Source organism: Buteo buteo, chromosome 26 (assembly GCF_964188355.1).
Source record: "Buteo buteo chromosome 26, bButBut1.hap1.1, whole genome shotgun sequence".
In the NCBI taxonomy this organism is placed as follows: domain Eukaryota; kingdom Metazoa; phylum Chordata; class Aves; order Accipitriformes; family Accipitridae; genus Buteo; species Buteo buteo.
The window spans coordinates 4844511-5132868 of NC_134196.1; the positions used below are offsets into that span (position 1 = coordinate 4844511).

Below are 288358 nucleotides of genomic sequence, written 5' to 3' on the forward strand. Positions count from 1 at the left end.
GATCAGAGACGAGGGACTGAGCCACAGGGATAAGAGGTCCCAAGAGAGGATGAGGAGTGAGTGTGGAGTATAAAAACCTCAGGAGAGTGAACAAGGGGAGAGCTCAGGGATTCTCTGCTTTTCTGATTTGCAGACACTCTGCCTTTTTCTCTCCTGGAGGTGTGGACCCCTGGTTGGTGTTGCTGACACTATTAACAATAGCTTGTCTTTACAGCTACCTACCTCAGACCCTCCAGCAATGGTCCATAAACCTCCTGGGATCTGTAGGCCTCTTACTGAAAACTGGTTTGCATAAAGAGGGTAAGTGTTTAATGTTAACAACAGCACCTTGCTTTGGGTGGAAGAGCCTAAGCCAAGTATCAAAACAACATTCTGTCCTGAAGGAAAGAAACTGGCCTTCGCTTTTACCTCACCTGACTGCAGGTACCCCATTTCGGGCCACTGTTTGGATACAACTTTGGGATGCATGAAGCATATCGGTTAAAACATATTCCCAAGGCATAGCTTTTTAGTATAACAATGAGAAAACTTAGAGCCAGAGCTTCAATAAAGCAATACCAAATACAGAATTACCTCTGTTATCTTCCACTGAAGTCCCTGCACGGGGAGGGATTTGATCATTTGCCTAGAAGGTGCTTCCTCTGTAATTGTTTTCCAACTATTGAACTTTTGGGTGGGAATTTACCCTATCAACATGTTTTTATGCCAGATGCTACATTACTTTTGTAAAAGACAAACACCTGTATCTTTAACGGGGCTGGTTGCTGCTTCATTGCTCTTCCTGTCACTGATGTGTGATCCTTGCTGTTCCTGTGTCTTTCCATGGTTTAAGAAAGACCATGAACAAAGACCACTCTTTAGAAAAGCAGGCGAACAAATAAAGAAGTACATAGTGTAGGACAACAGTATTTATATTTTGGCTATTATTTTAGTATTTTCTTCTTCATTGGCAATTTTACTCCATTGTCATTTTATAAGCAGCTTGTAGGAATGAACAGAGGCTTAAGATGTCCCACAGGCATTCTGCCTGACTACGTGAAGAATGTTCACTATCAGTCAAGTGGTTGAAAATAAAAGGAAGCCTTGTACTGAACCTCATTAATGTGTAATAAAGTGGACTAGCTTGTTATCTTGGAGATACAGACCACTCTACCCTGTAACAGAGAACATCTGCAAAACAGAGAAAGAGAAAAATGATGTGCTTGTAAAAGCAGCAGTGTATTTGCCATAACCAGAATTGCTCCAAGGCAGCAGTGCCTCTGGTTTCAGCCTGGGCAGTCACATAGCTTCTGATAGCTATGTGATAAGGAAAAATGTGGCCCTTCCCCTGTCAGATAAGTGGCTGCATATATGTCATGTTCTTAAAATCTACCTGCCCTGTCACCTAGCTGCCACATGTCCAGGTATGTGTGAAATGAGTCATCTCACTGGAGGCTGCGTGCGTGTCCTGTTACATGGCTAATGTAGATTTACTCTGTCCTGCGATCGCCACGCAGTGTGTCATATGGCTGGAGGTTGCACATCTATCCTGGCAGACATGCGTACACAGTCCCGCCTTGCGTCTGTCTTACAGTGGTGGGACCTGCCTTTAGGCTATAGATGAGATGAAGGCAAGCAGTGGAAGGACTGTGAGGCCCTTAGAAGAAATGCCTGGTGCGGGCTGCCCGAGTAATCACCTGGTTTGTGGCTTGCTGCCTGTCCACATTTCAGGGACGCTCTGGGAAATGGCGTTAAGACTGGGCTGTGGCCTGGATGAACTGCTTGGCGTGCTGTATTCAGCTCATGAGCTCACCACCCCTGCACTGAAAACACTCTGACTCATTAGCTAGAATTTCATCCATTAGTGTAATTAAAAAGTAAAAAGAAATGAAGCTAAGCTAATGAGCCTTCTTTAATAATCGCAGTGGATATCTCTAAACCAGAAACATAGGAATCATTTCATTTTAGAATAATTAGACTTTGATTCATTGAAGTTTCAAAAGTGGCTAGGTTTTGGAAATGTAACAAACTGGGTTTAACCAAATTCCAAAGCAGAGGTCACGACTTGTTATCAAACACATGAAGTCTCAACATTTTTTCTCATGTTAGGAGTGCAAACAGATGTTTTCAAGGAGTAATACATTCAAGTTGTTTTGTAAGCAGGAGACTGGAAAGGGAAAGGCTGTTTGGTTTTGCCTTGTGTCTTGTGAGGAAGGCAGGCAGGCCAGCAAAGGGAACAATGTTCAGATTTTCCTGAAACCAGAACTGACCATGAGTATGAAAACCAAAGTATATATGTTACTTTCCTAGTTCCCTTTTCTTCTATGCTTTTCCCCAGGCTTCTGCTTGGATACATAAATAGCCTGCTTTTTACTGATCTAAATCTCAAATTTCACTTTGTTATGCAAAAAAGCTACAAGTACATCAAAACCTGAAAAGCATACAGGGTTTGTGCTAATGTGTAGGTGCTGGACTCTCCTGATTTTAACTGAATCATGTTGGAAAATAATGCATCAGAAACTGGGAAAGACATACTTATTTAGTACACTTTAGCATGAAGCCTCACCAGCATACACATTCAGCTGGGAAACTGAGTAACACCCAGAATCAGGCATTGGCTAGGAACTAGCACAGCGCCTGACCTGTAGTCCTTGAAAAGCTTCAGGCTGTTATCCCTTCTCCCAAACTGTGGGTCCATTCAGTAGCTGAGGATGGCTCAGCTGTAGGACCGTGTCTACTGTGACAGTAACTATAATAAGGATAAAGTGCTTGAAATCGTGGAGCTGCCTGCTTAAATGCAATTAGGTCTAGGAATGGCTGGATAGGTTTGCATGAAATAAAAATAGCAAGAAACTTTGTAAACGAGTCAGTTCCCGTCTTTATTTTATTACAAAGTGTACATCTCTGGACTTCCAGTTCTGCTTGGGAGTAAAAGCCGACAGGCCGGGTGTTTTTTAGGCTGTCCAGTGTTACTGGAATGGGATGCCGTGGGGTGGGGATCTGCTGGCATACTGCTTCCAAAAGGGTATGGCACCAAAGGGTGCTGATTTTCTCTTTCCTGCTCCTGGCTGCATGGCGCTGCTTCTTCCCTTATGTGGACTCTAGTGCTTAGCTGCCTGTATGCTGATTCAACTCACTGAACAGCAGAAAAACCCCTGCTTTTCTATTTTATTTTTTAGTTTAGTTTTCTGCCTCTTTAGTAAGATGAATTGGTTCATTGAAAGGCAGCACAAGGTGAAAAGGAAGACCAGATGACTGAGAATGGTATGAGAAAGAGCTGGGACCCCCCTCCTCTGGTTGCTGTAAGATGTTAGATATACTTGTCTTGAGAATTGCCCTGTACGTATGATCTGTGTGAGTACAAATACCTTGTATGTTGATGTGGAGAAGGTGGTTCTTACTGATTCTTCTGAAAACTGCCATGTACCTAACTGCACATGCAGCTTTTCCCTCAGTCCCTTGGTTCTGTGAGGACTACCCAGGTTAGCACGAATCCTTATAATACCATGTGCGTGTGTGGAGAAGGGGATGTGAGTTGAACAGGATTATTTTGACAGACCTGAGTGCAGAGCATGTACAGCTAAGCTAAGCAGGCAGGAAGGAATGGGAACCTCAGCTGGGGGATAGAGAGGTAAGGGCAGGAACCTTTCAACCAGAGCATTAGCTTTGATCAGAGCCCAAACTTTTGTAGACAGACAAAGGTGATGTAATATTCCCAGGAGCTGGAAATTACTTCACCTTAAACACTCCTCTGAGTTTGACTCAGAGAAAATGACTTTAGGTGAAATATATTTTGAAAACATTAGGGAGAGGATTTGGATTTTATCACTTCTTTTATTTAAAAGCTATAAATACAAAGCTTATTCCTGGCACTCCAGAAAATCAGTTGGCTTCCATAATGTCACAGAAGTAATGTAAGAGATTGTTCTGGATATCTGTTCAGTAGAAGTAAGCACTAGCATTAGAGATTGAAAATCGTGGTCTCCTTTCCTAAAAGGCCCATTTTAAGAGCTTGATAGATATTGCTATGTGATGGCTTCAAGGGACCACCGTTGTAAAAGGCAAGGAATCCTTGTATCAGCTGAACCTGGGAACAGAGGGCTGGCCCAACAGGCTAGGTGCTCAGTGCTCTCCCCTTGCTGAGAAACAGGTACAAGAAGTGCTGTAGAAGCAGAGCAGTCTGTGGCAGTGTGCCCTGGCAGGCAGGCTGTGTCTTGTAAGGATGCTGCTCTCTAACTCTACAGGATGATGGCCATCAGTGGCTAATGCTGGACATTAAGTGGCAGAGAAACCTGGTAATTCATCTGAACTTTCACACAAGGCGGGGGGATAATAAGTTAAGTGATTTATTTGTATTTCTGCCCATTTAAAGTAGCGTGTAAGTATGGCAAAGAGCTAAGAAGTTGAACTTTATCAATAATACCCCCCAGCTTAGCATGGATACTTCTTCAGCTTTTTCTGTAGAAGCGGGAAGGAGTGCTGATGAGTGCAATCAGGGCTGAGGCAATAACCCTGAGCTGTGGAGTGTTTTAGAGGAAAGCAATGGAGCTGTCTGTAGCACTGACAGATTAATTTCCACCCTCTGGAAAGAATCACTGACTTCCAGTCTGTGACTTTGGGCCAGGAAGAAGTACCCAGAACAATGAGATTAAAAACAGATGGAACCACTGTTATGTTAGGAGTTGGAAATCCTGTTTTTTCAGAGCTTTAGGAAGAGGAATCGAACATTTTTCAAGTTAACTGCACATGCAAGGTTGCAGTGCTATGTACAGCTGATGCATACAAGCCTTTCCCAAATACTATAGCCATTAACAACAGCTCTCCAGTAACTGAAAGAGGATACAACTTTAGCAAGAATGTCAAACATTTGTAGGAGCAAATACTTTGAAAACACAACAGCTTTGCCTCGCCAGGTGGCTAAGTTTGCTTGATTGCTTTGACAGGAGAGTAAAGCAGTATGATGCACTGCATAGTTTGTTCCAGTTACCAGATGGGACTGGTTGGTACTGGCTGAACAGACTAGGCTGTTATTGCACCTTTCCTCTCACCAACATTTATCTTCGTTCATCATATTTTTCCTTTCTTTATAAATAGCAAGAAACAGCTCCCTTAAACAGCTCCTTTCTAACTGTGTTCTGAAATACTACGATCTTGCAATGACTACGAAGCTACTGTACTGTAATGCAAGCACTACCATCTGTCAGTGAAATCAGAAGAGTGGAGCAAGAACCTAACAGCAGGACGGGACATGCATGTGAGGCTTAGAAAAGCTGTCCAGCAGGAAATGGAACAAGGGCTGTAAGTCTGAGAGCTCAAAGGGAAGGAGAAGCAGAGCTATCTGACATAGGAGGCACTGCTAATTGCAGTGGAATTCCTAACAGTGCAAACAGCCTCTGCACTTTGGTAGAGTCAGGAAGAAAAAGGTGTCAGGGAATAGGCAAGCAGGCAAGGAAGATGTGGCCACTTTCCTGTCTGCATCTCACTTAACTTTTTTGGCCTGACTGTTGTGTACGCATAAGTCTGCAGAGCTTCCTTCCTTTACTGGAGGTGTCTAGGAGAGCAATGGAGGGGCTGTGTCATTATCCAAAATTTTCTGTGTCATGTTCAGAATAGGCAGTTCAACTGCTTTTGGGAGGCAAAACCTTTTTTGCCATCATGCATATCAGCCGGGCCCTTGTTCATCCTCTGTCTTTGCATAGTTCTTGAATGCAAGTAACAGAGCACGTAGGACACTGCTGCTGAGTCTGTGGGCACAGAGAGAGATCAGGTGGGGAGATAAACTGAAACAGCAATGACGAGTACACTAAAATAATCTCAGAAGAGCGGAGCAGCAAGTGTCAGTTAAGCTGATGGTGGAAGTTTCCACCCACCACAGATGAACTGGAGGAGAAAGAGGGGAAGAGCAGAAAAAATGTGAGGGCTGCTCGTCCAAGGCAGTGGCTGTCAAAGTGAGTCCTGATGTCTAAATTTTTTTCTGGGCCATATCTTCCACAGTGTGATACTGGCTGAGTGTCAGTGGGGAATAAGGTATTAATATTATGGCTTCTATTCAGCTTCTGGTAATCTCACTATCTTCTCTGTATTGATAGGTTTTGCGTGCATGATCTAGCAGAGTGCTTAACAGCCAAGATTTTCCTTCATCTGCACTAGATTTTTACTAATAAAAGGTGATGATCCTTTTATGGTGTGCCAGCCCTCCTCAGCATATTGCTGGCCAATGCCACTGTACTGGGTCTTCTGCAGTGATGATTGGATTGGGCTTCATTCCTGTTTCTAGCCTTTTTTTTTTTATTTCATTGGTTTTCACATTAGTTGCAGAAAGTACCCGCAAATTTGCCCTTGCACAGTCAGGGCACTCTGCATACAGCGAGCTGAGGCTCACTGATAGCAGTGAGAGAGGAATCAAACTCCTTCATTTCTCTTGGGAGAAGGACAAAGCAGAGGAATATATGTGGAGGGGAGAGGGATAATGAGGGGGAAGGGGACAAAACAAGGGTTTAAGCATGTTGTGCTGACTTGAAGTTGTTGGAAACATCCTGTTCAGGTGGCATATGCATTTGTTGAAGTCTGTACTTGCAAGTGCTGTAACCTGTGCATATCAACTCAGTGTAATCTTTTGTGGGGTTAATAGCAGTAAATGATCAACTTAGATTTTCCAGATTGTCTGGAGGTTAAATTTCTTTAAATCCCTTTGGGTGGAGGTAAAGCAATTGCATAGCTTGGGCTGCATGCTGTGACCTGTAACAGGATCTTGCTGGAATACACTAGCATGGGTGGCCTTCAGGAAGGCAGGCAGATGTTTATTGATATGAGGGGAGTGCAAGGGGGAGTAGAGGGAAGTTTAAAAATTAACAGGAAAAACTTCAGCTGTATCATTCCAAATAAGACCTTTCAGCTGTGACTATCAGTAAGAAAATGAAGAGCAGACCTGCTACAAACCATGTGAAAAGCGCATGAAGAGTAGTGACACTGGAGCATCCTGAAGTCTGAGCAAAACAAGTTTGCATGCCATAAACTGCAATATACTTATACTACTAATATGCATAAGGTGGGTGTAGCACAACAGTTGTGCAACCCACCAACACCGGTGGGTGCTTGGAGGCACCTCTCAGGTGGGCATGGTGGTGGCAGTGGGAACAGTGACAGTCACAGGTGAGGTGGCAGTCAGATACAGGTCATCAGATGTTCCTTATTAAGTGCTGACAGAAGCTGAAGGAGTGGAGACAGGAGGTTGCCAAGGGCAGATCAGCGTTAGGGAAGGTTTGCTAAGTGGAGAGTAACAATATGTAAGAAACTGGAAGAGTACAGGCCCTGGAGCAAGGCAGGTAAGCAGGGCCGGATGGGCTGTGTAGAGCCCAGCAAGCTCCCCTGCTGACAGGGACTCCCTCAGTCCCCTCCCTCCTCAAACCTCTTTGCTGTTGCAGCTGATGTCTCCATTTCACCCAGCGCTGCCAGGTTTCTCCTGCTCCGTCGCTCTGCACAGGTTGCCAGTTTGAACATAATCTGCTTGCGGGCTGTATTTGCCATGTGGGAGTTGCAGAGGGAAAACCCCACGGGTTACGTGTCTCCAAGCCAGGGACTGTGTGTGCTCCTTGTTTTCCGTGCACCCCCGTCCCGTGTGCCGGTCTCCCATGCCACTGTCCTCCCTTTTCCCCCCTGCTGCTGTCAGTGCCCTGCATTCCTTCTGCCCCAGCCAGTGGCTCTGGGAGCTCCTCCAGTCCCCTTGACTCCTCCAGCAGTGATGCTGTGCATCTCTCCTGCTGTCTTCTCCCTAAGCATTCTCTCCTTCCTTTTCTCCCAACCTGCAGTACAAGTTGTCTCTTCAAGGATGGGCAAGACTTGCAAAGCTGAGCTAGCAAGACACGGTGAGATGGAGGTGGCATTAAGGACAGAGGATGTTGATGGCTCCCTTGAGGAATCCTGGAAGATCATGATAACATGGAAGTGGTTGAAAAAAACAAGCTCGGGTCAGCGGATGTAGCCTCTGTTTTCTTGCTTTCTTTTCAAATTTTCAGCCAGTAAAAATGAAATGTTCCTCTAAGATGTGAGGATTGATCAAAAATGATGTCCAAAAGTGGCAGCTTTCTATACAGACAGGCAGAGAATTGCTGTTGAGCAGAGTACTAGGTCATGCTTTCCTTGCCTGAGATGTTTTGGATTTTCTTGTGTAGCTGGCAGATGCTGTTTACTTGCTCTCAGCTCTTAAAGCAAAGCTAGCTTCTTTCCGTCTTGCTCAGAACTATTATTAACAGAAGCTTGGAATCAGAGCAAATCTGATACACCATGAAAAGTTGTGCAAACCCCTGTTTTTCTGTGTAGGGAAGTTGAGGCAGAGAATGGCTCAGTACTAAAGGTTACACATTGAATCATGTAGCAGAAGTAAAATTAAACATGAATTTCTGATTTCAGGTTTTCTGCTTGCCTTTTAGCTCATACTGCTGTTTTGCAATGTTGGTAACAGCAGTGTGATGTTTTTGGCTGTTTAGTGGTATATGCATTTTCTGTGGTTACTTCAACCTGGTATATTTACCAAAGTTGAGTTGCTTGGACTGCTTACACCTCCTGCGCAGGCTGATTTAAAATTAGTATGGTTACTAATCTTATAGGGAGTTTGTGTCCTTATACACAGAATTTTATGGGATGTGCTTTAGTCATTTGCAGGCTACAGCCTTTTTTCAATATGTGGTAAACCTCTTGAATAAAAAGGTCTTCTGCAGCTAAGCACATCAGAAAGAATCAGTGTTCTTAACAGAAAAGAGATGTTATCCAAAACAATTATGTCAGAAGCTAGGAAGAATAAGACTGAGAGAATCGTATTTAAAAAAAATTTGTCATATAAATCAAACCTACTTGATATGCAGAGGTAGGTTGGATCCCTAGACAGAAAATGTGTTTCAGTCAGCCAAAAAGTTGACAAAAATGATCATCATGATGAAGTTTCTTGTGCAGTATGTGTCTTTAATTTCAAATAGTTGTAATTGAAATTTTTATTTCTGGAATGGAACTTTCATATAGTGCTTGTGCTAGTGTCTGCAATCCATTCCTGCAATTGTGATAACAATCTTGATAATATCTGTCAATCTCAGGTTATGTTATCTGAGAGTTATTAAGTTTGTAGGTAAGTGTCCTGTACTTGATCTCAGTGAGGCTTCAGGACAGTACTTAGGCACATGCATAAACCCTTTAGAATACTATTTGGACGTAACAGTCAATATGGTGTGTTATATATATGTCTTTGGAATTTATGTTGGTTTCTTTATCAGGCATTCTGTATGATGCATGCACCCTATGTGTCTAGTAAGAGACAGCATCTAAGAAAACAAATTTGTCTTCCTTAATACAATGAGAATAGCATCTGGTAGGTATTAAAGAAGCTGTCTTCTAGTTCACAGCAATTAGAGATAAGAAAGAACAGTTAGTTATTTCTGACAAAAGAGGTTTGTCCTATAATGCATTTTCTAGTGCTTCAGGATAGAATTCAAGTGGTTGGTAATACTATGTATTTAGCTGAAGCTTCTTGTGGATTAATTTCTTCTCAAAATTCACAGTTTTCTCATTATTCTAAGTAACTATGTAGCTGTCATGTACAATAAATACATAGGGACCTCAGAGCTGTCTCACTGGGACTAAATCGGTTTTCAATTCTCCAATTTTACAATGGTAGTGTGATGTCTGCGCTATGGGACCACTGCAGTGTCCTTCAGAAAGCATGTTTTAAGTGTAGTTAAGCCAGCTTGGGTGTCAATTCATATTGTAATTTAGATTATACGAGAGGGTGATTTTACAGAGTGGGGAAGCCAGATGTCGAAATCTCATTGACTTTCAGAAAGAAGTTGTGAACATAACTTCCCTTTGTGCTTTTTCACAAACCTAAGGGTGGAGTTCATGTAGTTTTGCTTTCTTTCCCCCTTGCTCATATGATCTCTTTCTGGTGTTAATCAGAACTATTGTTCTCACATGGGCTGGTCCTGCAGGGTGGTGAGTTGTTAATCTAACAGTGCATGTCATCTGCTTTAAACCATGTACAGTATTCCAGGGGTAACCAGGGATAAGTGCTCTGAAGTTGGTTTCCTGTTATCGTCTCTATTTTATGAAACGGGCAGCCTCCAAAGCCTGTCCAAATAAACAGAACTGAAAAGAAAAATACTTATTTTGATGTCTGGGTGTTGGAGATGTATGTACCAGTGCTTGTTTTTCTTTCCCTGGGCATGTTGAAACGGTACATTGTAGCCACCTTATTTTGCTTGGCCACACTCTTTAGTTTCTCTTATGTGGATGCAAAATAATAAAAAAGAACTTGAGCCAGATCATGTTTGGGAACTTTTCATTTAAAACATGGCCCATTGAGCAGAATTGCATCACACAGTCAAAAATATGAATTACAACTAGTTTAGCTTTTTTGATATAAGGTTCTGCAGGAAATATTTCACACTGAGTTTACCTTGCGTACCTTTTTGGCTGCTTTTTCTTTCAAGCATTGTTTTTACTCCAGTTGCTTTTGTTGAACCAGTTTTCAGTTCAACATGGAAACAGTTTGATCAGCACACTTGAGGGACAGGGACTTCCTAAGTCGGCTTCACTGCTGGGTCTGAAGTGTTGTAAGACTGGGATCAAGGTCACAGTACCTGTATTTGTGTGGCCATGTCAGGCTTTCTTATCCTTGTGGTATTTTAAGTGTCACTCTGTGTATTTCTTAAGTGCCACTGTCAACTTAACTGCTCCTGGCTTCCCATTCATGTCCATGCAGTGCTTTTTCCATCGTGCTGTCGGATCTGTTTGGGCACTTGCACACTTAACTGGACTGGGAATGGATCCATCTGAAAATAACCATTTATTTTTCTGGGCTGTTTTACAGATGGATCAGCTCTCTGGTCAAGTTCATTGCTTGGCTGCTCAGACAGCTTGGCTGGCAGAGCAGAGAGGGAGCTAAGATGGAGAAGTTCAAACGGGCTGAAATAGTGGCGTTGCCAGACATGAAACCCATTTCTTATTGCTCCGCTGTGAACTGCTTGTTTGACACCCTGTGCATCTGATGGAGCAAAGACAAATCTTGCTGTCCTTTTGCCTAGATCATTTGCTCTTGGATAATGTTGACTGAGGAAAAAAATCGTCATTTATGTTTTTAAGAACCCCATTGTTTCATCTGCTCCCCTGAAGAACCTTGAGGACTTTTTCAGTCCCCTTAAATGAAAGGTGAAGTGATGTCCAAGAGATTCAAGCCAGCTTCCCACACTCCCTGTTAGCAGTGGAATCCAGCCACAAGTGATGAAGCAGCATTATTGGCAGAGGAGCTACTGGATGATATTGATGAATCTGCTTGGATGCAGTTTCTGAATTTTGTGGCAAGTGATAACCTGCTGAATGGCCATATTCTCTGTTATTCCTTGTTTTCTCTTATCCTGCTATTTTTTTATTTTTTTTTTTCACTGTAGGCAGAACTGAAGGCACTTCAGTAATAGCCTTTTGACACCGGAGGATATTTAAATCTGTAGGCTTGCTTTCCCTCTGACCCATAATCATTATTGGAACTGGTAAGAAGGTGGTAGATAAAGGGTATCTTCCAACATCAGAAATATATTTAATCATTCAGGTCTATGGTAAGGAGTTTAAGATGTGATTACAGTTAGAAACTATAGAAATTGAGTTATGCTAAGGGGAAAGAATAGAAGATGCCTTTTAGTAGCTTACAGTAAGTGGAATAGGAAGATGGAAGATTGTCTCAAATTTGATTCCCTTCGTTGCTCATCAAATAAGGTACAAGTATTTGAATTAATTTAAATAACATTTTCTCATTTTTGTCTTAAGTGAGCACTTCTGAAGCTAGTATATCCAGCTGCACATATTGCATGTCAAGATCTTCTTTTCTCTTGTCATCCTGATCTCTGTGGAAATTTAGACTTCAGATATGACAAGTAAAACAATCATCCTTGAAGTACAGTTGCTTCCAGGGGTAAGAGACTATGCCAATACCAAGAAAGCATTCTTTTTCATATATTGTGCTTGACATACAAAAAATCTTGGATTTTTTTTACTTGAATAGTTTTAGACACCTTTATGTTTGATAGACTAAGAAAAAATATCTATGCAGGTAACACTGCCCTCTGCCTAGTGGTAGTCAATTAAATGAGGCATTTGTATGCAATTTTTAAACAGCTGGTCTTAAGTGACTTCACTAGGATGTGTACTTAAGACTAGATACCTTTGCAGTTGCATTCTACATCTGTTTATACCGTTATTGCACAAATGTGAGTCTCGTAATTTTGGAAGAGTTTGGCATTTGCACTATGAGGGTCCTGTGGTCTTAAGTTCTCAGTACAATGCGTTGGCTTCTCAGAAATAAGCTGAGAGCTGAAAAGTGAGAAAAGTGGTTCAGGCACAAGTTGGCAGATGTAATTTTGGTCCTAAAACCCCTGAAATGACACCTTATGTTTATAATTGATTTTTTTAAAGAAATAATTGGACTCCCATTTCTTGTTCCCTTTTAAATTACTTGAACTACTGCAGGTCTATCTAGAAGCCTGTGTCAGCATGCAGTTTTGGGGAAAATGGTGGCTACCTAAGATTATCCACACTGTTCTGGTGTTCTTGATATCATGGCAATGGAGTACTTCATGTTCAGTTTGTGGTTTCCTACACTCCCAGGTTTTGTTCTTCAGAATTTCTGACCGCTCTGTATTTGTGCAATTAATTCTCCCTGGGTGTAGTACTTTGAACTTGCCATTTCTGATTTGCATCCTACCTGTCCTGTGTTTCTTCAAGGCCATTTTGAAGTCTGTTTTTTTCCACTGTGGTGCTCGCAACACTTGGCAGCTTGTTAGCGTTTGAAAGGTGTCTTTGCTACATTATCATCCAAGACAGTAGTGAAAATGCAGAATAAGACCAATGCACTTGTCTAACATGAATCTCTATGTAAGGTACTCTTAGACTATAAAATTCCTTTTAGTAACCTAGTGAAAATTACTCTTTGAATACAGTTTTCCAACTTGTTTTGCGGTTAGCATACAAAATCTGTAACTTGACAATATTCCCATGTTTGTTTATGGGAATGTTGTGTGAGACAGTATCAAAAGCCTTATTAAAGCAATAGCTGTATCATCTCCGTGGTATCTCCTACAGCCACAGGGTATTTTTCCTTCTAACCACCTGAAGAAAGGGCTATTTGCTATGTGCTTGTTGTTCAGTTCAGCAGGCTATTGATTGAAAATAGAAGTATTAACAAAAGCAGGTTTTACTAGAATGAACAAAATATAAAGGTTCCTCCAAAGGCACTTCTTGTTTTATTAAAAAAATAAGGAACCAGTCAAATAGTTGGGTAAATAAAATTATTCTGCACAATCTAGCCTGCACTCAAAGCTGGTAGTGCTTTAAAATACAGATCTCTCCTGCAATTACATACTTTGAGGTTTCTGAGAAGAGAATACTGGTTGTTTCCTACCGAACTGAAAGGAAGTTACAGCTTTAATGAATGTGTCTGGATTACAGGATGTAACAAGGAAAGTCTAAGTAATTATAAATTCCCTGCTTCAGAGGCATCTTGGAAGATCTCTGAATAAAGACGTAGTTTGCAGCTGCTGTCAGAATTGTATTTCTCCTGTTGTTTTGTGGGTTTTTTTGAATTTCAGTTTATAGAAGTAGTTGATAGTCAGTGTGTCTAACTGTCAGGTAGCTATGTGAGGAGTTCTGCATATATGCAACTTCAAAACCAAATGTATAGCCCTATTAATTGAACTCAGTATATTCTGCGGTACAGATTAAGCCATGAAGTATCAGTGGCAACACATTTTGCTCAGTAATATGATATGTATCTGCTGTTTGTCTCCTAGACTGAGTAGGTTGATCTTTCTTTTAGCTTAGTGGCACCAATAAACTGTGAAACACTGTCCATTGTAAACAAAGTCCCTTCATGGTGACAGGCTGTTTCAGTTCCTACCTCAGCAAAAATACTCTGACTTTGCCACCTTATTTCCTATTATGTATTTTCTTTTTTAACACCTCTCCAGTCTTATGGTGATAGATTCATAACTAGCTCTTCCTATCTTCACATTTTCATGGGTTAAAAGACATTTTGAACATTTTCATTTGCAGTACATTTAAAGCATTAGATCCTTGTATCTCTTTCTCTTCCACTGAAAGTCCTTTGCCAGAAGCCCTTGACTTGGTGCTACAGCAGTGCAGGATCATGGAGTTGCTTTTACAAAACCCTGGAAGGTCTGTTTCACAGGACAGTTTTGATTTCTGTAAAGCTTGTTTGGCAGTAAAATTAGAAGTCGCTTGAGGCTGTTGCTGTATTGGTGCAGCACAGTGATGTATCAGTTGCAACATTTCCTTAGACTAAGATTAATTTTTAGAACTAGGGTTAACTTGAATGCAATAAAAATGATCAAAAGTCTCAAAAGCACAATCGGTGATGAAAGACTGAGAGGAGCAGGTTTATTTAGCTTGGAGAAGAGAAGACTGAGGGGAAGTACGATAACAGTCTTCAAATACATGACAGGTCACTGCAAAGAGGAAGAGGATGAGCCTTTGCTTGTATCATACTTCTTGGCTTTTGAATCCAGTCCAGCAAGGTCACCCAATCTAAGATTTATATTATTTCTAGTGCTGCTGTGAAGTCATTGGTACTGTTGTCAGTCCCTGAGCCAGTGGAACAATCAGGGTTTTTTTGCCAGCTAAAGCTGAAATCTCATCTGCAAGCTGTTGCCTTGTAAGTGAGTGAATGCAGGGACCTTAGCCTGCTGCTTGGCTCAGCCACTGAAGGCAGGTTCTGCTATCACACTCAATTAATCTTTTCCTTTCACCTCTCTCTTCTCTCACTGTGTTTTGGGAACCAGCTAGTGTTAGCTGCAGGTTTGGTTTTTGGTTTTTTTTTTGTTTGGTTTTTTTCAAGGTCAGTTGCCCACTAGAATTTGGGCTGTTCTGTCACAAAGGGTAGTTAACTTTTAGTGAAAAATGAGAGGAGAAAATAGTGTAGGAAAGTACTGCGGCTGTGCCCATAAGGTATAGGTTCAGGTGTAGTTGACAGTTACCAGCTTGTGCTAGAACTCATTTGATGGCTTTCTGCCTGGGGAGATTGCAAAACTGCCTAAGTTTTGCACAGCTGATCAGTAGTAATCTTCTTTATTGCTAAAATAAAGAATGAGACAACAGAGGGAGACTGATAACCTCTGCTCTTGTGCACAAGTGAGGAAAATCTTCCTGTTGGGGGGCACCCGCTAATATTTATTTTTCCTCGGGTTCTAGGAGGTAGAGGCATATGCCTCTGCTTAAGCCTCCTGGCCCTCATTCAGTGACCTGGCAATTTTTATTCTGGTGAAAAATTTGGAGACAGTAGGTAAATTGTAGAGTTCTGTAGGACTTGTACCCTGGCTCCCTGTTCACTGTTATCTCTCCTTGCTAACCCAGAGGGGTCCCAGAGTTCAGCAGCCAAATAGCTGCAATCATGTGTTCAGAGTCAGCAGTGCTGATTTTTTTTTTTTCCAATCCGATATTTTGAAAAAGACATTTTGAATTGTTCTGAAAGAGCTTGAGCAATTTTTGTTTTTCCTTTCAGTATCCTTTTCCAAAGTATCCCCACTCTGATAACTGCAGTCAACATCAGGTTGCCCACGTATTTAACCCAGTGGGGCTTCTGACCGATTAGTCATTTGGTAAATGCCAGAGTTTCAGATCAACAGGGTCTAGGACAGGGGAAGCCTGCCATTATTAGATATATTTACAGAAAGAAGCAATCAGCCTTTCTTAAAATCCCAAATAATTTCCTTGCAGTGGAGGAGTAAGTTGCAATTCTAGTGAAAATCTTGTAGGCTGTTTTTGGTGTTCAGACCTCTGCCATAGATTCAGGTATGGTTTCACAGCAAGCTTAAGACCACGCTGCTGTTGAAAACAGTGGTCCTGCCCTGCAAATATATTGCTGAGTTTTCATGTGGCTCATCCAGTTGTTCTGAGTTAGCCCCTGGCTGGCTGAGCGCTACAGCCGACGTCAGGGCAGGTGCAGGCAGGGAGGGAAGGGCCGATGGCACCCGTGGAGGACACGGTGCACGGCTCGTCACAGCAGCAGAGTGGGAAACTTCAGGCTCAGGACCAGGCTTAGGTCAGGCAGCAGGATCTGTGCCAGCACTATTTGTCCAGTGCCTGCCTTGCACTGGCAGTGCTGTTTGTCCCGTTTGCCCAACACGTTGTGAACTGTTTCTTTCATAAGATCATGGGAACTTGTCCCCCTCCTATTTTCAAATTCCCATTACCTAGGCCAGATGAGTGAATGACTTTACTGTCTCTCTTCTCTTTGCTTTTGGATTGACTCCTCTGTCAGCCTTGAAGAATTATGTTGTTTTCCAGCAATGCATTCTCTTTGCCCTTGCTAATTCTCAGGACTGTGACATGCCAGGTTGATTAAAGAGGTCTCCTGAATGGTCTTCTCTATCAGCGTACTAGGTATTTTTTCCTTGCTTTTGCTCTTTCCGGATTTTAGAGAGAGAGATCGATGGATTAAAAAAAGGCAGGAGTGGTGGGTCATCTTCTCTGGCTTCATGCAAATTGTGTCTCCTCATGGACATTTCTAGAGCTGACTTGACTGGGTTATCTGATTGTCTCTGCTGACAGGAATGACGTTAATTACAAGTGACTCTGAGCGATAAGGTTCCACAGCTATCTATTGTCGGACTGGGCCATCACATTAGGAAATCATCAAATTAACTGGAAGTGACTGGAATGAACATGAGAGGCCATTTTTTTATTTGTGGGTCTCTACTTCAGTCCGTTATATTCTTGCTGTTTATACAGTTCCAACAAATAAGTTGCTCCATGTCTACAGCTAAGGAGGACAGCTTTAGGGCTCACAGGGCTGTAATTCCATGGACACATATACTAGCTGAGCCAGTCTCAGACGGAGAGTCCTGTGGTTCCCTGTCCCCAGGCACTGGCTCGTGCCCTCAAGTTTGTACACATGGGGTGAAATAGGTAGAAGATGCATCCCTTGAGAACTGATTTGAGCAAAACAAAGACAAAATCTATTTTTCAGCTGAGTAAGTTCCCCAATCCTGTTTATTGTAAAGCTGCAAAAAACATCTGTGTCTGCCAAAAGGAGATGGAGACATGGGATGGGAGAGAGTGGGTAAACCCATGAGGTAAGAGACTACTTATCTCAGAGGCAGAGCCAGCTGATGCTAAAACAAAGTGTTTGTTGAACAATGAATTAAGGCAAGTGGTGGCAAGTCTGCTTAAGCTGTCCTAAGCAACTTCTGGGCACCAGCCCCATCTTTCAGGCAGTTTATTCTAATTCCTGTGTCTCCCAGTCTGCTGTTTGTGCAGTTGGGGAACTGACCCAGCTGAAAAAAAGCAGGGTTTATGTGGGAATTTGGGGTACAGTCAGTTTGAAACCTGTTCACTCCCAAACATCTGCCCTCGTGAAGAAGAGAACAGGATCGAACTGCTGATGGTGGGAAGAAGGTGGGAGTTGTTTAAGCTGGCATTGCCGCTAAAGAAAGGGATCAGCAAACTGAAGGAGACATGCATTTGTTCATATGAGAAGGGCAGTTATTGTTGTTATAAACACTCTGGGTTTTTTTTTTTAACAATTGGCTTAAAATTCTGTATCTTGAAATGAAAAGATTTCTCTTTTTCCAGTGTGAAAGCCAAAGCATTCATTCATACATGCTGAGAGTCTCTTTCATAACTCACATTTTCAGTCACTGGGCTTGTCTTTACTATTTTTAATGTTCTTCTATAGCTGCTGTGTTTCTTCTGACTCTCTCTACTTAGTCATATGTGAGTCTATTTTTTTCTACTTTGTTTCATTCACTGGAGTACATGATCTGTTCTGTTTCATCCTTCCACTAGAATGATTGGATTCTGTTAATCTTACAGGGTAAAAAAAAGAAAAGGAATAAGAAAAAGGCTATGATTTGGAAAGTGAGGTTTATGCTCTAATATTTGGCTCTTTACATGTGTGAAATTCTCTTTGCAAGTAGTGGACCCATCATCATATAATGGAAGAAGTAGACTGAAATTGAGATCAGATAAAAGAATAGTTCCCTAATTACTGTTCTCAGTACTTCTCTTGAGTAGATAATCCAACTGTTTTCTTTTTCAGGAGGATGAACTATCTTTGTTTTTCATGAGGCATGTTGGTAATGGTAATGGGGTGGTAATGACTTGCCATATGACCTCTTGCCTTGCAGTGGTAGAAGAAGAAACAGAGCTGAGAATTCCTGGTCCCCAGCCCTTGATTTAAATTTCTCCATCTTTAAGCATACTTCTGGCCTCTGTCTTGGAGTTGTCTTGCTTACCTATCGATGCAGTTGGTTAAAATGACAGAATGTGAATGCTGGAAGCATGGGGAATGTTTACAGTCCAATGGGATACAAGTTAGTACCCTAATCAGTGCTCTTACACTTGCTACCCGCAAAGTCATTTTTCTTTCGATATCCTGTGTGAGGGATTGATTTACACATACTACATAATTCTGGTCAGCTAAGCAGTTTCCTGTAACCATGAAGAAGCCAAAATTGACACCATTCAATGTGGATCCATCATGTAACACACTCTTACCTATCATGAGACCTATCTGTGCAAAACAGATATCTGGTGTAACCTTATACCGGTGTGAGCTGTGCAGAGCTGGTTTCATACTCTGAAGTCATCCATTATTTTCAGAAGGCTTTGCTTGTCCCCTCTGCCTAGCCTTTCAAAAATAGGTTTATATTAATAACTTTATGGTAGGCATTTTATGTTGAAATACGTTCCTACTATATTGGGATTTTTGTCCATCCAATAAATGTCCACCATGATAAGCAATAGAACATAGTGCTCACTAAATTTAGAGGAGAGAGTCTTAGTCTTAAATTATTCACCAAAATCTTATTTATTTTTGTCAGTATCAGCTAGCTTTTAAGTAGTAAATGAATTGCTGAGTATATCTAAAGAAGAGCCTGTCAAGTGATAAGTATTTGAATTCAATAGCTTCATCAAGAATGAGATTCCAGCAGAAATGAAGGAAGTCTTTCTTCATTTGTCAATCTTTATAACTGAAACTGAAGCAGAGTTATAAATTACATCTTTCCTCTGGTGGGAGCTATTCATGGTGGATAAGTGTTTGTTACGCTATGGCGTTATCCTTGCTATTGATGTTTTTTCATGCTCACTTACTCAGACTTCCTGTGCTGCTGATTTTAATTCCATATGGAGGTACAATGGCATAAGAAGTCGTCTGTGCTGGCGCAATGAGAAATCTCTTATGAATAGATTCTGACAAAGTTGTACGTTTATAGCAACCAGAGAAGCTATGAAATTAACAATTGATTGCCTCACTTTTCAATTAGTCTTTGCACTGTGACAGGAACATTACTGCTCTGCTTCTCTGCCCTACTAATGAGGAAAGACTCAGCTACTGGAAGATATTCTAGCATCAGGTCCTACCTTCATTACATGCTAATTCTGTATTTAACCTGGGTTTTCCCCTTCGACACGGGATGCATTGTTGAATCTAAAGCAACCGTCAGAGCCACACATGAAAGGACTGTCATAAGCTATCTTGGTGGCTTTTTATCAGCTGTAGTGCCAGGTGGATTCACTGAATGCATGTACTCATCCAAAGAAGTCATCAGTCTTTTGACACCGACCCACAAGCTTTCTGGGCACTCATTCCCATATACTACTTACCTGTGCTGGCTCTCTCTTTGTATCATTGGCCAGAAATGGGAGACATATAACCTTTTCTTAGCATCTATTATCCCAACCTGCCCACAATCTCTTCATTTTCAGTCATCTCTACGTTTTAAGCAGCAGAGCATTGGGCCCTCAGAAACCCAAAGCTCTTTAAACCAATTGCTTGACTGCAGGAACATGTCAGATGCCTGGTGTCAGTCTGAGCTGAAGAGAGCAAAACCTACTACTTTAATAATGAAGGAGGAACACTGAACATCAACCTGCTGCTGTTTGCCCTGAGGGTTGGGGGATCTGAAGACAAGTGTAGAGAAGAGATGAAGGGGCTGAGGGGTAGTGGCTGGAAATCCAGTGGTAAAAATTCCAGTGATGAAATGGGCTGTACACTAGCACCGGTGGGAGCATGGGGCAAGGGCAAAGGTATCTGTGTCAAACATGGCATCTGCAAAGACCGGTCAGCCAGCAAAGGGGCAAGGGGAAAGAAAGAAGGACGTAAGTGGCCTTACCCTGCCCTGGACAAAAGGTCAGCTTTGATTTACAAGATGTATATCACACAAAGAGTATAAGCAGCACAGATTAGGACTCAGTATCTCAGGACAGGAAGATGGAGGCAGTTGTCTTTATTCCTGTTTCAAAGGACAGTTTGAAACATAAGGAGTGTGCTTCATCTTGAAAGCTCACCTTCAGCTTTCTCTTTGGAGATAGCACCATTGCTCATTTGCCAATGGATTTCCCACTTTCCATCTTCCTTCATCCTGATCACACTCTTCAGACTGTTTGGTTCAGGTATGAGGAGGCAGAAATGGCAAGTAGAACTTTATTTTTATGTGGGTTTTCCATGTGACCACAGTTGCAGCTCTAAGTTGGTAGAATGGCTCTGCTAGGGTTGTAAATGCTACTTCCCTCTACTAATTTCTGGGATCCCTTTTTCATTCATGCACTTCAAAATAGCTGGCAAATGGAGAAAAAAGAGGAAATCTAGCACTTCACAGCAGGTGATTTAGTTGGCTTTTTCCAAATGAGTAGCATTTATACACAGACTTAAAAATTGTGTCCACCTCTTGATCAAATCTAAATTGTCAGGTGTTTGCATGCTTCCCTACCTGTTCAAACCACTTGCCTATTTAGGCAGCCTGCAGGGTATCACATACCAGACTATTGTCTAGCTGATTTAATTTCTTTCTGGAGAGGAATAAGACAGAATTTGTCACTTGCTAAGAATTCCAGTCAGTCATTATTTTATAAGAAAAACATTTCTTGTCTGCCTCTGCAGTTTGCAGTCCCTGTACTGTCACTTGATTACTTGAGCTCCTTCAGAGCAAGGTAGAGAAAGATTTCTGTGGTACAAATGGAAGGTGTCACCTCATACATTGTGAATAAACTGGTTCTTTTTTTTTCTTCCATTGAAGTATTTAAGGGTGAGGTCTCATAGCATAGCACAGCACATCTGAAGGTCACAGTCATGTGAAAAAGCTAGTTTCTCTCATTTCTCCCTCTCTTCCTCTCTTCCTACTCTTCCTCCTGTCACCCGCTACACAATTGTCCCCTCCTTCCTTCCCGGCACTCCTCTTGCCCTTGGTGGGCCAGTTCAGCTCACTGAACCCCTAAAATACTACCTCAACATGAGCAAGTGAATATTCTTCTGAGGATTTAGTGAGGCAGATCAGCTCAGTTGAGCTGCCAAGCCACGCAAAGGATGGAGCAGGAATGCATGGAAAGGAATGGCGGAGGAGGCAGCCCACCCCTTGTACCAGCAAGATCTGGCTCTTAGATCTGGCCAGCTGCAATGTGAAACCTTACCTGAATGGAAGCTTGCAGAAGTCTGAAAAGGGCACAGCATAACCACCGCTGCTATTGTGTCTTCTACTAACTGGCCTACCCACCTCCTTCAACAACTGTTTTGAATAATTAGAAGTTAAATTTAACTCCAAATTTCTTCCCTGGGGATAAGTCCCTCTAAGAATAATTCTCAACAGACAGAAGATTAATGACAGAATGAGCAAACAACAGGAGCCAGTGGACCTCAAAAACAACAAAGATGGGACTAATGTGTCTTCTAATCCCTAGGAGTGGGTCCTTCTCTCTATTATATTTGCACATACTTTGACCAAATTAGGGCAGCTACTTTTTTAGCGTCAAGGATTTTCAATGCACGTGGAAAAAAAAAGAATGTTTATTTTTGTAACAAGCACATAAGGATTCTATCTAGATACAAAGCAACAACCCCAGTGCCCAAACATATGACTTTGTCCTACTTTCCAGGCACTCTTGAGTATGTTTGAGAACTTGTATTCCTCACTATCTTTGCTCTGGCAGCTGTATTGCTTGCTGTGGCTACGTACAGCCTCAGGGCAGGCGTGAAACATGACAGAAGTATGCTAACGTTGCGAGTGTGACCATACTGTAGAAGGGTAGGCTAGCACATGTGGATGAGCTCTGATTAATCACCTCTGGGACTGGCAAAAGTTAAGACAAGGGGGTTTTGCTTTGTGCCTCATGGATTGCACAGCAGGTACATTATTTCTCTTTCTGACGAGTGATGCTGGGAGGATAAATCATTTGTGTAGCCCTTTGTTGCTCCAGTTGCTGTATCTTGAACTGACTAGCTCATCAGGGTGAGCTACCAAAGGGGTGTATGTGGGCATAGTCACCTTTCCGTAGAGGCAGCTCTTCCAAGCTGGAAGAGGGTGAGGTGGTGCGTGGTTTGAAGGTGTTTGTATTGTAATGTGCCCCTGCCACACTGCTGATGGGCTAGCTGTTTCTGTCAATAGGCAGACTTCAGCATATTCCTGTATCAAAACAAAAAGTGCTCATTTAACAGTTAAAATCAACTCCATTTTATTATCTTGTGTAGCACTACTTTGCTTCCAGGCTGACACCCTTGGAGGATACTGCTTTAGGCGCATTTTAACTACAGGCATTTCTCCTCCACTAGATTCTCAGCAGACAGGGATTAGGATGCGGTACTTGGCTGAAGCTGTCCTGCTGACAGATCGCAGTGACCTTGCTGTGACTTCTGTTCTGATCTCACTGGCACTGCTTGAATTTGACACACTAGAACATGAGATACTGGCTCCATTATGCCACTAATTGGTATCCAGAGCACTGTGTTCCTGCCTCCTTCACCATCTGATGTGGGTGGCAGATAGTTCCCATTTATCTTTGCTATGTGATTTAGGAGGCTTAAGTCTCTATCATCAGCCAGTTGATGCCCTTATCCTTTCATGTGGCTGTCTTTATCATATGCAGGTGTAGAGCTTAACACAGGCTTGTATGGTAAGTGTGGTTGGTCTCCTTATCTTATCGCTGGGTGCTCTTCTGGAATGGAAGGAAATTATTTGCTCACTGATCATGGATAAAACACACTAAATATTTTTCTCGTGCATCTTTAGAGGTAGATCTTAAAGTATTTTCTTTATTTGTCAAATATACAGTAACAAGGTATTTTATTTCTGCAAGGTTATTTAATTTTTGGACTGCATAGATTGATTTTTACTTTTGTCTAGCAGTAGCATGGAAGGCAACACAGTAGGAAAATCCATATCCTTAACCAAAATACTTCAGAGTTTTCTCTGAATGGCAGTTTTTGCTTTTATAATGATTTTTTTGTCCAGTAATCACAAAGCTGGACAAAAAGGTCAGCAAACTGAAAGAGAAAACAACTCCACATGGGATGATGTCTGTAACACTTTTTTTTTCCCCATGGACAAAAAAAAAAGATGGTAGTTTTCCAAAGTCCAGTTTTGACAGTCCTACAAGTTGGAACTTCATGCTGTTAATTTAATCATTAGGGAAGTTTATGACCCTGAAGATTATGAGTTGCAAATGCCTTGGTATCAAGAGGGAACAAGTAACAAGTCTGGCCCGGAAGGAGCACAGGGAGTAGTTGTAAGCAGCAAACTACCTGACACAATTAACAGAAGAATAAGTTGTGGATTTCTTGCTGTAGTTTTGCCAGCTGAAAGTAATAGTTACTTCTTTCTGGCACTGGTTAGATGCCAATGGCTAAATCCACAGGGGGACTTGAGCATTGTCAAAGTGACACTTAACTTGCAGGGTCACAGCTCCCCGGGTGGAATTCGCAGCCTGCTGTTAGACCCTGTGGCTCTGAGGCAATCCGTGGAAAGGCAGGTGTCTTGAGAGTAAGATGCAAAGCGGTCTGTAGCTACCTAAAATATCAAATGTGAAGTGTTGAACTGCACAGCAGGTTTGAACCCCACATCTTTCTCCTGGCTCACACAAGGCTGTAGGAGTGTGCCTAGGCTAAATGAAAATCCATATCCTCTTTTTAGGCACCTAAGTGCACCCTTTAAAAATGGGGTAGATGACCAATGGTGCATAGAAGTTAGAATGTAGATAGGCTGTGGATGGCTGGGGACAACTCCCTGCTGGGGAGGCTCTTTCTCATCCTTGATTCAAGGACCGTTCATGCATTTTACACTAGCCTGCCCACAAGACTCAGTCTTCCATCTGAAGAGTCCTATGTGGGCACAAGAATTTCCAAATCTCAGATATAGGGTAAGGGCAACTGATAGGACAGCTTGCAGGGCAAACCACAGAGCAATTGTCAGCATACGTATGAATGCAACTCACATCCCTGAATTGGTTTATTATAACTGTGCCATGTTTCTCCTTTCTCTGAACAGGGAATAGTTGGCAAGCTATAGAAGAGAACTTCTGATAATATTGACAAGGTGAATTAATGACTCATAAACTGTACTAATGAGGCTATTCCAGAATGGAGTTCAAGCAGGAACATTCAAAAAGAGTTTAATGCACAGGACATGTTAAGGACCAAGCTCTTTCTTTTACACTTTCATCTCACTGATTATTTTTCAATGGCCTACAAAACCTGACAGATCTGAACAAGCAGATACTCTTTATTGGGAAACACTGAAGATTGATTTCCTGATTTTATTGGCTCCCTTTTTGAGTACAGGTGCACACAACTAAAGGCAGATTTATGTCTTCAATAAAGATGTGACAGAGAGAGGCTGGTAAAAATCTTCTCTTTTCCTCGACCTTAATCACATGACCTAATTTGGAGTTAGAAAATCCCACAGCAGAGGTTATCATCTGCTGAGTACAGCAGTTACAGTTCACAGTGCTTTTTTATAATGATCATACAGCTGAATTAAAGCTTTAGGCAATGATGTTTAATGGTGATAAACTACTGCCCAGTAGTTTGGTGACTTAAGAAAGGACTATACATGCAGTTTACCGATTTGTTTTTCTTAGATCATATTATGGTTGAAAAGCATGTTGGTCACTATGCTGGTTTCCTAGAAGAACAACTAGTTGCTTTATGAATTTTTGTTATTGTTACTTATTGAAACAAACTTACTTAGGTATTTTCATGGTCCCTTTTTCCATTGTTTCCAAGCTTCTCCTAAGTATCTGTTGATTTCTCCTCATAATTTCCTTGGCATTTCTTATGTCATCATAAGTATTTGTAATATAGAGGGGAGAGAGTTTTTTTTTCTTTGTTTGTTTTTTGTTTTTTTTTACAAAGGAGGAGTCTTAATCAAGACACAGTTGCCAAAATCATTACAAATTGAAGGATTCTTTACCAGGCAACATGTACACAGCAGTGTTTAGTAGTTCAGCAAGGTGCCACATTCAAACCTATGATCACGGCATCACAAGATGGCTTGATTTTTTTCTTAGAGGTTGGCTAGACTTTTTTTTCAAGAGGTTAGACCTCTTAGAGGTTAGGACCTCAGGCTGCGGTTCCACAATATGAGGCACCTGGTGGCAGTGCCAGATAAATGGGTTCCTGCTTCCTTCTCCTAGTACCTCCACGTACTCTTTCCTTCCCTTGCACTGCAAGGAACTAGCCCCTTGGTCAGCCAACACAGAAGGCATGAACCAGATCAAGGAACTAATCCATGTTAAAAAATAACCTTTGTTCTGTTTTTAACTTGGACTGGCTCCTTGGTGGAGTTCACGGCAGGGTCTCAGAAGTGGTGGTGCAGGGGTGGTGTTTCACCGTGCAGCTGTGAAGGACCTGCTTGGTCAATGGGAGGTGGAGCTCCAGGACGGGATGGTTCTGCCAAAAATTTGTTACTGCGGAGCTATGGTCTTGGATTTCCCATCTTCTCTAGGAAGAGCAAAGCCTTTTTCTTGCCTCCTTACTGACTCCTTGGCCTTACTTGAAAGGGACCTGAGACCTGCACAACTACTATTTAACTTTTTTTTTTTCAGTAAGGCCACTGTGAGAGCATTCTAGGTTCACTCTGAGCAGATTAAAGTATTTTATTCCACTATTGACCACTTAGGTCTTGAAAGCACAGTGATTATTCCCTACTTCCTATCTTCAGTTGTTGCTGAAGCAGTCATTTTTATTGAATTGCTTAAGCGTAGCATGGCCAAAGGTTGGGGAAGCTATAAAACCACAGGTAGCTAAAAATTCTCCAACCCTAAAGACATGTTTGAGGAGTGATAACCTATCATCAATAGCTTTGCAAGTGGAATGACAGACTCTGTTAATCATTGTGAATAGGCTGCTCTGAAGAGTTCAGATACTGTCACCAAGGAGTGGTCCAGTCCACCCCTCATTAGGGTGATGAAACTGCCCTACTTCAGAGGCCTGAAGCCAAACCTTCAAGGTACAACCAGTTAGCCTGCATTGCTGGGGTGTGGGCCCTCTCCCACACCCTTGGGAGGAGAGCAAACCAAAGGTGGTGCTGGCTAGAAAAGCAGAAGTTGCCCCACCAAATGGCAGTTTCCACAGATCCAGTCATAATCTCATAATCCAGGAGAGAATCCCCCACTTCTCTATGGGCTGTGAATTCCCCCAGGCCTTGGTGCCATGACTGTTCCTGCCCGACAAACCCCCTCCTGGCTCACACAGCAGTACAAACTTGAGCCAGATGACAGACACACACACGACTACATTTCTGTTGAACGCATTCTGGTGTGGATATTGGCTTTGTGTGTTTATTCAGGCTTTACAGTGCCCATGCAAAGATGGGCAATGATTGATCTGGCATAGAACCTGCCAGTGCAAAATTAATCCATCAAAAATGCTTTATTACGTTTGAACCAGCAGAGCGAATTTATACTGGGTGAGTGCCTAATGTCCCATGGCCATGGCACTTCTGGGTCCATCTCCTGTTGCCTTAGGGGAGAATTTACGATGCTGTTGAAGATTTGTAGACCAGAAAGAGTGGGACCAGGTGAACTTGGGGCGAGGAGTACTGAGGACGATTCTTGGATAGGTGGAAAGGAACTAGTTTTGGAGCTGATAATCAAGAAGCTTCATGAAAACTATGCTTTGAGGAATGATGTAGAACAAGGGATTTCTGGATTCAAAGAGGCAGCTGTGGGAAGGCCTTTTATTAATGAACGAAAGCAGAAGGTGGGTCTGTCTTGAGTGTGCTCCCTGCTGTTGAACAGACATGTCCCACAGTAACTCCCCTAAGGGATAATGCTGAAAACACCCTACATAATTAGTTTTATCAGTTCAGGGGTGATGTAGCCCATTACTGTTGAGTAAAGAGGTGTGTACATCTGTGTGTACAAACGCAGGCAAGACCATGTCATTTTTTGAAAAACTTAATATCTATGTCTAGACAGGCATGACCTGTACTTTGAAGGTTCAGACTGGAAGCACTACTAACAGGAAGGGTTTAATTGCTGTCCTTGGAACCTGGTTCTCACCCAGCACTGCCTGATACCAACAGCTATCTGCTGTCTACCATTCCCTGCTCTCGAAGAATAGACGAAGATAGAGGCCATATAAACTGAAGGCATAAAAAGGCGGGATTATTTTTTTTCAGGGGAAAAAGGTAAACACATACCTTAAAATGCAGATGTAGGAGTGGGGAGTTTGGCATGTTACCTTTAGAGAAAAACTTTAAACATTTACTCAGGGCCTAGAGATTCCCGGACACGTTTATCTAGAAAAGGAAGATAAATTAAAAAATAAAGTCAGGAATAACTGTTTGTAAGTAGGCTGGGTATCTCACAAAATGACTCAGCCTGCCTGGAAAATGTTGTAATCTCCACTTCAGGCTGGCCTGCCCCTCCCTCCTCGCAGGTGAATGCTCTTGGGAGCCGTGATTTGACCAGCTCCTTTGCTGGGTAAGCAAGGAGCAGCTTGGCTGAGAAAATGTTATTTGTAGTACTCTGTTTGTAACCTTGAGAAGATTTCCACGGCAACAGAAGTTGCTGAATAGAGTTGGTCATGACATTTTGACAGAAGTTTTTCCACTAGAAAATGCTGGGTTAATGCAAAAGTGTTGGGGAGAATGATTTGATGTTGATGATATTTTGGTCTGAAAAAAATCAGGGAAAATCTGAAAAATGTCTTGGAAGGAAGAGGTTTTTTCTTTTTTAAGCCTGTCACTTTCCCTCCTGGGAGCTTTCGTACCAGGAAACAAGACTACCATCTCTTCCTTTTCTATTTTGGGACTAGTGGTTGAATTCCCAGTTCATCTCCTTTTTTTTGTGTCTCTTTATTGTTGATACTTTTATGAAAAGGCTCTAAACAAAACAGGAGATGAGAGAAGCTGTAAATCCTCAAATATCTAAAGTATTGGGTTTTTTTGAAGTTCTGTTTTAGGAAAGAGAAATTCTGAAATAAAAGCAAAATAGTACAGTGGAAGAATGTACTATAATTACTTGTCCATTCTGTTTTGTATAGTTGATTTTATACCATATGGCCTAAAATCTCAGATTAAAACTCAAGTGTTTTGTCTTCTTTGCTCTTCATGAGTTATCTTCATCCCTTCTCTCTACTCCTAGACCTCAACTGCTGGATGTAGTGACAGCCAGAGACATGTCATTGTATATCATATCCTCTCGCTAACATTATTAGTTTCACCGAGGAAAGGTCTTGGGACCTGCAGGTGCCGACCTAGTGTTTTGTCTCTTTTGCCAGTGATGGCTCTGTATGAAACCAGTGGAGAAAATGGTATGGGTAATCAGTGTTTCTGTAGAGGCAGTTTTCACAGTTGCTCTGCTTCATGACTCCTTCCTTGCCTATTCAGTATTAAGAATATGAATAAAAATGAAACCATTAATTCTTTGCAGTCAGAAAAGACAGGGAAATAAACACCTGTCTTCCTCACTGTCTTCAGCAAGAATGTTATTTTTAAGAGCTTTCCCAATGGGATTTTTGAAAGTGGATTTGGCATTTGAGATCATCAGTCGAATTTGCTGATTAGTTCAGTGACTTGACTGCCTGCTGTCACTAGCTGCCATTTCAGTACCGCCTCTCCTCACACTGCTCTGCTGCCGAAATTACAGTAGCCTTCCCCTGTGCCTTCCCCTCCCTCCCCAACACTTGTCAGATCTTTTTGAGGACTGTCTTTTTCAGGGTTCCACAGTTGAACATGGGACTATCGCTGCACCATGCAGGGCCAGGTGATGCCTGCGCTCCTGGGCTAGCGCCGGATGAGTTTGCTCTGGGCTCACAAGTCCGATGAGGTGGTACAGGGACAGACTGCTTTGGAAACACGGCAGGTCTTCCTCCGCAGCAGTGGACTGTTTTACAAACATGTACCGGTCCAGTCAGCCGTAGCGCGTGTCCCCAGGCTGAAAGCTGCTAGCAGTACTGCAGCTACATCAAAGTGGTACATGCAACAAAATCCAGCCTGCTGTCTTTATCCTGGAAAAGGTGGGAAGCAGATATTTTGGCAGCTGTCAGACACCCGGATGCATCCTCCTGCACCTGCCCATTGGCCAGCACAGAGTCAGGAACCGCTGCTGCTGCTGCTGCCAAGGAAGAACACAACTCCCTTTCCAGGAGCCAGCCACCACCAGCAAGCTATGCACATTTGCATGATGTGGACTTGTCTTAGATAAATTTGCCATGCAGGAATGGAGGCGATCATACCATGTAAAAAATGCAGGGAATGGTAGCAGGATTTGTCAAATAAGGTATCTGGAGAAAGCGTTACGTTTCTAACTGGAATAGCTAAGATGAACAACAGGATGGAGGTGAGCAGAGAGAGAAATAGCTCAAGGTCATACAGTATGTTAGTAGCAGAGCTGGGGTGAGCATCCAGCATCCTAATTATCAGGCCATTTTCCTACCACCTAATCTGTAGGCTCATGCTTTAGGTTCAGTGGGCTTACGTCTGCTTTGGATATGTTTTTCCTGGAAAACATCGTCTCTACTTACCTCAAACTACATCACACCACAGGGTTTGCACTTGCTGTGGCTGCTCAGCATCTTGACGTTGGTGTTAAAACTGGCAAAGGGGCAGATGATATCCCCTTTGTCAAGGCTGACTGATGGAAAAAGGCGCAAAGCCAACATCGAATGCCAACTCTGATAGGAAGCTGACGTAAAAGAGGCTGAGGAACCATATAGGACTGCTGCCCTGCTTATATAACCTGGAATATTTTTTGTAAATGCTCAAACTGACGTGCATTGTGTTTTGGCATGTGTTTGTCAGTGCCCTTGTTTTATAGCCTCACTGAAGACTCTTTGACAGATGGCACTCAAGAGAGTGCTTTTTATAGATGCCAGTGTCCAACTCAGATACAGTTTCTGAAAGCAAAAGGTGTTTGGGGGTGGAGGGTTACGTGCTGCCAAAACATTTTGTGAAAGGTGCTTTAATGGTACTTTATACTCTTCAAAAAGGGGAGGTATGTGGGAGATGAATGAGGAACATCATATCTCATGAATGTTAAGTCACCAGATGATTCTGGTAGAAGGTGAACAGCATTTATGAAGTGGAAGAACAAGAAAACAGGAATTTAAAGGGCATGTATGCTTTGTCCAGGGGATGCAGGATTTGGGCAGTGCCTATCTAACCTGGTATTCTGGAGAATGATTTCTTGTCACAGCTTGACCCAATTTTCACTTGGACACTAAGTGTGTTATAAGTGAACCCAAATGTAGGCTATCTAGTGCTTCATAGCACCTTTCTCCTTTGTGGGACAGGGACCTTGGGGCTGACAGTCACCCCAGTGCAGGCTGTTCCCTGACCCATGGGGTGCTTTCCCATGGGGGCCAAACGTGGGCAGAGCCAGGTGCTAGTAACAGGCTCCATCGACAGCCCCAGACTGGGGGAATGATGACCCAGACCCAGGATCCATCCAGGGTGTCCATCTAGGAACAAAAGGAGATGGGGCCAGAGACAGGGTTGGAGACAAGGCTGCGGTGTGGATCTGAGGTCCGTGCAGGAGGCAGGGCTAGAGGCTGGCACTCCTATGGCATTGCTAGCGCAGGGACCGATGGCTCCGGACTGAGCTGAAATGGGGTCCTGGGCCATGGGCAGAGTGGTGGGAGAGGCCCCAGGTGATGTTCATCAACACCAGTAAGGCCTCTTGGTGCACTTAGGACCTTGACATTTTCAGAAGAAGATATGTTTTTGCTACAGGATGACTCATGTGCTGTGGCTGTCCAGTTTTACCAGAAGAAGGAAATAGAGGTGGTTTCAGCTGCAGGAAATGCAAAGAGTACTTTGTCTCTACTTACCACAACTTTGCAGTTAGGTAGATAAAAGTAAACAATGCATTCCTTATTCCGCTGTCATTAAACCCTTTATTCAGTAGAATTATCTGGATCTCAGTGTAGCTACTGTTTCTAGCTCTGGGGCTGAAGGATTTGCAGGCTCTGACTCCTTCCCACATTTTTGGGAGCCAGGACACAGCAGTCCAGCCATCTCCCATTCCCAGTCTTCTGATTGACGCATGTTCTGGGTGGTGGGGATTCAGGCTTCCAGTTGAGGTGTTCGGGGATAAGATGGCAGGCAGGCTGAAAACCAAGCACAGTCAAGGGATTTATTAACCACAGGCACTTTGCTCTTTACAGCTACTAGGGAGCTATATGTATCCCTGAAACAATGCAGGTCCATAAAGTACCTTTTGTGGAAGTCTGTGGCAGAGACAAATATAGAATCTGTTTATTCTTGGAAGTGTTCAGCTGTGGAATGATCCTTTCTCTTCTGGAAGATATAAATCTACTTTACCACACACTTTACAACTTATGCAGCAAAAGAAGCAAGGCTGAAAAGCCAGTAGTCTTCTCTGGAAGGCATCTCTGAGTAGGATCTTGTGTGCACTGAATACAGGGTCTTTGCAAACCAATGCTTTGTGTTCCTGCAGTGAAAGATTATATTGTAGAGCAAATATATTGTAGTGTAGGGGAGATGAAGACAAGGTAATGAAAGCAACTGTGCCATTTTCTAATTCTTTTCTGCAGCATCAGATTTATTTTTTTTTTGTGACAGGTTTGTTGTGTGCCACTTCACAGGGCTTAAAATGCTTCACAGTATGAGACCTACTTTATTGATTTTTAAACACTAAGAAGCGACTTCACCATCATGGCAATGATATCGATGCCCTGTGTAAGCTATTGGAAGCCTTTAGATTAATTAGATGTATTCCCATCCTTCCTGTGTGCCCTCACCAGAATGGTGGAGGTTAGTTTGCCCATGTCATGTTTGCTACAGCAGAAGGGTGAGATGCCTTCTCTGAAGCGGACCACGTCCTAGTGGGCTTCAATCCTTCTGCCTTGTGTAGACAGCTTTTTCCTGTTCATCCTAACCTTTTTTTCTCAGTTCCGAAATTCAGTCCTTAAGATTCCTGTCCCAAGCTACCCTCCTCCTCATCTCCTCTCCTCCCGTGTACATGAGAAAAAAGTCTTCTCTTACACCAGGCTATTGCCTGCTAAGCTTCAAACTTCTGTCCCCAAGTATAGGGATATAAAGGTTTCCAAAGAGAAAATTTTTAACATGAGTAAAATGTAAGCAAAGCTGGCTTTTCTTCAGATTCAGTCTTACACATTGTTGCATGACTTTGACTGATACTTTCTTAAAGCAGATGTCCAGCTGGAATATTTAAGCTATGGGGATGGAGATCTGGCAAAGTATTCAGAACTAAAAAAACACCATGGAATGGGAATTGTCAGACAATGCTAATTATAGGTGTGGCAAGCAGCTGTAACAACCAACATGGCAATTTCTGCTGCCTCTCTCTCTGTTTTGCTATTTAATGCTCTTACACTCTGTTGCCTAATTTTAGAGCAAATGCACACTTGCAATTCACAACCAGGTAATGCTTGTAACCATCTGGAACAGAGATTATCTTAAAATGGGAAGTAGAGGAAACACTTTTCCATGTGGTCGTGACGCTGTCTGTTCCTGACCTCTCTAATGACTGGAATTTAGGGAAAGCAATCATTAGAGGGAGGACAGGAAGGAAACCCAGGGGGAGAAGGTGGAGCAGGACAGAATGCCAGAGCATTAGAGCCAGCAGAGTCAGTAGGTGCACAGACAAAAGTAGGACCAATGATTTACAGTCAGTGAGAAGCAGAGTCAGTGTGTGGGTAAAACCAGTTATCAGAGAGCGTAAGGAGCACTAGGAAGGGAGAAGAGTGCAAAAGATTACTTTGAAGAAGCAAAAATTACAAGAATGGGTAAGAGAGAATAAATAAGAACTATGATTTGAGGCTAATAAAAACCACTAACAAACATGCATTGTGGTCCAGTCCTTTTCAGAGAAGCTATCTATCCCTGAAATTGTGACAAGGAAGATCAGCTGCTACTTTTGAATTATAATAAATATTTTCTCTGAATAAAGGGCAGGTAGAGGAAGTCTATCCACAAAGTATTGGACTGAAATCTATGTTCTTCCTATAAAAAGAAGAAAAATAATTTGCATTTTTGTAGCTTTTTTTTTTTGTTCCTTTAGTACATGAATCCTGCCCAGTGCTTTTACTCAGTTCATCTTACCTGCCTCTACTTTCTGCATATGAAATCCGTGAGGAGGTTCTGCAGGATTTTTGGTGAGAATAGTCTTCAGAGCTCAAAGATACTTTGTGTAGCAGCTCATAAATACCTAACTATGCAAGTTTTAGGATGTGGCAACAGGTACTAATTTAGTATAAATTCATTGTTTTTAGCATTAGTCCCATAATCAGAGCAGTATTACCAGACTGACCGGCATGAACTATAAAGACAAGCATAGTTTTGTGTCAACTGTCATTAACAGTTGTTCATTCACTTTAATGTCAGCCCACTTCCAGATACCATAAAAATAGGTTGCATTACATCTGGATGGAGTAAATAGCACGACAAAAATTTGTGTTGTGTGACAGTCACTCTCAAAACACTGTCATAGTTCATCACAGTATTAAGGTAAAGCAACAGCATGATTTAGAGTGGTTTGAGGAGAGGAGAGCAGAAGAGAGAGGAAGGGGAAAGGGAGGGGAGGGGAAGGGAAAAGAAAAAGAAAGGGATGTGTTTTAATGACAGTTACATTCCTTTCAGAAGCTACGTTGAATTTTGTAGATAATATTTTGTGTGACAGAAAATCAGAAAAGTCTCTCTTGAATATAAAACCCATAAAAGTTCCTTTAAAAGTGTTCATATTCAGAGCAGAACCAGAAAGGAGGTTAAGCAGGACTGTGTGGGAACCCACCTGGGGTAACAGGCACTGGTGGCCTTTGACAGCCTTTAGCTGCCTCAAAAATGATGTGGTTATGCTTATAACTAGGGAAAACACACAGTTTAGAACAGAAGTTTGTACCTCTCACTTCATTAGAAAAGGATAAATTTAATTGTAGTGGAGAACTATGCATTATAACACTGTTTTTGAAATATGTCAAAAAGGAATGTCTTGCAAATCTGAAAAAGTTCTGAACAATAGAAATCTTGGAGAGGAACAACACACGATCGGCTTGGCTGCAGTGTTACAAGAGCCTTACGCTGGTTGGGGTGTAATTGTCCTGCTGTGAGGTTAAACCCTGTTTAATACCCTGTTTGCTCACAGCATTGTTTTTCAGTCCCAGGAAAATCATTTAAATCAACTTTTATGATTTTGGAAAAAAAAATCTGGTATTTAGATTGGCTAAGCAAATGGAGATATTTTTAAACTGGCTTCAATAACTCTCTGTAAGATAACAGTTGGCTTTCAGCAGATAAAGCTGAGTAATTAGTCAGTCATGACTGACATCAGAACTATCTAGCTGAAACCTGTTGTTTAATTAACATTCTCCCACATTTGGAACTATCATAAGACAGTAAATAGTTCTGAGTCTTCCTGAAAAAAAAAAAAGGCTGAATACCTGTAAAATCTATTATGTAATAATAGAAGTGCTGCTAGCATTACATTAGCAAATTTGGAGAGCTGGCTTTGCCAGTCCTTTCTGGATTTTCTTGGGAACTTTTCGTCTCAGGCATCTCAGGCATCGCCAGCTGTAAACTTTACTGGTGATTTTGCTCCCACAGTATGTTGTAGCTTTCATCTCAGAGGATTTACTGAAATGAATAGGTGCCATTTTGAAGAGATGGGCCTTCTGTTCCTAAAATATTTTATTTTTTTACAGAGTTTTGGACAGATTGTCTACTATGTTTAGGGAGTTCTGACCTTTTTTCCCACTTCAGACTCTTATATAAGGAGCTTGCATTGCTTCCTTCACAGCTTAAGATGCATCACGTAAGGCATTTCTCTGAAAGCAAAGCCAGTGTCTTTTCTGTGGAGTGTGCTCCTGATTTAACAAAGAACAAAGGTGCTTGGTGGCACACTTACCACTTCACCTGTCATGTCTTGAAGTACGGACAGTGTCTTTGGTTGTGATCTAACCAATTTTATGAATTAGCTAGACTGGTATTTCCTAAATGCTTATAAAAACTTCATTTAGGATCATGCAGTTCTGAGTAATATGTTGCTATGATGAGTCTAGGTGATTTCCAAAATGAAGGGGTCTGTGTTCCTCATGGTTCCTCCTGGTGCAGTCTTGTTGCTACTCCAGACACTAAAGCTGTTTTCTCAGAGCCACCATCATACCATTGTTTCTGATAGTTGCTCAGCCATACATTGCAGGTGTAGAGGTTGTGATTTCTGTTATCTCATTTCAGGACTCAAAACTGGATTTGTGAGTTTGTTTTGTTCTCTTTTTTTTTAGTAATTTTGAAACTTTCAAATTATTTTATTGCTTGCAAATCAAATAAAAAACTCACTCTGTTTTAGATACTTAAAAATTAAACATCCAAATCTAAACTGGCCTTCCTGGGCTTTCTTTGCAGTCAAAAGAGAGAGAGTTTGACCTCCAGGGAGCAACGAACCTGACGGTAGTCACAAGCTAGGGCAAGATGACTTGTCTTGAAGAGGTACTCAGTATATTCCTGGCTATACATAGAGTCAGGAATGGCCACCCTACACTTGGCATCTGAGTTTTAAACTCCTGGATTAGAAAAGATGAATTCTATCCTTCCCGTCACAATTTTTTTTTTTTTTTTGGTGGTGATGCAAATATCTTGATGCTTCCTGTATTTGTTATTTTTCAGTGAGAAAAATGCAGATTGCTTGGAAGTTCCAAGTCTTGGTTAAATTCAATACGTATATGGCAACTGTGTATCTGTATAACTGGAGTACTCCATCATTCTCTTCAGAATAGTCAAAACATGAAAAATCATTCAACTAGGATGAAAAGAAAGTGAGATCGTATTTCACAAAGTTATGTGCTAAGAAAATATTAAGTTATGGTGGATAAAGTATCTCAGAAATGTGAATAAAACGAGGTATTTGGTTTCTGGAGCAGGCAGTGGAACACAGAGTACAATATGACAAACAACAGAAGTTGATCTATTTGCTGCTGGGAATGTAGGATTTTTCTTCTTTAGTCAGCTGTTTGTTAATTGGTTTTAACACTTTAAAAATGCAGCTTTGGATTGTGTTTTGAGCTGTGCTTAACTTCAAATGGCATAGGATGAGAGAGCTGAAGCACTTGTAGGTCTCTGAGGCAAACATCTAGCTCACACGCTGGTCGTTGCAGCCTTGGTGGAGCAGCCTGGAGTTGGCAGAGTGAAGAGAGAACAGCCCATACCAGACTCCTTATCATACTGGAAACAATCTGCTTTTCTGTTTAGTAACCGAAGACCATCAGTTCTTCTTTCCTCCAAGTCCGTGACAAGTGAAATAAAAATCAAGGGCTAGCTGGAGGCCCACTGGCCTTGAGAAAGCCAAAGTGCAAAAGGGCTGTTGATTCTCTGGTCAGTTTGTGCTTTTGTGGAGATTGCTCACTGGGCTGGGATAATGAAAAAAAGAGAAATGCTAGCAGGGAATCTGCCCAAGAGGAGAGGCAGGATCTGGATCTGCCCCAGATGGCAGGGTTCAGAGATGGTCATCCTAGGGCAGGAATGGGAATGAGAAGCCTCTGTGAGAGGAGGAGGAACAAAGGACTCCTGATGGATAAAAAACAGTAGGAGAAAAACAAGAGGACTTCACGTAGGAGCACAGGGTACCTCTTCGTAAAATAAGGAGCCCCTTCACAGCCAGGGAAGAAAGGAGCTAGACCTTCCTGCAGAGAATTCCTCAGCTTAGAGGTAGCTAACATTACTTGATCGTTCTTCGTGGGGGCAGAGAAGGACCTGAAACTGTTGGGAGCACTACAGAAGTGCATGCTGAAAAAGTGGGTACGTATAGACTGTGGCCAGAGGTGTGATGATGAGTCAGGTAGCCGTACCTGGGGGAGCTGCGCTCCAGCTGCCTTGTGTATAGTCACAGCAATGCAGTGATGGCAGGGGCTTCATGGCAGGCTGGGAGGGCCAGCCTGCCCCACGAACACGAGCTGGGCTGTAGCCATACCTTAGGGAACCTCTGCCATAAGACTCTCACCATTGCAGGAGGGACAACCCTGACCACATCCTACCTCTGCAGTAGAGATGTAAGTAAATTCCTAGGGGACCAGCCCAGCTATAATAACCAGCCCAGCTATAATAGGTAAACAGTAGACTCTAGCTATTAGCTTACTATTTTTTAACCACATCACCCTTTCCTCTGAGGTAGTAAGGAAAACTATCTACACCCCTTGTCTTTACAGACCTTGATAAAAAGGTAAAAGGCACTGTGATAAGATGAAGTGCTTGTAGAAAAGACTGAAGGATCCCAACAAAAAACGTAGTAATGTGGAGAAAGTGAGAAAAAGGAGCTGGATCTAGGGAGTTGTCACAGTGGAAGATTGTGGTTTGGTTTTTTTTTTCTCTTCATTTTTTGTTACATGCAGGAGAAAAATTAATATGTGCAAGCTATGTCTGTTGACTGAGTTACTGTGGGTCATGTAAATTTTTTCTTCCAAATAATACATTATTCAAGATTGGGATTTGGAAAGTCCTGGGGATGGTATTTGCCTCTTTCTCCAGTGGCAGAGGCCAGTGACAGGCACTTTAAAATACCTCAGAATTTTTTTGCACTGGACATTTTTTTCAGAGCACTGTACTTCTAACCAGCACAAATCCAGGTGGGATGCAGTTATACTTAAATGAGAATGCTTATACTGGTATACCTTATTCTGGTCTGAGAAGAAAAATAAACTTTCCCTGTGTCTAGCTCTATGATGCTATACTTGGGCTCCATCGTCCCAAATTTAGGCACATATAAATTAGTCAAATGTCCTGGGTTTCCTTTTAGTCAATGGAAGAAATGACACCTTCACTATACATATGTAAAATATCTAAGACAAATCAGAGAAATCACCCTGGAGGTGTCAGTCCTTCTCCATTGACTGTACAGGGTGCTTAACAGAAATGAGATTTAGACATATAACTTTCAAATGTCTACATTGGAATGAGATCAATCTGACCTTGTTTATCTGAATCATTGCAGCCACACCAGTGCAAAATGATGAATTCAGCCAGCAGAGTTGTACAGGTGTGACTTTTTCCCCCCTAATGTAAACCAAAGCTTCCACTTAAGGCACATGACAGAGCTTTTGTATGCTATAGGTAGGGACTTTGCTACCCTGTAGGAACAGCAGGCTGAATACTTATGTAGGTAGGTTTGCTAACTGTGTGGTAGAAATATTACTGTGATAAGTATCTGGTCGCTTTTTAGTGCACATCCAAAATACAACAGCTGATAACATGGTTTGAGCTGGTGGTATAGAATTAGAAGCTATGGAGATAATGCTGCTGATAGTTAAGCTTGCCAAACATGTTCCTCTATAAAAGCAGCAGTGCGTTTCGTCCCACTGTAAGTACAGTTGTTTCTTGACTTGGGTGAAAATAGTTTTGATTTTTATGGAATGCAGAATAGCGAATTTAGACAAAACCCACGAGCTTTCCAAGAGAACCTCTCTTCACCTCTACCACCCCAAGTAGTGAAGAGGTCGTTCACAAGAACAGTGTTCATCATGGATTAACTTTCTGTGGCTTTGGGAAGAGCCTAGGCCTGATTTTGGGGAGGTGTGTCCACTCCTTGTTTTTGGAAGGGGCTTTCTTATAGAAAGCTGTTTAGAGTGCACTCAGGCTTTAGAGGTGGCCTTCACTTGGTGGAAAAAAAGCAGTGTGGATCTCATGGAGTTTGTCCACAGTGCAGGCAGTGCAGAGGGCATTGGAGAGCTGTGTGTTGAGGCGGGTATACGCAGCAGCCTTCACCTATAGCACAAGGTGCTTGCTGGGAGGAAGAGTTTTTCACACTGCATGGAGAATGTACTGTACCGTTCTGAGCTGGTGCTCTGGGCAGAGACCCCAGGGTGCCTGCACTTTGAAAAAGACGATCTAGGTGAATGGGCCCCTCACCTTTGATGGTAATAATTAGGAATATTGCTTGAGATACATATCTAAATATGTTCTCAGAATTATTTCTTTATCGGTAATCTCAAATTTTAAAATGAGCTCTACAGCTTGGTGAAAACCGCAGTGTAGTTTTAACCCTGAAGTGAATGACATTATCCCCAAATTAGCAGTATTAACATCCTTGTACCTGTATGTCAACACTTTACATGCTCCTACTCTTAGTCCAGTTTATAAATGGTTACTTGCCTGGCTCGATATGAATGTTATTTGTATCTGCAATCAGTTACTAAGGTTTCAGCACACAGTTGGGTTACAGGGGCTTGAAAAGATCCCCCTGAGCCAGTAAAGCTCAGAAGAGCTTTTCTAATTGTTGGTACTTGTCCAGGTGTGCAAACAGCCTGCTGCAGTTGTAAGGTGATGTGACTTAGCTTAAGCCTCCATGAAAGATATTTAAGTGAGACCTATTACGTCATACTTGGGGTAATCCGAGAGCATGCCCATGGATAGCTGGCATAGTTAATCTGACAGGCTATAACTGTGTAAGGTGCCATAATTTGATCATATGACTGAGACCAAAACATTTGGCCTGACATAGGCCTAGGTTGACACCCAGTAGCCTTTGAGATAGGGTCAGCGTACTCTTGCTTGAAACGGCAGAGGAGATCCCTTCCCATGTGCATGTGCCGTTTTTCTGGTCCCCTTCATTTCTGGGTGTGTGTACGTGGTCATCGCAGCACACGCTGCCCCGTGCACGTCCGTGGGACTGCATCCTAAGGGAGCTCTGCTCTCAGCCTCGACAACACGGAGAGTTTCCCAGGGAGCACTGCTACAAAATAGGTAGGCAGGAGGGAGTCCTGGCTGTGGCTGAGGTGGCAGAAAGTTGACATGTGGACAAAAAATTAATTATGTTGTTGCCTGTAACTTTGTAGAGTGATTATTCCTTTAAAGATGTGCACAGTCGTGGCTAAGCACCATTATGAAGGATGAATCTCATTATTTAATTTTTTTTAAGGTTTCTTGAAGGGTCTAAATGGGAGCACCTGCTGGACCCCATGGTGATGTCCTCCTACTCTGCCTGCCTATGTTTTCTTCTTACAGAAAATAGAGTTTATGAAGGAAAAAAGGATGAGAAAGCAATCTGTACGCTTTTCTTTCCTTGCAAGCTGGATGCCAACAAGTGGCCCTGAGTCTTGATACACCCCAGGTCAAGACAAGACATGCCAGGTATGCATACACCTGAGTTTTGCAAAACACTGCTGGTTCCCACAGTATAGACATAGCTAGAGAGAATTCTCGGAGCAGATTGCTGAGGTAGCCCAAGGGCCAGAAGTAGCATATGTATCTGGACTGAATAGGAGCAATCAAGGGCTTGGGAAATAAAAATTATTTTACAGTGAGTGTATTGTAATAGCAGAAACTCTTTCAGTTCTTTCCTTTTATCCACTTGGATCAAGCTGTCTGGAAGCGTTTCATGTCTTTTGTTGCATCACATGAGGAAAAAGATGAAAAGAAGAGAAGAATGCTCTGCTCAACTCTTGCTCACTGGGTTTATGTTGAACTCACTGGGATCTGATGCAGAACTTTTTTTTTTTAAAGTATACAGATCCTGAAATATAGTGGAAGCTGTGCTTCTAAATTCTCAGCAAAAGACTGGGCTTATTTATGCCTTTTTCCAAGGTGGTGTGCAAATATTCAAGTTTACTGACAATTATCATGGTTAGGTTTTTAATGAAAGTTTAGTTCTTACTTGTCAAGAACAAAAACACTTAAATATGTTTAAAGATCAGGCTGCTGGTGACCTCCACTTTCTGTTTTGTAATGTTTAACATGCAGTTTCAATGTTTTGAATTTTTGCTTAGCAGGCTGAGAGCCACACCATAACTCTTTCTAAAACAGTATTCATAGCTTAAATGTTAATTTGAGTTTCTGTTTGGGAGATTGAGATTTAAATGCTGCTGATACAGCTTTACATGGAGCAAAGTAAGAATTAGGACAATGTGAAATATGTCCTGGTGTTGCATCAAAATGAAAATATGGAGTGCTATCAAACCTCGACTTGTGTGGGGCACCACAGAAGTGTGTTGTGTAGTATCCATGGAGTAAGATTGTTACCTTGCAAGGCAGAAGACCATTGAATAAAACCCACATCAACCCACATTAGCTATTTCCTGTTAGGAAACACTGGATATTGTTTTTCATAGCCCCACTTTATGAAGCGCATGTTAGATAATTGTCAAGTGCTGTGATACTTCTTATTTGGTAAATCTTGTACATGTGGATGAGGTATTATTTTTCCATGGATCTGTTTATATGAATAGCAGCCAGTGCCTCTACCTAGAAAACTATGTCAATGTAATGCAATGTTATGTAAGTTTTGTTTTGGTTCTTATATGCTGGACGTCACAGGGTTTGATGTCTTCCAGAAGTGCATTAAGTGACAGGATTGTCATCTGCTACATATGATTTTCTCTCTCCCCTTCTTTCCAAAGGTGTCTTTTGTCCTCATTTTATTTTCGGTGTCTTTTAAAATAGTTATTACGTTATCTGTATATGGTTCTGTATGTATATATGTGACTCACATTCAGAGTAGAAGATAGTGAGCTTTGTGCGGGGGATAATTCCAGTGGGAACTCATCCAAAAGTCTGATACTGGCCTGAGAAGGCTCTGTTTTCTGTAGAGCTTTTCTCTGGAGATGGATAATGACACTGCACCTGCATGATGAAGCTGCTGTGTATTTTTCCTCATCCCATCTCTCTCTGTAGGTGACCTTTCACATAAGCATCCAGGGTCCCAAACTTCTGAATCCCTTAGGAAAAAGGATACAACACTGAAAGTTAACTGCAGGTTAAATACAGGTCTTAGACCTGCACCCATTCAGGAGTGGTTCTCACAGCAGATTTATCTTGTCCTTGCACATTTGCAGTGCTGATTCTCTGTAACATACAGTGGTGAGGGGGACAGCAGAACCCAGGTTAGAGTGCTCTCAGGAGGACCCCACATTGGAAGCAGTGTTGCTGTGGGACATTCCTCCCCTCCTTTCTTTCATTCTTACCAGCTTTTTCAGGCTCAAGTCTAACACCGAGTCTTCAAATTTGGTGTTAAAGCTGAAGCAGTGGCTGATGTGTATCACACAAGTGATTATTAGAGTAGTGCAAGTCCTTTTGACCAAGTATTATGGCTGCATAGTTTTTTGTCTTTGGGATTTTTCCCCAGCTGGATATTGCTTTTGAACTGAAATGATCTGCATGTCTCTTAGGAGCTGAGCTGTCTGGAAAACATTTTGATCAAATTCCAACACAGTTTTTCCAAGTGTGTTTCTTTTGCCTTTCGCTAGCTACTTCCTGATGCTGTTTATCCAAAACACCACCTGCTGTCAAGGGCAATGCTGGCCATTTGAAACGTCTCCATGTCCATGAAGCAGCTGTACCTATTAGGCTTAATTTCTGCAATGAATTACTAAGTGTATGTAATTTAAAACCCACTCTTCTTCTCTGTCCTCCTACCACCACCAGTCATCTCATTTCATCTGCAAGCAGTGATGGAATTAGGTTGCCAAGAACCTGGAAGGTTTGCTTTCTCTATACCAAATTTAACATAATATATGCATGGCTTATGCAAGAAGAAGGACAGTTTTTCTGTTTTCCTGCCATATCATATAACCCTGGAATCTGTTCTATTCATGAATAGCAACATTAACTATTAATTTCAGTTTATTTGGAGAAGGAGAAAAAGAAGGAAAAAAAAAGGGAAATGAAGACTAAGCTTGGGCAGTGTGCAAAGGAAGATACAATTCTCTAATAAATATTTTAAAATTCCAAGAGAGTCTGTACTTGGGACTGACAACACAAGAAAACACACAAGATTTACATATGATGTCCAAGAAGTCTGAATCAAAGTGAAACTGAGAATATAGTTTTGCATTATAGTGGTCTGTGCTATATTTGGGTCAAGCAAAGAGGGAAGGAAAGAGAAACCGAATTATTTGAAAGTACAAGAAAGTACAAGTGGACTCCAACATCATAATAATTCCTGAAATAATTCTTTTTCTTTCTTTCTTTATCTGTTTGTTTGTTTGTTTGTTTGTTTAGGAGATCCTCAAGTGCCATGGAATAATGGAAGAGTGTCAATAGTGGATTTGAACATGCGCTGCCAGCAAGCTGGATGAATGGTGTGATTGTCACATCCACTGAATGTTCTGGAGCTTTCTTGACAAGGTTTTAATTTTCTGCCAGCACAGACTGATTTTATTTTGAATTTTTTTGAGACATTAGAAAATGTTTAGCTTCTAAGCCATGTCAGCAACCAAAAGGATCTGTGAGGACTAATGTAACCATTTGTTCCAAACAACCTACATAGCTCTTTTTTTCTCCTTTTGGCAAGTATCCATGAACACATATAAGTTTTAGAAAGCCTTGAAGTGATCATTACAGCTGTATTTGATCAATGGATTGCATGGAGTACTCAGCATCTGTATGTGATGAGATCTTTTCAGTACAGACAGCCCAATCACTGTAAGGTTAACAGTTTGACCCTCCAGAGAATCCTGATACTGACTTAAAAATCACAAGACTAGGAAATTTAGGGGACAGCATTTTTAAGTTTTATTTTATAAGTCATATTGTTACTGTCTTCCGATCAAATAATCTTTATAAACCAGTTTTTCCCCTTCTGTCCTTCTCTCCATGTTCCTATATCTCTTGTCAACCAAGTTTGTGAAACTGCTTTTTGCAGAATTCTGTTAGAACAGAGTGTTGGGTCTTGGAATATTTCTGAACAACTCATAATGGAGAGGTTAAGTATTGAATTCAGTGAGGCTATTTCAAGAAGGTTTTTACATCATTTGAACAGCTCCAAGACTTGCTTACCTGGCTCCCCTGCAGCCAAACACTTGATTTTTAATATTTTCTGGGGTTACCACTAGATATTACATCTGGTGTCAAAGTCTGTGACACTTGCTTAGGTCTGTGAAAATCTCTGAACCTCACTTAAGTAAAAACTTAGCAAAAATATACATTGCATACTTGGCAGTGGAGAGATGCCACAGTTAGATGACAGAGCCACCCTGTGAAAAGGGACTCACCATGCATTCCCAAGGGACACATCTTATTAAAATAAAATACAAGGAAAACAAGAACATATCAAGAATAGTGGTCTGTGTATTTCAAAGGGAACAAGGTATGCCAAGAAAAACATTGTAGTCATGCTTCCAGCTTAAAACAACATTTCAGAAGCATTTTAAAAAGCTTTCTACTTCAGTTTCAGTTTGGTGTCAGTGTGGGTTTTCAGGCTTACAGGACCATTTTTTTCTAATCTAGACACAATATAGAAAATACAGAATTAAGAAAAAGCATTCCTAATGTTGGAACCCATTTGTTATCCAGTCCGAAAAGACATAAAAAAATAGGATGTCCTGGAAGAGAGAGAAAGAAGAATGTCCTAGAAAATAGCTTAAAACCCCAGAATATCTACAATGGATGCATTCATATACAATAACAGATAATGTATTTATCAAATCCAAAAAAGAAATTAGTCTTTCTTGCAATAACAATAGCTAAATGGTAAGCTGGTGATGAAAACCCTTGTTTTAGTTACCTGACATCATGCATAACAGTCTTAGCTGCAGTGGAACATCCACTGTCTCTTTAACAACATTACACAGCAGCTTCTGCTGGCTGCATGCTATGTAAAATATGTTCTGCTGAATATCCTTCCTTGGAGCAATTATTAGCAGAACAGAAGTGGCACAGAGTTGGAAAAAAAAAATCGAAATAAATGTTTTTTCAGACCACATTGCTATGGATAATCAGTGAAAACTGCGTGAACAGTAAGGGAATGGACATGAAGAGTAAAAGGGACAGGAGTAATGCTATCCAGTTTTAGGTGACATCTGGCAAAAGGTGACATCCAGAGAACGTAGCTGGTTTGGACAGGAATGAACTACAAAGCAGCCAAACTAAGTAGTGCTCAGAAGGGAATATAAAGGCTTGTGTTTCTGATCAGTCCTGTGTTGCCATCTGTCCCTGCTCTAAAGAGCACAGCAACCCTGAGTGCCTCTACATGGTTGCCTGCTTAGGCCATTACCTGAGCATCTGTTTTGTTTTGCTGGATTTCGGTATTCCCACCAATGAGGGGGAGTACAGAACTCTAGAAAGTGAATCTGTATAAATTGAAAGAGTAACCTAAGCCAGCTGTAAAGCAGGAGGGGAAGGAGGGATGCTGTGCTGTTATTGCTCCTGTGCAACGTGCTGTCCACCCTGGCCCTCTTGACTTCTCCAGTTTTCTTCTCTTTCCCCTTTGGCTGCATTTATCTCGTGGCAGCACATTTTGGTTCTTTAGCTGTCTGTGTGTGATAGTTCAAGCTACAAAACTGAACATCATTCTATGCAATTGGTTCCGTATACTTCCAAAGATTAGAGGAACGTGCTTCTGAGTTTTAGATAGTGACATTTGCGATGAGCTGGGAGACACGGGTTAGAGCTGTGTGTTCAGCCCCAGTGGAGCAGGAAGCCTAGGACACTCCAGACCAGCCAGCTTCAACAGAATAAAACTAGCTTGTCCTATCTTCACCAGGGTTTTTCAATGGGCTAGATAAAACCATCAGACCAAAGCTTTAGAAGAGGGCAGAAAAGGGCATTTCTATGAGAAGTTCTATAACCAAACTAAAATTTTCTGAAAAATAATGAGTTAAGCACACTTCTTGAAATTATTTAGCTCTTAAAAAAAAAAAAAAAAGACACCACATTTTATCTTCCTTTCTTTGGAAAGAGTCTGAAGTTTCTTAAGCTGTCTGATGGGAGGTAGTGAAAGCCTAAGGTCCTGTAGGCTGCTGTGTGAGGGAAAAATGTAACTAACCTTTAAAGATGTATTTTGTCCTGCCTTTCTTATTAGTAGGCTGTTTTCTGCACTGGGTATTTGTAAGTTACATTGATCTTTAGAAAACAAAACCCCCAAACAACCCCAAAGTAAAACAACTGAGTTAATTTCAAAACCTTTTATTTGAGAAATAATGTGTGAATAATATAAAGCTTGTCAGATTAATGCCGTATCAGATAGGGGAGGGAAGGTACATTTCCCCAGCATTAGATACTTAAGATAGGCATTTGTGATGTCTTAGCCAAGCCCAGCTGATGAATCCTGTGACCTCAGTTACCACATCAGCCAGGCAGGCTGCCTAGGCTTCCTCTGCAGCAGAGAGCAAGACCCCTGGACAAGGCAACCAAAACCACCTGAGTTAAGAGTCCTGATCAGCCAGCAAAGGAACCTCTCCCTCTATGCTGGATATAGTGAGAATTGCTTGCTTGGGAGGTGCCTAAAATTGGGTGATGCCAATTATCCTTTCTATATACATTTTTAAACAACTAATAAATTGCCTCAAGTCTTCTATGAAATATCACAGAGGTACTTACTTTCTGCTGGTTTCATTTCCCAGGAGTATATTTTTATTTCTTTCATTCTCCTAAATTGTCCTTACCTAGTTTTCATGTCCCACTCCTTGCACCATTATCTTATGAGCATCAGAACAACACTTCATAATTTGGCCTTATCATAGGCGAATCAAAACTGATGTACAGTGGGAAACAGTGCTTACTAAATTTAAACATCAAGGCAAACTGTTATTTACATGCAAGACAGCTTTATTGTTATGATCATTTATTTATTGCACTTCTAGTGTACTGGGAGCTTTGCAGCACATGTTGCTAGGTGTGCTCTCTGCCCTTTGAATACTGATATTTTGGAATTTTCCTGAGAATGAAAGGCTGGTTGATCTACTCTTGAAGCTTGACAGATGATATTCTTATTTATCTTCGTAAAATGAGAAAACAAAATGTAATCACCATTCTTTCTGAGCATCTGGAAAAATGTGTCTAGCAGCTGTAAGCAGTTGCAATTCCCTTCCTCTGTTAATCACACTGGGTAGGAATATTTTCAGGTTTTATGATCTGATTGCCTTCTTCCTGCAATGTAATTCACCACCACAGTCAGGGATAAATACTGCAGGGAAGGTACCATGAAAGGTAAAGTATACATTCTTCTTCAAGGTGGTTCATTCATTTGTTTAATAAACCTGGTTCACAGCTTCCAACAGCTATAGCCAGCCATTAATAATGTAATTTATGTCAGCCCACAGGGGCCTGGTAGCAGAGCAATTAGGACACCTGGCCGCAGAGCCAGAGTCATGAGCACGGGCTGCGCTCCATATGTGTGCTGACAGTGCTTCCCAAGGGATCCTGCTTTAAATGAAGGCTTAGTCACTCAGGCTGGTAAGTGGAAGGTGGGCAGGGGTGATGCTAACAGGCTCATGCCCATCCTTGCTGTTTTCTGCAGAAGTGGGCATGCTTTTAACTGTATTTACCCAGGTCTCATCCCGAGACTCAGGGGGATGGTGGATGTGTTGTACATGCATCTCACTGCCCTCTTATGGATGGAGTCAGCGGTGATCGGGAATATATTCTGTCCCCCACAGCAAGGTGCGTGGTACGTATGCTTCAGATTTAGAAGGCCTCTGTGCATCAAATAGTGGCAGCCTTAGCTTTTCAAGGCAGTAAGATGTAAGAGCAATACGTGGTGTTGCCCTGCCATTCTGGAAGGGGCACAAGCACACCAAATCACACAATCACTACACATTTATTATAACACATTGGTTATAATTTGGTGGAACACTAGGCCAAATCTAACAACAATTCTTAATTTGCCCCAGGTTATTCTGTGGGGTCCCACTGGATGCAAGGGCATCCAGTCCAGAAATAATGTCTTTACTACGTACTGCTGCACAGACCCAAAGCTTTGTCTTGCTGGAGATGGCCACCTGGTACGCCCTTATTCAAATGCACAGGCTGTCTTTGAAGCATGTTATGAAAGCAAAATAGATTAGGAAAATGGTATTATTTGCAAGCAAACTGAACGACAGTATCAAATCTGGTGGGGTAACGCTGCGCAGTCAATTGAAACCAAGACTTAATAACTTCTGTGTTAAGGAAGGGAGAGAGAGTCTGTGTTTTCTTCTTAGCTGGCAGTAAACTTCCCTGCCTATATTTTTGGGCTGCTACAGTTTCAGTCTTTTTTCAAAAAGTAATATCCAGCTCCATTATACTGTTTGTGATCTCTTCATCAATCTCTTGGAGCTCTGGTGTCTGTGCTGGATCAAGCCTTAATCACCACTCCTTGCAGTAAACAGCTGCTGCTTTTCTCTGTACTGGTGTGCTGCTACCTAAGGTGCCCGTCAGTCAAGGGCAGTTACATGCTATAGCTCCCAGTGTAGTGAATTACTGAGGCTAAAGAGAGGAGATCCTGCTGCTCTCCCCTGCTCTGTTCCTCCCTCTTCAGGCTGCAGAGTTCTGGCTGTCCTCTCCACTGTCTCTAGGACTCATCTAACTGTACAGTGACCTGACTTAACTTGGCAGCACTAAAATAACCTCAGAACAAACCAAAGAATAGTTTTTTGCTACTTAGTGAGTTGAATTTGCTTTATTGTACAGCCAGAGCATCAGAAGTTACACAAGAGAGGAGCTGAGGCTGTGTGGTTGGGAATGGGGATACAGGTGAGGAAAAGGGAGAGGGAAAGTGGAGGAGCAGGACCATTGCATCCTAAGGCAATCAGCTGTTAAATCTCCTCTGCTACACATCTGGCTATACTCATAGCATCTCAGCACCTCTCTCTCTCTTTCTCTCTCCCCAGGCTTCCTTATGCCATGCCCATGGAGTAACAGTGATCTGCTGTTGCCATTTTACAGGAGAAGGCACAGAGACAACCAGTGGGTCTCCCAGTGCTACGCAGATTAGCTGAGGCATGGCAAGGAATTAGAGTCAGGTGTCACAAACCAGAGGTGAGTGTCTGAACAGCTGGCCATTCCTTATTACCAGAAAGTGCAACTGATCTTTCTTCCTCCCTCTTTATTCCTGCTTTTATATGGTAACTGTACTTCTGCTTATGAGCATACAGGGGTATTTTAATACTGCACTGCAAAGGCAGAGGTTTGGTATCCTTCTTCTGTCCTTTTATCCGTGAACTATTGCAAATAATCTGCTAGCTAGGGATTAAGTTAGCTGGCCAGTTAGCCAGAATCTTCTAATTTCTAAGCTGAATGTGCTAGCACTTGGATTTCAAAGTGCAAAACCATGTTCAGCATATTCATATCCAGGAGTGCTTCTAATTAGAGTTTTTATTAAATTTTTCTTTGTAATCAGGATTGGTAACATGAAAATACATTACACCTTTTGAAAGCCTCAAGCTAACATGCACCAAAGATTAGCTTGTTTCTACATAATAATCATGTGACAGTCACTGTGCAGCCTGTACATGACACTCAGGGATATGTTTAAAAGCAGTGTAATCAGTTTTCAGTCTGGTCTTTCACTTTGCATGCTTTTAGAGTAAGTCAGACAGAAATATTCTACTCACAGGTCTTGCTGAGATCTCTTTATGCACTTGTAAAATCTTTTAGTAGCATGGTACAAAGGCAGAAAACAGCTTATACAGCATCTTGAACATAAAGTAACACACTGGAGCTGAAAGCTTCTGAATGATGACATATTGATTACATTTCATATTAGTCCCAAATATTTTTTTTTATTGGCTGCATTTCGCTCGGTGAACGTAACCTCTTCTGCTTGTGGAGTTTGTGGAGACAGACTGCGCTTTCCTTGTTCATATTCCATGAGTATGTTTGCAGTATGGAATACTTGGTATCCACAATACAAGGTGCGCTATTTAGCTGTGATTAGTTGCTTAAGTCATTTGTTATTATTTCCATTACCTAATTGGGTGAGAAGAATTTCTAATTAGCAGGGTGAGTTTGGCTTTCTGAATAAGGCAGTAATTTGCGGGATGTGATTTTGCAGGGAAGTAGAATTAGGATATTTTCCCTTTTCTTAATTATACAGGTCTTGTCCATAGAATCAATCCTAGAAAATTAAGTTACTCTTAATACTTTAGGAAGGGAACATATTAATTTCAAATACTGTATTCTATTTAAAAAGGAATGCGGTTGTGCTTTTGATATTAACTGTGACAAATAGTGTCAGTACAGAGTTTGGTTTATGTCAGTCTGTATACAACAGGTGTATTGTGTCTATTATGTACTTAGATATCTTTGATCTGAGGGCTGTGGCTCTCCTAGTCACCCTTCAGTTTGAACCTATAATCAGCGATATAGCTGTAGGCAGAGGCTAAAGGTTTGGTACAGGGTTCTAGTTAAAGCCACTCCTTGCTGTTAAGGCAGCTTTTCTGTACTACTTACGTGGTGCACATGCTGAAATGAATTAGGAATTTTGACAGATAGGAGCCAGGAGCTTATTCCTACTTCCACGTTTGGTAGGACTGGAAGCCTTTATAGGGATACATTTAATATTAAAGTCAGGGTAATGATGAGAGTCAGGACTGGTTGGAGACCTCAGCTTCTGCTGAATCTATGTGGGAATATTATAGTCTGGTTAGGACCATCATCCTTAAATCTGGGCAAATCAGTGTCAATCAGGTAGTTTTAAAAATAAGCTCAAGCTTCAGTATTGGGTTGATTTTAGTAAGCATAGTCTCTGGCAACTCAAGTTTTAGTTCAGTCTGTATTTGGCTTTCAAATTGCATTTTGAACTCTGGCCAGCAGAAACGAGAGTCTGAGATTGGACTCAAAAGTGACAGGGCAGTGCGTCTAGCCTCGCACTGGTCACTGATGAGTATGAGAGTTTGAGTAGTGCTTGCAGGGCAGTCTTGACCTCTGATGGGCTTGTACAGAAATGGTAAGTTAGATGTTGCGGTGAATTACCTTCAGGGGCTGCTTGTTACTCTTCATGGACTACATAGAGAGACTAGTGTGATCTAGCTTCCAACTCAGATGTCTGCATTAAATACCTGCTGCTAGATGGGATGAATCAGGTCTTTTTTGCATGTTGGCAGTAGCACTAATGAGGATCAATTGCTTGAATTTTCAGCACATCAGTAGCAATCTGGTACTACTCTGGAATTTACTCAGATTATTTTGATCAGTGGTTGCTCTCCTTGTCAGTTATTTTGAATAACATTTTGAAACCTTTTGACAAATATGGAAATACTGTGAAAATGGGGAAGCTGGAGCCAAGGTAGGTGAGTTCATTCCAGCTTTGTTCAGGCTTGATCTAAGTCTGAAGAAAGTGTCTTTCCACAAGATCTTGGGTGGAGGCACCCCAGGTTCTCTAGCTCAGCCAGTCTGGCTATTTCCTTTGGAAAATTTTATTTCTTTTATACTTCTGTTCAGGCCAACTTTATGCTTGCTTCTTTCTAACAGATGTACAGATTCACCTGGTTTCTATACATTTGGTAGAGTTTTCCAATAAGTTCAGTGGGTGTGAAATAGTCAATAAGCAATACCTATCATGCCTTTCATCTTTCATCTGCAAACTCTCTGAAGTCAGCCACCTCTCCCTTGTACAGAAGAGGAAATTGTAATTGTGAAGAGGCTTGAACAGGAATTGATCTTGCTTCTCTGAGGGTTGGGCTTGGCACAGAATTCATTAATCTGCAGCTCTGGCTCAGGCAGGCATTTTCCTCGCTCTTTCCTCCTCCTTTCCCTTCCTCCTCTTGGCTGCTTGTCCTTGTCTGGCTCTCCCTCCACCATGCTAGCACAGTTGTGAGTAGGACTGCGGAATAAGTTGGACTGGGGAGCCATTCCAGCTAAAAAAATGATTATTATATTGGAGGTACAGATTATATTTCAGCTGAATCACTTCCTTAGGAGACTACATAAATGTTTGTGCTGGGAGGGCACTGCAAGAGCCAGGACTGGAGGTTAAGTAGGAATGGCTTCAGCTGGTAAAAGTATCATGGTTGCCAAAGCCTCAGTCCCAGGAAAGTGCTCTGAGACCAAGGGCAAACCCGATCAAGTGACCTGATACAGTGCTGGCAGTGGACCTGCTTTGATCTGGGGATTGGACCAGGTGAGCTCCAGAAGTTCCTTCCAACCTCAGTTATTCTGTGGTTCTATGATTCAAACTTGAATCCTATTTCAGGCATCCTTTGACTCTGTCATGCTGTTGCACACATTTCTTCAAGAGCATGAATACAAAGCTAAGATCTCTCTGTCCAACAGAGATAGAGGCCCTCTGATGATCTGGTATGCTCAACATAGTAAAAGCCAGATCACATCCACCCAATTTTTATTTAGTAAGAAGAACGCTATCACAACTTTCCTTTATTCTTTTCTGCTTTGTCCTAATTAAGAATTCCAAATGTGGAACTGCGTAAAGACTATTGTATTTTGATTTGTTACAGCTTAATTGTAAATTATGTGAAAGCTGAAAGAATGATGTCTAGGTAGAAATACTAGACAATGCTGTACCTGCACCACTGTTAAACTCTCTGTGATAACCATGCTACTGAGCCTGTTCTTCCACAGCCAGTGACAAAGCAGGCAGTGCCTTCTGTGGTGCAGGACTATCCTGAAAGCCATCTATCATTTCTCAGCATCAGGGCCACCATATGTTGGTAGTAGATTGCTTAGCTATGTTGAATATATACCTCTGTTTCCTTCTTCCCTGCCCCGTGATTCTGGTGTTGAGAGCAATGTTCCCTTCTAGGTGCCTGGCCTCATGTGCAAAATGCAGAGGGAGTGAAAGACAAGGTAGCCCCCACTCTTGCTGCAGTAATGCAGATATTGAAGAGAGTGCTGAAGTCCGCAGTTTTCACCTGTCTGAGGTGTCCCCTCTGGTATTCCAGCTCTGTCAGCCCCCGCTACTTTCCAATGAGATAATATTGAAAAAGACCACAGCATATTGTACAAAGAGATCCCAGGCCAAAGAGAGTACTGTGTCCAGTGCTCAGAGTGATGTAGCTCACTTTATCAGCAGCCTGCACAATTTCAATTGAAAAAAAAAATTATTTTTAATATGCATGAAAGTATAGGTGGGAGACCTAATTCTAAAGTTTTGCTATGTTTAGGTGAGAATCAACTCCAACTATGCAAATGAAACCAGAATAAACAGTTCCAAGCTGACATAAATGTATCCAAGTGGGTATTTGTAAGAAATGGTGCAAGCAAATACAGCTCCACTTGTTTGACATCTAGAATGGGATTCATTGATGGATTCAATGGTGAGGAATAAATACTTTGCAATGCGTGAGTCATCCCATTCTAAGGTAGATACATAAATTAATTCAGATGAGTTGTACTCCAGAAGAGCTTCTCCACAGTAAAAAGGTTGTCTAGACGACTAGCTCAGTTTTGCATGTTTACATTAAAGGCATCAAAAGTTTTAGTGAGATGAATCTCATCCCTGGTTTACTACAGTCCTCACTTGTGTCCAGATTTAACATGGGGATCTGAGAGCCTCATCCTATTACTAGCGTGAACATGTTTAGCTCTATCTGGATCTGATCTGTACTGAAGAGAGGGGCTTGTGGTGAAGAAGAAAAGAAGCATACTGACCTGCAGAGCCATGGCCAGAGCCAGGCCAAGGGGGACATCGACCACGCAGGGGCTTCATGGAGGGTGTCACAACTTGGGGAGCATCCAGCCAGGGTGATGTGTAAGGGCATGCTGGTAGCTGTTGCTGCCCAGACACGGGACCTGCAGGTCCCTGGTGGCAACTAGCAGGAGCGTGAAAGGCAGGAAGAAGCACCACAGTAGGATGGTCTGGGAGAGGGATGCTCCCAAATCTTCTTGTGACAGCTCTGCCTGCATTTCTTGCCTGCCAGCAAGCATTGCATGTGACATGGGGAGAGTTGTGTAAGTTGCGTTCCTTACAAGCCGACAGCAAATTATTATCTGCAGCATGTGAGGGATATTTTGGAGAAACTGTACTTCAGAGAAGTATAGCGAAGGGTCAGGACTTCTTGGGCAGCTCATTCCCTGGTGGCAGACCTGATCCCAGCTGAGATCCCAAGCCAGATGGCCTTTTTCTCCATGCCAACACAGCTGTTCATAGCACCATGTGAGAGACTGGACTGGGAAACTGATGCCACTGAAATATAATGTGTTCTTTATTATTTTGCTGTGTGGTTTGCTGCCTTATGTGGCTCTGCTGCCGGATGTCTGTGGTGAAGTTCACACAGCAACCCTTGCTCAGAGCTGCTTTTTAAAGGCTCACATAGTTTATTCCATAGTCTCTCAGATTTCTGTTTACGTCCTGTCAAGCAGCTCTTGCTAGTGACACCAGTCTTTACCCATGTCCCTGGCTACCCTTCAGCCGGTCCTCGGAGAAGATCCTACGTAACGGCCAGTCCCTGTCTCCTTTGAGTGTGGTGGGTCAGGCTGTAGCTGCAGCACCTTTACTTTTTGTCAGCGACCTCACTGGTGAGACAAATCAATCCTGAAGGAGGGCTTGCTCTTTTAAAGGAAGTCAGCGAGCCTTTGCACATTACAGGTTGGCATGATAGGTATTGGTTATTTGAACTACAGAGGGCAAAATCCCTTGGGCCTGTTGCCCAGACTTTATGAGTTTATTTGGGGATTGCTGACAGCTTGCTGTCCCCAGCTCTGTGCCTCACCCTGGACGTGCAAGGTGCCTCTGAGTCAGCTGCTGCATCACCTCGGTTTACATCATGGTTACGGTCTGTGGTATAATAGGGCTGATTCATGTTGATTCATTGGCAGCTCAAATGTTCATACGGTCTGCGCTAGGCAGAAGACTGGGGCATTTTTTTTTTATCCTTTCGTCCTGTCTATCTAAGGCATTCCTACTCTTCACCACAGCCCTTAGCCAGGCTCGAATATGGGTAGATTCACTGTTCTGCAGAGCACTACTAGAAGTTCTTCCTTCTTGCCCGAGCACCCTTCTTTCAACAGGCTTTCTTTGGTCTTCACTTCAGTTGCAGAAAAGTAGTGTGCGATGGGTTCTCGCTGCACTGCTAACCTGTGCATGTCTGCAGGGTGCTGCCCTCTTCAGTTCTTGATGGCCCATTGAGGCAAATACTTGAGAATTTTCCTTCCCTTGCCTTTCTTCTCCCCTCACTCAACAGGGTGCTAACCTGTTCTTGTCCCTTTGAACCACTCATGCAGAACTGGGCAACGCTATGACACAACAACGTTAAAAATATTGCAAAGCGTTCCTGCATTTTCTACACAGCAGCTGCAGGCAAAGCTCACAAAATGCTGTGTTATTATGTACTGCAGGGAAAAATATTGCCTGTTGTACACTGACTGCTTCCTTACTACCAAGAAAGCTCCTTTCTGACCCACTGGCGTTCTCTACAAGGTGCACATACTCTAATGTCACCCCACTGCTTTCCTCCTTCACCCTACGCTCAGCCTTTCGTTCCCGTCCCCACTTCATCTCTCCGGCTCTACCTCTGTGACTGCATGCCAGGCAGCGGACTGAACCCTATCACTGAAATGATCAAAGCTGAAAGGAACTTTATTTCTGAGGGTTATTTTTACTCCTGATGGCTGCAGTGATATAGTCAGCAGCACAGCACCATCGTGCAGTTATCAGGCAGGGCCTGGCAGAGAAAGCAGCTCTGGCCGGACAGGAATCTCTCTGGTGGCTTTGCCTTGCAGAAGATAAAGTTTTGTGGAACCGCTCCTGCCTGACAGGGGTCTGTCAAAGGGGCTTCAGTGTAATGAGAGTGGAGGATCCAGAGGATCTGCTCAGTGAGGTCTTAAGGAGGTGGTGGGGCAGGGTGAGAAGAACAGGAAGAAAGATGGAAATTAAGGTATGAAAACTCAGTGGGCCCAGAGAGACTGGGAGTGCTGTCAGAATGGAGATAGGGTTAGAGAAGGTTTTACTGGGGAGAGAGCAAGCTGAGCATCAAATCAAGGAGAGGGGTGTTGAAGGGAGGTGTAATGTCTTTTACTAGACAGATGTAGCTAGAAAAAGCTCAGACACAGTTCTAAGCGCACTGACTTTTCAGTGACATGGAGATGGGCTTCTGTGCCTGAAAATCTGTCTGGTTTTTCCCCCCAAATACACAATTTAATAAAAACCAGGACCTGTCCTTACAAATGGTACCTTGGTTATGTCCCGAGACCATCACAGCTCCAACAGCCACACTATTACAGCCAGAAGTAGAGACAGAATGAAATTTGGAGAACTGGCAGTTGAACTGGAGAAGTTCAAAGGCAGCTCTTCTTTCCGGCTTTCCCAAGGATATGTTAAAAACAAACCTCTGACTTCCTTACACAGTCTCTGCCCAGCCATAGATTTTACATTCTCTAGGGTCCCTAGAGTTCAAACCCATTTAATGTCTAAAAATGCTCGCCCGTTTGTTACATAGCCAAGTCCTGCTCGGCTTTCTCCAGAAATAGCGGAGCTACCCAAATAGCAGAGATGACCAGGATCAGTCCCTTCCTGTTATCTTTGTGCACAATTTCCCCCGATCTTTGCTAGATAAACTGCCTCAAGCTAAATATGTCCATCAGCGTATGTGTCAGAGCTCTATTCCCAAGCTCGCCTCGGCACAGACACTGCGGGAAGGAAGTCCCCTAGCATATGATAACACACTGCCTTCGAGTTTCTGGTTCAGTGAAGGGTAAGCGATGGTATACGATTTCAGGGAAGACTGCTGATTTGCAGTCTCTTCAGAAAATTGTAATGTTCCCTTACACACTACCCTTAGTCTGAATACATTAAGCCCACTGGCGAAAAGATAGCCACAATTTAAGTTAATTGTACAGTTGCTGGAAACAATGAAAGAAGAAGAGAGTTCTCTTTGTAGTCAGTTCTCCCACTCATGGGATCAGCTAGTTTTGTATCCTCGCTGTCTCACACCACAAACCAGCAGGGAGAAAACAGTAATTCTTGACTCTCTTTTTTTGAAGTGGAGGAGGCAAAGGAAGGACATTTTTGTATTCTGTACAGCTTTATTCAGCAGCAAGCTTGCATTTAACTGCAATTTTCAGTGTCTCACAAAAGATTATCACACCTATCCTGAGAAATATCAGCAGTGGAACTGTCACTTTGTTGTGAAGAAAGAAAATGAGAGAAAAAGAAATGAAATTGAGGGAATTCGTGTCAGGACTTCCTAGCTGTAGTTTCAGGCTTACTTTATTAGAAACTGTTAAATGGGGAGGTGAGCTGTTTTCAAAAAGCTTTTTTGATAAAATGCAATCAAATAGTAATGCTTCCAGACTTTTTCTTCCCATTTACAATACAGGGCTGTGGAATAGGTAACAAGGCAGTATTCTGTCTCATCAGTCCTCAAATCTGGAGAAAGTGAGAGGAGGAGAGATAGGCTGTTTGTCTATGAAGTGCTACCAGTTGACTCCAAAGGATCTCTGAGCTTGTTGTTGATAGGAGAAAGCTCTTCTTCAGATGTATGGACACTGTCTTGGAGATTATGGTCTTGGCCTCAAATGCAGGCAACAATTAGATATCGCTGTGCAAAGAACTTTTCCCTGGGCATGCAGGAGGAACCTTCAGTAGCTCTGTGCTTGAGTACTCCCCAAAACAGGGGTTTCTGTGTGCTTTCTGGGGACAAATGCTGGTGAAACCAAATGCCAGACCATGGCACCACATTAAGGCCAGCAGAGCTGCTTAAAAAAGCAGACTGTTCCTCCTTTCTTCTCTCAGTCAGTTATTCCTGTGCTTACAGAAACCTCCTTACAGTTGCAGCACAAGCATTTGTATGACCTTGTGGGGAACTATATTGGAAAAAATTGCATATTTTTTTCCCTAGGGGCTGTTTTTCAGCTGGATCAGTTCCCTGATCTGGTTCACCATGTAGCCACACAAATATTTATGATGGCACAGTACAACAGATGATCTGCGAGAAGATGTGGGAGTGGGAGAAAGCGGGGACTGCTTTCTTGGCAATTGTGTTCACTTAAAAGAATACCAAACTGTAGCTTAAAGAAGAAAGGAATAGCAGTGGGATGACACATCTGAGAAGGGAGTTGAGGCATGTGCATTATTCCCCACAAATGAAAACATAGCTTCAGATGTCAAATGGTACAATTACAGGGGTGAAGATCAGCTACCATAGCCATTTCCAAATGATGCAGTCTGTAGGCAGGGAGATTTTCAGTATTTCAGCCATTCTGAAACTTCGCTTTGGGGGAGCTGGGATGCAGAAGATGCAGATGGTGGATCCAAACAGCTGCGAAAGCAGTGGATCTGCATGTGGATGACCCTCCACCTCCATGTGATCTGCAAGATCTGAAATGAGATCCTATGTGAGATTGTTTTGGATAAATACGCTGGTCTCTGTGTGTTTGTGTGTGTGCATGTGTACAGGCTGGGATTCTGTGAGGGGCTCTTATGTGGTTTTCTTCTCTTGAAGGTGCTTGTTGTGGGTTTCTTTTGAAAAGGGTTGTCACCAGAAGGAGAATGTAATGCACAGGTTTATTTACCACTATTTCCTTACTAAGCTGTGCTACTTGCAGCAGTCTTCTGGGCCCTGCACACTGCGGTGACACAATATCCTGGGCAAGTCCTCACGGAAAGATGATGTGGGGCTCCCTCTCCCACATTGCCAGTGTTCACCCTGACTTCTGTCACCTGGCACTTGGGCTTGCCTGGCTTTGGGACAAGTGCCCTGTCTGTACCTGCCAATACCCCCCAAAACTGACTTTGCTGGGTCTTTGATGGGCTCTGGCATTTGCTTTAATATGTCTGGGGTTTATGCCAAACCATCCTAGTTTCAATGCATCCAGGTGGAAGGGAAAGAAACTGAATAACCATTGTTTTCTGCGTCGTGAGGCTCTGCTGCATTTTATAAAACCCTTCAGAGATAATTCCCAGTCCAGAAGGGAGCTCACAACATGCTTCACCATTATTAAGCTAATGCAGTTGCCAAGTCTATTCAGAGGCTTACAGCTACATATATGCTGCTACGCTTTTCTGGACAAAGGTCCAGAAATGCTGGGCTGTGTCTCTGCTGCAGCCTCAAGCACCAGTTCGTATCTGCTCTTTTTCTCCAGGACCCAAGGTATAACTTAGAAACATCCAGGCTAATTTTGAACGTGTTAGCTCCGCTGCCTACAGCAGTCTAGCTAGGGGAGCAAGGAGTTCACTGAAAATTTCCTGTCAGAAAAGCAAGGTAAATTAGGCAGTGCTGAGCTCCATGGTGCTGCAGGTTTATGGCTGTCCCTTCCCCAAAGGACCAAAGTTTGGGTCTTTTCAAAAGGCACAGTATTTTGGGGGCTGTCATATCATTACATTGTGATGGACTGTGCTTCTTGCATACTACTGAGATAAGTATCCCCTGTTTACACCCGCCTACCTGCCTTTTAAAAGATTTTCTACCCCACCATTGCATATAGTCTCATAGTTGTACATGAGGTAAGACAAGGGCTTTTCTGCTCTATAGTCTGTGTTGCAGGAGGAGGGACTATGTGCAACGACTTTGTTTCTAGACTAAATGCCAAGTCTGATTTAGCATAGCACTTCTTGTATTAGCATTCCCGGGGACACAAGAACCAGTTCCTTTCAGAAATGTTTTTTAATGAATGAAGTTCTGAATATCCAAGTGACTCTTCATTATTCACTGGTACTTTATGTCAGTAGATGCAGTTTCCGTCAGTATCTCCCTAGCTTTTAAGTGAATGATGTTATTATACCTCCACTTCTTCAGAGGCTCTCAGGATCTGTGGTGAGATCAAAGATGTCAACCGCCCTGTGATCTTCATTAAAAGGGAAAGACAACAGGGAGAGGGCTGGCTCAGGCAGTGAAAAGATCTTTTAATATCTTTGCCTCTTCAGACCATGATAATGGAGCAATGATTCTTGCTTGGTTAAAGGATGCAGGGTAAGAAGCAGACCAGCGCTGGAATTGGACAATTTGGTAGTTCCCTTCTTTTGCACGTGGGGAAGGTCCTTTCCAGAGCATTACAAATTCTTTGTTGCCCCCGCATTTAACAACATTCTAGGGATCCTGATGGGAAGGAATGACCTTGGGAGTGGGTTTACAGTTCCAGCTGCTGCAAATTTAAGGACAGGATTGCTGGGCTTATAAAGCTATGAGTGAAAAGGAAGTAAAAATATTATCTTCATCAATTCCAGGAGCAGAAAGACCGACCGAGAACATTTTTCTTAGTAATTCTGCACTTCTGCAGAACAGTGTCAGGGCCCTGAGGGCACCCCCAGCCCTGGCTGCCCCCCCTGCCTACAGCCCAGGACCTCATTTCATTCATTTCATCTTTGTCCTTGCCCCAGTGATGCTCCAGCAGGGCCGGTTCTCCAGCTCCCCACAGCCCTGCCCGTGGGTCCAGCTCCCCATCCCCAGGCAGGTGCCCAGTGCCCGGGGCTGGGGCTGCTTCGGGTGCCCCCATGTCCCCCCCCGGCAGCCCTGTTCTGGGCTCTGCCCTGCCACCTCCCGTGGGGACCCCCCAGCACCCCATCCCTTGTGGGACACTGGTGGTCAGGTCGCTTTTGCTGGAATTCAGCCAGTGCCTTTCCGAGGGCTTTTTCCTGGAGCTTTCTCAGATACATGAATACATCTGAGCTGAGTAAAAATGTTCTTATCTATTATTCAATAATCTCTTCATCTTTCACCTTGCTGCTGGGTTGCTTTGTAAAACTTTAACAATAAGCTCATTTGATCGAGGTGGAGATAAGGAGTCAGCTCATATGTGTAGATTTTTGCTGGAGAACAGTTTGTGAGACCCATGTGTATTTGGTCTGTCTGCTCGTTTCAAGACCTATAGACACTACTGTAAGAAGAGGGTGCTTGTTTGTTTCCACAGACATTTCGAGTACGTAACATAAGACAAACATGTTCTTTAACCTTTATTTAAAAATATCTATTGCAAAAGCACTGAGCTCAACTCTAATACCCAGGAATAGCAAATGAGCTGTTCACTAATGTGAAGCAATGCTCTAAACAGAATATTTTCACGACCGTATTTTTTTCATTTAAATGATTTTTTTTCATCAGTGTCAGAATGTTCGATGAATGTATTTGACAATATTCCCTTAAAGAGTTTATGATAGCCACATGTTCGAGGCTGGAAGAGGGGGAGGAAGAACGGGGGAGTTACCTAATATGAGAAGGAAGAGCAGATTGCAGCAACCCCCTGCCCCTGTTATCCCGTTTTGGCTATTACAACACAGTTCTTGTTTTGGAGATACACGGTTTCTTTTTTTGCTCCTGAAAAAAAAAAAAGAGCGCATTTTTCAATGTAATTGTGAGAAGGAACTGTCATTCTCCAGCCTGTGCAACCTGCGTGTGCACTGTGCGCAGGCAGCGTGAGAATGTCCGTCTCACGAAAATACTTGTTCAGGAGTGATAAGGGAAGCCCGACTCTGATCCTGGGCATGGTAGTATGTACGCTCTGAAACATTAGGAAATTTCACTGCGAAGTATCTGAGTGGTTGCCCTAGTACAGATAGGTGGATACCTGTCACCTGCTGCTGCTTTTGCCACAGAGGTGGTAGATGTGATAGCAGTGGCTTCTCCATGCTTGCCAAAGAATCTCTTTCATTTAAGATATGCCTCCAGGTTTTCTGTGTAAGCAGGACTTAAAAGTAAACCATCTGTTTCTCAGTACTTCCCTGAATCACAGTCCTGAAGGAAGGGAGGCTTAAAAGCATTTAAAAAAAAAGTCTTGTTAATTAAAAATTAATTTAAAATATCTTATTAAGCCTCTTTGGCCTTAACTATACTGAGAAAATATACTGATTTAGCACATAACTTGCACAAAATGCAGTTGTGTTTAATAATGTTAGCTTGTCACAGATTTCTGCCCTTGCTCATTCCAAGGACAAAATGAAGTTTAACATTGGGATAGTTAGAAAACATTTTACCTCATACATTTTAACACTGCATTTTCCCTGTATAGTGTCGAGCTTAGTTATTCTAATTTTATCTTCAGTAATGGGTTCCTAATTTTATTGTTGTGGCTGTTGTTCCCTCAGGGCATTTGGAAATGAGATTCAGCATTTAAAGAAAAACCTTAGCTGTAACAGATTTTTAATAATGAAATCAATGAAAAGAGTATTTCTGACTATAAATCCTGAATACTTTAATGTTGATACATGAAGAGTTGCTACTGTTTGTTCAGTGCTGAGTTTTCCAGCCCTGCTGCATTTAACAGCTTTTTTGTCCTGGGGATATTCTGCGCAGACCTGGAAATCTCCATTCAGAAGGGCCGGTGGTTGACGTGTTTTCCGCCAAAGCATTTGTCAGATGTGGTAGCGTCCACAGGAAACCTTTCGAAACACAAGAGGACTGTGTAGCCAGTGCAGTGTTATGGCATTATGACCAAGAAGCTGTTTTAATTTTGAAGCAACAGCAGACATTTTTTCTGAGATAGAAGTAGGTGCAATTTTTCCTTCACTTATATGGAAAAGTTGGCTACTCCAGATCTGGAAGGAGCGTGTATATGGCTAGGTAGGACTCTGGGAATTTCCAGCAGCTGCTCTTCTTCACCTGTGTACAAAGGTGATCGGTATCTTGCTATCTCTCAAGAGATGGGCTTTTCTCCTGGGGAAACTCTTCTCTGGGTTTCCTCACTGACTGCAGCTTGTCTGCTCTGCCCTGTGCCTCCCCAGCATTTTTATCTGAACCATTCAGGGCATCTGGAGCTAAAAGGAAAGCTCTGGAGTAAGTGCTTTGGGATGGCTGGATGCTCACGTCGCCTGATGGCCGCAGCATCAGCAGAGAAGAATCAGCAAAGGTGTCAGTGGGACCCACACTTGCAGGCTTCTTGATTTACATGTCTGTAGATTACTCAAATAGGATAATGTGTTTAAAAAAAGATTATCTTGCTGGGTCTTGTTTGCCAAATATCAGCCCGGAGCAAGTTTTTACAGCTGAAATACAATAGGCTGATAGGAATGTTTATGATAGAAATTCTGCCAGCTATTTAAAGCCAGCAACACACTGGCCACTTAGTCACTGGAAGACTTTGTTGTCAAAACGACTCTTTTGCAAATGGCAATATGTTTGGGGAATATTGCTTGGTGCTTCGAGGAGTAAAGGCTCCATGCTGCTTAGTGGTTAGCCAAGCAGCCTTGGTCCCCATGCAGCTCTGCCAGCAATAATAACGGCTGGTGCTTACGCAGCGCTTTTCATCTTCAGACTGGTTCACGGAGCGGGTGGCACCCACTCCTCACAAGCCAGCGGTTGCTGCCAGCTGCAGAGCTGCGAGGAAGGTTGGCGGTGGTACGTGGGGGACATGCTGCCCACCACGGCTACATCTTGCTTGAAGAAAAAGCAGCGTGTGCCCTAAGCCAGGACACGCAGCACATCCCAGCTCAGGCACTCGGCAGGGCTACTGCATCGTGCCTGCCTGGAGACAGGGCTCCTCTATCAGGTTAAATAGACAAGGATCTCTTTATTAGGATATTTTTGATGAGAAACATGCCTGTGAAGCACCAGGGCACTATGGCTTCCTAAAGTCTTTGACTACCCTCTGTGTCACTGTGTGTGTGGGTTTTGTTCCTCTTAGGGCAAATGCTTTTTGATCCTGATCTCATTTCCCAGACTTGGAGCACTCACGGGTAAAGAATACCAAATATGCAAAGTTATGTAGTGTTTCTACCATTCAATGCCCTTGTGCAAAAAAAGTTATGACGCAGCAAGCTCATGACAGGGGACTTTGCCCTCGTGGAACTGCAGGATAACTTTTCTGCTGATATGCCCTTGGGAGATACTCAGAAACGACGGTCTCACGCGTTGGTATGGACAAAAGCTACCTAGAATTTGGATAAGAAGGAAAATGTATTTGCTGAGCCATTCTTGGTAACGCAACAGCTTGTACAGTAATGTATTTGTTGTCATTGGCCTGGTTTCAGCAGCAGGGTATGTTCAGCTCATATTCAATCATATAAAAAAACTGACACTGTGATCCAAGACCACTGAGCTTCAGCTTACTTGATACATTGCCTGTTTTCAGTTAGGCACAATTTGAAGAAAATTGTTGCCAGTTGTGTTTCATTAGTGCACCAAAAAAAGGGCTGCATTTTTGTTTTCCAGAAAGTTGCTGAATCACATCACTGTGCAGAATATGTTCCTCAAATGGCCTCTCTCTAATGATGTGAGGAAAAAAAAAAATAAAAAGGCAAACCTGTATCAAAAGATGAAACATGTTATATGGGTTAGCTGAGGAAAAGTAATATTAACTTTTTTTAATGCCTCATGCTGCAGTGTCTGGGAATTGAAGGGCATAGAGTGTTCCTTTTCTCTTTACTGCTGCATGACTTGTGCTTAACTATTTATGCTGCAGTCCTAAGACCTGCTCTCGCTCCCCAGGAGACAAGCGCTAAAGTATTATTAGACCTTAGTGTGTGGGGGGAAGAGGTCTTAGTGTAATTTTAATGTATAAATATTGTATGCTTTATGCCAGTTCTTAGATTTTTACAGAAAAGTAAGTTAGCTGGTGCACACTCTGGTGGCCAGTCTTTCTACAAAGAGAACTCACAGGTACAAAATGGTAAATAAGATGTGTATTTGCCATGTATTGCCACCATTTTTTCATTTGTAATTGTTTTTAAGTTGAGAATACATACACTACTCAGTCAAGCATCTTATGAAAGTCATTGCTCCCAAACAGGTATTTTTTACTTGCTAGTCTTTTGATCTCAAAGGGTTTGTTTGATAAGGTCCAGTTTCTGTTAAACTTTTTTGGTCATAGCTCCCTATCTGTTTCAAAAAGAAAAAGAATAAAAAAATGAAAAAAAATCTTATCCTCTCTTTTGTTGGACTATAATAAACATGGTAAGGCAAATGCTCCTGGTACAGATTTGTGTCATGCTCAGCAAATGCAATTCTGACTAGGCCAGGCCTTCTGACCTTTCCAGTCGTACAAATAACTGCCAGTTTTCTGGACCTACAATCCAGGTATACATGGGTTAAAGATTTTTAGAAATTTTTGTGTATGCATATATAAATTGGAATAAACATAATGTTCAATTCAGGCACATAGCCTCTACTGACAATAACAAACTCTTTGATATTTCTGCATATTCTGTCTTCTGAATGCAGTTTTAGCATTGGTTCTGCTTAATACTGCTTCTCTTATGTTGTCTGTGACATACAGTTATGCATTTTCTAGTGATTCTTTTTGTTCAACAGGAAATGCCAGGCTTTTCTTGCTGCATTCTTCCCTTACTTCTAGGCAGTGCTCTATTACTTCGGCTGTAGGTGTTGGAAGATGAAATTCTGCTCAATTTCCAATCCAGGAAATCTCCATCCTGCAGAGAAGAGGCTGAAGTGCCGGGACACCCCAGCAACTGCACAAGGGGGAAAACACAGAGATTCTGGACTCCTTGTAGGGCTCAAAGTGTGAATGTGAAGAAGAGGGAAGGAGGAAAAGTTGGCAGATGTGGATCTGCAGCCCTCTCGCCTGTGCCCTGAGAGGCAGGGGCTGCTGCTGCTGCTCCCCCTGTTTGCAGGGTAACTCCTCTGGCCCTTGGGACTGCTCCCTAAGACATTTTCATCCTCTACCTTTGTCTCTGCTTTCTCTCAGGGTCATCACTTAAGGTTGAAAACTCTTGTCACTCAGGAAAAGAAGGCGACCTGCTCCCTCTATAGGCTTTCCTGGTTGTTGCTATCATGAACCGACCAGGGGATCAGAGCTGCATGCAGGCTTTGAAGGCTGGCAAAAACTCTGAAGTGAGACATATTTTGCATTTCTTTTAAATTTAAGAGATGATTATTGTGTGTGTATTTGTGTGTGAATATGTATATTTGTGTGTATGCCTGTGTGTGTGTGTATATATACATTCTCTAACACCTATGTATATAGCTACTTTTTCTGCAGAAGTCACGTATGGAGCAATTTTTACTGTTTAGTTTTAGTCTTTTTTAAACCAGTGCATGATCCTTTTGTGTGTGAACTTTCTGTTTGTTAATGGTTTATGATAACGCCCTCCTGACTGCATTCTACCTTTATTAGTGGAAGACACACCATCTGAGCCAGCAGTTCCGTGAAGCCAGGCACGCTTCCTCGCCAGTGCCTGCTATCCCAACGGCTTTTCTCTCCTCCCCATCCCAGGGCCCTGCCTCCTCATCTGCACCAGCACTGCGGTTTCTGGCATCGTTCTGGTAAGAAAAGCAACCTGTATTAAGAACAACCCTGTAAATAAAAAAGATTCTTTGTAACTGGGATCAGCTCAGTGACCTGATTTACAGCACAGCCCCAACAACAGTTGCAGAGCAGCCTGAGTGTGAAGAAGCAGCCGGAGGCAAGGCAGGGATGGGAGACAGACGTTCCCAAGCTGGCCTGGCGGCTGAAGTCCCCCTTTGAGAAGCTGCATCTGCCAGCATACCTTTGCTCTGGCATAGATATCAGAGGGAATTCCCCTGCAGTGCCTGAAATAACACTTTAGGGAAGAACTGACACATTGCTGAGTTATATATTAACCATTATAGATGACCTTTCAGAGAGTGGCAGAGTAACAATCTCACTGAATTACCGATAAAGAAAAATGGCACTTTTTCCATTATGCAGAACACAGGTATTAACTCCTAGGAAAAGACTGCCCAGCTCTTTCCACTAAATTATAGTGTTTTCAGTTCTTCCATACTTTCTTAAACATGAATAAATTGTTCAGATGTTTTCAATGCTAAATAAATGCCTCTGGCTGTTTCTTGTGGAGAGTAGAGGGGAGGAGGCAGGAAATGTTTTAGCTAGAAGGATGCAGCCATTTCAAAGGAAGTGTCAGAAGAGCAACATACAAGTTTGCCTGACTTACAGAAAAAAATAATCCTAACAGTCATTCAGGACTGTGCTCACTTTTCCTTTCCAAGGTCTGACCTTGCTCTGTGTTCAGCATTATCAGAGATCTGCTGCAATGAAGTTTATGTACTTATGTCACTTAAGACACAAATGAATTGCTTTAACTTAAGCTTAAAAGCAAAACCCTGCCAGACATGACAAATATGAGTATTATATATCACCATTTAAATGACTAATGATTTATTTCTCTTTGAAGCTTCTGGTGAAAGCTGAACCATAATGGTGAAAGAAAAAATAATCTAAGTTACCTAACACCTCACATATGGAATTGATAATGCTCTGGTTTTTTTATGGAATAAATTGCTCTTCAATGGTTATATACATAATGAGGATGATTTCATTTGGTGTCCAATGTGTGCTGTGCATATATTCAGGAGATTTAAACTTTTTGACTGAAGATGAGATTTTCACAGAGGGTCCTTCTTTTGGTCAATATATTCCACTATTTAATGAAAAGAAATGCTGGCTGTGTTTAAATTCAATTGTTTGGTTTTCAAGAGACATTTTTTTGACCTTCAAAACCACAAAAAATATCCTTGTTTTAGACTGAAATATCATCTTTTTGAATTGCAAAAAAAAAAATAAATCTTAATTTTGTTTGGAATTTTATTGTAGGGAATTTATGTAGCCAAGGCTTTAAGCACCCTTACATAATTAATAATATAAACCAAAATTCCTGTGGTCTTTTTATCAGGAACTCAGCTAAACAGGCACCTACAGAGACTCTTTTCCACTCCATCATTACGGGAAGCATACTCTGCACTTGACAAAGTGAAATAAGAAGGGGTTCAGGTAATGAAAGGCTTGTAATAAATACCAACCAGCACAGGAGAGCTGAGGGTAGGCCACGTTCAGGGCAGGATATTGCTGGAATGTGTTTGGGGAGGGAAAGACTGACGGGGGTTTCTTATCCACCCCTTAGAGCTGCTACCGCTTCACGTGGGTCAGGGTTGTCCTGGCATGTGGAGGCTGCATCCCCTTTCATCCCACCCAGACCTCTTCAAGAAGAGAGAGGTATGAGTAACGGAGAAGAAGATAAATCATTTTGCTTAAATAGCTGGTGCTGTGGCAGCCAAGGAGGCATCTGTGACAGAGGAGGAGAGGTGAAAGGCAGAAAGGGGTAGCCAGGATTAGGTTAAAAGAAAGACTAAGCAAAAGCAGGGAGAGAAACAGTGAGACAAAGGCTTAGCCTGGGGATGCGTGATGCAGTGTTTCTGTGAAATTGGTAGAATCCAGGATATAAGTGTGCTTGGAATAGTCTGGTGGTTATGTTTGGATGCAAGGGCATTGTATGTATACTAGCATTGCAGATATTGTTCATCTTTAAGCTGGTGCCAGAGGTCTGTCACATATGTCAATTTTGGAATTGCTGCCAGTTTTCTGAGTACAGCGTGTCCAAACGATTATTACGTGAGACTGCAGTTAGAAGCATGCAAAATGAGTTGCATGGAAGTCATACTTGTGTCTGATATTTGGGCTCTAAGAAAAGGGGAAAGAGATGTAGGTCTTGCATGTGACAGTTTTGATCATTTTTCAGAAAAAAAATTGCTTTGTACTTGCCCATAAATTAAACTTGTGTCATGATGAAAAGACAGCAACATCAATTTCCAATTGTTAGAAATGTTTTGCATGCAGGCTTTGGCAACATCAGTTCTCCTCACCAGGAAGAAGACTGTAAGAAATCCCAGCTTTACCTTTCAGATGGTTATGCCATCACGCTACTGTGTTGCACCACCAGGGCGTTGCAAAGAATGCCTTAAAACGCGGAGCTACCCAAATCTAAAAAGGCTTGGGAGCGGCATATTCTTTACTGTACGCATGACCTCATCTTAAAAGAAAGGTTATCATTAGCAAACTTAAGATGATGGGAAGTTGGGAGGAGTTGTTATAAATTTCATTTCAGCAACAATATGGTTCAAATAAGAAAAAATACATTATTGTCATCGCCCTCTTTGCCAGTTCTACCTATAACCGTTCTTTTTTATTTTAGAAGAGGCAATCATCACAAAAATCAGGATGAACAGATTTTCCACATATGTGCCAGGGCAACATCAGAAAGTGGTGTGCAGAGCAGCTGGTATTGCTATTCAGGCTGCTCAGCAGGGCCATGAAGATCATGCTCCGGGCTGGATGCAGGCGCCTGTGACTGCAGGGCAGAGGAGGGAGCTGCCAGTAGCTGCCAGCAGCTGCCAGCAGCCAGCTCTGGTGTGAGACTTATGTAAAGTATGACTAAAACAATGTCACTGCTGAATACAGAATTCCCCCATTTTTTTCTTGCTTTAATGAGAAGAGCACTGCAGATGTGGGGACAGGGACAAAAGTAGCCAGTATTTCCTCTCCTCTCTTTCTACATGTTAATCAACCGTGGTCATGGGGCACTGGCTAATCCCTCTGGCTGCTGAACTGAGAAAAGAAGATGCTTCTCTTCCAAGTAACTAATGAATCACCCCTTTTAGTACATAGCATGCATGACTGCATTGTTAAAAGCAGTCTTAATCACTCACTGAGAAAAATGATATCGATCATTTCTCCCTTTTAGTTGTTAACTGGAAGCCTCAGGAGTTTTGACTCACAGCCTGTGCGCTGCAGCAAGCCCAGAAAGACTTCAGTAGATTTTTAGCTAGTTGTAGGACCCCCTGCATCTTATTCTTCCCATCTTCCTAGTATGGCTATGATTTGGAAAAATGATAGATTTCTTGGTTTCATACCTTTTTAGGAATCACCGTTCTGCAGATGGATTTGCCCTGAACTTTACACCAAAGCTCAAAGAAGAAAAGCATTTTTGGTAGGCAACTGCCTTCTAGCAGAGGATAGAGCAAAACAACTCCTGTGCTGTAGAAACCCACCCTCCATTTTGCCTTTAGCTCCGTAGTGGTGTTGGACAAGCTGCACGTACAGCAGTTCATCCTGGTTTATGAGCATAGGACTGTGTGTAACAGTACAGTGGAATAGGGAAAAAGAAGTAATAAGAGTAAATTTGAAGGTTTTTGACAGCTTCTTGGAAAGAGGGTGAATGGGTCTGAGGTGAGAAATAAATCCTGTTGTTGACTAGGAATTGCCAAAGGCAGAGCAAAGTGAATAGGTAAAAAGTTTTCAATGTGACATAGGAAAAAATGTATCTGTAGTTGTTTCAAATGTAGAGATATACTGATAGAGGTACTTGTGTATTAATTGCTTGAAAAGTACTAGACTGAAAGATTGTTACCAGTGCTGAAGGGTCAAGTTTTCAACTGGTGGAGAATGCCAAAGTTAAGAGAGCCTGTACCCCCTTAAATCGCTCCTTCTATGTACGTGTGTATTATAACATGGCTGAATTTTGTGATTACATCCAACTTATTTAATTGGATTAGGCTGTCAACTTGTTAATTTCTCCACAAATGCAAAGGAAGCTATGGGGCCTCCATGGAGGATGATGTGTAAGGACAGTTCTGTTAGTGAGTGATTGAAGTACGTTTGCCGTTATCAATGCTTTCTGTTATTTCCCCTAAATAGGTCTTTTTGTTCACTCCTTGTGGAGACCTTCCCCACATGTTCCCCCAGTACATGACGTTGCCGGTCAGCAGGTCCTCTGCTGTCCCACCACAGCCTTCCTTAGCTGCTGGAAAATGGAGTTAGCATCTGTTGTGAGCAGACACTTAGGAGGCAGGGGGAAGAGGGGAGAAAAGGCACCTGATGAACTAGCGATTGCTTGTGTAACAATTGTGTAATGATGCTAAAAACACGTGCATTACAAAAGTTCGTCATGTTTGAATGTAGCTGAGAGCAAAGGGGATGTAAAATAACGCTGACATGCTGAGCGGTCAGGGTGGAGGGAGGAAAACTATTTTCCAGGAGATGCCTGAACGCTGAACATGACACGTCCTCGCCTACACTGTCTGCTAAGCTGAGGTTGGTGACATGACATCTCAGTGATTTGTTGGGTGCTGTTCAACCATCACGGCTTTTTGTAACAGAAGGTGTAATATCCTCAGTCTCCTGAAGTCTGCAGCAAACAGGTCTCTTCAAAGAGACTGAGTTCATCCACAGTGGCTAATGACCTTTTCTTTCCTCAGCAGGCCTTTCTGGCAGCTCAAGCTCCATTCTTGGGGGGAAAGGACAGAAAACACTCCTTCCAGGACTGGTTCAACACAGGATTAGGATCCGCTTGCACACTGCCCAGATGCAATTAAGTATTTTTTATTTGCTGCTGTGAAACATCAACCATAAAAATACATGTAGTCTACTCATTAATGTAAATTGCTAATGACAGTGGGGATAAACAACAAATGAAATAATCTCCAGATAAATGGTATACTACAACATGCTTCAAAAAGGCACTAGTAATCATCATGTGATCTGCCCTTTGGGCTGTGCTGGCAGAGGTGGAAGGGTGGGATGGCCCAGGGATCCCCTGCTTTAGCAAGGACTGCTGGGACACATTTGCTCCATCAGATGATAATAGTTTTCTTTCAGCATCTTTGCCTGGCATTGGATGACTGGATTTTTGTTTCTTGGGCTGCCATTGCTGCAAAAAGCATTGCCATCAGCTGTAGGTTTTAGAAATATCCTTTGGTATATGGAAAGGCAATGGGATTTATTTTGTGACAGAGTCTCACTCCTCTGGTGGGTTGCTTGATGGATGTGGTCACTTGATGGAGGCATGCTGCCATGGGGGACAGCTCCTGGGATCTGCCCCTGTGTCAGCCCAGCTCTTGGAGAAAGATGTAAACCACTGTGGAGGAAGCAGATGTTCTCAATTGTATCACAGAGAAAGAACAGACAGGAACATATTTGAGAAGAAGGGTTTGCTGGTTTTGGCTGGGGTAGAGTTAATTTTCTTCACAGTAGCTACTATGGGGCTATGTTTTCGTTTCTGCTGAGCAGTGCTCACACAGAGCCAAGGCCTTTTCTGCTTCTCCCCCCACCCCAGCAGCGAGCAGGCTGGGGGGGCACAAGGAGTTGGGAGGGGACAGAGCTGACCCCAGCTGACCAAAGGATATACCAGACTGTATGATGTCATGCTCAGCATACAGAACTGGGGGAAGAAGAAGGAAAGGGGGGACGTTCAGAGCAATGGCGTTTGTCTTCCCAAGTGACTGTTTTGCGTGCTGGAGCCCTGCTGTCCTGGAGATGGCTGAACACCTGCCTGCCCGTGGGAAGGGGTGGATGAATTCCTTGTTTTGCTTTGCTTGCATGTGTGGCTTTTGCTTTGCCTATTAAACTGTCTTTATCTCAACCCACAAGTTTTCTCTTTTGCTCTTCTGATTCTCTCCCCCATCCAACCGGTGGGGGGGATGAGTGAGCAGCTGTGTGGGGCTGAGTTGCCAGCTGGGGTTAGACTATGACAAAGGGCATGCTAAAGATCCTAGCAGATCTGCATTTGGTGGGTTCAAGGGAGGATTCAGTGAGAGCAGAGATGAAGAGGGAGCCTTGCTGGGGAGCCTAGCTCTGGAGCAAAGCAGAGAAGCCCCTGAGGCTTCCCCAGCCACCACAGGCTGTCAGGGGTGTTCAGGTTTTATGTGATGACCCTACGGATGCAGAGGAGTATAACTCATAGAGCTGCAAATCCCAGCCATCCTCTGCACTAAAGAGTCAGTGAGAAATACTAAATAGTAACTGTACAAAGTTCTAGCCTTTACATAGTTTTGTCTCGGTAGGAAATAACCTGGCCCTTGGCAACTAAAAATGGACAGACCTGTTATAATCATCTGGAAATGTTTTTGTGATGCAGAGATGTTAAGAGTAGCCAAACACTTGTTCTTTGTAAGTAGGGTAGCAGACATCAGGAAACCAACTTCTTTAATAACAAGCTGCAATTTGAATTACTTACTGCAACTTCAGTTCCAAATCTCTTTAATACTCTTAGAATCTCTTTCAGGTTAGTAACCTCATTCAGCATCAATTTCTGGTCACACCTGAGAGTACCTTTTAATACTTGCTGTTTGTTACATTCATAAAAATAGGACTTAAACATCAATGGGTCCTTTATAAACATAAGACTCTTGGATCACTTCAGTAAATTACTTATTAAAACTAATTGCCCACCACTTCACAAAACTACTTTCTCTTTCAGGGCCCTTCCTTGCAAACCCCCAGTGAGACTGAGATAGCTCCCAATCTAGTATCCCAATATTTAATGTATAAGATTGTGACTCTCAATGCATTTTTTTTTTCCTCCTAGATCCCATGTATCTATAGGCAGGCACAGGTCTGCTTGCGAGACCTCAGAGACCAGCCTTTGCATTTTGCACCTGGTGGATTCACTCTGGTTCCCACACTCAACCAAGTCTACTGCTGTGGCCTCACACACCTCTCTGACAGGTACACATACACCTTATCTGCCTTTCCATGTCAACAGAATCCTAAGCTGTGTTTCTACCGAACAGGGACTCCAGTCCTTAATGGGAATCAAAAGTCAGGATGACCAGAAAAGCCCTGCCCAGTCATGAACCATGTGTAATGGTTCTTCTCTTTCCTTAGTGTAGACTGGAATACAGATTTCAGTGCCTCACTGAGGTCAGCAGTAAAACTCCCACTGTCTGCCAGGGAGCCAAGAGTCCAGCCTTCAATACCTGACACCTATTGGGAGACTTCTTTGAATGCCTTGAAATGAAACACTGTGAATGCCTGCCCATTTCTTTTTCTGCCTTGGGCCAGGCTATAAAATGAATATCCTGTACAAATTGGCTGTGGACATCATGTTACTGGGCAGCTGAGAAATGATGCAGCAGTAGATGACCCTCATCTCCTTCCTAAAGATAAATGACATTTTTTTAACCTCATATTTTTGCAATTACACTGTCGGGTTCTGTGATTATGCTACGTAGGCTTAAAAAGGAAGGATTTTTATACAAATCAGAATTGTCCAATTGCCTACCAATAAAGGCTTTATTATTCACTATGGGAAATCTCTATATTTGATCATAAATGCCTAATATGAATAAAATATGCCAACTTCAAAGAGTACACCTGATTTGCCATTTCTTGCTCATCCAAATCACCTGGCAAACTCATCAAGAGATTTTGGTGCACTGAACACATATTCTAGCCAAGTAGATAAACCACCACTGAGACATTTTGCAGGTTGGATAGTTTTAATTGGTTTTGTAATCTTCAATCTTAAAAAGATTCTTTCTTTAGAAGATGCTTTTTCTTGCATAGTTGGTTCAAAACCTTTTTGAGGCAGAGATGGCCCGTGCTATAGGCTTCTACAATGTATAATAGCCAGTTTTGGAGGAGCCATTTCAGTATCATTATAATGCCAAGCTGGAAATAAGGAGTGAATGCTTATTTTCTGAGCATATGCATCACTGGCATTGCTATTACCATTACAGCTAACAGCCATCTGAGAAAAGACAGGTATAGGGGCCAGGCTGTGGTTACATGGCTTGGTAAATCTGGCTTCAGAGCACTTAACAGTGGATCAGAAAACTTACCAGCACAAATAGTAAAACTGCAGGTCTGGTGCAAACATCCTACCTAACAAAATGCTTTAGCATTGTTTTAAAGCAGTAACTTTCTTCCAGCCAGCTTTATAAAGGATTTGATGGGGGATTTTTTGCCTCCAATCAACTTACAGTCAACAGAAAGTATAAAACTGCTTTAACACTACATCCCACACTCTTGTTAGTTCAGAAGATGCAGAAATACAGTGGTGCATCCGTATTTGATCCAGATTAAAATTGTATTGTCAGTTGACCCAGTAATGCATGTAGCTGGCATTAATGAAAGGGAAGTCCCAGCTGTTGAAGAGTTGATTCTTGAGAACCACATGTAGCATTTCGTCATCCCACAGGAAATGCATTTGTTACTTTTTGCTTCATTGACTCCCAGTGCCTCTTTGCCCTAGGCTGTGGTATAGACATTTTATTTTCCATTTATAAATTAGCATTTTCTTTGTTTACAAACTTTATCTAGTATTTTATGAAGTTACAAATCTTACCTGCTCTATACCAGGAAAGGAAGATGATGAATGAAAGGTCCCACTCATTATTCCTTTAGTGTGAACATTTTAACTTAAAAAAAAAAAAGAAAAAAGCTTAACTGAGAGATATTTTTAATCCTTCTTTGCTTATACCCAAGATTCTTCCTCATGTCTAAATCATTACTACAATTGCTACGTAGACAGGTTTGGCTAGTACTGCAAGAAAATTAAGGGCTGGCCAGCCGGGCATTTAGCAGTGTAATACTGTACAGCTTAAAAACAGCATTTTAGATCTGAGATTCAGTAAACTTCTAACACGAAAATACAAATCTGGAAGACTTTGAGAAGTTAAGTTTATAATAACAGATGCCATTAAGCATTGCTTGATTACTGTAAAGCTACAGGAGTATTTGTTTACTGTTTTAAGAAAGCCTGTCAACCTCCTTTTATAGTTAAAATTTGCCCTCTTTATTTAGCAGCCTCTATTCTGTTCATTTAAAAATATTTAACTGAATTGCTGATGCAAAGCATGTATACAGTGATTCCAACAAAGCCAACATTTATTGCATCTGATTACATACAAAGCCATGAACAAATAGCACATTAATTTTCAGAGAGAGAGGACAGTGTTTGAATCAGTGCTGTATGGACATTCGTATATTAAAAAAAAAAAAAAAAAAAAAAAGCTTGTTATTACATTTGGTTGGATTTGTGTTTGAAAAAAAGAAAAACTGCACAGACCTTCAGCTTTTTTGCAATTATGCAGAAAGGTGATCAAAAGAATGCCCATAACCCTATTATCACTAAATCTTCATACATGACATTGAAAAAAAATCCATCTTATGCTTCTGGTGTAGCTAGGAGAGTCCTAATAAGATTAATTTAAATGATTAGTACTACTGGCATCCCCTACAACCTGCATAACTAAGGGCTCCCCTGCTTATTTCATTTGCATTTCAAGCATTTTGCTGAAAAATCTTTGAAATAGCCTCAGACGTGCCTAGACTGATGGAGATGTGTCTAAGACCCAAAGACAGAGAAGCTACATATATATATTAGCACATACCAAACTGAGCAGATAAGTAACCCCAAAGAATGTGTTCTTGAAAGTATTTGAATTTTACTCTGCAGTGGAATTCCATCAATCCCCTTTCTTGTTCCTATTTACCCATTTTCTTTGACATTTACTGGAAAGTGCCTAGGAAACTTGCCAGCAAGAGCTAACGTCTCTGAAGTAATGGGATCAGAATGGCCATGGTATCACCACAGCTTTTTAGGGTGGAATTTTAAAGTGTTTGTTTTGTGGCAGGCTTTCAACTTTATACAGAATAATTTCTTAGCTGAGGCATTTGGCAAAGTGCTCTGCATGACTCAGCAGCAGTTCTTCTCCATCTCAGATTTTGGTTATATTAATATCAGGTTTATTTTTTACATGAACTCATACATATTTATGACTTAAGTTCTCTTGCATGCTGCTGGGCTTTCTCTAGTTCCAGTTCCTGTCTCTCCAGCTACTCCAGCAAAGCTACGTGGCACGCTCCACACAGTGATTCAGTCTTGGGGTGGGTGGGGAAAAAAATCAGTCACTGGAGCAATTTTTTGTTGTTAGTAGAGCTAATTCTATTATTTCTGTCTTTAATGGGGGTTACCTGGGGGGAGCTGTGCAAAACCTACAATGTTGAGGTTCTGTCACACTAGATAGAAGTCATGACTTTGAGCTCTTGGATTTGGTATTAATGCTAGCCACGCAACCTTTATTAGTACACATGCTCGTCACTCATGCAAGTAATTGCACTGACTTGAAAGAGGCTTTCTGTAGCACAGGAGACGGCCTGCAGTCGTCAGCTCTTTGTTACGGACATCATCACAGACTCAGCCTGGTTCTAAAGTAGCTGAGCAAACACACTCACCCTAACACATGCAGAGGGAAGTACTGATGCTCTGGTCAACCCCTTCAATACCTTGAGTGAAGAATTGATGAGCTGTTATTTTTCTCTGTAGCGAGAAGGGAATGGGTCAGGAACGATTGGTGACTAGTTTGCACATAGACTAAAACCACCCTATGGGTTTTGCCTAGCTCCTTAGGGAAGCAGAGGTGACCTCTTGTGTCTGTCAACGTCCTTCCCCTCTGCTCCCCACCACATACCTTTTGAACCCATGGGGCAGCTTAAGTCTAAACTGAAAGAGGCATAGACGTCTCAAAGGTAGTTACATTTCTTGGGTTTCTGACAAAATTGATGACTGGGTAGAGGTAAAAGGTCCACATTTATGCTACCGGAAAGATCAGTGAGCCAAGCTGATGTACAGGAGCTCCTGTGCAGCTCCGGACTGACCACAGAACATCCTGTCTCCTGTGTGGTGGGGGCCCTGGGTGGCCTTGGAGAGAAAGAAGATGGAGTTTCTGTAAAGATGAAGCTGTGGGATATGTTCTTCATGGGAAGCTACACTTCATTTCTTTTACTGCTTATAAGTCATTTGGTTATCATCACCTAATTGACTGCCAATACATTTACATTAGTAGTAGTATTTGACTCTTCTATAATGTTTTTCATCACAAGATTCCAATTTCTTTTCACAGTAGACAGGTATCAATATTTCCTTTTTTACAGCTGGGGAGTGTTACTCAGAGGACTAGTTTTGGGCTGAGTACAAAATTATATGCAGTCTCCCAAGTCTTAGACCAGTGCGCAAGCCACTGGATAATCTTGATTTGCTAACACCAGTGTAAAACCACCCTAAATATTTTTCCAGGCTAAACACATTTGTTTCCCCTAAATCAGCTGAGGGGGAGCCAAATGGTAAATAATGAAATACTGAGAGTTCAGTCCTAACTGTCAAACTCTTTTGAAGGCAAGATAGACACTGTCATTTCAATACTCAGCCATTGTCTGTTTTAAAGTACATTCCTACATAAATACTAAGATCAGTAACAAATACAGATTTTCATATTTTGAGAACTCTGAGAAGCCTTTTAGCTGTTCTTAATTGGATAACTTAGTTCTCCTATGGCTATTGTGGAGCAGATGTGCCCTATATATACGGGTGGCAGGCAGGGAGGGACTGGCAGCTGCTTTCCTTAGCACTGTCTGGCAAGGTCCATCTACCCCCATTAAATGGCAGTGGCCCATCTGTGCTGCTAAGCAGCCCTGCCTTCAGTTGAAAATGCGTTTGTGCCCAAATCTCTACTTCATAAAACTTTCAAATTTTGTCATACGCTTTTATGAGTTGGTGTCTTTGTAAGTCTATGAAGATTGTAACAAAATGTGGAATTTCTGTGGTTTCCAATCTTTTCCACCCTTTTGACTTTTCACCTTTATATGTCACTTTTAAAATTAGTTTTTCTTGATGTACTGTGAGTGTCGCTGATGTCTCATCACAACCATGTAACACTTATTTCTCCATATCACTAGTTTCACCAAGAACTTCTCTTTCATCAAGTGTTTTCTGCCATTGGCCTCTTCAAGCTTATTGGTGCTGCCTGCAAGAATGACAGGTTTCAGTTGTAGTTTTTCAGCAAAAATGAAGAAAACATGAATGCGAATCGCACTCTGCATACTTTGTTTGCAAATATTTTTGAGGGATAAGCGTATCAATAGCTGAAACATTCTTCCTTCACAAATTTTCTTTTGTCCAGCCATGTTCTTCTTAAATGACAATTCTTAGTAAGCATTTTGATGAAACACTGCTTTGATTTAGGAATACCCAAATCCCTAATTTTCTGTGAAATACATACTTGTAAGCCACTCGGAGGAATTTGAAAATCCCAGATGTATGTTTTCTCTTGTTTTCAGCAATGTTGTAATTTAGGCTGTACAACACTTACTTACGAATTACAGTTTTGCACTTACAATAGCTTGCTTCTTTTTCTAGTCTCAAATTTACTAACTTAATCTGTTTATGAAATGTTAGGTACTTGACCATCACTTTAGAATCCAAACTCCAGGTGGCAGGTTTTCTAAATCATTGAGGATTGAACGGGAGATGATGGCCATAATCTTAATCTCTGTATTGACTCCCTGGCCACCATTTCATAAATATGCACAGTAGTTGTTGCATGAATATTATAAACAATTTCCAAAAGCTAACAAATTTGCTGTGCTTGTATGAAGTATTTTAAGATAAAATACTTCTTTTGATCGGTAATTTCCATACGGTAAGTTGTATCATTTCTTGGGGCTTGGGGGTGTGGTGTGTGTTCATATTTAAATTGTGTGTATTCTCCAATACCTCAAACATGGGTTTATTGGAAGAGCTTGGCTGAGGAGAAAAAGGGGAGTTTATGGAAAGTTTTAATCTTTGAAGACAGATGGCAACTTTTTAATACTCTTTAATCTTATTATTTCTCTTTGTCTGTTCCATGGTTTGTGATGTGGATTTTTAACATGATACTACTTTTACCTGCTAGTTATTATGGTTTTAAACATACCAATCCTTTAAACAAACTGTTTTCAACTAAGTTTCATAGTTTAACTTGAAAGGAGAGAGCCTCAGAAAAAGATGTGGGTAAATTTGAAAGCTACTTGATGAAAGTACATGAGCAGCATACAGTGACAGTCAAAAATGCACAGTTAAAGAGCTAGGGAAAAAAAACCCCAACCCACCAGAGGCTGATACCTCTTATAAATATGATACTTAAAAGCAACATCTTGAAAAAATGGGATACTTTTGCAGTGCAGCACACCATGAACCCAAGGAGCTTGTGACCAAGAGATTTTGAGGTCAGGAACCTTACATGACTGAAAATAATCATCTGTATGAACACTGAAAACATGTAGGACAGTAGCGCAGAATCTTTGCAAATTTATAGGCCACAAGTCTAAAGTGAGCATATGTGCTGTGAGCATACCACACATTATTTTCCCTGCCATTTTATACCAAGTGGTGGTGGTTCCTTGTGGCCCTCAGTCATGGCAGCAGGCTGCATGGTCGCTCACTCCTGTGAGCCATGGTCTAGTAATCATTGCTTTTATTTGGCTATATGCATAGCCATTAAAAAAAAAAAAAAAAAAAAAAAGGCACTTATCTGTTGGAAGGTCTGAGAGGGGCTGGTGTATGCTGGGCCATCCTGAATACTGCTTGTACAGTCAAAAGATTGATTTCAGTTCTCTCCTGAAATAAAGGCATGCTGTCTTCTGCAGGTATGCAAAAGCTTGATGTAGGTCAGACTTCCAGCCTTTGGCTCCTGTTTAGAGGATGAAGTACCTGCTTCCAGCTGGATTCGGGAAAGTCTTTGCTGTGATTGTAGCGTGAAACTTTCTGCCACCAATGGACTCCATAGAAAGGCACCTTTTAACCCTCCTGTCACCAAACCTGTCACAGAGTTTATGAGGTTGGATGAAATGAAAATTTACAACTCCCATGCCTGAGGACATAACCTATATTCGAACAGCCTGAGATTTCAATATTAGGGCAGCACATGATGAGAATTCATAGGCATTACCATACACACAATAATTAAAACCAAGGACTTCCACTGGAAATGGGACTAATTTAATCTTTTTTTTCCTAGATCTCTGCCCCAAGAGTGAATTTTTATGTGCGTTCTCTGGTATTTGGTAAAGGCAGTCACGCTGCAGCCTTTTCTTTACAGGTGGGCATCAATAGGGTCTCTTTCTTCTCCCTGGCTGCCTATTTACATTTGTAGGAACTTAGTGTCTTTGAGCCTTATCCGGCTCTGTTGTATTTGATTAAAATTGGCCAGTGGATTCATATGTTACTGAGGGAATGATGGGTGGACAGGGAGATGGATGCATATGTTCACACAAACATCCACACAAATAAAGGGTCATGCATTTCCTCGCAAGACTTGTCTAAGAAAATCCTCCTCTGATGCAAGGCTTTTAACTAGTGTCCTCAAATCTCTATCACCCTCCTCTAAGCACTCAGGATTGCTAACCTAGGAGAGTAAAAAATATGTTGCAAAGATGGGCTGCTTAAGTTACCTGGATATGGCACATTGAGCACTTCAGCATTCATTGTCTCGGCTGTCACTTGCTCTTGTTGAAATATCTGGTAAAGGGAGCGAGATATTAAAATCTGCAGTCATTCTGATTAGATCTACGTCTACAGGCTGCCCAGATATTTAAAGAACTGTACAGCTGTACAAAACCAATCCTATTCCCATTATTAATCCCATGTATGAATTTCAGAAACAAACTCAACTGCCAAATTTAAAAGCCATTTTATACCGTGGACATGTAAATGAAAATGATGTAATGGATGTGACCAAAGACGTCACCGCTCATCAGCTGAAGCCGTTACCAACTGCGTGTGCGCTCTTAACCCGCCCCAGTTGTGGACTAAATGACATTAGCATGAAACACGCTGGAGCCTGTCGCTGGAGCAAACCGAGTTCAATCACATAACGCCGCTGTGCCTCGAGCCTTAAGCTGCTGCAGCCGAATCCTTCTGGTCATGCGCTCGTAACTCACGCTAAGTCTGAGGATTTGAGAGTGCTTAGAAATGTCAACCTTTGAGTAGAAAAATGTTTTCCATCTTTGCAGCACAGCTGGCGCTCTGCTATGATATTTGTTCTACGTGGCACAATCAGCCGTCGAAAGGGTTTATTATTTACTTGTGACCCTTTGTCTTGCATGCAGTGTGTAAAAGTTGCAGCTTTGGAACAGAACAGGGAACCGTAGCGTGCTGAGGGATACTGTTCTGGGGGATACTGGTATTCCAGCAACTCTCCCGCTACTTCTCAGGGGGGTTTTTTGCCTCAGCACCTACAGATGCGGATTCTTTCTCGGTTGAACCACCATTTTTGGGCTGTACTTCTTTTTTTGAAGGCCGGTGCGTGTTCGTGCGAGCATATAACAAACACCTCACGGGTCATACCGTGAGGTCGGGGCTCGAAGGCAGCGGGCTGCTCCTTCCCAACTAAATTCCCAGCCCCTTCTCCGAACAAGCGTGCTTCAACCATGCAACGATGTTCCTGGCCGCTCTCAATACCACACGGCGAACAAAATCAACACGGATTTTGCGCTCCGCCTCGCGCAGCCGAACCCTTCAGCTGCAAGTCCCAAAGTACCTTTTCCTTCCTTCCTTCCCGGGCCCGGGGCCCGCTTCCAGAGAACGTCGTGAGGCGACAACACAAGGAAGGAGCCGTGGTCCCCGCTTCCAGAGAACGTCGTGAGGCGACAACACAAGGAAGGAGCCCCGGTCCCCGCTTCCAGAGAACGTCGTGAGGCACCAACAGAAGGAAGGAGCCGTGGCCCCCGCTCCGGCCGGGCCTCCTCCTCCGCCCGCCCCGGCCTGCCGTGTTTCCCTTCCCCCGGCTCCCCCCGTCCCTCCTCCTCCTCCTCCTCCTCCTCCTCCTCCTCCTCCTCCTCCTGCCCCTGAGGCGGGCCGGCGCCGATCCCGCCCCGGCGCTGTGGCTGCCCCCGCCTCCCCGGCCGCGGCGGCGGCGGCGGCGGCTGCTGCTGCTGCTGCTCCTGTCACGGAGGCGAACGGGCCGCGGCGGGCTCGATCTTTCCCTCCTCGTCTCGGCCGCTGTCGCCCGTGAGGGGAAGAGACGTTCCGCCACCATGTTCAGGCGGATTCTGCAGCGGGTAAGGCTAAAGCGAGATCCGCCCCGGCGGCGCTGAGGGCGGCGTGCCTCGCCTCGCCTCGCCGTGGCGTGGCGGGGAGGTGCCGCTTCCTGGTACCGGCCGTTCTTCCCTTCGGCGGGGCCGCAGCCCGCACGGCCCGACCCGGCCCGCGGCGCTAGGGGGAACGGGCGGGTCGTGAGGGGGGGCGGGTAGGCCCGTGGCGGCCGCGGGCTCGTCCGCCTCCCCCGCCGCGGGTGGGTGCTCGGCCCGACGGGAACGGGACCGGCCCCCGGGTTCGTCCGCCGAGGCTGGGCGGGCGAAGGAGGAGGAGGAGGAGGAGGGGGCCCTGCCCCGGCGCGGCCGTGGCGTCTTCGCTGGTCGCCGCGGCCGAGCAGGCTCAGGGGGGGGATAAGCCCGGCCTGAGGAGAGCCGCGGCCGGCGGGGAGCTGGGGTTCTCTCCCTGACGGGGCAAACGGGCTCCGAAGGCCGAAAGGCAGCCGCCGGCCGGCCGTTCTGCCTTGCGTTGGGAACCGGCTTTTCCGGCAGCTCTGCCTGGTTCGGAAAAAAAAAAAAACCAACAAGTTGTGACAGTGGTTGAGGAAACCCTTCTGGCCTTCCAAAAACCTCGCGCGTCCATCTCCGCGGCGGTGCTGACCGCCTTGCGGCCGGGGTGGTGGAAGCTGTCAAGGGAGGTGGGTGCTGCCGGCCAAGGGCAGGTGTCGGCGGTGGTTCTCCCTTGCTGGGCCGGAGGATGGAACCCAAAAGGGTTGAGTCACGCCGGGCCGGCCGTGGGAAGGCATCGCTCCAGATCCCGCGTCGCGGGAGAGCCGTGTCGTGCCGCAGGCGCTCGCGGATGGAGGGGGGAACCGGCTGCCCTCCCATCTTTTATCCGGCGTTTCTTCGGACGCGCGCTGTCTGCGTGACGCCTCTGTGAAAGGGTGTTTTATGGGGAACGCTGGCACGCTTGTCTTGTCTGCCGTGCAAGGGAGTGTTGCTGCGAGAATGAGAGTCGACGGAGGGGAAGAAAGTACGTCGGTATGCGTACCGCCAACTTTTTCAGCGTAAAGCGTGCCTCAGATTGTTTTTTCGGTCGTGGACCCCGAGCAGGTGAAGATCGCTCTCAGTCTATTTGGAGCTTTGTGTTTACAGGCAAGAACTTCCTTCCTGAAGTTTGATGGGAAGCCCTGCTCACAAGCAGGGAAACTTAGTACGGGCCTAATTAAATATTGGCAGCATTTAACTGGGTGTTTATTGATTCTGACAAAGAACAGGCCGTCAAGGAAAGCTTCTGTGACAGCAGAAAACTTGATACAGTGCCAAAAGAAATTTGCCCCTAAGTTCAGCTAAATGCTTCCTATAAAAATCTAAATTCAGTGCAAAAGTTTTCGTGTGTTAGAAACCGTGATCTTCTCTGTAAAGTTTAAACAAATAACTGTTCCCCAGTGGCTCCCGAAAATTACAGGATTACAGCAGAGCCGATTGCCAACAAAGGTGAAACAGACTTCTTCCTGCCCAAAAAATAAATAGAGAAATGCCAAGGTTTTCAAAGGTGTTAATCTTCTAATTGGTGCAAATAATTATGCTTTTAAAAATCCACCTCTTATTAAAAGGGCTTTAGGCCTTTTATAAAAATAGTGATTGCATGCACAACCTCATGCATACCTTTTTGACTTAAAATCTGTGGCTGGCAAAGTATGAAAAAGACTTTTGATGTACTTTGGTGTTAAAAGTGAGCCTTAGCTTGCTGTCAGATTTGTTCATAAAGAGCATAAGTATTAAAATCTTTCACATCTGTGAGGCAGTTATTTGAAGGCCAAGGAACGTCCTCTTGACCCTTGTGCATCATTAATGTAACTGGCACCCCCCCCCCCCAGTCGCTGAAATGTAGTTTCTTGTATATGTACTGGGTTTATTATTTGATTATAGGTGATGCTATCCTTTCTAGCTGCTGGCTAGTCATTACTGGTGATACGACTTGAGTTATGAAAGTATGTTTAAAAAAAAAAAAAGGAATTCTTTGTTGCATTCCTTTTTTTTTGTAACTCAGCTGGCCATCAAGCTGCAAAGGAGGAAGACAAAAGCTATAAAGATACTGTTTATAGTTTTAGTCAGTTATTTGAAATTCTGATTCCTGAAGTTTTAAAAACAGAGATGTTTCTTTTTTATACTTCTTCTGTTCCCTCATCACCTTTTTATTTCTTCCACAGTTGTAATTTCTGTTTTTAAAAGCATCTTCATGATGACTTTGAATGGCATATTTTCCAAATAGAAAGTATTATATACTTGTTACTACTGAACATTGCTCATTTAGTTTTTGAAGTTAGTATCTCCATGCTGTCTTCAACTAGGTCCTTGTTTTAGGTCCTTTCCCTGCAAGCTGTTTCTAAATTTTACATATGCTTTCAATGTGACATCTCAGGAATCCATCTGTTCTGTACATTTGCACTCTACCCTCTTTCATGCATTCTTGCCACTTTTCAGTTTCATGCATTGTTTGTCATGCTCATCTAGAAAAAGGTAGTCTTTCCCAAAAACCATCTGTGTGGAATGTCCAAGACACAACTTTCCTGCCCAGATACTTTGATTTTTGTCAACATATTCTTTAGAGAACTCTCTTTTCTTTATTGTGTTCAACTCTGAAGGCCCTTTGTGGCCATTGTGTCCCCTCTCTGTTGTTCATCTACTAATGGGACAGTGGCTGTTGCCTCTGGTTTCTTAAAGCAGACCTCACTTCTTATATTTGCAAGATACCAAGACTTGAAAAAACCCACTTTTTCTAAGGAGGAAGCATTTATTTTCAGCTGGTGGAAAACTGATTACTTTGACCTTCTTCTGAGCCTTCTTCCCGTCACTCATGTTTTGTAGTGTAGGAGTCATCTGTTGGGCCAGCATGACTACTGTTTACATTAGTTTTTGTCTTCATTCTTTGTGTTTAACTGGCTGTCTACAACTGTTAGCGATTGTGCTGTGTTTGGGTGGTAAGATCCTATTGCTCTGTTTCTAACAATGCTTGAATTCTTGGTCTTGAGTCTAGGTGGAGAACAGGGCTTTGCAGGCATTGCTGCAGCTTGGGCAGTACAGTCACCTTTTCCTTTACTCCAAGCCCAGGAGCAAAGGTATTTATTTGTCTGGGATGCATTGCATCTCATGCCTTACCTATAATTTTCTTTTTACGTTTATAATTGCAGGACTCGCTAGATCGTGTATTTACTCAGATGGATGCTGAACTGCAGCTGTGCTCATGCCCTCCCTGTGGGGTTGAAGGGTCTTCCTGGGCACAAGGTCTGCTTGTGTGGATCCGATGGCACGATGGGAAAGAAAGGTTTTATGCCCTGTGAACTCAGGAGTCGTTTCATTTTACAGAGTCATAAAATAGCATCGCACTTCTTTAGAAGTAAACAACATTACTGTTCTGTATTGCACTGTGCTCTGTTTCTAGCACCGAGAGTTGTTTGGCCTTCTTACCTTCTCGTTCTTGTGTCTTGTTTGTTGCTTCAGGACCTTAATGCGTTTGGACAATAGTACCCTTCTGTAGTATTTAAATCTGTGCTGGGAGAACTGTATAAATCGATATTTGTTCAGACTTTCTCAAGGCTTAACGTATTTTTTCAAAGGTTTAATTTATTCTGAATTTAAAACTGCTGAAAAGAGTATCATAACTGAATGGAGCATGGCTACAGACAGATAAATGACTATGCAAAAATGACACGGTAGCGATCCATATTTATACTCCATCACTTTAATGGATTAGCTCAACTCATTCATTATATAATTTTCTATTCCTTTTCAGAAAACAAGCTGCAATCATTGTCGTCCTTTTGTTGTTAATGATGTTTCTTTATATTAGCTTACAGTTTTGCGAAAACACAGAGAACAACATTATGAAGTTTAGCATATTACTTCTACAACTCTAGTGCTAGTAGTAGAAACATATGCTTCTCCACAAAGTAAACAAATATAACTCTGACAGCTAGGAAAGAAATATGCTGGGTGAGAGACTAATTTTGCATCAGTCTTTCAACTCCAGGTGTGCCTTTAAGGGTCAAATGTTAATTTTGTAAAAATACATATACAGAAGCCTGTGTGAAAATTTACTTTTCCTATGGGATTCATAAGTCATTCTTTTGCTCCCCTGTATAGTCCAGCTGAAAACAAAGAGCATCATTCTGAGTCTTCCCTTAGTTCACAAAGTCCAAGTTGTTTGATGTGTTGTGATTTGATTATTTTTTTTTGGTGGAACATGATATAATGGTGGTCTGGGACCCTAGCTTAAACGTGTGTCAACCTATTTGATCATGCAATGATCAATTAAAAAAAATATTCCCAGTCCCTCATTCTTTATTTGCCTAGTGAAGGATGTTTCAATTATATTACAGCCTTGAAAGATAAGTTAATTGCATTTATGGTCTTGGTTTCCAGAGCATCCTTCCAAATTTGTTTTAACTTTTTCTTGCTTGTCAGTATTACTTTGCAAATGGATGCTATGGGGTGTTTCTCCTGATCTTGAAAGTTACTTAATGTCCTCTTTCCTTCCCACCCTTCTTCCCTTTGCATGCCACTCACCAGAAGATGCCACCTATTTGTACTAAGCTTTCTAAATCTAGCTTGGAAATACGCTTTCTCGCACATTGTTTTTTGAAAGGTTAAAGGGATTTTACCAGGTACTGTTTAATAATTTCTGTCTTGTATATTGTGTGTAATAAGACATGCCATGTGGTGCCTTTTAGTGTGATTATAGCATGTCTGAAGTGTTTTTTAAAGCAAATACTTTAATCAACCATAGAGTAATAACACTGTACTTTTAATATAAGAGGTTTCATCCTGGAGGTTATAGTAATCTCCAATTTGTAGTGCTAGAACTAGCAGAACCTAATATGCAAATCTCGCTGCGAAATGCAGTCAACTCTGGGGTGAAATGTGATGAGCGATTAACAATGCAGAGCAGTGTTGTATAAGAAGGTACGATATAAAGTGAAGAAAATCCTGTGTTAATTGTCTCAGGAGATTCTTGGGTTTGGGACGAGGTGATTCATTAGGTATGCTGGAAGCATCTGCTCAGGTATTGCAGAAGTGGAAGGTATACGCTGCCCATCTAAAGAGATGGTTGGACCATCTCTCATTGCCATTGCCCAGGCTATCAGGTTTTGTTCAGGTTCTCCGTCTGCTCTTGTGTCTTTCTGTCCAAGGCTACGTGAAGGCACGTTGTTCAGTTTTTGGAGCTGAAGAGTGGAACAAGAGTCTTCTTGTAAAGCATTAATAAAGAAGTGCATATCCATTAATGCTGATGCTTTCTCCATTTCAAACCATCCCGTTTCTACTTGTGGATGTAGATGCTGGGACAGACAGGGGTCCCAGTTTCCAGGCTTTCTAGAACAGAACAGCCGCCATAGCTAACTGCCATACAAAAGCCTTTTTATCATGTTGAGATTTCTAAAGCCTTTTTAAAAATTCCTCTCAATAAGAAAATGATTCTTATAGCATGAAAGTTCAGCTCCTTTATGGAAGAAAGCTTTGACACCTGACCTCTTCATCTTACCTTATGCAGACATAAGTGTATATATATCTTCTTTGGATTCTTTGTTCTTGCACTAAATGGGTTCACAGGCGAGCCTTACCTCTGGGTTGCATGAGTGTGGTTTCTGGATTGCATGGAAAGGGAACTTCTGAACTATATAAACTGAAGAAACCTGTTTATGCAATATTGTATTAGATTATGCAATAACTGTTTAGATGCAATATTCTAGCTTATCTGCCTTACTGAGAAACTTGGCTACATCTTACCAATTGTTTTAGATATTGTTCCTCCGACCGTCAATGCACACAATCCATGTCTTCATTAACGGGGTTCCTAAACTTGGGTTTCAGAGCTCTCCTGCAGGACGTGGGTTTCCGCAGGGCAGCGCCTCAGAGCTCGCACGACAATTTGGGCGAGAAGGGAGCTCAGGGGCTCTCTCGTCTGAGCTCCTGCTGCAAGCGGGACCAGCTCGGAGGTCAGGAGCAGGCTGCTCAGGCCTGGCCTCATGCTGGAGAAGCTTCTGCTTACGTCCAGTGGGAACCTCTCGTGTTCCAGTTTTTGTGTCCTGTCCTCCCACTGTGCGCTGGTGGGAGCAGCCTGGCCTCATCTTTCTGATGACCTCCTCATAGGTGATGGTGGGGCTGCTGCTAGGCCCCCCCCGAGCTGTCTCTGCCCCAGGCTGAGCCAGCCCTCTTCCCTCAGGGCAGGTACTCCAGCCCCGGTTTGTCTTGGTGGCCTTTTGCTGGACCCGCTCTGGTTTATCGGTGTCCTCCCCGGACTGGGAGAGCCCAAACTGGTTGCGGTATCTCAGTGTGGATCAACGAGTGCTGGCCGGTGGGGGATGATCGCTTCCCTTGGTCGGTTGGCCGGGCTCTTGTTAATACCGCCCAGGGTGCTGGTGGCCCTCTCTGCTGCCAGGGCACGCTGCTGGCTCCTCTTCGGCTTGCTGTCTGACATGAGCCCCGGGTCCTTTTCAGCAAAGAGGCCTCTTGCTGCCAGGGATTTTCCTTCCCGGGCACAGGACTCCGCGTTTGTCCTTGTTGAATGGCATGAGGTTCCCGTTGGCCCGTTCCTCCAGCCTGTCTAGGTCCCTCTGAATGGCAGTCCTGCCCTTGAGGGTATCAACTGGTCCTCCCAGTTTGATGTCGTATGAAAACTTGATGAGCGTGCAGCCATGGTCCATGCTGGGATGTGCCTTGTTTACGGTCTGTATCAGTGACCTGGAGGAGAAGCGCTAATGCCTTCGCTTTGATGTCTTCGCATGTGCATCGTATTCTTTGCTTACACCCTTTTTTGCCTCTCCTATTATTAACTTGGAGAGCTTGTGTCACCTTGCCTATTGCTTTTGTATGCTGTACTAGAAGGAAACTATGTTGTGTTCTTATTTTCTTTAGAAACGTAAACCAGCTAAAGTAAAAAAGACACAGGAGTAGGAAAGCCAGCGTATGTTGATCACTTAACTGGTGACGCCAGAGAAGGCTGGAATGAGGAGAGATGATCCTCTCCTTCACTTACTGTCACCAGCCCTGATAGCTTGCTGTGTCACTCCTCCTCACTTCCCCTTGGCCAGTCTTCGGAGCGTTTCTAAAACTGAACTGCATCTCGCTGGGAATTAAGTCCTTAATCAGTAAACTTGACCTTTTTATTACATATTTTTTTATTTGCTCAGTAATAAAAGGCTGTTATCTTTATGAAAGTTGGAAATAGAACATTCTTTACAAAACAGAGCACGAAAATGGACTTAATTTTCAAAGTATGGAGAAGCACACGTGCTGCAGGTATCTTATAAAAGGTTATATAGCTGATTTGTCTGGAAAAAAAAAGGATATATTTGAGCAAGAAAATTCTAAAACAAATAAGATTTTGGAGACACCAAGATCTAGAAACTAAAACTGTTTATCTATTTCTGTCCCTCTCTCTGTAGATTTCCATATATATAATTAAAATTCTGTATCTTTAATCCCCCTATATTAAATTAGAAAATCCCTTATAACATTACAAGTATTTCCAGATGGGCTAAAATACAGCAGTAGCATTACTCCATCCCATTTGCAATTGTCATCATGGAACTGGATAATGAACTTCTATTTTTTGTTGAAACTAGGATTGCATATCAGTATTAAGATAATTTCTTTACTGATGTTTGCTTTGAGAATGCTAACTCTTCTGCCATTGCTCAAGCAGTGGTGTTCTGGAGACGAGTAAGAGAAGTTAAATCAAAGTTACAGTTAAATAATGATTATAAGCTGTGATCCATCTATCCAGATGTTGAATCATGTAGTATTTCAAATTTATTTGGTTATTTTCTCTAAATCTATAGTTTCAAATCAATACTGTTCTGATTGTCAACATATTCAAAGGAGTTTATTTTTATAGGTTGTCTTATTGATTAAGGTGTTTTAACTTTACTACAGGCTTGATTTTTATTTTTATTTTTTCCAAATCAAGCCAGTGTACCTGCTTGCATGCTTTTTGTATCAGCAGAGTCCTCACTCTTTAGTTTTCTGTATTTTGATTATTTAAAGGCTTGTTCAGATTGTAGACAAGTTGTCAAGAAAGTAGTACGATACTATTTACTGCTTCTGAAACTGTTCAGATTGTAATTTCTAGTGTTTTCCTATTAGATATAGAGACTTAATTTAACATCAGATTGAGTGATATAAGGGCAGAGTTTAGCCCAATCCTTTGTTTTGTGTTGAGTGTTCATGAGAGGAAGTGGTTTAAAGTCCTGGCCTTCGCTTCTGGTGTTTGCTTGTCCTTTGATGCATGGAGAGTCTTGGATAAAAGCTTTTGTTGAAGCGTTGCACTGAAAATTACGTAATTACTCATCAGTTTTTTCACTTCATTACTCTTTTGGAGGGAAAATACTTCTGTATTCCAGCAAGTAGAAGAGAGGCCTTTACATAGGATATGTACCATGCGTTATTAAATACAGTCTGCAGACACTCATTTTTCTCTCCCCCCTCTATTTCAGACTCCGGGTAGAGGTGGGTCTCAGAGCTCAGATTCGGATTCATCTGCCACACCAGGAAATGCCGTGGATGTGAACAACGAAGGCTCCTCCGAGGTACTGTACGCTGTACGTGGGACTGGAGTCTTAAACCTTGGGTGCTGTTGGGAGTAACTTTTGGTGCCCTGCCTGAATAAACGAAATGCTGTACTAAATAAACAGAAGTGTCATCTTCTAAGAATTGGTTGTTATTTAAATAAAAAAAGGAAGGCTAGGCCATATTTATATGTGACCGTGAATTGGATTTATCTATCTAAATGGTCACAAGCAATGCTTCCTGTAATCCTAGAGATGAATTATTAAAATTAAAAGCAATGAGACATAAGCTTAAGACTCCTTGTTAATAAATCTTTTATGAGAGTTCCGAAAAATGAGGCTTAACATTTTATCACACTTGTACTCCCTTTCCACCTTGCTTCTGCTAAGCTAAAATGTGTACTGGAAACCACCTCCTCCTCCTTGTGAAATATCAAACATGTTGGGTTTTGTTTGGTATTGGTGTATAAATCTACCACTTGTAAATCCTACCCTTTTTTAATGTCCTGTATGCCATGCTTAACCAGCAGAATAAGTTGTTATTCTTGCTTCAATCCCATATTACAATGTCTTTGGATTTACAGTGTTGTCAAATATTAACTCTGAAAAATGCAAACTGACTTCACTGGCTGTTGAAGCTAGTTTGTGCTAATGTAGCCTGATTACCTGCTTCAAAATGTTTCAAGCTTAGCATACAAATGCAGTGCAAGGTTAATGACTCCTATTACAGCATTAAAGGGAGCAAAGTGCCCTTTCTTACACTGAATAAAGTGTATGATGACTCAAATACTCCTATGTCTGCTATGATAAGAGATAAGAGAAACTTTCACTGTGCTGTTTAAAATCCTAATTGTGTTCGATCTGTGCATCTGCTTATTTCTTATTTCTTGAAGCCTTATTACAGTCAGTATGATCAGACGTTCCTTAGTATTTTGCTGCATGTTACACATTTCACGCATTTGTGAGTCCAGATCTGTTTTGTATGCATATTTACACTGTCCCTGAAGCAAATAAATATTCTTAAATTGCAGACTAAAATCTCATTACTTTTGTAGTTAATTAAGGCATAAAAATGTGCAATGAGATAATTGCTTCTTTCCAAAGTTTGGCTAAAATTGCACAATTCTGTTAACACCAGTGCAATATCACTGACTGTACAGCTGGTGGGTGTCACAAGATACCTCAATACTAATGTAGTAGTATTTTCTTGACATAGGACGAGCTTTCAAAGTGGTGGTGTGCCTGCATTATTGCACCATTGCTACTGAGTCAAAAATGGGCCAGACCAAAGGCTGCCCTGTCACTTCTGGTCGATACTGTATAACACGAAAAAGTATCTTTCAGTTGTCAGTAATTCCACCATCTGTTGCGTTAATTACATGTGGGGTGTTCTCCTTAGCATACTATTTCAAAAACTATTTGAAACTGAGCTCTGAAGCTGGTGATGGGTTTTTACTCTCCTGCGATTCATGCGTTACCGCATGCAACTCAAGCCTTTCTGTGGGTCTTCCTTTTCCTGCGCAGCTGGCCTGAGGTGTTGGCTCTCTGGGAGCTTCTCTCCAGGAGCACCGTAGCCAGACTTTGCAGAACGTTTGCTCTCCATTTTATCGTTACGTTCCCGCCTGGTTCTCCAGTATTATGTAAAGTCAGAAATCCAGTTGACTTATTTTCACTCCAGTTTCTTGGCTAGAGTTTCTAATTTGTATTGCTGCAAGATTCAAATGGAGAATAATTATTAAATCCTGCAGATTCTCATGTTTTCTACTTCCTCAAGCCTGGTGGAAATCAATCCTAATTTTTGAGAATAGTAGTATGAGACAAAAGGAGTGGGGAAGTCTGAATTCAGACTGTTCCTTGCTCAAGGAGAGGTGGAGGTCTCTTTTAATCCCGTCTGTGGCCGCGTCAGTACTTCAGATCACACGTAGACCTGTAGTCCAGTCTAGATACATCTTTTATTCACTGTGCAATCTGCCCAAGGAGGAAGCGTTTGAACCTATCCTACATTTGTAGCTTAGGTCCCGGTGCAACTCTGTCTGCAGTACAGGGTTGCTAAATATTCAATGCTTGCAGTGAGTCCACTGGTGTGCTTACGCTTTCATCAGTGTAATGTGGCTGCGTTAGCTAGACGTGTGTGCCACAGACATCCTTTTTGGAAGGGGCCTTAACCTTTCCATGGATGCACGGAGGGTTGTGTTCAGTCTGTTCTGCCTGCCTCTGTAGTGCTCTGCCACCAAGGCGCAGCCATCCTGCGGCCAGCGGCGTGGGGCAGAGCACTTGACTCTCCACCCTGCTTTTTCTAGGGGTTTAAGCATGTAGCGTGTGTCTTGAAGATGTAAAGCTGTTGTTCTTCAGAAACCAGTTTAACTTTTGGCTTTGGTAAATCTCTGGTGAGCATACTGAGGTGGTTTGGTTTTTTTTTTCATTCTACCGAGGTGGTTTGGTTTTTTTCATTCTACCGAGGTGGTTTGTTGTTTGGTTTTTTTTCATTCTACCAAGCAAGGTACGTATTTTTCCCTAAGTGACCATGCCAGCCAGGCGTGCAGCTGTGCTGGCGCCTAGGCCTCTCCTGCTGCCGCAAACTTGCTTATTAATTTAGAGGGGTATTTCTGCAATTTCACTGCACCACTCTTGTCTTTCTCTGTGAAACATCTGAACACCCTTGTGGGAAACTGATGGATCTGACATGAAGCCTTATAACGGTCCATTCACAATTTGTTATGCAGCTTATTCCTCTGTCACATGAAGGGGGTACCAAGAGTGTCTGGAAAACATAGTAGTACGCAGCATGGTGCTAGCCTTTAAAGTGTGTTTTAGATTTGTTTATTTTCATGTTCTTAATAACTGTTCCTTGCCTTTTCCATGGTATTGATATGTGGTTTGCAAAAACTATCTTTCCAAAAGGAAAACAGTCTTTGCTTTTGGTGATTGTAGAGAACTTTCAGCATAAGAATTTGAACAGCATTTGATTCCAGATCTGCTTTTTTGTCTTTATTAGTTTCTTAAAAACAAATATACATTCCACAGGGCTTCATCTGTCCACTATGTATGAAAGTGTGTGTAACTCCCACTGATCTGTCTGAACATTACCAGAATGAGCACGCTGGGACAGAAGGAAGACAGGAGCTTCGTGACCTCCCAGCTGTTACTGTGGGTCTTGTTTATTTTGTTTCAATAGCTTTGGTAATGGGCTGCTTTAAATGAACATACATCTTTTCTCGTGGCTTGGGTGTCAGCTTTTTAAATTATTTCATTTGATTCCTTGCTGGTACATAATTTGATCTCTTATGCATGATTCCAAAGTATACATTCAGCAGAAGAATTAATCTGTGTCTAGCTTTCTGGTTTACAGTTGTCTCTCACATGAAACATTTGCAGTACTGGGAGACTTGCAGTCACCGATGTATTCTTTTTGAGCAGCTTTTGCTGACTCAGTATAGTGATAAATGTGGTATCGGATCTGGTACATCCTTTGTGAAAAGAAATGTTTCGAGCTCTTATTAGCTAACTATTTTTAAAGCAGATTTCTAGTGGGAGATAGGTACATTGGGTAAAAGATGGAACAGAGGACAGGAATATAAAAAATTTAGAAGCTTCTCTTCTTGAACATGTTTAAGAGCCTTATGTATTGCAGCAACATTATAAAAATAATTATAAAAACAATTTTTTGCTTAGAATTTTATTGGAATTTTTTATGCCCCCAACAAAATGCAAAGGCTGTCTCAGTTAATAGACATTATAAATAGTGCATTTCTACATTCTTCCAATTGTGGAGCGTAAAACTGCACAATTAAAACAAAGTGTGCAGTTTTACACTCCTTAATTGGAAGAATTTAGATTCTGTAAGGTAACAGCCTCCAGCTGCACTAGGCTATCTGAATTTTTCCTGCTGTGAACCTTCAGAGAGTAGATTTGACTTCTGGGAGCAGGCAGCTTGCCATGCACAAAATGGGTTTGTATGGAGGTGAAGTTTTGCGTTCTTTCTGCAGATGTTACTTTTGTTTAGTTTTGAAATCAAAGTGTTTATTCTAGGCTGTGCGAGTGATGTGATTTTATTGTGTTTGTTGCTGTATGCATTTGCTAAGAAGTGCTTTTTTCCTTCCCTACTCTCGCTATGTATTTACACTTTATTTTTGAAGGGAAGACTTCAAATTGTGGGATGTTATTCCCAAAGATGATGAAAGCCATCAATACACTGATTGTCCTAGAGTTACTTGAGATCTCCTTTCAACGGTGAAGTGTCATCTGTTAAAGTGAGCAGGATCTGTGGAAAAACTAGCCTGTGCTGCTCTGCTGGAGTGCTGGGGGAGCTCCTCGGAGCCAGGACGACTGGGGACTGGCTCTCGATTGACTCCTCATTGCCTCCTGTTGAAGCAGGGACTGTCTGTAGGGCTCTGTTCGTGGTCAAGTCAGCTTTTTATTTTCTTTATTATCTGGTCACAGTGCAAGTGCCTCACTTGAATAAACTGTGACTTACCGGTGACAGACTGTGGCATTCCTGATGCAATGGTATCGGTTGGCTGTGGGATGTGAGCCATCAGAGGTGGTTTGGTTATCTGAAGAAGTTACTCTTTTATTTAAACTGGGTTGTGTTTAACGTAGTTTTATGGAACTGACTGCTGGTTCTTGCCCACTTTGAGTTTTTGTTTTTCTACCACCAGTTACTTGTCAATACTTTTTACTTGTCAATAGCTGATTACAACTTTTTAACTTGATTAGAACTTGTGTATTGAGTGTAACACATGAAATGCAAATTCAGTCATTTCTAGCTGTTGCTGTTTCCTGTTGCTAAAGCTGTTCTTCTTGGTACAGTGGTTAAGTAAATATCTGGAAGAGGTGAGAAACAAAGAATGCAAATATGTTTTTTTTTTTTTTCAGTTTGATCTTTTGTTATATCAGCATGCATAGAAGCATTGAAAAAGTGGGGAAATTGCTTTCATCATTACTAGTATGTAAAGTTTAAAATACTTGACTGCTGAGAAGCTGGTGGTTTGCTTGATGGTTACTTTGTTGATGGAAACTGATAGTCTGCATTTGCAGCAAGCACACTGTGATCCTGAAACAGCAACACAACCAGGTTGTCACCCTTCATTCCATCTTTGCCGTTCCTGGGACAGCATTGTAAGAATAATATAACGTTATCAATGTCATCTTATGTAGCAGGCATGTGAAGCATTGCTAAGCTTGGCTCAGTTAAACTGGTGTTTGGCTTTCTATTGTGTGTCGATACTACTCTGCAAAGTTCAAATACGTTTTGTTGGAAACAATGCTGAAGAAGCTGAACCCAAGTTCAGGTTTTTTGCCAGTGCATTCTCCTTGAACATGGAGATAGAATGTGTTGCAAGGCCAGTGTTTAGTCACACTTAGAGAGACCTGAAAAATTGTCACTTGGTTGACAAAAGCATTAGTAGTTTGCTTTTAATTTTGCCTATAGCCTTCTTTACTAACCTGTCTTCCACTGATAGAACCTTCTGGCTGATGAAAATTTTAGTAAATCGGATCATTTGCCCCTCTGTTCTCCTTGGCCTTCCCTCCTCTCCATCCTCCATGCAGTGAGAGTTGGTCTTGTTCTTCAGACAGGTGTCCACACCTGCAGTTTCCGAAGGTTTCTGATGTCCTGTTGTGGGAAGGGATCCTTGCCCCTCACCTACAGCCTTTTTTATGGTCTTCCTCTTAAACAGTTCCCTGTGCAGCCCTTGTTTTTCTAACTAGGGGTTGCACCATATGATAACTGGTGAAAATGACAGTGAAATACTTTCCCCTGCCCCCTAAACACTGATGAAGCCTTACTTTAAAAGACAAAGGCTTATTCAGCTGCAGGAACAACCACCAAGATGTTGGCAAGTCTCTCTGTCCGTATACAGCCATCTTGGCCAAACAAATGCCGTGTGGAAGTCACACGCGTTGCCATGTTCCCAAACAGGGACATTGTTCCCCAACTTTCATGTATACAGTGGTGTCAATAACAAAAGCTGTGTGGCTTCTTCTGTTTTATTTTCTTTTTCCTAAAGGAATGATACATTTCTAAACCATGTCCAGCATTTCCTGACTGTGTCTGTTGGATGCTCAGGCCATCTAAACAGTGAGTCAGTTAGAGAGGCTTAGTTTCAGACTTCCATTTCCAGTTTCTCATGAGGCATCCAAAAAACCCACTGTATGATACCCCTGCAATGTTTAGAATATAGTGGCTGTTAATATCTAGTCTTATCTACAACTAGGCTAAATCTAAGGCAATTTTTAAACAGGTCTTTTGGGTAGTCCTCATAACTTTCCAGATGTTTAGTAAATACGTATTTCTTGGCTAATAGAAGCAAGATATGACCCTGATGTTTTCTGAATAGGCTTTTCATGGCAGGATTGCCTAGAGTGTAAATTGGCATACTAGTTGTGCAAAAATGTGGGTGTTTTTTGTCTTTCTTTGAAAAGGCCTCATTCGTTATGGTGGTTTTTTTCCTACTTGTCTCTTATTGTAGATGCAATTGATTGCATCTTCTGTTATTATGGATGCTTTTGGAATGTTGCGGGCTGATTTTGCACAGAACATCGTGTCAATGCTTTAATGCTGATATTTTATTCTCTTCGGCTGCTCTTTTAGTTCCTTCTCAAATTAGGTTGTGGCAGCTGTTTTCACCTTGCTTGCTTGGCACAGGAACAAAACTCGTTGGTTGAGCTACATTAGTACATTAGTTTGCTGCAACATCTGAACAATACTAAGAGAATGAGGAATTAGAGATACTGGATTGATTTGACTTAGCTATGTGATGTGACTTTTCTTTAAGAAACAGAGAATCCACTGAATTAGAATTTCTAATTTGTGACAAAATTGTAGTCTTGTAAGTTGTGACAGAATTGTAGTCTTACTCATCAATACTAATAACAACAGAAGAGAACTGAACTAGAAATTATGTTGGTTCTATTCTTCTCAGGAAGAATCCAGCTTCTTTTCTGGGAATACATGGAATCTGCAGTCTGGTATAAAATAAACTGTAGTGAGACACCTTTTTTCTTTTTGTCCAGAAAGTTAAATACTTAGTTGTAAAATTGAAATGGACTGCAGGTCTTAATTATATAAAACATGACCTTTTAACCTACTTTTCTAATGATTAAATAGAGATGTTATCTGAGGAAGCCACTGTCGTCTTACTGTTTATGTAAACACAGGGGAAAGGGCTTTTTCTGGTGGAAGGCATAGAAAAAATGTCAACTGTATTTTCCTTTTAACAATATATAAAGGGAGTGGCCTAATTTATTTATTCTTTAACTTAAAATCTCTCTCCCTTTTTTTAATCAGTATGTAAGACTTCTGAAATAAATTACAAAATGTGGTCTTGCCCTTGCTGTCTAGGCAGACAGTTTAATCTGCGTCTGAGAACTTCCTGAGGATTCAGTTAATTGTGTCGATATATATTTGGGAAATAAAACCTAGAAACTACTTGATACATCTTTCAGCTCTGAAACATCACTACATTTCTGTCCTCTGGCCCTAGGTATATACTGTTCCTAATCTTCTGTTGTGTAAAATGTTTCAGCCTTTAAATCACTGTAACTGGAGAATATCTGAGTTTTAGTTTAGAGGTACTGTTTAAATGCTGGTGAAGATGGGTATCTTCTATCAGGGAAGGTTGTGGAGGTTCACCTGCAGTGGGAAAATGTGAATGGTGAATTTAGAATTTTTCCAAATATTCATGACACACAGAAAATAAAATCAGCTCCAGGAAAGTGTTTATGCCTCTGAGCATGTGAACATGCCATACAGCTCTTGAACTTACTTTCAGTTTTTAAACAGGCTGGACTTTATTCACAGCATACAGCTTATCGTATCAATACAGTTGTGAAAGAGCTGTTAATGTAAGTCTGGATTCTGAGACATGGGCAAACACAGGTCATGGCTGGAAGGTGTTACAGCTCTGGGCTTGAATCACAGCTATTGCTTTTTCTTCATGCGACTCACTGAAACAGGCTGTAGGCTTGAGTGCTCGCCCAGTATTTCTGGAAGGTCAAAGATGAAGCCAGAAACTCAAATTTATTTAAACTTAAAGCTGGGCATGTAGATGCCAAGCATATTAAAGTGCATACTGGATTGGGCTTAGCTGTCCTATAGCATCTATATGGTAGAATAGTCACTGATCTTTTCCATATGGTACAAGTATCAATTATACTGAAATTCTGTGGAGGTTTCTTTTGGGGGGGTGAGGTGGTGGTGTGTGGGGTGTTTGTTCACCACAGTACTTAAATATTTTCCAAGAAGAGTGTTTGTGGAATAAAACTGACTTCTCAGTGGAAAACAGCAAAGTTCCTTGGTTCTTTAAGCTTGACTCACGACATAATTGCTGGAATAAAAATTCAAGATGTTGCAGAAGCTCTGTGCGCGCTATCCGTGCTATATGGCTCTTGAACACATACAGCTGTAGATCAGCAGCAATCATAGCAGCCTGAATGGGACCACTTGTTCACTTCTATGCGGTATTAAAATGGGATTGGAGAATAGACTAGACAGTCATCAGATATTTCAAGAAAATGCTAAGGAAGCTGGGTAGATATGGCTGTGACTTTCAAACTTAAATAGGGTGCCTTTTTTCTTGGACTTCAACTAGATGAGCAAATCTGAATTCTATCCTGTAAAAACTGTTTTGCCCGTGGGACTGTTCTTCAAGAAGTCATCTTCTTTCTGCCAGATAACTGCAGGTGTTTGGTTTTTTTTTTGTGAAAAAGGAGCTTTGAATAAAGTAAGCTGTGCTTTCACTCATTAATTGCTTAAGACAAGATTTCATATTAGCTCTACAAAGACCATTTCATTAAAGCTCTGGGGAAAAAAGAGCAGTTGGCAGATGAAGACAGATTTAATGCATGTATATGTAGGTGTCTCAAGCTCCAGTTATTGATGATGGAGCCCAGGGAGCTGTTATGCTGACCCTACATATGGTATACACATTTATTCGGTCAGATGACTAGTTTCTTCCTCCATTAACTGTGTTGAATAGCTCTCCATTGGTAGTGATTGGGGAGTAGACACCTACATGTAAACATTTGATTATTTTTTAAACCTCAAGCGGAAGCCTTCAGCCTGTTGAGGATATATCTTTGAAAATCTTCAATTTTCTTTGCTAGTGAGTAAGGAAAATACTGCTTTTCAAAATGTCTTGTCATACTACACAACTCGGTTACATCAGATTTGTGCAGAATAGTGAGGGAAAAAACATTACAAGTAAGACAATATTCTGAGAAGGCTGAAATTTTCAGAAATACATTTTTATACCACTACCCTACTCCCCCCCCAGTCCTACAGAGTAATATAAGGAGAACCCAGAGAAACAGAATCATTCAGTCCTGTACCTTAATTTTTTTGTTACGTATACTATTTCTGAATCAGTTTTAAAATAGCCTGAGGACTAGGGGGGCTCTACGGTAGCCTGCAGTCAGCCTGGCTGTGTGCCATGTACCTGTGGGTCTGTGCCCCTGCTCCGCTGGGCAGCGTGTTTCGATGTGGGAGGCCAGAGTTCTTCCAACAGTTAATAGCCCTGTAAATTATATTGGTACAATAAAAATAAATACAGTATTTCTTGTGGCGAGAGTTTCCTTCCAGTGTTGCTTTTGGCATCCTGGCATACTTCCCGAAGAATACTGTATTAATGATTCGTACGAATATTAAAGTTACCCGAAAGGAATCATTTACCTCGTATGCCTTTTAGGAGAGAGAGCACTGAGAAGCTTAACTTTATCAGGCCTGAAAGTAAATCTTAACTATTAGAAGGGGAAAAATAGCTACAAACGTTCTTCTACAGACTTATTTGAAAGTCTGTCTTGAGAAAGGCAAGTAAAGAAGCCTCTGGTGCTTCCACGGAGTCTGAGATCTTTGGTAAATTTGGCATTATAACTCAAGCTGAGGTGAGACACTTTCCTGCAAAACTTCTATATAGCAATTTCTGTTCTGCTCCGAGTGAAACTGGTGTGTTTTGGGGTCTTTGCTCTGAGGAAGGCCTGTCCCACCGTGAACAGCATGGTGCTGTGGAGGTGCTGGGTGCTAGGCATGGCTCACAGCCGTCCACCTGAAAAAGAACATTTCCCTTGGGATCAGAAAATTGGGATTTGAAGTTTATCACCTCTCTTGGTCTCACTGGAGTGCCTTGACCGCTGGGCCAGGGGCTATTTTGAGCTGTAAATTGTGTGCTGACTCCTAGGGGCTTGTTTGTGCATGTATATGGGGTTTCGGTTTGGATTCCTTTTCTTTTTTACCGTTCTTGCTCTGTCTTGCTTCAGCAATTTTGTGGTGATCTTAAGAACTCTTTCCTCATAAAAGCTTGTGCATGTGGTGGTTGTGGTTTTATTTTTATTTTCTGTTAACTGACAGGTGTCTGCAAAACACTTTGGATTCAAGAAATTGTCATTTCCTGGTGGAAAGATTCTGTATTTATAAAAACAAAACCCAACTAATCACCCTTTAACTTCTTTTGGGCTCTTTTCTCCCTATGTAGAGCGAAAGATAAAGCCCAATTAGAAACATCAATTAGGGAGTTATGAGTTATGATGCAGTGCTGCAGGGGCTGTAAGTGATGTCTTTGCTTTTATTAAATGAAGAATATGAATTGCCTTTCACTTCTCTGTGGCTGTGCTTTATGCAGAGTAACTCCTAAATGCATTTTAAAATGAAATCTACCAAGCGTCTCTTGGCAAATACAGCCTTTTGAAAAGTGTAACTGTGCATGTTTTATATGGTAGCTTCCTTCTTCAAATATAAGAACGTTGCTCTCATACTTGCTGCTTCTGTAAAGAAGTCTGGTAGTTAAGGGAGCCAAGTGCAGACTTACTGGAAAGGACACTTCACTGCGATGACCAGTGTCACATCTCATGGTTGTAACTGCACAGTCTTCTCTTTATCCAGGGCAGGCGTTGTCCCGATATAGGAGTATCCTGAGCTTGATATAAATTCCTGCAAACTAACAAAAATGCCTACAAGATTTAAGCATCTCAGACCATCAGGTTTCTTCCCTTTTTCCTTCTTCTCACACATTTGTCTTTAGGTTAGTAAAATACACTTTTGCATATATTTTCAAATTCATCTCGAGATGATGCTGAGACAGAGATGTTTTTATGACCGTATTCGAAATTTTTTAAAAAGAGCTAAAGCAAGAGACCCACCAGTTCAAGTCCCCGAACAAGATTGTCACCTGGGGCTAATAGTTGCGGTGTGGAGAACCTTTATACTTCTGTGTTTTACTGTCTGGTGCCCAGGAAGATCCTGATGATTCTGATTTTCTTACTCTAAAGAGAACTGAATTAACGCTGCTGACATCAGAGTCGACATTTGAATATTACCAGCCTGCGAGACGCAGCTGGGTCCTGGGTTCCTGCAGTTTAAGGCTCCGATGTGTGAGCGGAGGAAGGATGACTTTTTCCATGGTGAGGATGCCCCGTTGCAGAAGGGTGACGTCTTACTCTGTTAGAGCTTGTGCCTCAGACCTCAAGGAAACGCTGCATTGGAGTACGGGGGTGCGTGAGAGCTGTAACCCAGCACTGCCTCCCAACAGCGCCAGGTCTCCCAAAAGCGAGGCCAGCCGTGGTCACGGCAGTGCTGGTGGAGAGGCTGGGGCTGGTGGGTGATGCGTTTTTATCCCTCCTTGTGTGAGAGGAAGGGGGTTTCTACCATGAAGAGGAGGTTTTGTCCGTGCTTCCCCCCAGCACACCTGCCTCCCCGGAGCTCTCGTCCACCCCACGGGCTCTCAGCTGCGGCATTTTCCCTTGTCCTTGCAGCCATTGCCTTCAGATCTGCCTGCCTGGGAAATCTTAGGCTGGCTTTGCCTAATAATTGAGACGAATGATTGCTGTCCCCTTGGGCTAATTGCGCATGTAATCTATTCTTTCCTCTTCTCCAGGGCTCCTCTTTCTGCGGAATAAAACACAACCACAAAAAAAACCACAAAAAAAAAAAAAAGCGCAAAGAAAACAGATTTTGCTGTTTAAATGAAAAGAAATAAAGGGCAAAAGGAAGGAGAGGCCAGAGCAATTTTCTACAGTTGTTCTTTCTAGATGCACTTACTGGTGCTATGAGGAACATTTGCTTTTCTCTGTGAACAGCAGACCTTCCCATCACTGGGAAACTAAACACAACACTGAGAACTGCTTGGTAGCATTTCATCCCAAAAGGATGCTGTTGCACTGTCATTGTATGAGACTGACTGCTTTCACCTGCTAGGAAAAAGAAATCCCTTGCTTTTTGACCCCTCCTATAGTTCATTGCCCTTGCTGTTTGCCAGGAATCTCCCTCTGGTTCTTTTGCTCAGAGTGACTGTCACTGTCATCATATAATTAAATGCTAATTGTATCAGATAAACATTACTGGGAACATAGCAGATCAACCAATATTCTGTACCTATTTTGGCATGTATACACACATATGAGTTAACTTGTTTTAATCTGGAGTGAAACTGTGCTGATCAATTTTGGAAATAAATAAATGGTTGTTAAGGGTAAATGCCTGTTTTCTGCTTAGGAAGGAGTATACTGTTTTGTTTGATCTAGTTGTGCCAAAAATTAATCTTCAATATGATATGTGGTGGGTTTGACAAGCAACTGTATTCAGTTATTTCTGAAGCACTAAACAAGTAATAGCAGTTAGGAGGTCCCTGTTCAGCGCTCTGGAGCTCTGGCCATGTTTGACTGGCTGAATGTGATGGTTCTCCTGGGATAAATCCATGTAAGTGTTTGGTTGTTGAATTCTTAGTGACTAGTGAAACAAAATACTATGAGTGTTGAGTTAGAAAATGAGTGCTATTGTGGTTATCAACATACACATTCAGTATGTTCATTTTGTGCTAGTATTTAAAGTTTTGTGGCTTGTCTCGTAACAACCAAATGCAAAGTTAAGAAAAGGAGTGTCGAAACTCTTCATATATCCTTCAGAAATTGTACAGGAGCATATGTTACGTGAAGTGTGATAATCCCACAGGAGTACTCTCATCTTGGATGCTATAGAGCCTTGCTTTAGCGTTGGAGTGCACTACAATTTATACTGGCATAAGGGCCTTAAACATATAAATATGCAAAAGCGCATTTGAAATGAATTTAAGAAACAGGGGCCTTAATCTCACTTACACGAGGTTCTCTCTGCACAGCTTGGAATTACAGGGAGCTTTTAACGTGAGATTAAGTTGTTGCCTCTCACTCTGAAATGTCTCTCTTTTGCCACCATGGTGCAAATGGGCTGTAATATAAATGGGAATTGGGCTTGGAGTTGGCGTGGTAGCCAAATAAGTGAAGGACCAATATAAAGTCCAGCACTTAAAAGCAGGTGTAATAGGTTGCTAGAAAAATGAGATGGATGGTACTTCTGATAAATGGCAATTTGGACACTCCACAAATGTTTAGAGGTACATAATATATACTGTTTTCATTTGTCTGTGGGCTAATGGGTAGAATGAGGGCATTGCTCTGCTAAATTTCGCTCTGGTAAGCTTGCAGTAAATTAGCTGGAATGAAAATGGATGATTTCTGATTCTTTAGGCTGTAGAGATCTGATTTTCTTGAGGTAGTATTTCTCTGAATTGCATTTAATAATTAATAGCCTAAATATGGTGGTAATAGGTATATGAATAGCTGTGCTTTAGAGTGTTTTTTTGTATCTCCTTTTTCTAAGACCAAACTCCAAGCCCTACCTCCTCTTTGGAAGAAGAATCTGATTTTATGAAAAGTTGTATGGAAAAATATTTTCTTGGGGGGCAGAAATTGCAGAGCAGTCCTTTTGAAATGACTCCTTATTTTTCTAAATAAAGGTTTTGTTGCTAATGTGTAATGCTGTTGGGAAAAACCCCACTGAAATACGACTTTTGTAGGCATTTTCTAACTTTTTCATTGCCAAAACTGTTATCGGAGCATGAAATAATTAGTATGAATCTTAACAATTGTATTTGCTACCTTTTAGATTTGCAAACAAAATTTAGAATTCATTGTAAAAATAAGATGGAAAAACCTAAAACTTTACTTCTAATATCTCTTTTTTTTTTCTTTTTATAATAGGGCTTTATTTGTCCTCTCTGTATGAAGTCTCATGGATCAGCTGAGGAGCTGTTCAAGCACTATGAAGCAGTTCATAATTCTGGCATTGATTCAACTCATGGAGGGGAAGGTCATCTGTCACCGGAAAGGTGCAACAGTACTCATTTGTGCATGTGCTTTTGTGTCAGTGTTGAGCTGCTTCTAATTACACTGAAGGCTGTATTAATTTGAACACTTAATTATGTAGTCAAGTATTTAAATGTTCATGCCCCATTTCCAACTACAATTAAAAAGCAGCTTGAAACTTACATTGGCTGATATTGATCTGACAATAAATGAAAACCAGATACACATGTTTGCATTGTTAATTAAGTCACCTGTTTCTCATACAGCTGGCAATGCAGTATTTCAGTCCGGAATGTTTTCAGGAGTGTGGCAGAAAAAAATCAGGTTCCTTCTAATTTCCAGCATAGAGCTGAAATTTCATCTTTTGAAGGTGGGGGAGGACAACCCTGAAGATAAGAGAAGAAACCTGATTTTGTCCCTGGGTAGTAGTTAGAGTACTTACTGGGTAATTACAACATCAGTATTTGCCTAAATAGGTTCCCATATTACCTAGTTATTTGCAAATCTGAGAAGTTTCTGTCTGTCTCACTAATTGTCCACTCCATGTTGATCTTCAGAAATCTTTTCTAATTTATTTTATTTGACTGTTTGGTCAAAACTGTATTGTTAAATATATTCCTAGGAAACATATCAGGTTGTTTTATTTTTGAGAGCAGCGGTATGTAGCAGGAACTGATAATATGAAACCGCGGGTGGTCACCTGCTAATGGAGCTGGCTTCTGCCAATGCTGGGAAGTAAATGGTTCAAACGTTTTGTCGCTAGTAGAAATGTGACTCCAAATGGTAAATAATTCCATTGAAAGAAATACATATATTTATGTAATTAACTCAAGAGAGGGTAGTTCTTCAGTGAGAAGAGTGTGGCAGGTAACATATTTCAGTTGTTACCCGAATGAAGATCTGTATCTCCCCAGTATTGTGCAGAGCTGGCAAGCCAGTAAGAGCCAGCATTAGCAGAGGTCTTGTCTTCATGCATGGATCGCCCCTTCCTTGTGGATAGCTGCCTCCTCTCCCAGCTGCTGCAACAAAAGGAATTAAAATTAGGGCTTTATATAGGCGAAAATGGTAGGGTACTAGTGAGGCTATATTGGGTTTCCTATGTGCACATTTATTCAAGAATGAGTATTTCTTTTCTGTCTGATTTAAGCTTTTTTGGAGTGATATAACTTAGACCTGAAATGATACTCTTAGTAGAGTAATAACATTCACATGGGGGAATTATTGGTCATAACTATATTGTTTATATAGTTTATGAAATATTTATTTTTATGCCTGCAAGTTTCCAATGTCAACCAGATGTTGGCTGGTGAAATTTATTTATTTTTTTTTCCTGGCTCTTGACAGTTTAAGGACAAGTGGTTTTGTTTTCTCTCATATAATTGAAAAAGGGGACAAGGTCAGGGAGTTTGGATGGAGTGAAGGGAGTCTGGTGAGAGCTGTTGTGTAACACGTGAGCTATTTCTTTCTATTAGTGTGGCATTCTTTAATGTTTCTCAGTTGCATGCTTGCTTGAGAAAACTCTTATTCAACATAAACATGTTTCTCCAAGACTTGGAATCCCGTATTAAGGAAATATTGCAGCCTGCAGCAGGGAGCCACTCAGCCATCTAGGAGTGAAGCTTCCATGTAATTCATGGGACCAAAATTGGGAGGTGAAATTCCTCATTTAGTCAATAGAGAAAGCGAGGTGCTATGAATTACATTGTGTCCTCTTCCTCCCACCCCCCAATAAACTACCATGATTAAGTGCTAAGAGTAAATCAGGTAACTCAGGCTATTGGTACTCGGTGCTAGGATGGAGGCACTGGCATTACAGGTGGGGAGCGGAGCGGAGCATAAGGAAAAGGTAGTAAGGATTTGCCAGATGGTGAGGCTCAGCTGTGCTGTGAGAAGGAAGGGATTGTAACAGCCCTAGCAGAAAGGGAGATTTGGTGAGGATTTGGGTGGCAGTAAGAAAAACAAACTTACAGTGTCTACAGTGCTCCCTTACACTTTTTTTCCCCATTCATTTTCCACTAGTCAGCTAAGCTGAATTTAGTTTTCAGCTTAAAACTGTCAAGCAAAACTGTGTTGGGAATATCAAGGCAACTACTGTAGAAGGGTCCTTACTTTACAAACTCTCTCTCTTCCCCTCCTCCTCCCCTCCTCCTTCCCTTCTACTACAAACTATTTTTATACAGCTCAAAATCTTTTATGTGGTACGAAGACCAGAGCATCTTAAATGCTTTAGTATTGCAGATCTGGTATATGTTCAGCCCAACTTCAATATAGTTAACTGTTTCACCTGCCTGAGATTCTGTTTATAATCTTAGGTGTGAATATTAGTTGACTTAGTTACTCATACTGGTGAGAAAGCTGCTCCCTCCTCTCCACCCACAACCAATGTATGGGTTTTGGATTACAGCTACACCTGCCTCAGTAAAGTTGTATTTGCAAACCTCCAGTGAATGTCTCACACAGGCAGAATAATGTGTAAATAGCAGAAAATCTTCTTCTGAAAAAAATTAGCCTATCAATGTCCCATGTTTGTTTTGCAATTAAAAATGGTCCACCCTGGACTTCTTGCTTCACTGGTTCAAGTGCATGTGTTTCACTTGCTGCTTGATGACCCTGACCTTATGTTAATATGCTAGTGTAGATTGAATCTATTCCTTCCCAGTTTAGCTAAGGAATAGCTTGCTTTGTTTTTTTTTTTCCTCCTAAGCATGAGATAATTTAAAAGAACATCTATGGGGGAGGGGATAATGCAGCACAGCAGCAATAAAATTGTGTAGTATAAAACTGAGTGAATTTGTTGGCATCGGCACCGACACACATATATTCTGTGTACTCCTCAGTGTTGCCGCTGTACAAACAACAAGAAAGGGTATGTTTGCATTATTTTAATGACCTGTGTATTCTAGATTTGGAGTGGCTGTATCTCAGTAATGCAACATTATCCTTATATGTATAGTTGTACAATGCCGTAAGGAGACCTGTGATTTAGAAGGGTGCTGTCTAAATCAATTAGTAACAGTAGTAGTTGTGGATCTTGGGCTCTAGCATGGCTGGAGGCTTGAGCACGAAATTTGAGAATTTTAAATCCCAAGGGTTTAAACATTCAGACCATTAAGTGAGTGTGTCTGTGGGACATACTGAATTGCTATGTGGATGAAAAATTATGTAACTGCATATTTCAAAAGGAGCAGGATAGCATGCTGTCTCTTAGCAGTGTTCTTTTACATGATATGGGAAGTCAAGGAGAATAAACCTGTCCTTTTCATAAAAAGGCATGCAAAACAGTTAAATGTCCCAATGCATAGCTTTGCCGTTCTGAACTCATGTGGTTGACCTGATGCACCGATTTAGATTTACATTCTGTTTTCATGAGCCTTTTTGCATACCTATTTCTTTACTTATCCAATTAATATGTTTAGCATTTTTCAAGTGATGTGCAAAGTGAACTAAGTATCTTATTAATCCAGTTTGTTCCAAGTTTCAAAAAACTTTAAAATAACTATTTATAATTATGTAAGTTATATTTATGTAGTACATGGCTATCACTCCAGTTATTTAATACATGTTGTAAACTGTATGTAATTGACAAAATGTAACCACTGCATATTCATTTTCTCCACTCCGTGGATATATATGTTCAGAGATGAAGTATCACTGCTCCGACAAGAAGTCCAAGACTTGCAAGCTTCGCTGAAGGTTGGAAATGTATTTTACTTGCACTTGGTTCTTTGTTTCAAATTGCAAAGTGCTCCACTGTCTCAAGCAACCAAATTTACAGTTCTTTCTCCCCCATCTCCTTTTTTTTTTCCTCCCCCAGGAGGAGAGGTGGTATTCAGAAGAGCTGAAGAAAGAACTAGAGAAATTGCAGGGGCAGCGGCAGCAAGTAATTGCTTTAAAATACTTGAAGCAGGTTTATCATCAGCATTGACATTGAAGATTAATACCTTTTTTGTAAGGCACGTGGCCTGATTTAGTTAGTTCCATAATTTGAATATTGACATGTTCTTGAAAACAAAGCTAGTTGTCTCTCCACAATGCAACTGTATACACATAAATCTGAAGAACAAAGTCAGAACAGATAATGATTCTTCTATACTACTCTGTACAAGTTCAGTTCAGACTTTTGCTTCTGTTGGGCTTATTCAGAACTCAGTTTATTAAAGAAAATGTGGTGTTTCATCTGTTATGAGAAAGGGTGATGGGGTCTTTCTTGTAAGAACTTTTGGAGAACAGTAGTGTGATTTCACAGATGTCCAGATGAACTGAACAAACAAGGCAAGGCAAATTGTGGTGTGCTGTGCCGTAAGGAAGCTCTCGCTTCTTTTATTACTGTGAGCTACTTAAATACTAGATTGTCACAAACCTCAGAAATTGCTTTCTGACAGAATGCCTTCTCAGATTGTATTTAATGATGTCTGTAACCTCTGTCTTTAGGGCAGATTTCAATATTGAGGAAAGGGAAGGGAGGGGATTGTTACTGGAGTCTTGCAAGTCTGGAAGCCTGATAGTGTAGTGATACATGAAATGGAAAATCATCTTGGCCTTTTCCAGTTTTCCAGATGTAACTGTTTGAAGTCTGGTATTTTTATACCACTGTGCAGTATTTAAGCACAGAAGTCTTTATTTCCCTGTCTTTTCCAAAAATGGGGTGAGCTTTGGAAGTAGTAGTTTTTATTCCTACTGTCTAATGATGTGTTTATTCTGTTTTCTTAAGGATTCTAAGTCTGATGGATTGACAACGGCTACATCTGCAGGTGGCTAACATTTTATTATATTAATTTCTGCACTGTTCTGGAATTTCGGATTTATTTTTTTTTCACTGTAGCTTTTAGGTTTAGGAAAAAGCACTTTTGGTAAATTAAAGAGCTAGAAAGCTGGAATGGTGCAATTACTGGGAAAAAAGTTCATTGTATGTGCTTAAGATAGATAGCTCTTGATAGCTATAGTCTGGAGAAATGTTCCAGAGGCTTGGTGTCTGTAATGTCTAGAAGTGAGACAGGAGTTCTCCTGACTCTGAAAGCAGTTCTCATGAGTAGTTTTGAACATGTTTTTAATTATTTCATATATTCAAGTGTTCAGTACAAGTCTTTTGCTGAGAAAGACGGTGATAGTTGATACTTAAACTCTAGCATTTGTCAGGGCTGGTTTTATTTAGTGTTTTTCTGTACTCATTGCTAGCAAAGAAAAACATGAATTTTGGGGGTTTTTTTTGGTTGTTTTTTTTTGTTTTGTTTTGTTTTGCAGACCAATAATTTTTGCTCTTTGTTTTTCTCCATGAAGCACTCATGGAATAAAATTTTCCTTATGTACGCATAAAGTATCTGACTGATGATGATTAAAGAGCTTTTAATTGCAGTTCGGGGCTCAGAATTCAGCAGCATGTTGCAGTGATCTCAAGAGCTATTTGTGACCAGTGAAAACCAATATGTACTTAATCCTGCAGAGTACTCGACTAGTGACAGGTTCCAGCATCATGCTTGTAGATATTTAACGTCAATAAAGTTGTTCACTTTGCTAAGCTAATTGAGTGTTAGGTGAATTTGGATTATTTATTTCCCTGCTCTGGTTCATTACGGGTGTGAGTAACTGTGTTGTCCTAGCTCTTCCAGAAAATAATACTATTCTTTTTATGGAAATAGAATCATTAGAACGGCAACTAGAAGAGATCCAAGTAGAAAATTTTAACATTAAGCAAATGAAAGACTTATTTGAGCAAAAAGCGGCACAGCTGGCCACTGAAATTGTGGGTAAGTATATTAACATGAAGCCTGATTCTGTTCTCTACTTGTACAACTTGTGCAAGTGATCATTTATTCAACTTCCTTCTTATTAGATCTTAAATCAAAGTATGATGAAGAAATCAGCCTTCGGGAAAGTGCAGAACAGAAAGTGACAAACCTGACACAAGAACTGCAGAAGGAGAGAAGTACAGTTGAAGACTTAAAGACAGAGCTGGTATTCACGTCACACTAATGTTTTTGTTATTTTCAAGTCAAGGGAGGGATATACTTCAATGCTTGCAAATGCAGTTTGGAGACATCTGTTTGTGGGCTGAAAAAGTTCAGAACACCATTGTTTCTGATCTGTTTCACTGACCTACATTTTCCAGTTTTTCCAGGAGATGTATGTTGTTTCTGACTTGTATATTAAAATTTACCCTATGTTATATTATAGTCTGCTTGTTTGATGCTCTAACCTTCAGTGATTTTGCAGAGTATTACACACGTAGATGTGCTGTGCAGACCTGTACTTGGAGCATGCCATTGCTGACTTCCACAGCTGTCTTTAGATCACCCTTTTTCCATGAGATGTTACTCTCTGACTGTCCCTGGACAGCTGCATTCATAAGAAGTGCTCAGAGAGGTATTTTGTGACATGGTGGCTGAAAGGCTGGCAGCTGTCACCACCGTGTCTATGTTAATGTTGTCCCTCTTGCGCTTGGCTGATAATACCAGTGTGCATGTATTCCAGGATTTTTGGCTCCTGGTGACTTTTATATACAGCCATGGCTCCAGGGAGCAACCCCAGTGACTCAGCAGTCGTGCCGCTTCTAAAGAGTAGTGAAGGGGACTTCCTAGTTTCTCCCACTCAGCCCCTGCTTAGCCTGGAGGAAAGTAGGACTCGTTTATCCCTCTTCTTCTTTGTAGTCGGCTGCCCTGAAGGGCTCATGAGTCCCTCTGGCCATGCCCAGCCATTGGACCTTTCTATTCCTCTCTGTTTAGTTGTTTGTCTTCCTTTCTCCTTCTGGATTCTTACCCTTTTTCTGTACCTTTTCTCTTCTAGATGCCAGCACTCCTTTTTTCTGCTTTGTTTGGTGCCCACTATTGCCTTCTCTCTCTTTTCCCTTTATAGCTTTTCATTTTGAGGGATGTTACGGTGCTTTAGATGTAATTACCAACAGATTTACCGATGGGTCTGGTATGAGGCATGTCTGACAGTACCTTCAAGACATTTCCTTCAGCTGCCCTTTTTTTGTCTGTTCTTGTGGTTTTCCAAAATAGTTCTTGAAGACAGAGGCAGTTCATTATAAAAGTCTGCATAGCACTGGATTGTTATGTGTCTCAGCCCTGAGATGGGCTTGTGAGTATTACAGCAGCAAAGCATATATGGTAATCTGTTCTGTAGAGTAGAGGAGTCAATACAGCCTACTTCTCGGAGTATTATGACTTCAGATAAATTTCTTGCATGGATTCCCTATCACTTCAGTGTTTTGTCCCAGGGAAGCTCTCCCTCCTGTACCTAGCCATCTACCCACATAAAAATTACAGAAATTAAGTCTTTGGGACCTTTTCCCGTTTGTGAGATTTGGTTGAAATCAATCAACAAGTTCAAAGTTTAGCAGGCAAGAACTGACAACCAGCCATTAAATCCTGCTTCCTTTGGGAATGAGAAGTACTTTTCTTTTTCTTTCTTTTTTTTTGTGTGCACATCTATAATACTGTATATGTCACCTTGTCTATAAATAGACGATTTGTAAGATTTTTAGAGATGACATCGACACTGGAAGCATGTCTGCCACCAGTGTGTTGCTCACTGCTACTCTTCTACTTTTCAGCTACAAAGGCCTGGTGTGGAAGATGTGGCTGTCCTGAAAAAGGAGCTGGTCCAAGTTCAGACACTGATGGACAAAATGACGCTGGAACGCGAGAGAGAATCTGAAAAGCTGAAGGATGAGTGCAAGCACTTGCAGGCAGAACAGGCTAACTCGGAGGTAATAATCATACCTAAAGATGTGTGTGCTAGCTTTGCCATGATTTTCGTATGAAAGTGGAAAATACTAATTCATCATGATGAAAAAGCCTCTTTCTTAACTGAATCTTGTAATTTATCTGATAGACATGTTTCTTCATTCCAGTAAATTGCATGATTCTGTCAATATCTACCCTCCAAAAGCCCTCATGCTTTTTGTTGCAAAGCCTTCTCTTGGCATAAAAAGTTATTATAAGAGCCCAACAGCACAGGAAAAAACCTTCTGACAGAGCTGTGCTCTTTCTACTGGGAGAGAGAAATAGAGCAATACCTGTGTGATTCAAAGGCTTATTTCTCTTATTGAGCTACATGCAGCTAAAAACAGTTGTTACTGAAAATTAATGGTTTTGGTTAATGTTTGAGTAGATGTGCCTGAAAATAGATGCTAGTGTGTTAAAATACATAAAAAATTATTAATACAAGGTCGATGATAATTTCAGTATTCTTATAGGACGTATATAATTCTTGAACTTACAAAAGATTTAAAAATCTCAAAGGATATTGCAAACTGGTTTTCATTTTTGTTTTTTTCTAGTTCTTACTGTCAAATGGGAGGCCTTTTTACACCTGTTATTTATTGTAGGAATATTCTGTGTGTAAGGTACAAATCTGTTCTGCACACATACCCCCCTGCTCCGCAATCCACTGCATAATGGCCTCCAAGTGTTGCCCGTTGCTGACTAGAGCAGAAAGTGAGTGACTGCCAGGCCTCGCCATGTCCGAAGGTCAAGATGTCAGGATGTCACCTGTAATCTGTTTCCAGGCAACACTACCTTAGTTTTCCTCTCTTTATTGCTGCAGTCTAAAGTATGAAAGAAAATCTATTGTTCTCATGCTAGTTAAGGTATTTTTTATTTTTTACATTTTTTTCTCCGTATTTTCCTGCATTTGAACTTCTAAAATTCATCTCATTTAAAAGGGACCTCACTGTCTACTTGAGTTGCAGAATATGCTGGTTTCTTCAGAAGTACTTTGTGAAAGGCTTGCCCTGCTTTGGTTGAGTCAGTGGAAGAAGCTTTAAATTGCTGATGGGAGATCTGAAAACATTTGTCCATTTTTGTTGTTCTTGCTTATAGAATTGATGATAACTCTGTGTTTAAGGAAGCAAAGCTAACTGCCTCTCTCATAGCAAATATTCAGTTTTCTCGGTTTTGGTTCCGCTGCTTTTCCATCAGTGAACACTTCTGCTTCCATAAAAGATGGAGGAAAAGGGATGCAACAGCTCTGACTTGGATCTTTAAGAGGAAACCTTACTCCTCAAACTGTCTCAGATCACTCCTGGCTAAAGCCTGTTTGATGTTGTTTACTGTGACAGTGAGGGAAATGTCTGACAAAGAGAATGGCAAGAAATCCTGATAAAAATACACTATCGCCAAAAAGGCTTTTGTCCAACATATAATTTATTCTACTGAGGAGTTGGTAAATCCGTACCTGCAGAAGAATTCTCTCGCTGCATGTTGTTGCACCTCACTGATGTGTTGGTTGGTATAGCTTTACTAATGGATGACTTCACAGTGTAACAGTCTTCACCGAAGGCTGTCAGCTGTGTTTGAGACCTTTTAATTTTGCTCTCCCCCTTTTCCGTTTTGCCCTGCCAGTGCAGCAATGCCAGCCAAATTTGTCAATGCAGAGCTGTGGTCCCTAGTGAAGTGGGGTCCTTGCAGAATTCACCGGCTTACGTGAGGAAATGCCTAGGGTTTCTGTAGGACTTCTAGTATCCTCTGTCCTGTTGTGAAGGATTTCTGACATCTTTTTATTATGCGGTTTCATGTGCCCTAGAATTCAGAACCACAGTTTTAACTTTCTGTTTCTTCGTTTGCACTGCAGAGCTTTAGAGAAGTGCTGCCCGGCATTATTCTAAACTCCTTAGGGCTTTCCCTCCTGCCTCCCCTCACAACAGATATGTTGAGCTCCAGGAATTGTACAAGGGTACAGTATTGTACTAAACATGAATCTACCATTGTTTTCAAGTTAAAATTATGTATGCCAAGAGCTTCATCAGACATGAAAAAAGGAATATCACAGTTGGAGTTATGAATATAATGTGGTTATGTGGCCATGTAAGTTGCTGCATAATTGTAATTTGGTTTTAACTGTGAGATCCCACAATTATGCTGCAGAATTTAAATTTCATTTCAAAATACTGTCTCTGTAGTCTTGTGGTTTTGGATATTTAGTTTTCATGTGAAGATAAAATGACATAGTGACATGGGTGTAACAAAAATCTTTCATCTTAAAACATCCTCACAAAAGCATGAATTGGTCCTGTTCCCCCAAATTAGGTATGTTTAAGTTTTGACATAACTAGCCATTTTAAAATGTAGCTTTAAAGTGCAGCCTTTAACAGGGAAAAAGACAAGTGAAGAAGGTTTTTTCAGTACTCCTGGAAGTAACGACAGATTGGGGAGAAGGCTGCATGACGCCCCTAGCTGTTACGATGTGTTCACATTCGAAGTCTTAGATGTATAGAAGGATTATAAACTACATTGCAGCAATTATAATAATATCAGATGTCTGTGTAGTATCATCAGTATGTAGGCTGAACCAGAGAAGACTGAGTTGCTGCGTGGCAGAACATGGTAAGCAGTGGCAGTCTGGTTCTTCTCAGAAGTGTTACTGTCTTCTCTGCTTAATTCCAACATATGGCAAGAATAGCCCAGGATGTGTTCAAAATAAAAGGTTTTCTGTTGATGTAAAGTGACAGATCAGACATTTAAAAAAAAAAAATTACTCAAAGTCATAGTGGTGAAAACTTTTCTACTTTTCTTAAAAAGAATGCAATTGTGAAAAGTGTTAGCCATAAGAAAACACGAAATGGAAGTCCTTCATTGGCAGAATGGGTACAGTTCTGGCCATAAAAGTTTGGCCATGTTTCATCTCAGCTTTGCTCTTTAAGACCACCTCAAGGGCTGAAAGTGTAAAGTGGTTCTTACACTATCCTTGGCTATTTTGCCAAGCTGGCTGAGGATACATACATTAATATTGGTTCCCAAAGTGAGCTGTCTTTAAAATGTTAAATTCATGGTGTAGGTGAAGAGAATAACAAAGATCATCTTAACCCTATGTGAGCATCTTCAAATGCTGCCGGAGAGGGATGTGAAGAATAGTATAGCTCTACAATTGTCACCTAAATGTATTCATTGCTGTCCTTTTTTGTTTGTTTGTTTGTTTGTTTGGTTTGGTTTGTTGTTTTTTTTTTTTTTTTGTGTGTGTTTATGTCTTATGTCAGAATTGTGCCTGAAACTGGTGTCAAGAGATCTCAGATGAATGCTCATTCTGAGCTACTCCTTCCATGTTTAGTTTTTCACTGTAGTGACTCCTGCATAGTAAACACATTATGAAAACAGCTGCACTGCTGTGGAGCTAGGCGTTTCTATGAATCTGTGCAGATTGGGATTTGTTTCAGTGTCTGATAGATCTTCATAAAATACAGGGCCTAGGCTTGACTGTTAACTTGAATGCCCACAGAATTAAACAAGATGAGTAGATTAAATTATGTGTAAATTTAATAAAGCCAGGACTGTTTTTTCCCACTAAGCAAAGGCATAAAAAACACCGGAATACCTCAAAAAAAATTTGAGGAAGTGTGTCTACTAACAGCTTTTGTGACTGCTTATTTCCATCTTTCATCCATCCATTTTATTTTTTCTGCTTTCTAATGGAGACACTTAAATTTGAGGTAATTTTTTTTGAAAGCTTTTTATTCTTATAGTAGATTTCTGTTGTATCAAGATAATTTCAAGAGGTTAAACAGATACATTCCTGTTTGCTTATTGGTTCATTAATCATACAGACACATCAGCCAGACAATATCAGGAATGAATATTAATCCATGATGTATTTTCATGTTAAGAATGAAATGTAGGATGGGCTTATTGAATTGTGAATGAGAGAAATGTATCTTTATGCATATAAATTACGATTCTAGTTTGAAAGGCTGCAGTGGTGTCCTTAGCAAGCTTTTGCACATTTTCTGCATTATATTCTCTCAGTAGTGAAATATTCATATACCGTTTTCTGAGAACATCCTGGAATGCTTGTCTGCCAAAGAGAGATCTCAGGATGTGTTTTAGCTAATAGCTCTGTAATGAAACAGTCTTGTAAAGCACAGCATTACAGAAAGTCAGAATTAATAACTATATGTAGTCATGTAATGTGTTCATATGTTCTCTTTGGTCTTCCTTTTTCTGTAGGAAGGTTGTAAATAGTATGTTTATTGTCTACTACTTCTGCTCTGCTTTAGTTCATTCTTGAATTCAGTATTTATACATTTCTGCTGAAATCTGTGGTTATGAGAACAATAGGAAAGAAAACTTCTTTAAAAAGGTCACTATTATATAGTGTATTCAAAGTGAGCGCTTTCATACACGGCATGCTTTAGGGCAGCCATTGTTACCCATCTAAAGTGCTTTTCTTGTTTGCTTCCATTAGTGTATTCAAATACTGTGCAGTCATTGATATGTTCTGTTTTGTACCAATCCTGTTTAATGGGGTAGTATTGTTCCCCTGATTATGCTGACCAGCAGGGCTGATGTGCCCAAAAGTCACACACCAAGTTTGCATCGGATGCCAGACTCACTTCTAGTGCCTTTTCCAGTACATTTTCCTTACCAGGGAGGCAAAGATTTTGGCCATGTAACTGCAATGACTTGGGAGGGTTTCACCTTGAGCTAGAACTGTGATAACAATTAACGGATAATCTGTTGTGATTTTCATCAGTTGTGGGCTCAACCTGGCATTCTCTGTTGGACTGGGGCCAATTTTTGTCTTCTGAAGTAGGACATGAATGAATCTCAGCTGGGAAATTATGCTCAGTGGTAGCTGATGGTGCTCTGACATTAGTTTGCAGGTGATTTTTTTCTTCAGCTGTTTATCTGTGTGCAAGATGCTTTTTATTTTACTACCAGACATCTTGCTTTTGTTGGGTTATGCATGCAGAGCTTTGTTTTAAATGTGGATTTTTTTTGTTTGTCTGTTCAGGCTACCATTAACCAGTTAAGAGCTGAGCTTGCCAAAGGACCTCAGGAGGTAGCTGTGTATGTTCAGGAGCTGCAAAAACTTCAAAGCTCAGTCAAAGAGCTGGAACAGAAAAACCAGGTGAGAATGCTGTTGTTTCCTATGCTTATCAGCTCACATTAAAATGGAAACACGTCACACATTGCCTTGGGAAGCACTGAAGACTGTAACAAAACACTTATTGGTGTTGCAGAAGTTGAGAATTCCTTTGCCGTTTTGCTTAACACGAGGGATATCATAATGTACAAGCAAACACTGTATTTTAACGATCATCAGTATGTTACAAGTGAAATCCTATGGGTTGTTATGATTGCAGATTTCTAATTGCTGCAGTTTATGCTTACCTATTATTAAGCAGTATTGCCATCTCACACATTAAAAGTAAAAAGAAGTACCCTTTGAAATATTATGATGTTTGCCTAAAAATCATAATTCAGAAGACATATTGAGCTCTCTTCATTGGTTTTCCTGTTTCTTAGCTTTTAGATTGTACTCCTTTCATATTTTCTGGCCATTTATCAGTCATGCATGGTAGAAAATGGAAATAAATTCCAGAAGCTTCTCAACTTATAAGTATTCCTTGAGAACTTTGATCAAAGTGCTTTGACCTTGCTGTATTTTGTATTTGCATTAAGAAAGCATATGTTGTGGGGTAATAAATGGAGGTAAGGGAGGAAAGGAGGCAAATGAGAAAGATGCATACTGCTTTTTGTTGCGTGTATATATAAGACTGTATCTGAACTGTACAAATTACATGTATGTATTTACCTGCAACCTTGTCAATCTTGGAAAATAGGAAAGGGCAAAGACCAAACAGTGTGTCTTTAATGTAATCAGTATTGGAACCGGTGCTGTTTAATATCTTTGTTGGCGACATGGACAGTGGGATTGAGTGCACCCTCAGCAAGTTTGCTGATGCCACCAAGCTGTGTGGTGCAGTCGACACGCTGGAGGGAAGGGATGCCATCCAGAGGGACCTGGACAGGCTTGGGAGGTGGGCCCGTGCAAACCTCATGAAGTTCAACAAGGCCAAGTGCGAGGTCCTGCACATGGGTCGGGGCAATCCCAAGCACAAATACAGGCTGGGCGATGAGTGGATTGAGAGCAGCCCTGCAGAGAAGGACTCGGGGATGTTGGTTGATGAGTAGCTCAACATGACCCAGCAACGTGTGCTCACAGCCCAGAAAGCCAGCCGTATCCTGGGCTGCATCAAAAGGAGCGTGACCAGCAGGTCGAGGGAGGGGACTCTGCCCCTCTGCTCCACTCTGGTGAGACCCCCCCTGCAGTACTGCGGCCAGATCTGGGGTCCCCAACGTAAGAAGGACATGGACCTGTTGGAGTGAGTCCAGAGGGGGGCCATGAAGATGATCAGAGGGCTGCAGCACCTCTCCTATGAAGACAGACTGAGAGAGTTGGAGTTGTTCAGCCTGGAGAAGAGAAGGCTTCGGGGAGACCTTGTAGCAGCCTTTCAGTACTGAAAGGGGGCCTACAGGAAAGATGGAGAAAGACTTCTTACCAGGGTCTGTAGTGATAGGATGAGGGGCAATGGTTTGAAACTGCAAGAGGGTAGATTTAAATTAGATATAAGAAGAAATTCTTTACGATACGGGTGGTGAGGCACTGGAACAGGTTGCCCAGAGAAGTTGTGGCTGCCCCATCCCTGGAAGCATTCAAGGCCAGGTTGGATGGGGCTTTGAGCAACCTGGTCTAGTGGAAGGTGTCCCTGCCCATGGCAGGGGGGTTGGAACTAGATGGTCTTTAAGGTCCCTTGCAACCCAAACCATTCTATGATGATAATCTAATAAAGCAGCATTTGCAAAGAATATAAGAAGGTGCAATTAAAATTTGGTAAATTAAACTTGCCTTTAGTAGCATGACTCTTGGTTTGGCTCATTCCATCAGGTGCAGAACTGAGGTGGCAAGAATTGTCATGCTGTACTTTTCCGCAGACCAGCAACACTGAATCAAGCTTCTGGCAAAATTATTGCTATACAATAGATAGCTCTTGCCTGAATATATTGCTATCCCATTAACAATGTGGAGTGAAACAGATCGATGCATAAGATAACCATACTTCAAGAGAGTGTCCTCTGCTGTGTCAGGTTAATGCCAAATACCACCTGAGGAATAGGAAGAAGTGGCAGTGAGCTACTTTTCCTCTTTCAGTTTCAGTGACTTAAAGCAGTTTACAGCCACCTCTTTATGCAGCTTTTTGGAAAAGCGATATCCATAAGAATGGTATGCTAGCCAAGGAATCTTGGCCCTGGAGGACTTGGACGTAGAATTGGAAAAGATTGGACTAGCTTCCCCAATAACAGAAATTGCTCCCACTTCAAACAGTTTTCTGTCCTTGATGAAGCTGTCAGGGAAGAGGGAGGAGCCATTAATGCAGGATAGAATATATTGCATTTTGATGTGTACATCCATTTATAATTCCATTGCAATGTGGGAAGATATTTCTGTGCATTGACGCAGAGTTTTTCAAGCTTATGTACAACCTCAAGCAAGCAAGCTGTTTCTTACATTTTCAGGAGCTATACTGAGAAGAGCAGATGACAAGCAGATAAGATCAGTTCTCTGAGACCAGCAGGAACTGCCTTTCCTACGTTTATAAAACACTGTAATTACGGGGATTGGCTTGCCTTGCAGAGGCCAGTAATGTCCTGTAGCCCAGGAGAGACCTAGTGTGTAAAACCAGCGTATTCCCTGAAGTATAAGACTTGCTGAAATTCTAAAACCACTGCATGTGGGTTTTTTTGTTTTCTTTTAGGGAAATTGTGATCCATTATCTACAGGGAAAGATGCTTAGTTTCTAATCTTCTACTGACGTAACTATTCTGAAATTTGATCACTGACCACAGAGTTCATTCTTTAGTGCCTGGCCGCTGTCGCTACTGACGTGTATTCCATGTATTTTTCCAAGGAGCAGTTATAAAAGAAGGGATCAGTGTGGTGTTCCCCCTTGTACCTTGTGACCTTCGAAGGCTCAGGGCTCTTTGTTGAGTCCTGTAACATACTCTCATTTCCTCTTTCTTTTCTGTGGAAATCAAGGCTTGGGGAAGAGAGGTGGCTCACGTGTGCCCACATACCCCTTGATATATCTGGGATGCAGCTGGGACATGCATCCAAGTAGGAAACACCGCTGAGCGTTCCTGAAAGCTTCCCAGAGTCTCAGTCTGCTTCAAGACAACACTGACTGTTTCTCTTCCCCCTCACCTCCTTGAAAATTTAAGTTAGTGCCCTGCACTGTCTCTTCATAAAGTAACTCACAGCAGTTCTACGTGAAGTGTGGATCTTGTTATGAAATAATAATGAGATTAATACCTTAGCTCTAACTTGCCCAGCTATGATAAAGAAGGTTCTGTGGTGTGGTGTTATTTCAGGAACACTATTCAGTTCAAATATTAATGATCCTGTCTGGTCATTAATGAAAAGAGAATTGCAACTTTATTTTACGTTCTGAGGGTGAAATATATTCTAAAAGCAGTGGGAGCCTTGCCACTGACTTCAGGAGGGTTAAGAGGGCACCTGGCCTCAGTATGTTCCTTATGTGCTCTGTTCCTGCATTTTATATATGCATGTATAAAAACTTCTGCATAACTGTAACAGCAACAAGTTGTTTTATTTTTCAAGAAACATTTCAAAATATACTACTGCAGGGCTAGAATTCAATAGCCGGACTTTAATCTTGACCCATAATTTTTGGCTAAGTTGTATGCTTTAGAAAGCATGTATTTTTTTTTCAGTGGACACAAAGGGTATTAACTATATTTGTTCTCACATGGGTTGTTGGACTGCTGGACTTGTCATTTGCAAGATTGCTTGTTTTCTAACCTCTCTTTTTGTTATAGATTCTTCTGTTTATTTTGTCACAATTGTAAAATAAAAGTGTCTGTATATGGTTTATAACTACCAGTATAGTCATCATTTGTTAAAATCTGTAAAGAATGAAACTGTTGAACTTATTTGAATAATTTTACAGCTTTTTCTTCTGGCAAAACAGGTTTCTTCCCTGGATACCGTGCAGAAGTGCGCTTTTAAGATGCGCAGCATAGCTAGAATTGCAGCACTATCTATCTTCTCTTTGGAAGAGAATTCCAAAGTTGCAGAACTGTCTGAAATTTTGATACATAAAACTGACCTCAGTGTTGGCATTATTTCAGGCTGACATGCTAGAAGTGTCCTTTATTTTTCTGTATTTAATTGAAAGGGTCACTAGAGAATATAGTAGTCACTAAAACTGCAGGAAGAACACAGGCATTTAAAAGATGTGTGTAGTAACGCTCCACTGAGAGAGATATCAGTAAGATGCTGCAATAAATGGAACCTGCTGGTTCAGGAAGATGGAATGAATTGCCTGGGTTGGATGATGACCAGGGCCTCCCTGCAACTGTATTTCTGTGCTTCAAAAAGTGCCAGTGGAAAATTGAAATGGTTCTCATGGCTTCTTTGAGATCTCTGAAATTCTAGTTACTGCCCCAGCTAAGCGTGGGGAAAACCCCAAACTTTCTGGAATTATATCCTGTCCATGAAGATATTTATTTCTATCTGAATATAGTTTTGATTAATTCATGAAATTTGATAAAAAGAATTATGTAATAGTTGAAAATTATCTGTAAATATTTTTTTTTCCAGTATTTGTCTCAGCATGTAAATTCAATAGTATGACCTTAGACCCTGCAGTATTTACTGTTGTTAATGTGGGAATTAATATCTGGCGCTCAGTGATGTTCATGTCTTTCCTTTAGGGAATCCTGATTTTTAGTGTTTTCAAACTCAAAGCAACCATCCTCTTTGAGCTGATTTGTATGCAAGGAAATTAGATGGTATGAATGAAAATGTAAAAACATCATCTTCTAAAATGAAGGTTAAATCATGAGTGTTTCACTCTGTCATTTATCAACATCACAGATTTTCTTAGTTTTAACAGGTTCTCTTCCATAATTTGGATAGCAGATCATGCTGTTAAGTGTAGTGACAGGGCAAAATTAGGATACTTCTAAAAATGACCAGCATGATGACTGCACAGTGTTACACAGGAATTAAACCACAAATGTTGTTGCTTAGGAAGTTGTGTGATACTTGAAAAGATTTTCTGTATCCTAATAAGTAAAATTAGTATTTCAGCTTTTCCCCAGGCAAATGCAGTTGTAATACCTAGAATTTGAACATTCAGGGAAAGCAAATTAGTCTTTAGAATAGAGAAATAGTTTGTGTGGTGTTCTCAGAGGAAGTAGATTTATGTGAGAATATGAAAAATACTATTTCCAGTTGAAACTGTGTGCTGTATGGGCTCCAGAATTAACTTGTGTAATAAGAAATAGAGGTCAATATTTTCTTTAATAATGTTTTTGAGCAAGTTCTTCACTGTTCAGCATGAACACTTGAGAAGAAATTTGAATAATGCATTAAAAAGCTGTAAGCAGAATTGCACTTGAATTGCTGTGTAACTCTCTTTATAGAGTCTGACTGAGAAGCTGCTGAAGAAGGAACAGGACTACACCCAGCTAGAAGAAAAACACAATGAAGTATCTGTGAGTAAGAAGAACGTGCAGGCAAGCTTTCACCAGAAAGACCTGGACTGCCAACAGCTTCAGGCAAAGCTGTCTGCATCTGAAGCCTCAATACAGAGATTACAGACAGAGCTAGGTGAGAAGGGGGAGGCAAGCCAGAAACTTAAAGAAGAGTTGTCCGAAGTAGAGACAAAGTACCAGCATCTCAAGGCAGAATGCAAACAGCTCCAGCAGCAGAGGGAGGAAAAAGAGCAGCATGGCCTGCAACTCCAAAGTGAGCTCAGTCAGGTAAGGTACCTTAAGCCTCCTAGACCATCCTACCATCCCATTAGGGCTTTTTAACTGTGCATGCATATTTTTCATGCACATGCATCTGCATTTCCTTAAGCTAGCTGGTATTTGAATAAATATAAAGCATTCTTCCTGACACTGCAGAGAATGAAGTACAATCACCTTTTCCCCTTAGAGAAGTAAGGAAAAGAACAGGCAGAAAGAAACTGTGATAAGAGTGCAGAAATCCTTTGGTATTTGTTTGTCTGAATCTTTTTAGTAGGTCCAACCTCTTGTCAGGGACAAATGAGGATAGTTGTAGATCCTGTGTCACAATCAAACTTAGCAAGATCTACAGTTATAACCACCTTTCTATGTTTTTATTTCTGGAAAGGCTAATGTAAAATCTGTCTATCTGTAGTAGAATTCCCCTTTCTCTGAAAGGGAAAAAGCTTACTAATTCTATTCTGTCTGGAACTTCTTAAAACTATCTTTATAATTTCAGTTTTGAAGATTAAGGCTGAATGAGCATAAACTTTGTAGCTTATTTCTCATGTTCTGATATGACTTTTTTTTGTATGTGAAGAAAAAAGGTTTTAGCTGATGTGAGGCAGGTTTTTGTCTACTCTTTTTCTCTTACAGTGTTAAATGAACTCTTCTTTCATCCTGCAGTTTTTCCCCTCCCCCTTTTTTGTTGATGCATTCCCTGAAATAAGGGAAGTATTGTCAAATGACAGGGCAACCCAGAATATTGAGTTTCCATGACAAATATGGTAATAGACTAATCCTAAGAAGTCAGCAGGGTTATTTATTCTGGTTCAGTAAGGTAGCTGAAGTTATAATGAATTCAGGTTACGAGAAAAAAACAAATTCAGGTAGAGTATCAGAAGTAGTTTCACTTCTAGTAGTGATTTTACTACTCTATAAGAAGTTTCGGAGAAGCAAGTCTTCGTTTTACATTAGAACGGAACAATACTTGATTTGCTTTAAAATTGAATAGTGAATACAGTAGGGAATACTTAGTGTGAAAAGCAGGGTCATGTGAAGTCTTAATATTGCTTCCTTTTGTGTCTCTCCACAAAGACCTTCCCTTTATATTGCTAATAGCTATGAGAACACACAGAGCATACATCCCCCCACCGTTTACGTATTGTTCTGCTGAGTCCAATGAGTTACGGAAGCAGGACTTCCATATAACATTGAGCATACTGGAATTTGAGGCTGGTTGAACTCCGTTTTATCTAGTGTCTTGGGGAGTAGTGTGTTAGACTGGGTAAATATTTGTACATCAGGAATCATGTCCAGTCCTAAGATGGAAAAAATAATCTTTTATTTTTTTGTTAGTGTGACATACTTCATTTTAATCTCTCGCTAAAGCTTTATCATTTTGAAGTGAGTGTTTCTCCATTTTCAACCCTTTGTCAAGTCTGAAATAGATTAAGTTGCAGGCTGTGTGTGTATAGTTTATCTTGGAAGAACTGTGGCTTGGCAAAACTCCATTTATGTATGTATTACATCCCCAGAATGACTTTCCTTCTCCCATCAGTCTTCTGTCAGGGCGAGGGGAGATGGTTATATTAGTTATCTGCTTAGGAATTCTCACTTGGTAAAACTGCCTCAGTCTTCCTAGGCAACATCTATGCAAGTTCAGAAGCACAGCCAAGAGGCTGAGCTGAATTCTGGCTTCAGCCTGAGGAGGGATTTTTGGGTGGGAAAATGAAGGAGGAGGAAGGTGAATAAAGCGTTGCAGAATGAATTCCTATGAAAGGAAATGGAGGCATTGCACATTCCCTGGTGATACCATTGGGAAGGAAGACAGTCTAAGCAAGAAAACCTGAACAAGCTGCTGGATCTCAGGATGTGTTTTAGAATTGTATTGTAAAAGAATAGTGCAGGAAAAAAAGCCCTTCGTACATGGTATAAAAAAAAATTAAAGCCAAGCAAAAACTTCTCTTCCTCTCTCTCCCTTCAAACAAGAGTTTGGTTACTACTGTGAAAAGACTAAATTTCTTGTATTTGTTCACTTAATACCTTAAGGGATTTATCTTTTTATGCATCCAGTCCAATAGTTTATGTTGACACAATGAATGCTGCTTATGAAGGAATATGTAGAGCTGTTTAGTCAAACCACATTTTCAAAGAATCCTTGCCATCTTATCGAAATTCATTTGAAGAGATGCATGTCTGGTTGAGTTTGTATATTTTAGAATTTGGGTGATGTCAAGAAAGCAATCTTCACAATGGAAGGAAACTTCAATGATAATGTTGGTTCCAGCACAACAATAGGAAGTGGGTAACACAAGAAAATATGGGCTGCTTCAGTCTTGAAGAAATGTTAATTGCTAATAAATACTGTTATTGTCGAGAAAATTTGAATCTACTTGGTTGTCTTGAAAGTCTAAATATTTTTTATGATTTTTGTATTCTGTAACATAGGTTAATTCTGGATTTTATGGTTCTGTTTACTTAAAGTCAGTCTTAAAGTCCTTCAGAAATACTTAACTGTGCCTGTAATAGCAGTGACTTTTGTAAAATGATTTCCCCCTTTCCAAATATTCTCTCCGAGTATCAACATAACCATAAGCAGTCATAATAGTTATCTTGTTGCACCCTTTCTTCATTAGGTTTCTTCCTCCAGCTCTTGTTCGTATTTTTAGTGAGGAGGAAGTATTAATAATTTAGTGGTTCCTGTGGAAAAAGACAAATGTTCTTGATCACTGGAGGAGAGATTATGGTCTCTTTCCTCACCCTGTCCTCCCTCTTCTCTTATGTCTCTCTGAACTGTGCAGTCACAGTTAGCAATCAGCATCTTGGCCACGTGCCGAACAGCTTTTCCTTCACAGTTTTTGTGGTCGTGGACATATAAACAAATAATTTAACTTGGTTTCCTAAGAAAATAAGGCATAGACATATTTGTTTCCCCTGTCTCCATCCCCTGTAACTTTTGCATTGGTTGATAATTTTAGATGAATTTTGACAGATAGCCCAAAGGTCTTCAGTGTTAGGTTCTTCAGTTTTAATTTCTTGTGGAAACAGGCAGCTGGGTAAAGGAGAGAGACTTATGTTCGTGCCTCACCCCCTCAATGGCTGGGGGCAAGATTTAGTGTTATAAAACCCACTCTTCCTTTTTCTGTCCTGCTAGGCAGCCAGCTGGTCAACAAGTGGTAGCTTGCAGCGAGCAGCAAAGTTGTGCTGCCTTTTGCCTGTGTATTAGGAATTTGAGGAAAGCATGAGAAAGGTTTAGGGATATTGAAGGAAGCACCTGGAGTTAAAAGGTGGGTGGTTCAAGGGTCTTGGACATAAATTCATAGGGAAGCAACCTTCATTCATCCTGATAGCTGTAGAAAGTTCTTGCTGTGCCGCAAGGCCTGATCCATCCTCTGTTTTTGCCTGGAGTTGAAAGTTCATTTGTGTATCCGTGAATGTGTTCATGTAGAAGCAGGCAGGAGGTAACCCAGGACCTTTAGTGACGGTTTCAAATAGAAGAACAGCCGATTTGATAGAGAGAGCTTTTTGTAACGGTGAATAGTAAAAGGCTGTCCCTGCACTTTGAAGATGGTGCACTACTGCTTCTGATGACTGAAAAAATGATGAGGCAGGCTTACGTCCAGCTGGAAGAGCGCAGGTCCCTACTTACTCTCTGCTCCTAGGAGGTGCTGCACTATAAGCCATGGAAGTTACCACGTACCCTACGTTGAAGGTTCATCTGTCTCTTCTCTGCAGAGATACAATGCCGTTGACGCAGCCAGGTCAAGCTAAGAATTATGCTCTTACTAGTCTAGCAATGTAAATATTGTGGGAGCCAGCAGAGCAGGTAAAGGCATGGTGCTTCAGCCACTGGATCTGCAGGAGTGAGGGTGGGCGCTGTGCAAGATGAGGTTGCTCTAAGCATCACTGTTTTACGTGATAGTCCTTATGCCTTCGAAGGATTGCCCTCTTTGTGTTTCTGGTAAATCTCTGTAACTCATATTGAAGGGCTTCTGTAGATAAATGAGGATGTTTCTGAGTCCATCCAACCTACTTTTTTGAGTATTTGTTATGCTTGTGCAGTTGATGCTGTTCTTTAACATAATTTGTTTTTCTGAGGTGTATGATGTACATACGTGACTTCAGGAGCTCATGTAGTTGTTTTACTCTGGGTTATGAAAACTTAAGGTAAACACTGCACAAAGTGAGTCTAAAATACAGCGCTGTTGGCTAAAGAATGACTAAAAAAAAGACTTTTTTTTTTTTTTCCAGTTGCACAGTAAACTTCTTGAAACAGAGCGCCAGCTAGGGGAAGCGCATGGGCGGCTGAAGGAACAGAGGCAGCTGTCTAGCGAGAAACTGATGGACAAAGAGCAGCAGGTCGCTGATCTGCAATTAAAACTTTCTCGTGCTGAAGAGCAGGTAGGGGCTTTTATGCAGACTCTGTTTTGTTCTGGTTCTGATAGTAGCCTGTATATACACTTGTGATGTTGCAGTTTATAAAGTTTGTCCTTACGGGAATTTCATTTGACTAATACTGTTAAAGTCTTACAGTAAAATTGTCAAAATCTGCCTAAATGCCACTTGCATTACAGATTTTTGTAAGGCTAAATGCTCATCGGATGCATGTATGTTCATGGTGCTTTACAGATGAACAGAAGATGTGCATATTGCACTTACAAGCTTTGTCTAAGGATCTTAAGAAAAAAAGACTTAGATGCACGTTAGCCTACATGGGTAAAGTTTTGTGTGTAGATATCTTTGTAAGATAAAGCCCTACATGAGGAAAAAGTAAACATGGCACAGCAGGTCATTGATAGTTAAGAACCTGAGTGGGGTGGATGGGCAGAAAACACTTGTTTTAATAATTTTTGTTTGTTTTAATGAGCATCTTGTATATGTTGCTGATTTTCTGCTGCCTGTATGGGGATTGGCCAAATATGTAAGTGGTACGTTGTCAAAGCTTTAAAGCTTTTCTGTAGCTAATTTGCAAAGCCTTGACCAGTATAGAAGTGGAGAGACTGCTAAACAGAAGTTGCTACTAAAACTGCTAATAATAGTAATAATAATGTTGTTTTACAGGTACCTATATTATCAGTCATGTTACACCTTAACAACTCTTGGAAAAAACTTACTAAAAATCTCTGGCATTTTAGATTTTTGAGAGCTAAAATACATATATGTCTGATAGTTGTTTCATAGTTCTTGCTTGTGATATAGAATCTCACCTATTAATAGTAATGAATGCTTTGGTTAGATTTTGATTTTTTAACTAGCATTACACAGTTTTATTTTTATACCAGTTTTCAAATATTAATGTTTAGACTAAAATCTTTTAGCATCAGAATGGACATGGAGCACTATTGGCATACTGACTGGTGCTCGTTTACTCATTAGTCTGGTTTGTTTGTTTGTTTTCTGTTTTTGTTTCTTTTTCAGCTAAAGGAAAAAGCAGCAAATTCCACAGAATTGCAACATCAATTAGACAAGGCAAAACAGCAGCACCAGGAACAGCAGACACTTCAGCAAAATACTACAGCAAAACTACGAGAAGCCCAGGTAACATAGTTATGTGTCCTAATATGAAAGTAGGTTTCAGATTTCATTATTTTAAATATGTTTTCTCTGTAAAAGTGACTTGCATGACTTATACTAGTTTCAATAAAGTAACGTGTAAATCTAAAACAGAATATACGGAAGATGATTAATAAATTTATCCAACATTTTATGCATTAGGAATAACCTCTAAGGTCCTTATAATTAAGGAAGCTATTATGCGATTTTCTAGAATGATTTGGAGCAAGTACTACGACAAATTGGAGATAAGGACCAAAAAATTCAAAATCTTGAGGCTTTGCTTCAAAAAAGCAAGGAAAACATCTCTCTGCTAGAAAAAGAAAGAGAAGACTTATATGCAAAAATTCAAGCTGGTGAAGGAGAAACTGCAGTTCTTAACCAGCTGCAAGAGAAAAACCATGCATTGCAAATACAGGTAAGAACTCGGAGACTTGTTTCCTTTCTTTCATTCTAATTATTGAATCTTGTTTCCATTTTTTCTATCATCAGATATGACACTAATCTTTTCTGTAGTTTGCTGTTTCTTTGACACTTACTGTAAAGATCTTATTGTAAATTTCACAGGGCTTGTCTTTTGGTGTCTTCCTTGCTATCAGCATAGGGGAAGGAATTCCTAGGTGTTTCCTATGTACATATGTGTCCTGGTTTCAGCTGGGATAGAGTTAATTTTCTTTCTAGTAGCTGGTATAGTGTTGTGTTTTGGGTTCAGTATGCGAAGAATGTTGATAACACACTGATGTGTTCAGTTTTGGCTGAGCAGTGTTTATACCAAGTCAAGGATTTTTCAGCTTCTCATGCCCAGCCAGCAAGAAGGCTGGAGGGGCACAAGGAGTTGGGAGGGGACACAGCCAGGGCAGCTGACCCAAACTGGCCAACGGGGTATTCCATACCATGTGAGATCATGCCCAGTATATAAACTGGGGGGAGTTGGCCTGTGGGCTGGATCGTTGCTCAGGAACTAACTGGGCATAGGTCGGTGAGTGGCGAGCAATTGCGTTGTGCATCACTTGTTTTGTATATTCCAATCCTTTTATTATTATTATTATTGTCATTTTATTATTGTTGTTGTTGTCTTTATTAGTTTCTTCTTCCTTTCTGTTCTACTAAACTGTTCTTATCTCAACTCATCAGTTTTACCTTTTTTTTTTTTTTCCCAATTCTTTCCCCCATCCCACTGGATGAGGGGGAGGTGAATGAGCAGCTGCCTGGTACTTAGTTGCTGGCTGGGATTAAACCACGACAATATGCTAGTAATATGTATTTACAAATAATTTTTGGATACATATACATGTTTGTTTTTCTTATTTTAAAAAGAGGCTTAATTCCTACTTTCAGCACCAAAATTCAGTTTAGTCTGCATCTGTTGTCCCCTTAGTATTTTGGTTTTATTATAATAGGGCCAAATTGATGATTCCCTTTTGCTTACATTTTCCATTGGTAACCTATTTAAATTGTGGTATTGTGTACAATATAACTTTACTGTAATAGTTCAGAAAAAGCAGTGTGATAGTGTTGAGTCTCCAGAGCCATGATAAGACATGCTAAAATTTAAAAGATATATGACTTCCTTGGACATGCTTTTCCAGCTTTCTCTTCTCCTTACCTCCTTTCACTGCAGGTAACTCAGCTGACAGAGAAGCTGAAGAATCAATCAGAAAGTCATAAACAAGCCCAAGAGAATTTGCATGAGCAAGTGCAGGAGCAAAAGGCACATCTAAGAGCTGCTCAAGACCGTGTGCTTTCCCTGGAAGCAAACATCACTGAACTAACCAGCCAGCTAAATGAAAGTAAAGAGAAAGTATCACAACTTGATGTACAGGTAAAGGAACTCTATACTGTCTGGTGATGCTAAATATTTGTCTAAACCTTGAAAATCTTTCTTCCCTTTTTTTTTTTTTTTTTTTTTTTTTTTTTTTTTTTTTTTTTTTTTTTTTTTACACTAGCACATGAAAGCTACTGATGTTACTATTAAACTTACTGATGAGTATAAAAAAATTAAAATGAGTTACGGTAAAATAGATGTTTGAGTGAAATACAACTTGTCTTTCAGGTAAAAGCAAAGACTGAATTGTTACTTTCAGCAGAAGCATCGAAAGCTGCTCAAAGAGCGGATCTTCAGAATCATCTGGACACTGCCCAGCACGCACTGCAAGATAAGCAACAGGTTATAAGCAACATATAAACATGAAGTTTCTGTGTTACCTAAAAAACTACTTAAAAACCTAAGAATAGTCTGTTTACAAACTAAACAAACGTGAATAAGCATTTAGAAATCGTGACTTAGGATATTTTAACCATGTGATATGTATTCAGTTCTTTTTGCTGTAATCTGGACCAGATATATTTTGCAGTGTAAAGAATTTACTTGGGAATCTACTCCTTCCTGTATGATTATGGTTCAGAATCTAAGCTGTCCTGTTGGGCTACAATTCAATTTTTACCTGTATATTATGAAGAAAAGATTGTAGAATGCACTGCGTAAAAGTGAAAACTCTTAACTGTTATTGCAGATTCAGATAAATTCAGAATCAGATGCCTGAACTCAGAAATAATTATCTGTGTGCCAACTGACACAAAAAAACAAAAGGCTGTTGTTAAAATTGCATGTTTTAATGTGTGTTAATCCTAGTGAGGCATTCCAGTAGCTGCTGAATCAAATATTTGCATTGTTAGAATTGGTGCTGCTGTGGTCTTCATGGAAACATCCAGCTAACATAGCACCATTTTTTAGTGTGGGAATGTAATTCATTGCTGTAAACAGAAAACCTCTTTTTGCAACTATTAAATAATTGATTAATAATTAAATAAATCAGCTCGGTTGGAGAGCAGCGAGCTTTGATGTAGATGTCATCATAGTGGTTACTAGGTGAATGTGTTCGTGTCTCTTGCGGAAATTACATTGTTTTGTGTTGAACAAAATGGTTTGAAATCATCTCTGGTATGTGGAGAACTGACTGTTTCCATGGTGTTGGCTTTCCTCTTCGATGGTGCTTGATTTCATGAAGACAGCAAAAAATTTCTCTAAGGTTTTGTAGTGTTACTTTCTAGTTAATGTTATGCAAACTGCAGCATCTAGTGTATTTATTATCTACAATTCTTCTTTCATTTATAACTTAAAACACCTTTGTTAAGATTTAGCCCACAGCCTGTAATGTTTGAGAGGAATATTGAGGCTTCAAAAGAAATTTCATCAGTTTAACAGAGAGAATTTTTGCACGTTTGTTTCCCCTCTCAATTTCCTGTCCCTCAGAATAAAAAAGAAACATTATTTTCCTTTTTAATTTGAACATGTTAGATCATTTAAAGCATATATGACATTAGTCATTTTGGGAATTTATTTAAAAACTAACAACCTTGTGTTTTTATTTTACCTCAGGAGTTAAATAAGGTCAGCGTTCAGTTGGATCAGGTTACAGCTAAGCTAAATGACAAGCAGGAATACTGTGCTCAGCTGGAAGCCAATCTTAAAGAGTACAAGGAGAAACATCTTTATTTAGAACAGAAAACTGAAGAGCTAGAGGGACAGATTAAGGTTTGTATTGAATTCAGTATCTGAGCTTACAGAAACTGATGTTCTCTGCTGTTCGGTAGTATGTGATAAAAGCTGTGCTCAAATTATGGGGGAAGGATTTGTAGGTTTTCTTTTTCACTAGTGTTTCCTGATCCACTGTTTAATCCTGTTCTCCTCTTCTTCCATGCTAGCACATCACACTAAGAAGATAGGCTTAGGACATTGCCACTATACTGTCATTTTCCTGTATGTGTGCTTCTACCAACCTCTGTGCTGCCTGAAAGTGTTATGAGAGGGAACACGAATACATCCCAAAATTAGAGTCTTCAAGTTCAAGCTTATACACTTTACAAGTGGTAGCAGGGAATACGTGTTACATTGGTTAGCCCAAATTAACACTACCTGTCTGGTTTAATTTATTTCTAAAGCCTTCCAGTAGGCTTCTACAGAGGCTTTTTATCAAGATTTATTTATCGGTATTTTTCCTCTAACTTGATCTTCAGTTTTGCATTCCAGTTCTGGAATCAGTTTTTCTTCTACAGTACACATAATTCTGGCAGGTTTGCAGAACCTTTTGGTGTTTTGAGATACTAGTATTTTCAGTTAAGGATATGAATGAATCCTAATGCTTGAGAGCTTTTAAATTTGGGCTTTAACCTTTGTTCAGTATTTTTTTTAAATTCTTGGTAGTCAAAATTCACAATATATAAAAGCATATGATACAGGGATCTTAGGAGCAATGCAGAATTGGTTTTGCAGTGTTGTCTGTCTGTTTTCAGGGAGATTTGTAGTATATATGCTCAAGACTGAGTTCAGTGGTTTTCCTAGCTTATGTGCACTATAGAAGAGAAGGAAGATTGTTTTCCCCATATGAGATTTTAAATCCAATGCTATTAAAAAATAATGCTGTCATACATTGCATTGTCAGCATAATTATTTTGTGCTTCCATCTCTCTTCTTTTGCACACTGTTTTTTTCTCTGCCCACTTTGATTTGTGCTTTTATTTTTCTTCCTTTTGCTAAAGTTTCACAAGTAACCAGCAGACACAAATGCTCGGGAGGAATACAGTGCTTGCTTGCACAAGATTTTACGAGGTTCCCGGTAGCTGAAGTGTGAAACTGAGCAGGGTTGTTGATGCTGTCAACAGGAATGCAATTCTGTGTAAAATCTTGGCATCATCACCATTCTTTGGGATTATTCCAGTTGAATGCATGGTATTTAAAAAAAATAGAAAAAAAAATAGAAAACAAAAAGCCCTCGGGAATTTTCTTGGAGAAACTTGGCCATTTTGTTTTATGGCCACTGCATGAAAGCAGAAGTGCCTGTAAAACAGCTAGTGTGTTGAAGAGTCTAAGCAGTGCCCATTTGCTGAAGACTCCTGTGTTCTTTATACTCCATGTAAATGAACAAATACCTTTGGAAAAAAAAAAACCCAAAACCTCTTCCAGGCGAGCCCAGGGTTTCTTCACAGCTGTAGTTCATGTCTTTGTTTTTGTTATAAAGAATGGCAGAGTTCTTGGCATATGTAAATCAGCAGTCATTTGAAACTGCTGAAACTACTTGATGGTGGCTGAGAACCCAACCCCAAAGCTGAGCACTGTGTATGGCCTTTTTTTGTATAGGTGTTTTGGATAAGCTCTTTAAAGATTCTGCTTTTAATCTATTATTTTGCAGTAAAATGGCTGCTTGGCCTTTAATTTAAAGATGACTTCAGAACGTTTTACCAAAATAGTTCAGTTCTGGAGGAGCGAGATTTGCAGGAACTAAATAATGAAAGATAAATAGCAAACTAATGAAATAGGGAGGCGATGTGTGGGAATTGTGACTGCTTTCTACAGTAAAGACTGCTACTCACAGACTAGATGACTTCTGTTTTTTATTACTGTTTTTATTTTGTTGGTTGTATTCTGATGGCTCTAACTTTTTATTTTTCTCTCTCAGAAACTTGAAGCTGACATTCTTGATGCCAAAGCAAGCAAAGAACAAGCTCTTCAGGAGTTACAGCAGCAGCGACAGCAATCTACAGAATTAGACCTCCGAACAGCAGAACTGAGTAAACAACTTGAAGCAGCAAGAGAAGTGTATGCATTTCCTTTGTTATAGTACTTTTCAAACTCAGACGTAAAACCAGAGTGCTTCGGACTAGAGTTGAGATTTTGCTGTTCTCTCCTGTGATTTCTTCAAATCGTAGATAAGTGATGTGTTCCCTCTGCTCTGAGAACTGAGTTTTATCCAACCTGTTTTCTTTCACTCTGTATGCCATGCAGACTCCATCTGCCATGTTGTCTTATGTGAATCACTGACTGCTGTGATTCAATACACTTCAATTTATTCACTGTGCCTGTTGTCAGCTAAATATCTGAACGGTTTGATGTAGTGAGGTCCATCTTTAAATATCCATAGCTCTGCAACTTTTTTCAAAGACTAATTTGCAATTTATGCATAAGCAGCAAAGGGGTAGTTTCTGTACATTATACTTGAGGAAGAAAAATCCATCTCAAAATAGTTTTTAGAGTTGCTGGCATGTCTTCATTGGAGAGACAAAATCCCCATGCTCTGGATGAAAAAGCTATGCTTTGAAGTTAATATATGAAATAATAGAGGTATTTAATGATACAAAAGAACCTGTGAAGAAGAATTAAAAAAAAAAAAAATTCTGTTTGTATTTGCAGGATGTCTAATGCTAAATTGGATTTGCAGAAGAAATCTGAGGCCCTTGAACAAGCGAAACAGCAAATTTCAAAGCAAGAGGAGGAGAAGGCCAGCCTGAAACAAAATCTTGAGAAATCAAATCAAGATACAAGTAAACAACTCAAGGAATTAGACTGTAAAATGCAAGCAGCAACATCAGAGCTCCAACAAGTGAAATTAGAGAAAGATACTCTATTAAAGGACCTTACAGCTACCAAAGACAAGCTCTCAAAAAGTTCTGAATCCTTCAAAAAAAAAAAGGAGGAATTAGAAAAAGAAATACAAAAAGGAAAAGCTGCTGTGGCAGAAATGGTTAGTGGTTTCTTTCATTAGACATTAAGTTTGGTGTATTTACAGTCTGATAAAATGACTTTGCTTTCTGTCTGAAAACAGCGTACATGCAATGACAATGCATGGAAATTAATTGCCTTAAGGAGAAACAAATTTGATTTTTAGTAGCTTATACATGTGTCCTACCTTAAATTTTTGTCCGGATGTTTACAGTAGTAAACATCAAACATATCGCACAACAGGATCCCTTTTTCTTGCTGCATGCCTTTAATATGGTGAAGAAACTAAATGGAGACAATTGGTGAAACGGTTTGATGGGAAATGTCCCCCTTTTTAAAAATACATCAGCCATATTATAACAGCACAAAGTTATAAACCCTTTGCTATAGTGCCACTGTACTGAAGATGTTATTTTTCTGAGGTCATTTTAGTTTCCTTTCTGGAGTCTTTGTACATAGAACCTTTCTGTGCACTTGTCTGGGCATGCTGGAGGGCTGCGTACTGCAGGCAGAGAAACATTTGTCTGTTGTTTGGGGAGATGCCTAGCTTAAGGTATTATCAGAGTACTAGAATTATTTGAGTTTCAGAAAGGTCTCATGAGTGGCGGTGTAACAACAAGTGCTTGGTCACCAGAGTAACCTATTATGGTAAGGAAAGTGAACTCTTACTAGCCTTAAAATACACCTTTTTCTTGCCTCTTTTGCTTTGTTGGTGATACGAATGGGCACTATATGAATACATGTTTTATAGATTTTCTTTTACAGTTGTTCTGACGCCCGTGCCTCAGACATGGTAGGGGTGTCTTTCTCGTTCCTTTCTCATCTTACATGTCACCATTTCCCAGAACCCGGTCAGAGGTGCTTTTATTCCGATCTAAAAAAAATTCTGCTCCTAGTTAAAAATAACATTTTTTCCTTTACTCTTTCACCTTTTTAAGATAAGCCTTTTTGTTTGCTTTACTTAGTTACTGCTGTTTAAATATTTGTTTCTGCTAAAAACTTGAAGGATTTTCTCCCCAATTTAGACTTAAAGATAGGAGTCCAGATTCTGCTTCTAATTCTGTAGTCATTTGGAGGCTCACCACTGTCTTAAGTGCATAGTATTTGGGCTTAAAATGTAATTGTATTTGCATACAAGTCCCCCAAATGTACTTGCTTGTGAGTTTTAGAACATCAAGAAATTTTGGATCCTGAGGAGAGCAATGAGCCTACTGCTTCCCACAAAAAGGAGAAGGGCTGCCAACAGCAGCTTTGAACAGGGAGACTATCCCTAATCAGAAAAACTCTTCGGCGCAGGGCTGCGTTTCTTAGTACAGGGTATCAGCTGTGTTCAGATTTACCACTGTTGAAGTTTTGAGCTGAAAATATGTCTGCAACTGAGAAGGAAAGCATTAGTTTTCAAGGCTTTGTAGATCCTGCAAAAATACCGGGTAGCTGGTCTTAGAAGCTCACAGGAATATTTCCTTGTCTTATGTTTTTTAGGAAAAATCTTGTCAAGAAGCAAAACACCAGCTCCAGCTACAAACAGAGTCCGTAGCTAAAGAGAGGAATGAATTGAAAAACTCACTGGAAAAAAAGGAGGGGGTAAGCTGTCCGCTTAATTTCAAAAATCTAGAAACCAATAACAATGTTTAAAAGGTTTGTTTTCAGTTTCATGTGCTGGGACTGATGAGAGATAAAGAGGATGCAGTTCTCAAATTGTAATCTACCTGGGGCACAAAGGTCTTACTAAAAGGTGATATAAGGTGTGGATATAAGAAAATAAGGTGATACTAAAAATTTCCTAGATGTTAATATGAAGCTTTAAAATACAAGTTTTAATCCTAACTTCTGTGCCTTGCATACCTTAGGGGATTTTAGCCCTTCGGGTTTTTTCATTAGTGAAACAGTTACTTGGTATTACCATGTCCTCATTTTTTTTTCATACAATAGAAGTTGTTATCTCATATCCTTAGATCTGTTTCAGTCTCAGACCTAATCAGTACGTTCTCTGTGTGGTTGACAGGATATTTTTCAGATATCCTTGAAGGATTTAGTTGCTTTTGCAGACTTGTGTTAAGTCACTTACCTGTGACTGCATAAGGACCACTTCTTTTTTAAAGATGAGCAATCAGGCTGCAAAATCATGTAGTCCAGCTGGCAGCCTGAAGGCCAAATCCGCTTTTGTGGATTTCTTTACCCAAGCTGTCAGCCGTTTCCTAAAGGAATCAGAAGAGGTACGATAGCGGACACAGTTTGATGGACTGTGATGGACTCTTACTGCCTGGAAGAGGGTTTGTGGATGTGGAGGTGCGATGGTGATTGCTCTGTGACTACTGCTGCTGCTGCCCTGGCTCCTCTCTCGTTCCGCAGAAGCACTGTGGTCCTCTGGGGCAAGGGCAGGAGGATGAGTTTGGTATCTGCTGCAGTCAGCAGCAGGAGAGCCCAGACCACTGCTGGCTTGAGAAGAGTTGCCTACTCTTAATTTTGAATGGTGAAAAAAGACTGCAGTTGCTCTAAGGTGTAGGAAATTGGGAATAACAGATGATTTTAATGTGTTACTGTAGCTCTCAAAATCTACTTGCCAGTGTTCAATCAGCTAGCTCTGAAGCAGAAGGTAGCAGCAGTGGCACTGTGGGATGGTGCAACTCTTTGTAAATAATCTGCAACTCTTTGTAAAAACGTAAGAGCGGGCATACTGGATTGTAAGAAAGGTATAGCTTAGCATCTGGTCTCTGGCAAAGGAAAGTAGCAGATGCCTAGAGAAAAGTAGAGTAGGGCAAAGCTTTCAGGTTCCTATAATCAGGGGATTCTCCCCAACTTCTAGCAGTCTTTTGGGAGCTGGTTTCCTAAAGCTGTATCTTCAGCTTTAACAGCTTTGACTAGTTTTTAATCTGTGAAGTTGTCTGTTTGCTTTTTGAAGTTGTCTGTTTGCTATGTAATTTGTCATCCACACAGTTCAATAGGCAGTCTCACACACTACAGCATGTACAAATAGTGGTTTAAATTAAAATTATATACAGTTATTTAATATTTTTGAATATAGATTTCTAAGCAGTTGTCGATAGAACTTGATTCAGCACGAGCGCAAGTACTGGAAATTCAGGGTCTTCTGAAGGAGAAAGAAAAAAGTGAGCAACATCTCCAGGGAAAGCTGAGAGAGTTAAAGGAATCTTTTGAGCAGAAGAAAAAACATAGTGAGACACTGCAAGCTGAATTAAAAACTGCCCTTTTAGAAAAGGTAAGACTGGCCTCTCTTACTCCTTTAAGAAAACTAATGTAAATCTCTCTGATAAACGCCGCAGCTTTTATGTCAATAACTTTGTGATAAACAGCTGTTTGCTGTATTCTAGTTGGAAATGATAAGGTCAGGATGTGGAAACAAGGTCTTAAGATGCTGTTGGAGACAGAAACAACATCAACAACAACAAAAATAAAGTAAAAAGAACCAGTGCTGAAATATGAGTTCTGTAGGAATTGAGTTTCAATAAAGTGATAAAAATGGCTAGATTGTGTTTATTTTGCTTCAGGAGCATGCTATGAGGCAAGAGCTGCCATTTTCTTGTAAAGCAGGAGAATTTTGTGAGAGTAGTTTAGACAAACCCCGCAGTGTTTTGGAACGTTCATGGCAGCTTTAAACCAAGTCTTCTCTTATTATACCAAAAGAATTTATCTGAGTGACAGTATGAAACTCATAAACCATAATGGAAAGAGTTCAGATGTCTTACAACATTAGGGAATGTTGTGTTCTGCGCCATGCACTGTTAAATGTTGCTCCAGCTTTGGCTGCCCTATGCTACGTGATCATATTTGTGCTTTAGTCAGTCTGTGGAAACTTGGAAACATTATTTAGATTTTTAATGTTCGGTCTTAATGTGTTTCACTTAGTCTTTTGACATGAATTAAATTTTGTTGTTAACTTTAAAACTAAATATTAAATGTAAAATCACAAACATCAAATTACTGAACTGCTATTTTGTAAGTGGGAAAAAAAAATCTTGTCTTGCAGTAGAAATGAAGTTTATTGAAATGTTTAAGCTTACTTTACTGTCTCTAAATTTGACTGAAACTTCCTATGCTTATGTTTCAGGCAGAACTGGAGAATAAACTGCAACAGCAGTCTATTTTGTCAGCACAGGAGCTTAAAGCAGAGAAAGTCAAGCTAGCAGACTTACAGAAGACCCATGAAAAACATAAGGAAAACATGGAGAAGCTGCAGCTGGACCTTTATGGGAAAGAGTCTGAGCTGCTGGCAACTAGGCAAGACCTTAAGGTACTTACGGTCATTTTAATGTCCTATGTGATTTAGTAGATACAAACAGATCTTGAAGTAGATATACAGATTTTGAAGACCAAGAAGCAGTGCAAGAACTGTATAGGCAGAAAAAAGCTCTTCTGCTATATATAGAATTTAGTGCTGTTCAATCCCTTCCTCTGGGACAAAGGATATCTTGAAACTAATTTAAAGCCAAGGGTATTTGCCAGTTTACCTGAAATACCCTTGCATTTGTGCAGCAGCAAAGTGAAAGGTGATTTATTTTTGTGTTACTGTAAGAGTTAATTTTTTTGTGTTGCTTTTCCTTGTTATATATTGTAGCTTTCAATGACTTTAAACAGCATAGCTGTTTAGGGCAAAGTCTGCCAGCATGTGAGTAACCACTATCTTCTAGATGATTGAACTAAAATTTTAGTTGTCAGTCTTTTCCCGTGTCCTTGCCCTTTCCGCTTCTTCCTGGCTGATTGTGGACGTTCAGAGATGTCAAACTAATAGAAACAGTAGGTTTAGGGTCCTGCCTGGAATACAAGTGTCCAAACTTAGTCCTTGAAGTTTTTGCTATTCCTAAGCTGAATTTATCTGAATTGGCATTAGGGTGTAGTGCCTTCGAAGAGGTATTGCTGGGAGTCAAGTCAGTTAGCAAAGGTGCTTTTGTCCTTTCGGTCCCCCTCCTTCATGTCAGTGCTAACCCAATGCTCCAGTTAGTCCCAGGACATACTGTGCTGCAGATACTGGCCGACTACTGGCAAGATGTGTAGCTTTGGCACTTTTCACTTCAGACGAATCCCACTGCAGCTTTGTCTGTGTCTGACGCTGTTGTTCTAGGCTCTTCTGAAGTTTATGGAGAGAAATAGGCACTTCGGGAGGACAGATGGTCTGATCTGGTTTAGATGTCAGCTTCACTTTGCTTCGGGATGTATAAAGGGAGCCTTTTGTCACTGCTTAGATGTCATCGCTCCCTTTCACCTGTCCCAGTGGAGCCTTTCGGTCCCACCACTGAAATCGTTAAAGGTCTTGTGGCCGTTTCAGGTAGGACCATGTGAGTTGTGGAGCTCTAGCCAAACTCCAGGTTTGGGTTATTTTAAGAAAAAGACAAATAGCTCTTTTACATACAGGTCATTGGAGTTTTATTAATCTTACTCCTCCTCTGTAGAGCATTAGATTACCTCCCACATTTCCCTGCAGGTTACAGAAGCTTTACTTTCAGTGCAGCTTGGTTGAATCAGTGTGTTAAATTGTGAAGAACTTCCGCATGCTTAACAAGCAATGATGGTTTAAAGATACTCTTTTTTACAGTTAGTTACTATAGCACACGTCCCTCTGTGAGTTAATTTCCTGCAGTGCATTTAGGTCAATGTTTGGTAATGCAATGACCTGTAAAAGCATTGGATGTGCTCAGTAACTGGGATTTTTGGTATAGTTTTCATTTAAGTACTGGTTGGTGCAAAAATAGCTCTGAAGAAGTATTATTAAACCAGCCTGATGACTTCTAGTTCTGGCAAGTATAAAATAGGATGGTAGGCGTCTCACATGCTTTGAAACTTGAATGGGGATGGTAGCAAGAGAGAGAGAGAGAGAACATCTATGCAAAAAGGTAAAATAAGGAGATGGCAACAGGAAAACAAGATTTTCAAGATGAACAGTCAGGTAACTTGATTTATTATGTAAGTCTCAGTGGAGCCTAGAGAAGCCTGAGGAAGATTGGGGTCCTCAGTACTGATGCGATATAGAACTTGGAGGCTGTTTGCTTGATTTTAAAAAGATTTCTAAAAACACATATTAATTGGGGTTAGTGAGGTCTGCTTGCCACCACATTTTTCTGTAAAATGTAGAAGAGGGAAAAGGTGGGGAGCTGATCTTCCTTCATGGATGTGCTGCCTCATTGCAATGTTGACCTAAAGAAGCAGTGATAACTTATCTTACAAGACTGCAAAGGAAAAAGCACATTCAGAAAGCCTCAGCATGATAATGTTGGTCTTCAGAGCTGAATATCAAAATGCCACTCACGTCAGAAGAACTTTATGGTAGTTTCACAGTCCAATTCAAAGTCAGTTGTCTGGCTTTTTTTGCCTTGGGCAAGTTACTCAAAAAAAAAAAAAGATAATTTGAGCCAGAGCTATGGCTTTTGATTAAAATTTGGAACTGAAGCTGGTAGGTGGGCTGGGGTTCAGACTGGCCTTAGTCTTATTAGTAGGCAGTAGTAGAAGTTTTTAAAATGTATATGTGTGGTGAGCTTGGGTGTCTTTCGGTGGAGGATTTTTAGTGGAGATACGAACTCCCTACACAGCTGTGTTGAGCCAGCACGGTTAGAAGCCCAGCACTGTCCGGGACAGGCATTGCCAGGCTGTATCGAGAGATCCTTAGCAGTGCTCGGTTTTCTTTAGTTAAAAACACTACGAGGGAAAACTTAAATATTCTCCCGTGGTGTAGCACCATGCCGTTGGTGAGGCCAAGGTCTCAGGCGTGGGGATGGACGGTGCAGCGTATGGGTGACGTGAGTGGGGTGGTAGGTCTGGTTCTTGGGGGGGTGGCAGGAGCTGGGCTGTACACCGAGCACCATCTGCTGGCATCTGCTCGGAATATCACTGCTGGGATGGCTGGGTGTGATTGAAAAGTAAATGTATGCCTCAGTGGAGTTCTGCAGTTGGAGATACAGCACTGCGTGAGGGAGAGCAGCCTCTCTCTGCAGCGCCAGCAGCATGGCTGCACCCTGGTTTCTGGTTCCCCAACAGAAGATCCGAGCTACGTAGCGGTAGCCAGATGCAAACTTTGAAGCTGTTAAGTCTTGCAGAGGAAAAGCGAGAAGTGTTGTAACAAAATCAGAAGTGAGAATGTAGTTGTAATTTTAGGGGTACTGTTTGCTGCAAATTTACTTTGGTTTAAAAATGCACAGTCTGTAACAGTAACTACACTCGTACATTTTTGTCTCTGTGACTGGAAAAAGAAATCGGGTAGGATTTGAGTGCTTGTTGTAAAAGCTATGGGTTTTGATAAAAAAAATACATATATAATAAAGAATACTACTACATTTTTTTGTATATATATGCACATATATATAAAAATATGTGTGTGTGTATATGCATATATGTATAATATATAAATATCTTTTGTATATGCGCGCACAAAATATTTTTTTTTTGTGGAAAAAGCATATAGAAGCATTAATGAAAATGCAGAACTGTTATTTTTGCCTTGATTTTGAGTTAGTGCAAACATACTTTGTGTGAATCCTGCTCTCCTGAGGTCTGCCAAGTATCCTTCAGTCTTGGCATTTGTGCTTTTTGTACTCAGTCCTGGTTTCCTCTGTATTCTCAAAAGAATGTTTCTTTGCCGCCAATATTGGCATCGCTGTCAGTGTATCTTCAGCGGACGTTCTGGGACAATATTCGTGCTGCCAAACCTCAGGTCTGTACGTCAGGAGCCAAAGTTGCCTACAGTCAGTCTAACCCTTCTTCTTAGGAAGTGAAGAGAGATCAGGTTAGCATCTGTGAATAATTTCATGTCTCTCCTTGTGGCCTGGGATCAGAGAGCACGCAGACTAAAACGCTCATTTGTGCACCTCACTTAGGTGGAATGAATCCAGGTCTTATCACCCAGCTAGGACCAGTTCTGGTGTTGGCACTATTATTTGTACTGCAACGCCCCAAGTTGTAGTGAATCAGACTGTGCTATCTTATCTTTTTATTTATTTAAACTCTGTACCAGTCATCCTAGCATCTGTTTTTATTTAAAAAAATAAGTACAGATTGGCTTCTTTTGTTCTGTACCTTTTCCTCGCATTCGGTTTTGTCTGTCATCCTAAAGAGCAATCTCATGACTGAGGGTACGTTGTTGGGAGAATACCTGTCATATTCTGGGAGCAATGGCAAAACTGAATGGTAATTAAATAAGGTAAATGCCACCAGATGTTTTGAGAGGTGATTTTATGTTAAAGATGCGAGCTCCTCAGCAGTCCAAAAGAATCGGGCTGAATTACGGTCTCAGTCGAGACTGGGACAGGAGCAAAGGTAATAACTGGGATGTTTAACCATGTGCTGGAAGATTTCTGCTCGTTTCCAAAGGATGCTGTGAGACACTTTTGAGCAAAGCAGAAAGAAAGGCATAAATAGATAGAAGGTTGATTTACTGTTAAAATTATATTGAATGGTTTCCCAGTTAAGCTAGGTAGCATCATTAATCACAGCACAATTGAGGGACACTTATATATGTAAGCTATAGTATGCTAAATTGTATGCAAAATTCCAAGTCTCTTATATAACAAACTACTGAATTATAGAAATATTTGTGCATAATACAGTGCAGAGTAGGCTGAATACTGGCTCCCCTTATAAGAACGTTTACATTGTCTTAGCCTAGGTATAAACACAATGAGATAACCTGTCCAGTGGACACTTGGGGGGGGGGGGAGAGTTGAGAGAGGAGTGTCCCCTAAGTGAGGCTTTTAATTTGGGTGTCACTATCCACTTCATCAAATTTCATCATCCTGTGCTAACAAATTGAATGTAACCACATTTCTTCTACTGGACCCAAATTTGAATAAAAGCTGTGGCTTCCTTATGTTTCTCTCTAAAACTGCAGAGACCATTGGGTTTTCCCATGAAAGTGTTATATGATGCTGCTGCACTTCCCATCCTTTCTCATTGTTAGGAAAATAAGGTACTCCACTGCCCACAGTAGAGCAGAAGGGGATAATTTTGCTTTCTGAAAGACCCATACTGCTGAAAGCTTGAAATTGCAAAAGCACTTCCTATTTTGCTTAAAAAAATTTCTGAGTTAACACCTTGTGAAGTGTTAAAGTCTAACAGCTCAAAAAGCAAATAAAATAACTTGTCTGCAAATTAATTTCAAAAGCCAGTGTGAGCTTTTTGAGAGCCACTGGAGTTGTTGAAAATGCTATTGAATCAGCTGTGTTCCATTGTTGGCATTTCAAACTGAGTCTGACTCAGGCAAAATACTTCAGATATTCTAAGGGAGGGTTAGGAGGCATTAGAAATCAATTTGTTTTTAAATCAAAACAGGAGTGGCTAAAGCATATGCATAATTAAGTGAAGTCAAAGTTGTGCTTATTGTTCTTTTTAAAATTACTAACCTTCAACAAGAGGTTTGATTAGGATTTAAGTAAGAGCTTCAAAAAGAATTTAGTTTATCTTGAAAGAATTTAAATACTTACTGGTGCACTAAAGGTAATAAACTTACTACTACTAATAAATCTCCTCACCTCATGTTCTGTATCTTAGCATCAAAAATTTCCATAGAATACGAATATTTTGGAGGAGTGGAGGATGAGTTTTGTATTTTTCTTTTTCATTGGTTCTTTGTGAAAAAACATCCTTCTAAGTGGAGCTAGTCCTTGCCTAAGCTGAAGGCTTATAAAAAAATAACCTCCAGAATATTAACTCAGGAAGATCCCCAAAGTTTGACTTTGCTGTGAGCAAACAGAATGACCCTTGGGTGCAAGTTTTAGGTTGTTTCTTGGGTTTTTGTGACCTGTTGTAGAAAGATAAATTGGAGTTCTTTTTCTAGGTAATGAGGAGAGTTGGAGACAAACTAAATTATAATCTGTAGTAGACTTTGAATGGAATTTTAAATTTTGTGTTTAAAATGCTGATGCAGCTGAGACTGTGAAACGTTTTGTCCTGATAGTAGCATTTTTAGCTTGTACATTTCACTTCAGGATTTTCAAAAATTTTACATTTGTCCTAGCACTAGCTTCATTAAGTCATTGGTAAAAAATAGCATTGAATGACTTTTGAAATCTTCAGAGTATAGCTTCACTGCCTCTTAAGTAACAGCTGTCTAGAGTTATAGAGCAGTTGATTTGCCCAGAGAATAAAATAAATTTCTGTGAACAAATTCAAATTCATTCTGTTTTCATCAGTCGCCTTTCATTCTCTGCCCTTCTGTATGTTTTCACCTTTTCTCTGTGGAAGGATGCAAGCTGGAATATGTACAGTGAGGTATTGCTGCTGGAAATGGCACTGTGGTAGTTTCTTTTTATTTAGGGTAACCTTGTAACCTAGAGGTTTCTGTAAGTATGCTTTGTCAACATTTGGAGCTCAATGTTGCACACTAGATAACGATTTTTCCATGTGGAAAATGTTTAAGCGAATGTTGAGTATCTGAAGCTCTTATACTGACAGATACTCTCTTTGTAATCAGTCCACAGAAGAAAAACTTGCTCTAGCTCAAGAAGAATTAGTTTCCAGCAGAAATCGAATTGCTAGCAATAATCAGCAGATTCAGGAACTGAAGAAAGCAAAGTCTACACTGGAGCAGGATGCATCAAAGAAGGAGCAGCAGCTGGGTGAGAAGACCAAAATGTTACAGGATCTTCAGAATGACAGGGTAAATGCCTCTGTCTCTTGAAATCTTCACACGGACACATCAACCCCACGCAGGCACCCTTTATTAATTTCTGTTACATCTCTAAACAAGGGGTATTTTGAGGGCATAGCACTGTTGTAGTGCATAGCAGTGGCAGTTTTTCTGAACCTCTGGTGCAAAGACTTTCAACAGGCAGTTGAAGTGAATTGGGTTTGAAATAGGCTGTTAATTTGTTCTAAGTGGCTAGACAGATGGAAAAACGTTATTAGTTTTAAATCTAAAACTGCAAACATGTTGCTAATTGTTTGCACTATGAACTGTGGGTAGAGATATGTGGCAGTTGTTTCCCCTTAATTACAAAGCCTCCAAGTAGGTTTTGGGCTCTGGATATTTTTTGTTTGGTTGGGTTTGGGTTTGGGTTTTTTTTGGTTTTTTTTTTTTGTGAACTTGGAAGAAGTAACTTTTCTAGCACTTTTTATTTCTCTTCAAGATTTTGAAAGAAAAAGACTTGGCTAATGAAAAATGTAAAACAACAGAGCTCCAGGAAATAAGGAGTAGACTTGAAAAAGAAAGTGCTAAACTGGGTGAAGAGCTTAGAGCCTGCAAGCAAGAATTTGAGAAGGTATATTGAGACAAACTGAGTCTTCATGTGTTTGGTGATCTGATAAGAAATATGTGCCTGCTCAGTAGATGTTACCTGGATTGGCTTTGCAGAGATGGTTGCTGTAAATGTCAGTATTACAGGGAAGGGAACCAAAATACAGATTTTGTTGAGGTTCCTGAGCAATGCTGACCTGATTAGTGATAATCCTGGAGCACCGGTGCCCAGTGTTCTCGGCCAGGTGGACCACATAACTTGTCTTAGCTTCAGGATGGGTTGTATGTCCTGGCTTTTCTTCTGTTCCACTGTAGATTCACTGTGCATACCCTTGCTTGACTATTCTGAAGTGCAGAAAAGATGTCCAAAAGTGTCATGAATGTGAAGTTTCCCAGATATTCTAGGCACATCTGGTACTTCTCAAGGATATGTGGTAGAGTTGAAACTCCCTTGATGTGCTGAGGTTTCTTAAAATGCCTTAAAATGTCATAGTCGGGGAAGAAACAATGTCAGGAGCCTCATAAAAGACTAACTCTCTTCCAAAATTGTAACAATCAAATGAGCTTTCTAAAGGGTAAATGTTTGGAGGCTTTAATTAAATAATTTTAAGTCTTCAGTAAAACAAACTATTTCTCGCCACATTCTACGTATTTCATTTTTTGTCTCTGTAGAAACAAACACTCCTAAAAGTCCACAGTTTGTGTTGTCTGTATTATACTATTAGTAGTTATATTTGCATCTGTTAAGCATACAGAGTTTAAGTTGCTGCACAAGTATAAATGAAGGGACATTCCCTATATGCTAATAAAAAGAAAGTAACGTGATATCTTATGAGTTTCAGATGTTCTTTTGTTCTCCAGTGTTTAGAAAATGGTCTCTTATTTTTAGATAGAAGTTTGTACTTTGTTTCTGTCAAGCAATCTATACCCAGTACTTTCTTGGATTTTGGGGAAAGGTTATTATAATTCTATACATTCTTAAAATCTCTATTCTAAAGAAGAAAATTTATGAAGATGTATATAAAATGTGTGCACACCAATGGCAGCTTAATATTAATCTCTGGATCTCCCTGCAAGCAATCAGACTAAACCAGAAATTCTTTCCTAAAGGCTTATACTCTGTTTCCCATCTCCTACAAAGGAATGGATAGATATACATCTGTAGGGCATCCCCCTGTCCTCAGGATATGTTCTCTTGCTATCTTTGGTTGATTTTAATTTGTGATGTGAATTCTGATTTATGGAAAACTGGCAACCCTGTTAGTACCGGCATGCTTGGCTGTGTAATTTTAAAGAAAATGATTCCTATAAGTTTAACTAACTATTCGACTCCAGGATTTTTTTATGTTTTATTACAGAAGAACAAGTAAAACTAATGTTTAAAACCAATTGTATCATCCTACTTGCTTAAAACATAGGGTAATTATTTATACATTTAAGACTAGTAGAAACTAGCTTTCTTCCATCAGTGTTTGGTTTTTACATTGTCATTATGAAGCTTTTAACCTCATTATTGCTACCAGAGAACAATGTGAAGTAAATTTTAGAACAGACTCTAGAAGATGACAATGGATGTATCTTTTCAAAGAACTGTAGAAAATGAGCCAACAGGGCTTCCACTACTTTAGTAGAAACATATATTAAATTTATTTTTAAAATTGAATGTTGTTCGTAATATAAAGTTTAAAATCTTTGATCGTGAAAATCACTGACACTTTGTGCTATAAAATCATCCTTTCTTCCAGTGATAAAACTAAAGATTATTGCTGTCCTCTCCTTGGAAACTATTACAGTAGATTTGAATTTAAATCATTTACACTTTCAGTGTTGCTACTTTGACTTTGAGCTCTGTATCCTAACAGGAGGTTGCAAATCTCAAGGATGCAAAACAGCTATTGATTCATCAAAAACTAGAGCTGCAGGGCAAAATAGATAATATGAATTCAGCTCTGGAACAGGAGAAGAAAAACCATCAAGCTGTCAAAGATCAGCTGAAAAAGAGAGAAGAGGAGCTGAAGAAAGAATGTGCTGAAATTGAAGCTAAACTGGTTAGTATGGTAAAGAGTATAAGACTGTTGTTTTGTGAACACGCTTTTGGATTCTTTCAGGGACAGAGAGGGAGCAAAGAGTTCACTTTAGTTCCACATTACATTAATTTTTAAATGACAAGGTCTGAAATCTGAGGCATTTAATGGTGTAGGAAAATTCAGCGGGATGACAGCCTTGTCTAATAGAGTTTGTTGATTAAAAGTAGTGATTCTAGTACAGTAAGATTCTTTGCCTCAATTAAATGTAGGAAATAGGGAAAGAATACTTGGAAGGTTGTTTTTCATTATTCCGTTGTTTTCTTAGCACACAGAGAAAAAAGAGAAAGAAGAAGAAAACCGGAAACATGAGGAAAAGGAGACCAAGCTCACCATGCAGGTCACAGCCCTGAACGAAAACCTGGCTACCATGAAGAAAGAGTGGCAAAGCAGTCAGAGGCGAGTGAGTGAGCTGGAGAAACAGACGGATGATTTACGGGGGGACATTGCCGTCTTGGAAGCAACGGTGCAGAATAATCAGGATGAGAGAAGAGCGTTGCTGGAGAGGTAAGCTGTGGTCATGACGATGTGGAAGCATAGTTTGGGAAGTGGATAGCCTCACACTGAAAACTTGTTTCAATTGATTCGGGATTCTTTATGCATGCTTTGTTTAAATCTGTGTTTGTTCCTAGTGCCTGGGCTGTGGGTGCAGTTTCCAGAGTGCAACCTTCTGTCGTCCCTGCCAAAGCACAGCAAGGGGTGTTGGGAACAAACTGTGCTCTGTGGCTTTGATGGGGTGACCATTTTGTAGAAAATCAGGCAGGCTTATCAGGACCTTACTTATCACCAAAGCCACAGCTCTGTGTTTGTGCTCGAGGATTTATGCTCATCTGTAAGAGCCTTCTAAATCCATTGGGCTCCTCTGAACTTTGAGGTGTATAGGTTGTGGCTTCTCATCTCAGCTGTTGTGTGAACCTGGCAGAGAGAGCTTCTCCTACCTGAGTTAACTATCCTTCTCCGTCACTCCGAGGCCACCCTGCCTTGACTCCAAGTAGATGCACTAGTCATCCTGAAGCCTGGAGAGACTCCTTAGTGCCTCCAGTAACATAGAATTTTCTTAGGGACTTCTGGGTATGCCCACGGCTCAATGATAGGAGATTGAACGTGTAATTGGATTAGATAGGGTAAGGTTTACACAGGAGGCATTTTCTTCCTCCTGAAAACCGACAGTTGTCTCTTCTCCAGTTCTGCTGTTGTCTCTACAATGTATTTAAATCTTAAGTAAGGAGAGCACCTTTTCTTCAGGCAGCAGGAGGCGTGCAAGGCAGCGGGACTTACCTGAAAGCGGCGATTGCAAGGGTAGAAGAAACACCTGTGAGACAGGAGGCTTTCTTCGTCCTTGTTTCCTGACATGTTTGGTGAAGGCAGAGTGGAAAACTTTTGTCGATACTGTCAAGCTTGCTGATTTAGGTTTTGAGCAGGAGGCCTTGGGAAAAGATGGGATCAATTCAAGTGAGATCCTCTTTCTTTGGCAATCCTTTGCCATACTGTGCTGAACTCATCAAGTAGCTCTTTACAGCTTGGCAGAAAAACACCCTTTGAAATTTGGATTTCGACAGTTAACTGAATTTCAGCTGATGGGAGGTGGCCTTGCTAAAAGAAAAAGGTTTCTTTTCTGCTCTGTTGTCTGACCTGATCTGCTGCAACTGGTTCGTGCGAGTGTCCTGTGGCGCAGGGATGTTTTTTGGGGGCTTGCTGTTGATGGACTGCATTCAGTACTGTCACTGGTTTGGGGAGCAGCTCCAGGTATTAATAAACCACAGATATTTGGGAGCAATGCCAGATAATCTTAAACTGGTTGTTACAAAAGAATGTTTTTCCAATCAAGGCATCCAAGAACTTTTCACAGCAAAGATATTTTTGGCTGGATTTTATGAGAGTAACTTCTCAGACATGACAACCTGCCCAAAGGAGGCAGTGTACGTTGCCTCATATGCTTTGAGCTGACTATTTACTATTTTTCCTCAGGTGTATAAAAAGTGAGGGAGAAATTGAAAAGCTTCAAGCCAAACTTGTAGAAATGAAGAAAAAGCTGGACAACACTACTGCAGCAATGCAGGAACTTGGCCGAGAAAACCAGTCATTACAGGTATAATTTCATTTGAAGCAATTCAACCTGTTGATTTTCTGTGTAGGAACTTATGAGCATTTCAAGTTCATGTCAGGGTGGTGGTGGGTTACCTTTCCAGAGTAATTGAGATGTCACACTTGTGGTGTAGAAGGGCCATATTGCTGTCTGTGGGTTCTTAAATCTGTTCATAGTTTTGAAACTTGGAAGATTTTTCTCTCTGAACAAATAGAAGCTCTCAGTATCATGTCAGAATTGATGCTTTTATACTGCACTGGGTAGTGTGTGCAGTGAAAATAGAGGACATTAGTAGGAATTAGACATGGATTTTTAAAACAATGCTTTTTTTTATATCTTCTGTATAGATCAAACACACCCAAGCTCTCAACAGGAAGTGGGCAGAAGACAACGAGGTACAGAATTGTATGGCCTGTGGAAAAGGTTTTTCGGTGACAGTGAGAAGGGTAGGTGTGTTTTACTGTGTGTCTGTGGGGATTTTCTTTCTCTATGGTGTTCAAACACTTAGACGGGGTACAAACTTCAGAAAATGGCCTTAATAGTGTTCTTATACTCAGGACATCTCAGAATACAGTTAATGGCATGCAGTGCCTTAAATATTAAAAATAAAGTTTGTGGAGCTTACTTTATTCATGATTCTTTTGCCATTTTAACAGCATCAGCTTATAAACAGTGTTCTAATAGTTCAGTCCCATAAGCAAGCAAGCAAAATTACACTGTTTTAAGGGTATTTACAGTATTTATAAGCAGTCTAAACTGGATTTACAGGTATAAAAGGAATGTAAGTTTGTTGAAATTAGATATATGTGAAAATACGAGGCATCAACATGATCTGGTGCTTTGTGACTCTGTATTTCTGCACACTAACTCGACATGGAACAGAAGAAACAACTGGATGTGTTTTAGGTGTGTAGTCAGACCTTCTTTGTAAAGACAGCTGTGGTCAGCTAAGGTGTTGGCATCCCTCAATTGGCAGGGTCTGCCCTTCATCCAGAGATAACCGTCCCTTCAACGAGTGACTTGGCAGTGAAGTAGATGAGGGATATTCATGAGGTTCATTTTGCAGTGCTTCCTGACTTGGTCTTAAGTGACTCTCCCTGTCCTGCATTATTTCAGTGATGTTCTTTGGGTAGTCTTTGAACAAAGGCTGCTGGATCCTTTGATTCAAGGATACTTCTCTATGTGAAAGCAGGTAGTTACATGTGAGAAGAACATGTTTTATGTGACCAGAACAAGTTCAAGAGGAGGATGAACTTCAACCAGTTCATTTCTGAAACTGGTATAGCCTCCCGACTCAGTGAAGCACGTCTGAATATTTTACTCCTATACCCCTTAGAAAGGATTTACTCCTTTGCCCTTCTGTGTGCTATGTAACTACTATTGAAAAATTCAAACTAACTTCTGAAACATGAGACTTGACTCGACGTGATAGTGATCTCTATTAGATCGATGCCCTATTATTGATGTGCAGCATGTATGTTTCTTCTCTTTCACAGCATCACTGTAGACAGTGTGGAAATATCTTTTGTGCCGAGTGCTCAGCAAAGAATGCCTTAACTCCTTCTTCTAAGAAGCCTGTCCGAGTCTGTGATACTTGCTTTAATGACTTGCAAGGATAACTGGCTATCGTGAGTGACAAAGAAATGTTACACTAAAATTTATAATTTCTGTTGATGCACTTCGTTCAGCACTCAGACTACTATTCAGTTTGGACAATGATTGTAACACTTGGCAAAATTTAGTATATTTTAAAATGTTTATTGATACCAAGTAAAACTATTGTATTTTTTGTGAGACATGGGCTCAGATCATCCATAGCTTATTGCCATTTATCCTGGAAAGAGCTTCTATGTCTAGCTTAGAAATACCCAGTTATTTGTAAATAAAGTTTAAACAGAGGAGTAACAATGTATTTTTTTATCTTTTATTTTTTTTGTTCAAGAGAAGCAGTGTTTATGTGATATTGCAGTTTATTCTTGTTTCCTTCAAAAAAAAGGAAGATGCAAAAACTTGTGAGGATTTTATGTATCAAATGTTGCTGTAAAAGCGTAATTAATTGTTGCATTTGATTGCATATCTGATGTTCTTTATAACCCCTTGTGAATTTGTTTCCTTTCTATCTCTCTGGTTCTTGGACTTTCTCTCTGAAGTTCAAACTCCACAGTGAGGGTAATGGCTGGACTTGACTCGAACTCAGTTTTATTTGTCCACTTAGAACTTGTAGTATCAGCACCCGAGTCCTTATCCAACTACAGTGTTTGGATACTGGAACATCTTTACACATACTGTATTGCATAGTTTGTGTGTGTGTGTCTGAGAGAGAGTATGTGTGAACAAATGATGGATGAGATAAAGTTTAGCTGGCATTGTAGGAATGTTACATGATGCATTATGATATTCCATCCTGTATTGATTGATTTCACTTTCACATATTCAGTTGGATGGATTTTAATGTTCCAGAAACCCTTATATGTGGGTTTTAAAAAGCAAAGAAACAATACTGGTAGTAGCCTGTAGCGCATCTCTCACCCTGCCAATACCCTGGAAGCCCTGAGAGGTCCTTGTGCTTCTCAGGGACATCCAGACGCTAGGTATCCTACTAAGAAAAAGTCTTTTTTGAGACTGCTGGAGTTTTATCTGACCTTTTCTTCTGTCCCTTCCCTCAGCTTTTGGTGGAAGAAGCTGAACTCCTGCTACACCTAACAAACCTCAGTTTTCCATTGCTCCATCTGACCCTCATTGTCAGGGGGTCTTAAATGTTACGTTAGTCATGTGATTTAGTCTGCTCAGAACGCTGGTGTGAATGTCCTGCTACTGGCTTAGTTGTAAGCCAAACAGCTCTAAATAAGAGGCCAATATATATGTCTTTAGATATTTATTCATATTGTCTTTTCTGTACTTGCAACAGAGGTTTCTTATAGAGTTCATGTAGGCTCCAAAATTCTTTTTTGTTGTGACTTTATTTACACCTGTTTGTTCTTGCCTGCCTGCCTGTCTCTAACTTTTCTTCCCTTTGTATCTGGTATTTCAAAAACCTTAAGGTTATTTCTTTTGAGCGGGGGTTATGCCTTCCAATATTGAGGGATCCTTTGTCTTAAATACCCTAATAAATTCCCCACACCCCAAGCCCTTCTGTGTCTTAGAAAATTTTGCTAGCTGTTCAGAGAAAAGGACTGTGTCCTGAATTCCTCTACTTTTTGCCCAAGGTAAGGAATCAAATTCTGGAACAGTGGTGGAAGCTTAGCCATCGTTAGGCAGGTTTGTTTGCTTTTATCTATTGACAGCTCTATATGTGAATGAAGAAGAGTCTCTTTTATGAAAAATGTCTAGTCCTGATTAGCTCTCAAGTGAAAAAACTTCTTAACCCCTCTTCTCCAGAAGTAGTGATCTATATGTTTCATATCCCTTCTTAGCTTACCTGTGTAGTTCTACATTTGCAGCCTCAAGGAGTGTTCCTCAAGAATGTGTCTTAAAATTAAATTCTTATTTCCCAAAAGCCAGCTGAATTATGTAACTGGTTTTCCTCTCTGTAAAAGGGTTTGGGATACAACCGTGGTTTATATGAAATACTGACCTGCCTTTCTGGTTCAAACTTGATTGTTGCTTGCTCAAAAGAAACAATTGCTGCAATGATTCCATATGAACAGAGCCTCTGGACTTGCTGTTTCTCCTCGTCAGCGTAACCATTTGGCATAAAAATCTTTTGAATAGAAAATATGAATAGAATCTCTGCCTCTGGGAATTGTTTTTCTACTTATTTATTGAGAGAATCCGAAGAGTTTGCTTTCAAGCCTTTCTTTGTCTGACACGTGACTTCAGAAATGTGGGAAAAGTGAAGATGTGACCGTCGTGCTCCAGCCTTGATGCGCTCTGCCCCGTTGTGTGACAAGCGGAGCCTTGTGCTTCTCTCAGGATGAAGGACAACCGCGTGGAACAGAAGCGATTTTGAGAGGGAAGAGAGGAGCTTCCCGTGACTGCACAAGGACAAAATGCATGAGGCAGAGGAAGACGGAAAACTTTCAGGGGGAGCAAGGAAGATGGTTCAAAGACTCACTTGTATTCAGGCGTTTTGCTTTTGATGGGAACGCGTGAAGGGTGAGGAGAGAGCTCTGCAGTAGAGAGGAAGCGGTAGAAGCTGTAGTAGGTTTGTTCTTAATTCAGCTTTTTGGGATGCCTTGGTGTAAAGACAAGCAGAGTCACCTCACTCAGCTGGCTGCTGAAGCAGTGTGGTTGGTTGACCACAGATCAGACCTTGGTCTGGAGCTCCTCAGCTTCAGGGGCAAAACCAGCTCCATTTCTGAAGGTTGCTTTGTGCTGACCACTTTATACGACCAACTTTTCGAGGGGATGGAAATGCTTTTCAAATACACATTTGTAGAAAAAAGGATTGTTAAAATCTGGAGGAGCAGTGGTGGGGTAGAAGCTTTCATGCTTGAGCTTTGAGCCTGCAGCAACAGGTCAGGATTTCTACAGCTTTTCACTGGAGTAAATTTATGACTCCATTGCTAAATCTTATGCTCCTTCTTTTGTGCTTCTGATTCTTAGTGCTGGTCTGTATTTGTTGACAAGTTGATGGCTTATTAGACCCTATAATGCCCTTGGCCTCACTGCCAGGTTGGAAGTTTTGCTCAAGCTCAGTAAAATGACTTGTGAGATACATAATAAGGGAAACTGGAATGTGAAAAGCTTTGTATTTATAAATCTGCTTGCAGAGTCTGACTGTTTTGATGGGCATGTTTCAGTAGGAATCTGGGGGGTTTGTTGCGCTGCTTTAAAATATAAATAATAGGAAAACCTAGTAAAAAGCCTGGTAACTTTTACCACTCTGAGTTAAAGGATTCCAGACAAAATAGTTTAATGCACTGATTTTTCAGCCTGCAAGCACAGGAACAGCGGGAAAACCTAATAAAATGGCAGAAGAGATGAGAGCCTTGGAACTGGAGGGTGCACAGTGATGTGTTTTAACAGCCTCTAGCAAGAGCCAGATTGCTCTGATTGGCTGAGGAGAGCCCGTTATAGAGCAAGAGGTGGAAATAACGGTACAACCAGCGCTCGAACCAGTAGGTGTGTGGGATCCTCAAGCTGCCTTTGATTTCTCGCCGTTACCACGGCATCAGGAATGGGACAGTGAAGTGTGGAGTTTGTTCCTGAAACCGTCCCCTCTGCAGGACTCTCCATCCGCATTCAGAATTGCTGGGGGAGCAGAATATGAGAGACCAGCTGCTACGGGGGCTAAGATGAGCTACAGAGGCAATCGGAAAAGTGTAAAGGATAGTCTTGTTAAGGATGGGGAGAGGTTCTTTAACTTCCTGGAGACATCACCTCACTTGCCAGTCAAAGAGCCACAATCCCTCGCGTTGTTGCCTCCAAAATGCCAGATCCTACTGTTCTACACCGGCCTCGTGTCAGCAATACGTACTTCATCCTTGCGTCCTGCAACCCCTCTGGAGGCAGGTAGCGTTGCAGAGGTCAGTGGCAGGCTTTTTTGATCTTGGCTGGCTGCACTTCACTGTTGTTTATTTCTTCTCCCCATGTATTCCTTCCCTCCAGTAATCTTCCCCTTTCTGCAAAGGTTGAACAAAGGGGATGAAATTAATGAGTCACAGTAGGAAAAGTTGCTGTCTGCAGATGAAGAGACAAAAGGAATTTTCTGCTGCAGCTTCCAACAGAGGCAAGAGGTTTAGAGGGTTCTTGTTTTTCAGCTGGCTTCACACTCTGGCACAAAAGTCCGAGGCTTGAGGGTACAGTGTGGGTTTTTTTCCTCTGTTTTTCGAAGGTATCGAGTAACCAAGTTACCATGGAGTGTGGAGCGCTAGGTACACAAGAACAACAAATGACTATTTTTGTTGGGTTTGGGACGATTAGGATTATTTGTGAATCCTCACTGGAAAAGCTTTCTTAGTGAAGCAAGAAGGGATTTGGGAGCAGAAACCTTGCTGTGTTTGTATTACATTAGCAAGAACAATTGAGTCTCTCATGCTAGATGTAAGAGAAGTGACATTCCTAAAGAAGGGACCTGGAAAACTCAAGTACTTTTCTGGATTGTTAAATGTCAGTTGAATGCGAAGTGGAAACAAATGCTTGTTGCAAAACTTAAAAAATTTATGACTAGTACTCAGTGGCAGACAGAAAACTGCTGGAACTTAAGTTCAAACAGAATGTAAACTATGCCAAGAAGAATGATACCATGGTTTGAGTATGTTGAAACTGATAAATTACTCCTCCAAGTACCACCCCTCCCACTCTGATATTCTTGGAGGACTACGAAACATCACTGTCATTTGCACTACGCACTTTTTGCTCTCTAACTGTATATAATCTACAGTAAGTGGAATGGTATAATTTGCATTGCATGTGTTAGCTGTAATCAATGGACAGAAGGTTTATCTTCAGCTGGACTTTTCACTGTATTACATTTGGCCCCTTGCTATGTAAGGAGAATTGCACTCATAATTCCTTTGTACCAAAAATGCGATCATCATCTGTGAGCACATATAACAGCAAAACCCATGTAATTGCGCACATGTTGTCTTTGTAGAGCTTCATTTTAAGATTATAAAATGAGAAAACGTGGATTTTATGTATTTTCAGGGGTCTTGCCAGTTGTCCAGTTCTTAATTTTTGAAGTCTTGACCTCAGCATCTCTTCTAGGATAAGTTTAAAATTATTGTCCAACCACAGCCTCTCCAAAAGCACTAAATGGTGTACTTTTCAAAACCAGCAATAATTGGATAGTAAAGTCCTGCCACAGAAACTCAGTTTTGGGGGATGGGTTTTTGGTTTTTTTTAAGGGGCACTGAATAAAGAGGTTTTCTTCTTTAGAGAGAACATTAGATGCCACAAGATCACAATAATGAAGAGGATAGGTACTAGTTAATGTAATAAACTCTGCCTTTTGTCTGTAGCTCACCACATACTATGCACTCACTGTGCAGCAGATATAGGAGTATCTGCTCATTTGAAGATCACTGAAGCCCTGCTAACCCTCTTGGATCAACGTTACTATGAAAGCAGAAGCCTGGTAGGCGTGTTTTCCAATTCTTCCTCCCCCTGTGACCTAAACTAAAAGCAAATTCATCTGTATTTCCTGCCTTTTTTGGGTAAAGAGGTCTGGGAAAGAGTGTTCATCGTTACATGTCAACAGGCCAGTGCTGGCAGGTCCAGGCTCCTGCTGTTGGCTTTATGGCAAAGTACTCCGTTGTATCACGCTAAAGCTTGATTCCTGGCACAAAAGGGATGTTTGAAAGAATGTCTCGCTGGGTTAGCAAATACCAGAACTTTTTATAGTAATGTGTCCAAAATGCTGCTTGTATAGGATTTGTCACTTTTTGTAAGAAAAGGAAAAAAAAAAATTAAAAAAAAAAAAAAATCTTAAAACCCCACCATATGATGCCGTTACATAAGATTTCATTTAAACTACCTCTCAGCGTGAAATTCAAACATTAGGTAAGTTTAATAAGATTTGCTCACTGTCATGTTATGTAAAGGTTATAGTGAATGCCAAAATTGCAAAAGTTTATCACCAAAAAGGAAAAAGGTTAAGTCTTTCTTTTTCTATGTGTTTGAAAGTATCCGATAGTTTCAAGTTGTTGTAAACTCTGTTGTATTCTTTTAACTTCTGTAGTTTCAATCTTGCAAACTCTAGCTGCTGGACAGGAAATAAATCATAACCACAAGCTTACATAATCACGGTCTGCTGGATAAAAACAATTTTGTATGCAGCTTTGTCATTTGGCTATAGATAGCCTCATTCACCAAAAGTACCATTAATTTAGTCGTCTCTTTTTTTCTTCAGTACTCGAGATGTGAACTTGATGAATGGTATTCTGTAATGGATGCGTGCCACAAATTATGTTGTCTTGTTTGCCTCTTTTCTGAATTTTAATGATGAGTTTATTATTGCAGATGTGAATATTGCTCATACAGCTTAATTTCTGTCTAACTGTATGAAATATAAATGGAAGAAGTTTTAAGTTCTTACCCAGTATTTAGAGGTAATGTAATAGGTAATAATAGCCTTATGTTGCAGTTTTACCTACAGAGTACTGCACTTTTAAACTGGATCATACCACCTTGGTAGGTGTAGATAGCTTTTTTTGCATGAATGTATTTTGGTTTTGTTTCTTTTTAATTGAATTTTGATTCTCTTAAGTTCTATTTTCAGTGTTTGTGTTTACTACTTGTGATCATGTAGTTGTGCCTTACATTGTGAAAGAATTTAGTCCAGCGTGCACTGTAATTCCTAAACTCTGCAGTTTGGAAGGCGGCTGTGGATTTGGATGAGGAGGTGACACCATGCATCAACCAGTTCTGTATAAACTATGATGAAATGTTATTGAAGTGTCATTTTTGTTTTCTAACCTGTTAAAGGAATGATTAATGACAATAAAAAAAAATAAATTAGACTTTTCTAATAGACCAGTTCTGTCATTCAAAACTACCTTGCCCCATTTCAGACAGCAAAGGTACTTTGAAATGGGGGATATATCATTTTACAACTGAACTGTTGGGAAGCCACACATCTAAGAACAAGCTAAATCCTTCAGTTCCTTAGACTTACGGGGAGCTGCAACAAAAGCTTTTGTGTTCCTGAGGAGGCAGTGATAATGACTGTTTTTCAAATCTGTTTTTTTCCCAGGTTAAATTCAGAGTAGTTTTTCCATTCCCAATGACTGCACAAGGCTGCTGCGTATCCCGCGTTCAGTCAAAGTCCTTCTGTCACCGGCTGCGTTCAGACATCGCGTGCAATGCAGTCAGACAACTGGTGTAACTGGAAGACTCGGAAGTAGCACTTGTTTTAGTTCTTTAGACTAATGAAAGGCTTGCTTGTCAGATGGAAACCTCTCAGGGTGGAGCTGCGTTGCAGAGAGAAGCCAGGTGATTAACGTGTGTGTGTGATCAGTCCCATGACAAAGCCACTGTTGAATGGTGGGGGCATTCATGAAAAAAATGTGTTTAGCTATTGAAACAGACCTTCCTAGGGGCTTTGTGTAGACAGTGGAGAAAGACGGAGAGAAGAGGTCTCCTCTGGGAAGTTAATTTCTGCCTCGACGGCTTTTCGAGGCGTCTTTCTCTCCAGACCACAGAAGAGCCTGTTGAACTTATGTCTCCCTAAAGCTTATGTCTCTGTGTGTGAATACTTCCTTCCCCTCGGGCGTCCTCCTTGGAGATGTGCTGGCCTCCTGGAAATACTGAATCTCTGGGACTACTTAGTTGTCTGGTAAACTGAGCAGGCCTGGCTTAAGGTTGTTTTTGCAAAAATGCACAGAGATACAAAGCCCCCCCCCTTGCTTCTGCCAGAGCACAAAGGGCAGAGCTTAGTCTGCCAGGTGTGACTTCTCTGGGCTTGAAATATCTTTCTGCCCTCTCAGCATTGGTTTCAAGATAGTGTGAGGTTCTTGGGGGGCACCAGGGGTGGAAGGGGGAGGTGTGACATGATGTGCAGCTGAGCTTGGGGTCGCAGAAATTGAGCACAGCTGTGTAAGCCCAGGTGTGGCTAATTGGTTGCAGCTTGTGCGGTGTCCTGGAGCAGATCTGCCCTCTCCACCCTGTTCTGCTCTCCTGCCTTACACATTCACCACTTGGCACGGAGCCTGAGTGACTGTTCTTTTCCCAGGAAGCTGTGACAAAAATCTTGCCCGTCACAGGCGCAGGAGGAAGAGCAGGAATGTGTACCGCAGTGGCCTAGGCTGCATCTGGAGGGTGCTGAACCAGGTAAGTACCTACATACATACGTACATACATACAGCCTCCAGACCGTAGGTTGTATGTACAGATGAACCAGCTCGAGTGGATGAAAGGTACCACCACGTCCTCATCTGGGTGGCGTCTCTGTTCAGTTCCCCCACAGTAATCTCTGACACCGAGGGGATGTTCTGAGGGCTAACTTTTCTGCTGAGGGAGACTAGTTGATTGGGGATGGAAAGTGGGAGAAGTGACAGAGTCACTTAAAGTGGCTTTAGGGCAGTCTCCTTTTCTCTCTTGACTATGTCTAGTCTCGGGGGATTAGCCAAGGCTGATCTGGTGAGAGCACCCTCCCTCCACGTTAGTAACCTGCGGGAATGTTGCGGTTCTGTGGATCTCTTCCAGTACCTCAAAAAAAGGGAAAGATGAAGTGATTAACATGGGCACGCTTCTGCTATGTGGACCACAGATCTGGGATAGCAGTGAACCATTGAATGGTTTAATGCAAAAGGAACACTCAAGTTTGTGAAGCAAACTGGAACTCTGAAGGCTGCAATGGGTGTAAACAATGCATAATGACAGATAATAAAGTTGTGAAAAACCTCAGGTAAAAAAAATATATCCCAATAAAGCAGGGCACCCTTGCACTTTTGTTCTTTCTTTTTATATGCTCTGTAGCATCTCTAGTTTAACTGAATGTTATATGCAATTATGACCTTTTTTCAAAGAAACTCTAAAAATCTCATTTTAAAAATTAATGAGGAGTCAACACAATATCTGCTTTTACTGCTTCCACAAGCTCAGTGTTAATGCAAAAACCATCTTGTGATATTATAGTTTAGTAGGTAGAGAGGCATAACTATCATAAGCTATGGCTACATGGTTTTAATTTCATTAAATTTATTAATGAAGTTTGAATGATCTCAGAATAACCCTTCTAGACTTTTCTGGTGAATAGGTTTTTTTCCTCTGTCCCACTTTCTAGGAAATGACAAGCTGTATTAAAGCTTCCCTGGATGGCGAGAGCCTTCCCCTAGCTGAAGCAAAGGAGCATTTAAGAGCGGTACACTTATTGCATGGCTCATTTTCCCCCTCCAGTATAATTCCTACATCCTGTGGTCAAAACTCCTCATTTCTGTCTAGTCAAGTCGGAAATCTGGTAGCTTCAGAAACTTCAGGCATGCTGGAAAAAATAACTGTCTTCCACTGGCTCTGTCGGTGCTGTGCTGACATTATTAAATTTCAGAGGATTCAGCTGGGAAGCAGAAAGTGCTTTTCTTGGTTTCATGATGTGCGGTGTAATTGGAGATTGCCGTTTCTATCTGTGACATCCATGTTTTCTGTAACAAGAACAAATAATTTGTAAACCACGACAATCTAAAAAAGTTCCAGTGATTCAGATACATAAACACCGAGAGCCAGTTTAATTTAGCCTTTCTTGAGGTCCATGCTCATAATTCCTGAAGCGAACGTGAATTATCCCAGAACCAAGACTCTCCCAGTTGCTCAGGCCGCTAGACGCTGCTGGAATCTGTGTCTGGGGCCAGGGATTTCCAGTGAAGGTTTCCTTTTTGGTTGGAAGGCAGGATTTTAATGCTCTGTTTGCTTGTAATGGTGAAGTTTCCTGCAGGCTATTTCACCCAATTTGTGTAATATTTATTAGTTTAATGCTGGCCCTGCAGCTTGGGCTCCCTGTTCCTCGATGAAGACAGCCCCAGTGCTATCAGCATTGCAAGTTCTGTCCCCCTCCGAGATCTGTCATGTGCTGCCACATGAATTTCAGTTTTTAGCATCACGCTGACAACGTTCAGCTCTATATCCGCTGTCATCCAGGTATGAGGGTAGGGGGTGATGGCTGGAGAGATGGATTTTAAAATACGTAACTTCCTTCTCTCTGTGCTAGTCCAGATGGTCTGGGTCATAGAAGCTGAGTTGTCTCTGAATTGCTATGATTAGACATTACAAATTAGTTGGCAGCATTACGAGCTTAAGGTCTAGCTGTGCTTCTCCCACCCCAGGGTTTTTATTTTGCCTAGTCAGGAGCTGCTCTCCCCGCTGTAACGCGCGTAGAGACGCTGAGCTTTCACGCAAAGGGCCAGAAACGCGTGAGAAGGGGCAGCCTGCTCTACTTCACGCTGTGCTGGGGTTCATATATTTTGTTATGGACCCTGTCTGCGTGGGAAAACTCTGCCTGGCAGAGCAGGAGCCCGGCTTTGGCGTGGGGCTGCGGTGGTTGCTCTGGCCCCACTGGGGCTGCTGGTGGCGGAGGGTCCGATGCACTGGTGGTGGTGGTGGTGGTTACACGGGGGTTTGCCCGGCAGTAGTGGTCCCGCGGGAGGCAGGATTTAAACTGTTGAGCTTTTCGCTTCATGGAGCCGGTGCTGGAAAGTCTACCTTTCCGAGGGCTCGGAGCGCCCGAAGTCAACAAAACGTGGTAATGCCACCACATCCACATGAAAAGAACCTTTCACAGCAGGGTTTTCTCCTTTGATAAACTGGGCTTGGGAGATGTCAAGAAGACGGTAGCCACCTGGTGAGAAGGCAGCTTTGGAAAGGAAAGGTAATATTTTAGTAACAGGAGAAGGGAACGACTTCTTGAGTAGATACCTATAGTAGATACCTATTCCAAGTACCAGCCAGTGACTTGGAAATGGAAAGAATTCAGTCATTACTTTTCCCTGAAAAAAGTCTATCTACTGTGATTTACTTTTAAGAATTAGTATTAGTGGTAGTCAACTTTCCATGCATTAGGTATTAAGAGAACGAAATTCAACTTACAGGAGAAAAAAACCACTTCTGTGAAGTGCCTACCGCACTTTCAGATGTTACATACAGCGCTGTTACTAGAAGTGTGATGTGGTGTGAAAATGAGGGGTAAATTTATATAACAGTGGAATTAATCATACCATCTGTTCAATCTGAAATTGCAAGATGTGTGTCATGCGTAGATGAGCATGATACAGTTGTCTTGTCCGAGTACTACTGCATATGATTTTGGGGGGGGTTGTTTTGGTGTTGACTTCTCTGGAAGGGCTGACTGTCTTCCTTTCTGTGACACAAGAAATGGCATATTATTTTTTTTTTTTTTTTTTAGTAATCAGAAATGATAATGTTTTTCAACAAGAATAAGACCTGCTATCAACCCTGATATAAAATTGGTATGTGTTCAACAGCAAAGATTCTGTAACAAATGTGTGAGCCAGAGCACTGGGGTGTTATTTTGTTTTGGTTTGGTTTTGGTCAAATGTCACAGCTGTAACAGATTCTTAACACAGCGTGGCCTGTGGCTGCAATCCTCCTTTAGGGAAAGCGTAGTTGTGTAATTAGAGAAGAAAAAAAAAAAGTGTGCTACTTACCTTGGCAGTCTCTGTCTGAGCTTGTAGCAAGAAAACTGCTATGCACTGACGATACCTATTTTCATGCTGTATTAGGAAGGCATTTCGCAGGCTGAAGACTGTGGAAAAATATAAGGAAGTGATATAAATTCCCTCATGCAGCTGTCAGTCTGATTTTATATCACATTGATTATGATTGAAGAAATGATATATGTAGTCATCTTTTCCCATTCTTAATAGGGCAATGCACCCTGATGGGGTTAGTTTTTTGTTGTGCGGGAAGCTTTGTTATTTCAAAAAGTTAATTCCGCTTCCATTTGTTTTGTTTTTAATTACTTTATCATTGTGCAGCTAAGGTGCAGGGCCAGGCACGTTACCAGCAGCCCTTCGGTTCCTGCCAAACTTCTGCAGGAGTTAATCGGTGACTCTGGGTATGACAGCAGCATCTCCTGGGTCCTTCAGATAACTTTGGGCGTTACGGGGCAGGTTTCCCTGCGAGGGGATAAATCGGCAGCAACGTCGCGTGCCCGGAGCAAAGGGGTGGCTTAAGTCTGCTACAAAGCAAGTTTGGGGCAAGAGGAGGGGAAAGCATCTTCAGGCAGCCAAAATCCTGCGGCAGACGGCGGGTGGGCTGGTTGTGGCAGGGAGGAGGGCACGGTAACCTGTTGTAATGCACTGGATTTGCGCGGCGTTGCTTTTTTTAGCCGTAAACGTTGCTGTAAACGAAGCGATGGTGAGCGAGGAGCAGGATTGCCTCCCTGCGAGCGGTGGCCCTAAGCCGAGCCCTGGCTCCTGATCCCACGCAGCCCGAGGGGAACGCAGATCTCGAGCTGCCAAGACAAGGCAGCGTTTTTCTGAGTCTGCTAGAGTTGACGTATCTTTTTGATAAACTTATCTACTTCATATAGTTTGCTCTGAAGCCTTGTACTAGGTAGAATATCTTGCTGCTGTGTAATGCTTCTTGTCCAAGCATTTCCAAGTGCTCTACAGTCAGACCGCAAAATGTTTCTGGAAGATAAAGTGTCCTATAATCCTAGTTTTATAGGAAAGGAAAGTGGAGCACAGACTGGTTAAATTGCTGCAGCAAATCAGTTAGCAGTGGAAATTCGTAGCAGCAGAGGGGGTATGTCTCAGAACTCATGCCTTATGTCTGTCTGTGGTCAACGGAAAATAAACTTTACAGTCTGAAAAATGATTTTCCTAGGCAACGCTCAGCATCAGGCTCTCAGTAATGTTTTCTAAAAGAAATTCTGTGGCTCTAAAGATTACCAGTCTTTGATATAGCAATGTACCAGTGGGTCTGGCCCCTTCAAACTTAGTGTAAAGCATTATTAGCGGAGTGATAATAAGTAATGGCAAAGATTAAATCCAGAGCGGAATGTTAAAAGGAAAGCAGTTTCCTAATCAGAAAGTATGTTGCTGCTTATGATCTTCAGAGATGGGTTCCTACTGTTACACTTCCATGTAAAGTTACATCTGTTGTACAAGGTGCTGGCATTTGCAGATAGTTCTGCTTTTAGGGTAGCTTCCCAGTGTTAGCAGGACACCATTATATCTCTTATCCCTTCACTGATACGTAGCAGGCTTTGGGCTAGAATTATCCTGCATAATTACCAGCCTCCTGCCTGCTGCCAAAAGGGTATTTCTATGATATTGCAAGATATACGTATTGTTTTTCTAGTCCTTGTATTGAGAAATCTCCAAAGTGAGATCAACTCTCAGCAAACTAGGGGATGCAAAAGTACTTGTTAGATCAAAAATCAGGGTTTCATTTCTGATTAATGTGATGGATCACTAGAATTCACATGCTGCCCTTTCTGAGAACGTGCCAACTAATCTTTTACTGCCACCAGTAGTAAAAGTCTCCTTGAGACTACAAATAAATTGGCAGCATTCCCCAAGGTCACACATTCCTGACAATCTTTAATCTTTTTTTTTTTTTTCTTGTAAAGGGAGGACATTTTCCATTGACACTGCAAGTTTTGTTTGGGTTTATTTTTACGCAAAATGGTGGAAACCTGAACTGCAAGCTCCTGTTAGTCATTTTTCTCACAATTTTTATTGTACCCTGCTCCAAGGGGTCCTGGATTAGGATGGGGCTTCCAAGGTGTTACAAGACTACAGGGAAGTAATGGAGACTGCCATAGCTACAGCTGTAATAAGGCTGGTAGGAATATACGGGAGAGAAGTCGGGCAGTGAGGTCCAGAGTGCAGGGAAGGGCCATAACTGGTGGCCAGAGCCTGGGCTGGGGTGCAGCAAGTAACTTTCTCTGTTCTGCTGGTTGCAGCTGGATCACGGGGATAGAAGGACCCTGGTTAGAAATCTCTGAATGTAGGAAATGCTGACTTGGAAAAAAAAAAAAAATCCAAAAACCTTATTCCTATCTCCATTATGGCTTTTATGCCCAATCTTGTATGTGCAAACCGGTGGCTGCGCACCCTCTCCAGCACCCAGAAGCTGTCGGCCTTGCATCTAGTGGGGGTTTAGGCAGGAACATGGGGCTGCCCTCCCCTCCACCCTGCAGGCGAGAGGCGGCCGCTGCCTTTGCTTCGTTTCTGCTGGGTTGGTAGGGAAACTCGTTAGGCAGACAGACAGTGCCTGCAGCATGTTTAAAAAAAGGTTATTCTTCTCTCTGTTCATCCCCCTACCTCATCTTTAGTCACTCACCTTTTATTGCCAATGTTTGTCTCCTATCAGCATTGATGCAGAATGCTAATTACTCTGGGTGAATATATTTGAAAGTTATCATAAATTTTACGGGCTCTAGGTTTATTTTCCATATCTTTCTGTTTCCTACAGAGCACTCTAGCTCCCTGAGCTTTTCCTCCCAGTCTATAGGATTAGGATGGCTGACAGGCCCTGCAGCCCGGAGATTTGCTTTTCTTTTATTTCTTTTTGATATAGGAGGCTCCTGGGATGTGGGCAGCGTTAGACGGAGGTGTGTGAGAATCTGCGTGAGCGGCTCAGACCAAGGCGACGCCTGATGGTTTCATGCCTGCTCCCTCACCCAAGCTCTGATTTGGTGACTCGAGGGACGTTGTTTTGGCAGGGTAAAGCTGCTCACTCTCCATGGAGGTCAGTCCTCCTCACCCAAGGACACAGCAACAGAAGTTATTGGGGCAATTTCCCCTGACGATGGGTTTGAAGCACTGGTGTTTGCACTCCAGGCATCTGGGGGTGGGTTCTGGGCAAACGGCGTCTTATCCTTTACGCTGCATTGAGGTGGTAGTAATGAGGACGTTCAAATGCGCATGGGTACGTACCTGTAACGTGGATGGGGTCAACGTTTTTCAGTATCAGTCTGTCTAGCGGGATGGGCTGGTCTAGGACTGTGCAAAATCCTCCCTCCCTTATGAAGGACTGCAGCTCAGGAGTGAGGGAAGGACAGACAGGGATTAAGCTGGTGTCTGAGCCCCCGTATTTCTGGGAATAGAAAATGAAGTTGGTTAGCTGGCTGTCTGCCATCTGCTCATGAAGTATACACGCTAAACAGCCCTAAATTAGGTGTTTTCTCTTATCAAAGGTACTCAGCTTATTTGCCTGAGGAACCACAGAAAAACTCATCGGTGCCTGGAGTTCTCCTGCAAGGTCACACCTTGTACTAAAAAACGCACAATTGAAGCACAATACAAGTCCACAGGCAAAAAAAAAGTCAGTCTAAGGTGCTCAAAGGTCTTTTTCCCCCCCTTCCCTCTGCACTCCCCCCCCTTTAATAGCAGGACTTTTTCTCTGCTCCCCATCTCCCCTTGCATACTTGCAAATTTTCTTAAGAAGAGTCATTATATCTCCATTTTAAACTAGGGGAAATCAAGGCAAAGAGAGGACACATACAACAGTTTTCTTAATTTTTAAACTTCTTTTCAACAGGTCTGATACCTTTGGGATAAAATTTTCTCAGGTTGCTGGACTGAGTCATAGGGGAGCATTATAAAACTTCTTACATTCTTGAAACTTCTGATCTTTAGGAATTCAGCACATCGGAACACCAGGGAAATATTAAGGTCTTGTAACATAAATTCTGTAAGCATTCCTGTAATGTACTAAGCCTAGAAGCAGGGTTTGAATCAGTGTTATGGTTTGTTATTAGCATAAGGAGGTATCACCCATCCTTCATATGCCGATTAGTCATCTTGTATTTTTATCATTAGATCAATCTTCCAAAGTACATTCAAAATATTTACCAAGCTAAAAAACATAACATCTGCAACCATGTATATCTCTACCCATTATTACCTTTTTGTTACGTTTAATTTTGGTAATTAATAGGAGATCATCGAATAGGAAGAGGTAGGCATCAAGGAGTCTTGTGCTTTCTGAGGAGGAGAACAAAAAAATCAGTTTGATGATGTGATTATTGTAAGGAATTGCTACTTCTAAGATGAGGCACATCTATGAATCACTGCATCTTACAAACCGCTTCCAACAAAGAATCGTGGTTTCCAACATAGTACACAACTACTCATCCCCTAGTCTGCACTCTCAAATGCAGCACGTAAAAAATCATATGTCTCTTGCTGGTTTTGGCTACTAATACTTGTACCTTGTAGCAGCTACCTCATTCTGAAAAAACAACTACTTGCCTGCCAGGAAAAGTGACCTGGATCACCTGGAATACCCACAAATACGACAACCAGCATGCTATAAATTAGCAAATCCTACCTGGCAAACAGCGAACATTCTGAAAATGGCAGAGATAAAGAAATAGGGAAGTGCCACCTTTTCCTGGTACCTTTAAATACTGTGGACACCTGATGGCCACCCTTACCTCCTGCATTGGGGGCTGATGTCTCACCAAGAGCACAGTGAGTGCAGAGGGAAGCATTGGCAGGAGAGGACTCGGTGGCTTTGTTTCTCCATTGCCCACCACCCCCTAAACACCAGCAGCAACCTTTTCTTCTCTCCGTGTCCATCCCGTTGTGTCTTCTCCTCTGCTACTGTAATTCTCCTCATGTAGGAAGGAAAACAAAACCACTAAAAAATGGACCATGTCCCTTTTGCTGCTCCCTTTATAACAGTAATAATGGTGGTGGGAGACAGAGAGCGTTGCGTGCTTATTCTCTTCCCCTCTGCTTCTGAGAAAGTGGTGAAGGAAATGGAAGACCGTTGCTACAGCTCTGCAGCCACCACGGCACGCAGCTTCCAGCATCCTTTCAGATGATGATCTTCTCCAAACCGCCCGGGCTCTGGTTCCTGCTCATGCCAGGAGAAAATTCTCCTCTCCTGCACACATAGAGGTTCTGCAGCAGCTCCCCAGCAAGCAACCTGTGCCCTGCTACAAAATGGTGCCTGTGTGTCTGGAGACGTGGACTTTTCAGTATTTTTTCAATGAAACACATAGTGGATATGGTGCCAGAGAGGTGAGGTATGTTGACATTGGTCCCGGGTACGTGGGGCACCTCGTATAGGACAGTCTAAACTTCCACTTTTCCTATTGCCACGCTGTTGAACGTGACAGTAAAACGCTCCCTATGAGGGGCAGGCATTAACCAGTCAAGCTGATTTCTTCAGCACCTGGCAGACTGAACACCCAGATGTGACAATAAACAATCACGCCGATTACTCATCCTTTTGGCAGTTTGGCTGTTTCTCAGTCTCTGACAAGCTGTACGTTTGTTTTTTCTTTCCCGCACCTGCCCACATACTGTTGCAGAGGTTCATTCTGGACCTGCCGTAACAAAATATGATTCTATTAAGCTAATTCCTGATACCGGGACATGTAGGGACGTTACCTGCTAGCGTTAGTCTCCCTTCATGAAGGAGAAGTCTGTTCGCTGAAGACAAAATGTTTTCACTGCTGTTGTTTTCTCTGATGCTTTGCTTCAAACACTTGACCCAAAAAAGAGAGAGAGAGAGAGAGAATGGGGAATCTTCCATATCTAATGATGAACTGGGAGGCAACCGGCAGTTAAACAAACGGAGCACATGTGTGCTCTTATCTCAGGCTAAATACATCACACAGCTAATAACTGGCCATGGCTGTGTTTCTTCAGCAGTGCTATTGCTTAAACGTGTTTACGCTTTTGAAATGTTAAGCTGGGTTTTTCTTTTCTGGAGTGAGTTTAATGGTTTTTGCAGCCTTGCATGTTAACAGACATAATCCTTGAGGTGAGACCCACTTGCTGTTACCATAATGCTGCTTAAAGTCTGTCTGTCTGGGTAAGGGGGCGACCGCAGCAGAAAGGTGCACAGGTTTCCAGGTATGCTGTGTAATTTTCTGTAATGCTATTTAAATATAAGGAGAAATTTCTTTGGCTCAGCTTGAGGGGTGAAAGAGGCAGATAATTTCTACTCCGTATCCTTATAAAAAGGTAGTAATGCTTACATCTATCCCATTTCATTCTGCCCCCTAAAAGCGAATGCTGGAGAGTCCTCCTGGACCATACAATCGCATTTTCTGGGATGCTGGCTGAGAGCAACCCACGCTGCCATCCAGGGCACCGCGGGCAGCCCGCGTGTTCAGCCCCAGCGGTTGCAGGGCTCAGGCTGCAGCTGCTCGTGTTAGAGCAGAGCCATCCCCAGTAACTAGAATATAGACAGCCAGCCAACTTTAGACAACCCTATGAAGATAGCTAGGAAACTAAAGCTTCCTCAAGGAAAAAAATGCCCTTTAGAAAGCCGCTTACCTCTGGAACAAAGAATCTCTTGTCACGATCCCAGACCTGAGGCCAAATTATGACCTCTTGCAGCTGCCTGAACTTCTGAAAGTTGTCCAACCACTTGACTTTGCCTTCCAGATCCCCTGAAATATGTGAAACATCAGTTGTTGCCAAGGCTGGCAAAAACAGTCCTGTTTCTAGAAGATGCTGAACACTGATTTTCTCCAGTGGAAGCCAAAGCGCCTCACATGTGAAGCCCCAGATGAGATCTTGGCCTCATTATAAAAAGTGCCTAAATTCTGCTTAGGTCAGCAGAGCCAGAATTTCAAACCATGCGTTCAAACATGCTTAAATTCACTGCTAATGAAAAGGTTGTGTTTACTAATCTGACTGGGGAACAGGGGGAATCACATAAAACTCAATTAAACAGTAATCTTAAAAAGTTCTTTAAAAAAAAAAAATCCTGCCTTTCTAAACTGTCTGGGGTAGTGAGAGAAAAATAATCTTCAGTATATACAGCCTGATCAGAAGACTGTTTAAATGAATGAGAATTAATTTTGGGGGACGTGATGCCAGAAGTGACTCAAGTATTTAACTGGGATGGGGGCACCTCAGAATGTGAAAATTGGGGGTGAAGTCTTTGCTGATTCAGGGCTGTTATGGGGAAAACTTTAATGGACCTGCAACTTAAATTCCAAGTTTGTGTGTTGAGTGATATTGCAAATAATGGTTTCAGACACACACACACACATATACACCAGGAGGGGAATGCTGGGACTGCAAGTGTTCCTTCTGTCGCTGATTCACTGATCAAAAAATGAAGGCAGATCTTTGTCAGGTGTCTGTGAATAAAGAGGGGTCATCCCTCTATCTTTGGTTTCCTTGGTCCAGAGATATCTAAACTGTGGAAGGAACTATTTCTTTGCCAGTAATATTCCCTAGATATTTGGGGCCATACCTAAAACTGCTGTCCTCCCAGCAGAAGTCCCCAGACTAGCAACAAAACCATTTTCTTTTCCTATGGGACCCGTTCTGTGCTGAAAAGTGTGCTCCTTGCGTGGCCATTAGGCTAGACTCCCCGTAAGGCTTGGCTAGAAGAGAAGGAACCTGAGCATCTCTTCTAGGTGGCAATTCTGGCATTAGAATATTTACCCCAGAAGAAGGAGCCCCAGATTTATCTGTCTTTAGAAGCCATTGACTCTCTCTCTGCCTCATCTCCCAAGGAGATGCTCGAGCCTTCAGCCTCCAGGATGGGGAGAAGGACGGTGGCAGAGAGCGAGCCACCGTGCTGGGTGGCTGGAAGCCCTGGTGTGCTGCTGGTGAGGACGAGGTGCTGCCCGGCTCCTCTCCCTGCCAAGAGTGGCAGGAGAAGTGTTTTGCTGATGGACTGTCTTGTCTTTGATTTCAGTGGAGGCTGCAGGAGGCCTTCTGGGGAATAATCCTACCTGCTGGTGTACTATATGACCATAAGACACTTAGAGATGCATTTATAGCTTCCTGAACAAGGCTGAATTACTAAATTATTTAGAATTAATAAATTATTTACTTGAAACAAAATGCAGGGGAAAAAAAAATCCTGGACCAACCCCTTCTTTTTCCACAATAGCTAGAGAAAATCTGTAGCTGAGAGAGCTCTTCAGCTACTTTACATGGTAGGACCCTGTCATTTAGTGGAAGGTCACTGACATAATATTCCCCTTGTGAGTGCAGTTCTATCCTATTAAGGATTAGCCCTAACAAATCCTCCCTAGACATAAATCCAACTCAAAGACCTCTTTGTTCGAGATCTTTCTTGATTTGTTCCAATTTGTGCTCTGCTGTTAATTGTTTGCCTGTCACTGCCGATGATTCTGAGCAAATACAAGTGACTCACTGATTTGGGAGTCCTGTGACCTTGCTCAGAGAGGCTTTGACAGAAGAAGGGTGGCACCAATCATTTCCTACAGAATGAGGAAGGGCTCAGGGTTGTAGAAAGGCATCTACATCCTCATTGCATCTCTGCAGGGAGACCGGACCCATTCACGCTCAAAGGACGCGTACAAAAAAACCGCATAACTTGCTCGTTGCTAATGGCAAGCTTGGCTTTTAACCTTAGCTACTTACGTATGGACTTTTCCACCTTCTCTTTGAGGGACCAGATAAAGCTTTTCTCTGTTTCGTCAGCGCTCCTCTTCCAGATGTTGTCAAGGAGGAGCGGGTAGCGCGTCAGGCGATGCAAAGGAGCGACCAGCAGCTCCGGCAGATGCAGCCTCTTGCACTGTTCGTTTTGTTCGCACCACTGCTGAAGACAAGGAAAACCGGCCTGAGGCCTCGGCTCGCTCCCTGGCAAGGAGGTAGCAAAGAGGTTTCTGCATCAGCAGCTGACTGTAATGAGACAGGGACTAACGAAAGGTGAACTTCTCGCACAGAGAGAGCAAGGGTAGCGTAAAAGCTCTGTACGGGGGGAATCGCATCGCTCCTCCAGGTTCACTTTCTGCATTGCTGCTTCCCAGCGCTTTCAGACCATGCTCGCAGATCAAGCAGCACTCTTAATTATCTACCATTTTAATTTCATCAGAAAAGCCTCAGATATGTTTGAGGCCCATCTTAGGTTTTAGGGTCACCTGCTGCTTCCCACTGGGGAACTTTTTCCTAGGTGTGAGCGTATCCTTCTCGGGGATTTCCATGAGAAATCCTTGGAGAAAAAGCAATGCGAAACTCCCTGGCCCTACAAGCTGCAAAGTTCGGCTACGACAAAGAGGCATCCTCCCAGGCTGGTGAGAAAAGCCCGCTTCTTCAGGTTTCCCTTTCTAAGTCGGTAATGTAATGATTGTAATGATCAATCTTAAATATTCTCAGGACACACTGGCCTGCTAATACTAAGCGAGAAAGAGCAGAACCCTCTCTCACTGCTGCACTGGCTGGAGTTGTCGCTTCAGGCAGATGCGGTGTTGGCAAAGACAGAACCTGCTTTAGTGCTGTAACTACAAAGACATCACTGATGGCTCTTTCCAGCCTTAGAGGGAGGTAAACGCTCACTTACCGGTAGTGTTTTGATACCGAGTTCTGTATTTCCTTTATCTATGGTTAAGCAAAACCTGTCCGAGGAGCTGAACCACTGCCCTTGCAGAGGGTTCTGTTCAGGATTTTTCTTCGTCCCTGCGGGCACTTGGGTCAGCAAATATCCGTGAGCGAGGAAAGCAGCCCGGCTTTCTTGCCAGGGCTCAGCCAAAACCCACCCCGCTCTCTCATCGCCGGCTCCCCGAGACACACGAAAGCACTGATGTGCTCTTGCATTTCTATTCCCCTTGTTTTGGCTTTTATCATATACCCCTTCCCTTAAGCAGAAGGAAGCCGTCGTAGGCTTTTTCAGTTTTGAGGTTTGGGTATGGCACTGCTGATGTGGCACAGCGTAGAGGCTGGGGGCTGGTTTGTACCCAGGGAACGTGCCCCCTCTCGCCTGCTAAAGCATATAATACGCTACAGACTGTGCTCCCACCCAACAGCTAAACCAAACTGATATGCAGGACGTGTATCAAAGTAAAACACTTGAGAGAGATTTTACAATCTGAGAGAGATTTTACAATCTGGCTTGATTTTTGTTTCTTTTTTTCTGTAGCCATTTCACTTTGTTAAGGTGGAGGTCACCAAGTCAAGGGATTACGCGTGAAACATCTGAATGATAGAGGCTGGCAGAACATATTTTCTGCCTGCAAAAATGCAGCCAGTTGTTCCCTTTTGGCTTCTCCCTCTTGCTTGTTCTAAATTACAAGTATGGACTTTCACACGCGCAAGGGAACCCACGCTCAGAAGTGTGATTTCATATCTGATACCCTCTGCAGTTCAAAAAAAATCTGTGTAAAATGCTATTTACACAGTTTTGCTTCCAATGAACTCTCCTAGTCTGCTGTTAAAATCCTGTCATAAGGCAGGAAGGTTGAAGACAATAACAACAACAAAACCATCACTTTACTTTCAGGTAGATGCCAAAATCTTCTCTCTGTCTCAGGTTTTCCAAGTAGAAGACAGCGGAGGTATAATTAAGGCAATAAATCTGGTGTGTCTGGCAGAGGTCACCCTGGAAAAACTGCAGAAAAGACTTGGAAACTTATCAAGAAAGAAAAATGTCATGACAAAGGGAGGAACAATAGTTTTGGTTTTGTAATGTGCATTTTACCTGAGATTTCCTCCTGCCTAGGAAAATAGAGGAAGAGGGAAATGGGGAGTTAAAAAAACGTAAAGGGCAAGTTAAAAAGTAGTGAAAGTGAGAAACTAGTAAAAAACCCACCACAGTGCTCAAGCAGTGCATGGGAGCACAGTTCTAACAGCTCTGCAGAGGTGTGAAGCATTCTTAGACTTGGTTCTCATTAAAAATAAAGAATGTGAAATTCATGTAGAAGCTGATCTATGCTTCTACTATACCCGCTATCTATGCAACAGCTTTACATGACCTCATGTAGCGTGTCCCTTTATATCCGAGTGTGTTAGATAGCTCTTAGAAATGTTGAATGCTGTCCGTGATAAAACTCACACAAACGTTATTGATAAGAACACCTGGAGTCGGAGGTGATGGGGGCGAGAAGCCAAGCTCTAGCCTGCCTTTCCCTTTTTAAAACCCTAACCCTGGGGTAGGGTCTGTTTTAGCATTTTCCCAGAAGTTTTCTAATGGCCTGTACTGCTCAGGGAAGTTCAGGTCCGTGAATTGATTTTCTGTCTGTATTAATATTTCCAACTTTTCAGTCATTGGGAAGCTGTGTGGGAAGTAGAGGCAGTCGGACAACCGCCTAGTTTACCACGCAGGCTGCCCCGAGGGGTTGCAGGGCAGAGCTTGGCAGCGGCAGGACAGCCCTGGCTGTGCTTAGCCAAGAGTGCAAGAGGTATTTCAGTCCCATCGAGCTCTTAATTAAGCACTCAAATACGCTTGCGGGTTTGGTGCGCGGAGTAAAGGAAAGATCTATGCGATGGAGTGGAAGGAGGCAGGGAACATCCAGCGGTGGGGCTGGGATCTGGTCTCTTCCTTGGGGTCTGGGCTGCTGTTCCCCAGGAAGGGAAAAAATCTTTCCGCAATTTGTTCCACATCCAGAGCACCTTTCCACGACCACCTCAAACTTGCCAACGAATAAAAAGAAAAACATCCTGCTGACAGAAGGTGCTTGAGGCTGAGACCAAACTGCCTGTGACAGACGGCACATCCTTGACTGACTTGATTGCTCCAAGGCACCTGCATGCTCTGATAAGTGGTCTGCTGCAAGCACCTGCTGATATTAAGCAAATATACTTCTAATTATGTTACCTTTCTGAGTATGGAGCTGAAATCCATAGGAGAGTCTGACTTGCTGACGTGCTCCTTTACAGTTTCAAAAAAAGTTTTCAGAAAACTGTGACTTATCTACGTAAGAAAAAAAAAAAAAAGAGAAAATGGCATTAGTGGTCTTCTGAAGTTAAGTTTAAAACAACTTTATTTCCCATCCCTTGTCTCTTCAAAGGCTCCAAGCCTAATGGGGTGCCTATACTTATCTCCTTAACGTTGCCAGAATTAGCTTCAGAATTAGGCCCGGAAAGCTTTAATTAGTCAGAAGCTAAAATAAATCTATACAAATACCCACTTACGTCATGCTAATGCCATATGACAAAAGCTTTGAAACAAGATTAGTTACTCCATTTAAACTAATTTAGGGTAGCAGCTGTATTTAACATGAATTGACATGAAAAATTACAATGGATGAATGGTATCTACTGGAAAACACTGATTGTGTATGACAGAGCTGTGACAGTTAAGGAAGACTTCGCGGTCATTTGAAGAAGATGCCATCTTTCATAGTCTGGGTTTGTTTCATGCTATTGGAGGTGAGGGAAGTTTCTATCAAATGCTATAAAAAGTCACATACTTGCTGTAAGTTAACTTTATGTTTGCACTGGATCCGAGTGTGCCCACACTGTCCGTCAGATGCGGGTGAAAGCCTGCTCCTAAGCCCACACTTGCGTCCCGAACACACTCTTTGCACCCAAATTCATCACCACGCTCAGCTTTAGGCCAAATTTTAGGCCAGAAGAGAACATCGTCCTCTGTGATACTGCTATGAACTGCTGTTGTAGCTGCACGTACTGCTTTGTTTGGTGTATTTATGGGGACAGGGTTGCTTATAGGGTGATGCTTATTCTTTCATTTTGACAAGGATGCATTTTACACCTTTTACAGCGTGCATTTTTTCATGGATTCAGCCTGCTGTCAAGAAGAAATTCATGCTGTAAAATGCATGAAAAAAGGCATAAAAGGCATTGAGAGCAGCTACTTTCTCCTACATCTCATCACTATTTTATATACAAGTATGCGTAGATGATCATTTGTCATCTTCATTAATAAGGACAACAAAATTAGAAAACAGAATAGAAAATGTATTAAAGATAATTCTCTCAAGACATGCCCAAGCTCAAAGCTTTTGTGATCGCTAAATGGCACACGGCAATATACCCCGCTCCCTTCTTTGAACAAAACTGAAAGAATCAGCAACCGCACATCAGCTGAACTCTGGTAGCTGACTGCAGGTATGGTCTGAGCCCGCAACAAGCACCAGGTGAAACACATCAGCTAAAAATCTCTTTCCTGGTACCTCCAAACCTGCTCAGGTGGTCAGTCTCTGAGCAGAGGTGACTTGCTCATGTGTTTGAGCTCTGGCTAATTGTCCCTACTCTGAAAAGCTTTTCTGCTTTTCTTGGTTTTGGCTAAAAAGGCAGGTGTTAACTGTTAAGGCAAAGGAATTATAATAAGGGAAAGAACTTGAAGTAAGCAGCTGCTTTAGGGTATGTGATGTGATTGGGAGCAGCCATTCAACTCATACAGCTGAAGAGCCCCTTCCAAAATTCACTTTGCTATTAAGGGTGAGGTGTCCTATAAGAGAGCTCGTAAGCTAGGAAAAACTCCTGTTTTGCTTCTAAAGTTACGTAAAATTTTGGACTTATGGGTTCCTTTAACTTTCAGGAGTTGAAAATGGTCTCTGGGGAAGTGGCCACAAGCAAGAAAGAGCTTGAGCACCTCACAGCCTCTCTCTTCTCCTGGAAGGTGAGTAGCACACGAACACAGAGCATCCAGTCTGTGTGGGAGATATTCCTGTACCTGCACTGAGCAAAACTCCAGCCGGAGAGGGGTGGTCATAATTTTATTTTAATTTGCTCTACTGGAGTGGTGTAATAGATCGCAAAGTCTTTGTGCCCATCTATTTGTGAAAGGAAACTTGTTATCGTAGTTCTATTGCCATTTGTACTGGTTTGCTGTAAGGGATGTGCAGTCGGAGTTTATCTTCACAAATCCTTTTAAAAGGATGCTGCTTATGAGAATTAGTCTCAAACGCATGTCTGCTTCAGAAACAACTGCCAAACGAGCTCTCCTCCATGTTCCAATGCCTCTTTATCTTTTGCTGGAGGCATGTGAGAATAATTTGCACTGGTGAGATTTGACCCCCTCTGATATATCAAATAGAAATGCAGGAAAGACTAATTATTTGAGCTAAGATCCAAATGTGAGTATTGAATCTGAATAGAAGTCTTATGGATGGTTTCTCGTTTCCTTTTGTCGGGCTAGTTGATTTCTGATCTCAGGAAGGCTTTTATTTTTTTACTCACCTTGTTTAACTCCTCTAAGTTTGCAAAAAGTCTCCACAAATCCACATCCAAGAGAAATTCATTACTCTGCAGGTATTTTAGAGTGTTCATAAATACCTTCAAAACCAAAACAAATCCATGTTATTTACTATTTGTGCCAATTCCATATTTTTTTTTTTTCCTGATAAGAACATGTTTGCACTGTAATTCTCATGAAATGATCGTTTGAAACTTTTCCTGACCTGCCTGAAGGATAAATACTGGGATTTGTGCGATGAGGAGGGTATGAGTGATGTCTCTGAGGTGTCTCTGTGGCTGCCACGGGGGCAGCTGTGTCCCTGCTGTGCTCTTTGGCAGAAGAGGGGCAACCGAGCCCCCTGCAGATCCATGTGAAGGAACTAATAACATCAGAGTCATAGTCACAGATTTCTATGACCTTTCTAAATGCTTTCCTGCCCACCCCATGCATCTGCTGCTATTTAAGTTGCTTAGAGTTACTATGGGGGGGGGGGGGGGGGGGGGGAATGTTGGAATAGTGTTAAGTAAAGGATTCAGGAAGGTTTTTCATCTCTTTGGATTGTTTTATTAACCTCTATTGAGTGAAAACTGCATGGGTATTTATTGTCTGTTTAAGATTTTATATTATTTAAGCTCTGATGGTGATGTGGGAGCTGTGCTGAATCTCACCTAAATCTGAAAAAGGCTTAAAAAATGTAGATTACTGAGTAGACTTTTTTTGTGTCTGTGTGAAAAGCATTAATGAAAAAACCCATCACCCAGGTGCTAAGACTGAAGAGCTAGTGAGAGTGTTTGCTTAGCCTTATGTAATTCTTCGGCTGCCACGAACAGTTGACCTGAGAGCTTAAAGGGGATTTATGGTGGTCTTAAAGCTCCCTGTGGAGTTTCATTAAAATCGGTGGAATATTTCTATACTGGGAGGTACTTAAAGTAGCGGGTATCTGTAAAACTGGCTACCCAAATTCAGTGGGTTTGTTCTTTGGCAGGAGAGTTTGGGAAGCTGGCATGGCCCGAATAATTTATCACTCGTGGGTCGTGCAGGGCTGGGTGAGGTTTGTCGGTGGGGTCCTACATCAGACTCGCCACTGGGGCTCCATGTCTCCTGCTATCCTCATCCTTCCCAGGCTTCGCCTGTTTTTAATCTTCTCGGGTCTCTGAACAAAGTGTGTAGAAGGAAGGTGGCTTCCATCCTGCCTTGGGCCAATACCTGCTCCTGTCATCCCTTTCTTCTCCTTTCCTGTTCTGCCCCACCAAGGAGGAATCCAGCCGCTCCTCTACTTATTCCCTTTATTTTGCAGTACTTCTCGTGCTACCTAGGCTAATTTTCAGCAACACGGAAAATCTTTCACTGATTTTTTTTTTTTTTCCTTTGACTAGTAAGAAAACAGAAATTGTATGTGCAGAATAAGAGAAAAATGATAGGAAGATATTTAGGGAAGCTTCCACCCTTTTAAATGGATACACTAACTTTTGATGTGTGATGAATATAAATAGTGCAGCTATTCTTGTAACAGCGTGTAATATTCTTGTCCATATTTCAGAGCTCTTAAAATTCACCGTGATGGAGGCAATTTGGAGTTTTGGGGAGAGGAGTTTTTTAGTTTGTTTGTTTTCTTGTAATATTAGAACTACAGGTCTGCTGAATTCTGAGTTTTTCATGCTCTAGCCAGGATAATCTAACCAGAGCTCTATATGAAGTTAAACGAAGAGTATAATGTTACAGACTAGTGGTAAAGAAATATCCAGTATAGTCAATTGGAGAGTGGCTTCAGTTCAGCATTAGTGAGAGGAATAGTGGAATATCAGCTGAAAACACTGGAAAGCTCTGCAATCAGATGGTGTTTGCAAAGCACTAGAAAGTGACGTCCAGAGAAGAGATGTTATTGAGAAGATAAAAAACAAAGGGAACTGTAGGAACAGGATGAGCAGGCAAGATGGGAGAAAAACCAAGCACTTAAGTCATTCCGTCATAGACACCCCATGAGAGGTTACAGGTGGCTTTGTCTGCTGTGCTGACAGCAGGGCAAATAATGTTTCGTTATTTTTGAGATGCGAAATCTGAAGTTACCGTCTTGAGAACCAGCAAATGATCCAGAAAGTAAGTGCATTCACTTGTGAAAAGTTCCCACACTGCTGCTTCTTTTTTCACTTCTAACCGGCTGTCGGCATCTTTCTGCTCAGTCTGTTGCTCTTTTATAAATTCATGCCAAGATTTACTCTATTGATTGAAGAAGAAAGAAAACCACTGACTGTTGCATCAACTACTTCAGACCTTATGAAAAGAATCTATGATCTATTTGCCCATGTAAAGAGCCTGACTGCCAGTATTAGTGATTCTTCTGAAAGCTTAAAGATTCCTTTAGAAAGGTTAAAACCCCTGTCATTTTCCTCCAAAATATTTATAATATAAACACACTGAATTTGGAAGTAACACAGTATGATAGTCTGTAGGATGCTGTATCAAAAAATGGTGGACAGCTTGCAAATGCGAAGGAATTTAATCTGTCATGCTGTTGGAAAGTAGGGATGGATGATAGCTTCCTATTTTCCAGATGGCAAAATCAAGTTACCAAAGGACTAGGTCTCCATAGGTACTTGGATATTGTTTTGTTTAGCCCTAAGGTGGCCACTATCACCTTACTGACCTGCTCCGAAGTCAGGTGTTCACATATAATTTATCATAGAATCGTTTAGGTTGGAAAAGACCTTTAAGATCGAGTCCAACCGTCAACGCAACACCCCCATGCCCACTGAACCATGTCCTCAAGTGCCACATCTACACGTTTTTTGAACGCCCTCCAGGGATGGTGACTCCACCACTTCCCTGGGCAGCCTGTTCCAACGCCTGACAACCCTTTCAGTAAAGAAACGTTTTCTAACATCCAACCTCAACAAGTCTATGGGGAACTGCATATAACAGCCTGCTGTGAAAGCATAAGGGTTGCTCTGGAGGGGGGACGGTGTTGGGTGTGGGGGCCCTTGGTAACCTTCTACGACTCTCACGATTTCCCCCTTCACCCCTCCATTTCAAACAACAAAAATATACCTTGCGCTTAAGCGTTAATTTTGCAGAAATGTCTCATATCCAGATTAATGTAGTGAAAAATGGTAACTTGAACACAACATTTTAATCCCCATTTTTTAAGAATCCTTGGTACAGTATACTGAGTATTTTGATACCTTAAAGCAGAAAAATTCACATGTGCTGCAGTCTATGATCTTAATGGTTGAAAGACAGTTTTCCAGATCAGATGCTTGCTTCTGTTTGTCTTTACCCTGTTGAATGACAAAAAACCCACCCGATTCATACAATGTTTTAAAGACCACTAAGAAGCTTACCCAGCTCGGTAACCTTGCTCTGATTTGTAAGGAGTTTGCCCTTAACTGAGTGATTTCCTTGTATTTCCAGGCTCTCCTACACAGAGATGAGGCAGTGACGGCAGGTTTATTTGTAGCTATGGGTGGGGTGTGGAGGTGGCTTAGGTGTGGGTGTGTAAGATCTTATTTATGTAACACAGAAGTCTTTGGCAGGGCAAATCATTGGTATGGCAACAGACAACGGGCTACCCTCGGAAGACACAACAAATAAAATATTTTGCTTCCTTCAGCCCTATCAGAAGTAGGGGACAACGAACTTGTAGTTGAAATCATCCTCCTGCCATAGGTATACAAAGCTTTGTGTGTGTGTTTATTTTTAATTTTCTATTTGAGCTACGTATTGAAGAAACCCCTTTGCTCAGCTGCAGAGTAGGGTCTATAAAAAGAGCTTTTAGAAAGCTTAAAGAACAGGAGGAGTTTGTGAGGGATCATGAAATAAAAACAATTGCTTTTGGTTTGGCTTTGTTTTTCAGGCCGACAGTGCCATGTAAAAAGTTTAACCAATATTTATGAACTCTAATTCAGTGGTGTGAGCATAGACTTATAAGGTATTTGCCTAAGTTTTATCTGCTCTCTGGAACAGTATACTCATACTTCATGGATTTTTGTTGTCTGAACTTTAGGCACTGAACTTAAGCCAATTTTAAAATATGCTTTTGATTATAATATTTGAAATTCAGAGTTTAAGCTCAAGTCTCAATTTTGAAAGATAGCTTGAAATGGAGCAGAAACAATAATGCAATTGTATATACACAGACTTAACCAATGGACCAGCAAATAAATCTTTGTAAATTAAATTTTATAGTATTTAATAGTTTCAGAAATCACTTTTGGCTAAATATCAAGTGCATTTTATTGCAAATTTCAAATATTTTGCTGAATTTAAAAATTCTCAAATTTAGGCCATGCTCATTCAAATGCTATAGAAATGCTGTCAAATGAAGTGGGAACTCTTGTACATGCTGATCTGAGTACTTGCATTGGTTTCACTTGCACAAACTCTTTGATAGTCGAAATTTAGAAGATAAAATGGAGAGAATATTAGGAATAGACTGCTCACAATTACATGTTTGGGGTGCAAAGTTATCAAGGCACTTGCAAATGATTTTCTGAATGATGAACAACACTCATAAAGGAAATTCAGATACCATAGTAAGTGAAAATCTTCGTAACTGGAAAAGACAAGGAAATGTGTTAGAGAAGGAAATTAACTGAAGTGTGTTGGTGTGTATGCTTTTACTGGCGAGCGTGAGGGTGCCCGTGAGGCCAGGAAAGACCTAAGAAAGCGTCTAAAAAGCTACTTTGATGGGTAAAGCCTAGATCCCTTCCATGTGAGTGGGAGTTAGGCAGCTCCTCCAGAGCCCTAAGGCACCGAGGTCCGGGTTGGCATGCAGAAAATACAGGATACGCTGTATTTTCCGTGACTGACTGACCCACCTTGTGCTCTCTTACCCCGGGGAGCTGCACTGGACCTGCTGCCACCCCTGAACACCTTGAAAGAGATTTTCTGCGTTGCCCGTCCCTCTCTGCCCTCCCGCCACCCGCGGGGATGCTTTGCTGACTCTGGTTTTCACGTGCATCCCGTGCAGCAGCACTGGTGGCGGCGCCGGAGCCGTCCTACCTTCGTTGGAAATTAATGTCCAAGCAGTCCCAGGGTGGGCTGAGACCTCTGAGTTCAGCTCACCTGCTGGTTGCCTTTCTCCAAGGGCAGTAAAGTAAAGAAATGCTGTTTACCCGGGTTAGTTGTGGGAGAAGGCAAGGTCAGGGCAAGGAAAAAAAAAAACATGGTGAAATACTCACAACTCCTCTTTTGGCAAATGGCCACCTTGGCTTTTTGGACTCTAATGGGTAAAACAAATGCATTATCAGTAAAGGAACAAATAGCTAAAAATAAAACTGTTATTTCTATGTTGGGGTGGGGTTTTTTGGTTTTGTTTGTTTGTTGGTTTTTTTTTTTTTTTTAGATGAAGCCTGATATACTCTACTTGGCTCAGATTTAATACTTGTGTTTAGGCAGTTTGTGCACCAGGCTTAAAACCCATTAAGCCTCTTGGGTTCCTCCCAGCAAGAGTTATGTCTGTCTGTGATGGGATCTTGGATGATGCTAAACACTCCCACTTGCTGCAGACGATCAGCGTGTGATTGCCAGTTCCTTACATGGGAAAACATATCATACCTCAATCCAATTCTTGAATGTATTTATTGTTTTGACAAGAATTAGGCCATGTCTGCTCTTTAGTGATATCTTGGAGTTATGCTGGTACTTAAAACTCCTGTGAATAAACAGTCCTACAAACCCTAAGCCTCAGATCTGTCGTGGGGCTGGCACAGTGGTGCAGGCTGTAATTCGTGGTCCTTAGCGAGGCACAGGGAAAGCTGGGGATCGAGACGTAGGAATGCACTGGTGAGATGTGAGGAAAGCCTGTGTTTGTTCAGCGAGAAATTTGAAAGAGATGTCTATATGTGGCACCTTCCTTCAGGCCTGTGTGTGACTGGGAATCACAGTTGAAACTTTCTCCTTTTGGATTTGGAAGAAAATTGTTTCTGGGGCTGCCTGGCTTGTTTGCTTTCATGAAACTGGTGGTTGTGACCTTGACTTACTTTTTTTTTTTTTTTTTTTTTTTTGAGAAAATTTTGATCTCTGGTCACCAACCTCTTCTGGTCTCTGGCAATCACACTGCACGCTATATTATATTCCACAATAGGTATTTGTGGAAATTGCTTGCAGGTTGACATTTCAGTGTTGGAAGGTCTTGTGAGCAACCTCTAGGCATGAGTTGGGTCTGCTACCCCTGAGATTGGAGCACTACTGGAAAGGGTGACATGGGCTGCTCTCTTCCCTCTGCTTGAAGCTGTGCGGGTAGAAATTTGTAACTCAACTGCTTGCAGGTGGAGAACCTTGGTCTGGGCTCTGGTTGCTCCTAGCCTGTGGAGGAAGGACCTGATCTGCGTCCTACCCCCCTCATCTACCTCTTAGTTTTGCATTCAACAATAAAATGCGTGCGCGCGTTTTAGTCGTGGCTTTTGCTGGGCTCAGGTGAGCGAATCCCACCCCGTGTCTGACCTGCGCTTAGCAGGAGGGCCGTGGTGGGGAGGTGGTCCATGGCGCTGTCTGACACCAGGAGGTCTCCGGGGAACACCTCGAGTCCCGGCAGACTCACCACCACGGAGCTACGCCTGCGCTCGGCCGACCTGTGAGACGCAACAACAACACACGTCATCGCTCGCGGCTGCGCAGGGAACTTCTGAAGTGCTCCTTGCTGATACAGTGGGAAATAAGCTTAAAAAACCAAATCACAGCTGCTATGACGTGATGCGTTAAAGGAACAGTGAGTAGAAAATTCCAGGGATCGACAGCAAATATCTAATTATCTTTCCAACTCCACATCGTTGCTGAGATCAAGGTGCTTATGGCCATGGCTTGCCTCAGCTAGTAGGTACTTAGAGAATTTAAATATTGGAAATTCCTGAGTTCTTCTGAGATCAGGGGAAAAGTGAGTAGAGATTTCAGAATCTATGTTTTGGCACTGGAGTCCAAAGGAGTAGTTAAATACCACGTCCCTAACTGATATGTGGGTTGTCATTACTTTTAATCTTCATATAACTTGGGTGATTTCAAGAAAAGACAGCATACTAGTGAAACAGCTAAACAGTATTTTTTTTTTAATATTTGATCTTTTGGCTAGTTTGTGCTATTTTCTTTCTAAATCTTTTCGGTATTTTTTCTGCTAATTCAAATATTTTGTATTTTGAATATAATATGACTTAGCAGCCTTGCTGATCGAAAACAAATAGCTCTTTCCAGCTCTCGTTGTTACTAACGGAGGGCATTGTCCAGGATGTAAATCCATCAAGTGAAGTGACACAGACATTCTGTACCCAACAGTGTGTTTGTGCCAGAGGCTCCTTGCATTCAAATACAGAAACTACTGGCACACATCAAAAACCTTTTTGCATTTTGCTAACGACTCACAGTGATACCTAATTAATTGTGTTAGTATACTGTTGCAAAGTGACTGGTGCCTACAGCCGCTGTTGTGCTGTCTTCAGTTGACTGATGCATGAAGAGTGCATTAGAGTTCATAGGGTCAGTAATTAAGTGGCTGAGGGAGGAGGCACGAAGCGTGTGTACAGATATAAAAATTCTCTTTTTCAGTCACCATCTATTGTGTATGGTATTTTTGGTCAGTTAATTATAATACTGCTTTTTTTGGCTAGGCAGGTACCTTACTGTGACTATCTAGCCATTTGCCAACAACCAACGTGAAACCTACAGGTATATTTTTCCCCTTAAGCGCATGAATAGTCACTTGACAACTTGTCAACTGGCAGATGAGCTCTGAGGTGGAGAACTGGGATTTGCTGTGTATAGTAGGACATGGAGATTATGCTTTTTGTTGTGATCTGACAGTGACATTGCTTGCAATTGCCTTGGCAAAGCCAATTGAATTATATAGGTGAAAGGAAAGACTGCTCCGAACAACAGAGAGGCTGTAGGCTATCAGAAGGGCCAGGTCTGGGACTTTAACACTTAAACATGGACATATGAGGCTTGAAAACTACGTGTTGAGGAGTTTACAATGTGCAAGTTCCCTAAAAGCTTTTCCTTTTCTGATAGTCTTACTGAATGGGGAACATAGGATCTGTTTGTTTAACTTCAGGGATTTACAATGAATCTCTGAGGTTTCTCATGAAATTGAGCCTAACGCATGGTTTGGGAGCTTCCATGGAAGGGGTCTGTTTCTTGGTTGCATTTTTGAAGTATCCAGCCTACTTCAATTTCAGAATATATTTTGAAGTTGGAGGTTAGTGGCTTATGAAGGTTAGTAACGGGAAGCCTAGCTGCATCGTAACTGAGTGAAATGGTGTTATTTCCCTAGATCAAAAAGGCCTTGAACTTCAGACACATATGTCTAAACAAGCTCTTCACATAGGTACGTAAGCCTGTGATGTGGGAGCATGCCAAGGTCACTTGGATGTGTGTCTACAATATACCTCTGCAATCTGACATGCCTGGGCTGATTAATGGCTTAGATGCCTAAATCATGCTTCAAAGACGAAGGTACAGGTATCTGTAATCGTCTGGCCTCATGCCTGTACACATATTAGATACATTAGATGCTTTTGTTGGTTTCACTGGAGAAATTAAACTACTGAAGTTCTGTGTAATGCCATTTACCAGTTTTGAGTCTGTATGCAATATTTTAGCATCTTTTCATGCCTGCAGACCCTGTAGCTTTGCCTTTTTTTAAACTTTTTGTTTGTTTTTCTTACTTGGGGCAGAGGAGTAAAAGAAATGCTTGTACTTTAGAGATGAACTCAGGTGCTTGAGGAGATACAATCTACAATAATTCCTCCTTTAAATCTGCTTGTTTTGTGAAACAAGATAATGTCATAGGTTTGCATTACAAAGTTATGGAAAATTATTAAAGACATTGAAGCAGCTCATGGTCTGGAAAAATAAATTTCCTGTGTATATAGTTGTTTCTAGGGCATGGAGAGTTTCAGCTGATGGCTTTTTAGAGTTCTGTATCTTTATATGTCTATAATCTCAGCCTAACTAGCTGTCCTAGGGAACAGACATCTATATAAATCACCTTACTTAAATAACAGATACGTTATTTAAAGGAATACCCGCTAGATGAGAATAAAAGCAACTGAAGAGGTTACAAAGGTCAACATTATAGGGTCGTCACAGTACTGAGGTAGCTGCCAGGCGATGTCTCTGTTACCCAAGCCACTCAGAGAGGGTATTTGGACTGCCTGATTCAAAGAGTTAGCTTAATGCTTTATGGGCATACGAGACATTAAAAGAGGAAGAGGAGCACTTCAAGATAGAGCCTAGCTCCCTCAATTCATTGCAAATGAGCTGCCTTGGCAGTTATGGAGAAGACTCTTCATGAGCTGGTTGTCTTTAGGAAATTGTGCAATCCACTTTTCCACCTAGTCTCTGATATGCTGAGCGGTGCAAGGAGAAAATGAGCTCAGAGTACGCTAAAGGTTGTGTTTTATCAACGTTTCCTTCCACGGCAGCATTGGCTTTAGCATCTCGCCTTGTCTCCACCACAAACGCCTCTCTCTGTGCTGCTCCTCTTGCCCTTTTTGTTTGTTTATTTTGGCCAATTATTTTTAATCGGCATCAGTTCAGCATGTTGCCATGCCGACAGAGATGTACTGGCACTCCTGACTGAGGGCTGTGGGGGGGAAGGCTGGTTAAAATGAGCATTGCTGCTTTAAGAAAGGCTTTTGAAGTACAGCCTAGGAGCAGGGAGAAGAGATGTTCATCCAAACTAAAGGATGGAGGTATGTTTTTACTCTGGATGGTATATAAAATCAGTCTTGGATGTGCTTCTAGATGGAGAGAATAATCTGGCGTTTCAGCAGTTTTCTCTGGCTGTGATAAGAAGGGATTAGCTGTTAAGGAGTTAGACTGATGATTTGAATAAAGGAGGAGCTGAATACAGTCCTTGCCCAGCCCTTGGACCAAATTCAACTTGACAAAAAAAGTTTAAAGCAGAAACTGGTGATTTTTTGTTTTATGTTTCTGCACATTCTAATATTGGTCAAGACAAAAAATAGAAATCATAATACATCATCCAAACCTCTTTCTGTCAATCTTTCCTGCTGGTGGCTATGGAACAAAGCCTGCATTGGTCCTTGTGTGATACTTGACTTTAAAATGTGTCTGAATAGAAGTCTAGAGCTAGTATCCTAGCTGGCATGTAGTGGCTTCCCTCTGAAGCTGCCAGACAAGTGGCACCAAGAGAAGGTGTGTACATTAAATGTTCAATGTTCTCCTGTTTAGCCATTTGCATTCAGTATTCTTCAAATTCTCCCCTGAAGTTTGCTACAGATCACACAAATCTTCACCCTGTCAGTGAGATATGCTTACATATTAAGTTTTGAGTTGGATCAGAGCAAACTCTTCCCGTAATAGGTACAGATCACCCGTCTTCACAGTGAGACACAAAGATGTCTTCCTCCCCTCCTCTCTATCTCCATTATAAATTCAAAATGCTAAAGAGTCGGTTGGAAATTGCAACAATTTGGAAAATCTAGGAGGCCGCTTCTACAGTGAACATGGGATTTCAGATGCACACACACATCTGTTAAGCCTCGTCTAGGGAACTGCGTTGTGTAATGACTCGGGCTGTATCAGCCTGCTCCAACCCACCCAGTCCCAAATACAAACATACTTGAAACACAGACTTGTTTGTAAACTGCAGGTTATAGCAGAGCTTTTACCTGAAAAATGAGTAAATGTTGGGAAGAACAGGAGATAGAGCTCAACCAATGATGTCTACTGCCTTAACAAGCGAAACACGTTACGGTAGGGTCACAGCAGAGTGTATTGCTGTTTGTTGTGAGGCTACTTCTGTCTTCACCAAGATTTGCTCACCAGTGCTTGTGCTTTCAACATACCTCGCTCACCTGCATCCCCCCTGAAATCTTCAGTAAAGTGAGCACTGTGCCATCGGTGACAGAGGTATGGTTATTAAGGGAGGGACTAGCTCCTACTGCCTTGTCGTGTGGGGAGAAAATAAGCTTTGTTTCCCTTCTGTAAACATCTGAACATCTTAAGGAAACAAACACGGCTGAATCAAACTCATTTCTGATCAAGCTTTTACTTTCTGATGATTGCCTGTAAGAGCTTGATGCAATTCACTGCAGAGATCTATGCTATGCAGCACCTTATCTTGCCTGCACTAACTTATAAAATTCAAGTATTCTTCTTCGTTTGTAGGATTAACAATCGCCCCATCCAGTAGCACTCCCAGATCTGCTTTGCTCATGTGTGAGAACAATGTCGAGCTGTTCTGCTAGCTTCTTTCCTCCCTTTTCCCTCCCACAAAGCTTTGAAGAATGTCGCTCAAGATTATGAGATGTTTCACATTCTTCAAGCTGAAACTTGACACTGCTAATCCAAACGGCCAGACCTTTTGGCAGTTAGCTCCTAGTGCAGAGCTCTCCGATGGTCCAGCTGAAATATTGCGTGAAATATAGCTAAACGTGCTGGGGAGAGGGCCACCTTTGAAAGAAAATCTCATTAAAAAGCTTAGTTTAACAAGCTGGTGACAGGCATTTCACAAAACAAATCTACAAATTAAAGTTGAGTTACACATACGTGCGTCACTGTTCAGTTTTGCCTCGGAGTGAAGCGGATTCATTAAAAATGTAGAGAAGTGGAGCTCTGAATAAGATAGAACAAATATATGCATACCTTTGTATAGGAAATCCACTCTTCTGAAAGAAAGTGAGAGATTGTTACTTGGTCAGAAAGCAATCAATCAATCTGATCTTGTGAAAAAAGTACTCATTTGTTAAGAGAAATGTACTACATAGACTTAGGTATTGGCTAATTATTTTCACTGTTGTGGAGAAAAGAGAACTCATTTGATATCCAGAATGTTTTTTATATTTGAAGGGTGGGAAAAATAGCTTTTGGTCTGTGGCACAAAACTAACGGGTTAGGGAAGAGCTATACGCCTGTTTGACATCCATGTTCAGTGAAGTGTGTGTGTAGGTGCTTCGGCGCTTTGTGTAAGGACGGAGTCGAGCATGTGTCTGAATTTAACCGCTTGTGCAAGTAATGCAAGGTCTTTGAGAGTAGATCTAGTAGCAAACCTGGCGTACGCGGTGTGTCTCCTTTTCTCCTTGGGGTGAAGTTATGGGGCATAGCTGAATGGTGGTTTGCTGCCAGGGAAAGATGGAGGCTTAGCTCCTACCTTGCTTATTTCTCTTTACTGATGCTGGTACTCACTGGACCAGAGTTTCTTTTTTTCAGAAAAGATTGCACAATTGCCTGCTTATTTATGGAGGTGAACATAAAAATGGAGGGGGGCAGTGAGTGGCAGAGCCAGGTAAGTGGAAATAAAGAAAGGGCATGAGACGTCTCCCATTGGTAGTAGGGAACCTTAAATTTGGCTCAACCATCTTGAATGATTTCATTCTTGGTTTTGTTGGGGTTAGTAACGCTATTCAGTAAAACAGAGAACCTCCCTGGCTTAGGAAGAACCCTGCTGAAGGACCCTGGAAAGAAAATAATCTTCTAAAACCCAAACCAGAACTGGGTAACTTACTTAGTCTTGTTTTTTTTTTTCATACCCCCACAAAGAGTTATACTGGCCCACCGGGGTGAATGGACAGAGGTGGGAAAGAGTGGCCATGTGCAGGAGCGGACTAGGCCAACCTGGTCACCAAGAGACAAGGCTGGGACCGTTGTCTCTTGCTGATTTGGAAGGAAAAATCTCCCTTCCTGATGAGCGTAGAAGTCGGTCTGTTGTATCAAAGGGACACGGACCAGGTTGCAGTTCAGGTTAAGAACTGTGGTTTTGTTTATACGCTGGACCATGATGGATCAAAACTGAATATGCAAGATGGAAAAGGGGTTTGCATCATCCTGTTCCTCTTACCTGGGCACCCTCCTGTGGTGTAGGGCTGGGCTGGGGGAGTCTCCTGGGGAGCGTAGCAGAGTTGGCTTTCCAAGAGTTTTGGCGCGTCTCATTGGGACTGCCATTGCTGAGAAGATCTTTTTGGCTTGGCAGCTTTGATCTGGTGCCGGCAGACTCTGGGTCTGCTATAGTTGTCTCAGCCTTGGCTTTGGAAGACAGTAGTTTTGCGTGGATGCAAGAAGGCAATGACAACGAGGACGTTGTAGTGCACCGAGGTGGACTCTTACAAATGTGGTGGAGAGAGCCGGTGTATTCCTTTTGATTCCCCGGCTGAGCTGCGTCAGAGGCGTCCTGAAACGACAGCGCTTGTGAGGCAGAGGCCATCCTCAGGCGTCTTAAAGTTGGGGAAGTGGAAATTCTGGCCAGAGCATGCCGGTCAAACTGGAAAGGTGCGTGGTAGCTCCCAATGTACTCCTCTGCGGGAAGGTTGAGAAGCGAAGACTCTGTGTAACCTCGTCTTTGAACGCAGTCCCCTGGGGGCGTGGTGGTGTCCCTACAAACCGATACCGCCCGCGATGCGCAGGAACCGAAGACGTCTTCTGGACTGCTGCTTCCAGACAAAGCAACATTTTCTTTATGAAGATCAGCTTCCCTGTTTAGAAGTTCCACGCTGATGTAGGTTTCTTTGACCGGGTCTGGCGAATAATCAGAGCTTGGTTGTTGCATTCTTTATTTGCAGCATGAAGATTTATAGCTGTGTGTACCTAGGAAACGTGATCAGAAAAGGTTCTTGGAAACTTGCCGTATGAATTTTTATATGGGAAAATATGCAAATGGACAAAAAAAAAATCTAAACAAAAAAATGTAGATATATGCACTAGTACAGAAACAATTGCTTGCGCTTGGAATCCTCCTTAAATGCAGGTTTCAACAGTTTCGGGACCCAATTTCAGCAGGCTGTTTAAACAGCTGCTAACTTTGAGTGTGCAAGCAGTGTCAGCATCAGTCAGTGGAACTAATTAGATGGTAAAGACTAACTGTGTAATTAGGAACTCTGCTCATCTGGTACTGCAGCTGCCTAATTTCCTGTTGCCACTCCCCCATCAGTAAGTGAGATGGTGACACTGCCGTATGTGGGATAAAAATGAAGTCACTAGCTCTCAGGCCTCCTGCTTGTTGCAAAATCTTTTATGTACAAATGCTAATTACTTGCTGAATGCTTAAGCAAATACAATTTAACATTTAGGTAAGGTGAGTCTAATCACTCTTGCTTTTCTTTTCAGCAGGAAAAGTATTTTGTAGTAAACATTATGTATATGTTGTAATCAAATAATGAAGACAATTTATCAAAGTAACTTATCTGTTGATTGATCAGTAAATAATCTTCTGTGATTAATGAACCACTATTTTAAGGTATTTTGATGAATAGTCTCTCTAAAACTGGACTGACATTTCAAGTTATAACTGAAGATTATTACTTCAACCTCTTTAATTCAGCTTCTTTGTTTGCTGAGAGGAATCTTAAATCTGTTCATGATTGCTGGCTTCTTTGGGGCACTTTTATTTATTAGAATGAGTTTATTCAAACATATGTTGACTTTTTTCTTGAGCTATTGATTATCACACATTGAATATGATTTTTGTCTAATTATATAGTCCCATCAGATTGATTTATAAAGTGATTAGAAACAAATTATTTCATCAACTTTGCTAGTTCAAAGTGTTGCTTTTTACACACTCTTTAGCCATTAGAAGACCATAATTCAGATGCTTACAGGAAGAAAAAGCATATCTTTGACGGAAATGGCTTCTTTCACAACTGTAGTGAATAGTCACAAATATATTAGCATCTATTTATTCCTCTTTAATAGATCAGGGCTAATTAACACACATGTTTATTAAAACAGACAAGCACTAAAAATCACATTCAAGATACGTCATAAATGACAAATTATTACTATTTGACATTTCTGAGCAAAGATACGATTGCATACCATTGCTCTGAGATTTGCTGTTATTGCTTTTTAATCTTTCGAGACCTTTAATTTGTGAAGTGCTATCACATCTATCTGATCATTGTTCAGCCAGGCATTCTCTTTGCATTTTTTAATATATATTTTTTAATAATCACCTCTCCTCTATGCATAATTTTGCAACTCAGCATGGAGCTTCCAGATATTCATGTGAGTAGTGTTCTGTTGCAGAAGTAGAAAAGATTAGAAATATCTTTTCATGGAAATCTTATATTAAAAATGTGATATTTTATTGCTTTTCAGTTTACCGAGCTTTTTTTTTTTAAATAAGTTGAAACCTTGAATATCTTTCTGAGTACTTTTGACTTAACTTTATGAGTAGAATCTCTCAGCAGCAAAATATTTGTAAAGAAAATACATTGTTAAAAAAAGTGCAGAAATATGCCCCACACCTGCAGAAAAATTAGTGTATATGATTAAACTTACCAAAGTAGCCAGGTGAAGATTTACCAACTTCCAGTATGTCACATCCTTTTCGTACGCAATTAAGTCAAATTTTCAACAAGTGCTTCATTAACTGATACTAGGCTTAGCAGTAGCGTTTTCTCTTTTAAAGCCTCCTTACTGAATGCTGGTATAGGGAACTAGTTTTTCTTCTTGTAGATTTGTTTCTAGGGGATTTGTTTATCAGGTCAGACGGAAGTGGCTTCAGGATCAATGCCCGTTTACAAAAGGTAACACGATCCATACGTTTTACTAAACTTCATTCCTTTCATAATTTTTTTTTTGTACTTTCACATTGATAAAGTTTGGCAAGAGAGATCTCAGTCAAGTGTGTAATAAGTTGCAAGAGCAGATGAAATGCCTCCACCCCTCCAACAATCCTTTTTTTCTTGTTTTCTTTTTTTTTTCCCCTCTCCGCTTGTCTTGATTCATTCGGTTGGATCTAACTACGCATTGTTCATCCTTCATGGAAGAACAGTAGTGATATAGCCCTTGGTTACGTTATGTACAATTAGATTTTAATTTTAACAAGTGTGCTAACTATCTGAGTAATTCTGAACACAGACAGCTTTTAGTATCGGAGTATTTGAGAGTTCGTCCAAACATCAATAATTCACTATTTTGTTGTGTTGCAAAACTGATTGGAAGCCGTCATCATTGATTTAGGTGTTCTTTGGTTGGGTGAATTGAAAGTGAAACTTCGGAAAAGATGGTTTATTTGGTAGATAACTTGTGAGGAAGCACTAACCGCCACAAATGTTCAAATCTACTGTGTAACTAACACACGTGTTCAGAGGGCTGAGTGAACACTTGCAAGTGCAGACAACCCTTGCAGTGTGACGTTTGCATTTTCTGTAAAGATTTTTTTTTTTTTTTCAGAACTCATCCACAAACCAAAACATGATACCCCAGAACTGTAAGTGCCTTTGATTTTGCTTAGCGTTGGACGTGACTGTGGATTGAGGAGGGATTATTCCAAGAGAATGAAATAAGAAAAGAACAGCCTGGGAAGGGGACAGCCAGCGAGGGAAGCCATACCTTTCCTGGGGGGGTAGCTAAGTGCGCTCTGCACCGGGCACTCTTTACATTTTTGTGTAGTGCATAAGCAGGCTCTTCTGCTGCCTAACTGAAATCTTCTGAATGTGCTGTAAAGCTGCTACTATGATTTTTACCTCCACAACTTCGTATATGAAATTATCTAGGTGGCCCTTTGCAAGCACCAGTCCCCAAATCAGCGCAGGGTCTACCAGACCAGACCTTACTCCTGCTCATGGAAGCTGCATCCTAAATCTAAATCTAACCCCAACTTCTGAATGTCTAAACATTCAAATACTGCTGTTCTGTTTGCCTGCGTGCAATTCGGAGGGTGACAGAGAAGGCTGTTGTACATTTTTCAGATACCAATACCCATACCTGGGCCTTGATAGCAGCCATGTGGGATCAGTTTTGAAAGAGGCAGTTGGGCAAATATTAGTAAAAGAAAGAAGTTGGAGTGCTAGCCTGAGGTCAGGGCTGGTGCGAACTACTCTCTGACATGTAGTGCTGGGACTGGTTTAGGTGGCTTTGGGTGTAGCTAGGCAGAAACTTTGTTTTTTAAGGTTGTTTTTGATCAATTAGCTCTGACTGAGACCTGGAGTGGTGTGTGGTTTGTTTTTTTTTTTTTTTTTTTATTTGTTTGGTTTTTTTAATTCTAGCTGAGAATTATCCTTAATGTGACCAGTATACTTATATTAAGCTAGTAGCAATTATATAAAAAGAAGTTATTCTATTTCCTTCCTTCCTGTTTCCTGGTGCTATAAATTGAAAACTGTCTCTAACTTCCTTTGCCCAGAATTAAAAATATTCTTAAAGGTTTAAGCACTTCTCTGGCTTAACTTGGGGAGCTATTGTTGGATGTAGGTGAAGTCATAATTGCTGTACTTTTGGCTAGAATTCATTTGTACTGCCTGACTTGCCTCCTGGTTCTGTGATAAAGCAAGTACCCCTCTCCGCTTGGACCAGGTTTGTGTACTTAACCGGCTCCTATCACCACCTCCTCTCAAGTTACATAAACTACTGCCTTTCCAAACAAGGATCGTCCTAGCTCCAACTATAAACTCAATCCTAGACAAACCTTTACCGTAGGATTAATTCCATGAACTATAATTTTCATCCTCAGAAGCAAATGTAGCCAAGTCATTTAACTGACTAAGCTCCAGTTACCTTGCACGTGCTTTCTAAATTAAATAATTACATTAGAAGAATGGCCTCTTCGGGACTAAATCCTAACATTTATGCTCAAATCTTGGCTTTCTGTCAACTAACTTTATTCGAAAATACACCTCTAAGCTGAAGCTGAAGCTGATCAGTTGTCTTTTACGCATCTTTTCCTGGTCATCTCCTTTGAGCACAGCCAGCGTCGCGGTTCGCTGGCCTTTGCTGACCCGGACTGTAATGCTGCCATCGCCCTTAGCCATGGTCTTTTAAACAGCTGCAGGGTTTGCCCAGTGACTCCTCCCAGGGTTAATCTCCTAGTTAGACCTATGCCCTTATGGATCAAGATGATACTTCAGGTCAATGATCTCGGCTTTGAACTTTGAACATAACCATGTCTATCCTAAGCATTTTCTCCAGCCCTACCTCCCTGGTTGTTCCAGAAATAGACACAGCCAGATGTCCTCACCGGCCTCTGCAGTTACCTTCCAAACTTGCGTATTAATTGTGCTACTAAGTCTCTGTATGCTGAAACCTTATGCTTCATGTTGCCTCAGCGCTGTAGACCGATGGCTGCTCCAGCCAACCCTCTCCCCTCTTCACCTGACAAGTCACTTCTTAACATAGGAGATCCTTGGATTTTGTTTGTACAACTCCTTATCCTTTCATTGGGTTTAGCCTTGGCATTAGGGTAGCCTCATTTGTTTGCCAGAGGACTAACTATAGCCAGGTGGACCAAACCTGTTCTCAGCTTTGCTGTCTTGCCTCTGAAGAGCTAAGCAATTCTTAGAGTTTACAGTTTTCTACCTTATCTAACCCAAAACTCAGGCTGAGCTGTAGCCTTCAAGCTCGTCTTTCTAAATAGGTCTCTAGAGTGCAAGTGAAGCTTAGTTTTAGGGCAGAGAAATAAATGAGTGCAGCATTGTCTAGAAGTGCCTCGCAGCTCTGTTAAGGATCTCCCCTAGCTGTAACACACCTGGCTGGCCTTTTGGCTATGGACAACCTCTTTAGGGTGGAAGGTCCAGAAATAAAATAATGTGGTCCAGGATTATGTTCCTCCAGCAATGTCTCCGCAGAGATACATGGTTATCAGAGCTGGGTGGAAAAGTCCTCAACTTTCTTCCTGGGTTTTCAAGCATCATTTGCTCTCAGAGGTCTCCTTGTTCTGTATCAGACGCTGTGTCAGATGCAGCTTGTCTCCTACTGCCGACAAGTGTAGAAGTTCTCTCAAATATCGACAAGGACAAACAACATCTCAGCTATACCTGGCTGGCTAGGGTCACCAGCACTGGGGCATGGTGTGAGGTTATGGGTTTCCAGCAGAATGCAAGTCAGTGCTGAGAGCTGCAGGGCAAGCCAGGTAAGAGTTGGTCCTAAGATCGGGTAGTCTACACCGCGTGTGTGTGTGTGGTCATCCTAAGGAGGGCCTAAAACTTCAGAACGCACTTGGAGTCTTATCTCTTGGTCTATCAGTGAGATTTCTCTAGGAGCATTTCTGTGGTGAGAAAGCTGGCAGATGTGGTCTCAGCACAGATGCTCTCACAAGACAGGCTAGAGATAGCCATGCCAATTAAAAGTAACGTGGCAAAAATAACCCATTCTTGCTGTCCAAATCAAAACACCTGAAATCTTGCTTTCCATATGCTTAGCTCTGAATAACTCTTAACGGCCTCAGAGCGTAGGTGCTACTGATGTCAGCTGGAGCAATAAGTGTTCAGCTCCCTTGGTAGTCAGACCTCGGGTCTCGAGTCAAGTACCCAGAGAATAAAGAGCACGCACTTCATGACCCCTGTGAAAAGTTCAGTTTCAATGGCTTGGGCAGCACCACCAAGAAGCTATGTGGTAGACAAAGAGATAAAATCTATTTTTTTTTTCTGGGGAAACATTCACATGAGAACTCCCACTTCTCTCCCTGTGAATGCCAGCCTCAGTCACCTCATGCTTCTCAGCTTTTCAGCAAATAAAGAGCAGTGGTCCAAAGACAGCAGTCTCCTATGTGCCTTAGTCTTGATTCATTCCCAGAGCTAGCATGTCCTGTACCCACTGCTCCATCATCTGAACTGGGTCCTTCCCCAAAGAGACCCAAAAAGGTACCAAAGGGGATTTATGCTCTGGTACTTTCTCATTTCTGGGTGCGTAGATTTGCAACCAAAATATTGGTCTTCTAAAAGCCTACAGCCTCCTTCTCCCATCCCTAATTAAAGAAAAGAGAAAGGAAGCCTCCTGTTTTCAGTTAGAGAGGGAAGTCTTGGCTTGTCCCAGAGCTGCAGCCACAGACCATGCAAGTTCAGCTGATCCTTTCAGTAAGTGCGGAGAGAAATCTTTTGAAATTTAGTCAGGGAGACACTGTTTGCCATTTTTCCAAGGCTTTACCTTAGACAAACTTTGGCAATTGCATTGGACCAACATAAATTACGCAAAACCCATTTTTCTATTTGCCAGCAAAATTTCAAGTGACTAATCCAAAGCTAGACTTATATAAGAAGAAATTCTGATTTTGTTGTTATGGCACAAACAGTACATTTTTATCTGCTAGATTTGTCCTCAAAAATACAAAATATTTTGCCTGAGAAGTTTCAAAAACTTCAGTTAGTGGCAAACACCTATTGTATGAAATCTTTGCCAAATGGTTAAAATCTGGCAAAGCAAAAAGGAATTTAATAATAATGAGAGCAAGTATCAGATGATTTTAACATGCACTGCCAACTCTGCCTTTAATAAGTGGTTTGTTGTTTGGTTTTTTTAAATCAGTAGACAGTAATACTTTTACAGAAGTTAGCGAGTGATGCATCGTACATTCCTACTTTTACACAATGATTTCTGTATAAAGCATTTATTTTTAAACTTCCTCTGGAGCAAATGAAAATATGATTTATTTTTGGCTTTGTTTTGTTTTTCTTCTATAAAAAACCCCCCACTATTAATAGAAAAACTTTCTAAGATGCTGTCAAAAGCAGAAACCTTTTCTATTCTTCAGAACCAACTTCTATGGAACTTCAATGGTCATTTTTCAGTGTATCCAGATCTGTATGGAGTAAAGCCTCTTTCCATTCAGAAATCAGTGACATCCACAAGATAACTAATATCCAAAGGGGATAAAAGGCAGAGGAGGAACAGAGTTGTTATTTCTCAAACACTTACCAATTCTTGTATGAAACTATTTGGTTTGTAGTCATCTGTAGGTATGTTTATTAGGGTAATGATATGTAAAGGAATAATGAAGGAAGAGCTTTTTTTTCGGCTGAAGTAAACCAGAAATTACTTGACTGTCTTGGTAAAAATTCCTGCTATCTAGCTTTGCTCTGGGTCTAGTGAAGCATTGTTTTGGGTAGGTAATGCTTTTACCATTAAAAATAGGTCACTTCAAGAGTTGAAACCTTTCCCTTTGAAGAGTTACTTCTAAAAAATATATTTAGAAAAAAGCATTTATTGAGTATTATTACACCTAGTGAGAGTTACTTCCAAACTACATAACTCAACAAAACTACCTTCTTTAAGACAACTTTATTTATACACCTTCTTATGGTTCCTCTTCTTTTCTGAGAGTTTCTTTATGAATTCCTTGGGTGTCAGCTTGAACTTTAGTAACTCGGTCGTGACATTGATAGCTCTTGGCCATCTAGGCGATTGCCTTTCCTGTCAGATGCTGTGCCTGGTTTTCATCTCTCGGCACCTGATCTAAAAACACAAGGTGTCACGCAAAACAGAACGCTGAAGCAGAATTAGGAGACAGCAGCCAAGGGATCAGGTCTGAATCTCACCTGGCAGATCAGAGAGCTGCTGACCTGCTTTCTCCAATTTCACTTCAAGTGATTTGGGAGAGGGATTAATCTCATCCACGTTTAGACAGGCGCACGTCTAAAGCAACCATTCTCCAGTCCCTCTGTAGTCAGTGACAAAGCCTATTAAGCGTGTAGCGCGCTTCAGGGCGTAATTCCTCTGACCTATATTAGGCACCCGTTTTAGGATCCTCGGTAGCTGTTACTACTTCTCCTTAGCGGCTTTAAATGCGACTATTCCAGATGTATCTATCCATCTTACACGAGTCCTTCCCATGGTCTTCAAGCCGCCTGGCCCCCAACTGCTAATGAGCACGTTTACTGGCCTGAGTTTTAAACATGACGCTGTCAGATGCATGAAGCTTGCACAGAGGTTGCCTAACCTTGTCTGTTGAGTAAGGAGTGATAAACTTGTGCCTCTATCTCGATTTTTGCTTTCTGATCCACAGGTATGACTGATGGAGCCTGATTTTGCGTTCTGATCCACAGACATGTCTGATGGAGCCTGGTCCCTCTACTACTGTCTTGCTGGCCGAAAACTGCAGTATATGAGGGTTCTTGTCGGCAAGGAGAAGATCAACAAGATCTTCCTCTGTCTGAAAGTGGCACTGGCTAGGTCGAGGATACGCTGTGCTAGATAGGCCAGCGTACGGCAAGAGGTTACAGAGGTTGTTGGTGTGCTGGGGACCCTGACATAGGCTGGGTGATGTGTGAACATCCTTTGTTTTTCAGAGCATTTTAAGGGTCTTGCAAAATATTTTACCTCATTTTACAAGTGGCAAACTGAGAGGAAAAAAAAAAATAAGTAAACCAGCAACAATTCAATGAGACTGTATGTCAGACATCTTCAACCCTGGATTCCAGACCTCTAAACCAGTGTCTCCTGTGCAGCTGCACTTGGTTTCAGACAGTTATATTCTCCTCTCTGCAAGTTAATTATTGCAGAAATAGAGGTGTAATGAAGGAAAGAACTATAGTTTTCCAGCTGGAGGCAAAGTGACTTTGAAATGGAGAAAGGAGTCAGCTGGCAAATCATCAATCAAGGATACAGTGCTGAAATCTGTGCGCTTGAGTGTTGATAAATGAGACTGATTTTTTTTACTTTAATGTGGTTCCCAGGACAGCTGTCATTAAATTGAAAATTGCAGAGGTTTTCTCCCAATGACACTCATAACTATCTTTTTCCCAGCTCAATGTAAGAGCTGTAGGCAGAAGAGTAGCACTGAATCAGAAGGACCCAGCATCCTCATCACCATGAATGCTATATAAGGCCATTATGGTGATAGATATTGATTGGTCAGCTATGGGATAAATCACAAGACAAATTTGGAGGTGAAGAATTGTAGTTTTACATTAACTTTCTATTAACTAGCCTCTATTCTAGCCTTAACGATGTTTATTTTTTCCTGGCCGGCTCTGTATGGCGTACCACCAGGAAACATGTAACATTGGGAGGGAAAAGTTTTGAATCCCCCACTGCTGTTATACTTTGGCATTGGATTATCCAGATAGCTGGATTTAGTGGATACAGTAGTCCTGCCAAGACAAGACATGTTGTAAAGAATGACATCTGTTTCTGTTTGCTCATCAGTGGCTTCCCACGTGATAATCATAGTAATGAAAATTACAGGATCCCATCAAATAACTACAAATGTTTTTTCCATTCTGCGTGTGCTTTTTAGGACTTAATGTGCTGTGAGAAGAGATTACTTTAGAACAAAACCCCCTGATATTTTGGGAAGTTATAAACTTGTATCTAGTTTCATCAAGCTCATTCAAGTTATTCTCTAAATTCAATAAATTGCCCCTGTTGTCCAACTGAAGAAAGTATCAATAGAAAGTCAAGTTAAAGGGAACTTTTGTTGCACTTACCTGCTTGCCAGATGTTGCTGTAGGTATTAGCTGGGCAAAGAGCTTTTTGATTTTGGTAGCACATATCAGTTCACTGTCTGGATATGCAGACAATGGATCATTCTTTTTTTAATAGTGGCATTTGAAACCTTAAGAGGTGATGTTTGGATGTTAGCAAAAAAAAATTTATGTGAAATGCTATCTTACGATGGAAATAGATGGTATGAAGATCGCCATAAAGCTAGCACTGCTTCTTGTACCTCTCTGAGACTGAGTGTTTGAGTGATGTAGTTAGTTCAGTTCAGCAAAATCACTTGCATTATCCTGAATTAGCTTGGCTGAGAATTTGTCCTGTTTATTTGCCTGACTCGACCATATATAGTATTATCTAAGTACAGCGTGGCTGATCATCCCCCAAACTGGCAAACATTGCTTTGGATTTTAAATGAATTTAAATTTTTTCAGTGAAGGAAGCATAGATCGCTCTTTCTTATGGATGTTCATGGGGATGAGAGAAAATTTCCCTCTGCTATGAACTGATGAAAGAATTCATCTACTATGAATTACCATGACTACACCCACTCCTATGGTCTGTTTCTTTTAGCGATAGCTTAAGGAGAAAAGATAATGGAGGAAAATAGGGACGGTATTTCTTAAAATGAAAATAGAGGTAAACATAAAGTAATTGTGGTAGGTAGTCTTTCTGCCACACAGTAATTTTCTTACCATCATCTTTGTAGCCACTTAAAAACACCTGGGAAATTACTACAATACAACTAAGTTCAGAGGCTGTTTTGGTGTTGACAGTCAGCAGGCAGTGATTAGACTATTAGTTCTCTAGTGATTGCAACATAATACAAAGACAAGCAAAAGGGGGCAGCTTTTTGTTGCATTCATCTTCAACATAAAAAAGAGCAACCTTTGACCGAGTTATTTACAACATGAAGAGCTTATTGCGTGGACACCTCTAAAAATCTCTGCGCTGCATCCGTGTGTCCTGGAGAACAAATCCAGAGGCGCTGCTGACTAGCCAAGAGCATCACAAAAACAGGCAGCAATTTCCCTAGAGCTGGAAGTAGCTTGCTTTTTTTTCTTCAGTGCTGTGCCTTTTGATATTTAAGAAATAGTTAATGATTTTCCACTACAGTGGAAAAATCCACAGATCCATCATCTCAACAGGATATTCATACACATTTCTATATTTTAGATGCTTTGATAGCACTCTGTGGTAACATACAGTTACAGCTACAAACGACTATGAATAGCAGTCTCCATGGACTTGGTGTCAGCTATTTTGGTAATCAACACATTGCAGAGATTTATACATCCCTCTAAGGAATAAGGCTTGGAATTTTAGCTGTGTCGCTTAGACCAAAATTGCACCCACACCCTCAGACACATGTTAATCTAAAAGAAGGATTAACAGAGTCACAATCTAAAGAGTAGTATAGTGACAACTCTATTCTCTTCACTTGTGGAAAGAATGAAATTATTCAGAGCTCTGAATGTAATTTCCTAAACAAGAAAACAACAGTATAAATGCATTGAGTGGGTTTGCTTTTACCCTGGATTTTTTTTTTTTTTTTTCCAAAAGTTGTGGCAGTTACAAAAAGTATTCCACAGCCCTTTAGTGAAGGTGAGGGTTTGTCAGCTGGACTTATGCTGAGGAAAAACTACTTGGTGAAAATGTCCAAAGAGATCAGCAGAAAACCAATACCAATATAGATGGGTATGTTGCCTGATGGAAGGTATCGGGCAGTACTGAAAACAACAGTTTGTGTGAAAAATAAGTACTTTCAATAAGCAAATTTACAATCAATTATCGATATGGCAGATAGAACTCAGTTGATAAGATATCCATACTTGCAAAGTGTTGATCTTTTAAACATTTCATTATTTTTTTTCAAAAGAATAATACCTCAAGAGGACTGCTGTGGTACTAAGAAAGAAATGTGACCTTTATTTCTAGTTGGAGTTTTGTATATCTGCTCAGAGAAAAAACAGAACTTGTGATAAAGTGAAAAGTGACAAGCTGCTGTACGTAGAACTCTGTTAAAAAAAAAAAAATTCCATTTGTTTTTAAATTTGAAATATTCTGATAAATTAATTTGATAGTTACTGAGTTCTCCCTTTTGAATATTGATTAGCTAACAATTGTCTCATGGGCTATTTTCACATCCCTTATATGACAAAAGTGATTGATTTCTGCTATACAAAAATGGGCGAAATCCTTGTTTTGGTGATGGTGGCAGTGGTTCTGTCATTAAAATCAGTGAGCTCTGAGATTTTGGGCTCACAATAAGGCCTTGCCAGTTTAACGTAACTCTTATACGTTCCAGATGGTGTTCGCTCCTGCCATCTGCTAAATAAGACCTCTTTTGGGAGCCTGTCAGTCACTGCCTCCAAAAGGCACCTTGCTTTGTGCCAAGGCTGGAACACTGAATTTGGGGCTAATGAGAGATTACTGACTACTCATTTCAGGGATTTTCTGCTTTTCCCGAGATGTAGCACCGTGCATTGGCTGGGTTTGTATGATCCACAAGAGTCTAGACCTTGTGCTTCAATTCTGCGGGAAAATGATCCCGGTTCCGCAGAGCTGCCAGGTTGGAGCTTGTTGCTGATACATCAGTCACTAGAATTTCTTATGGCAGCGTCTGCAGATCATTGCATCCTTTAGCATTCAGTTCTATCAGACTTATTTAATACTTTGCTCTCTCAGCATGTTAGCTTTTAACACATAATGTGAACCAATAAAAATTTTGGCTGAAGGAAAGGATTTTTCATGTTTAGGACTGAAATTTGGACTTCTGAGAATGTGTCTTAAGTTTTCGGAGGCCAGAGCCAGTTATTAAATATCATGGGATACATGAGTGTTACTTTGACAAAATATTTCTGCATTGTCTATCTTGTTAAACAGCTCTTCCTATATACCTCGTTATTTCTATATCATGAGGACCCTTTCAATATAGAAAACAGATGGAAAAATCTCATGAGTGGGTCATTCCTGAAAAAATCCATCTCTAAAAAGTTACGATAATCTAAAGAAATTCTTGTGAAATTTTCCCTCCAAAGAAAACCTTTCTTCTGCAGAAACTAAGTAGTACTTCACTTGGAGAGGGTGGCAAGACAACAGCCTTTAGTAACTCAGTTCATGTCATATTTCTATCTTCTTTAAAATAGGAAAATTTTTTGAAGTTGCCTTTTTGTGTTCTTTAAATATTACCTAAATGGTACTTAACTATCTCCATAAAAAAGACTCAATAATTATCTAACAGTGTCTGAAAGTTGTTTGAAACACTGTTCAGTTCTAGCTCATCTCATGAATAAATTTTCCAGTCGGCAAATGATGCCATCTGCAGCATGCCAGCACCATTTTCGTCCCTCTAAAAGAAAAACAAATCTATTTAAACTGCCAAAATAATCAGTTTAATCTTATAATGGAAAGGATAATAAATAATTTGGCATATTATTAAAATGCCTACCTGCTAGTGTATGTACATATTACACTACCCTGTTTAGACAATCTGCTGCATTAAAACTATTGCATTTATTTAAAACTGGTGAAAAGGCATTGTGCTTGAAAGTTGAATGGAATCCTTGCAATCCACTGAATTCAAGGAAAAGCTGCTTTTAACCTAAACAGAGGCGTAATCTTAAGTTCCATTCATTTAGGATTAAACCCAGAGGAACACCACCAGCCTTCTGGACCTTTGCAGGTACACCAAGCCAGAGGACACGTATCTCGTACCATAAAGAGCAAAGAGAGGCTCGTATTCAGGAAAGATCACTTATGACAGTAGCTCACAAATGGAAGAGAACATCACGCTTCCAGAGATCCCACTTTCATCAGGCACTTTCATAGGAAGAAGATTCATTCTAGACTGCTGTTTATTTGGTGTGTGCTCTCCACTTCTTAGAGTCAACCTCAACCTTGAGTTCTTCTCTCAACCTCCGATAATGTTCTGCTTTTAATTAATTTCATCAACCATCCCATTCAGACGCTTTTGGTTCTCACTGATCAATCTGTTCAGGTGTGAAATGGTTTCACTTGAAAGAACAGCTGCCCAAACCTTTGGGTTAGTGCCTGCTGCTCACTTCATTTTTCTGTCAAACACCGTCAGCAGACACATAGCAGTACCCCACCGAAGCCTCAACCTTGTGAGATCCCTCATCACCACTCATGCCACTTCTTGCAGTAGTCCCAGCACCTCACACCTGTAATACAGAAGTTGCACCTCTGCCACCATTCGGCACCAGAAGTTGGGTGGAAGGAGTTGCTCTATCAGTTTCTGAAATCCAGCAACCTCCGAGATGGTTTTTTGCTTTGGAAATATCATTGTGGTTTTAAGGATGAGGGAAGGAAAACGCAGAGTAATTCAGGCTGCAGGTGACCTCAGGAGGTCTCTAGTCCAAACCCTGTTCAAAGCCAAGCTGGCTCTGAGATCAGACCAGGTTGCTCAGGGCTTCATCCCGTTGTGTCATGAAACCTCCAAGGGTGGAGACTTCCCAGACTCTGGATAAACTGTTCCCATGCTTGAATGACTATACTATATCACTGCTCTTCTTGGGATAGTGAAATCACTCTTTTTTTTTTTTTTTTTTTTTTTCCCCCCCATTCGCATGCATGTCCCATGCATCTGGGGGAGGTTCCCAAGTCCCATTTATCTGACCATCATACTTAGAGCACAGTTTATAGAGCAGGAAATCAACACATAGGAAAAGGAGGGCAATTTGCCTTAAGCCTTAAATTCTGAGATAGCCAGAAGCAATGTTCAGTATGTTGTAAATCATCCACGTATAAAGAATGCCAGTGTCATGCTTTTACCTTGGATCACTGGTGCATTTATCCCTGAGGCATTTAGGTATGTGCAAGGTAAAACCCAATATTAATCTGCCAGGCAGCAATACAAAAAGTAATACAAACCAGCACAAGAGTTCTATGTTTATAGGCTTCTGTATTTTTTTACCAAGACCCCTCTTGCTCCTTGCTTTTAGGGACCCCAGCATAGAGATAATAATTTTACTGTCTAACCCCCTCCCTGGAGTTTTCTATGAAAAGACAATTGCCTTTGAAAGGTTTTAGAAACATTAGAAACATTTTTAGAAACAGCTAGGGATAGGGGATGGAGTGAGAAAACCCCACATATTTACAACAGAAAAGGTACATTATTTTTAAGCATAACAAGAGCTAAAAATTAAATATTGGAACTGATGTGGAAATAGCCCTCCCTGGACTACAAGGCACTGTATTTTTACAAAGAAAATCAGGTTTTAAATGATTGAAATATGAGCATTTGGAAAGCATGTCACTAGGAAAAAAAAAAAGTTGCGATTTTGAAAGAAGTAATCTCTGCTTGCGCAGTATAAGTGAAGATCCCTGAACTCCACAACAACTACAAACTAGATAGGACACAATTTTAAAAAAAAAAACCACAACAAAAAAAACCAACAAAAAACCCCCATGCAAGTCTAAGGAGTAATGAAAGATGGTATTCACAATTCACTTATATATATATATTACTTTAAGGCAGCTTAGTTAGAGAAAAGTGGAATAAAATGATAGGATTGGACTAGTGTCGAGTCAAACGCCGACAACATTTGCATAGCTGCTGTGTAATTATTGTCTAAGCAGCACAGCTTCGAAGCAGTAGGGATTAGCCTTTTGAAACGTTATCCTCAAAGGAAAATCACAAACAAACAACAACTACAAGGGGAATCAAATACAAAAGTTGACGTTAACCGAAGAGCACATTTACACGGTTAACCACTGAACGTCAGGAAATGCCAAAGTTCAGTCTGGCGGCGTAATTGTGCTGCTGCTTTTTTGTGTGCGTTATCTCACGGGCTGATTACACGGATGCCTAAAGTCTCTCAGACAGAATCCATCGGATATAATGGCCCCACACAGATGTAAACCTGTGCATGTGTTCAGTATTCCTCACCGATGTGTCAGTAGCCAGTGACGAATCTGTGGAGATGAGGTGGGTATAGGAATGCGTTCAAGTGATGACTAAGAGGACTCAAACTCTGGTAAAATAAAAGTCAGGACTCCATCATCTCAAGTGCCACAAAGACCTCTGTAAGGGGATCTCCTGGTGAAATCTGGAATATAACCTGTTATATTGGAATATAACCAATATATTGTTCCTGTGAAGGAGTATTAAAAAAATTAATCTTTGGACACTGCAAGTTAATGCATTGCTTTTCCTAGAAAATTAAAGTCCAAAACGAACATGACATGCAACCATGAGATCCTGCCTCAGAAACCAGTAGCTGAGGTTTCAGAGGTGGCCTCCAGCTGAGACAAGGTGTGAGATTTACGGATAATGTTCACCTGGGACGCAGGTCTGTGTCTCTGGTCTTGTAGCCGTCAGTGATGGCTCCTGCTCTGCTGGTCTGTTGCTGTCACATTTGATTTTGGCAGGCTGAAGAAGGTTCACTGAGCCAAATCTCTCATCTTTCCCTTTTTCTCTGACAAGCTCTCCCAAAACCTGAGCTACAAGACTCAGATAACAAACTATAGTGGAAACATTTTGAGCGTGTATGTGCGTGTGTATGGAAAAAATCCAAAAAGAAGATGAGAAAATGCCAGGAAAGGACAGGCCTTCTAGAACAAGGCATTATCTTAGGGATGTGGAAGGGGGAAAGGAAAATGAAATTGGTTAACTTCCCGAGTCAAAAGGGACAAATCTCTTCTTCCAATGACTTTACAGGTAAAGTGGCAGATACATCCTCATTTCTGAGAGGAGTTTTGGAGCTAGACACAAAATTCTGCTTTACTTGTTGCCTTGTACTGCTGCCTGACTCTGCGTATGGAACGGTGCCTGGGAGGTGGTAGAGGGAGGTAGCGGAGACATTTTGTAGGGCAGCTGTAGTGAGAAGGCAGGGGAAATAACAGCAATAAATCGACTGGGAACTGGGAGAAACAGGAACTGGTAGGAGCAGTAGCTGTGGTAATCACCCATGCTTTGAAGTGAGTGGCTGCAGAAAAAAAAAAAATCCATCCTTCAGCTATGTACTCATTCTGCCTTCTTTTCTGAATTTCCTTATTGTTAGAGAGTCTTTGATAGAGAGAGGGTTCAGTGGATACAGCAGCAGGCTTATAGGGCTGTGTAAAGAAATACTATCGCCTTTCTCTTCCTCTGATGTAGTAGTTCTGTGCAAAGAGCAAAAAAACTGCACAGCTTTATCCAGTACGCTGTGACTTCTCACCAGACACCTTGTCAGACTTAATATATTGTTTACCACCTTTCTCTGTATATGGTACCACAGCCAGATTTTTCATTCATGTAACTGGTTTCGGTGTAAGCTAACATGAATGAACAGCTGAATAAGACTTCCCAAAGCAGTGCAGAAGTACCTTACTGAAATTCGGATGGAAGCTTTCACTGACACAATTCTTTCTGGCTTCCAGCTACTGATAGTACAAAGTTACCGGATTAAACATTTTTTGCCTGCCTGTGAGGTATTCTGGGTGCTCAGAGTAAGAAGTTGGGTGAGCAAATAAGTGATGCATCATGTGAAGGAACACAATAGGAAATTTGTGAAGCACGTTTGGAGTAATTCCAGGAATTACTGGAGTGTCAGGTCAGTTGCCCCCACCTCCCTTCCTTTCATCCTTTCACACTGTCGTGTTGGACTCTGTTATTTTCCTAGAAGGTTGGTTTTGATTGCAGTTACTTGGACCGCCAGCTGTATTCCCAACCTCCTCCTGCCAGCCAGCCAGATTTAACATGAAATCCGTGTATTTTAGAGAGGGTGGGTCGTGCTTAGTAAGGCTCTCGCTAGAGATAATTGTGGAGGTCTGGTTGATACAAGCAGTATAAAAATATAGTCAAGGGCTGGAAGCATTCACAGCCCAGCTGCTGCAGATGAGAGGAGTGCTCCGTCACGGATGGAGGCGGCACGCAAAGGAAGCATCAGAGCCAGGAGGTACCATCCTCTACTGCCGCGAAACCCCATCACAGTATTTGATGGTGAGATGTACCCTCTCCAGCAGCTTTATTCTTGCTCCTGGACAGAGTGGGGGGAATGGCCCTTCTCATAAGGCATAGGGCTTTTGTGTACTTCACCAGATGCTTTTTTTTTTAGGAGAGCTGGGGGCAAATAAATTGCCTGGGAGGATAGGGGAATAAGCCATTTTGGGAACGCTACTGAGCAGAGGATGTACCAGGCCCAAGGGGACTGTTTATATCTTGTTTTATCTCAGTAAGCCAGAGGGAAACGCTCTTTCAAACATGTTAAAATTCATTAAAGCTTTAGAGAGGAAAGCAGGGTCTGGATAACCAGATGTTTGGATGTGGTAAACTCTGGCAGTTGCTAATTAGCTATTATAGAAGTTGGACAGGAACAGACAGTCTGGTCACAATAGAAATAATAATATGCTGATCTTTTCTGTTTTTCTGTCTCCCACTCCCCCATTGCTGCCTGCTTGTTCCTCAGAGATATCAAACCATTGGCCACAGCAGTTAGAAATGTGGTTTAAACAGCTGTCATTTTGCATCCTGCTGGCTGCTGAGCTCCCTTTTATCTGTCCCAGATGCAGGGCTCTCTTTCCATCGATGATTTACTTGCATAGCTCCTCTGCTTGAAATACTGACTGTCCTTCCTGAGCAACTTCTTCCTTCGTGTTATGTAAGAGAAAAAACACCCCCCCACACTCACCAACGGTAATTAAACTTATTGTCAAACATTTTTATTCGTTAATGTTTGTTTATTGTTAAATACTGGCAGCTGAGCAGCCATTGTCCATGATGGTGCGGGTAAACCTACACAGCACAATGGGCTGCTGTGTAAGCATACGTTTTCTCTTGTGTTTTCTTTATCACGGGCAAGTTAAACCAATATAGAGCTATTTCAGCCACAAACCCTGAGCAAGGAATTAAGAATTTAACAAAGAAATCCCTCAAACTCTTGTAAGAAGCAGCTGAACCTCATTCTTATAATGAAATGAGTGGCTTCTTTTGGTTTTACAGACAGAAGCAGGAGAAAATACTAGTCTGCTAAAAGTCACCAATGGCTGCCATCAAACAAGTCTGATTCAAAGACCACCAAAGGCATAGTTCACATGCTGGGGCTTCCAGACAGGCTCTTCCAACTGAACACCTTCAGGGCTGTGATGCTGTCAAGGGTTCGCTGGGATCAGGCGCCAGCAGTTGGATTTCCTGGGGATTTATCAGCCCAGTCCATACTGTGCAGCCTCGATACTGGTGGGTATTTCACCTGTGGGTATGGGTGAGTTTTCTCCCTGCAGTGTGGAAGAAAGGGACATCTCTAGTCTTAAGCAACCAATTTTTAGCAGGTTTTACTTACACCCACGTCCTGCCAGAGGAAAGCAGGGCAGCTGGATCAGCACGGGTAATTTGACAACGCTGCAACAGAAGAGACCAGCTCAATTACTTCTCCTTTACTCTTAAAGAGATTTAAACGCACGAATCTCTAATAACTTTGTGGTATTTGGCCTCACGGATCTTTGTGTTTGAGGCAGGAACACTAACCACAAGTGTGATTTTTGCAGGATCGAGAGTGAGACCATGAGGCACGTCTGTGAATCTATATACAGAGTAGGTTATAAAGACTGGGAGATGCTCATAGAAACATTACCATATTACATATTTAGGAGCCCTACAATCAACTGAGACTTAAAGAATGACAGAATGGAAGCTGTCTTGGGTAACAAAGTCTGAGAAACTCCCTGTTGCTGTCATCTTTCTTGCTTATAGCCAGGAGGGGTCTCTGACTTAAGTGACTTTGAGCACTTTTGGGACTGAACAAGGGGGTATGGCTTGCTGCTGCTTTTTGTTACAAAAGGGGAAGGCAAAGATGAGGAGAAAGATGAGGAAATGAAATGAAAGAAGGCAAGGCCAGTAACGAATACAGCAGTAGTAGGAGGAGAGCTGCCTTCTAACCTCTCCTTGACCACCAGAACTGAGGCCGGATGATGTGACTCTTGCCAAAACTTGAAGGGCTCCTGAGGAAACAGAGATGGCTAGGAAAAAAGGAGGGTTTGGGGCAGGAAAAGCATTGCTATGGAACCTAGTGGGAGCCTGACATGGTACTATAAGAGATCACTCAAGACTATGAGTCCTAGGGTTTGAAAATTCCTCTCAGAAAATTTCTTAACAGGAAGGAGGATTTGGGGCAGAAATAATGTGTTTTCTGCCCCTTTTCTGATTCTCTCATTTCTATTCCTGTCTTTGAGCTTTTTTTTTTTTTTTTTTTTTAGTCTCGTCTGTTCAGCAGTCACAGGCAGTGTGTCTTGGGTTGTTCGCTTGGATATGAAGCAGTCCCCTGTTTTGTGCTTTTCAAGCTGTGCCTTAACATCTTCTGCAACTCACTACTTCGAGACCTTGTTAATATGTTCCCATGACTGCCAAAAGCGCAGATTTTCCTAGTTAGAAATAATAATAGTGGATAAAAGTTTGTTATGATGAACAAGGAGTTAATATGGGAGTGGGAAGATTTATTCTGGTCACAGACATCAAAACCTAAGTGGTAATTCATATTATATGTATTTAATTATCATTGTTTTTGTTTGTTGGTTTGTTTTTTGTTTGTTTTTGTTTCTGTTTTCTTCCTTCTGTAGAAGCATTTTTACCAAACCTACAAATAATGCCTTTAGGACAGTCTGCAGTGACTAAAGTCAATGAACCCTCGAGAGACAGCATTGTGCCTCCATCAAGTACGTTAAACAAGCTCAGTTTTATGGCTTGGGGTTAGCAATGGTCAAAAATATCTGAAAAGAGTCTTTATCATCCCCACAAAATTAAGTAACTAGTTCATTCATTTGTCATACTGCATGAAGCCATAGAACTTCTGTTCTTTTGTGCTGGGACTAATGGCATCACAAGCACTGACTTTCTGGGAGGCAAAACTTGCATATCTTTAGTCCATTACTGTTTTATAATGCTCATATGAACCATTTGATGATGATGGAATTAGTGCAACCACTTCTCACTAATCAATATTACCACCCCAAGATACTTTCTGATTTACTGAAGACTTGTCTAATAATCATGTTTTCTACTGTACTAAAGAAATCTATGGCTATGGTAGCATGACAACCTTGAAAAACCTCAAGCAGTTTGTAACTGGTGCTTGGCATCATGCTAAGCAGTTAAGCTGATGGTAACAGTTTACTGATTTCAACAGGTGTGAAGATAAAAGTATGTGTTGTTCTAAAGAAAACGTTGCAATTGTGAGTGACCCCCAAAGTTTTGAGATCAAGTCTGAGCTTTAATTCAGTCCTTTCTTACCTCTTACAGGTTGTGGATCTTTAAATTTTGGCCAATGGAGAAGTCAAGCCTTTTGACAAGTTTGCATGTATAGTTAATTACAAAAGATATGTGCTCTTTTAAAAATATCCTCTTTTTAAAAATCTGGCACCTTAGAAATAGTCCACAGGACTTTGAGGGGTCTGCAAACTCCAAGTTAAACCCAACTGATTTAAAGCATAAAGGATGGTGTTCAGTGAGCCATCACGGTAGGGACAGCATTACCTAGTAATGATGGATAGAGAGCAAACCCATAGTAATGGTAGCGTCATTAATACATACTTGATTAACTATGTTCTTTTATCGTCGTTCTGCAAGGTCAAATGTTTGCCGCAGAAGAGTTTGCCATTTCTTGGCTTTGTCTGTGCATGCTCGTGCATGTGTGTATGTGTTGCTGTGCAGTGATTGCTTCACAAGGAAAACTAATCTCTGTGGAGCTACCAGAGGACAGATTTTCTTTTAAGCAATGATTTTGTAAGTTGTTAAAGTGCAAGGACCAATCCTGTCATTGTATATGATTTATCTAGTGGGTGGGAAAGTTGTCTGCAGCATGCGGATTTATTCTGGACTGTAAGAAGCTACAGCACCGTAGGAATTTTTCATTACTTGGATGTACCGATGTGTGAAAAGTGTTGTTTGCAATGTTTGAAAAATAGCCCAAGAGTAGGATAAAAATCTCTCTAGCTTCTCAAGAAATCCCATTATTCATGATGTAACTGTAAAAAAAAAATAAATCTATACGGGGAATAAAATCAGAAATGTGCATTAATTTTCCCCAGGAAAAAAAAATTACCCTTTTTCCTGCTTTTAACAGTCAAAAGGCTGTTAAGCATTAGTGGACATTTGCCACTTGCTTGTGAAGACAAATTTGAAATAAAAATAAAACATTTTCTTCTTTTTTTATGAACACTTAAGCAACTTTTACAATGTTATATACGTAGTCACACCGACCTTCCTGAAAGTTTTCCTTGTTTATTTTCTGAACAGCTTATTTTTCTGGTTTAAATGTCTGTGGAATATGAGCTAGTCATATTTTTTGCTCAACACAAGGTGGCAGTAAGACATTGCCTGGTGACATCCAATAGCTTGGGCTGCTTGTTTTCCCTCCTGTTTACTTAGCCTTCAGATAACAAAAGCCCTCCTGATGAATGAGCATTGAAAGCAAAAGAGTTTGTAATAAGAACAGTTTAAAAAGATGCATAGATAAAGAAAATACTCCAGATAAGATCCCAAATGACTTGTTACATCATAGTAAACCATGTTGTATAATACTGTGGACAGTATCACAAAATGCTGTGTTTCTCCCTCTTTTTTCCTTGTGTTGTTTCCTTAGGATTTGCACGTTAAATAAAAGCTGCTCAGTGCAAAGGTGGAATTTTACCAAGCTTTCAAGTTTTAATTTAGTAATATTCCCAATATTAGTTGAAATCCTGTGTTTTGGAAAGGCCAAAGCTTTCTACCTCAGTTCTTTGTTGTCTAGAAAACACTTCACAGTGTCACCACATTGAATAGTAGCTACAGTGATAAACTCCTTTTCAGATGCATGGGGAGGGAGGAATGAAGAGCGATGTGCCCGAGTATTCCACTGGCAATGTTAAGCGAGGGTTCTTTTCTTGTTCTGGGCAGATCTAGATCATACGGTAACAATCCTGAGTGCAAACCAGCAAGTTGCAAATGTAGCTGCTGTTGCTTTTATTATTCATCTGCAGATTCCAGCAGGTTGAAAGCATGGCTGGGCTACTGAACAGGCTAATATGATTAAAATTCACCCTTGTGGGACAGCTTATGGTGTTTTAGGTCCATCTTACTCCCAGCTTCCAAGAATACTATGAAGCATTTACGCATCATGTTTTTGGCTAGCTGTTCACCTGAAACGGAGTTTCGGGAGGATGACCCCAACCTCCCAGTGGCAACTTGGTTCGTCTGTAGCCTCTGTACACACTAACGTACTTGTTGAATACCAAACAAAAAATATAGATGTTTCAGACAAGCTGATTTAATGGGAACTCGGCCTCCTTGTTTCATAAGTTATACACGTGTGGTTTATTTTCCAAGAACTGGTTGGCAGAGATCGTGTTATTTTGTTTTCCATCAGAATGATTTACTTATAGCTTCTGAAATCCAATACCACTGTTGATACTCTGAACTCCTGTGCATGTGAATCATACACACAACTTGGAATAAACATCTCTTAGTATATGTAAAAAATAAAGTAGTTTTCTGATGTCAAAATACTGTTAGACAACAATGTAGAGCTATTTCTTCCCTTGCTTACCCCTTATAGTTTTGCCCTTGAGTACTTACCACCTGGAGATGAACTGTGGGATTTAGGATTATGCAAAATAATAGTTTTCAGAAAGAAAATTCCCAACTCTATGTTCTTGAATTTATGCTAATGGCTTTCATCATGAAGAATAGCCCCTACAGAGCACCTATAAACTGGTATTCACACTATTCTCAATGTGTGTTTCATGCATGAACATAGGGTTTGGAGTAAGAAAATGACATACTGTAAAACTCATCAGCTTGACTGACTATGTATGATTCCTTGAGATGATAATACAATTGAGGGTCAGAAGGACTCTTCTGGGAATCTTCTTAGGACTCAGCTATTGCCCAAGAACTCTTTGCTAAATGTTTTGTGACAGTTTCATGATTTTGAGTGCATCATAAAATCAGAAGGGTGTTGAAGTGTTAGTATTAGAGCATGAGGTGCTGAACTAACAAGTTGGGTGTCGTCTTTATATAGGACTAAAGATTACAAACACTACAATACTTTGCTACTACGTGATATTTATTCACAGAGAATCAGGGCTTCTGCTTTGATGTATACCTGCAGTTGCCTTGGATGGAACTCCAACAAATCTGAGAGTGTTCAAAATGCAACTATTCTAAATGTAAAATGGAGACTCTTCTAGAAAGGAACTTTCTCTGAAAATCTCCAAGAAATTGTGAGGTCTCCCTTTCTGAGAGAGCTTTACTATCTGGTAACGTTCCTTTGAAGTTTTTACATTATTTTAATCACATGCCACTGACCATGCCATTAATTTAAGTTCGTAAACCTGAAATAACATTACATTTTTGACACCCTCATATTATACTTGGAATGGCTGAAACACTAGTAAACAGAGCTATTCCACTGAATGCCCAAGGGAGGGACACAGAAAAAAACCCAGCTGCACTCTCCAAGAAAGAAATCTGAGGTCAAACGGTTTTCATGGGAGACAAACTACGTGGCTGGGATTATCCTGGCTAATTGTGGGCTACAAAATCTCTCTTGAGAGTTTATCATGGCCAATTGCTGCATTAGCTTTCCACTTCTACATCTGTTTGTGGGTGTGGACAGCACTCAGAAGTGTTCCTTTTCTTGAAGGCTTTTTGTACAAGAAAGCACAGATGAGATGCCAGGACAGGCTCTGTCTGAATGGGCTTGCCATGCTGCTTGTAGGCTTGCTTGCCGTGTTCGCATACACAGCAGACGGGTTGTCATTCTTTAAGTTTTTCCACACAGTGGTCAGTTCTCTGGCACGAACCGTGTTTTGTACACACATGAGAAACAGCGTGATCTCTGCTGAGAAGCAGGATAACCTCAGGGTTAAAGATACCTTGAGGAATTTGAAAACAAGTTCAGTTGTCTACATAAACAAGGCCATTCTGTCCGTTCGGAAGTATTTCTTGCTTTCTGCTTCTAATTAATACTCAGTCACATCTTTTTCATACAAACACATGATTTCCAACTCTTTTCCCACCCCTATTAAAGACAGTGCAGCAACACAGGTTAGAGCTGAGTTCAGGCTCAAGCATCTGTCTTTAAGAGTTGCTGGGCAGTTTAAGGCAAACCAGTCTGAAAGGATTTCTGTCTTAAATACTAGCAATTTCTGGGACCATATAAAAAATATACCTCTTTCTTTTTTGAGTATCTAATTAAGTAACTTACTGTGTGGCACAAAGTCTGGACTAGAGTATGTGTGTTAGATTTACCGTGATGTTCACCTCTTGTGCACAGAGGCAGAACTTCCCTTTCAGAAGTCGGGATTGTGGACAAGAAGAAGCTGAATAGTGGGATGGCTGCACTTTTTTGCAAATAGTCACTACTCTGTTGTATAATTCTGGGAAACAAAAAGGACCCAGGTATTATAGATTTGAGGTTTACTCACAAGTTCTCCATGCCTTCATGTTTGGTTTTTTTTTGTGGCAGGGGAGAAAAATTAATACTAGTTTTGACTGAGGTCACAACTGATATTTTATATGGAGCACAATATTGTATATGAGAAGCCCAAATCTGGGACTAAAATTTCTGTACTACAGAACAGATCAGTCTATGGTCTAGTTCACCAAGTAGCTCATTGCATGTTCAGGTAAGCATTTTTACATATTTGGTTCTTTCACCAGAAATTAATGACTGCCATTAATTTGTTTTCTGTCCCTGTGCTAGTGACTCCATACGATTTTTCGGTTGTGTTTTTTTAGTAGGCAGAGGTCATGAAGTTTGCTCTTTTGCATCACACTATTGTTAAAGAGTTTTTGTTGGCTTTACATAAAGGCCATACCCACAAGTTGAAAGTTGTGGTTTTAAATAAACCAAGAAAACAGGGAGAAAGAACTAAGGCCTCCTATAAAACCCCACCCACTCAAGCTGTTAATTTTCCAGGTACACGTGGATGTTACGTCCATGCTAGAGAACAAAGCAGCACGGAGTTCTTGTCTCCCCTGTAGAGGTGCCCTAGAACTCTACCTTTAATTCTGGCTCTTTTACAGTAATAATAATAATAATAAAAACCCCCAACATATTAAAAAGCTGGCCAAAGCAGAAGCTTTAAGTTTTCTAAAGCTTCAAAGATTTTTTTTTTTTATGTCATTGAGACTTCAGCAGTGGTAGCACACAGAATTTTGCAGTTATTATTGGCATTAGAGAGACCACAGAAACACCATGTGAGTCCTTGTGATTACTCTAGATGGGTCACTGCAACAAAACTTGTCTGTAGTAGGCTTCACCGAGCAATATGAATGTGTAGTTTTGTTGTCAGTACGCTGAATAGTTTGAAGCCCTAGTTCAAAAGTTCACTTTTTTCTTGGCTGGAAGGAATGTTAAAAGCCTTCCCTGGGGAAACAATACTACTAGGCAATGAGTTAAAAATACGGATTTATCACATTTGATACATTAAAAACAAACAGAGGAAACGTGTCTATGCCAGATTTAAAGTGCAAGTTTCAAAGTAATAAGGGACGTGATTTCGGGGGGACACCAGTTGCCTAGCTCTGCATCTTCCACTACACAGAAGGGGGGTCTTCTGGATCTCTAACCTCTAATGCTCCCCTTACATTATGTTTGGGACATGAACAGTAAACTGTGGGTTCCAGATCCACAGTGGAGACCTACTGTCTAAAAAGTAGCTGTTGTAGTATCTAGCTTGTACCTCTGAATTGACAGAATAGGTAAAGGGGTTTTTGTTTAGCTCCATGGATGTCAAACCACCTGGTCAACACTTCTGGTCAAAGCTGCTGGTCAAGCTGGCTGCTGGCCATCTGCAGGTCCTGGGGTAATGGCCACTGTGTCTCCTCAGCATTGAGCTAGTACCAACCCTTGAAAGGGGAAGGAAGAAGAACCCAAACACCTTAGCTGAGGAGTTGCCGGAGTTGCAGAAACATTTCTTGTATCAAGCTCTAACTCAAAAACAGACCTTGGAAGAAAAGTGCAGTCTTATACTTTGCATTAATCAGGTTACTTCTCTGAATCAGGCACCCTGAATCTCTCATGGCTGGATTTACAAAATGGAGGTTCTGCTGGTAGGATGCTTCACTTTTTTTCCTGCTGAGGAGAAACTAAAATATGCTTGCAATCAGCAGAAACCCTTACAGCTCCAATTCCCTGTAGACTCACAGGGAGAAAACTAACGTGCAAACGAATATTACTCTTGCAGGGCTACCTCGCTCACTCCAAAATATGATTACGTTATACCACTACTGAAGTTGCTTGTCTGAAAATGCACTACTGTTATACTAGATGATGTACAAATATACCAGGCAAAGACGATCCCATCTGCAGGGATATTTTAAAACTTCTGAGAGTGAGAACATCTTTTCCTTTCTGCAACAACAGTGTCGAGGGTCAGCTCAAGCTCTTTGCAAGTGAAGTGCTGCTGAGGACCACATGAAAGAGAGTTTTTTAAAATGCTCTCTCTTATGTGAGGCACTTCACAATGTCAGCTCAAGTGTCTTTTGTTTTCCGATAAGACTAGTGAGTAATATGCGATACCGAAGAAACAGTGGAAGCAGTACAGTCCTTGATTCAGGCTTTCACGTTAAAATGGAAATAAAATGCAAATGTCTATCTTGCTGCTGTATAAATGCATTAAACCACAATGATAACACTGAGCTGAGCAGGAAAGCACTTTATGATGGATTTTATTAATGGAATACGGTACAGATAGATCAGCTAGACTGATGTATGTTTCACTGAAAACTTGTCAAATTTCTTACCTTCCTTGCAAAACGGTGGGAGAATTTTAGCAGTATTTACAAAATATTTTTTGTAACCTGTTCATATTACATACTAACAAGGTGATCAGTAGTAAAGAAGGGCGTTGTGGTGTATTGTAGTGAGTTAGGATTCATGTCCCTGAGGTAAAAGGTGCCTTTTCAATGAAGAGATGACTGGCCCCAGTATTGACCGCTGGTGTACACTGCTAGTTGCTGGTCTCCAACTAGACTTTGCGCCACTGACCGCTACCCCTGGGGCTCAGCCAGTTTTAAATCCACCTCAGTGTCTGCTCATCCAGCCCATACTTCATCAGCTTCTGTATGAAGATCTTAGGGGAGAAAGTGTTGAAAGCCTTACTGAACTACGAGGTAGACAATATCCTCTGCTCTCCCCTCATCTACAAAGCCATATGACGGTGCCTCCAGCAGATGCTATGGCTTTTAGCAACGATGCCTCTGCCTCCTCTTGAAATTCTCAGCTCTTCTCTCATCCCTCCCCTTTCTAATTTCCCTGTCTTTCAGATAACTTCCTTTTCTCTTCCTTAAAACCTAGAAGTTGTTGCAACCTAATAGCAGCAGAAATGTGCTTCTATGTGTCCACTCTCGCATAGAAGCATTGGCGTGTATTTGCAAAAGCTGTTTAACGCTCAAAGGATGAGATTAAAACACTTGTGAGGTCAGAACCTGAAGAGAATCTTGTAACAGCACGAGGGAAGTATCCACATATGATGTAACAATAGCACTTTTTACTCAACAGCTATCTTTTGTTAAATAACTTTGTGCTCAGGCATGATCTGATTGAAAGGATTAAGTAAAATCTCAGAGTCTGTGATTGAATTTTCTTTAGGCACTCTAAGTCACAGCAAAGGCAGCATCAAACAAAACGATTGATTCAGACCCTCTGAATCATGAGACTTAATAAAGAAAGATCTATTAAATGCAATATTGCCTCCCGAAGAGCTTCTCCTAGACTTCAGGCCAGCCACCATCTGCCCTTCCTCCCTCGGTCTGGATGGGAATTCAGTACGGATTCAACGTGCAGGCAAACGCGCCTGCGACTGCCTGGGAATGGGATGGCTGTGCTCGGGGTGAAGCTTCGGGAGGGACCGACCCAATCCTCCTGCTCGGGAAGACGGCAGTCCTGCATCCACCGCCCTGAATCCCCATTCCTGGGAAATCCTCTTGCCCCGGCTGAGCCTGGAGCTCTGGCCGAAAACAGACTTAGCTGGGGGAGGAAAGGGAGAGAAAGAGAGTAAGGAAAAAAAAACCTGAGAAAGAAGAAGGGCTGTTTTTACTGCGGTTTAGTGAGCTGAACCGCCTTCCTGAGACAGCGCTGAATGCCAGAGTGGGGGGACAGGAGGAAGACGTGCTGCCCGAAGTGGAGGTCTGGGAGGCAGAACCTCTCCTTTGGCAGCAGCAAGCTGTTAGACTGGCACATTCCTTCTTCCATTTTTGACTCTTCTTCACCTCCTACCAGCTCGCTTCCTTCTTTGTTGTACCACATTCTCTCACATCTCAAGTTGCCTTTTGCCCCCTGCCCCGTCTCCAGTCATGTTCCCTCACCTTCTCCTCCCTCCCAGTTCCTGTGGCCCATACATGACAAACCTGGTACCTTCAGCTGACCATGGTCTAGCTTCATCTGCAGAGGAAATTAAGGAAAATGGCAGGTGGTTTTGGCAGGGACGTTGTTCTTCCGATAACTCAAAGATATTTCTCTGCCGTGACCTACAGTTGGCTGAATAATCTTTCCTCACCTTAGCTGTGCTGCACCACTGTAGCTCTCCTACTTTGCTAAAGACCTCTTGCTCCCGATGGATGTGGGTTTCAGTATTCACATTCACGAGAAACTCAGCACCCAGATTCCCGGTGTTTGTGCAGTGTCCTTTGTCGTGGCCACAGAAGAATCACAGATGTGCCCCATCTCCTCCCCAGAGGAATGCTTTGCCATTTCAAGTGTCACCACTTTGACTTGTGCTGGCATGCTGCTGGCTCGGCTGTTACTTCAGCAAGCAAATAGAAACTCAATTAGCCGTTACAGTATTCATTTTAATCTATGTAGTTAGCGATCTCTACTTGTCCATATCATATACACGCGTATTTTTATTCAGCATACACAGAAAAGCGAGCAATGTTTCATGCTGCCAAATCTTTTTCTCTGCAGAATGCCTACTCAAATACAGAATCTCTGGTGAAGAACAAGGGCTGGTCAGTGGCAACAAACATACGCTGTAGGAAGTGCAGCGTAGGTTCCCCGTTGGCTGTAGTCCTGACTTTCTCACCAACTCCTCTGCGCCCTTCTGTGAGGCACCTAGCCTGTCTTTATGACAGTTCATCACATAATAAATGGAGATAATGACCCTTAGCCCCAGCATAAATAGGTTGATGGTTTAAGGATGAAAAATATATTAAATGACATTGTATTGCTTTTAATCTCAAGGATTACAAAGCATTCTGCACATTACAGTACAGTCGGCACTAAAGGCTTCAATTTCTAATGGCTCCATTTAAAAGCTTGAAGTACAACACTTGTACAATGTGTGACCTATTATGGCAGTCATTGACATTTGGGGAAGTTCTCCCTTCTTTTAATATATAGTTTTGGAACTTTGCTTTCTCCAGCTGGAAAATCTCCTAATCAGAGACTTTGTTTTTCCTTTAACAGTCCCCACAGCATTAAAAACCAACAACAACAGGGACTAAATACTCAGACTAGGTTCAAGATGCAAGAACATGTCAGAAGCAGAGGAGGTGATGGCACAGTGCCACCTGTAAGAGAACAGTACATCACTTACAAAGCAGGGAAAACAAGAAGAAAGCATGCCAATTTAGGAGAATTTCTTTGCTATGCCTTCGGTTTCAGGGCCGTACATTAGAAAGCATCTTGGCAATTGTTCTGAAACTTCAGGTATGCCTCTTCAAAGATACTCCAAAAGTTCTCTCTTACCTACTAATTCAGAATACCTATTTTTTTGTGGTAAAAAGATGACATGTGTAACAAGCACTCCCTCTCTACCTGCTGACTGGAAAGAGCCCTGTGCTTGTTGGACCAGCGCCCTTAGTCCAACGCTAGGAAAACCTTGCACCATTTCTTTCGGTTTATGAAACACATCTGTTCAAAAGCCGGCTCAAGTTGTCTGAGACTGTCCCTTCCTTCTTTTTCTCTAGTAAAAATGTGTGAGTTAGGAAAAACATTGGGTGCAAGAGGTTACTTTTCCTTGGCCTATATATTTTCCTTTGTGTCCATATGCTTACTTTTATATGATAGAGATTGTCAAGTTTTAGTAGCTGCTTCTTAACAAAGGAACTATTTACATGGGAGTGTACCAAAGCAGTCATTGTTTTATTTGCCTTTGAGCCCGTGCTGTTCTCTATAAAACTCTAAACCAGGGTCAGAAACACTGCCATATAACGAGGTGAAAAGGCACTCATTGCAAACAGAAAACCTTAAATAAATAGCTTGTTTTCAGCTCGCAGGCTGTGCTGTTTAATAGGTCTTGTGACAACTACCTGCCAATAATAAGTTATTATGACCTTGTAGAAGTCTCACCACATGAAAAAGGCAATATATGTTTAATATCTTATTTTTAGTAATTGTTAGTGATATTCCTAGGTCAGTATTTTGTTAGAGGCAGAAGACCAAAGAATGAAACCGCACAGAATAAGGCCGATGAGTAAATGATATGTCCAGTTTTCCAGCGTACTGAGGAGCTGTTTTAATGCACTTTTCCAGGTTTTAGTCTCTTGATGAACCTGATCTTTTTATAAACTTGCTCTAGACCTCCTTATTGCTCTGTAGAAGCATAACCTTTCCTCTACAATTAGTCGCGCCGTTTCGTGGAGTTCTTCTGCAAATCAGGCTGTGGCATCACCTGGCAGTGCCCTGTGTGCCCGGATAATCTTCCCAGGGAGCCGTTGGCACCTTCCACTTGGGCTACCACCTGTGCCTTTGAACTCGCCCTCTTCTGCCAAGTCGCACGCATCCTTCACGCTGGGATCTGTGCACCTCTGCTTCTCGCTTTTACTTTGCATCAGCCTTCTTTCCAACTGTGGTCGCAGTCGGTAAGGAGTCACGAAGAGATTTGAAGGAAGTCACGAAAAAAAATTCAGAGGAGACCGCAAAATACTAGAAGATGTAGAGTTAGTTGGCAGCAGCTTGGTACTTCGCTGGGTGAGGAAATGAATGCTTATGCTCGCATCCAGTAATGACAGCCTGTTCTTCCTTTCCCGACCTGAAGGAACTGAGCTTCTGCCAACTCAGGGGGAGGACAGGGACAAAAGGAGGTTCACAGGAAGGCATCTGAGACAGAAAAAGAACCAAAAAGCGGGGTGGGGGTGGTCACTCCTTCAGAAAATTTGAGGGAAACAGCTTGAAGTTTATAAGGCTTTCATGTACCCCAAACTACTGAAAATTCTCTCTCTGCTTATCCCTTCCAAGCCAGAAAAACTCTCACAAATGGGAAACACCAATATTAATGAGAAATCGTTTTCTATCTATCATCTGATTTCCTTGGTGTACCTTATAGTCTCTCTGCTTGATAAAATAAAGCTCTGCATGGCAGGGCCCAGAGGCTGCAATCAAATAGCACTCATAAATCCAATAAATAGCACTAATAAAACAGATCTAAAAAATGGATCAATAAAGTAGAAGTCATCGCAGTGCTCTTGAACTATGTGTTTATGACCTTATGATTTGAAAGCAGACCAGACTTGCCATGTTTGCCAGTGGTCACTCACAAATCCCTGACTATTTGGGGAGGTCTATAAATGTGGTGATGGGGCAGTGACTATCTCCCAGTCCTCGCGTGAATCCATACAGGACTCTCACAGAAGCAGAGGGAACGTAGAACAGTATTGCGTCCACCACCTCTGTCGCTGCCCACAGCGGGATTTCCAGAGCGTTATGCAGCCTTGTTAAGGACCAGATTTCAAGGCAGGAAAAGTCCTGAAATACTAATTATCTTTCCGTTAACTGTACTATTTCAGTGTTTTATCTTTAAATGCGCTTGCTTTGTTCACTTGAACCTCTCTATTATTACCATTGTTAACAATAAAGCGTAAATCATTTAGGTACATTATAGAAACATGGATCTCAACATCGACCTTGAACCTTGAATAGCACCAAACTGTATCGTATCCTATTTTCTTTTCAAGTGGATCCACCCAGCTCACATTTATACTTCTCACCTCTGCCATCTTTTGATTAGTTGCAGGGTGTTTAACTATGGCAAGATCACATCGGAGCCTTTTTCCTCCCTTATCTCGGGGTGAGCCACTTGTCAGGGTGTATTTTCTTGCTCACGCGGCTAAGGAGCTGCTGAAGGGGAGTTGGTCTGTGAGTTGCTGGGGCATACATAGTTTGGCTTACAGGTAGCATGTGGGTAAGTATTTACACAGGCAACTGCAGTTATAAATGAAGTTCACATCACCTTTTTTGATCGTGGTGGCACTTTTCCTTCCCTTTCCTTCCTCCAGTGGTATATTTGGAGAACCTTTTTTTTTTTACTCTCCCCTGAGCTGTGACAAATACATATGTACCAGCCAAGTAACACTTGATTATTATTAATAATGGAATTTGAGCATGGGCTCATTATAACTTAACAAGTATACTACTGGTGGAATGAGAAGATAAAAATGGGGCAAAATCAGAAATCTGTTATAGTGATGGACTGATGTGTTGAAACAATAATTTCTAACCCACCATATTTGTGGGAAATGGAAACTTTAAACTGGATTATGGGTTGTGTAACACAGTAGCAGGAAACACTGAAAAAAGAGAAAAATCATATGAATTGTGAATTGGAGTTGGGCTAATATTCAAGCAATAACTGATTCCTCTAATACTGAAAGCCTGAATTTCAGAAGTGTGGAGGAAATGTTGGTCTCCATTCAACTACTGGGAGCTCATACGTCCTAAAAAGCAGATCCTCAGTTCAGCACTGAGACAAATTCTTGTTGTCCAAATTAAGGACCAAATAAAATGAAGCAAACTAGCCAAAAAATCAAGAAAAGCTTATAGCACTAGCTCAGTATGCATTGTAAATCTAGTGAAATCACTGAATTTATGCTTTAACTGTATGTAAAGCCCTGTCTCTGGATAAACAAGAGAAACTTGAAGATCACCTTTTTCAGAAAGAAACAGAAAAAAAAAAATCATTGCTTTTTTCCTTCCTCATGTCCTTTTCAGCTGTCCGGACTATTTTGGCATCATTTGAGTTTGGGCTGAATGTTAGCTTGTACTGTTGGTACCCAGCTTACCCATATCCAAAACAATACAGTTCATTACAAATACTTGTGTATACCTTCTTGGGTTCCTGCAAGTTTAGTAAGGAAATATTTCTTTTTCACTAGAGCGAGTACTTGAAGCTGGAATGAAGATAAACAGAAAAGCCGCTCCTTTGTTAGAGGTTGAAAGGAAGAGAGCTAGCTCAGGAAGACAGACTCTTATTATATTGCCTTCTTCAGAAACTTATTAACTTAATAAATACTTGAGTGATGGAAGTAAATCTGTATTTCCACAGGATCTGCAGCTTATGAATCAGTGAGAACATTGCTTTCCCAGCTGTGATTTCATCAGGTAAAAACACCTCACCGCAGCTCCCCTGCTGATCCATTAGCAGCAAAACTGCATTTACCTGACTTAGTCCAGCTATTACATCCTTCTCACCGGCAAGCCTTTGCGGTGTTTTTCCGCTGCCTGCCAAATAGAAAGCAAGTACCGTGGCCGTGCACATCGGTGTCCAGCTCCCTCCCCACGGGGACACAGCGCCGGGACGGCGTTCTCCTTTGCCTTATGCCATGGGCGAGACAAGACTGTTCTTGCTGCTCCGCTTGGCTGGCTGAAGGAAAAGTGTCTGGAGCACCTTGTTGCTCTGGGAAGTCTGCCTCCAGCGCTCTCCCAGGAGCCCAGCTCCACCCCGAAGCCGAATTCCACCTTTTTGGGTTGTGGCCAGGGGAAGGAGGCAGGATGCGTGCCCAGCTACTGGGGCGCAGTAACGCCCGGAGGTCCCACGGGGGATCTGGACCCTCTTGGGCAGGCGCTGCAAAGACGAAGACCGACGTCTTCATTGCAGATCGGGAGGCTGAGGCAGGTGTAAAGTCTTAGAAACAACAACAGAAAAGAACAAAATAACATAAAATGACCGAACTGCTGTTTTATGGACTGCCTGCCAGGCGATAACGAGGAAGGATGTTGTTCATAACAAACTATAAGCTGGCTTTCTCTTAGGCAGCTATTTAAAGAAATGCTCCCAAAGTTGGGAAATATATCTCACATGAACACCCAAACATGCTGCTTTGAGGCTTTTTACAAGTCTTCCCCCAAAACTTCAATTCCTCCATCGCTGCCTATTGCCACAGTTGCAGGATTCTCCTGTAAGGAGCATGCTGAATCCTTTCCATTTGCCTTCCCCCATAATTTCATGCTTACTTCTTATTTTGGTTCATTTTCCTGTACAAAGGCTGTTTCGTCTGAATGCGAGGCTACAAACTAAAAACTGAATTTGTAGTTTTATTTGTGGCATTAATTCTCTTGTGGTAATGCTTACAGAAATAGTTATGAGAGTGTATAAGTTATACCAAGCCTTGAATAGATAGGAACAGGAAAATTAAACCATATTGAATGTATTCAATGAGTGCGTTTAATTAAGCATTTTAAATAAATATAGCTGGTCTTTTAATAATAGACAAAATAGGACGTATTTCTTTCCCTGAGAGAACCTTTCAGTTACTTCATTTTTCAAAGCTAATGCTTTTTATTTCCAATGCAGGAATACTTTTGGTTAGTTTAAAGAAGTTTTTGTCTAAGCCTGGGATTGTTTAAAGAGATGCAATTAATTTTTTAGAAAGAAGGAAGCTCCAATCCTTAGCATGAAGGAGGAGGACGACTTTGTTGCTGGCTTAGTCCATTAAGTTCCAGTGAAATCAATCCCTCCATGTGTAACTCATGCCCTGACTGGTGCCACTAAACTAGAAATTCCCCATATTGGATTTACATAACATCGGTCAAAATGTCTTTGTTACATTGGCATCTTGATTCCAGTGTGACATATGGTACAGAGGGAAGGAAAAAAATATCTTCAGATGTTACAGAACAGAACAAAAAAACTCCAGATGAGAAAAGCTTGAGACCACTTGAAGAATACGAATGGTCAGGCTCTAGTGCCAGATGAGCTGCTTTGTTTGATGGTGGATATAATCCAAAAGCTGCCTGAGGCAGGAAGGCAATCCACTTACCAAGCAGTGGGAGGGAAGGCACTTCTAGGACACGTAATTTTTCCCCCTTGGAGCTAGGGGAAAGGTTTCAATTAGAGATGGGTGAACCTGGTGGTGTGAGGTTTTGTAAACCTCTCCAGCAGATCTATTTTTTGCTTCACAACCATAGCCTAAGTTTCAAACTCTTCTATTATGTAATTTAAGCTCAAGGCTAATTCTATCTAGAAAAACAGGCTCCTTTTCTCTCTCTTTTGACAAACGTGGAACCTGTGTCATTATATACTGTAACTGAGACCAGCAAAACTGAGTGTCTGGTAGATGTCACATATGTATTGGACTTATATTTCAGTTGCATTTTCCTTTCCTCCCCGTCCTTTTGAGGTGAGGTGCTGTATCGCCTCTCTTAAAGATGTAGCATAGAATAAGAAACACACGGGAAAACTGCACGTGTGGGGGAGAGCTGTATAAAGGGAGTCAAACCACCGCGATGGCCTCTCAGGCAGGTTTCTGTGCGTGTGAGGACAGCTGTAGAAATCTCTGCAGGTACTGCAGTCCTTCACAGGGGCCGGCTGGACCTCAGGGCTGCCAGAATAATCCCTACGCTCCTGCTCTGGGGCTTAGTCCATCTTGGCTTGACCATGACAAGAGCATCCAAGCGGAGCCCTATGCAGCAGCCTAGCAAATTGCATTGCCAGGACATTTTCACAGCCCCAGCTACAACGAACACCCCTAATTCTCTTTTACTCTGCCCTAACGCTCCCCTGTCCTGAAGGAGTTGGCTCACAGGGAAGAAGGAATGGGGAAGAGAGAGGACTTTAATTTCCCTTGCTGCCTTCTTCACCTTCGCAGCATGTGTAGCAGAAAGTGAGCCCTGAATTTGAGTGGGAATTCAGCTCTCAGAAACCAGCCTGCCCACCCACCCGCTGGTACCTCCAGCTTCACTCACGAAAAAAAGCAAATGGGAAGTTACTTTGTTTTCTCACTTGTACTAGAAAACTGTTAACTAAGATTTACTGGGCTTGGTGAAGGTTTTATTGATTCAGGAAACACCCCCGTTCTTGACAGCAGTCTCTTCAACATTAATCTTGGGTTAGGTGTTATTTTATAATAGCATTGCCCAATGCTAAGAAACAAATCTTCACTGACGTGGAACAGCTGGATAGAAAATATCTCAGTGTTTGCAGGGTATATTTTATAAACCAGCCTGGAAAATCCTGTTTACTGATTTGGGGGGTGGGGGGACAAGAGGAAAGGGAAAGACAAGGAATGAACCGAACTCTGTATTAGCTGTTGCAGGTCCATCTGCCAAAGCTGTAATGAGATACTTGTAAAGCCGTAATCAGCTGTATCAATGCTGAATTTCCTTTAAAGTAGGGATGCATGGTAAAAGAATCTAGAAAGGATTAGAATGCTAAATTTCTCTGTTAGTTTTCCAAAAAAAGTTCTGGTTGTCATGAGATAATTCAAAACTCATTTAGAATTGCTTTCCCAAAGGAAATATTAGGTAACTTGCCGTGAGTATGTTTTTCTGACTAGAATACTTGACATTTTGGTCGATGACGAAACATGATCCCCAGGGCTGAACAGTCTCCTCAGACCTAGGTTCCTGGATGTCGGTGTCTCTCTCTGCCTTTCACTTTGCTCCCTTTGCCTTCCGTCTCATTTGTGAGTGTGTATAAGTATTTGCTTAATTGATGCCCTCCTAATAACCTTCCGAATTAAGACTTTGGCCCACCCACAGACCCCAGCTGGTCCGTAACATCGCCACCGTTGTTCCCAGCAGTGGGTAGGCTGTGGATCTCATCCCACCTCGGCCTTTTGCAGCGATGCTGCAACCTGCCCCTTGGGCTCTGGGCTCCAGGTGGTCGTTGCCTCTTCATTCCATCCAGATCGATGGAAGCCGCTAAACCACCCTTTTTCACCCTAATCCTTAGTCTTAGATGGTAAGGCTTTCCAAGTGGAATTAACAGTCTGGGATTCAGATTGTAGTGAGTCTGAAAGCTGCTGCGTCTGGCAGGTCTGAGCTGCTTTGGATCATTTGCTATAGCAAGGTCATGAACACTTCACTAATAGCCCCGAGGACCCAAAAGGTGCTCCACAGTTTGCAGCATATTTGCAAACATTTCTGTGCAGATCATCTCACCCTGCAGCATTTCTTCTGATTATCCAAGTTACCGCTCCTCGCTGGTTCTTGTACCTTTGTGCCATAGTCTCCGCTTTCAGGGGGGAGTTAGGAGAGCTGCACCACGCAGATAACCCGCGGGTACATGGAGGTTTTTCTCTGATTTAAGGCTATTCCTCCTCTTGCAGGTACTAGCAGATCTCTTTCCTAGGTGGCCGTAGGAGACACTTCCCTGGGTGAACTCAGACTCGGTTATTAGGGGGGATGTCCAAGAGCTCGCCAGCCCAGCAATGCATCCAGGACATATGATAAGGGGGGAAGCAGAACCACACGGACACGCTCGTGTGATGCTCACATGTGCATGTTGGTAAGGGTCTTCCCGGGGTTCAGCAAACAGCTGGAGCAGTGCTTTAGATATTGCCATCCCTTTTCCAGCCTCGGCCCCCTCATCCCTTTCACAAGCTGACATCTTAATATTTGGGCACGAATTTGTGCTGCACTGTGAACCAGTGCAAAGCAGGCTCTGCTTTTTGTCTTTCCTACTGTGCATTTACCTCAAGCAGAGAGGCAGAGCAGAGAGCTGGGGACTGTCAACATGGTAAACCACTGCATTTAGCTTCCTCAGGGCCACTACTCCAGAATAAGAGCATCTTCTCTTCTTCAGGGCAGTTTATATCAGCTTGGAAGGAATTAATAACCAAAGAAAGCACTGTAATACAGGAAAAGGAATGTCCACGCTGTGACTTGTATCAGGGAAAGAAATTTATCTTCCCTGTACATACAAATCTTTCTGCCGTGAACCTGGCTTGCTTTAGATTTTAAGAAAATTTGCCAGGCTCCTTTTCACTAAAGGGAGTGTTAGCAAGTAGAACAGGAGGAGTCCATTTTGGCAGAAGTATTAGCTAAAAGAATCTTTTCCCTGATCCCCAAAGTTATTTTTCTCTCTTTCCTCCCTCCGATGCTCTCCCCCATGCACATTTGCAAATCAGATTTCCTCAGAGCTTCTTTGCATCTGAGGGCACTTCTCCAAGCCCTGAACTCCTCCCAGCAGAAACCTCTAGTTCAAGGCTTCTTAGAAATATCCTTTGTTGGTAATGCAGCTAAGCAAGTCTCCATTAATGATACATACACAAAGACAAAGAAACTAAGACAAAACCTGATTTTCTGACTGCTTTTACTCTCTGAAGTCAAATGCACACAGCTCTTTTTTATGTAGAAAGTATTTTTACATTAATATCTCCAGCATGTGGGAAATTATTACTTCTTCTTATGGGAATACTGAACCAATAGCCCTATACAGTGTTAGTGACAGTCTGCTGTGATGAATTTTGAAATTGAGCAGATTCAGTAAAGGTGCAACATCATGCTGAAAAGTCTTGGGGCTGTTTCACTTTTTGTTACAAATTGAATATGATTCATTGCAGTCTACCTTTCCTCTCTCCAGACTGCTTCAGTTTTTGAAATAAGTTATTAGCATAAACCAGTCCATAATGTAATGCGGCTGGATGGGGTTTAGTGCTGTGTTTAGTGGAGCATTTTTTATTTCTCCCTTTTGCTTGTGAAGGGACTCAGGAGTGATAAGTCTAGATTTAGATGTCTAAATCTAAATAAAATTTCTTTTTGTGTACACATGTCAAAAAATATGTATTATATGTGTATGTACAAATCTGTGTCTATGCATGTATAAATATCCATACATGCACACAGTTATACACATGTGTGTGTTCATGTAGCCTGTAGCTCTGTAACTTACACAGCCCTTATAACTTTAAAGCTGAGACCTTTTGGCTGAAACCAAAGTCCTCATCTTATAAGCTGTTATATTTTCAGTAGGAGAAATTCCCTGCTCAGAGTAGTTTACAGTCTAAACAAGCAGAGAATGGGATGTTTTGCAGAAGCTAAGACAGGTAAAATGAGCCCTGGTCAACGCTGTGAGTCTCGGACACTTGAGGCAGTTGGTGGTATCCCAGCGCAGGTGATGGCACGCTGATGGAGAGACCTCTGCTTGTCTTTTTTACCTTCCTGAATGCTGTAAATTGAGCAGGCATAGCCTCTCTCCTGCGGAAATCATTGCTGCATGCCCAGGTTTCCCTGGGCTGGAAGCGCCCAGGAGCAGCATGAATTTTGTGTGCTCTGAGCACGCTAGCTAGGCTGGTAAACTGTGGTGTGGACGAGGAGTTGTCCAACTCGAGTAGGCTCTTCAGGTGTGTTTTGCCTAAAGAACTACAAGCTATACAATTTAAAAATTAGGATCTAAAATTAAAGCCCTACGAGAGTGCCTGTTTGTGGTGAGAGCTGTAAATAGCCAGCCAACTCAGCAGCCTAAGCAGTCAGGCAGAGTGCTTTCCCATATTTCCCTTATTTTCATAGTGCATTTCAAGGAGCGGAGGGGTCTCTCACATGAGAGCTGTGCTGGGAGCAGTGAAGAAATGCCCAAATACTGCCAGAGGAGAGGATCCACAAATCCGTTCCCCGAGTCCCTGAGCCTCAAGAGCTGGATGCCAGAAGTGTCGGATCTGCTGCAGATGTGTCTCACAACTGTGTGCTTGTGTGTATACCAGAGATTCAATATCACATGCAGCGGAGAGTGCCTGAAGCACTGCACATTCTGTTTACATGCACATGTAGTACTCCCAGATGCTTAAAATCTTAATATAAGCTTGGATCAATCAGGAATATTATTTTATGCAGACCCCAGGCTCTCTTCTCCAAAATCATGAAAGAACCTCATCTTCCTCTGGCCATTTGCTGCAGGACAGCAGTGGCAAGAATATGCATCTGCACTAAGCAAAGAAACGTGTCTGTTTGCTCCTAGTAACACCACTGAGTTCAAGGACAAAGTATAGTTCCTGGGGACCCAATCTAAAAGTTTGCCTTGAGTTTTCCACTTGGCCCCAAGGAAATGAAAACTCAAGGCAATCTCTGGCATGCATCTTCTGCTCCTCAATGTAAATATAAGCCCACTGTTGTTTATTACCCGGTGCCGTTTAACATGTTCTCTAGCTGGGGTGTTAGCTTTTCCCCTTCCTCACACCGCTAGGACAGGATGATCTATCTTTGCAGTTCTGTAAAGCAATGTATGATTTGAGGTTGAGGGAATACAGATTCCCACAAATCCTGACACGGCTCAGAACAGTACTTCCATTGTTGATCTCCTTTTTGCAACACAGTTGAAATGCCTTTTCAGAGGCAAACCCTGATTTCCCACATCCTACGCTTGCTCAGCCTCAGAGCCCCATTGTGTGGGGCTACCAGAAGAGGTTGTAGGGAGCACTGCTAACCGCGTTGCAAAGGCACGTGGCCACCACGCTGAAGGATGGAAGCAGACAACGTAAGTCATTTTATCAGCAGATAGAGTACAACGCGAGGTTTCATTTATGGTGAGCGACAGCAATGGGTGTATTTTTGATTAACAAAATAATGTCATAACAGAGCACTAAACTATTGTACTACAAAGACTTCTGACTTTCTATAGAATTTAGGCATGAAGTTCCTCAGAAATCCTAAGGCTCTTACTAGAGAAGGTCTTCTGATGATTGTTTTCCTTAAAAGTTAATCTTTAGCTGATAGAAGATTTACTTCAAATCCCCAGCAAACTCATAAAAATTCCAGAAGAAGCAACTGAGCTTGTGGGCAAAAGTGTGGCTTACCATGCAGTGAGAGGTAGGCAGTGGCCAAGCACAGTGCCAGCTCTGCAAGGGAGCTCTTTCAGCGTACATTTGTATCCATTAAATATTCAGAGTCCACTTTATTCCTATTTATGTGTTCATGCCGTGCTGCTTAAGAAGTTCCCAAGGAAGTCGACACTGGGAAGGTATGGTGATATTGGTAAACTGGAGGAAAGATAATTTGGTTAGGAGAAGGTTAGATAAGGCCATGAATAGATGGATGTTCAGAAATTTAAATCTAATACACAATTCCATCTGCAAAATTTTTACAGCTTTTCAGTCTCTTACCTTAGTATCTGGGTTTGTCTTCTGTATGCTCCAATACAAGTATCAGTTTTTAGGTTTTCAATCACACATAACCTCAAAAAGAGGTAAAGAATATTTTCAAATATCCCAGGAATTTGCATATGTAATTATTTGTTTGTAATAAATTTCAGTCATGGCCTTTCCTAGCCATGGTCTGCTAGGGCACCTACTAAAATTGACAACCATGAACTTATTTCTTGCAATATATTGCAGTGTACATCCTCCCTTAGCAGATCATAATATTCCAGAGTGACAGTGTTTCTCAAACGTACTAAGAATTCAGGTAAAATTTTGTGGTGCCACTAAAGTGAATAAGAACTGTTATGACTTTGCAGAACAGCCATGTCAGCCAATGGTTGCATGTTAGCTGTAACACTATATCATGTATATCTCAGCAGAGACCTTTATAACGTTAGCGTTGAAGCGCTGGTGACCTGAAAGATGTTGTCACTTGGTAAGTTCTTCAGGCAAGGAATTTCCTTGATCATCTTGGAGGTCAAACTCTTCTTCTTACAGAGACCTGCCATTATCCTCATCTAACTTAAAAAGAAAACTCAGCCTGTGTATCACGGGAACACTAGTAAATTTGAACTTGACATGTGTTAAGCTGTATAGTGTCCACAGCCTTAATTGTGCCCTTGCTAAACCTCCTTTCTGTTTCCACCCCAGTGGAGAAAGAACCAAACAGGGCATATAAAACCAGCCATGGCTGGTCATTCAGCTCTTCATGGGCAGCTGTTTTGCAGCTGGAATTCACATGAACTCTTGGAAGATCTACTGGGAGAGGAATTTAATAAGCAGAGTACGACAAATCCTGAAACTGCTTTTTAGATATACAGGAGCCCATTCTTCCTGAACTTTGGGATTCTTGGATTTAAAGGAATGATTAACTGTTTTTACATACTTCTTTTGTTAAAAAAAGTTGGGTTTTTTTTTCCTCTTTTCCTCTTCCTTTCTTAGTCTCAAGGTTTTATTTTGGTTGTTGTCCAGTAACAGAGAAATTAGCTCCTCTGTATACATCATGTGTTCTCTAAGCTTTGTCATGAATGGTAAACATGGAAGCTTGAGTGATTTCAGATGATCATATTTATTTTTTCCACTCTGTTCAATCCTGATAACTGGAAAGATTTTTCTGAACAATGTCAGCAATACCTCTCTGTTGCTTCTTTGTAACTCCCTTGTGCCATCACTTTATTTCCAACAAACCTTTACCTTTTAGTTGAGGTTGAAAAAATTCAGATCAAACTAAACAAATCTGTTATGTGAATTCAAGAGGTTTTTTATTTTCTACTTTGTTCACCACATTTCAAAACTGAACATCCTTTGCTTTGTAATTTTTTCTGGAGTTATGCCAGCCTTCAAAGACCATTGTTTTGACTATGTGTTTGGTGTTTGACTCAGTTGTGCTCCCAGATAGAAATAGGCTTTATTTATTTTTGGTTTAATTGTTCATACAGAGCAGCTCCTCTTTAATGGAAAAGCATGCAGAATAGCTACCTTTCCTCTCCATGGAAAAAATACTCTATTTCATGTTCAAAAGGTGAATGTGAATGCAAACCTACAAAAGAAAGCTGGTCTCCATCAGATTGCAGTGCCTACGACCTTTATCATTTCTCAATTAAAAAAAAATCCTGCTGGACTAACCATCCCTTCACACTTATTTCTCATGTGTAATAATCTACATCCCTTTGGTGCAGATAATTACATCTCCTGTGGAATTGGATTACTGCCTTGAGAAATGAAAACCCCCCATAGTTGCCTCTGAAATGGCAAGCTAATATTAAGAGCAGTACAAATGGTATTAAAATGTTGAATTGCAAAGCTCTAAAAATATACATTTTTATTATCATTTGCTCAAAATGATTTTTCTGTTGATCTCAGTACTGGGCTAAGTACTACAATAATTACTGAAGTCAATGAGTTACATTCTGCCTTCACCAAGCCAGGCAACTTAATTCATTAGAAATGATTATGCCAAGTAACAAAAAATGAAAAATATGATCTGTGTCAGAAAGTTAGTTAATGCATAGCTGTAGATAGTCCCAGACATTTCTGCAGAGTCTGCTTTTTACTGTGTGTTAGAGATGAAGTTTGTTGGCATATTGAAATTACATTGGCTGGTTTATTTTTTTGGTGGTCTCGTAGGTCTGTCATTCTGTGTCCACCAGCCCCTAAAAGCATCCCTCTTGCCAAGCCTGTCTGCTACCTATAATACCTAGGGTGGAAAATTAAGCCAAAGAGAAGGAATTGGGTTTCCTTTTATTTTCCTGAGGAAGGTGTTTCAGAAGCTTGGCCAATGTAGTCCTTGGTAGTAAGAATAAAGGAGAGTTTAGTGCTAACCCTGGCATTTCCAAGGCTTCTGCCTATCTAGAGGAACACTCTACAGGAGAAACTGTGGTCTGATTCCAAGTTACTTGGACGATGCACAATTGATGTGGGCTCTTCACTCTAACAGGACTTTCTTGGACTCTCTGATGGCCAAATAGAGGAACTATTTAAGAAGGCCAGTTTAATTTGGAAATCAAACTGCTGGCTTGTCCTGAGGCACCTTCTGGTGGCTTTTGGGTGTTCAAATATGTATGGAGCTCAACCTCAGACTTGCTTTATGTGTTGCCAAGCACTTATGCCAGTTACAGCTATGTGTGAATAGTTCTTAATTTTTTCTTGAGCTATAGCTAAGCATCATTTAAGTCTCCATTCATTCAACTAAAGTTTCAAACTGCTGAGTTTCTGTCTTATCACTGTCAGAATGGGGAAAGAAAGTGATTTTTCCCCCTTCACTTAGAGCATATTTCTGTTGTCCTAGATGTGTAGTCTGGGTTTTGGTAGAGGCAGGCTGTGCCTAGGACCATATTTCATGATAAATTCTGATTTATAGTTAACTATGGATACATTTAGAATTTCAGTCCCTATATTCTTTATTCAGTAAAATCCAGTGAACTGGAAGATTTTCTGGAGTTTGCCTAGATAATCTAACTTTGTCACTCTCTTAGAGTTTTCTGTGACTTCATATCTCTGCTCTTTCTGTTGATTTACAACTATTATTTGCATTTCCATGACAAATCTTTTATTTCTGCCCATTTTTCCCTCACCCCGTGAGACACAGGGAGATGCCTGATGAGAGAGAATGTCTGTCCTGCCATCTGTCAGCCAGCAAGGCACTGCCGGAAATTTAGTTATGTCCATTGGTCTGTCTGAAATGCAAAGCTATATTCTATATAGACTATCAGGAAAAACCCCTCCAAGTGGACTATAGGAAGCCCTTACCCCCTGCTAGAATTACTGAATTCCAGTGAACAAAATAATGTCTGTTGATGGGAAGTGTGGGGACATTCTTCTTTAAGCCTGGAGACAGTATTGAAATATTTAATTTAATATTACGAAAAGATATCACAGCACATGTAAAATATGAAATGCTATACAAGAAAACTTCTAATATTGCAGTAGCTTTGCAAAGGCAGATAGTGTAGCACAGACAAGACATAATATTGCTCAGGCATTTGGTAGCTCACAGTCCTTCCCTAAACAATAGGGTTAGTTCAAAATCTATCAGAACCAAAGGAAATTCTGTCTGCCTCCCACACAGGTTGGAAGGAACCAGCTGCTGCTTTTAAAAATGCCTTGTAGCATATCCTGTACAAGGTATCTTAATGCCCTCCTTTCGAAAGAGTCAGACCTCAGATTTGCCTCTAAACAAGTGGGTTTTCCGCAAGCAGCCAAGCAGTCCTCATGAACTGTATTTCAGATGAAAAAAGAATTAGTATCTGGCAGGATTTTTTAAAGAAAATTCTTTAAAATAAAGCATATAGAACCATATATTCAAGGCTACTTTGAAAAAACCCTCAAGATGGCTAAGCCTAATGCTAACATGTGAATGTTTTCTACACAGGAGCTTAACGTGTTGTGGGATATTTTTTTTTTTATTGCTTGCCTTGTGGAAAGGGGGGGGTCAGTTCAAACCTTAGCCTTTTCCTTTGTCTTGTAAATGGAATGACTGTTTCTGAAATGAGCAAATATGTCCCAGCTGGATCTTATAGCCCAAATAAAACCTGTGTAAATTTATCTTGACGAATGTAAACAGTCAAGCGATAACTTTTTCCATTAACCCAGTCTGGAAAAATGTAAACCAATTTGTGTTATATTTCTGTGTTTTCCATTGTAAGGTGTTGCTAGCTGTTCCTCTGCTTGCCTGTGCATTTTTTAACAAACAAAGGTTGGGACTGGTGTCTCATATCCTTGATAACACAAGACCACTCAGATATAGCTAGAAAGAATTTTCAAGCGAAGGATGAACAAGCATCAGTTCTGATAATATTCACTGTCATGGAAACTTCCCGGTCTACATGTATTACATGGAAAAATTGTTCCTTAACAGCAACATCTTGGCTCTCTCTTTCCCCATCACTGCCCACTCAGGGTATTAATGGCTAGATGAGATGTCAGTTCACTGATATCGTGCCAGAGGAAAAGTCTCGGGGAAAGAAGCTTTCAGCACATTCTGCGTTTCTGAAGTGCAAAGGAGCGACGGAAAGGGCTGTGCTGGGGCTGCTGAGGTCTGCTTTAGCAGAGCTAGCAGTTAACAGCGCAGCTGGGGCCCGGCTCCGCAGCTAAAACTGGTTCGGCAGAGCTCTCTGCTCCTTTCCGACGCGATTGCCCCTCGGGAGCTGTGCTGCTTCAGCTCGTTGGGAGCTGGCTCCTTTCTACATCTCCCCGTCCGTCAGTCTCAGATCTCGACGTCTCTGTCCCGCTCCCAGTCTCTGCCCCTGTCAGGGTTGCTGGTGTGCTTTTGGCAGTGGGGACAGGGACAAGCAATTAATTTTTCTAGATAAAAATACCCGGGGACTAGTGCTCAGCTGCTCTGAGCCGCAACAGCCTTATGGCCATCGATGGCTTTGATGCCAGCCTACGCGTGCAGGTAGGCAGCCGAGTTAACATCTGGTTAACATCTTAGTTAACATCTGGTTCTGAAACAAGTAACAACCCCACCGACACGCCGGCTGGTGCAAGAGCACCAAGGCAGCGTGTGAGGCGGTGTATCTCCAGCGAAAGGAGTTTCCCCGCTGGCAAGACCAAGGCTCCCGAACTGCAGTGCTCCTGCCTTTGCTGGAAGGCACAGCAGCAATTCCAGGGCGGCTGTCGCATCTCCCTGAGGCACTGGACGGTTCTTGCCGGTCATCTCCTCAAAGGAGAGCATCCCCTCCGTCAGGAGAAACAAAATTCTGCTGGGACTCGCACCCAGCCACGTGCGGGTGTCTGCCTTGGATGGCGTGATGCCTCCACGAGCATTGAGCGTTTCATAAAGACATCAATCCACAGTTTCTCATCACCTGCCTCCATCTGGGCAAGGAACTGAGGCCACCAAACATCCTCCAGCGTGGCCAGCGCTCGGCCCGAGGCCACACGCTTCCCGAGGAGGAAAAGCACAGGGAAGTGTGGCAATTTAACAAGACTTACTTGCACTTAAATACACTTTCAATAATGTAATATGTTTTCAGAAACCTCATTAAAAAGTCATAGGGCTTTTCTTTCTTTTCCTTCCCACCATCGCCGAACAATTAGCCATGCATTTGTGCATAAGTGGAAGTGCTATCCTTTCTATAATTAGAGAATGCTATAATTATAAATGCCTCCAATTCTAATTAGCCTTGGGCAGCCACCTCCGAGATCAGCCTTTGCATATGCAACTGTACACAAACCTCAGCACCATGATGCTCAGAGGCATTTTTTTTTCCCCTTTAACAAAGTTAACTCACCTTTGTTTTGCCGTTCTTGGGGTTTGTAGGAGAAGATCTGTTACGCACAGAGTGTGGGTGAGGTGATCTTTGATCCATTTGGTGAAGCTTCGTACATCATCACTGTCTTCCTCTTTCATGGTGAAAAAAATGAATGGGACAAGGAAATGGGATCAAAGAGGTGTGGGTTCTGCTCTTGACTCTGCAACAGATTTATGGAGTAATTTTGAAAACATTGCATTGCCTCTGTGGCACTGTCTGTAAAATAAGGATAATGATTTTTAATGCTTTTATGAAATGCTCTGAGCACTTTGACTGAAAAATGCATAGCCTTTTTAATATCACATCCGGATCAGTGAGAGAAAAAGGGCTGATTAGCAGCAAATGTTTGTATTTATGCATATTTGCTAACCTCAACAAGAAAAAACAAAGTATTAAGTAGATGTATGATAATCTTTTTATTTGATGAAACTTTATGTACTGTTTCCTTAAGTGTGGCTGAAGCATTTTTAACACTAAGTAAAATCTTGCAATTCATCTAACTTGGCTTAAGAAGTTAGCAAGATGCCTCTATCTTTTCCTGATAGTTTTTCCTGCTGTTTGTCAGTGTGAAATAATCTTAGAAAATGAAAGAAAGAAGCAATACTTCAAGAGGAAATAGAAACTTTCCAGTAATGACTGTGAGAAAAATTTCCAATTAGATGTACCTATTAGCCATCTCAAATGAGTATGCCACTTTCTTGGAAAAAACATTAGGGAGAAAAGAATGAAACCAACTTTTGTGAAGAAACTGTAAAAGGAAACCTCTGTTCCTATTCCTTCTTCAGTCTCCGTGCATTTCCTGATACAGAGGCATACTTCACCTATAGCAAGATCATCTTACAGAGTCCTTAATACAGGAAGATTTGGGCTGGTGAGTTAGGCTGAAAGATTTCTGTCTCAATACATTGCAGTACCCCAGTTGAAATCTTTATTGCCAGCTAAAAATCCACTCTTTACTCAAATATCTACTCTCAGGTCTGTTTCATTAATATCTGGCAGTGAAGTGAAAGGTAAAGGTACGACCTGTGATACCCTGGGAGGGGGTGGATGTGGGTACTGTATTGAAGGGCTCCCTGAAACTAATTAAAATTGTCTGGGAGTGGGAGAAGTTATTCTCATGTGTCTAATGTCCACTCTTAGTCTTACAACAGCACCATGTGTCCTTAGAAATTAAGCCTAATGTAAAAGGGTGAGATATTATAAACTAGCAAGGCAATAATCCTTGCATTTTTCCATACAATGCCAGCTAGGATAAATCTCTTGAGGTGCTTTCATACTTTTAAAGTGTATAGATAACCCATCCCCAGGACTTTGAGAGGTTCTCTGATGAAGCTTGGACTTCAACACGTTTGGGAATGGACCAGCTCCTTCACTTGTATGTGGCCTACTTTCTGGTCTGTGATGCAGACAGAAAGATGCCGAAGAAAGTACAGCTCTTTACCCGACCCTGCTGTAATTAGCACAGTGGACATACCCTAAATGCGTGAGCATTTGGACTGCATTGTCCGCAACCTGGGTTTCTGTAACAAGCACTGGGTTGGGTGATGGGGCAGCTTTTATACCACCAGTGGCAAATACACATTGATAACAACATGAAGCTATGGGTGCAGTACTGCGTGACGTGTTTGGCAACTGTGTGAAGTGACTATCTATTGATTAACTATTTAAAGTAATTAAGCCTTCCGAAAAAACCCTTGGAACAAGGAGTGGGCAGGAAAAGCTGATCCTGTAGTGGGGCGGTAGGTCTGGGGCTGTGCCTGGCTGCAGTGTGCTCAGTAGGCTCCAGAGTGCCGAAACCTTGGTGCTGACATCTCACGGACCGCAGGCAAGTCGCCACGAGTTGAGGTGCAGCTCGCTTACCACTTCGTCTCCCAACCGCAGAGATTTTAGCATAGTTGTTGGTCATGTGGAAAAGAGGAAATAGAAACTTTCAAGAGTTTCTGTTTGCTCAGCCCCGTCTGCACCCTATAGAAGAAATAGTGAGCAGGCATGAAATCCAGGGTCTGCTCCCTGAGGTAGGACCAGATGCGTGAACCTCTCGCTCTCGTCGAAGCCAGCAGCTCCCTGTAGTCCTGTACGTGCCGTGCCGTCGGCACAGCTCCCGGCACTTTTCTCCCAATATCAACCAGGGACGGGCCCTAGCTGAAGGCGTGGGTCAGGGATTGGCACCCAGAAATCAGGGTCTAGGCTGGATCTTGATTCAGGAGAAAGTGGGGTGGAAGGGGCTGTGGCTCTTAGAACCCCGAAACTTCTTGTAGTCAGCTTGGATGGTTAGGAAACTTATGGAGTTTGCTGCGATACATGGGTCATAGGGTACCGCTCTCTACCTGTCACAGATATTTTTTGATGTTAAAAAAAAAAAAAGTATGGAGCATCTTAGTTCCAAAACTATTGACTAGGTTTCATTATATTCAGAAGAAATGTTATGAGACTTTTCTTTTGCTGAAAGTTTTCATTAAAAAGCTCATCATTAAGAGCTTCTCTCGGTTTTATTTTCTTTTTTATTTTTATGGTATGTTAGAAAAAACTTTGTTCTCTCTTTCTAGCAGTGACCTCATAGGCCTACTGTACACGGAAGGAGTTTTAAAGGCGTTTATCTATATATGTGAGGGTCAGCTTGAAACCGCTGGAAAATGACCATATTGAAAATATCAGCTGACCTTCAGTTTAAAAGAACTAGTTGCTGCTACTTTCCTGAAAAGGCACTGAAAAAAATCCCCTCTTAGACCAGACAAAAATACCCAAACCTGTATGTAGACACTGGAAAAATACTCATTGTATCACAGTTAAAAGCTTAAATGAAAGAAAGAAATCAGCTAGTCTTCTTAGGTCATTGGGGGGGAATTATCTGAAGTTTATGTACAGATACATCTTCAGGATGACCAGGAATTTTTTTGGAAGTGGGCTTGCTTTGTTTTTCTAAGATGTAAATTTGGATGGAGCTACTTCAGCCTTGTAAACTGGAGTCATTTACTTTTAACCTTGGAACATTTCAGTAATGCATATTTCCACATCAAAGGGGTGAGAAAGGAGATACGTGCTTTGCAGCAGTTTTTGTGGGCCACGATGAAATGGATACATTCCAAAATAAGGGACCAGAGAATGTGCGGCAGTATTCTCCAATGGCTTCAAGACAGGCAAACTAAATGCTAGAGTTACCTCATTTCTGTAATAACTTTTGTTCATTTTAAAGTTTTTGAGAGTACAGGAGAAGGACTGAACCTTGCAGCATGCCCTGAAATCAGCTATTTCAATTCAGAGTAGTAAGGAAACCCTAAAACTACTGAGTCCCAACCAAAAGCAACCAGTCTTCTATGTGTAAGAAAGTTTTCTCTGCCTATTAGCATCCAGGGTGGAGAAGAAGCCCTTGCACTGAAGTCTGGCTATGTTAGCTCTTTGTACGAGTAGACCAGCTCCTTGCATGCTCCCAAGCTGTTGGCACAAATCCTGGTTGACTCTGATTATATTTGTGATGTGGCTGAAGAATTGGGCAGCAGCACGCTGAAGCAGCTTCCCCGGGGTGCGGGACGTAGAAGGTACTGTTCTAGGGGATGAAAGTTTGGGTGGCTTTTGAACACACTGCCTCGGAAATGATGAGTCAAAATCGGAATGGGTCAGAAGTTCTACCTCATGTGTTTGCAATTTGAGAATACTGATCCCACAGCGCTGATACGGTCCGTGGACATAACTTCATTTCAACACAGGTCTTCTGGAAAACAAGCAAACTCTTGACGGTCCAGCTACTCATTTCCCCAGCAGCCAGCCTGTGCTGTAATGAGTTATTATCCTTGGATCATTTACAGCTCCTGATTTTGTCCTAGGAAAAAGTCCAGGGAAGCGTATTTAAAAGGTTACAATTTGCTGTGATCATTAAAATAGTATGTGCCTTAGGAGCGCTTTTTAAACCAAAAAATTAAAGTTTTTTAAAAAGCCATTGGCTATTGTAATGGCTTTTCATCCACTGCCATTAAGAGGACTTTCTTAGATGCTTTTTGAGGGGAATCCAAACAGGGGAAAGAAAGATCATGAGCTTTTTTTTTCTCAGATATCTTGGAGCAGAGGCATCCACTTTTTTCACAAAAGTATTCACATTTTTCCTTTAGCTTGAAACTTGCACGTAACTCGTACAATGGAACATTTTATAGCTGATTTGTTTTTCTCAGTACAGCTGCAGAAGTGAGCCTCTGCCATAAATACTGAAAAGGAGATTAAAATGGGTGATGGAATTGATACTAGGCACCAGCTTTCCATAGGGTGAAATTTTGAACTGGATGGGATTGACCACTACCCATATTATGAATGCTATACGTTGGAATTGGCCAACAGCCACACTTCCCTGCCCTTGAATTTGGCATGGGTGTGCAGTGTTAGAAGTGTGTTTCTTATAAGTTGCGTTGATGACGGCCTGTATTTTTCCAAAGTCTCCTTGAGTCTTCTTGGCATTTCTCAAATGTCAGCAATAAGTCACTACTGTGATATAAATTTGCACATGGGCAGCCTTACCATTTAACTATACCCTTTCCAATATCGTTGAGTATTAAAAGAAAACAAATCAAAGACCCTAACCTGCCGCCTTTGAGACTGGGCCCTGTTCATCTCTCCGTGACCAAATGGGAAGCGACAAGTGCTTCTTCACAACACGCTGGCTATATGAACAAGTGTTGATAACATGGGTTGAAAGACACAGCCTGGTGCCACCATGCCCAGCTGTTTCTCCACTAGTTACCATTGTGCTGCCTCTCTTTCTTTTCAGGTTGGCAAGTGTGTTTCCAACTAGCCTCACATTTTGTCTCCAGGGTACTGTATCTTTGGTGCTGCTTGCCAGGACAATAGATGAGCCTCTTTCCCAATGCTGAATGCGATGCTTTTGTTGAGACTTAATCTTTGGTGAAACAGGTTCGTCCCTGCTGCTTACAAAATTTGCGGCGCTCGGTGCCAAGAAATGCATCTGCTGTTGGCCCTGTCACTTTGCTCTACTGAAACAACACTCGTTTTGTGTTTCTGGGCTCCGCTGCGCTGATTTACTAAGCGATGCAGTTTGAGGAGAATAATTTATTTTTATGCTTTGTGACGACGGTACTTATTTAACTTGTTGAATTTTCATTACACAAAAAGGCAGCTTGATCCCTGATATAGAGCCCTTCCTAACGCAGGGTGTATATCCCCAGCCTTGGTCAAACCAGCGTAGGTATGTGTCCTTTTCATGCAGTGAGATGGCCAGGGTTTAAGCTCTGAATTTTGCTGTGCCCATCTCTGGATTTACCTGTGGTACCCGGGGCTGCTGTGCCTCAGGTAGCAGGCACGTCCCTGAGACCAGCCCCCAAAATCCCCATTTCCTCGCAGATTCAGACTATGTACAAATCCCTTCTGATCCTGCAGTGGGTATTAGCGGGGCTCCTGGACGATATAATCTGCACAAGCTTGGACAGGAGGTGCAATTGCAATACATGCAGGTAGCCAATGCCTTGTCACAAATCTGTTCCTCTCGGGACAGCTGGCAAATTTGAGTTTGTGCCTATCTCGAACCAACTTTAAAAGACACCATACATGTGGGTGAAAGCTTTCCTGGGGAAGGCGTGAACTACCTGCTTTGTTAGAAAAAGTCCTATCCACACACGTAAAATGCATTCCCTTTTAGATTGCTGTTTTTTTAATGTCAGTTTGCATTAGGCATCGTGGTACCTAAGTGAACACATTACACGCACATTTGTATTTTATTGACCCGATGTTTGCAATCCATGTCTTTCCTGTCAAATGTCTGTTTGCACTACATTTCGACTGGCCTGAACCATGCTAGAGAAGAGCTATTTGTAGCCACCTTTAGAAGCTCTTACCAAGACAAGAACTCTACATAGCTGTTTCTAAGTCAACGTTCAACCTTTTTCCAACAGGAAAGAAAAACACTTCAGATACCATTAACCGACTGCGAGCTCCCCCTTATCTTTAACACATTCAGCACTCACAAACAATCAAGAAAGGCTGAGGCTGATGCCAAATGCTGCGAAGCAGAGAGGATAATATGAGAGGAGAGGATATTTTTTGCAGTGAGCTCCACCTAATCTAGGCTCTGAGTTTTCATTCCTACCCTGTGTTTCGGTTATAAGCAAGGATATCCATGTGTTGGCTGTGCTTCGGTCTCTGCCAAGGACAGCGGTCTGAGAGTAGCAGATTACCGTCCTAAAATAACAGAAGTCAAAGAGGGAAAAGGTTGCTTGTCAAGTCCAAGCACAGCAGTCGTGTCCTGCTCCACGCTGTCTGGTGCTTTGTGCAGACTGCTTTTTAAAGCCTCTCGCTCTTGCTAAGTCTCTTGAGAGACAAGTCTTCGCTTTAAAAAATCTCAGCTAACCGCCATCCTAAACTATGACTCCTTCTTTGCTGTTATAATACTTCCACACGCTCCCTGCAGTAAATGCTTAAAAGGAAAGCAGATCATATTGAGGGTTTAAGAAAGAAAGTGGAATAAACTGCTCCTTACAGTGTAATGGACACTGGTGTCTCAAGCTTTAATAAAGACCTGGAATTTAATGGATTTTCATGTCTCCTCCCCTCAGAGTGCAGCTGAAGGAAATTGTTCCTTTGCTGGTCCCTATGACCACAGTATCCCTGAGCAACAGAAGAGCATGATGCAAAACTAACAGCTCTCCTGAGATACCCTTGTGAAATAACTGTGGCAGATCTGCCCATTTGCTCAGCTTCTGAGAGGGCCAAACTTTTGGTTTTATTTACTATGTCTGGCTGCAATAAAAGAAAGCCTGAATCAGCTCCTGTTTTAAGCCCTTTCTTGTGGAAAGCTGACTGAGGGCACAGTTACAAACAGGATTATGCAGGCTACCACCCACTGTCTTCTGATAACCTGCTCAGCATGGCCCTGGGAGTGCTGAGTCCTCTCTAATGCTGTCTGGAGATGGGAACTGAAAGCCATGTTCTCCCACTCCAGTAAATATCTGCTTTTCTCTGTCAGCATGTATAGAATAGTACCATGTCTATACTAATTAAAGTGGGAGCAGGAGAACCTTTGGCAATGTTATTTTTTTTCCCCCCTTCTTTTAATTGAACTAAAGATTGAAATGCCTCTTTCTCTTGTGATGCTGAGTAATTACCATTATCACCATGAACTTAATGTCTCTCTATTTTATTTGTTTTTATTTCCTATTGATCAGCTAGATCTGTAAGTAACATAATTATATACAGACCTGGTCTTTCTCCCATTCTTTTTCTGGTGCCTTTTCTCCTTATGACATGCTTGTGCTATCGTGTCCCTTTGGATTGTAAGCCTTGCAGGGTAGGGCCTCATGGGTAGGGTTAATTCTTCCCCAGGTGAACCGCCTAAAAATTTAAGCATCTAGTCTAATTAAGGACAGCTATCACCCTTGTACTCTACAGATCTGCTTTGACACTTTCGTGGACTCTCAGCATCTGAACCTCAAATATATCTACTGGTCTAGGAAGGCAGATGGGCTCCCTATGGCTCCCCATCTACAGGCAGTGTCCTGCTGACTTCATTAAAGAGGATCTCCCATCAAACTCAGAGTTGTAACGTGGTCAGGTTTGCGCTTAACAATTCATCAGTCATCCATTTGATGAAAAGGTAGTCCCTCGTTTCTGATCTTCTCATGCAGATTTGCTTGTTACCTACGTGGTCTTTACCATTTTTTCCTTGGATCGCTTCTCTGTCCGCTGTAACGCAGACCAACACGGAGTCAGGCGGCTTTGCCCAGAGCTGTTACAGGAGTGAGACAGTAGAGGGTGCAATGTGAGCAATATATTTATCTTCTAGACATTGTCTCCTTGGATCATGGTCACCTACCTGACTCACCAACTGAAGTGAGTCCACAGTCAACGCCTGAGCAATGGTACCATGAAGATAGACTACGGCCAGGTCATGAGGCTGGTGGAATGCCTAAACGGTCAGGTTTCAGCAGTGTTTTGCAAGTAATAAGTTGCATTTTCTTTCCACCTCTTACTCAGCATAGTTCTTACCATATAACCTCTGGATGCTGATGTGGATAATGTAGATAGAATGTGAAGCCTGGTCTTCCTCCCTTCTTTCCAAATCCTGAACTGTTCCAATATTCATGTGCTTTTCATAATTCTGGCTGTGGATCAAGATCATGAATCAACCTGTTCTTGGTTTTGTTAAAGAAGGATCATGAATTATTCATACCCTGGCAAAAGGCACAATGAAATAATTAGGCATTAACTATGCACTGTAAATCAACCATGAGCAGAGAACCTTCCAAATGGAGACTATATTTCATAAAGATTTGTATCCATATAGATCATAAATATCTGGCAATTAGTTTGCTGGTTTTCCGAAATAAAAACAAGGTTCATCTTTTTGGCAGCTTGTGATGAACTGGAGATGAAGAATGTGGAGAGAAGTTGTAATGATCCCTACTTTTCATCTTTTCATCTTAACATAGGTCCTTGGGTTAGAGAACATTAGGTTTAGATTGTCTGACAAAATCAAACTCTGATCTGGCAAATTCAAGATAATAACAAACCAGGTGAATTACAGTTTAGTGATTAGTTAGTATAAGCACTTGGCAAGGAAACAATTAAACTTTCTATATGCTTAATAGGAAGCATCAATTCATCTGTTGGGTTTCTTTCAGACCAGGTCTCTGAAGGCGTCCAACATACTGTGGTTTCTTTCAGCTAATACAATTAGTGCAGTGTGGCAATACCTGATTATTATTTTATTTGCTTTTTTTTTTTTTTTTTTTAGTAGACGAATGGAAAAAGGTATAATTTAATGAATATTTATACAGCCATTTGAGGGAATAAGTTTTTAAGTTGTTGGTTCTGTGGGCTACCGTATGTTCAGACCGCATTTTGGTTTTCCAGGGTCGATCAGCGCTCCCTGGCCTCCACCATTATTAAATAAAAGATCAATCATGAAAAAGTTTGTCAAAAACCCACAACAAACCCAAACCATGTCTCTCCCGTTCCAGAACCACATGTTCACTAAATGGCTTTCTGTAAGGTGGAGTAGGTATGACTGTTGTAATACAGTTTACTTGGGATAGAGAGAATGAGAAAGATCAGCACATGCCAGGAACTGGGCACCAGGCTGAATCAAAGATATTGACCCATTCTAAATGCCTTAGAGCAGCTACTGTAAGCACCTGTATCTGCTTATTGTACATGTCCAACTTACCAGACATCGAAAAAAGTTATGAGCTATTAAACACACTCAAACACAAGGCATCCACAACCCAGATACATCGCAGCCATTGTTAGACTGAAATCACAGACAGAAGCTTTCTTGTAACAATGTGACTACTTTAAAAAACGCAACAATAGGCTACATAACTGGAAACTCACCATTCACAGTTCTGTATATTTAGTGAAGGATTGGAAGGAAACGCTGAAGAGCACCTCCTTGCAGGTGAAGTTTGAACCATCTCCAACGTAAACATGAGAGCACAAAAAGTAAGCGCAGAAACGGTGTTATTCTAACAACACAGTTGCATGCTAATGTGAGGAAACACATACCATATAAACTTATGAGCCCGTGTGTTCTTGGAAGAGTGCTATAATACCACAAAAACTACCTGGGGCTATAAGTTGGGTCATAGCTGTGCTTCATTTGGAAAATGTACAACTGTGTTGAAAGGACGTGAGAAGGGAAAGCCGTTCACCTTAAGCAGTATTGAAAACGAGCAACTCCTACTGATAAATTCACAATGGAGTCTGAAAACATATCCTTATAAACAGGAAAAGAAAACTATTGTAGGCTACCACAGCCACTGGGGAAAATGTGCAATCAGAAGCTCAAAATGAATGTGTTATACCCAGGTACTGGGATCCAAAGCTGGCCAAAAGCTGGGAGGTGTTACTCTGTTACAGGAACACAGTGTGCTTGGAGTTATTCTGCTTTTGCAATCAGTCACAGCTTTTTACAGCTACCTCTTCATTGCCGTGTATGCTTCTCATACCATTTGTACTGCTTCTTTAGTGGCAATAGGCATCAAGCACAGCAGACTCTCTCTGTCATTTGTGTTCAGGATTTTCCTGAAATACGTATTGATGAGATTTTTAGTCAGAGGGCAAGTCAACAGCAGAGCCTTTCCATCATATATAAATTCCATTTCTAGTTCCATAAGTGTAGACTGAAAGATCAATATTATCTCAAAAATGAAGTTACATGGCATACTGGCAACATTAGGGTGTTCCAAAAATCTCTGAAATGCCTTGTTTTTGTTTCAGCCACAAGGATCCCAGCATTCATCAGCACTGATTTTTCAGAAGGCCATTTAAAATCTGTATAAACTTCATGGGCCTGCAGACCTGACTCTGAATTTTGAGGCACTATTGCAGGTCATTTACAAGGTAACTAAAGATTAATCCCTAAATATATCAATTAAAGTCTTATGTCCTTTTATCTGTAGCAGCTATAATAGCCCTTACACAAGATTCTGAGGCATTTTGTTTTAATACTGGTATGTATGTTTGTGTTTTGACCGTTCAGTTTGGAAGGTCTGGTTGCTTTTGCCAAATTTTCCTCTCAGTCTTGTCTACCACCTAATAGATTTGCATTGGTTTACGGCATGACTGACTTTGGTCTTCCTTAGCCCTCACCTCTGAATCCCGGTGAAAGGGATCGTGACAAATATCTTCCAATCTGTTATTCAGGAAAAGATGATGACAGGACTCTGCAATTAGGTGTTGTCGTATGAGCGAGCTAGTATCCCTCTTCTAGAGAAAAGAGTGTTTACAAGAGGAACACGACTGCGATGATCCAACTAGACAACCAGCCGTTCTGGCATGGTTCTAATGTTGATCTCTGTTGGGGAAGAAACAAGTGCCACGTTCCGCTGTGTCGCAGCGTTACCCTCAAACCTTCCTGCGTGGTCCTGGGTGGTCTGTGCGAGTGGGTCTGGTGGCAGAGCTGGGACTGCTGTTGCTGCGTTCCCAGGAATCTGCAAATAAGCATCTCCCAAGTGCAATACTGAGACCGTCTTCTTGGTAGGCAGTTTCAGGCTGGACTGTTGAGTCCTACTTTGGTCACATGCATCAATAAGAACTGATGGTGTTAAGTCCGTAATAATGCATGGTAAGGAATTGAGGTGTTTGTATTTGATGTCAAGCCACCACCAAAGCAGATGAACTAGTCGTAGCTGTCTGCTTTCATTTCTTCTTGTTCTCCCAACATTATGGGCTGTGTTCAGCAAGTGTTTTGTTGGTGGTGTTCTCTGGGGAGCTACTGGAGTAACTGGGCTTTGGCCATGCCTTTGCCTGGGGACTGAAACACAGCAATCAGCAAAAATACACTTGCAACGATAAGACCCATTCTGAATTATCTCCGAGAAGAAAACCCTGTACCTGGCTTTGCTAATGTTATTCATGGCTTGCCTTTGGAAATTCACACAAATATAAAGGGCTTTCAAGGCAGAAGAGGAGAATTTGTCATATACCAGTGGCCAGGACTGTGGCTGGGCTTGATGGGTATTTCTTCTTTGGAAAGTTTTACGTACCCAATAAACAGCTTTTATTTCTTGGTAACCTGAATCGCTCAGGGGAGTGCATACCTCCTTACAACAAATGCAGAAGAGGAAAAAATACTTTTTTGGTGGAGGTGATCAGAAAATCTGTTGGTTCTGTTTACACCAAGTTTTTATATATGAGCAGGGAGGCATGCTGAATGCAAAGTCCTCTGCCTAACTGGAAAAAGGAGCGGCGACTGCTCCCTCCTCCCCATCCCTTGCACGTTGACAGCTCAGCCAGCTCCACGGGCAACTCTCGTGTTTCTAATATTGTAACAATTGATTTTTATTATGAGAAAGCACACGCATTTCTTGCAGTGGTGAGGAAAATGCCTTAATGCGCCGCGATCACTATCTGCTTCTGTGTTTGTTATGGTGCTGTCCTGAAGCCTTGGCTCGCACAGAGACCCTTCTCATGCTGAACTCCCCCCAAACACAGGTCAGGATATATATTCCATGGCCCAGAGGGCCAGCATCTGAGAAATGTTGTCTGCGTTTGTATAACAGCTGAGCCTTCTGTCAAAATCCAGAAATACCATAAACTATCTTGCATCCCCACATAGAAGTGTCTGGCTCACTTGGTACAGATCCACAGCTCGGGCTCTGGCGCCCTGTAACGTCAGTGAACATGAAAAAAGAGCCAGGACCCACGTCCCGAGCAGAAGTATCTCATGTCCCAGGGTTTTGGGTTTTTTTGTGGAAAAAGTGGGCGAAAGGCTGTTGCCACCAGGCAGCGAGGTGCGGGGCTGGCTCCTGCCTTGCTCCGTGCACCTCAAGGCCGGCTCAGGACCTCAAGTGGGTGACCTTGTGGTCACGTTGCTGGGAGAAGACACGTTCTTAGGGAGAAGGAGAGCCGTATGGCTCATGCTGGCTCAGCACACGTGTTCGGGTTGCCTTCCTCTGAAACCGGAGCGCTGGCGGTGCTGGAGGGAGCGGACAGCCTGGAGCACGTTTGGACTTCACCTAAACCAAAATTGATAGTTGGCTGCAGCCAACAGCTCAGAAGCATCTGTGGGTCCCTCAGTCCGGGCTTCACCTTTCTCTCGCTCAAACCAGTCCTTGGGGGCAGGAGAAGTAACTGCAATACTTGACGTTACTCCTTCCAAACAGAGCAGACTTTCTTTAATGGTGATGGTCGAGATCTTGTGAGGAGTATGTGTGAGGGTTGGCTTTTGCAAGGAAGCAAATTTGCAAAGTAGTGTGGGGAGGCTCCAATGTTTTAAGAGTATCAGCTCATGAAAACCACCTGGGAGGTAAGAGCAGGGTCACTAGGCTCCATAAGCTCCAGTCCTTAAAGGCAGTTCTTTGTACAGTTAAGTATTTGTGATGGACTGGAGAGTAGAAGGAGAAACGTTTACCCATGTGGTATAGAAGGAGAAACATTTATCCATGTGGTGTGTACTTCACCAGTGTCTGAAATTTCTGGGTGTATCTTCAGTAGAGATAACTGGGGGAAGGGAAGATGGGAACAGCTGCTTATTTATAGGATCTAACACTTAAACAAATACATAAGAGGACATTTTACCTCTACCTACAAAGGAAAAGAGTTTTTCAGAAATGGCTGGTGCTAGATATTTTCACATGCTCGATCCACCAGGAGGGTGCTGGCAGGTGCCAGGAGGGAAACAGAGCCGAGGGTTTTCACCTTCAGCACCCCTTGGGGGAGGCACAGGTTCCTCAAGTTCCCATTTGGGGTGGCATAGGCACTTGAGTTGTTTCAGTAGAAAATGCAACTAGTCTTGAAGGTCTAAAGAGAGATTTTGACTGATGAAAAAATAGTGGAAGAGCATGACCAGAGGCTCTGAGCAGCTCTGGAAAGTACCAGATGGGCTGGACTAAACCCAGACAAACAAAAATGCACATTCTCTGTAGCAAAAATAAGGTACCCAGAAGAAAAATTAACATACCACAGAGTACAAGGAGATCACTGTGAAGCTGAAGCTAGCACCTCATACTTGCCCCAGCAGGCAGGAAGGGACACAACAGTTCTTTGGAGCAGAATATGGGGACATTTATGCTTAATCCAGTTGCCCAAATCAGTGACCTAAAAGCACTATTGTGCAAAGGTATCTAATCAATGTGCGGCATAGTTTTTCAGTGGGTAGGTTTTAAGAAACTGAAGGAGTGCATTCAAGACGTTACAGAAAGGGGACAATAAGGAATCACAATAAAAAGAAGTCCCTGTCCCTGGACAACTCAGCTGGGCAGAAGTCCAGTTGTCCCTGGACAACTCAAAGGAGAATATTGGTGCATTGCTCTGGAAGAGCTATTGACAGAAAAAGAAAAGCCAAAACCAAACCCCCAACAAAAAAAAAAGGTAATTTTTTTTGCTTGGTCCTAAATCCACAGATGGAAAAATGTCACTTTTTGTTTACTTGTTTTGGTAAGAGGTCTACTTTAGCTAAAAATATCTGTAAGCCTCTTGTCTTTGCCAAAAGGGTCCGGTAAGCCTTCTCCATGGATACAGATGTTAGGTTTTTTCAACTATGAACTGAATACAAACTTGGAAGAGACTTGATCTCAGCAGATAAACATATTGAAGTGCCTTGGGGAAACTCCTGAGTTATATTTTGACCATGTCAAGTTTATAAATTGCCCTTCAAGTCTCAGACAAATGATTATATGAGATGCCATTGAGACAAAGTTGTTCCTGAAAAAACTACCCAGGTCGGTGTATTCCCAGATCTTTTGATCACTTGCAAGTTAATCTTAGACATGACTTTCTTTTTTGTGCGCCTTGTAATTCCCAGTGTGCGACAGAAAAATACGTTAACATGTCATATGAAAATAATTTAATAATAAGAAAAAGCCATGTGCAGGGCTGGATATATTTTATATTGGTTTCAAAATTACAGTGAGAGCCTGGAAACTATTTATATGCTGTCTATGACAGAAATATAGTCCAAATAAAGCAAAGGGGCCTTTTTGTTGGCAAAGGAACTATTATCTATTAAAAACAAAAATTACCAATTTGTTTGTTAGCTAGAGATAAAACGAATGTTGGAGTTGTCCTAAACTGTTCCCAATTTCCTGAGATACTATCAAGAGGAGGTATTGCCATGCATATCCAATTTTAGGTAGCTAGACAGAGTTTTCAGGAAAAGTTCATGTCTGACAAGAGATTGAGTTTAGGTAATTTGGAAGGAAATACAGCTTTAGATGAGTAACCACTAGTTCTTATTATTTCCTATCAAGCAGTTGGAAAATATTATCAAAATAATAAAGTGCCTCATAGAAGAAGATTGCTGAATCAGCCTGTGCTTGAGATGGGAACAGCAAAACTGCAGAGCAGCACTAATGAATCATGAGATATCACCTGCTGACAATTTTTCAGGGGAAACCTAAAGATAAGAATACCTGCCACGTTAGAAACTGATATTGCAATTGCTGGGCAATCGCAATTATACAGAAAGACAAACAAAGCTGTGTGAAACCCCAACATGTTGTGATCCTGGAGCTGCCACAATTTCATGTAAAATGTGCCCTGCCTGGCCATGCTGGGAAATATTGTTCTCAGCAGGTATCTGATCGGCTTTGTGGTTTAATGAAGTTGTGACTCTGTTATTAGACAGTGACATCTCCGGCGGTGGAGGTATAGCTGGAGAAATGGAGATGGAAATAAGGACGTTGAGCTAATTGCTTCATCTGAGAACGTCGCTGCCAGGTGATGATCCTGACAGGCTAAATGGGAGCTGGGAGATGAGGCAAATGGAGCCGAGGGATGTCCCGCTGCCTGACAACGTCCTGATGACTTGGGGGAAACCTGCAGGTTTTTGTGATGGTGTAGAACACCCCAGAGATTAATTGGACACTTCTTGACGTTCTAGATCGTTCTACAGTGGTCTGTATTATTATGTAGGCATTCTGAGGTATGTTAATGTTGATAGAAACTGTTGTTAATTTGGGCCGTAGGAAGAAAGTCGTGGGTAAGAGGTCTCTTGGAAGAGGCTGTTGTACGTCGTGCCGGGCAGAGGGCTAAAATTACAGACCACGGACCAGTTTGACCCGCGCCATCCTGCGGAGCAGACCCTGCCAGGCTCTTCGGCACCGCGTAGCTATTGAACGACACAACGAGCGCCTTGTTTTTCGGTCTTTTTTAAAGCTTCAGCACCCTGTTGTGGCTGTACAATCGGGGAGCGACTCAGGCTGCAGACGCCTGTGTAACAGCCCTGCGGCTCGTCTTAGAGGTCACGGGGCCAAATCCCGCTCTTGTTCCTATTTAGTGCCCGACACATCAGATCAGTAACTGGAGACTGTGTGCGCTCGGGGAGCGGGATGCCATCCTCAAAACTAGACGCTTTGTTGGGAATGGTTTTTGTGCTGGGACAGGCTGTGGCTGGATGAATTTACTCTACAATCACTTACTGCTGTATGAATGGCCCTACTGATAAGGCTTTTGTGTTTATGTGCTTGCTAACTTCAAAGAACACTATTGCCTATATGAATTCAGATCAGATTTCAGGAGCTGCATTAAAACTCAGTAAGGGCCAGATGGCTGACTGTTTGAAGAAGAACTTTCATGTTTAGCTTTAAAAAAGGAAAAAAACCTCACCCAACCCACCTCAAACCTGTAAACTAATAGCAATGTCAGAATGACATTTTTGTTTCAACTATTGCTCTCTTTTTGTTTCCTGCTCCCTTCTTAACTAAGTGGTAATTCATACTCCTGAAACTTGTCCCAGCCTCAAATTAAAATCCTTGAAGCATTCTGTTTTTTCTTCCTATATATTTCGTCGGCATCGTCCTTGGGTGGTACTATTTGTGGTTCAGTGAGGACAGAGGTATCCTCTACATGCTGGCAGAAGAAAACCAACAAATCTTGTCTGGCAGTTTTACTTAGTAAGCTAAATGCTCCAAGCTGAATAGACAGCGGTACATTGCTGCTGCGACCGTAGGTCCCATGAGCAGGACTGACATCCCTACCAGCTCTATCACCAGCACGCAGAGATTCCCTCCCATCCCTCGCCTGCCCTTCATCCCTTCCCTGCCACCCCTCAAACCTTCAAAAACTCACGTTTAAGACCATGTGGGAAGTCATACTGCACTTTGGTTTTCACTTGCGTAAAATGTTTATCAGGGTACCTCTTCATTTGAGAACCTAATAAAATAAGTTTAGGTGGTTGAGATATCTGGAACAGGCAGCCAGTGGAGTGAGGAACTGAAAGGAAAGATATTAGTCACTTGACTGCTGCTTGGGCGAGACAGTGGTGTTGCGGTAATGAATGTCAGGAACGTACGTCTTATGGAAATAGAGGTATTTGGGGCTGGGCATGTTTCTGTGGAAAAATCGAAATAGAATGGAAGCTAATAGGATTCTACAGAAACTTGGAAAGATCACAATAGAAATGACGTTTACCTAAAGTATATTGTTTGATTTTAAATAATTTTATAGGCAGTTATAGCTAGATTATAGAGAAAACACTGTTTAATTCTACATCTTGTTAAAAAAGTCTTCTGGATTTCTCCAGAGGATCAAGGAAGCAAAGGGTGGAGATGTTAGAAAGATGGTCCCGTGATGATTCCTGGCTAGATGTAAGACTTCTGATATTTTTACTGCTATTTAGCTCAGCTGGGTGAATAGTTCATAATAAGTTAATTGAGCAGATTCTGTTCTTTTCTGCACACAGAATTAACCATGGGAAGATGCCGATTTCCTTTGCCACCCCCAAAACTAGTTTTTGAGACCTGTGTATGAGTTCCTATACGCATAAAATACACACTGTGTTAGAAAAATAAGGCCATTCTTCATAAGGTTGTTGTAATAATAAAATTCAGCAACAACTATGAGATGTACAGATATGGCAGAAGGCCAGAAATGTACTTTGCTGCTGCCAAATACACCTCATCTCATGTTAATTACCAGTTTCTCTCAATAGTTGGAATTACTAGGTTTTTTCCCTGGAGAAACTTTAGCGAAGCTACTTTATCTTTTGATGTACTTGGATCTGAGTGTATCTCCAGCTGGAAAAAACAAACAAACATTCCAAAGAATGTGTTCAGACTTGTGCATTTTAAAATCAAAATCATATGCAAAGCTTTGGATAAAACATATTGGTTTTGCAATGTGGTGTAATTTTGTTCACATTTGCACTTCAAAAGGCTATAATGGGGAAATCCTAACTCAACTGTTGATGAAGTTTCTAATAAATCAGAGTCTTGAACATATCCTGCAGTGCTCAGTTACAAAAACTGACTCTGCGCTGCTTGGCCAGTCTGTTGATATTTGTATTGCCGTGAAATTGCAGACTCAGCAACATCCAGCATGCTGCTGCAGACCACAAGTTTTGAACTACTGTAATGACCTTGCTCAACAAACACTCTCGTTATTTTTGACACAGAGGCAATTTACCAACCAGTCTGTACGCTCTTTGGTCGACGTTCCCAGAAGTTATCATGTATTTGGAGGGTTGCTTAATGTATAGCTAGTAGTTATTTTTGAACTGAACTGAACATTTTGTAACACTTCTATTGACTTTTTTAACCCATAAATGAATCATGGAAAATTACATCTGCTCCTTGCTGTGGGGTTAGAAACGTGATCTTTTTTTGGATGTTTATATGGGGCACCCTGATAGGAATCTTTTTACGCTGTACCAAATCAAAACAGAGCTTGGCCCATGGCACACAGTCCTGTGATTTACAGGCTGAAACAAGTTTCAGTTCCAGCCTCCCTAGTAACTCAGGCTTTCAGCTGGAAATACAATCTCTGTATCTCTGAAGTTGGGAGAACTTACTAATCATAGAACTTTCCCTGAGGTGATGTCTCCTTGGGAAAGAAATAAAAAAGGAGCAGGGAAGGGGGGATGGTATTGTACCTAATTAGGTCGATTAAAGTTCCCTAAACTTGTCAGATCCTCAGCAATTCTTTAGTGTTTCCAGCATGCATGCACTCCAGCCTATATGCAGGAATAGTTATACTTCTTCACTGGCATGCACACGCAACATGCTGTAACTTTTAGAGTGGAAAGTTGATTACATGATATTAAAGAGAAAAATGCAGGTTTCATGTGTCAGGTTATAATGCCACATGCACACTCACACAAAATTGTTCCTGAATGCTGCTTGAACTATTCCTCTCAAACTTGGGAGCTGAATGAGCCGCCCTCCACGTGCCTCCCACTTACGAGAGAGCTCTTTGGGGCCCCTATTTATTTTCTGTTGCTTGCTTCATCCCCACCACTGTGTCGTCAAAGGTAGTTTGCCATTTCATTTAAAAATAATTGGAAAAACAGTGCGTACCGTACTTGTGGTTGTACCTTAAAACAACCCCTGCCCCCCCGCTGTTTTGCTGGGGTTTATCCTCTCGGTGCAGGCGATGCCCCAGCCGAGGGGTGCCTCTCCCTTAACCTCTCCACTTCACAGACCGACCTTCTAACTTAAACCAGCCGCGTGAGCCTTGCAGCGTGTCCGCTTGTGCCTGAGCACTCACGGCACGTGTAGTATCGCATGTATAAGAAATTAAAAGTGTTCTGCAGGGCTTGGATCATCACCGCAGCTCCATATACATATTCCTTTCTACCAGTCCCGATCCAATACATGCACAGATTTGGACTTTGGTAGTGTCAGGCACTGCCAAATGCTCGCTGGCAGTCACTGGTTTGCGTCCCAGTATGGGCTGGGTAGCTACACCAGGAGCGTACTTACCAGAGTACCTTGCCCGCTGTTTTATTAGAGCTTTTCTCTTGGTATCTATGTTCTTGCTGTTGCCAGTATACAGTCCCTAAATATTTCTTTTCAAAGTGTACCTTAGCCTTCCCGAGGTAAGGTTTAGGGGCTTAAGTATGTGTAAGCTAAACACAGAGTGCCAAACATCAGCCAGCTCAGCTATAGAATTAGTCAGAGGGAGACCAGATAATTTTTTATTGTGAGAAAGGGCTATTTACAACTCCTTTCACCTCTCAGTTAATAATCCTGCAATACTTTTGCGCCGTTTTGAAAATAACTGCTTACCTTTTGAACAACGACTTTGTCTGGAAAAACTCAACCCTGTGGGCAGCTGCTTGTCATAGAGACAAGCACCTGAAAACAAGAGGTTGTAACAAAAAGCAGGTTTGCAGTCACACAGTGGTGTAGTTTTGTTTTTTTGTTTTTTTTTCTACTCGGGTTATGATTACCATGGTATCCACCTGGTTTGGAAACATACAGTGCCATCCATATTAATAGGTGAGCTTAAACTAGGGCAGACCATGCCTCTTCTGTCTGCCTAAACCCCACAAAGTGAGCCGTAGGCTCAGGGCTGTTGGGAGCAGACAGATCGTGACCGAAACAAGTGTGCGCACTAAATCACTGCAGGTGAAGTCCCAACGTCCCCAAACCATGAGATTTCTCGATGTTCTCACGTGTTTATCAGCCTACAGCGGAACCTTTATCAGGCAGCAGAGGGAAGGCGGTGGAGGCACTGAAGGCAATGCCATCAGAGCCAGTGATTTCTCTTTGGAGAAGGTGATCCTAGCTGGGGGATGTGTCTGGTTTCTGGTCTTTGTACATGCTAAGTAGCGTAAATGGAGGAGAGAGGAGGATGGAGTCTGGACAGTATCTGTGGGCCACTGGGCAGTATTTTTACTCAGAAGATTACTCTTGTAGGAGTTTCTGCAGGCCTGTTGAGCGTCAAGGGGATTTGAGGTATCAAACCGAGTTGAGTCTCGGTTCCAGTCATATTTCTTAAGTTTCATGGTTAATCTGAATCTACCAAAATTAAAAGAATATGAAACTGTGACAGAGATGTACAGTGAAAGCAAACAAGAAACAAAGAACAGCCGTGCTTATTGCAAAGCGAGAACCGCATTGCTTTAATGGCTTTTCACTGAAAATCTGCAGCCTTACGAGTGGCTCTGCAAACTGTGAATATTGCCCGAATGGAATGCTTGGCTGTTACAAGAAAACATATAAAAAGTTGAGCACACGGAGGACCTGCCTCCCATCATTAAATAACACAGCTGGCTTATGTTCACACTAATACTTTCCTGTGGAATTTTCTCTCTGCATCACTTGAAGCCCTCACCATCCTGTGTTGCCCTTTTCCATTTTGTGCTTGGTCTGTGTTTTCAGTGGAACTGAACTTAATGTGCCTGCTCTGTTTTGGTTACGCCTAAAGGTGGGCACAACCGGTTTTGGATTCACCACATTTGAAATTAAACATTTCTCTGTCCTCTGTGCAAACCCCAACCCCCTCTGACCATGGAAAATGTTTTAACTTTTTTTTTTTCCCTGTGTGTGAGCTTTCACCCACTGCTCTACTTCCTGCTTTCAGCCAAAACATCGAGGGGAAGACATCAAAAGGAGAGGGCAAATGCAAAGCAGTAATTTCATAAAAGGGGCCAACGGGCATGAAAAGCAGAACCTTCACTGGCTTCCCACATATGCACTTGACCTTGAAATGTTGAATGTTTCTTTCTTATTTCAAAGGCTGGGTTTCTTTATTTTTCTTCCTTTTCCGCAGTAAAAACCAGCTTCATCTGGACTCTTTGCTGAAAAGCCAAAAGTGTAATCAGTATCCTAAACTTTGCACAACTCTGTAGATCATCACAGCAAATGTTGTCACAATTAAGTTTAATTAAAGAAAGAGGATTCCAATTCGGGAAATCACTTGTGCTGTTACAGGGTGAAACCAGGAACCAAACCCCTTACAAACTATGCTCCAAGCCTTCATCAACAAGCCAGGGTAATGAGCAATCTCATTTGCAAGAATGCCATGCAATGTCACTTGATGTCTCCAATGCATCATACATCAATATGTAAATGTTCATCAGGAACTAATAACGTCCAAACCCAATCAAATAGTGTCCAGGAAAATTAACCCTAATTCCTAATGGGTCTCAGTGATAGTCCAGGAATTTTATAGCATACAACCTTGAATTTTAGCAAATGTTTCTTGTTCATTTTTGGGAACCATGACCAGTCATAATTTTTCTAAAGATCCACCCATCATCCAACCAAAAAAAAAAAATTCCTATCTGTCATCCAGTAGTTTGCAAGCTGCATAGTATTTGCTTTTTCATTTCCTTTCAGTATCTGACAAAGTAAATGATGGAAATATTTATTACAAATATAGTAGAGTGCATCTTTGTCAATATGACTATAACATCAGGAGCCATTCATATGAGATAAGTTCCTGCAATTTCCACCCAGCACTTGATCTGCATCTTTCCTCTCTTTCCCTACACATTGCATGTCTATGCTGAATATTCATTGTTCAACCAGTGGAACAAAGAGCCAAGAAGTCAGTCAGGTTTTGGTGATACTGAAAACATCCCTTTTGAAGTGCTTTCCAATAGTTCCTTCTGCAGCTTTTCAGTAGCTTCTCAATAGTTTTCAGTAGTTCCATCTGAAAGGCAAATGTACTACTCTCAGCATATAGAAATTGTAAGGACAGTTTTCTGGTGGAAGGCTCTCACTTAGGTGAGAATAACTCATGTCTGTGGGCAACGTATCATTTAGTGTGTGATGTCTTAAATGAAGATACTGGTCTTGCACACAAAAGCCAGGTCTTTCTTCATTTGCTTTACAAATTACTTAACGTGGTTTTGCCACACTGTATATGTACAGAAAAAGAGCTCACTACATTTTCTAGGTATTGTATTGATATGTTGAGGAGATAAACATTCCTGTTAATTTGACTAGGATCTTATCTTTAGAAGATATATAGTTGCCAGATCAATCATAAATAAATCTTGCGGGCATCCCGGAAAGTGGATGCTTCTACTGTTTTCTTAGTGTTTTCCTCAGAAATCTTTTCTCCCAGCTTGATGAGACTACCCTCTTGCTGGCTTAAAAGGAACTTTAAAAAATATATTTTATACTTCACTCCATCTGTGAATTGAGCCTTTATATGGGAGACCTCACTAACATATAGTAATCCCTGTTGACTACACAGGTGTCAGCAGCCAGTGGAGAATTTTATTTGAGTTTTCTCCTAATTTTGCTTCCACTGCTTTTTCATGGTAACTGAGCTAAGCCAAATGCATTTGATAAAACAGCAGGTCAAAGTGAGGATGAATAGGTCACATTCATAATGTGTTGTCTGCAGTTTCAATCACACTGATTTGTGTCATCTATAATTCTGATATCCATTTAAAAAAAAGCAAAAAAAACCAAGGCAAAACAAAAGTTTCTGCTCTCTGTCTACTGAGTTAAGTTCAAAGCTGTTTTCCACTTGATACAGCACAGGAACTGGAGCAGAGGTCTTTCAGTGCCCCAAGCACTGTTAAGTGTAATCCTTCTCTTACTCTTAGGATCAGTAAACATCTAATGCGTCCATACAAAGAGCAATGACTCTGGGAGGAAAGAAGAAGAACAGCACATGTGGTGGCTTGATTCTTAGGACAGTATCCCAGCAGTAAAAAATACAGGTTCAAATCCTCTCCAACAGACGAGAGAATGGAATTTAAGTGTTTTGCCTGGGTATGGGGAAATGTTCTACTCCTTAACTATGTAACTCTGCCCCAGACTTATATCTAATCCAAAAACCATGAAATGCGTTAGTTCCAGCTTCATACCTTACACTAAAATTTGCTTTGTCTCTCAAATTAAGTCTCTGAATGACCCATTTATTGCTTCTGTTTTCTCAGCTATTAACAATAGTGAGTTGCTGGCAATGGAAGAGTTTGATTGCTGTGTCTGTTCCTTGCCAGTTTTAAAGGATGGGATTCAACTCAGGATCAAAACTAGGTTTGCTGTCTACAGGAAAGCGTCTGCATGCATGGCACGTGTATAGGCTCCCTACACGGTCAACAGAAATTGGCTCAATGCAGCCAGAAGAGCCTAAAAAGCGATTCTTCCCAGCCTAAGATAGACCTAAGGCTCCATTTGGATGCCTAACCATAGTTTGGAGGTTTTGGAGATATAGTAGGGAATCCCACCCAGCCTTCAGCTGCTGGCCTAGAAAGACGCGGGTCTAACACAGCTGAACTGAGCTCCTCTAGCTTCTGACCGGAGTAGCTCTTTAGCTTTACTGGCTCTGTTGTCTACAGACTTGATCAAGTTGCCTGCACACAGAAGCATCTGGTACCTCGGAGGTGCCGTGGGATAACCTGCTGGGGCTTCGGAAAGGGTTGGATCTCCTAAAGGGTCTGCGCCGCATCTGCCAGCCTGTGTGGACGTCCTGGCTGTCCTGGGACGTGTGTGAGAACAGAAATGAGCGCCTGCCTTGGCTGTTATGATGTTCCACTGCTTAGAGGCTTAGCAGACATCTGCAGACTTAAATATTGGGGTCTAAATGTCAGACTGTACTTTTGGAGCCCTATCTCATTACATTTGAAATAATCCATTTTGATGGAGACCAGACTCATTAGTTAAGCCAGGCTGTCAGCTGCCTTGTGTCATTGATTTACAGAATAGGTGGAGTTTACTACGGAATATGGCTGAAACTGCAAATACTGCCTGTGCACAAGAGAATGGCAGGGCTTGAGCACAGACTCCCTTATGTACGGCTGGGGTGCTTTCTTCATTTATCATGTTCCTTCCTATTTGCTGAAGAAGAACTTTGCTGAACTTGCAGTTTTTATTTGTGCTGGACACATCAGCCTAGTACTTTGCATTATAAACAAGAGGTTTGCCATTCTTGAACCGAGCTGAATGCCAAAGATACAGTTTATCTACCCTCCTTAAAACAAACTTAGACACAGTACCTTGGCTTTAGTTTATTCTATTTAAGCTTATAAAATTTCTTTGTATGGCATTTCTCAGTGGTATTTGAAAGCAGAATTGTGTGTATGTATTTGTGCACCAAAACTTTAGGAGACAAGACAGGGAATCTCTTAAATCTTCTTTTAAATATGCTAGAAGATCATGCATGTTTTAAAGCACACCCATCTATGCTTTACAGTAGCCTTTAAAAGGAGATATTACTTGACAGCCTTATTTGTCCACTAGACTCTACTGCTATATATAGGAAAATGGTGGAGGGGTAAATCTAGATTCCCTGATCCAGATTCTGTCTGCTAAGTCCTCTTCATCATGTTTCTTCCTCTGTACTGACAAAGATTTTGCATTTTTTAGAACATTCTCCTGGCCAATGAAGTTGCTTTTGTGTATATATATGTGTCTTAGGAATACCTTACAATACGGTGTCTTCTGTCGTCAAACTGTGCATATTTGCAAAGTAATGATAATATGCTGAGATGAATACCATGATGAAAGATTTTAAATATGGCTGTTAGGCAGCTCCACACAGAGCTGCCTGTATGTATGTCTTGCTTTAGAAAAAGACAGAATAAAAAGAGGAAGCCAAGTGTTAATGATTTTAGGTTGTGTTCTGCAGTCAGATGTTAAATTAGTAGGACAATTGTATGTGAGTTTGTGAACTAAACTCCTTAAAGATTGTGCGGTAGATTGTTTAAATAGCTCAGCAACTTACATTAAAATAGGCAATAGAAGTAAAGCTCCTGATAATAAATTGTTAGCAAGTTTTCTATTTTGCACTGTAAGAAATTAGTTGAATTAGCTTTTCTTTTCATTATGAAAAACCATCATGTTGGCATGTGTATAGGAGTTTTTGTCAGAGTGCTCTAAGATAGGTTTTCAAAAATCCCTTACATAATATGTAGAAAGATTTGTTTTATCCTACTTCTTCCTAATTTCTAAAAATGGTATAGCTCTTCTTATAAGTCTCATTCTATTGCTGAGAGGGTTTTGTGGTTGGTTTTTTTCCCCATTTTTCTCACCTATTGAGTAATGAACACTTGTGCAGAAGTCAGGAAATGATTCTCCTGGAGCTAGAACTATTTGCCTTAGCATAAGTTTCTAGAGTTTATTTGTGAGGAAGCGGACCAAGAAAACAGAGATATGAGCTATGTTCCATGCTATAAATGGTGCCAAGCTGTAATTTGACATTCACTCTATCTGCATCATGCTACTGTGTCTTAACAATCCACTACGTTTTCAGATCACATTCACCACTTCAAAGTCTTATCTTTGTTTTATGATTCATTTCAAGCTCTGGTTGCTAGCCTCTGCACAGATTTTGAATCGTTGTATTATTATATGTCATTTCCCTTTCCCCTTTTGCTCTTGGCTGTGTCCTTCCTGGATCTCCTTGCTATTTCACAGTGATGACGCAAATAACAGTCCTGTTACTCCTGGGCTGAGAAGAAATAACACTTGTGTCCAAAACTTCAAAAAAAGTTTGTCTGAAGGCAAATGTGCCCTTGTCTGAAGGGCAAATGCATACATACCTATACCTTCTGCTGCATTCACTGTGGAGTCTATTTATTTAGTTCAGTCTGTTATTTTTAAGGTAAAGACATATATGTTCAAGCAACAGTGCTGTTCCGAAGTGTTATTTGTAAGCTCTGGAGCAACTTCTCAGACTGCCCTGGGGTGGTGTGCGTGCTGCCCCGGCTGAGGCACGTCCCTGTTGCTTGGCTTGGCCATGTCACCTCCTAGCGTTGCGTCACGTCTGCCAACAATGAGATGGGTCTTCCAGCTGGTGGGCGATGAGGGGCATCTGCCTATACATTACTCTGTGTGAGCTGACTGGCTTGTAGTTAATGGCTGGCAAACTGATTCCAGGTCAATAGTAAAAGGCTACGGTGAAGAACATCCTTTGCTTCCTTGTTCTCACACCCCAGGGCAGTCAACACAGAGATCGGCACTAGTTTCCCTGAGGTCTCCACACAGAGCTGGGAAATATTGCCAGTACTGAGGAGGAGCGGAGCATCACTGTTGGTCGTCTAGCTGGTGTCATTCACATCCTTATTACTTCAGCGTGGGAGCAACATAACCTTTGTCACCGTATATACAATACCCAGAGCAAATAAACCAGTTGTAAGATTTTTGCTGGCCTCACTCTGCTTGCAGCTCTTCCTTTGCACGATCTCTTTCTCCTTTGCTAAGTGCAATCCGTCTGTGCTGGATGTTGTAAGCGGGTGTGATACAGGAGCTGAGGCAGCATCTCTACCAGGAAGTCCCAGAGCTTGTTCTTTCTTTTAGTCTATGACTCAGTACGCTGGAGATTAAGGTTGAGCAAGGCAGCAGGGAGACTTTTCAGACGTGTTTCCCCCTCTGTCCCTCATGGTCATTGTCGTGCTGACGGTCATTCCCCTCTTGCTGATGGGGACAGACTTTTTAATAGGGCCGCTAGTGATAGGACAAGGGGTAATGGTTTTAAACTAAGAGAGGGTAGATTCAGCCGAGATATAAGGAAGACATTTTTTATGATCAGGGTGGTAAAACACTGGCCCAGGTTGCCCAGAGAGGTGGGAGATGCCCCATCCCTGGAAATATTCAAGGTCAGGTTGGACTGGGCTCTGAGCAACCTGATCTAGTTGAAGATGTCCCTGCTCCTTGCAGAGGGGTTGGAGTAGATGACCTTTAAAGGTCCCTTCCAACCCAAACCACTCTATGATTCTAGGATTTTTGGGGCTGAGCTAGGCTGTGAGGGGGCCATGCCCAGTCATGGAGGAGTAGAATAGCTCAGGCTGGGAGGAAAGACCTGGGATGGGATCAGTCTGGACAGGCAAAGTTTTTTCTCCTGGGACAGGGACCTTGGCTTCTGGACTTTTTAGCTCTCTCCCCACCAAGTTACCTCTTCCCAGTTGCTCTAGAGTAACAGCTCATTCATGGGCCGTGACATACTCATGAGCAGGAATGTGTTACTGCACAAACCGTGTCTGCCTCGCTGGGTACTACAAGGCTCTGCTGGTGAGATGCTGGTGAGAAAATGCTGTGAGAAATGTAAATGCTGGTGAAAAAACAAGATGAACAGCTTTAGGAGGCTGGCAACACAGAGTAGAAAGTGTATGGTAGAGAGTGGGAGAAGACACCACTTGTACTGGCATACGTTCAGAGTTGTTGGGGGAAATAGATCTGGAGTCATCATTTCGGTATCTGGAGATAGGAAATCAAAGGATGGCGGTGGGGAGTTGAGGAAATTGAAGACGAAAGGTTACATGGCTGTGAATCAGGGACCGTCAAAGGTATTTTCTGGAATAAAATGGCTTAGTTTTAAGTCTTCTCGCTGTCTGCGTCACTTGTCCCTGTGAAGAGGAACACAGCACTTAGGAAGCATTGATAAAGGGTCCGTGGTTGACTCATGGAACCTATAATGCATTGCATTTCTGAAAGATTTCACACCTTCACCATCACTGGGAAGATGTGAGCCATGATGACCCTTCATTTCAGCCAGAGAAAAGCAGGTTAGAGTTGCAGAAATCTCCATTTTAATATGTACTAAATAATTTATATTCAGAAGAAAATTGAGAAGGTCATATCTATGTATGGTGAGCAGAGATTATTTTTTCCACTCCAGAAATAGTCCAGCAGAAAGGAGAGGACAGTGAGTTGCTGTGGCAAGGAAAAAAAAACCAGCCCCAAAACAAAACTCCCAAACCCTAAATCCTCTTCTCTCTAATCTTTCGGAAAACACTATACTTTTGGTGGTCAAGATGGGGCAGACAGCTAACGGAAAGTACCAAAGTTGGAATAACACAGAACAAGAAAATAATTGCCAGTTAATGCTGCTGAAGAAGATATCTTCCCTGGGATACTACTGGGTATCCATTGGGCGTCTACAAGGCTGGGACACTAATGTGAAGTGCTTTCTTCTGCCTCCTGGACCCTCAAATCCCTAAAGCTTGGAGGTTATTTCATCGTCTGTCTCATGTTGTTTTTTGGTTCTTCCATGAGGATTTGCTGCCAGATGGAAGGATGGGGCTGAAGCGAATGAGGAGATCGAATTTCTAACTTTGACAGATACTCCATTGAAAAGAGACAGCTAACAAACTGACATTTTCTTCTGCTATTTAATCAGTAATGCATCTAATTACTCTCTCTACAGACTGATATTTTAATTATTTTAGTTCAGATAAAGTAGGTACACTGTACTTTCATTTTTCTAGCCTGCTAAGCAAAATAACGAAACATCAAGCCAGTTTTGTCTGCCTTTTCCCGGCTTGAAATTCAGGCTGTTTTGATTACTCTTGTATCCACAACAGTGGGTCTGGGTACTAAGTGGGAAGCTACCAGTTTGTTTTTTTCTGTTGGCCTGGGTGTATTTCTAGAAGGGATTGCCACTAATTTTAGAGGCAATTCTTTGAAAAAACCCAACCCTATAATATAAATAGAGATGGAAAGAATACAGAATCCAGCTTTCACATTTCTTCTGCTTCTTCATAGCTGTGGAGCCTCTTTACTCATGCTGATAGTTTCTTAAGGCACTCAAGGAACTACTGTATGTAAAATGTGTTTGTGTGGCATGTATAGCAACATTCACTAAACTTCGTATTCAGACAATGGGAGGCAGTGTGGTTTGGGTTTTTTTTGGTGGTTTTTTTTTTTTTTTTTTCAGAAACGGGAAATCAAGCTCAAGTGGGACTGATTCCAAACACTGACCAATTTTATCCTGACTCCAATTTTGCCTTGACCTTTCCTGACTAATGCAAAATGAGGCTAGCTACGTGGAGAGGGTTTTTTTTTCAGTGTTTATACTGTAAGAGTCATGCTGACTCAAACAGAACCAGGCTTGTGCTCTTCCAGCGAGCCACATAATAGATCCTTTGAGAGGAGCCGTGGAGGTAGTGTGGAAGGTCATTGACTCAGTCTCTGTACATGCCAAGAGGATGCAGGCGAACGGTGGTGTGAATTCATGCAAGTCAAAACCACCTGATCACAAGACACAAGAGGGCAGCTCAAAAACGGGAAGAAGCAGCAAGGGTCTGGGGCTTCCTACAGAAAGGCAGACGTGTACAGACAAACAAACACATACTCCACCTACCACAGATTTTATTTATATTTTTTTTAAGAAAGGCTTTATTTACAGAATTTTCAATTTTGCAATCAAATTTGATCCATTTGGGGCTAAACCAGATTTATTTAGGGATTTAGGCCCTTTGGCTGGCCCTCTCTGCACTCTTGAATCCCCTCTCCAAAACGCGTCGTGTCATCGTAATCCCTAACTCTTATGAGAACTGCTGGAGGTTCTGGGTCAGCCCAACCACCTCGGTTCATAACAGGCCCCTTAGGTCTTGGGATGGATGAATCAGACCCCCCCTCTACCTCCCCGCGGGGAGCAGAGTGAGCTGAGATAGCAAGTTTTCACAAGACGTCTCAAACCCTGAGAGCTTGTCAGGCAAAGTGAAGGTGGCTCTACTCCACTTTGCCCAGTTTCTGTGTGGGTGCTGTTCCCTTTGCTTTCAAACTCCGCGCTTTTGGGGAGAGCCGATGCCGCGCGAGAGGACAGTGCCTTCCCCAAGGCTGTGCTTCTGTAACAGACGTAAAGCCAGTAGGACTATTCACATGCATTAGGTTACATGTATAGTGCAGTGGGTATGTGATTTGTTAGTGTTAATCTGCATCTGTTTCTTTTTATTGCTGCTTGGGGGCATATTTGTACAAAGAATGGCCATTTCAGCAGAGCCTACACGCTCCCTAAATGCAGATCTGAAGTCCTGCCAAGCATCTGTGGATGGGAAGAAGTCAGTATTGTGACTAGCATGTCCCTTCCTCTCATTGTCATTTGTATTAAATTAGTGATATTACTGTAGTGCCTAGAGGCTGCAAATTAGGTTTAGGGCCTCATTCTGCTGGGTCCTGTGCAGGCAAATCAGATGACACCGGCTCTGCCTTAGGGAGCCTACAATTTTGCAAACCTGCCACCCAAATGTACTTACAAGACCCATTTGATTTGGAGGGAAGGCATGGGATGAAGGAACGTCAAGGCAGATTTCGTTTGCTATTTGTAGCGCGACGAGGAGCAAGCGACCGTGTTGCGCTGGCCAGGGCCAACGAGAGCAAGCAAAAGGTTTGGGCAAACTTCTGGCTGCCTACCTGTCGCACTTCTGTACCCTGCAAAGGGCAAACCATCACGCTATCAGGCCAGGAGCACCTGCAAGTCCAGGAGCAAGTGCTGTACCCTCCGTAGGGTGAAAGTCACCCCAGCCTTCCCACGAACAAGCCTTCTGCCACGGTCTGCGTGCCCCGTGCTGGAACCTGCTCGCGGAGCAAACAGAAAGGAACACGCTCCTACTTACACTGGTGTGATAACGATCAGCCTCCTAATCTGGGTGGGATATCATTAAACGGTACAATGCATTTTAAAGCAGCCAATAGTGTGATAATTCAGCAGCAGTACTCTTATTTTTGCTACCACCAGTTTCTTTTTGAAGCAAAATGTCTCAGTAGGACTCAAAAGAAGATTAAAAAAAGAGTTGCACTTTTTAATATTGGGAACACACTGTTCAGTGATAATTCTCTCATCTTCCATTTATCAGAAACATTTCCATTTGTAGGAATGCAGTATTTCCTTCTTTCCCCCCCTCCTTACTATGCACTGTAGTGTAATGGATGATGTCTGTTATATGCTGCATTGTTTATCACAGACCACAAATAAGTCAATAAGCCAAAACAATATATTATGTCTTTTAAATATGAGATCTGAAGGCTACATTCGAGAAGGTGCGTGGCATATCATTTCCCTAACTTTCAAAAAATCTGCTTTCTCATAGTCATTTCTGATAACGTGCTACAAGTCTAAACAAAGTTGTTCCTTTCCTAAGATGTCGTCACTTTCTCCCCCCTTTTTGCGTGTGGGTACTTTGTTTTGTTTTTTCCTTGTGTACTCACCAGACTAGGACTGTTACTGATTGTGACATTGACACCAACCTAGAAAAGTATTCATTCCAAGCTGTGCCTGGAAATAAAACACTTTTGTATTGAAAAGATAATGTGGATTTTGCAGACAAACGTAGACAGGAGAGGACAGATAACATTTTAGGTCTACCAATTCGACAGCATCCCTTTGGTGTGCCAAGCCTTTCTAGCTGCAGATGGATTTCCATCCCAGCGCTGCGAGGAGCAGAGCTAGGAGGTTGAGCAGCACGGAGCGAGTGCCAGGCTGGCACAAATATTAGGTGTTGCCTTTTACCCGCTCTGTGAACTTGCAACGATCCCTGTGAAATAGAAACCAAAGATTTCAGCCCTCCTGGTGTAAGCAGCGAGTTTGAACTCTCTCTGAACTCGGTGTGTGTTGAAGTCTGGAATAGTTCAAAAGGAAAGAATGAAGGAATTGATAAAGATGAAAACTGTATAGCTTCATCTGGGTAATGGTGCCTGCATTGCTGCGCTGGCACAGCCAGAGCTGAATGCTGTTGCAGCATAAAAACAAAATATTACATATAGGATTTGGGTTTTTCCTGAGGCTCCTCTGGTTAAAGGTGTTGCTACCTTGCTAGTGCCTCAGGCCAGGTAGCCGGACATATCATAAAATCAAGCAATACACTGGCAATAAGTAAGGGTAGCAAGAACCTGATTCCTGAAGTCCTGGTGGTTTTTTTTCCTACCAGGTTCTGGCAAGAGCTGTGGAAAGAAGGAGCCTGATAGATGCCTGTGTTTGCTCCCACTGGAGACAAATGGCTCTTCTGATAACGTTATCTCTGGGGACTGACCTTAAACTGCCAAGTTCACTCCATTTAACATATCTGCTGGGTTAACAAGTGGTTGGAGCACGATCCCAGGATGTGCCAGGTGCCTGGGACAGTCTCTTGACGTCAGCGGGGGGGTGCTCCGTGTCCCGAACGTGTGTGGGAAGAACAACCGCGGTGTTTATCCGGAACGTGCCCATTGGCAGCGCCACTGGGAAAATGCTGCCGCCGAGGCTCTCCGAGGCAGAGAGAAACCGGGGTACTTTGAACTCCAGTAAGGAAATTGCCCTTTCAAAGATCCCTTTCGCAGATTAGATTTTAGCTTTTCTCTCTCCTTGTCCCGGCCTCGTTAGAGGATGTTCTTTGGTGCAGAGCTGGAACCTGATGGTGACTCCTGCTCCCTTTCTGCAGTGAAGCTTTTGAATACATTGCAGTGACGTTTCTCAGCAAAAAAAGGCAAAGAAAGAAGTGAATGTGTATGTTTCAACAGTGCAAATTAGGGAAGGATAAACATTTTCTAATCTATTTTTTTGCCCTGTGCATAAATATTTATAATTGAAACCTGCATCTATGAGCTGCTCACATGGTCAAATAATTAGCTGTAAATGCAATATAGCAGCATATATAAGAACTTTTCCTGTGAAGGATTGTGTGCCTTCCATTCTCTTTTCAACTTAACTTGCACTGAGTGCTCCTCACTCCTGTGAAGGAAGCTGACAGTCTCTCTGGATCAGGAGTGTTCAGTTCCTTTTAGGGGGTACGCGTGTTGTGCTTGCCTATACACTGCCTCAAAATTCATAGATAATAACCAGTCAGAAAGAAGTATTCATTATTAAGTAAATGGTGATACAGTGACATGAATTCTGGTGTTTAAAATTAATCATATGACTTTATTTCATTAAATGAACGACTTTGCACAACAATTCTCTTCACATCAGAATTAATGTCGGCCACTGCTTTTATTTTTTTGCCTTCCCATCTGTGACAGCTTCATTCAGAAACATAACATTTTGATAGGGAGATTTGCAACTGTGAATGCAGTGGCTTGTATTTTGGATGCTAACAGAACAAAGGACGCTAAAGAAAACTAATCCTCCATTTTTTTCAGTTTTGTGGCAGATTGAAATCCTGGCATAAACTTTGGGGGTGTAATGACCCCTTAGGTCTAGACTGGCTTTACTTACTCTTAGCCATATAAAAATCCTTTGGGCTCAGCTAGTCTTCTCTAGTCTCTAGGGCAGCCCCAGTGGGCAATTCATCCAAATTCTCTCAGAAAGCTAGGTTGGGAGGGGGTTAGGCACCTACTTTTTTGATGACTGATGTTACACGAGACCAACCTGACCCTGGTTTAGGAGCAGCTGGAGAGCAAGGGGCTATGGCCGTGCCCTGCTCTGCCTGCCAGCCTGGAAGGTGCCAGGGGGAGAGGGTCTGGGTTTGACCCGATTGCGACAGAACAGCCTCTGTGCAAGGGAATCTCCAACTTTCCTCTTGGTACGGTTTTTATGGCATCTCTCTGTTGCCAAACCAAACAAAGGCCAGGGTCTGTATGTGAAAAATGTAACTGTAGAAATGCTACAAAGATAAGAAATAAGCTGCTGATCAGAACTAAAGACAAGGTTGAAAAGATTATGGTCATGGTGCAATAGGCATGTTATGTGTATGTTTTTGTTATGAATCTTGGAGGTTTTATCAAATGCTGATACATTGTCCTGTTAGAGCCGATCTCAGATGCGATGTAGGTCAAATGAACATTGCATATTTAGTAAAACTTCACTGGCCCGGTCCACCTCCCAGTAAAAAACACATTCCTTATTGACTTCTGTGGAAGCCCAATTTTTTTAAAAAAGAGGTGTAAACAGACAGGTTTCTCCAGTTACTCCTGTAATTATGGCATGGGCATTCAGAACCCATTCAACACAGGGAAGTCAACAGGGCTTTCACAATTGACTCTAATGGTGAGTGGCTGGGATTCTTGCTCTAGCCTTCCCCAATGCACGGTAACCACTGCCATGGGAAACCACTTTGTTTTATTGAATTTCAACCCCCTGCTGGTAAACAGTAGTTTGAAATACCACCAAGAATGGCAATACTGGGCAATGGCAGAGGCTCCAGTGCGATGAAGGGGAGTGGTTAAACATTTGATTGACTGAAAACATGATAGCATCTTTCTAGTGTAATCTTCTTCCCAGAAATGTATCAGGCTGAATGGTGTTGACAAATGACCAGTTCACAAGGCATCTCACCCCACCACCTCCTGCCACTTTCTGTGATGAAAAACGCAACCAAAAATGATGGGGAGAGACAAGGGGAGGGAGAATTGAGTGTGAGGAGAACAGTCTCTGAATCAGTGTCTGTTTTTAAAGGGCATTTCTGAGAACTTTCGCTTTGGGAATTTTTCATTTCTTTGATTATTCATTTCCCTCCACCTGGACCCAAAAAAGAAAAAAAAAAAAAAAAGCATTGTAAGGATCTCTGGGAGGGTGAATAGCAGGACAGCTCTTACTGGACTCCACAGCATTTGCCCCTGCCTCCCCCAGTTGGAGAGCCCAACAGCTGTCTTCATAAATACTGTCACTCAGGATTTGAATAGTTTTACATAATCTGGACTGGAGTGGGGAATCCAAGCTTTTTGCTGGTCAAGTGGCAGGTGGGGAATTTAAGCTTTTATAATAGGGCCACAATTACTGCTCCCACAGGGATTTTCTTTTACTGTCTATTGATTTATTATAGGCTCCAAAGTAAAGACCCCGGGATTAAAGCGGGGGTGGGAGGTGATATATTCTGAAGGTCAGAGGGGTGAAGATGTAGAGGAAATCTGGGTCTATCCCGCTGCTGCCGTGCCAGCCCAGACGGATGGCCCATGTGCCCTGTTTGTGACCCCCGTGCTGGGGAGGAGAAGCGGTTAAACTGCTGGGTCACCAGTTGACTTGAGAAAAGGAGAAGCTGCTATTTTCCTTATGGGGTTTTGGTTTTAATTCTTTTTTAATATAGAAATACTTGCCCAGCTCCTTGTGTTTTCTCAGCTCTGACCACAGTCCGTGCATTTTCCATGACTGTGTCACCTGAGAACTGACTTTTCCAAGACAGCCCAGACACTTTCCATTGGCATGAACTTCTGGGGCTCCCCTGAGATCCCACAGACCTGCACCCAGTTACCCCAGCTGAGGGCCTGGCACAAACCTAATGGCAACGTCTGAGATAAATCACAATTTAGGAGATGTAGATCTAAGAGAACATCAAAGGAAGCATGGAGTACACTGTTTGATTATACAGGGGCAGTGTAGCGCAGGTTTTTCTGAATAATAGCTCGCTGGTAGATATGAAAAGTACGCCAGCCTTAAGTAAATAGGGTAAGCTCAACAGAGCTGGGATTAAACTGAAAAATTCACATTCTCTTGCTTATGCTTAGCTGACCATCCCTGCTGTTTGCATTTGCTGTGACATCAACCTTCAGGTGGGGGCATGTTTACACGTTAAAGCTAATGAGGCTTGATTGCAACCGACCTGCCCTTCAGCCTCCCTCTTCCTCGGCAGCGCGCTGGTCCCAGCCAGAACGCGCCTGGGCTCTGCCTGCTCCACCGCCCCGACGCCAGCGCCGGGGTGATGAACTGCTTCTGCACAAAGCAAACTTTCATTCACTGGAACAGGTGCAAAATGTCCTTTTGTGTGAACAGCTGGGAAAGCAGTAACCCTTCCCCTGCCTGCGCTTACCCCGCTTCAGGCTCACGCTGCGGGAGGAATAGAATCGGGAGATTTCAAGCAACGTTTTCTACATCTGCCCATGGAAAAACTTTGCCTTCGACTCGGATCACTAAACAGCTTTTTTGTCTTTCTTTGTCTTCAGCGTGCGCAAAGCTACTTCACAATAAAACCCAATTTTAGAGGCCTTGCTACATAGAGCTGTAATTTTCTGACGCTTACCCTTGCCTTGCAAAGGAGCTGCATATACCTTCTGGCATCTGCTGCTGGGATCCAGTCGGTAGCTCTGAATACGGGTGGTCTTTCTGTAGCTAATCACACAACTCATTCCGCCACGTCCTCCGTTAGGCTCTGGAGTTCAGCAGAGAGTATTAGCCGTTCTTTTCTTGCCCTAATGGTAAGAGATACTAGTAACAAAATCCTCACTCCTGTCAAGCATGTAACTATGTACTTAAGACTCAGTATAATAGCAGTTCCAGTGAATTCAAATAAAGTTGTAGGCTGACCTTCATCAAAGGGGTCAAAGGAGAAAGGCACCCAAGATCACACACGGCTCAGTGGGGAGCGTAATTTAGTAATAGTAATGTAGTTAGAACTCAAGGCAGACCCTTATGTTTCTTCGATAATAACCTTTTTCTTTTATTAGATTCAATGCATTTTATTATACCAGATTCTTTGCATTTAAGAAAACTGCAGGCAATATATTTTTATTTCCATAAATAGGAAATGAGGAAAAATAATGCCAAGGTAATGCTAAGCACATCAAAAACTAATGCAAAACGAGCTACTCTAGTGGGACAAGTTAAGGAATTTAGTAGCAGAGCAGTCAGAAAATTACAGGTTTTGAAAGAGCATAGTATTTTGTGGGTAACCATCTATAACAATTTTGCTTGATAGTTATAAAATGGCTATGTGTATTCAGCAGGAATTTCACAGCATCTTTAAAATCTAAAGGATCCTCTAAGTTAGCTGAAATGACTTATTGAAAGCCAACTTAAGTGCCAAGCAATTGGTTATATGACAGAAATTTAAAATTAATAGAGTCTGGTAGGCCAAGAGAATTATTGACTACTCTCACTGCTGCAGCGTCCTTTCTTACAAAATACTCTGCTTAGTACATAACAGGAAGACAGATACATGTGTCAGCATAATATCTCACATCAGACTGGGAAATCATTGACATCAAAAAGATGGTTATTACAACTTGGTGTATTTCTGAGGGTATATCAGAGTCAGATGTAAACAATGATGGCAATTTGGGAGACAGTATTTGCAATATTGATCTATTTTGATCATGCTCAGACAGCATGAAGAGCCTTGAAATTTTTACTGCATAAGGAGTGTGTCTCACAAATGCCCATTGTTTTTGTTAGGTCAGGGCTGTCTCAAACAAAGTCTTTCTGAGAAGATGGGGAATTTTACACCAGTTCAGATGAACTAATTACTGCGTGTTCTGTCTTGGTGCTCTGTTGAAACATACTTTCCATACTTCCCACCGTATAGCATGGATTAAATCCTGCCTTTAGGTTAGATCAGTGTTTCCATCATCTTTTCCTTTCCTTTCCCACTCAGCAGCAACCACTGCCCTTTACCCTTTCTAACAGGCTGGTAATAGGAAGAATTTGGTGGTTTGTGCTGGGTTCTCACAGGCACAGGAGGAGGCATGTAGCTGCGCTTGCTGCATGTGCAAGTTGTTCCTCGCTCCCTGGGATGAAGAAGTAGGTTGGATGGAAGTGCCCTGTGGACCGTGGTCCAGGCTCTTAGCTGCAAGCTGGACCACACCAGCCTCCAGACGGGCATGTGGGAAGGCAGGACTGAAGCCTTTAGTCTCCCAGCCCAGCACCACAAAACCAGAGAGACCTTAAGTGAGATTAAAAGGCAGTAAATTAAAAGGATATGCTTTTTCCAAAATATGTAAGTAAATATCGGCTCGCAGAGGATGTCACAGAGGAGTTTAGCAAGAATTAAGAAAAAAAAAAATATTAGCAGCAAGAATTTCCAGAATTATTATAACTATCAGACAAAAAAGAGAGTGAATATTGCATCTCATGCTTTAAGAGTTTGTCAGCTTCTGACTACTGGAAATGAGGGTGATACTGGGGACGTGCACTTCTGTGCTGACCTGCCTTGGTTCTCTCCCCCTCTGTGTGGCCTGTCTGCTTCTTGCCACCACTAATGCCAACAGTGGTGTTCACGTTGGAGGGTCTGGCCATGAAGCTAATCTAGTCTGGACCTTCTTATTTGTCTCAAAATATTCTTATAACATTATTTGAGAGGTATAAAAGGCCACTGGTGGTCCTTTCCCTGATGATGTTATTCCAGCCAAGATCTGGGCAAAGCTCTGATTGAATTCAATGAGGACAAGTATCCAGTTCTGACCAGGCAAGCTACAGTCCTAGAAAGAACTGAACTTGTGTTGGACATAGTATTAGAGTATACATGAGCTTCATCTGCAATGCTAACACCAAAAAAGTGTAAGAAGGAAACTATCAGAAGTCAGGGAACGCTACCTTGAGAACATCCATCTGTCAGAGGACAGTGTTGTGCTCATTCAAATAAAGAAATATGTCCCTTAAGACATAGCAGGTACTCAGCTGTGAAAATGACCTTGCTGTGGGTGTGTAAGCACCATCCCAGATGGGGTGCAGTGGCCACGAGGCAGCAAGTGGGGAAGAAGACCGCAGGAAAATGATCCTCTGGTTAGTATAAACCAGCCCTTCGCTGCATCTTTGCTTTATCTGTCCCCTGGTGCCGCTTGTTGGCTGCAGCATGAGTGTTTCATCTCACATGCAACACATCCAAAAAAGTACTGCCGGGAATAGGAGCGAGGAAGGAAAGCTTAGGCTTCCTATAGCTCCCTGCTGTCTGTCTTGGAAATGTAAATGGCCCAAGCTCCCTGCTATCAAGTCTCTAGCAATAAGGTGTTAAACAAAGGGGAAGTACATCCAAAAAATGAAGAAAGTGTTGTATTAGGAGGAATACCATAATGGAGACCTTGAAGTCTAGCTCTTTTGGCAAGAGACCAACCCCCACATTAGTTCTGCAAAAACTCCAGTGAGCCTTACTGGGACAACTGGCCAAATTGGAGAACTCCAACCCCATTGTCCCTCCAGGGGCTCTAAACCCCCCATCTCTTGCAGAGGAGCAAGGTGGGACCAAGCACAGCTTGGTGGAGTGAAGCTCTCCTGGGAGCTGTATGTGTGCACTCAGATCCAGGGAACCGCTGACTGACCCTGAAAGTTTTTCACGTGGAAACAAAATCCGCTTTTCATTTGGAATCCTGCTTTCAAAGAGGCAGACCGCGTGTGAAATTTCAGCCATTTCAATGGCTGTGAGGAAAACAGGGAAACCTTGGGGACCTGTAAAGAATTCTGCAAAATGTGCTCTTGAATATGTATTTAATGGTTATTAATCTATTATTATCTAGGAATAGCAGACTGTATTACTTGTGAAATATCAGTGCTGGTTTTGTTTTTCACAGCTATCAGAAATTTGGCATTGCATCATCCCTGGATGAAAACGTATCTGATAAAATGAACTCTAAGGAAACTATATGAAAGAGAAAATGAAGAACTTAAGTAGTGGGAGACAAATCACACAAGGTAACACAATTCCTGTGAACTTCTCATTGTATCTTTTCTCTTTAGCCTCAACAGGACACTGAAATCCCTTTACAAGAAATCCAGCCAAGTGTTGTATGAAACACTGTGGAAGACAGGCACAGATTTCAGTGTCATGTTTCAGCTTGTGATCTACATGCACAGTATTAGGAAAAGTACAATCAATTTAGCGTAATATATAATTTGCATAAAATATTTGACTCCATTCTGCATGAAACTTGGTAGCTACTGTTTTAAAGTAGTGTGACGTGGGTGTCTTCAAGCACCTTTGTGTGAAAAACAACGTAACACAAAGCCTGTGAAGGTTTATACTTTCTTTGTGTGATATTCACTGAAGTCAAAGGGAAAACGCACAAAAAAATAGGAAATGTGATTTTAAAGTTAATAAATACAATAACTAGAGGAGCTGGTGCAGAACTAGCACCTGCAACCAACCTTAGCAATTTTCTATTTGACTTGTCTTTGAGTTATTTTGGATTCTGTTACTACTCTTCGGATGTCTGACTAGGCCATTTTAAGCACTGGAAGAGAATCACCCAAAGAGGAAATATGAAGCTAACTGGTTTTGTTTAGTGATCTGCAGTAGGGTGGTAAAGATAAGTTATCACAGCTACCTTGCAGCAGAGCTGTGAGGCCTGTGCTAGTCAAGGCTACTGGAGACAAGCAGGTTCCTGAAGTTTTCAGAACTCTTTCTGGTTTGCTTTTAAATTGAGAAACAACACATTTTGTCTGGTTTAATCTTAAAAAATGAATAATGATGTATTTCTCTCTCACAGTCTTCTCCCTTGGCTCCAGCAGGGGAGAGGGAAAATATCTGTGGTGCTCTATTCGCAGGTGAACTTGGTGGGATTAGGGAATACAACTTGCCGTTACGACATGTGTCTATGGAGATTAGCTGGCATACCAAGATTAGGTGGCAGAGCGACATTATAACCTAAAAAAATCCCTGTCCCTAAATTATCAATACAAAGTGACAACCATATAGAATCATAGAATCATAGAATACCAGGTTGGAAGGGACCTCAAGGACCATCTGGTCCAACCTTTCTTGGCAAAAACCCCCAAACCTTTCTTGGCAAAACCCCCCAAACCTTTCTTGGCAAAAAACATATAGATGTAATGTTTTCTGTCAGAAGCATCTTTTTACTAGTAGAGCCTCTAACACAGAAGGAGGTGGTTTGGTTAGATGAGCAGAGCAGCTGATTTTGCCCTTAGAAGCTTGTGGCTTTACAGAGATACATCTAAAGATAAAACTGGCATCACCTCAACAGCGCAGGCTTGCTGACCGAGAGTGCTCCATTTTGAAATGAAAAATGAAGATGGCTACATGTGGAAAACTGGAAATGTGTCAAATCAGCTGGCTTAGCAAGCTCCTAGTGAACCTGAGAGTGGAAAGCTAAGCACTGCAGCTCTTGGCTTGGCTATAAAAGCAGAGTCAATAAGACAGCCAGGAGGTTAGGAGCCCTGGCATCATGTAGGAGCCAAGATCAATGAGCCCACGAGGCAAAACTTTGAGCCTTGGCGTGAGTCAGGGTTTTCAAGGCTGCCAGGCTCCCTGCCCTAGGAGGGGAAGCCAAACCTTCAGGAAGGATTGAGATCCCAGGGCTTTGTTGCCATTGGAAGGGGGACAGGGGTCCGGAAAGCTCCGAAAGTCCTCGGGTCCCTGAGGCAGTCCTATCACGAGGCTCACAGGCGTTGGGTGGCCTGTCTGGTGTCGTCGTGACACAACGCTTGCCAGAAGGCTGTGAAGCCAACAGCCTGGCGCAACACCTTTTGATTTTGGCAGATTGGCATTTTCTCATTAAATTATTTCACCACAAAACTTTCAGCCAGCTGTATGATTTTCAGAAGGGACCCTGCCTGTCCCAAATGGTATTTCACTGGATATCTGTTCTAACTTGCACAAGTAAATGTGCGTAAAAATACACCCTGACAGCGACGAGGCCAGTTCCAAGAGGAAGAAAGTTACAATGGGGAATTTGTAAGAGGACACAAACCTAGCTGTAATAGTTTCTGATACATCAGTGGTTTGTGGTCAGGGGATTGAAGCAGTCCTAAACTCACTGTCTGCAGTCTTTCCTACCCTTTTTCTGATGTATTTACACCTTCCCTACTCACTCACACTCTGTCTGCATGTTGCACTGCTTTGTGTCAGTCACCACAAACTCCAGTTCCTTGGGGCGTCTGTGTTTGCGGTCCCTGTGCTGTCTATGATTTGACACAAGTGAGTTGACAGAAATAATAGTTCATCTCTCTAAAAAGTTGCTTACATTGCAGTAGTGATCTGGAAAGCCCCATGCTTCCTTGGTTCCTGCAAGTCAATATTCACAGTGATCATGTGGGCTGATTGCTTGTGTTGTACCGTCTGTGAGTCATGGATGGGAATTTTCTATCAGACGTATAGGAGTGATGCAAACCAGCAGCTTTTGCTCTTCTCTCATATGCTAAATTGCAAAATATTAGAAATTAATTCCTTTCACAGGAATTACTGCATTAAATGTATTTGGTTTAATTTGAAAAGAAAATGAGAAATGTATTAAGGAATTTTTGGGCACGTAGTAGCTGAAGGGAAGGGAAGTAGCCTTGGTAAACATTAACTTCTGAAACACTGACCTTTCCAAAGAGGAACAGAATCTTACATTCTAAATGTGATATTAACAGGAATTAACATTGCAGAACTTTGAAAGAAAGACCTGGAGAGGTTTTTTTTGTATGAAACATTTATCAGAATTACTAGAAAGTTGCTAGAAAGGAAGCAGGCAAGCAACGCTTCAAGGAGTAGATATTATTATTACAGTAATGATGAAGGAATATGGACTTAGTAGTACTAAATCTTCCCTCTAGTTATATGAGAAAGAATATATTTAAGAAACATACACTCTTTATGTTGTAATTGTGTATTTCCATGTCTTGTCATGTTTTGTGTTGAATTTAAATTTGAATTTATTAATTTAAAAAGAAATGTTTGAATGTAATTAAAGAATTCTTGGAATCTTGTTCAGTCTAAATTACTAAATTACATAGGCTCCCAACATTAGCTCCGTTTTAGTATTGCTTTTATTTGGAAAGATAGATTTGGAAAATAAGCAGTAGGAATGCCCATACATGTGTATACATGTGTGCATGTGTACCTTTATACATGTCATTTACGTGCCTTTATACATGTCATACAGACACTCAAACTGGAACATGTACAAAAAAAGAATTCCCAATGGATATTGCTGAATTCCTGTCTTGTGTAGTGAACAGCTATCGGATTGTAAGTTCAGATAGTGGCTTCTCAGCCCTCAAAGCTCTTGTCCAGTGTTCATCTACCTAAGCATCACATATATAGATAGAAAGTAACTTTCAATCCTTTTATCTTCAAAGGTCTGCACAAATACAAGCACTCACAACCCTTGACTCCTGTGAAGCTGATAAGTACTCTAGCTGAAGTTTGTAACAAAACCAATAGCTAAGTTTGCCTGCACTTTTCTATTCTTTAGGGCTTTTTTAGTTATCTTAAAGGATTGTGAAATTTGGGGGCTGAAATTTACTGGGTTTCTGGATTAACTATATGATGTAACAGTTGCTCACGATGCTCACAGAACAAACTGCTTTCTCACAAAAATCTGTATATAACTGAAGGCTGTTAAATTCCAAGGAAGGAAAATAGCTTTTGTGTTACTTCTTGATAGATCTATACGGAAGGCCTTTACTGTTTTGGCTAAGCATGAAACAAGCCTTTGCAATAGTGAGATATGAGTCTTCCCGGGAAGAATGTTTGTCTGTTTGGGACTTTGATGACTTGGCAAAACACTAGCTGATGCCATGCAGGGAAGCATCTTGTATTAGCAGAGAATGACAGGAAGATAATCTCGTAAGTCTTTTAGACACTGGATTCTGGACTCTTCCCTTCCTCCCATACAAATAGAGAGGAAATTAAAAGGAGAAAGGTGATACCGAAAATATGAGAACGTATTCCTCTGTGACACTCCCATTGCTTCCTAATATGATCTCAGCAGGAAGTTCTCCAGCAATAACCTTTCTAGTGAGATTATTGATAAAAAGTGGAGGTGCTAAAAGAATAAAAAAGAGAAATAAATTATGATGTTTGAAGAAAGAAATAAGTTTCCATAGATGTATGGAGAAGACTGAGGTACTGAATAAAGGTTGTAGCTGTTTCTTTTTAATCAAACCTCTTCAGCTCATGCTGACATTATTTGAATTTCTAACATAGCTATAGGAAAATGAATAAATATAATAAATGAAATATAATGAGTAGAAGTCTTATTCAGGCATGGCTGGGTACACAGCTAAACTGAATTTCACTAGTAATCTTTGACAAATTTCTGGTGTGTTCTTTGGTGAGAAGCTCCTTCTTGTGGGATACTTAATCAGACATAGCAGCCTGTCTGTCAGTTGTCACATCAGGGACCGAGATCCTGAAACGATATGTAATAGTAGAATCATAAAATCACAGAATGGTTTGGGTTGGAAGGGACCTTAAAGGTCATCTAGTTCCAACCCCCCTGCCATGGGCAGGGACACCTTCCACTAGACCAGGTTGCTCAAAGTCCCATCCAGCCTGGCCTTGAACACTGCCAGGGATGGGGCAGACACAATGTCTCTGGGCAACCTGTTCCAGTAGCTCACCACCCTTACCACAAAAAAATTTCTTTCTTATGTCCAATGTAAATCTATCCTCTTTCAGTTTAAAACTGTTGCCCCTTATCCTGTCACTACAGGCCTTGGTAAAAAGTCTCTCATCTTTCTTATAAGCCTTTATAGATTGAAAGGCTGCTACAAGGTCTCCCCGCAGCCTTCTCTTCTCCAGGCTGAACAACCCCAACTCTCTCAGCCTGTCCTCATAGGAGGGGTGCTCCAGCCCTCTGATCATCTTCGTGGCCCTCCTATGGACCTGCTCCAATAGGTCCATGTCCTTCTTATGTTGGGGACCCCAGATCTGGATGCAGTACTGCAGGGGCGGTCACACGAGAGCAGAGCAGAGGGGCAGAATCCCCTCCCTCAACCTGCTGGTCACGCTCCTTTTGATGCAGCCCAGGATACGGTTGGCTTTCTGGGCTGGGAGCGCACATTGCCGGCTCATGTCCAATATTTCATCCACCATTATCCCCAAGTCCTTCTCCGCAGGGCTGCTCTCATTCCATTCATCCCCTGGTCCGTATTGATACCGGGGATTGCCCTGACCCAGGTGCAGGACCTTGCACTTGGCCCTGTTGAACTTCAGGAGGTTTGCACGGGCCCATTCCTCAAGGCTTTCAAGGTCCTTCTGGATGGTATCCCTTTCCTCCAGCAAATCAACTACATCACTCAGTACCATCTACAAACTTGCTGAAGGTGCACTCAATCCCACTCTCTATGTTGTTGATGAAGATATTAAATAGTAATGGTCCCAGTACCGACTCTTGAGGGACGATAGAAGTTACCACTGAATATAATTATTATGAATAGATTTTTATCACTGAGATACATTCTATTTCATCACTTCATATTGTTTTCTAGTCTCTCTTACTTTCCTTGCAGGGTAACCTGATTCTCATTTCACCCCAAAAAGTGAGCTGAAGATGAGACCACTCAGCTGTGGACCCGACAACTCTGATTATGAGGTTGGTAGACAGATACACTTAGCTTGTATCTACCCAGGGAAATAGTTGCGTGGCTATATCCCATGTTACAGTGATGAGACTCGCTATGCAAAGGGAATTGAATGAGGCATTTTTTTATTATTTGAATAGCCTTGCAAACTTTCTCATGGTGAAATTCAATCAGATGGCAATTTCATACCCTATCTGCCTCTCATGCCACAAATTAGCTTGAAAACAAAAATTTTAAAGCGAGTCTAACTTTTGCTGATCCATTGCAGTCATTTCTTAGGCAGTAATTAAAAAGAGCTCTGAGCTGGCATTTATAACTTGATGAGTCTTCAGTAAAACAGATATTGGAGGGAAGAGCTTTGGAGGGAGAGAGAGGGAAATCTGTGGTTTTCTCTGTCAGGTAGCTATTATCTGACAACTGCAAATAGGATCAAAGCAGAATCTTCCCGCATGTTGAAAGCACCACTTAGTCCACTTTCAGTGACCGTATTTTCATATTACCTTATTTGTGCTGCATGACAATTTTGTTTTCACCTTGATGGAGACTGACAGGAAATGGTGGAACAGAGAAATAATAATTTCCCTTATGCTGTTGCTGCTTTTCCTGGATTAGGCATATATGGACTGGGAGAGAGACTGCATTTAAATCAAACCATTTCTGATATGGTGCAAGCATGAGTCATACTCTTAAATTTAAAATAAATCATTGAGTATCCCATTCTGTTTTGCAGCTTGGACAAAACTGCTGAAGAAAAGATCTCTTTTTGCTGCAGTCATAGTCCTTTTAAATGGACGTAACCTCCCAACTGCCCACAGGCACTTCAGTGTACCAACATCTCCTCTTTCCCCACACAAACTCTTGCGTGCTTTTGAATGGCCGCATAGCTGGCTATGTCAGCAACCTTGGGCGGCAATATCTTTGCTAGGAGAGGCAAATCCTCAAGAATGAACAAATGCCAGCTAATTCCATGTGTCTGAGCTTGATATGGTTATGAAAAAAAATGCTCATTTAAAGAAAACAATCAAACAGTTCTCATTTCTACAAGAGTGACTCTTCTAAGTACCAATCTCTACTAGTATCAGGGAGAAAGAAGTCTGTCCTAGAATATTCAGAAAGATCAGCTGTCTTTAAAGATTAACGGCTCTAATATGTGCTTAGTCTTTGGGGCTTTTTGTTTCTTTCTGGTACTGAGATGCTAAGCAGTCTAGTAACAAAATAATGAAATATCTTTATTGAATAGCTGCACGGTAGTTGGTCTCAGCATAACTTAGCAACTGATGAAGGCCTTTAAAGTTCAGTAGACCCCTCAGTCTGTTACTACAGGAAGAAATTTAAGACACTAGAAAGTGTATTTTCCTGGAAGCGGGACAGTATTGTACAAGCAACTGCTCGCTCTCTCACACACTTTATTCCTTCATCCTTTTTTTTCTGTGTTTATCTATTCCCTCAGCCCAATATATTGGCCTGAGGGTAGTTGCCTGTCTAATAACTTATTCAGCAGTCTTCTAAAAAAGAAGCTACCCATGAGTCATTTCACACTCCCCAGGCTCTTTATAGAGATAGCATGAAAGTTCAATCATGTATGCAAACTGTTTTCTTTCCATTAAGGTAATTGGTATATCCCTTTTGAGGGTATGTCACCAGACTTGACTCTATATTGCCAGGCAGCACTTACTCTGAAGAGAGAGCGGTACACCCCTCTGCAGCAGATGCCACGCACACCTCCTGCGATAACATTGACTTATCGCCGCGATCACGCTTGGAAGCGCACAGCTTTGCGATAAACGAGTTACGTTTGCCTTGCCAGTGCCCACTGCTTCTAGACAATTTCAGGCCTGTCGGTCATCCCTTTACCATCCTATCTCACAAGTATCCCTTTTTGCTTTATCCAGTTATCAACAAAGCAAGGAAATGTCTTTTTTTCTCCCTGTTTCTAAACCTTCTAATGCGTTGCCGGTAAAGCTTCTCAATGATTACAGAAAATGAAGCAAAGCTGCTGTGTACAGATAAAAAAGACTCTCTGAGTCCTTGCTTCCTGATTTCATGACAAAGCTGAACAAATAATAGTTTTCAGGCTACTGCAAACATAATAATTCACATATTGCTGCAAGGTGTATTTTCAGTAACTTAAGCAGCACTTGTCGTCTTGATCTTGTTTTTACTTTGATTTCCACAAACAGATCTAGCCTTCCTGGAGCACAAGCCCCTGCTCTTGCAGGCAACCATATCATGTAATCCTTTTCACACAATGATCTAACTCTTGTCAAAGCCAGGTGGGTTGCTTTTCCCCACCGCTCTTCCAACTAACATCATTTTGCCTAATGCTTCCTACAGCTTCATTTGCCTCGTTATGGCCAAAGGACAGTGCTGGTATTTGGGTAGCTGGTGAATGCTCTGTACATCAAAGCCACAGCTTCTACTGCTAAATTTCTTTCCATTTGCACTACTTCGTTCCTTAAAGTCATCCAGAATTTCTTACACAATATTAAAACTCTTCCTATGCTTCCAACACCTCTGAGATTCATGTTTTCAGGGAAATTTTCTAGCCCATCACTGGTTTACCTGACACCAACCAATGAAAAAATTCATTCAAAGTGTAATCATTAAAATATAATGTCTACCTCTCTTCTCTTTGGGATTTTTTGGTTTTTAACCTAAGTGTTGTCTTTATTTAGCACATACCTGAGTAGACTTGTATTCCCATATCTTTAACTGAAACATATTGAAAAGATGGTCAGAGACCAAACTCTTTCTTCACACTTAGATATGGCTGACATTAAACAGTATATTAGATCAAAGTGGTATTTTTCTCCCTTAGGCTCATCTGCTTTTGGTGATCTATTTTCTCCTCTAAAATATTTTCATTTTTTCTACTGACTGACGTTTGCTTACTGCAGTAGCAAGTCCCTGATAATTGCTGTCTCCCACTGGGCTTGTTTAACACTGGAGAAAGGAAAGGTGTTTTTCACAGGGTGGAATTGCTGTCTTCAGTTGATGACTTCTATGAACAGCACTGAAGAGGATTTAAAAATCTAGAAAGGGTGGGGGGAGGAAGAGAAAAAAGGCAGCTGCAAGGGTTTGTTAGCAAATTTCCAAAAGATGCCTGAAGTCAGGGACTTGCAGACAGATAGAGGCCATGCAACTGTGGCTCTCCAACTTGAATAGCACTTTCCTGAGAATTAGTCAGCTGTAGAGTGCTAAGTAAATGTCAGGTTCTCCTTTTCTGTCTTCTCAGGGATTTCCCCTCTTGTTGCATGTCTGAACTAAGACTTTTTTTTTTTAATATGCCCAAGAGATATGTTTGAGTAACGAAGATTTTCAAAGCTGGGATTTTCCCTTTCCCTCCCTCAGTAAAATCATAGCATCTCCAATCTTAACTGATATATGAGATATGTCCCGTTTAGGGAACTGATACGTCCCAACACTACCAAAAAATGAGGTACATGCCTCTGAAGTGAAAACTAGTGTTGTCTTCTCTCAGAGGCACCCACTCATGTTCTTCAGTAAAAGGTCTCTTCAGGGGACTCTCCTGCCAGGGTAAGTCCAGCAGTGACACGAAGGGCTTCACTGAACCAAGTCATATGTCATTGCATTGGAAACAAGAACCCGAAACTTGTGTTCTTTCCCTGATTTATTTGACCTTGTTAAATCTGAATGAAGAATCTTTGCGGTCACTAGAGAAGTGGAGCGGGTTTCCACCCTTCCCCATCCCTGTGTCTGGAGGGGAACATCTCTGTTGTCACAAGGCCAGGACATGGTGGCTGGGGTGCCAGATACTCGACAGCATAGCTGTTGCTCAATGTCGCTGTTTGGTAGTGCCTAGCAGGCTCCTACTGGGAAAGTGGCTACTGGAAAAAGGTGGACACTAATGGGTCATCCCCTCACATGCAGTGGGACAGACCTTGGAGGGGTTTGGAGTCTCATGTAGCCCAGATGCCCTCTTGACACATCTTCACACAACTTACCTTCATCCCCACGCTATAAAAAACTACCTCTAGTAGAATACAAACCAATCTTACCGGTGCCCTGTGCTGTCCCAAATATCCCAGCAGAACAGGGAAGGGCAAACAGGGAAAGAGTCGGTCGTCAGCCCCGCTTGTGTGAGAGCCCTGCAGGCTGTGTTCCCGACACACAGCTGGGATTCACGGCGTTTTCCTGCCCTCTCCGCAGAAGCAGCTTTGGGGAGCGCAGCGTGGAGACCAGAGGCGTGTGCTCCCATAGGATCCTTGCGTTAGGTGAAAACACGGAAAAAGACATTTATTGCTGTAACTGAGACAGGATGTAGAACTTCTGTCCACATTAGTTGTGGATAACTGAAGCAGGAAATTAATCATAAGGCAGGCATGTGGCTGAGAAAACTAACCTACAACAGCCCTAAGACAGGGTATTTTGTCATTTCTGTGTGTACTGGTTGTGGAGAATCTTATACTGCCTACTGCGGTAACAGCTGCAGGTCTACCTATCAATGGTTTAGGCCAACGCATCTATGTATGACAGCCTCCTTCCAAGAGCCCATCGTGCTTATCGGTGAGTTTCATTGCCTAAAGGGTGCTACGTTCGTTAATAAAGTACGTGGGCTCCAGTTTGGGTGCTTCTTCTAACTAACCTGCAGCGACAGCTTGGCTGCTGTTTCACCAGGCGCCCAGTACGACGGCTGGAGGGAAAGAGAGGCGAGGTGGAAGGTACCGAGTCCAGCCTTGTACAAAAGGTAGCAGCTAGACTTTAACAATGACCTTGGCAGAATCCCCCAT

The 288358-nt window shown here is 41.6% G+C and overlaps 2 protein-coding genes and 3 long non-coding RNA genes across 9 annotated transcripts in view; 4 read left to right on the forward strand and 1 right to left on the reverse strand.

The window, feature by feature from the left end:
* Positions 1–212: 212 nt before the first annotated feature.
* LOC142044904 (uncharacterized) lies at positions 213–43783 on the forward strand. Of its 2 annotated transcripts, none has more exons than XR_012654452.1 (3): positions 213–300; positions 40212–40337; positions 43203–43783. It is a non-coding gene; the product is annotated as an uncharacterized LOC142044904 (long non-coding RNA). The 2 variants fall into 2 exon arrangements; XR_012654451.1 differs by lacking the exon at positions 213–300 and adding an exon at positions 39783–39950.
* A 5061-nt stretch (positions 43784–48844) lies between these two features.
* LOC142044905 (uncharacterized) lies at positions 48845–70863 on the forward strand. Its single transcript, XR_012654453.1, has 4 exons — positions 48845–48938; positions 65427–65572; positions 65856–66004; positions 70754–70863. It is a non-coding gene; the product is annotated as an uncharacterized LOC142044905 (long non-coding RNA).
* An 11116-nt stretch (positions 70864–81979) lies between these two features.
* EEA1 (early endosome antigen 1) lies at positions 81980–159136 on the forward strand. Of its 4 annotated transcripts, XM_075058121.1 has the most exons (30): positions 81980–82151; positions 90620–90712; positions 93716–93838; positions 104699–104826; positions 108442–108496; positions 108618–108683; positions 109515–109554; positions 110440–110547; positions 110634–110755; positions 112356–112511; positions 117530–117646; positions 123028–123366; positions 127588–127737; positions 128755–128874; positions 129104–129307; positions 130511–130711; positions 130943–131056; positions 132269–132424; positions 134346–134485; positions 135077–135407; positions 136868–136969; positions 138411–138605; positions 139455–139637; positions 145800–145985; positions 146455–146586; positions 148424–148609; positions 148914–149152; positions 150614–150734; positions 151079–151177; positions 152228–159136. In XM_075058121.1, the coding sequence occupies exons 1-30, from the start codon at positions 82128–82130 to the stop codon at positions 152348–152350; spliced, it is 4353 nt and encodes a 1450-aa protein (XP_074914222.1). In that variant the 5' UTR covers positions 81980–82127; the 3' UTR covers positions 152351–159136. The 4 variants fall into 4 exon arrangements, with proteins under 4 accessions (XP_074914222.1, XP_074914223.1, XP_074914224.1 ...); XM_075058122.1 differs by lacking the exon at positions 93716–93838; XM_075058123.1 differs by lacking the exons at positions 145800–145985; positions 146455–146586.
* A 2503-nt stretch (positions 159137–161639) lies between these two features.
* On the reverse strand, positions 161640–191439 carry PLEKHG7 (pleckstrin homology and RhoGEF domain containing G7). The gene is made up of 16 exons (XM_075057888.1): positions 190735–191439; positions 189543–189565; positions 184386–184513; positions 183122–183162; positions 181124–181219; positions 180012–180161; positions 177947–178042; positions 175620–175715; positions 174300–174413; positions 172451–172625; positions 170375–170490; positions 169481–169577; positions 167985–168064; positions 167015–167174; positions 163772–163869; positions 161640–161755 (listed from the first exon to the last, which is right to left on the reverse strand). Exons 1-16 carry the CDS (start codon positions 191437–191439, stop codon positions 161651–161653), a joined length of 2280 nt encoding a protein of 759 aa, XP_074913989.1. The 3' UTR covers positions 161640–161650.
* A 96333-nt stretch (positions 191440–287772) lies between these two features.
* Positions 287773–288358, forward strand: part of LOC142044998 (uncharacterized) — a 3938-nt gene continuing 3352 nt past the window's right edge. Inside the window, exon 1 of the long non-coding RNA XR_012654482.1 lies at positions 287773–288134. This is a non-coding gene — a long non-coding RNA (uncharacterized LOC142044998). The remainder of the gene's footprint in view (positions 288135–288358) is intronic.

Coding starts and splice junctions, on each gene's coding strand:
- EEA1 (XM_075058121.1), top strand. CDS start 82,128: ATGTTCAGGCGGATTCTGCAGCGG. Junction 129,308..130,510: donor ACCATGCATTGCAAATACAG/GTAAGAACTCGG, acceptor CTTTCACTGCAG/GTAACTCAGCTGACAGAGAA. Junction 131,057..132,268: donor CACTGCAAGATAAGCAACAG/GTTATAAGCAAC, acceptor ATTTTACCTCAG/GAGTTAAATAAGGTCAGCGT.
- PLEKHG7 (XM_075057888.1), bottom strand. CDS start 191,439: ATGCAACAACCAAGCTCTGATTATTCGCCAGACCCGGTCAAAGAAACC. Junction 189,566..190,734: donor CACCACAGGAGGGTGCCCAG/GTAAGAGGAACA, acceptor ACTTTCTTTCAG/AAGAGTGGATTTCCTATACA. Junction 175,716..177,946: donor ACTTAGAGGAGTTAAACAAG/GTGAGTAAAAAA, acceptor TTTCTTACGTAG/ATAAGTCACAGTTTTCTGAA.